General features: G+C 52.7%; 7 protein-coding genes and 1 long non-coding RNA gene across 20 annotated transcripts; 4 read left to right on the forward strand and 4 right to left on the reverse strand.

Moving 5' to 3' along the window:
• Nucleotides 1-14,662: 14,662 nt before the first annotated feature.
• On the reverse strand, nt 14,663-36,144 carry LOC123935854 (cytokine receptor-like factor 2). Its single transcript, XM_045996694.1, has 8 exons — nt 36,063-36,144; nt 26,836-26,938; nt 25,114-25,277; nt 23,546-23,679; nt 21,210-21,372; nt 20,143-20,248; nt 17,673-17,757; nt 14,663-15,546 (listed from the first exon to the last, which is right to left on the reverse strand). Exons 1-8 carry the CDS (start codon nt 36,142-36,144, stop codon nt 15,271-15,273), a joined length of 1,113 nt encoding a protein of 370 aa, XP_045852650.1. The 3' UTR covers nt 14,663-15,270.
• A 34,454-nt stretch (nt 36,145-70,598) lies between these two features.
• Nucleotides 70,599-91,986, forward strand: LOC123935849 (granulocyte-macrophage colony-stimulating factor receptor subunit alpha-like). Of its 7 annotated transcripts, none has more exons than XM_045996679.1 (14): nt 70,599-70,684; nt 75,445-75,546; nt 76,736-76,878; nt 78,108-78,231; nt 81,549-81,678; nt 81,764-81,936; nt 83,676-83,809; nt 84,699-84,728; nt 85,445-85,580; nt 85,916-86,089; nt 87,129-87,225; nt 88,907-88,988; nt 89,152-90,803; nt 91,321-91,986. In XM_045996679.1, exons 1-13 carry the CDS (start codon nt 70,621-70,623, stop codon nt 89,254-89,256), a joined length of 1,494 nt encoding a protein of 497 aa, XP_045852635.1. In that variant the 5' UTR covers nt 70,599-70,620; the 3' UTR covers nt 89,257-90,803; nt 91,321-91,986. The 7 variants fall into 7 exon arrangements, with proteins under 7 accessions (XP_045852635.1, XP_045852636.1, XP_045852638.1 ...); XM_045996680.1 differs by having other exon boundaries at nt 89,152-90,662; XM_045996682.1 differs by lacking the exon at nt 85,916-86,089.
• Nucleotides 91,987-94,051: 2,065 nt separating this feature from the next.
• Nucleotides 94,052-122,040, forward strand: LOC123935851 (granulocyte-macrophage colony-stimulating factor receptor subunit alpha-like). Of its 4 annotated transcripts, none has more exons than XM_045996689.1 (12): nt 94,052-94,102; nt 99,284-99,377; nt 102,833-102,993; nt 110,585-110,711; nt 110,837-110,966; nt 111,442-111,626; nt 113,900-114,033; nt 116,106-116,129; nt 118,178-118,313; nt 119,670-119,763; nt 120,125-120,191; nt 121,727-122,040. In XM_045996689.1, exons 2-12 carry the CDS (start codon nt 99,305-99,307, stop codon nt 121,802-121,804), a joined length of 1,209 nt encoding a protein of 402 aa, XP_045852645.1. In that variant the 5' UTR covers nt 94,052-94,102; nt 99,284-99,304; the 3' UTR covers nt 121,805-122,040. The 4 variants fall into 4 exon arrangements, with proteins under 4 accessions (XP_045852645.1, XP_045852643.1, XP_045852644.1 ...); XM_045996687.1 differs by lacking the exon at nt 94,052-94,102 and adding an exon at nt 94,235-94,516; XM_045996688.1 differs by lacking the exon at nt 94,052-94,102 and adding an exon at nt 94,235-94,516 and having other exon boundaries at nt 110,837-110,954.
• Nucleotides 122,041-128,978: 6,938 nt separating this feature from the next.
• Nucleotides 128,979-148,826, forward strand: LOC123935852 (interleukin-3 receptor subunit alpha-like). 3 transcript variants are annotated; one of them, XM_045996693.1, is made up of 12 exons: nt 128,979-129,198; nt 131,437-131,530; nt 135,587-135,705; nt 138,660-138,780; nt 139,171-139,303; nt 139,390-139,565; nt 142,906-143,021; nt 144,554-144,580; nt 145,606-145,717; nt 147,221-147,326; nt 148,218-148,291; nt 148,573-148,826. In XM_045996693.1, the coding sequence occupies exons 2-11, from the start codon at nt 131,467-131,469 to the stop codon at nt 148,267-148,269; spliced, it is 1,026 nt and encodes a 341-aa protein (XP_045852649.1). In that variant the 5' UTR covers nt 128,979-129,198; nt 131,437-131,466; the 3' UTR covers nt 148,270-148,291; nt 148,573-148,826. The 3 variants fall into 3 exon arrangements, with proteins under 3 accessions (XP_045852649.1, XP_045852648.1, XP_045852647.1); XM_045996692.1 differs by having other exon boundaries at nt 128,981-129,198; nt 139,474-139,565; nt 148,210-148,291; XM_045996691.1 differs by having other exon boundaries at nt 128,982-129,198; nt 148,210-148,291.
• Nucleotides 148,827-150,349: 1,523 nt separating this feature from the next.
• Nucleotides 150,350-153,723, reverse strand: LOC123935902 (ADP/ATP translocase 3). The gene is made up of 4 exons (XM_045996729.1): nt 153,511-153,723; nt 152,432-152,918; nt 151,465-151,605; nt 150,350-150,924 (listed from the first exon to the last, which is right to left on the reverse strand). Exons 1-4 carry the CDS (start codon nt 153,619-153,621, stop codon nt 150,767-150,769), a joined length of 897 nt encoding a protein of 298 aa, XP_045852685.1. The 5' UTR covers nt 153,622-153,723; the 3' UTR covers nt 150,350-150,766.
• Nucleotides 153,724-155,605: 1,882 nt separating this feature from the next.
• On the forward strand, nt 155,606-158,114 carry LOC123935810. Its single transcript, XR_006817020.1, has 3 exons — nt 155,606-156,115; nt 156,686-156,817; nt 158,028-158,114. It is a non-coding gene; the product is annotated as an uncharacterized LOC123935810 (long non-coding RNA).
• A 692-nt stretch (nt 158,115-158,806) lies between these two features.
• LOC123935808 (probable bifunctional dTTP/UTP pyrophosphatase/methyltransferase protein) lies at nt 158,807-180,471 on the reverse strand. The gene is made up of 13 exons (XM_045996603.1): nt 180,282-180,471; nt 177,966-178,097; nt 176,492-176,539; nt 176,290-176,354; nt 175,543-175,604; nt 174,478-174,586; nt 173,123-173,519; nt 170,666-170,828; nt 168,280-168,455; nt 166,168-166,285; nt 165,154-165,297; nt 164,171-164,293; nt 158,807-160,425 (listed from the first exon to the last, which is right to left on the reverse strand). Exons 1-13 carry the CDS (start codon nt 180,372-180,374, stop codon nt 160,205-160,207), a joined length of 1,851 nt encoding a protein of 616 aa, XP_045852559.1. The 5' UTR covers nt 180,375-180,471; the 3' UTR covers nt 158,807-160,204.
• A 2,579-nt stretch (nt 180,472-183,050) lies between these two features.
• Nucleotides 183,051-230,176, reverse strand: LOC123935809 (P2Y purinoceptor 8-like). 2 transcript variants are annotated; one of them, XM_045996604.1, is made up of 2 exons: nt 229,894-230,176; nt 183,051-189,297 (listed from the first exon to the last, which is right to left on the reverse strand). In XM_045996604.1, the coding sequence occupies exon 2, from the start codon at nt 189,263-189,265 to the stop codon at nt 188,189-188,191; it is 1,077 nt and encodes a 358-aa protein (XP_045852560.1). In that variant the 5' UTR covers nt 189,266-189,297; nt 229,894-230,176; the 3' UTR covers nt 183,051-188,188. The 2 variants fall into 2 exon arrangements, with proteins under 2 accessions (XP_045852560.1, XP_045852561.1); XM_045996605.1 differs by lacking the exon at nt 229,894-230,176 and adding an exon at nt 207,356-207,459.
• Nucleotides 230,177-249,119: the final 18,943 nt, after the last annotated feature.

Genomic DNA, 249,119 nt, shown 5'->3' on the forward strand with positions numbered 1-249,119 from the left:
AAACTCCAATTCCTGCAGGAATTTGCCCGAAACCACTCATGATGTTTCCATTGTCTTTCTAAAGTAGTTCTTGGTCTCACGGTGAGCAGCGGCACCAGAGAATCCCGCTGCTTTTATTTTAATAAAACAATTTTGTTTTACTTTTAATGTTACCCCATCATTTTGTCCCTGGCAGAAATATGTTTCCTTATGTGGGCGATGATCCCACATAGTTTTAACACATCGGTCATAAATAGATATATTTTTTAATGCTATGCGATCATTTCGTTACTGGTGGGACTATCTATTTATTTGGGGAATGATTTGCATTGTTTTAGCGCACCTGTCCCATATATATATATATATATATATATATATATATAATGCTATACGGTCCCATATATATTTCTAATGTGATGCAATCATTTTGTTATTGGCAGAATTATCTTTTTTTTTTAATTTGGAGGATAATAGTTTAGTCCAACTGTCCCATAATATATATGGGAGATATATTATATATATATAAATATATATATAATATATATATTTTTTAAATACTATCCGATTATTTTGTTACGGGGAGAACTATCTTTTTTTTTAATTTGGGGGGACAGTTTGGCATAATTTTAGAGCAACTGTCCCATATATCTTCTTTATGTTGTCTTTTGGTTATGGGCAGAATTATCTTTTTTGTGTTTGGGGACGATTTGGCCTAGTTTTAGCATAACCGTGCCATAGATATTTCTTAATGCTATGGGATCATTTTGTTGTGGGCAGACTCGTGTTTCTTTATTTGGGGGCGGTTTGGCATAGTTTTGGTACACCTGTCCCATGTGCCTTTGAGAGGAAGGAGCTTATGTAGTGTGGAATTCTGTGTCCCTCTGTCCCCTGCGGGCGGGAAGTCAGGCCGCCCCGCCCCCTCCTCAGGCACCAAGGGTCACGTGACCCCGCCTTCCTGCAGAGGAGCGAAAACAACACTCCACAGAGAGGTTTGTGTTTGTGGCTTTTCAAAGAAACCCCAAACACGTTTCCCCCAGAATTCATGGCTTCACTTTTGTCCCCCTCCCTCTGCCTTTTGTGCCCCAGAGCTGGTGTCAAGATTATTTTGAGCTGAAGGCCCAGACACAAAGAAAGAAGTCTTCTTCAGGGAGCTTCCCTCCCTCAGACACAAAGCCGCAGCCCCTGGGAAGCCGAATTCCATAAATTCCTCTTCCGTCTGGGTCTCCACCCAGGCCTGCAGAAATCAGTAAGACCCACCCAAACCCCTTGTCCAGGCCACTTTATGGCCCAGCAGGAGATGCAAAGACGACTCAGGTGTGTCTAGCCCAACATCATTGCAACGCCTCTTACCTGATCTTTAATCTCAGAAAACCCACTGACAGGTCCAAAAAGTCATTTGTGTTCCTGTAAGGGCTTTCTCTCCCCACTCCACTCTGCCACCTGTTAGGAGGGTATAGACACCCCCGATTCTAGCCATACAATCAGGCACCTGTGACAGGGACCCCAACATGCTGCCCCCAAAATGTGGATTATTTTGAGCTTAAAGGATGCTGAGAACCAGGAGAAGCAGGAGATGCTCTAGGAATGGGGCACCCTTTTCTATAAAGAAAATTCACATTTATAAACGAAATGTCCCCTTGTAGAGCTCTTCCTGCCCCCCACCTGGAAAATGACCCCCTCTTTACAACCCTTATCGATAGAGGAGGTAAAGATTTGAATCTGCATAACAAATACTACGAAACACCCTTGTTCACTGTCCTATCCTGGTCACTTTCCCATAACTTGCTTTCCTAGCATAGGAATCCAAAATCCCTCTGCCTTCGTTTACCCTGAAAAAGTATATAAGCCCGTTCTAACCTCCCCTTGGAGTTACTCATCCCTGGATACTCCCGTGTGCAAGTGTGATGTAACGTTAAAAACTTCTACTCGGGTTTCCTCTTATCGATACATCTGTAGCCAGCGTCATTGACAGGACCCCACCCAGAGAGGCCAAGGTGGGAAGAGAATGCTTTTGCCTTCTCTATACTCATCACTGAATTCTCCTCTGTACATGCACGCTAATGCCTCAATCAACTCTTTTTATCTTTCCTCTTAGAAATGTATCCTCTCGGTTTAATTGACAGCCCCCAAGGACAGAACCGAAAAGTGTGTGGGGCGTGTTTTTGCTCTGCTGCAATTCAAACCTCACTGTAGAGCTATCGTTGCATAGAGATTCCTCTTGAGAACCTCTTGAAACATGGGCTGCTCCTGGAGACTCGGTTTTGGAGCATTGTCCCAAACACTCCATCGGGTCCGTGAGCCCAACTGTCTTGAGGTGTGAAGAATGTTCCTGAGACAGAAGGATGCTCTGTGATGGGACTTCATGAAAACCAGAGCTGCTCGTGAGAGCATTACCAGTGGGGAGCCTGGATTCAGGGTGGGCGGCCGTGCGGCTAATGTAGCCCATCTTCCTCGCCACGATCCAGTGGCTATGAAGCCTGGGGACGGCTCTGCATGTGGACCTGAAAGCTTTCTCCATATGGCTTGGGTTGGTGCTGGCCTCTCACTGTCATTAGTTGCCAGGGCTCTTCTGTCTCCCTTTGAAAATAAGGGTCCCCACATCAAAGGGGCAGGCTGGGTCCAGGCTCAGACCAGGGCTCTTGTTTTCCTGCATCAGAGAGATAGGACGCAAGAGGGGATCTCAGGGACAACGTTGTCATTTAGAGCATTCTGCACAACTGCTGACTTGATTTCCTAGGGCAGTCATAGCAAAGGGCCCCAAACTGGGGGAGCTTATAACAACAGGATTTTATGCTCCCCCAGCTCTGGAGACCAGATGTCTGAGATCCAGGTGGGGCAGGACTACTCAGATCCAGGCAGGACAGACACACTCCTTTCAGAGGCTCCAAGGAGATCCTTCCTGCCTCTTCCAGCTTCTGGGGCTCCAGGTGTCCCTGGAATGGTGGCCGTGTCCCTCCCATGTCTGCCTCCATCTTCATGTGGCTTCTCCTCTGTGTCTGTGTCTCCTCTTCTGTCTCTTACAGGGACACCTGTCCTTGGATTGAGGACCACCCTGATCCAGGATGAGCTCATTTCACATCCCTCCCTTCATCTGCAAAGACCTTATTTGCAGATAATGTCCCATTCTGAGGTTCTGCATAGACATTAATTTGGGGGGACACCATGAACCCACCACCACCCCCAAATTACATACCATTCTCCTTGTCCTGAAGTAAAGCTAGGCTCAGGAGGCAACTTTGTCTAGTTGAAACCTCCAGCTCCGTGAGGCACGGGAGACTCGGTTCCAATCCCCAACTACAAGACCTAAAACCACTATTGGAGGTGCCGTCACAAGAACCACGCAGTACTTACCAAAGTGCCTGAGATACGACCAAAAAACCAAAAATGACAGTGCTTCAGAGTAGGTGGGAAATCCGGCCACATGCATGGTGGAGAGGAGAGATTTTTCCAACGCTCCTGTTTCTGTCTGTGGTTGTAGGGAGGACGGGTCCTTCTCAAAAAGGCATTCAAAGCAGGAATTTGGAAGAACGCAACCAACGTTCTGCAAACAAAGGGACCTATTAGCGGGTGAAATCGGGCATTTGAATCGGACATCTTGAACCAGAATAGGCAGCAGGTGGACGGATGTTGTATCAAAGCTGTAAGTTCCAATCTGGGGGGCAGGTACACGTGGGTCAGAACGGAAAGATCCGGAAGCACAAGGGAACACAAAATTGAGAAGAAGTCAGAAGTCTGCCGTGAAGGGGAAGCGATGTTGTCTGACAGCTCGTTTTGTCCAATGAATTAGGCATTTGGGAAAAATCCATTTGCACTCTCCCCGCCCAGGAAGGAAATCAGAGATACGCTGAAGACGTAAATGCCTGATGATCCCGTAGCTACGTACGTCACTGTGAGAAAGCACTGAACGTTCCAGAAAGCTCTAGGGAAGCTCATTCTTTCTAGATTTGCACCCCATGGAGGAGAAAGCCAAGGTGAGAAACTGAGCCCCTCGTATCCGCGCTGATAGGGACTATATCTCCAAGGCCAACGATCGGCGTAGATAATGATACATCGCCCAAATCAAATCATCGTATTCTATAAACGTCGTCATTTCAAACACCCGCAAAACCCATATAGTAAACAAATACATGTGGGTAGGTGTGTATGCATATCTATAAATGTGCAATAAATATTTGAAAAAATAAATATTTGGAAAAAATATGAAATGCCTCGCAAATGCAATATACCCTAAAGCCGGAAAGACACGACGTTTTCCATCTTTGGGGTCCCCCATTTTTTCACAGAGAGCCCACAGCCACAGTGAGGGGTTTCCATACAGAGCTGGGACATGAGAGCGTCAATCACACCCAAATTATGGGAAGCGATTTGGGTATAAAATCAGAGCGAGTTCAAAATTAAATAATAACAATAACAACAAGCATAGTTCTCGAGGCAACTGTTTCCATTGATTGATTGTTTGATGGATGATTGATTGATTGATTGATTGATGTAAGGTCTGCACCCAACAGGGTGCTCAAACTCACGACCCCAAGGTCAAGAATCCAGTGCTTCACCCACGTTGCTGGCCAGACACCCCTTGAACCAACATGTTTCAGAAGACACGTTGCAAAACATTTAGGGTCCAGCAATTAGAGGAGAGGGTGGTAAGAAATCCCAAGTTTGTCCCAAGGAAAGAGGATTTCCTTCATTTCAATACATGTCCCAGCAAGCAGATCTCATGGGTGAAACAAAGGTGAACTCGTTCTGAAACACAGACGTGTCTGAGGCTGATTTGCAGTCTGTGGAGAAGAGGAGTAAGGAGTGTGATGTCCGTAACCATTGGTCTGGCTCCCGGATGTGCCCGGCACCACCACCCGGGAAGCTGGGAGTCTACTCATAAACTCAGAGTGATCCATCCAGGGGACATCTGTAGGGTAGGCATAGTTCTCTTGTACCAGTCAGGGAATTCCTTGTACCGGTCAGGGAATTCCTGCATCCAGAGAGCATCGTCTGGGGCGCAGGGCTGGCCGGGTGACCCATGCCGGCCAATCACAGCAGCCCAGGCTTTGCAGTACAGCTGGGTCCTCAGGGCTGACCAGGAGCAAGGCTCCTCGGGGACAACTGGGAGCAACTTCTGCGTTGTGGTAACAGAGGCACCAGGAAGAAGGTTCACGAAGCGCGTGTCGATCCTATGCTGAGAAAATGCACATTTTTGCAAAAGGACAGAAAAGAGTACCTACGAGACACGGTCAGGTCAGCTGTGTGTACAATGGAGAGGCTGAGGAAGGCCCTGAGTGAACTTCCAGTCAAAGCCACACGGAGCCTCTCAGGGACACGAAGAGACAATGTCTGAAGATGAAGAAACGATGAAGAGATTTGCAACGCGGTTTCTGAACGCAGATGGAAGGGAAAAGGATGCAGAGATTTTTGAAGAAGAAAAAAGGAAAAATTGGGGAGGGGGTGATTTGCCCTGGGGAATATTAATAAATAAAGTTCAAGTGAGAGGTGCCGGGCAGGCTCGGTCTGAGAAGAGTGTGACTGTTGGTCTCAGGGTCGTGAGTTTGAGCCCTGTGTGGAACATGGAGATCAGAAAGAAAGAAAGAAAGAAAAGTAAATAGACTTTAAAAAAATAGTGATTTTAAGCATGAAGCACTGGGGACAAGAATCGAGCAAAGACACATATGTCCATGCATAAGCGGGGACGGGGGAAGGATGGATATTTTAGTGGATGGTGGACGAATGGCTGTTCCATCAAGAAGAAAACAAAGTCAGTCAAATCTTCACGATGAGCATGACTTTGGCCCCTAGGACCGTCTCCCCTTGGTGCCACCCCTCGTGTATGGGTTCTGATGCTCGTCAACCAGACTATGGATATAATTACCAAGAGATTAATTTAGGGGATGGGATCCATCACGTGAGCCCTTCCAAGGTGGGAAGAAGAAAAGGGAAAGGCAGTCACAGCGTGAGAAGCGGGTGAATTCCGCCAGGACCGGGAAGGAGCTGCGGCGTGGACTCTGGGCAGAAACGCAGCCCCGCAGACACCTCTGATGAAGATTTAGGATATGAGTGAGGTTCAGTGGGGTGGAGTCCAGAGCCGATGACCAAGGAAGAATTCTTGAAATGTCTTTGGTGGAACATGGTGGTTTATTGAAGCGAGGGGACAGACCCCGGGGTCAGAAGGGACTGCTGCCCCGGGGTCGTGAGGGGTGACTGATTATAGACTATGGGGTTGGGGGAGGTAAGGAAAAGGGACATTTCAAAAGAACTTTCCTATGCTAAAGAAGACCTACAAGATACCAGAGGACTTGCCATTGCCAGGTTAAGGTTGCTTTTCCTTTCAGTAAGGCATTAACAGTCAGGTAGTTGGTAGCTTCCTGGAGGAACGTCACATTCCTGCTGTCACCGTCCTTATCAATGAGCTTCAGGTTGAGAAGAAATTTAACTTGATTTACATTTCCCTCGGCTTCGGCCTCCCTCAATTTTGCGGAAGAGAAGAGGATGTTAGGGCTTCGGGAACCGAGTTACGGGTCTTTGGAAGTTGGACTATGGATAAGAAACCTTCTTCCTTATAGATCACTAGGACATTTGTAGACACTCAGGTCTTGTAGGATTGTGGTGTCTACAAGTTAACTATTGTTTTTCCTTTAGGACAGCCAGGAGCGCCTGAGGAATGTCCTAAAAATCCCATGGGGGCATGGTTGTAGGGTGCCGGCTTCTGGTGTGTCCTCAGCATGCCTTCCGCTCCCTCGTCACCGTCGTTCATGTGACTAGACCCCGAGCTGAAAACACAACGTTTGCTTCAACAAGACCCGAGAAGTGCATTGAGCAAAGGGAAGGAATCCAGGTTGGAACCATCGTCTCCCCAGATCTGGGGAACTGGGATCCTCAACAACCCTCTAGAGAAGGTGAGGGAGTTCATAAAAAATATTGTCTTCAACATGAACAATTGGAGGGAGGTCGGGGCTGGTCATCATGGGTCATTTTGTGTTTGTAGGAATCCAGAGAAACCTGGGAGCGGACAGAATTCCTCAGCCGCGGGACACCCCGTGCGAGACACGCAATCTCCAGACTCTGTGTCCACGACCCTCTCCCTGCAAACGGTTTCAGAGGCAAAGGCACGCTCGCCCATGATGCTGACCTTGAAAAGTCCTCCACGTTTGGTAAGGCGCATTTCCCAAATCCCCTATTTCCATCGTGACGGGCGGGACCACCCAGATGTGAAATCCAGGCGAGGAGCCAGAGGAAAATGGAAAATTCCCTCTTTACGGACTCCTTGATCTCACCTGCCACGCCAAACGCAGAGGGGAGAGAGACCAGGCTGCTCGGCAGATCAGAAAACGGGAACTCGCCGGCTCATTCGTTATTAAAATTGAACTGTTCGCAAGAGGACGCCCGCGACTGGGGTTTTTAGAACGGGTTGATCTGGATTTTGGTTCTAAGGACTTCGTAAAGGAGCGATTTTGAGTTAAGGCTTGGAGGGGCCCAGGCCATGGAGCTCAGCACCTCTTAAATTCGTGTTTTCTTGGCAGGCGTACAGGGAGGTACAATGAGTGGCCTTTAAATAGTCATCTGAGGGGATTTTTTTTTCATTGGAGACAACGTGAGAATGTAGAAAGCCGTGATGCGAACGAAACACAGGCATTTTTACGACGTATTTTTCCAACTGAACCGGAGGCCCCTCGGGATGCCTGGCAAACGTCCGAGCTTTCTTTTTATTTTTATTTCTTCCTATTAGAATCCTAATTGCTTCTCCCGTGTACCGTCGGCGTCCGTCGAAGGCATCTGCTAGTCCTGGTCTCCAGGGTGACAGGATTCACCGACCCTGGCCTCCCAGTATGGACTGAGACTTTGGTTAAAATGAGGGCTGGTGTGTCTGGAGGGATTTTTCTAAGCTTGTGCTTTTATGGCTGAATTCCGAATGCACGGAAATGCTGAACAAGCATCGTTCAAGCCAGCCGTGTGTATTCTGAACCTGCTTTCTGTGGATTCCGGGGCTTAAGCTAATGAACGGTTTTGACGGGGATAGCGGGAGTCATTATTTCTCACAGCAGGAGAAAGATTTGCGCCGATGGGAAGATGGAGAGAGGCACGTACTCGGAGGTGTTGCACGGGGCTTGGGGTATTGTCAGGATGTGAATCACGCCAAGGGCAACCGTAGCAAAGCAACATAAACCAGGTGGCCCAAAGCCACAGAAATGTATCCCCCCCCACACCCCAGCTCTGAAGACCAGACATCTGAGATCCAGGCGGGGCAGGACCTCTGAGGTCCAGGTGGGGCAGGGATGCTGAGATCCAGGCAGGACAGGGTCATGCTCCTTCCTGAAGTTGCAGGAGAGGGTCCTTCCTCCTCTTCCAGCTTCTGGGGTTCCAGGCATCCCTGGACTGGTGGCCACGTCCCTCCCATCTCTGCCTCTGACCTCATGTGGCTTCTCCTCTGCGTCTGTGTCTCCTCTTCTGTCTCTTACCAGGACACCCGTCATTGCATTCAGCACCATCCTGATCCAGGATGAGCTCCTCTCAGATCCTTCTCTTACATTTGCAAAGATCTTATTTCCAAACAAGGTCCCATTCTCAGGGATGAGTAGACGAGAGTTTGGGGGTGGGGGGACACCATTCAACCCAGGACATGCTCCCGTTGGGTAAGAACCTATAAATACACACTCAGCAGATAAGCGGTGAACGTCCTCCAAAATTCGATTACAAGAGTTAATTCATGAGACTTTCCGAAACTCTGAGGGGTGTGCCCCAAATCTCTCATCATGAGGGTTTTTAAGAAGTATTTTTGGGGTCAGTAACAGGTTTCCCGGCTGTGAGCTGGTGGGGCCCACAGTCCCACGTTTCCCCCATCTTTCCATGGGGTGCCGTGGACAGAAATGCGGGCAGAAGGGGCACCATGGAGAGGGGACAACGTTTCCTCATCCCTCAGGGGGGCGCAGAACCGAAATGAGGGACATGGCCAAGAGGTCACTGGTTCCCCGAGTGTGATGCAGGAATTCTGTATCAGCCGCAGGTGAGTCCTGTGCCGGCAAGCGGGACGGGAGGGTAGACACGGGGGCAGATGTCCCCACAGAACAGCGGCCACAGCAAGAACCTGATGCAACCACAGGCACGTCCGTGGAGACCAGGATGGGCAGATGCAGAACACCCAGGTCCCTGCCCATGGGTCCAGGATGCCCCCAACCCCAGCCAGCCATCGCTGCCACCTCCTCCAGGAAGACCCCCAGGATGAGCCCAAAGGTGCTCAAAAAACCCCACGGGAGATGATGATTCTGTCGTCTTGCATTTCTGTCCTCAGTGGAAGGAGCTGTCATCAAGGTACATCATGAGCAGGGGCCACTTTATCCATTCATGCGTCCGCGGGTACGTATGTGGCCACTGTGTCTTGGCCGCTGTGAACTGGGGGGTCATGAGCACAGGGCGGGGGGCAGGTGTCTTCTTGAATTAGGGATTTTGTGTCCTCCGGATAGACACCCGGCCCAGTCCTGTGTATCTTCTTACTATTTCACACGACAGCAACATCTTCCGCAGATTCTGTCCATTATGGTCACCGAAGGGCAGATAACGTGTCCCAGGGGTCCTGGAGCCCCATCGTCCAAACGGAACGGATGTTCCTCCATCTAAATCCAAAGCCGCTAACCGCGGGGACAGAAAATAACGGGGGTGGTGCTGGGCGTGGTCATTAAAACGAAGCAGACACCAGAAGCCAAACATTCGGGGGTCAAAACGAAACACTGAAAACCTGGCGCTCTGACCATACGTATCCCCGGGTCTCACTGCACGCCGTTTCCAAGCCCCCAGCTCGGGAGGCGGGATCCGCAGGACGATCCCGGAGCCAACGTGTGTCCTGGGTCGCCAGCTTCTCCTCCGATCAAACCCACGTGTGCGAAATTTTCCGGCAACTCCGGTGCTTCCCTGGGTGGCGGGACTAGTTTCCAGAGAACGTCGTCCAGCTCCCCAATTTAAAGCCTCCCCTGATGCAGAGAGACAGACAGACACAGCCCGGAGGCACCTGCAGAATGAAAACCGCAGGGGGGACACGCACAAGCCTTCCGGAGGCTTCCGTGCCGTCTGGAGCATGGCAGCCCTTCCTCTTGATGCCATCGTGCGTAAGGAGAAGAGAAAGACTGGCTTTTTGCAGGCTTCTGGAGGCTTTGCGATTCTACCTTCTGCCGGGAGGATCTGTGTCGGTAATTTTAAAGTCAGTAAGAAAACCCGGAGCTTTCCGTCTCGCAAAGTTTGGCAAACGAGCTAGGAGTCTGGATAATTTTGCTGCCATGCCGAGCTACAACAGAGACTGTGTTGCAGGAAAATGTTGCACATTGTCTATTCCCGTCTGCGTGTGATACATAGTAGCGTGCACGGGATACAAAACGCACAGTATGAACTCTGAGGCATCGCTGGGGCGTAGAGGAAATATTCTCCCTTCTAAGCCCGAATGCGTCGGTCTGAACATGGATTTTCTCTCGTAAACTCTACCAGGATCCCATGTGCACGCAGGCACGTCTTGCATTTCATCCCTATAGATGCTGCAGGAGAGGCGGTGTGGGTTCTCACGCCAGAGACGAAGGTCTCAGAGAGGTTCAGCACTGACTCCGGTCACACGGCACAGCCCGGAGGTCTGGGTAGGGAACCACAGGGCTGCTCACGTTCCTGCACAGTCTGGTCCTTCTCAAGGCGGATGGACAGAGGGGCAGCCATGTCTGGACAGCAGTCTCTCCTTCTGCCATCAACTTGGCCGTGGGAACGTCCCCTTTTCCTTTCCAAAGGGCCGGGGGGATGCAGGGTGCACGGGGTTGTCCCTGGGGTGGGAGGCCATTCTCAGCCTTCAGCCGTCCGTCGTCCGCGCCGTGGGTCAGGAGAACCCCCGTGTGGGGGTGGGGACGGCTCAGGGAGGGCGTGGGCCCCCAGACTTGGGAACAGGACGCAGACAAAGGGAACAGATAGCACCTGTGACTCATGACTTCTTGAGAACATCCGCCCGTTCGCGCTGCGGGTTCTCGGTTCGCAGGCGAGACCCAGGGTCAGGCCTGCACCGCACATCTCAAACGAGCTAGGGGTGCAGAGAGCCGCGGAGTGAGCAAGAATGCATGGTGTGTACAGACCTGAGGCCTTGGGGGGCAGGTGGGGGGGGTCCCTCTTCTGAATGCATGTCTTCCGGACCCAGTGATGGCTCATAAATTGTGGGTCTGGGGAGCCGTTCTACGGGGTGGGGTGGTCTGCACGGAAGGGAGGGGAGCCCGGGGTCTGTGCCCGGGACCCTCAGTGGCCAAGCTCACCTGGGCAGTTAGTACGGTGGCGTGTGCATGAAGCGGAAACACTCACAGTGAAGGTCTCAGTGCCCCAAGACCGGGTCTCTCCACGACGCCAGGCTCTGCACCCCCCGTGTACACCTTCTGGCGGAAAACATCCATTCCCTGAAACCCAAAAGGGCAGGACACGGGGTCCCCTGGGGTGCTGTGCCCATGCAGGGCGCACCTGGCACTGGACAGATGTCCCTGGAGAGCTCCAGGCCCCAGAAGGACATCAGAACTATGAGACTTACTATTCAGGGCTCAATGCCAGTCCTACATGGGGCTGGGGAGCGCCCCCCAAACACAGACCTACCTTTGTCCATTGCGCTGTGAGTAAGTGTGTTCAGGGCCACCATCTGAATGCCCATAAACCAGGGCTTGGACCATAGAAACTGATGCCTCACAGCTCTGGGCCTTCCCTAGAGGACCCTTCCTCAGCTCCCCAGGCCTCCTTTGCAGACAATGCCTGAGCCACCTGTTTGGGGTAACTTGTTACTGTGGCCACAGGGAACCCATGCAGGGCATTGACAGAGACGGGGCTCGCACTCTACAGGTTGTCTCCCCCACCAACTCCAGCAGCCTCCCCTGAGCTTGTGCTCAACGAGGCCAGATGTGTGGGCTTCTAGGTTCATCCCCGCATTTCCCACTTTTACCAAGAACCCCTCTCGGTCGATTTAAGGAGACCGCCTGACTCTCCATATCTGGCCACGTAGACACCTGGCCACCGGGATGGAGATCTGTTCACCCAGAGATCTGCTCACCTGGAGGTCTGCTCACCTGGAGATCTGCTCACTTGGAGGTCTGCTCACTTGGACATCTGCTCACCTGGAGATCTGCTCACCTGGAGGTCTGCTCACTTGGAGATCTTACTTGGACATCTGCTCACCTGGAGGTCTGCTCACCTGGAGATCTGCTCACTTGGAGGTCTGCTCACTTGGACATCTGCTCACCTGGAGGTCTGCTCACCTGGAGATCTGCTCACTTGGAGGTCTGCTCACTTGGACATCTACTCACTTGGACATCTGCTGAGTTGGTCATCTGATAGGTTTCATATCGTCTACCACCCTCTACATGTGGTCACCTTGAATACCTGCTCACCTGCATATCTGGTCACCTCCGTATCTGGGCAGCTGGGTGTCTGACTGGGTTCCTCATCTTCCACCACCCACAAAACCTGGTCGCCAGGACACCTGGCCACCTGCATACCTGGTCTGGATATCTGCTTTCCCGGATATTTGCCCACGTGCATATCTGGTCACGTCAACATCAGGTCAGCTGGACATCTGATGGGTCCCTCCCTGCCCACCATCTCCAGGTAACGCCTGACCACCTGGCTCTGCCTTCAGCGGGAGTCCTGAGAGATCCCTTCAGCCAGAATCCACCGCGATCCCTGATGCTCCTCCTTGTCATTATCCATCCACAAACCCGCCTGCTCCGGGGCTGTGACCCCATGTGCCCGCGTTGTATTCTGAGCCCAGCGGGTTCTCCACTAAGCTTTGCTCTCCTCTCTTGTCACATCCCTGGATGAAATCTGCTCTCACCACTAAAGTACAGTCAGTCCCTTTCTCTCTCCTTTATTTTTTTAAGAGATTTTTATGTATTTATTTGACAGAGAGAAGAAAAGTAGGCAGAGTGGCAGGTAGTGGGAGAGGGAGAAGCAGGCTTCCCGTCAGGCAGGGAACCCCATACGGGACTCGATCCCAGGACCCCGGCATCATGACCCGAGCCGAAGGCAGACGCTTCACTGACGGAGCCCCCCAGCTGCCTTCTTCTCCTTTTGCCGCATACGTCACTGAAACTACACAACCCATCGTATGGGGGCACCTAGCTCCACGCACACCTGCGAACGGGCAGATTTGGGTCCGGGAACTGGACCCGGGCTTTGCAGTAAGGCGGACAGTCTGGCGGGAAGCAGGACTGAGCTGGGGTCTTCCTCCAGCACCTGGAGGCTCTCAGCACCCACCCAGCCCCACGTGCTGGAGCAGGCGTCCTCGGAGGACGTCACCATGCACGTGGAGCCCCAGTGCTCACGTGCAGAAAGCCCAACTCTCTTCTTCTCCTCGGAAGGGGGCCCCTCCCAACCCAGAGCCAGGTGCGTCCTCCACGGCAGATCCCAGCACCTGCACCCCCCGCCCAGCATCCCATAGTTCATAATTCCTTGTTTAAGCTCATTTTCTCTCGTAGAACAAATGACATGACTAGCTGATTCACAATAGCTTGTAAGTGGCGTTTGCACCCATCTCGGGACCAGCCCTGAAACACGCGAGTCATGCTTGGAGGCTGGTGGCCGTGAGCCCCCGAAGGCTAGGTCAGCGTGGGCTGGAGCATCTCCAGTCCGTGGAACATGGGGCCTTTTCCAAGCCGGCATAAACCCCGCTTTCCGTGTGATGCAAACAGGCTGCTCAGCATCGCCAGAAAATGCACGGTCCCCCTGCTCTTGTCCGTGTTTCCGCGTTCCGCCCTCCCCATGGGAGCAGGTGCTGAATGTGGCGTCCCTGGTGAGGACGAGCCTAACGCTTTTAACGGAGAAGCAGGTGACGCACCTGCTTCTCCAAGGTATCCTGCCTGTGACCCACAGGCCTCCCTCGGGTTTCCTGCTTGTGCTGGGGCAGCTCGTGCGAGGGTCTCTCCGGTGCAAAATGGCGGTAATTACGGGAACAGAAAACAGAGGGTTCACCTGGGACCCTAGGCACAGACTCCCTGACCCCTCCACCGTGGGTCGCCCTTGTGGTGCATGGATCATGTTTCCGAACATCACCGCTTCTTGCGATTACATGGGAGCTGTTATGGGTTGACTGGCTTCCCCCCAAACTCCATATGTCAAGGCCCTCATCCAGGACCCCAAAATGCGGCTGTATTTGGAGACTGGGTCTTCAAACAGGTAATTAAGGCACAATGAGGTCACTAGGAGGGGCCCTGATCCCGTAGGACTGCGGTCCTGACAAGAAGAGGGGATAAGGACACAGACAGGCACAGGGACCACCACATGAGGACACGGGGAGAACATGGGGTCTACACCCAAGGAGAGAGGCCTCAGGAGGAACCTGCCTCAGCCCCGCCTGGATCTCAGCCTCCCAGCCTCCAGACTGAGAGATGAATTCCTATTGTTGAAGTCTCCCCCGTGTGGGGTGTTTCTCACAGTCGCCCTAATACAGGAGGGGAAATGCTGACGGGCCCCTGGCTCCAAACGGCAAACCCGCCTCCATCCTCTGCCAGTGGGAAGAACCACCATCTGGAAAACTGAGGAACATCCCGTACTTGAAGTCCAAGGGGATAACATTGGTAGTGTTCTCCACCGTCTCCACAAACACCCACAACCTACTGAAGTCAGTAAAACTCAAGCCAGTTTGTTCTTTGGTCTCTTTATTTCCACTCACAAAAGGAGATGGACACCCAAGGGCAAGATGCTTTTGGTGACCGCACACCGCATCGTAACGTTGGCTGTCTCTGGAGTAAAGGCCACGAGGGTGGACACCGAGAAACACAGAGTCTTGTGAAGCCAATGCCCCAGGGGTTGAAAAGCTCTCAGAGCGAGAGCTGGGTGGCTGGTTGGCATCAGCAAGGCAGGGCTCCTTTCTCACCCAGGAGCACGGAGATCTGCTTCTGGGTCCATGTGCTGCAGGACGGAAGAGCAGAGAAAACGCTCGGGAACGGAAACGTCAGGATAGGACGTGGGTGAGATGCACGGATGAAGATGGTTTCAGGGCACCTGATCATCTTTCCTTACGATTTGTGGGAAAACGTCAGTCACAAAGAGATGTGAGCTCAAAGCAGGAAACCTTCAATGCACGGGATTCCATCTACAGTGATTCTACCTTTGAGCCCTTGAGTAGCAACGTCTGTGCGATGAGAGATGACCCAGTGGGTGCAATGGGTTGGCATTAGGGGTCTTCAGTAATCCTCCCCCAGACACTGGCCATATTTGTGTTCTCTTTACCATGGTGTTGAGTCCCCTAGATGCTCCTCCTCGAGCCCGTAGCTCAACATAGATCCCAATGCTGGCTTTTGACTTTGCATGCCCTCATAACATCACATATGAGTTGTCACTCATCACAAATGTAAAGCCCCCAAGAGAAACCTCCTCTCCACCTTGCAGGGGCTGGCAAGGGAGCCGGCTGGGGTCCCTGGAGGCTTCTTCCTCCTCCGTCTGTGGGCACAATGGACTGGTCATCATGATGGGCATCTCAGCCTCATTCTTGACCACGTGGACAACTAGGGCCTCTTCTGGGGCACACTCTTGCTCCGCACCTTCCATTTTATTCAAGTGGGCCACGTTCTGGGTGTCCTTTATCCACTCCTGTGGGGATGAAACATGGCATCGTGAACCCAAGGAAATGCCTCTCCTCTCGTGGTCCCCTGGCTGTGCATCCCTGGGACCCAGGCAGCCTCCCTCTGACAGAAACGCCAATCCCAGGGAACAGAAAATGCTGGGGTTCATGTCTGCATCTCTGAGCTAAGCCCATGGTGCTTTTCAGACGTGCCTTTTATCATTGGCCTCAAAAGCTGTTTGCAGAACCTCCGTGACCTTCTAAACCTGTCAGGGCAAGGAACACGCCTTCTGGCATGGCTTTTCTCAAGCGTGATTGTGTTTGTAAGTCGCCTGGAATCTTGTGACTGAGGCTATCACTCAGCGGTGCTCTGGACACAGCAATTCTAAAAAGCCCCCCCAGGGATGTCCTCGATGCTGGTGGGGGCACACCTGGGTCTGGGGGCTCCATGAGACTGTGTGCCAACAGGGGGAATGTCCTTGCTCCTGTCTGGCATTGGGTCTCCCCCAGCCCAGCCTCCCCCATCTCACTCTTCATTTTTTCTGTCGTGAAAACTCTGTTCTAATTCTCTCCCCTCTCCTAGAAAAGGATTGGGACAACCCCACCTTCCCACCGTAAAGGACTTGGGGCCAAAGATTATTTTGAGCTGAAGGTGATTAAAAAAGAACAGCCGTGGGAGGAATTCTCTGCCTTCCCCCTTTCTGCACAAAAGTCTGGCCATAAGTTTTCCTTTTAAAGATTTGCATTTGCAAAGGTGTCTTTACAATGGCAGAGACAGCCCTGGCCACCCCAGAGGGCTTCTGTCTGCAAAATAAACCTCACTCAACCACCTTTACTATCAACCTAGTCACTTCCCACATCACACCTGCCAACCCTCCCTTTTCCTCTGCCCTGTTGCTTCTCCAGGCTTCATCACGCCTCATGAAAATGGCACAGGAGCCCCCAGGTCTAATCACCTCTTTGGGGTTTTCACTTCTTTTCCGTGAACCCTCCTCCACCCTCACGTGTATATGAAATAAACATTTTCTTCTGTTAATATGACTTTTTCATCTGGTTAATTTGCAGGCCCTGAACACAGAACATAAGAGGGTAGGGCGAAAAAAATTTTCCCCTGTTTTTTTAACTCCCCGACGTCTAAGTAGTTTCAAAATCCAACTTGCTCCTGGAGGAGGTAGGAGAGTACAGACCCCTCCCAAAATAAACATGTGCCCATCGTAACACCCAGAGCCTGTAAATGGATATTTATATGGAAATAGCAACTTTGCAGATGTGACTAATGAAGGATCAGAGATGAGACCATCCTGGATCAGGGTGGCCCTAAATCCAAGGATCATGTCCTCATAACAGACAGAAGAAGAGACACAGATGCAGAGGAGAAGTCACGAGAGGACGGAGGCAGAGATGGGAGGGATGTGGTCACCAGCCCAAGGATGCCTGGAGCCCCAGAAGCTGGAAGAGTCAGGAAGGACCCTCCCCTGGAACCTTAGGAGGGAACATGACCCGGCCCCACCTGGATCTCAGCTGCCCTGCCCCACCTGGATCTCAGTGGTCCTGCCCCGCCTGGATCTCACTGGTCCTGTCCCCCCCTGGATCTCAGACTCTGGTCTCCAGTACAGGGAGATGATTAACTGCTGCTGTTTCAAGCCTCTGGTTGGAGGCAGCACCAGGCAACATCCGGTGCACCGTCCCATAAAATCCACAGCACCATCTGGTGAGCTCCGGGGTTGGGGAGCTGGTCCCCTCTCCCTAATTCCCAGCAGCTCACAGGCCTCCACAAGCCTTTATCAAGGGAACGAAATAACGATTGTAAACCGTTGAAAAGCGGAAGTTTCTGGTCTGTTTTCGGCTGTGTGAGGGGGGGACAGATTAAGAACACAACTTCCTGGTGAGATGAAATGGCGATTGGGCTGGAAAATCCCGGGAGGGCACCGCTTTTGGGGGCTGACTGAAAGAGAAGCCGCCCTTTGAAACCCTCTCGGGACCTTATCTCTCTGCCCAAGAACAAACCAGGAAGAGATGGCCCTCGGTTCAAAAGAGGCTCATGGCCACCCAAGGAGGCAGCTGGAATACATGTAGGTTTTCAACAGGGTACAGGGGAGGTGTTAGAGCGTGACAAAGAAATCCCGTAGGACAAGCACGGGAGGATGGCAGTTACCTGGAAGTTACCCTGGTGGGATTCAAAGAGCCCGGGGAAGGTGAATTTGGGATCAGGCACCATGGGCATGAGGAGCTTCTGAACTCTGAAATGGACACGGAGAGCATGGTCAGGCAGGCTGGCATTGCGGAAAGGGGCTGTGGGCTTTCAAGGGGCCAGGGATGGGGACACAGTCCCCCCTCAGGGACATGGCTCCTAGATAGAACTATGTCTTCCTTGTCAAGACATACACTCCCCCTCAGCTCCCCTGACTCCCTTCTCCCACCACGGCCCTGACACCATCCACCAAGAAAGAGTGGGGTTACAGGGACGGACCCCCTTCCTGCACAATACCAATTCCCGTCACACAGGGACTGTTGCTTCTCTTTCCTTAAGGCAGTGGACTGAATGGTGTCCCCACAAAATTCATAGGCTGAAGCCCTAACCCTCCCTGTGACTTGTGTTTGGAGATCGGGCTTTTCAGGTGGTCATAATGAAGGTTCCCTGAGTCTTAAGGGAGGGGCCTGACGGTGATCAGGATAAGCCCCCTGGAGCATTGGTTATTTGGGGCTGATGGCTGTTAAGATATAAGACATATAGAAGGAGCTCTGTCTTCTTCCCCACCTGCTTAAAAACTAGGCATCCATTTCTCATTTTGCAATGGAAATTTGTTTTTGTAAAAGTTCCCCCCACCCATAACCAGGAAAAAGAAAAACAAATTTTACCACCGAAATATTTCCACATACACAACCTTTCTCTACCATTAGTTTTATCTAAACATTTCCTAGTCAGCTTCCCCGAATTTACCCGTAGAGCTTCAGATCCCCTTTTCCTCTGCCTAACGACTTCTCCACAATCTTTGCCCTTTGTTAAACCAACATATAAGCTTTCCGGACTAACTGCCACTTTGGGTTTTCACTTCTTGTCTGTGATTCCTCCCTGCACGTAAAATTATAACATCAATAAAGAAACATATGGCTTATTTAATTTATAAAAATGAAGCCAGATGTAAAAGTTACATGTAGATGAACGCTTTCTAAAAGAAACAAGCAATAAAATAAATTAAATTAAATATTAAAAAAAATTAAGAAAGAAGCATATGCCGTTTCCCCTGCTAATTTATCTTGGGTCACTTTAATTCACAGGCCCCCAGGGACAGAACTTAAGAGGTTCTAATCTACTATGCTCCAAATCCAATATGACTGGAGACTTTATAAAAAGAGAGAGCGATTACAGGGATGTGTGTACTCACAGGGAGAGGAGACAAAGGGAGAAGATGGTGTCTACACACCAAGGAAAGAGGCCTCAGGGAAAATCCACCCTGCCCACACCTGGATCTCATGTCCCAGCTTCCAGAACTGGGAGAGGATTAATGCCTGTGATTTGAGCCTCCCTGTCTTTAGTCCTTTGTTACGGCTGCCTTAGGACACTGATACCAATATAGTTGAATTTTCACCCCTCACTGTGAATACGAGCTTCCCTTGAAGACAGGGCACATGCTAGTATTTTCCAGGAATTGTGCCCCTTAGCTTCCCTTGGGGGTGATTTTCAGCTCTGTATTTAGAACACCAGCAGACACCCTGATCTGATTGTTTCATCTCCTCCACAGCAGAGCACTGTTTTGGTGGCATCTGTTGCAGCAGGTAAAAGGGAGGCGATGAAGCTGGAAAGGTCACGGACAATCTGCAAGAATTAGGAGACACACCCCCTTGCTGTATCAGGCTCCAAGGGGGCCCGTTGGAGTTGTCCCACTTCCCCAAGCACAGACCCAGCCTCATGGTCCAGGATGGTCCTTCGTCATTCTCTACACATGATCCCCTGTGTCGCTATGGTAACCTCATCCTAAGAAGTGAAGATGGTGCCCACTACCTTGGACATCGGTACCCTCACACATCAGGCAGACGCTTTGGTGCAACGCAACTCGGTTTACATACGGATGGAAATAGCGGTGGCTCAGTTGTGAAGGTTAGCAAAGAAAAGCTATTGAGTAATTTTTGAGATGCTGTCTGCAGGCTCAGAGAATACTGTGTGGGTGTATCTGTCACTGGGTTTGAGAAGCAGATGAGCGTCTATGTGCAATTCTCACTCATTCCATCCAACAAAAAAAGCTCGATAAGTCTCAATGACAATTGAAAACTGTTTTAAGCACCAGGCACTCTAACACGGTAGGTGGACACCGCTCAGCAGGGTCTGTATTGGGAACAAGCTAACCCTCTGGTAGGAGTTATTCTCCTATATTCTCTATATATTCTCCTGTCTCTATGACACTATTTCTCAATGAATACCCCAGGTATCCCTGCATTTTTGGCATTATTTCTGTCAATTTTCTTGTAAGACACTCTTGGCGAAATGTGATTGTAGGGGACATGATGGCCACCTCAACAACCCTATCAGATGACTCTCTTTCTCTTTTCTACTTCATGGGCATACAGCAACGAAAGCCCTCTCTCCCATGTGTATGACAAGACCAGCGAGAAGGCTCATCCCTTACCTCCATAGTTTCCATAAAGACAGAAGAAGAAGGAACACGGTCAGCAAAGCAACCATGCCAGAAATTAAAACAAATTTGGGGAAAACCTTTTTCTCCTGGCACGAATCTAAAGGAAAAAAGAATGAGTGTTGTCAGTTTTCAAGATGATAGTAAATTGGGCTCCGATGTCCCATTTTCCTTCCTTTATAAATGGCGATGTCCACAAATCTTGATCTCCATGGGAAGTATCTTGGAGAGAGAGATGGAATGTCTGGATAGGCACACCTCAGGCAGTCAGTGCAGGAGGCGGGTAGAGTCTACACATTGCTGTCAGGTAACTGCGTTACCAGGGGTGTTTGAGGATACTGAGGCTTGCTCTTGGCTATCCTTTGTCTTCTGTATCTATCGATGTATCAATCATCTATCCATCCATCCATCCATTTATCTGTCCATGCATATCCATTCAACCATGTCTAACCATTCGTCCATCCCTCCATTTATTCATCCTTCATTCTATCTATCCATCCATCATTCTATCATTGATCTATCCATACATCTATCTACCCATCTATCTCTCATATCCATCCAACCAACCATCCATCCAACCATCCATCCATCCATCCATCCATATCTAACTATTCTTCCATCCATCCATCATCTATCTATCTTTCCATCTATCACCTAGCCATCTATCCATTCATTCACCCATCCACCATATCGATTTATCTATCTATGTTTGTATCCATCTATCCATCCATCAACCCATTTATATTTATAGACTATCTACCAACTACCATTTATTTACCCATCTATCATTATCTATTCATCTATGTCATCGATCATCTGTTTGTATGTCTATAATCTAGGCCTACGTCACTCTAACAACACTCATAAACAGTACTTATTATTGCTGCTCTTAATAAAAATAAAAATGGAAATTGGCCCAGTAGGGTAGGCAGCCTGGAGAGAGAAACAATTGCTTTCAAATTGATCTCTGAAGTAGGAGGTGAGGGCATTCATTTTTAGATGCCCCTAAGCCTCTCTCCCCTAAAAGACAGGGTACAGCATTGCTGTGTGACAAGCCTTACCTCTCAGCTCCCCCCTCTGCTGGTGTGTAACCTCTGACCAGTCACTTGGGTATGCGTCAGGGCCATAGCTGGACTCCATCGTTTTCACTCTGGCCCGGAAGAAATAGCATTTCTCAGCATCCAAGCCATCAGTCGTAACATTGCAGGTTTCTCCCTCCTTGGACTGCAGAGAAAAAGCAAACATGGTGGTCGGTGACTTGACCTAAACCCTTTAACCTTGTACTAGAGAGTCCCATAAGATTCCTACTTTTCAGCGTTGCGACTCTTGTTGCACTTTCTGTATCGGCCTAGCAAAAACAAATGCAGTGACAATTTCTAGACGCCCCTCCAAGAAGAAACAATCCCTTGTAACAGACACGACTCTGTATGCTTTTAAGAATGACTTGGCGAAAACTTACTCCTTCCAAAAAAAGTAACTTTTTGGAAAGAATACAAAAGTTACTCATGTTTACTTTGGAAACTTTAGAAAACATACACACATACAAACATGCAACAAAAAAAAACATAAAACCTCCTTCATTCTAGGTCCATGATGTAACTGGTGGCTCTTACATATTTTGCCATATTGATGTACCATAATTCGACTCTCTTCCTAGTGTACGGCATAGAGGAGGTCTCCAATGCTTTGTCATTATTTTAGATAATGCTTCAGTAGATGTCTCTCTGTATAAAACCTCATGCACATTTTTAGTCCTTTCCCTAGGATTAATTTCTGAAAAGGGACTCAACAGATCAGAACCAGGGGAAGTTCTTAAAGTTTGTTAGTGCTCAACATTTGTCCACTATCACGTTCTATTATTAGCATAGTCTTTAGGTGAAACCCAGTACCCACCTATTGCTTTCATTTCCATTTCTTTGATGAGTTTCATCAAATCTCACCTCAGTGATTGCATTCTACTGGACCAGCAATAGGTCTGTTTTTTCTCTTTTCTGATAGGTCCCCTCCTGTTTTAACTGCCTTACAATGGTATTCTCATTTTTATCCTTGTCGCTGCATTTTATTGTACCGTTTCCAGATTTTGGCGTGTGTCGCATGGGCAATGCGTTCACTTAGGGTTTGCCTCCTCCTACAGGATGTACACTTTATGAGAGTAGAGATTCCCGTCTGTTGACAGATTCCCTTCTTGTCCTCACATATATGCCTGGTCCAGACACCAGTGAACATAAAAATAATGAGGAAGACTAGTGAGTGAGCAGTAAGTGTGTGCCTAGTGGTAAGAGTACCCACAGTAAGAGTGAATTTACTCAATTCTTTTCATGTGTTAGCACTTCCATCCCCAAGTTGCCCTCGCTAGGTGCTACTATTATGTCCTCAGTGCTTGGGGCATAGTAGATACTCGATAAGTATATCTTGAATGAATGTTGAAGAAAATCCCTCCCAACACCTGTAACCATGGCAGGTATCAACTGTCCTGGGCTGAGATGTTCAGTTACACTCACACTACCTTTTATTTCCTGGATGGTGCTATTATATAGGGTCCTTCGGGTTGACCTCATTATCCAAGTCTACAGAGCTCGATGGACACAAGTGTACTTGCAGAATTGTGGAGTCCCTGAATTCTGAGGTTGGCAGGGAGCTCATAGTCCTGGTAGCTTAACTACTCTTGTCATGTTAGGCTCTTATCTGTAGGAGACCCCCTTCAAGCCTACTTCAGACTTTGGGGACCTTCAGGAATGGACATCTCACTGTACATAATTTGGGTGATTCCATCTGCTCTCTGCAGAATTTGCCCATTAATTTCAGCTCTGCTATTGCAAGGAATTTAATCCCTTGTTTATACAGTGGTCATTTCATTATTGGAAGACAACTGTGAGCCCCTGGGTCATTGATCTTCACATAATTTTAAGGTATTCCATAGATTATGCCCATATACACAGAACCGGCAAGGGTTCTCATATGTTCAAAAAGCATACAAAGAGGGCTGGATGGTACAGTGTGTGATGATGGTGAATTTTATTTCTCACCTTGGCCAGGTTTGGTGCCCAGTTAATTAGGTGTCAGCCTACATATTCCTGTAGAGCTGTTTTCTAGAAATGATTAATGTTTTTAATCAGACAAATGTAGGTTACTCTATAATGTCAGTGAGCCTTACTCACCCTGGCGAAGGCCTTGAGAGGACAGACTGGAGTTTCCTAGAGACGTCTCAAGACCCTAATGGAAACCTGTCTGGGTTTCCAGCCTGCTGGCCTGAGACTTGCCTGTCCTTATAATCTCATAAGCAATTCCTTAAAATAAATGTCAACATCTGTCTCTGTGTCTCTTCATGTTTCTCTCGGTTACCACTTGGGGATTCTTACTCACACCTGCGCTGAGGAAAAGATGCCACCCCACTCACCTGCCACTCAGTGTCGAACGTACTCTTGTACTGGATTTCGTAGAGGAGACGCTTGTAGGGGAGATCAGAACAGGTCACTGTAATGGCTTCCTGATACCACTGGAAGTTCAAATCTTTTGGGGAGCTGGGTTTCACTAAGACATAGAGACAACAAAATGATCACCACCTCTACAGAGATCCCACGTCTCTAAAATTAGAGATGTTGTAAGTTTTCTTAGACTTGTGTCCTTCTGCCTACATGAATCCTCCCTTAATACTTTATAAGATTGGCATTGCGGGGTCATTTTTCCTTCTTATATCTATAACATGGGTTTGAACCAGAGCTCCAAGGACCTGTATATATGTTGTAAGAGGAACTCTTCGAGGTTGTGTGAAAAACTCCTACGTATCTTTTACGGGATGAATAGTGTCCCCCTAAAGAAAGACGTATGTTGAAGTCCTAGCCCTTATATCTCAGAATAGAACTGCATTTGGGATAAATTTAGGTATCATTTTTAATGAAAAGATGGGTTTTATTAGAGTAAGGTGTGTTCTGATCCTATTTAACTGGTGTCCTCATACGAGGAAACAGAGGCACACAGCGGGAAAAGGGTATATGAAGATAGAGGTATAAATGGGGCTAATGAGTCTACAAGCTAAGGAACACCAAGAGTTGCCAGTAGCCACAGAAACAAAGAGAGAAGCATGGACCGGATTATCTCCCAGAGCCTCCAGAAGGACCCAGCCCTGGCCACACCTTGATTTCAGATGTCTGGGGTCTTCTTAACTCTGGGAAGACAAATTTCTCTTGTCTTAAGCCGCCCATTTTGTAGTAATTCATTGCAGTAGCCCCAGCAAACTAAAATGAGGGCAGAACACAGACAGTGCCATATGGGACTCCTTTCTAGAAAGTGAATACTTTTGTGAGTTCAATGGTGTCCACCAACAACTAGGTTCAAGTCCTAACCTCGGTACTACGAAAGCAGTTTTATTAGGAAATAAGACCTGGGCAGATATCATGAAGATAGAATGAGGTCATCCTGGATTAGGGTTGCCCTAAATCCAAGAGCAAGTGTCCTTAGACAGAAGAGGAGAGACACAGACAGAGGAGAAGCCACATGAAGATGGAGGCAGAGATAGGAGGGACACGGCCACAAGCCCAGGGATGCCTGGAGCCCCAGAAGCTGAAAGAGGCAAAAAGGACCCTCCCCTAACCTCTGAAAGGAACATAGCCTTGCCCCACCTGGATCTCAGCAGCCCTGCCCTGCCTGGATCTCCGACTGTGGTCTCCAGAGCTGGGAGATGATTAATTTATGTTGTTTCAAACCATCTGGTTTGTACTCATTTCATTTGACAATGTTTTGTAACCCCAGACAGACAGCCAACCCTGAACACTCCTAACAAAAACCAGTGGGGTGGTATGGAGGGCATGGTGTCCTTCTCTCTCTCTCTCTCTCTGTTGGAGGGCAGAGTGGCATACCACATCTTTGCCCAATGTGTGTATCAAGATGGATTTTCTAGAAGGCCAGTCTCTTCTAAGTTGGAGTAGGAAAGGAGCACTGGGCAATGAGTTCGTTTTTGGTACTTACAATAAGCACTGATCCATTGGCACTTGGTGAGAAGGAGATGTGTTCCATTCCAGATGGAAAAGCACAGAATTTCATCTTTTTTGGCCTCCAGGATGCATCCGGCAGTGCGACTTTGTTGAAGAATATAGTTGGAGCATTGGCTACTGATCTCATCACTGCTTGACCTGTGGTTTAAAAAAGGGACCCATTCAGTCATAGAGAGTCTTTGAAATAATATCTTCACACATCTATGGGCCTCTCCTATGCTCCACATCTCTGCCACAGACTCAGATTGGGGACCCCCTTGAGTAGCTTCAAGGACCCTTTCTTACAAGGACAGCAAGAACTGTCCAAACAGAAATCATCCATTCTCTCAAAGGGTTAATCTTCTTGAATGTCCCCTTTAGTGGGTTGAATGGTGGCTTTCCAAAAAGCATGTTCATGTTTTAATCCCTGGATTCTGTGAATGGGAGCTTATCTGGAAATATAGTCTTCACAGATATGATTAAAAGGAAGATATCAAGATATGATCATCTTGCATTAAAGTGGGTCCTAAATCCAATGACACCATCCCTATAAGAGACACAAGATGAGACACAGACACAGAGAAGGCGCCACATGAAGTTACAGGCAGAGATGGGAGGGACATGGCCACAAGTCCAGGGATGCCTGGAGCCCAGAAGCTGGAGGAGGCAGGAAGGACCCTCCCGGGAGCCTCTGGAAGGAGCACAGCCCTGACCCGCTGGATCTCAGTGGCCCTGTCCCACCTGGATTGTAGACTTCTGGTGTCCAGAACTGGGAGAGGATGAATTTCTGTTGTTCTAACCTGCTCAGTTTGTGGTACTTTGTTACAGTCACCCCTGAAAACTAATCACAAATACGGCTTGACTTGCATAGTCACCATGCCCCTGATTTGAGCAGGTACTTTGATAAGAAGGTACCAAGATTAGAGATCTCTCTGGGGCTTCGTACAATATGAAGAAAAAAACACTGCTCCCACTTAAGACCAGTTAGGCTCTGACTTTAAGTCCTCGAATCCAAGCAATGACTCGATGAAGAATTATGTCCTCCATAACAAAGAAATTGATGATCAAGTGATTTACCTGTGTGATCACCTAGGAAATCTAGCACTTTTTTTAAAGCTTGTTTTCCCCATCAATTCATCTTAAACTGTCCCTCTTGTGTACAATTTCCCATTTGTCTCAGAAGCTATCAAACGGCAAAGAATCAATCACAAATCATACCTCTCGCATTCACAGAATAAGGACTAAAATAGAGAATCCTTTCCTCCCACACTTACACTCATGTCTTTGAGCATGTAAGACAAAACAACACCCATGACAGGGAGACATGTTTTCGGAAGGTGGTGGTTGTTGAGCTGGCGTGGAAGTATCAGAAGGTTAACTTTGCCATGGGTGCGTAGCATGTTTCAAGGGAACAGGGCTCCCGTTGAAGGTATCTGTTGAGACATTGCAAATGGTCCTGGATGAACAAACACCTTCTGGGTGTCCTGGTAAGAATCTAGGTAGTTTTGAGTGTGACTCGGTCATCACTTGGTTAGGAGGTTTGGGGCTCTGAGGTTGCAGTTGTGGTGAGGGCTCGAGCCTAAACAGAACAGACACATTCACACTTGAACACTCTGATTCCTCACACCTTCATGACCTGGTCCTCCCAACGGCTGGGGTCTCAGAGGAAGAAATATTTGCACACAGGGCAGGATGTTCCCTTCCTGAGGGTACTTACTTGTAGAGAAAAGTCAAATTTGTCCCAGAGTCCTTGCTGGTATTCCATGTGACCTGCACGGTTTCAAAATTAAAGTTGATAATCTGAAGCTCCAATGCTCCTTCTGGGTAAAAAGAGACCAACAGAGGATCTTTTGAGGCCATACTGAAAACACGGATTGAAAACAGTTGGAAATCTGTCAAAGGACATCAGCACTTCTGCCGTACAAATGAAAGAATGCTTTAAAGGGACAGAGAAAATCAAGATTTTCACAAAGAAGCCAGGCATTAATTATGTCACTGAGAGCCTCAAGATATATAAAGGTTGCTCAGGACAGAGGCATAAGCCAACGGCAAGATTACAGCCGCTTTTCTTCTTGTGTTTGCAAGAGATAATGACCATTAATTAGTATGATGGGCAGCTGTTGAGTACCGACTACGTGTCTGATGATATCATCTCTTGGGGGCACACAGGGGAGCATTAGACAGTGTCCCCCAGCCACCCAACTCGCTGTCTCACTGAGAATACCAAACATGACAACTTGAGAAAAAGCTCACAGACAAATGAGTCCTTTGGTCTTGGCTCTTCAAGTGAAAGTCTTGGGTACTTTTGATTTTCACGGATGTTAGTCATTGTGAAAGTGGTGAATGGGTGTATTCTAGGATTGAGCAAACATTCTGTGATACTGCGGGTACCAAGAGGCAAGTTTCCAACTGTCAGAGGAGGGAGTAACAATTTGGGGAATATGGAAGGCTAGAATGAACTCAGTCGTGTTGAGTTCCAAGTGGAAGTATCAGGACGGATAGATAGATGATAGGTAGATAGATAGATAAAAGATGAGGGATGGATAGGTAGGTAAGTAGATAGATAATGAAAGGGTGGATGGATGGATGGATGGATGGATGGATGGATGGATGGATAGATATGGATGGGTGGATGGATAGATAGACATGGATGGATGGATAGATAGATATGGATGGGTGGATGGATGGATGGATGGATGGATGGATGGGTGGATGGATGGATGGATGGATGGATGGATGGGTGGACGGATGGATGGATGGATGGATGGATAGATAGACGTGGATGGATGGATAGATAGATATGGATGGGTGGATGGATGGATGGATGGATGGATGGATGGATGGATGGGTGGATGGATGGATGGATGGATGGATGGATAGATAGACGTGGATGGATGGATCGATAGATATGATGGAGAGATACATGATAGATAGATAAGTGGGTAGGTAGGTAGGTAATGGATGGATGGATGAATGGATCAATAGACACCTTTCTAACACCCAGCAGGTTGTGGGTGAGAGGAAGGTGAAAAGATACATGTCCACAAATGCCAAGAAGGAGGGTCTGGAAGCCGCTAGATCAGGAACTCATACTCCACATTCAGTGCTGGGTTCAGCTCCCTGACCCATCAAGCGGGAGGCAAATACAGGTCCTTGCTCTAGCTCTGTTTGCTCAACCCCCCTGTGAGGTCTCTGGGCTGGGTGGTTTGGCCCGCTCAACATTCAGGGGGCCACATTCCACTTCGTGGGCTGGAGTTAACCGTGCTCTCTCATCATGGCCTCTCGGCAATCCAAATCCAATCTTGTATTTCCCTTACATGTTACTCAAGACCTCCAACCAATATTCTTATTCAATTGGCCAATGACTATCCACACTGTGGAAATGAACAAAGCCCACCCAAATGAAAACAAGCAGAAGACATTTTTTTTCGAAGCTTTCAGGACCAGAGAGTCGAACACCATCCCTTGCATTTGGCAGAGACTCAAAGGCACACAGAGGAATGGGAGAGCCTTATAGCCAGGCAGGGGTGGAGGTGGGGCACGGATGCTCGAGTCTGTCCTGATGGAGGCTGTTGGCATGGGGTGGGAGGCTGCAGATGGTTCACTAGAAGCAGAGAGTCTGGTGGGATTGGTTAGATAAGCATAATTGGGTTTTTTGTGCTTGGTTCAGAGTTGGAAGCTGGGATGAAAATTAGGGAAGTTGTCAGATATTAACTCGAGGGGCTGGTTTCCCGGGCAGGCTGCCACAGGTTGTGAATCAGAGCTCTGTTTTCCTAGACTGTTTGGCCATGGTCCATCTGCATATTTTGTCTCTCGGTTTCCTGCATTTTGGCAATCTGACTGCCATTCATTGCGACCCCAACGAGTCCTCTCTCTGCTGTTTTCAGCTACGTTATCCACACTCTTCTTTTTCCAACGTCGTTGATGCCCCCTAGGTCACCTACGGTGCCCAGCCCTGTGCTCAACACGTAGAAAAATGCTCAGGGAAGATGTGCAGAATTGGCAACAAATACAGCAGTTGAACTCTGTGAAAAAATCCCATCATGGGACTCTGGGATTTTTATCCCAGGGGATGGGATGCTTGGATGACTCAGTCGATTGACCATCCAGCTTTGGGTTGTGATCTTGGGGTCATGAGATTGAGCCCTCTATCAGGCTCCATACTCGGTGTGGAGCCTGCTTCTCCCTCTCCCTCTGCTCCTCTCCTCACTCTCTCTCTCCAATAAAAAAAATAAAATCTTAAAAAAAAAAAAAAACCACACACACAACATTATGGGCCTCTGGATCTACCCTGACTTCTGAAAGTCAAAGGTAGAAGGAAGGATGTAAATGTTCTTTGAGTTTTTAAGGAAGACTTTCTCATGCCGGAGGTGTACAGAATACTTCTGTTTTGTGCTGACCCTTGTTCCTGACGTAACTGATCACACAGTCGATGATCTCAAGCTTGATCCACTGGTTCCAGAAATAGAAGAGATGTTGGGAAGGACCTCCTAGCTTCTGGAAATCCCTGACCTGCAGAAGAGGAACCACTGCCCGTGTCTTATGATGAACACCTTTGAAGGCTCTGAAAGGGAGGGGGTGTACAGCTCGGTCCTCAGCAAACATTATGACAGATCTTTGGAGCTCTGTCTGTGGAAGATGTCTTATGGATAAACGAGACACCCCAGGGCATCAGCAGGAAAGGAGACATGTTCTTGTGGTTCATTACCTCCCCCATATGGTGAATCAGTTGCCGGGAGAGTTGGCAGCTTGGTCAGACTTGGAAAGGGGAAAGAAAAGGAAGTCATCGTGTATCTGTTGCTTCTTTGCTAACTGCCCAGAATCGACTCTGACATTCCCTTGGAGTCTAGGTGAGGGACGTGATGGGGTTTCTCGCCACCAGGGTGTGGGCAAGACTTCTCTGAGAAAGAGAAGGGAAGTGTGGAAGGCGTTCTGCTGATCCTACAAAATGCTTCCATCCTACAAAGTGGTGCTCTTGAAGCAAACTCTTCAGGCGGGCATGAAAGCAGGTCTGAGAATCGCAAGCCAACTCTAAGGGCTTGGGTGTGGTTTGCAAAACAGAAAGGGAACTTCTGCTTCCACATTGGGTCCTCACCCCTGCTCTGACCTGTACCCTGTAAGGGCAAATCGAGTTTAAAAATAAAACATGTGGGGCACCTGGGTGGCTCAATAGGGCAAGCATTTGCCTTTGGCTCAGGTTGTGATCTCGGAGTCCAGAGATGGAGCCCCAGGTCAAGGTCCACACTCAGAGCGGAGTCTGCTTGAGAGTCTCTCTCCCTCCCCCCTGCCCTTCCAGCTTGTGCTCTCTCGGTCTCTAAAATAAATTAATTAATCAGTTAATTAAACAAAAAGGAAGACATGCTTCCCTTCCCTTTCTTGGAGAACTTTAGGGAACTTGTGAGATCTTTCTCCGTCTTTTTGACATACATGCAAATCCTTTTACAAGTTCGTACGCTTTCCTCCAGATTTAGGGCCCAGGATTATCTTTCTCAGAGACCTGGAAAAGCAAATAACAAGGAATGTGATGTTCCGTTTCTGTGTGAGGGTTAAGTCTGGCTCCACGTTATCAAACAACATCTTGTTGTAGAGATAGGAGTTTACTTTTCCCTTGGATAAAACCAACTAGCTAACATGGATGGTCGCTCCAATTACCGGCTGAAATTAGGGAGAACTTTGTGGGACAAACGGTGCTGAGGGGTCTCCTGCTCAAGAACCAGCTATAGTATATTCCCAGAGTGTGTGTGTCATGCATGGTGCTCACCAGCTCTAAAACAAGGGTTTCTGTGTTTGCAGAACTCTTGTCTTTGTCGATCTTTTTAGTGCATTGTGTGTGGTGTGTACTGCCTTCTGGTTAAATGCTTCTTTAATAATAAAGTGGTTTTTCTCTCTCTTTCACCTTTGTGGATGAGGCTTCTAGGTTGGCAAGCAATTTTGCTTCTTGCTAAATTTCCCCAGCAGGGTCAGGAGCATCCTCCATGCTCCAGGAACTAGCCACGCTCCTAGGCCATGGGTCAATCCATTACTAGCAATCCTGGTGGCACCGTTTCTACTGAGCAATGCCATCTTACTCTGGTGATCCCAGGGTCTCCATCTTTGAATGTGAGCTCCTCAACAAAAAAGAACATGGAGACTCCAAAACTGTGCTTTTTCCCCTGTAATCGTTGCTCAGAAAGTACATGTTGATTTTACCAGATATGATGAATTGATTTGGACATGTCGAGAGACAAAGGCATGAAATTGCAAATTTACCTGAGGACCTATAATGCAGGCAGCCCCGGTGATAGAATCTGTCTGTACCGAGAGAGGAGGCAAAGAAAGATCCTTGGGACACTGATTGCCAGACTTCATCAATAGTTCACTTGTATAGAAAATCTACACTGTTGTGGAGAGCCCCACATGCACTAGATGATGGAGCCAGAGGATGAGAAGGTCTTGAGAATCAGTTTCATGGCAATAGAGTTTCAGTTTGGGAAGATGAGAAAGTTCTAGAAATGGGTGGTGGGCATGGTTGGACAACAAATGTACTTAATGTCACTGACCTGTATACTTAAGAAATTAATCTTTCTTAATTTCTTAAGAAGCAGAAGGAACATTCTATACATAGGTTACAGTGATTTTTTAAAAAGAACAAGCAACTTAATTTTGTAAAAAAAAAATTGTATCTATCACCATTTTTTGAAAAAGAATAAGCAACTCAATTTGTAAAAAATTGTATGTATCACCATTTTTTTAAAAAAAAGAATAAGCAACTTAATTTTATTTAAAAAATGTATCTACCGGGCGCCTGGGTGGCTCAGTGGTTTAAGCCTCTGCCTTCGGCTCAGGTCATGATCTCAGGGTCCTGGGATCGAGTCCCGCATCGGGCTCTCTGCTTGGCAGGGAGCCTGCTTCCTCCTCTCTCTTTCTCTGCCTGCCTCTCTGCCTACTTGTGATCTCTCTCTATCAAATAAATAAATAAAAAATCTTTAAAAAAAATGTATCTACCATCTTTTTTTAAAAAAGAATAAGCCACTTAACTTTGCAAAAAATTGTATCTGACCTCACAATTTCATATTTCCTAAGTCATTGCTCATGCTCCAGACTTGGGACTGTCTACCCCAACGAATGGCTGAAATGAGTTTCGCTGCCTTCTTTTGACGCCGATCGGGAAGATGCTCTGGTCTGGTGCTATCTGGGCAAAGTTCTTTCTTCTTCTTCTTTTTTAAGATTTGTTTATTTATTTTGAAGAGGGAAAATGTGAGCACGTGCAGAGGAGGAGGAGAGGGAGAGAGAATCTTGAAGAAGACTCAGAGCCCGACCCGGGACTGGATCTCAAGACCCTGAGATCATCATCTGAGCCATCACTGAAAGTGGGATGGTCAACGGGCTGAGCCACCCAGGCTCCCCTGGGCCAGATTCTCCAAGCCGTGTCTTCGGACAAAGTCGCTGTGGTCCATGGGTAGGACGGCGTATCATTCAGCCGTAAGAAGGAATAAAGGACCCACTTGTCCTACAACGTCGCTGAAGTATGAACCCACAAGGCTGACTGACAGATGCCACAGAAAAAAGTGGTCAGATACCGTGGGGACACCGTGAATATGGGATGTCCGGAAGAAGGAAATCCACGGACACAGAAAGCAGGTTAGCGGTTGTCAAGGGGCTGGGGACGGGATCGGGGAGGGGGAGGGATGGGTTCTTGGGTCGAGAGTTTCCATGTGGGATGATGGAAACGTTCTAAAACGCATCACATGTGTCTTTGATTCCATCACCCTCCCAGAGCTGTGGGGAAATCGGGAGCCCGACACCTTTGCAAACATTGGGACCACGTCCTGCAGGTCCATCATTGGAACGCCAACAATTTCCTTCCCGGGTCTCAGTTCACTGTACACAGAGACTTACAGAAAAAATGATTCATGAACCCCAGGAATTTGCTTCGAGGAGTTTGGCGGTTCCCAAGGGACTCCGCCCCCAAACAGGGTTGGGTAGTTCTGGGGTTACTATGTGAGGCTGGTCAAAGCCGTAGGTGGCGTGGGAGGGGCACAGCACAGAAGGCCTTTCCATCATGAGGATTTTCCTGGGCCTGCCTGCCTCAAGGTAGCAGACACAAAGACAAGCATGAAGACGACAGGGACCCAGGACATTAGTCAGGTGGGAAAGTCTGAAACATTCTTATCTGTCCTAACTGTGAGGATACAGGGCTCAAGAGATGGCAAAGTGTCATCCCCGTATACAGGCAGGTCCCTGATGCGATGGGAAGCCCCACATCTGCCCCTACCCGGGGCTTATCTGCAGGAAGGAGGTTGGCCAAAACCACACCATTGCTGAGCCCTGGCTGACACCGACCGGGTCCCCATGATTCCAGAGTGACATCCGGTTAAAGTGCAATCGTTCCGGTAAGGTGAGTGTTATTAATGCTACAGTTTGGACTCTCTTTGTCTCTCTTTCTCCCTCCTTCCTTCTTTATTTACTGGGCAGCTGACATGCAAATGCAAAGGCAGAGACACCGGGGCGTCCCCCTCCAGGCCCATCCCCACCTGGACACCCTCCAGAATCTATCTCATGGTGGTCGGACATGTCCTTGTGGTCCACCCGACCCTGCTGGGGCTCCCCTTGTTCCTCTGGTTGTCCACGCCGGCTGTGACCCGGGCACCCACGTCTCCATGATGCACACACAGAGCCCCGATTATAGATCTCTCCCACCAGGACGGGGGATACCGCTAATGGCTGCCTGCCCGTACATCGACCAAGACCCTATTTCCAAGTAAGGTTCCCAGGGAGGTTCCAAGGGTTCTGAATTGAACACTGGAGGGCAGTCCCAGCTGAAGCCACAACAGGAGGGCGTGTTACACACACAAGGGTATAGGGACAATAATCGTTAGCAGCTACGGTCCTAAGGTACACCAGGCATGGTGTGAAAAGGCAGGGAGAGGAGTGTTAATGGTGGTACCCGAAATGTCTCAGGCCGTTTGTGTGCACGGAAGCCTGGTCTTGGGACTCCCTGCAAGGCTCATGCAGCATCGGCAACATGGCAGGTGGGAATGAAAGCCAGGGTGCTCCCAGCTCCTGGGTGCAGAGGCAGCGGGATGCCCAGTCTGGGTCCATCCCATCTCCAGGGAGGCAGGTGCCCAGGGAGACTTTCTACAGAGCTGCCATCCCCGACATGTTGGCGGCCCACCATGGCTTCCCTCGTAGACGGTCACCTCGATGTCGCCCACCGGCAAGGTGGTTCCTTGTCTACTCACACAGCACCGTCCCGACAACCACAAGCCCAGACGTGTCCCACACGACCACCATCAGAACATCAGAAACCGGCAGATAAACATCACCTTCCACTCCCTGCCTCCCCTCCCGTCCTAACCCACACCTGAGTCTCTAGTCTCTGCGCGTGTGGGGGAGCGTTGGATCATAATTGGAGACCTCTCACCCTTCCTAAATCTGCATATGAGGTCTGTGAGCTCACGGGTTCCTTCTGGCGGAAGGTGCGGGATCCTGACTCCTGCCATTGGCCGCTGTGACCCGGGGGGACAGGGTGTCCCGGTGCATTCCTCAGTGGACTCTGGGTGTACAGGAGAAGTAGGAGGAGCTTTCCTAAGGCTGTGCCCCTGTGTGACCCCAGTTCCCACTACTTAGTTTTCAAGGTTTTTTATGCCTATAACGTCTCCTGGGCAAAAAGGCAACTCCATTGAAAGAAAAGGAAGCAAACCCCAAACCTCGTTCACAAAGTGTTTTCTAACAAGCTACTAGAAAGCTATACCCTGGCTAATTGAATTTAAATGAATAAAATACAAATAAAATAAAAGTTACAGAAAGGGTCTGAGTGTGTTGGGCACCTCTGGGTATGGACAGTCCCCACACGCACCTGCTCAGGATTCAGAACCCAGAACTGGTCTAAACCGTGGTTTTCTGCATGTAACTCCGAGACTAGGGTGTCAGTGAGGGAGACCGAGATGTCAGGAACCACTGTGAGCCATTTCGGGTTCACAGGTGGTAAAATGTGGGTGCAATGCATCATGGGTCTGCCTCGATGGGGGACAAGTGGCAGGTCTGATCTGAGAATGTGACAAGGGACCAATGGGTGCCACACAGTTCAGGAATTAGGTTAGACCCCGTACAGCCCCAGCCTTGGGAAACCCCCACACAGGCTCTTTGGGACTCCTTGCTGTGTCCGCTGGAACCCCGAGGCACCATTATGAGACTATAGCAAACGGGGCTCACGGGGACTTGTAAACTTCGATGAATTATTTGCAGGGTCCCCTGCAAGTGAAGGGGACACTTCACAGACTACAAGTCCCTAAACTGCCATCCCCGGATCCCATCTGAGCCACCCCCACGTTAGAAAATCCAATCAGACCTCCTCAGGCATGAGACCTGCCCCACTGTCCCCACCGTAGCTGAATCTCTCCCATCTGCCTTCTCTTGGGGGCCCATGTTAGCAAAGCATATCCCAGGATCACACAGCCTGGTGGTCATGTTCCAGAAAAAAGCCCAGGAACAGGCCCCGAGAACACACAGCAAGGTGAGAGCTGGGATCCCTTCAGGAGACATGGCCATGGGCTTCAAGGATGACACGAGTTCATCCCCGACAGGTCTATAGTCACTTAAACAAGATGCCTTTGAGCTCTTGGAAGAAACAACAGGGAAGCCACCCAGAACCTCAACGCAGTAGACGTCGGACTCTTTCATTTACTTATTTATTTATTTCGTGCATTCGAACCGAATGCATTCCAGCTCGGTCCGTCGCGAGCCCTCTGCAAACAGGTGAGCAGGTCTGTGGAGACTTGGGAATGTGCATGCTCCTTGTTACTGTTGCAAAAAAACAAGCAAAGGGAAACAAAAAATACAACAGTCGCAAAACAGAAACATTGAAAGCTGGGAGGGAAGGAAGGAAGGAAGGAAGGAAGGTTAAAATAAAGGACATTTTATTCACACAAGTGGCCTCATGGCCACAGAACAAGCATGGCTTACCCAGTGCTGAGGCTTCCGAAACTGTCATGTCGGCCAGGAGGAAGAGCGCTGCCGATGCCCAGGGCAGAAACACGGTCCTCATACTTGCAGAGAGACACGAAAGAGTGAGCAGAAGGTCTGTGCCTTCATGGTTAATGTAAAGAGGTTATCCTCTTCTTAAAGAGTGGAACAGAAACAAGGAAATGACAACGGGAAACAGAGTCAACCTTTACTTAAAATGATGACTCTTGTTGAAAAGAGAAAAAAAAAATAACCACAACAGAAACGCAAGATCACTCTCGCCTACGCGCCACCCATGAGGAGCTGGGCTGGGAAGCGTTGTGGCTGGTGGGGAGGCTTGTGGGGAGAGTGAGGTCCTGGAGGCACTCTGTGGATGGCAGGTGTGGTGGGTCACCTGGCGGTGAAGACATTGGGCACCCATCCCATCTTGGGTCCATCCAAGCTGGGGGCAAGGGGGTTGAGCCTGGTGTCCCTGAGTTCACATTGGGGGACTTGCAGAATTCAAACGAAGAATCATCGTTGGCTGGGCGTTAATGAGGACACCGGTTGGTGCGTGTTCCTCAAGAGCACAGAGCTAGGACTGACCATCTGTGTCCACCGCTTCTGTCTTCAAATACACTCCTGGGAGTGGGTGCCCAGGGCCATCAATGAAAAAAGAAAAAAAATCCGAATGCCTGGCTGGCTCAGTCCATGAAGCATGTGACTCTTGGTCTCGGGGGCATGAGTTCAAGCCCCACATGTCAGGGTAGAGATTACTTAGAAATTTTTTTTTCCTAATTCTTTTAATTTAAGTTTTAAATTTTTTAAATTCAAAAAAAATTTTAAGTAATACTAACAGCGATTATTGTTCTGGTAAAAACAGTCCATAGCTACAAAGCACTTTCACAGACACGGGATCTGTAAGCAAAAGGACATAAGGAAAAAAAAAAAAAAAACCAACAAACAACACCACCAAAAAAACAGGAATATCTTCATTTTAGAGTGAAAACTGTGTTTCTGGGAAGCTGAGCATGAACTGAGTGGCTTCCGATCACTTAAGTGCAGGCTGACTCAGGACTTCCTGGCCCTTGACCAGCAACCCTTCCACTCCAAGCAACCTGAAGACCAGAAGTCCAAATGGGTCTCACTGACCAGACATCATGTGGATGTCAGCCCGGACATTCCTGCTGGGATTTCTAGAGGAGAATCAGGCTTCCTGCCTTCCCAGCTGCGCAAAGCTGCCTGCATTCTTTGACTCCTAGACCTACATCCCTCCAACCTCTGCGTCAACGGCCACAGCTCCTTCTTTGACGCTGAACCTTCTGCCTCCCTCCTCTAAATGAGGGCCCTGTGCCCACCTAGGTAATCCACATGGGTCCTGGGCATCTCCAGATTCCTAATCACACCTGCAAAAGCACTTTCGACTTGTAAGGTAGCAGATGCTAAATTCCCAGGATTTGGATGTGGACAACTTTGGGGAATGTTGTTCCGTTTACCACACAGGGATTAGGATGTGGATACCCTAGTGTGAGAGCTGATAGGTGATAGTTAGATAGACAGATAGATACATAGTAGATGATTGATTGATAGGTAGGTAGGTAGGTAGGTAGGTAGATAAGATGAACAGATGGAATGATGGATGGATGGATGGATGGATGGATGGATGGATGGATGGATGGAGATGATGGATGATAGATCAATAGATACATACAAACATACATACATAGATAATGGATACATAGATGGTGATAGATGAATAGACGATAGATCGACCAATCAAAGGATGGATGGATGGATGGATGGATGGATGGATGGATAAAGATAATGGATGATAGATGGATAGATAGATGGTCTGCAATGTAAGGTGTTGAGTAGAATCCCTAGTCTCACCCACCTGATACTAATAGGATCCCCACCATATCATGACACCCAAATGTTCCCAGACATGTGCCCTCCTGGAGGGCAAGTATCATCTCTTAACTCCCCTCCATCACCCAACCTCCCTGCTGCCCTAGGGAAGTTGGACTTTCTAGCTCTTTTCCAAGGGGGTCTCACCCTCTGGAAACTTCATTTCAGGATGTTTACATACAAAAGGGAGAAATGCCAATGTACACCTCAAAAAGAAATGGCGGGGCAGGCCAATTTGAGAAGATGGCCAAGTGTGGCATTGGCTCTTCTGTGACTCGGTAAGGGTGATTTGGTGAGATTAGAGTTTTATGGAGGGGCACCTGTGTGGCTCAGTGAGTTAAGCCTCTGCCTTCGGCTCAGGTCATGATCTCAAGGTCCTGGGATCGAGCCCCGCATCAGGCTCCTTCCTCATTAGGGTGCCTGCTTCCCCATCTCTCTCTGCCTGCCTACTTGTGACCAATCTCTCCCTCTCTCTTTCTCTGTCAAATAAATAAATAAAATCTTTAAAAAAAAAAAAAGAACTTTATGGAAAGAGAAGCATGTGTCGTTCCCAAAAATGGATTATCACAGCTAATGGGGTCTGACATGAAAAACAGTGTTCGTCCTTTGGATGCATCAAAGAAGCATGAGTAGAAATGTGGAGTATATGATGGTCTCCCATACTTCCTCATAAACCATGAGATAGTCCCCGCCATATCTTACTGCTACACGCACTGAAAATCATGGTCCCGAGAAGGCTGACAGGTAGAAAAAGCGTTATTATTAGAGTTGGACAATCTTGATAAACTGCCATGGAACCTCTGACATTCACTGGTCCTGCCCTTTCCCTTAGGAAGAAAATAATTAGGGGAATTCAGGAGAAAATGGGCAACAAGCATTGTATTCTCTCTTGGATGTGGAAGCACATTTCGTGTGAGTTGTGAAGGCTATCGTTGTCTCTCATGGAGATGACACGTAACCATGCCGTCCACCACCCTTGTTCATCATCTCCACTCAAAACCGCAAACCGATATTGTGTTGTTCATATTTCACAATGCCAGACATGTGCGATGAGTCAGCAACCAAGGGGGGAAAAAAGACAAAACGGATGAGATTGTAAGCCACTGGTTTGAATATAGCTGAAAACATCACTGTTTCGCTATGAAGAAGGCTTCTCTTATTTCTTTCATGTATTTGTTTTTACACACCCTGCCTGTAGCTGTTATTTTGCTCATCTATTTTGGTTATCTATAGGGAATGAATCATGCGAAAATGTAATAGCCTAAATGAATACCGAGCTGTTGTTATGTGTTCTGATTCTGAGGGTTGACGAGACTCAACTGCTCAACCTGGTGTTGGCTGGAGCTCTAGGCAACTGCAAGACTTGATAGGACGGAATGTTCTAGATGGCCCAGTCATACCCCTGGCAGCTGAGCTATCAGCCAACAGCTTGAATGGGACCTCGACCAACTGGAAGACTTGATAGGATGGAATGTTCTGGATGGCCCATTCATACCACTGGCAGTTGAGCTATCAGCCAACAGCTTGAGTGGGACCTTGACCAACTGGAAGACGTGATAGGATGGAATGTTCTGGATGGCACACCTGTCATTTCCACCACCTTTTGGCCAAATCAAGTGAGGGGTAAGCCCAGACTCAAGAGGAGAGAAACAGGACTCCACCTCTCTTTGAGAATTGCTGTGAAGAATTCACACTCATTTCGATTGTTTTATGGTCATGATGTTTTTGAAAAGTTTTAGTGTTATTTCCAAAAGGGACACTTAATTCTTACATCAACTCAAGATAAGGAGTGTTCACGGCCATGACAATTTGCTCTAGAAATGGTTAAGCCCCCGCTAACTTTTCATGTTAAGCTCGTTCTGTACTTAACTGTGTCAGAACGTACGTGGCGAGATGATCTCTTATCTTAGCTCTGGTTGGCTTAATTTCTAAATCTGTCCAACATGCTAGATGTAATCATGAAAAGGCCTAGGTGCAGCTGAAATTCGTGAGCAACGCGGTTAAGCTATCAGATTCATCTCTGAGCAAAAACCTGCCCAAGTTTACTTAACATTACATAAGAGAAGCATTTCCCCACCCCAGCAGAGGGGACTGCACTAGGAGGGAGGCTTACGGGACAGCAGGAGTTTTATACTACAGGACCATGTGGAAATGTCCCTTCATTATTACATTTGTTTTGGTAGAGATTGGAAGATGAGCACGGGCACAAGGTCCATTACAGAACCTTCTAGAATGGAGGGGGAGTTGGCTTTGGAGGATGCATGTGTAGACGTGGAGATGCACATGTCCTGACCTGGGAGAAGGGAGCCTTGTCCATGTGTGTTTACGTTACACTTATGTCTGTTCCCTTCTCTTCTCCGAGGACTGGCCAGCACAGACCAGAGCATGGAGTATGGACCTGGGTATGAAGCTGACATCACAAGACAGAGAAATGAAACTCCTTAACTGCATGGTTTTTCTGGGCCACATAATTGCAATATTGTGCCTCTGCTGAATAACATTCTCTAAAAAACAACAGAGTCCTCAAAATAAAAGTTTAACAAGAGCTATTGCTCTTGCCCTCCATCCCAGTAACCGACCTTACCCTGCTCCAGCCACTCACCGCCAACCCAGCCCAGCCTTGCTTCTCACAGGAGTACCAGGATGGGGTCAAGTTGGGTGACCAACATCCTGGGCAATTGTGGGAGAACTGAACCAGTTCCTCAGACCTTTCCTGGGTGAAGGAAGTACAGTTGGACTAAGGAAAACTTTTTCATTTGTGAAGTGATAAAGTCTCATAAAGAAAATTACAAGTTGGACACTAGGTAAGTGGAGGCTTAAGTAAATAAAGGATGTGATGATGTTTAACATGGTAGGGCTCCATCAGTCTGGGCCTACTCCTCCCAGTAACATGGTGTCTACCCTGTGCCCAACACACAGAAAGAGTATGAACCTAAAATTGATAGAGGGGTAAATGGATGCATGAATGACTATATGGATGGATGGATGGATAGACAAGTAGACAGATGAATGGATGAATGAGTGGATGGATGGATGGATGGATGGATGGATGGATGGATGGATGAGTAGACAGATGAATGGATGATGAGGGGATGGATGGTTGGATGAATGGATGGATGATGGATAGAAGAGTAGACAGACGAATGGATGAATGGATGTTTCGATGGATGAAAGGAAGGAAGAAAGGATGAGTGAATGGATGGGTGGATGGACAACGGACACATAGATAATGGGTGGATAGATGAATGGATGGATAGACAGAAGAATGATGGATAAGTGAATGAGTAAATGAATTGATGGATCCATGGTTGGGTGGGTGGGTGAAATCATGAAAGAATCATCCACTCCTGGTTTTGGAAGATGCCTGAAAGATGTTGAAATGGGCTGACTTTCCCCCTCAAAAAAGATATTGAAGTCCTAACCCCAAGTACCTATGACTATGACTTTAATTGGAAGTAGGGTCTTTTTAGAAAATTGAGTTAGATGAGAGAATTTGAGTGGGCTCTAATCCAATATGACTTGTGTCCTCATAAAAAAGGGGAAATTGGAAATGCAGACAGACATGTACAGAAGGAAGACCAGGAAAAGACAGAGGGAGAAAAAGGCTGTCTGCAAGTGAAGGAACAACTGAGAATCCCAGCACTAGAAGGGAGCGCATGCAAGGGATTTGCCTTCACAGCCCTCAGAAAGAACCCACCCTGCCAACATTTTGATGTTGGATCTCTGGCCTCAAGAACTGTGATGCAGGGACACCTGGGTAGCTCAGTCGGTGAAACATCTGCCTTCGGCTCAGGTCATAATCCCAAGGTCCTGGGATTGAGCCTGATCCATCAGGCTCCCTGCTCAGCAGGAAGCCTGCTTCTCCCTCTCCCACTCCCTCTGCTTGTGTTCCCTCTCTTGCTGTGTCTCTCTCAGACAAATAAATGAATAAAATCTTAAAAAAAAAAAAAAAGAACTGGGATGCAGTAAATTTCTGTCCTTGTAAGCCACCCGTGTGCATACTTTGTTATGGCATTCCTGGAAAACTCACACAGGCATCATCCTAAGACTCCAACAGGCCAACAAATTTGTTATGGGCAAAACAGCTCATTCCATTTCTGAATGGCTGCAATGGACAGAAAATGCACCTGCCTCTCCCCATTCTCAGACAGCTGGGGATGGAGATACAATGCAGCTTTCCATGTTAAATAAGCCTCATTCTTTCATGAGCTCCCAGGTCGACCAGCAACCTGGTCTCCCTCTTGTCAGTGTGCCCTCAGATTCAAGATGGCGGCCAACCTTCTGTAGACTTCCTTCATACGGCTGAACAGTCATACAACAAAGGGGTCCTCAGGGCAAGGCCTGGTCTCAAGAGTCCTTGATGGTACTTCCTTTGTCCATGTTTTCCCAGGGCACCAAATACTCCTGGGCTGACAGAACCATGCCAAAGTTGGGGCAAGGCCAATGTCTAACATCCCCGGCATTGCTGGCCCCACACTCCCTCTTTGTAGGGCCTTTTGTGTATTCCCAAAGAAATGGGTTGTTTATGGTAAAACATAGGATGAATGAGACAGTCTGAGGGGACCTGGACCCAGTCTGGTTTCTTGGGAAGAGATTCCCCAATTTGTGAAGTAGGGAGTCTTCTACAAAATGATAACTTTGCCATGGAAAGGAACACCTGGAACCATGTGGATGAACCTTGAAAACATCCGCAGGGAGAGAAGGCACACTCAAAAACCCACATCATGTGTGATCCCCTTGATACGCACTGCCCAGAACAAACAAATCCACACAGACAGAAACTGGATGAATGGGGTGGAAGTTGGTAACCAGTGGGTGTACCAGTGGGGATGTGGGGGGGAAGCGACAGTTGATAAGGACAGTGTCCCCTCTTGGGAAGATGACACGTTTATGGACTGGTTGTGGCTGGACATCAGGAAATCACTAAAGACCACTGGATCACACAATATACCTTAAAATAGTGCATGTTGGGGGGTACCTACATGGCTTAGTCAGTAGAGCATGTGCACTTGATCTCAGGGTCATGAGCTTTTGTTTTTGTTTTTGTTTTCTTTTCAGCATAACAGTATTCATTGTTTTTGAACCACACCCAGGGCTCCATGCAATATGTGCCCTCCCTATTACCCACCACCTGGTTCCCCAACCTCCCACCCCCCGCCCCTTCAAAAACCTCAGTTTGTTTTTCAGAGTCCATAGTCTCTCATGGTTCATCTCCCCTTCCAATTTCCCTCAACTCCCTTCTCCTCTCCATCTCCCCATGTCCTCCGTGTTCTTTGTTATGCTCCACAAATAAGTGAGACCATATGATACTTGACTCTCTCTGCTTGACTTATTTCGCTCTGCATAATCTCTTCCAGTCCCGTCCATGTTGGTAGAAAAGTTGGGTATTCATCCTTTCTGATGGAGGCATAATACTCCATCGTGTATATGAACCACATCTTCCTTATCCATTCATCTGTTGAAGGGCATCTTGGTTCTTTCCACAGTTTGGCGACCGTGGCCATTGCTGCTATAAACATTGGGGTACAGATGGCCCTTCTTTTCACTACATCTGTCTCTTTGGGGGTAAATACCCAGTAGTGCAATTGCAGGGTCATAGAGAAGCTCTATTTTTAATTTCTTGAGGAATCTCCACACTGTTCTCCAAAGTGGCTGCATCAACTTGCATTCCCACCAACAGTGTAAGAGGGTTCCCTTTTCTCCACATCCTCTCCAATACACGTTGTTTCCTGTCTTGCTAATTTTGGCCATTCTAACTGGTGGAAGGTGGTATCTCAATGTGGTTTTAATTTGAATCTCCCTGATGGCTAGTGATGATGAACATTTTTTCATGTGTCTGATAGCCATTTGTATGTCTTCGTTGGAGAAGTGTCTGTTCATATCTTCTGCCCATTTTTTGATATGATTATCTGTTTTGTGTGTGTTGAGTTTGAGAAGTTCTTTATAGATCCTGGATATCAACCTTTTGTCTGTACTGTCATTTGCAAATATCTTCTCCCATTTCGTGGGTTGCTTCTTTGTTTTGTTGACTGTTTCCTTTGCTGTGCAGAAGCTTTTGATCTTGATGAAGTCCCAAAAGTTCATTTTTGCTTTTGTTTCCTTGGCCTTTGGAGACATATCTTGAAAGAAGTTGCTGTGGCTGATATCAAAGAGGTTACTGCCTATGTTCTGCTCTAGGATTCTGATGGATTCCTGTCTCACGTTGAGGTCTTTTATCCATTTCGAGTTTATCTTTGTGTACGGTGTAAGAGAATGGTCGAGTTTCATTCTTCTACATATCACTGTCCAGTTTTCCCAGCACCATTTATTGAAGAGACTGTCTCTTTTCCATTGTATATTTTTTCCTGTTTTGTCGAAGATTATTTCACCATAGAGTTGAGGGTCCATATCTGGGCTCTCCACTCTGTTCCACTGGTTAGTGTGTCTGTTTTTATGCCAGTACCACGCTGTCTTGGTGATCACAGCTTTGTAGTAAAGCCTGAAATCGGGTAACGTGATGCCGCCAGTTTTGTTTTTGTTTTTCAACATTTCCTTAGCAATTCGGGGTCTCTTCTGATTCCATACAAATTTTAGGATTATTTGCTCTAGCTCTTTGAAAAATACCAGTGGAATATTGATCAGAATGGCATTAAAAGTATAGATTGCTCTAGGCAGTGTACACATTTAACAATGCTTATTCTTCCGATCCAAGAGCATGGAACGGTCTTCCATCTTTTTGTGTCTTCTTCAATTTCTTTCATGAGTGTTCTGTAGTTCCTCGAGTACAGATCCTTTACCTCTTTGGTTAGGTTTATTTCCAGGTATCTTATGGTTCCTGGTGCTATAGTAAATGGAATCAATTCTCTAATTTCCCTTTCTGTATTTTCATTGTTAGTGTATAAGAAAGCCACTGATTTCTGTACGTTGACTTTGTATCCTGCCACGTTACTGAATTGCTGTATGACTTCTAGTAGTTTGGGGGTGGAGTCTCTTGGGTTTTCCATATAAAGAATCATGTCATCGGCAAAGAGATAAAGTTTGACTTCTTCCTTGCCAATTTGGATACCTTTTATTTCTCTTTGTTGTCTGATTGCCATTGCTAGGACTTCTAATACTGTGTTGAACAAGAGTGGTGAGAGTGGGCATCCTTGTCGTGTTCCTGATCTCAACGGGAAGGCTGCAAGCTTTTTCCCATTGAGGATGATATTTGCTGTGGGTCTTTCATAGATAGATTTTATGAAGTTCAGGAATGTTCCCTCTATCCCTATACTTTGAAGCGTTTTCATCAGGAACGGATGCTGGATTTTGTCAAATGCTTTTTCTGCATCAATTGAGAGGACCATGTGGTTCTTCTCTCTTCTCTTATTGATGTGTTCTATCACACTGATTGATTTGCGAATGTTGAACCAACCTTGCAACCCAGGGATGAATCCCACCTGGTCATGGTGGATAATCTTTTGAATGTGCTGCTGGATCCTGTTTGCTAGGATCTTGTTGAGAATCTTTGCATCCATATTCATCAGTGATATTGGTCTGAAATTCTCCTTTTTGGTAGGGTCTTTGCCTGGTTTGGGGATCAGGGTAATGCTGGCTTCATAAAAAGAGTCTGGAAGTTTTCCTTCTGCTTCAACTTTTTGAAACAGCTGCAGGAGAATTGGTGTTATTTCTTCTTTGAAAGTTTAGTAGAATTCCCCAGGGAATCTGTCAGGTCCTGGGCTCTTGTTTTTTGGGAGGTTTTTGATCACTGCTTCAATCTCATTACTAGATATCGGTCTATTCAGGTTGTCAATCTCTTCCTGGTTCAATTTTGGGAGTTTGTAGTTTTCCAGGAATGCATCCATTTCATCTAGGTTGCTTAGCTTATTGGCATATAACTGTTGGTAATAACTTCTGATGATTGTTTCTATTTCCTTGGTGTTAGTTGTGATCTCTCCCTTTTCATCCATAATTTTATTAATTTGGGCTTTCTCTCTTTTCTTTTGCATTAGTGTGGCCAATGGTTTATTGATCTTATTGACTTTTTCAAAAAACCAGCTTCTAGTTTCATTGATACGTTGTACTGTATCTCTGGTTTCTACCTCATTGATCTCTGCTCTAATCTTGATTATTTCTCAGGGTCATGAGTATAAGCCCCATGTTGGGAGTGGAGCCTATTTAAAATAAAAATTAAAAAATAAATTTTAAATAAATTAATAAATAAAGTAAAATGGCACCTTTTTTGTGATGAGAATTTCATGTCCATCATTTTTTTAAAAATGATGTTTTACTCAAGTATGCCTATAAAAACATGCCCACATCCTAAGGGAACAGCTTTATAGACCTTTGCAGATGAAGAATATGGCTGACAGAATCTAGGTCAAGTACCACAATCTGGCCAGCTCCCCAGTGCCCAGCTGCTTCCCCTATTTCATCCCAACACCCAATCGGCCGGGCACCAACCCCACGACCTTTTTCAAAAGGTCAAGTCCCAGACATAACCATGAAACCCCTCTACAGACATAGTTCAGAATCCTAATAAGGAAACACTTAGGTCGATATTGTTCCTTGTTCCTTGGTCACATGCTCTCCAGATAGAATCTGCTCCTGATGCTGTAAGTTCAGGAGAAACTCCTACGGATGATATGTAGACACTGTGGGCACAAGTCCAGAAGATTCATGAAGACAAGAGGAAGGCATGGGGAGGGACCCCACAGAAGCAGCTTTTCAGAAAAATTATTCTTAGAGTGGTTTTAGGTTTATGGAAAATTCAAATGGAAAGTACAGGGAGTTTCCATATACACTCACACACATGTTTCCCCCATTGTTAAGATGTTGCATTTGTGTGCTACATCTGTTACAGTGGATGAACCGGTAAGGGATACATTATCATTCAAACATTGACTTGTATCAGTGAACTTTTAATGTGATGTGATTAATACATTGACACCTTATTATTAACTAAACAGTTAATAGTAATATTAGGGTTCTCTCTGGCAGTGTCCATTCTATGCATTTCAACAAATATGCAATGTCATGGATCCATCATTATAGTATCATACTGGATGCCTTCACCACCCTAAAAATCCTCTGTGCTCCATTCCCTCATCTGTCCCCCCATCAAACCCCTGGTGACCGCTGGTCTTTTTACTGTCTCCATGGTTTTGTCCTTTTCAGAATGCCCTAGAGTTGGAGTTTTACAGGATGGACAGATTTGGCTTGGCTTCTTTCATTTAGTGATGTGTATTGAAGGTTCCTCTGTGTTTCTTCTTCACTTGAAAATTCATTTCTGTTTAGTGCAGAATAATATTCTATTGTCTGGATGGGCCATCTTTTGCTAATTCATCCACCTGCTCAAGGACAGTGTGGTTGCTTCCATGTTTTGGCAATCATAAACGAAGCTGTTATAAACAGCCGTAGATAGGAGATCGATAGATGGATAGATAGATACATAGATAGGATGGATAGATGATGGATAGTTAGTTAGATAGATAGATGATGGGTGGATACATAGATATATATGGATGGATGGATGGATGGATGTGTGGATGGATGGATGGATGGATGGATGGATGGATGGATGGATGGATGGATGTGTGGATGGATGGATGGATGTGTGGATGGATGGATGGATGGATGGATGGATGGATGGATGGATGGATAGATGGACGGATGGTTGAATGGATGGATGGATAGATGGATGGATGGGTGGAGGGATGGATAGATGATAAATGGGCATGCAGACGGGTAGATAGATAAATGCGTGGATGGATAGATGGATGGATGGATGGATGGATGGATGGGTAGACAGATGATAGATTAGATAGATAGATGATAGATTAGATAGATAGATGAAAGATAAATAGATAGATACAGTCTCTCATACTATGTTGAGACTTCTCAGTCTCAGCAGGGCCAACATATGGGCCCTGATGGGGGGCGTCCTGGGCACCGTAAGGTGCTGAGCAGCATCTCTTGTCTCCATCCACCACATGCCAATGGCGCCCCACAGTTGTGACAACCAAAAATGTCCCCAGACATTGCCAAGTGTCCCCTGATGTGAGGGGCAGATGCTGGCCTACCTGAGCACAGCACAGGACAGGACAGACAGCGGGGTCAGGGGTCAGTGGATGCTGGAGCATATTGATGATAGGTATGGTTGACATCTACTACTGGTAGAGTTGAGGTGGATCACTCTCCATATGGTGGGTGGGCCTCATCCAGTAAGATGAAGGTCTCAGTTGCAAAAATAGAGGTGTCTAGATACAGAAATTAATGTTTCTTCAAGGCTGCAAAACAGAAATCCTGCCCGAGTTTGCAGCCTGCCAGGTTACCCTAGAGATTTTAGACTTGCCAGACCCACAACTTTATGAACCAATTCCTTTAAACACACACACACACACACACACACACATCTATGTATTTATATACATATATATAAACATGTATATATATGTTTGTATATACACACAGTTGATTCTCTGAACTCTCGCTTTCCTCTTGGTGTCTGAGTGACACAGATCAAACCACTTGGTTTGTGTCTGCCTCAGTTTCCCCTCAAGTAACAGTGGAATTGACAGTCATGCCGACACCCCAGGAAGCTTAGGACTCAGCTTCAAGCGCATGGAGATGTCTCACTGAGTCCTAGCTGCTGTTTTCTTTGTCCCTCCTCCTTCTAGAGAACTTCAGAGGTTCTCTAGAAGTTCTATGAAGCCGTCTTCATAGATGACATGGTGAAGCCGTCTTGGGTAGAGCTTTCAGACAATAAATAAAATCCTCATCTCCTAGGATCAGAGACGCTCATTAGCAAATGAATTTTCAATTTGCTGGGATTTGGTGCAGAAACAGAAGAAGACAAGAGCAACCAATGGCCTCTTTTCTTGGGGGAGTTTTAGGTGTTTCATGTCTACTTGTTGGGGAACGAAACCATCCACCACACGGAAGAGATTGGTTCAAGAAGATTGGTTCCAGAGATGTCACAAAATTTAGGATGCTCGCCCACGCTGGGGGGACAGGCAGCTTAGGGAAAGCACCAGCTGACCGCCTAAGCGTGTCTTACCTGTGGACAGTGTGCCCTCATGGGACGGAGAGATCGACGCCCCAAAGTAGCCAACTGTAGGGGCTGGCCAACCTGATCCACTCATGCAGGAGAATCACGGGAGTGCCATCAGCAAAACACATGCAGGATCCCGTGGACGTGACCCATGCAGCACCACCTGGGTTGGGATCTGCACACCCCTCCTGGCATGTGGACAGGAGAGAGTTGACCTCTGATGAGGCTTAAAATAGCCCATTGAGTCAAAGACATGTTCTCTTTCAAGATCCAGCAACTGCACGTCTAGGTGTAGACCTCCCCAAAATTGAAACTGGAGAGTCCAAGAGATGTTTGAAGTCCATGTTCGCAGCAGCACTATCCACAGAACAACATAAATGTTCACCCACAAATTCATGGGTAAACAGAACAGGGTCCATACATGGAATGGAATATGACACAGCCTTGAAGAAGGTCATTCTGCACCTGCTATAATGTGGATTGACCCAAGGACATGGTGCTGAGTGACATGAGCCAAACACAGAAGGACAAATCCTATGTGATTCCACATATGGGGGGGGTCCCTAGAGGAATCACATCCACATAGACAGAGACAGAGAGTAGATCGTGGGGCCTGGGACTGGGGAGATAGCGTTTCATGGGGACAGAGCTTCAGTTTGGGAAGACAGAAGGTTCTGGAGATGATGGTGGAGACGGCCACACAACAGTGTCACTGAGCTGTGCGCTTAAAAATGGTGAACATGGTCAATTTTAGGCTTCGTATTTTATCACAACTGAAAACGAATGAATGTTTAGCATACATTTTCTTCCTCTGAAATGGGAAGAGGGTTTTCTTCTGGGCGGAGGATGAAACATTGGAAGGAAGGGACACGGGCAATGGGAAGACCCACTACACCTTCTCAAAGTCACGCCCAAGGAGACATGGGCATTCGCCAAAAAGGATACGCTTCATGGCCTCTAGGGACGGCCCTGGCAGTGACTTCCCTCTGTCCTCCTTTTAGTAAAATTGGCCAAAATAAGACATTCCACCCCGTTTTGCCATGATGTATTTTCATGGCCACGTGCCCTATGCCCAACTTCTTCTTGTGTTTGATGTGGCCATGGACCCTTTGGGATGGGCTTTGGGGGGAGACGGTCTAGGGATAGGCTTTCAGGGGAGCTGGACTGGGGACAGGTTGGGTGGGTTGTTTGTACCATGTGTTAAGCCCACGCGGAGCTCAGTGGTCACTGGTCATGCAGAGGGTGTGAGTGTCTCAGAGGGATGTCCCCACCAGTCATGGTCCCAAGTCTGGTGCACAATAGGAAGGCGGACGGGAGACTCTGGGTAAAATGTGGGTTCCAGGACATGGACCCTGCTGGGCTGTGCCTTTCACCTGCCCCCAGACGGTGCTGTTGCTGCTTCTCCAAGGACCCTCCCCACTTTGGAAAAGTGAGAGCTTGTAGGGCTCTGAGATAGACAGGGAAACCCGCCAAGCCTAAATTCCCTTCTTCCTGGATATTTGGGGTCCTCAGTGGTAATCTCTGATTTCCGTTTTGACAACAGCAGCTTGCAGGAAATATGGTTTTGTTTTCCACTGTTGGTTGTCCCCTGGAGCACCCCTAATTCTGTGTCCATGCCTTTATGAGAACTTTGCAATATAACGTGGAGTGTGCATGAAGGATGGAGATTTCAGGTGAGCCTAGGGGTCTCTGCGGGGAGTGATGGACATGCGGGGTGAGTTGTAGGTTTCTGGGCTCTGGGGGAAAGGAGATTTGGGATGAGTCTGGGGTCTCTGGGGTGAGTGGTGGAAATTTGGGATGAGTTAGAGCTGAGGTAAGATAGAGATTTGGGGACGAGCCTGGAGGTCTCGGGTGAGTGGCGGAATTCAGGGGGATTCTGGGGGTTTCTGAAGTGGGCGGGCGGTATGGAGTAGTGGAAATGCAGGGGAACCCGTCCTGCCTCCCCTCGGGGAAGATCAGAGTCGTGATTTGCAAGAAAGTGCAGAGGCAGCTTGCCGGAAGCAGGAAGCACGCCTGCTAGAGATCTGTGCCCTGATAAGGAAATCTGCATTGGTGAGGGGGTCTCCCCCATCTGCCCCGGGGAGCAGGAAGTGGGGGAGGGGTGTACAGCCCAGAACCTCTCCTCCTGGAGGGTGGCCCTAGTTATGGGAGGCTGGGGTGATTCCCGGTGAATGGTGCGAATTCGGGATGAGGAGGGGTTCTTGGGGGTAAGTGACGGACATCTGGGGTGAGGACGATGTCAGGGTGAATGATGGGGATTTTGGGGTGAGCCTGGGGCCTCTCGAGCAGCTCCGGGAGAGATCTCCAGGGTGTGGAGATGTGGGGTGCCTGAGAAGGACGGGGGTTTGCGGGGCAGAGAGACCTGCGCAGAGTCCCGGGAAACCACACATTCTCCGTACAGACGTTAACGTGACCAAAAGGGTAGTTTTCACGGCTCCTGCTGCGGCGAGTTTGAAAAACAGTAGGAAAGGGGGAGAACAGGTCACACCACAGGACAGGGGAGTGATCACCCCACGACGGTGCTCGAATGTGGCCTGAGGGCCCCCACTGTGAAACCTTAGCTGAGGAGACTCCCCCGGACACGGCTGGGGGACGGACGTGGACCTCAGCCCCGGAGGTCTTGCGGCGGCGGGAGCCGGGCGGGTTTTCTCAAACCCAGTGCCTGGTGCATCCCGCTCATCTCTCTACTCGAGAAGGTTTTTCTGGGAGCTGCATCTCCGCAAAGGCGTGGGGCTTGGGGGCGATTTCCACTGGGACATAAGCCCGGAGATAAGAATGCGAATCCCCGATGTTTCAAAAAAGAAAACTTGCGGAAGGTCTGCACGTTCTAGGGGAGAAGAAAAACGATTTTCTGTGCATTTCTGCCGCGGGGACCTGACCGGGAGCAGGTGCATGTCAGGAGGGACGGAGGTCCAGGTGGTGTGCTTGGGCTCCAAGTTTGCGTGGAATGTGTCCCCGTGTCTTGGGGGGGGCGGGTCGGGGGATAAACATACCAGCCTCTTCCAGGAGGGCTCGGGCTGAAGGTCAGACCCCAAGGACAGAAGGACCCCACCGTTTCTGGGCTCACATCACAGGACATACCCTGGGCATCGCGAGTGTCCTGAGAAACCTTCCCCATCCTGCGTGACCCCTGCTGTCCCCATGGTAGCTCGGGTTCAGTGAGCCGGACGCATCCCGGGTCTCCAAATCCCGGAAGGCTGGTTCCATTCCTGGCCTTCCTGGTGGGATACCTCTGCTGTCCTGCGTCACAGGACCTCACAGCTGCTGCCAGCAGAAAGCCCCTTCCCCTGGGACCACAGCCCTGTCTGGGGCTGGACTGATTGGAGGCGGAGAGAGCTACTGACCCCTAGTGACCGAAAGTTCCCAACAGAGGCAAGGCCCTGAAGACGAGGTGGTCGGCCCAGGTCGCTGCCCCCTGGTTGAGGAGCTCTGCACACGGACATGTCCTCCCGGCTCTTGCACACTACCTGACGGCAAAGGGTCTAGAACTCAGGACACGGCAAGACAGCAGGTGCAAAAAGCCCCAGGATGCTCTGGTGGCCGGGAGCCGGGCCAGAATGGCCCTCAACCATGTCACCCCGGGGGGTTGAATTCTGTCCCCCCAATGGTGCGTTGAAATTTGAACCTGTGATACCTGGGAATGCGCTTTTATTTGGCGGCGTGATCTAGTTAGGATGACGTCAGTGGAGTGGCCCTAAAGCCAAGGACAGGGGTCCTCGTAAGACACAGAAGAGGAGACACAGACACAGAGCAGAAGCCACGTGAGGACGGCGGCAGAGATGGGAGGGACGTGGTCACCAGCCTAGGGACACTTGGAGCCCCAGAAGCTGGAAGAGGCAGGAAGGACCCTCCCCTGGAGCCTTGGGAGGGAGCCCAGCCCAGCCCTGCCCCGCCTGGATCTCAGACTCAGGTCCCCAGAGCTGGGGGACGATGCATTCCTGCCAGTTTATTTGTCTGGGGTCATTGTCCTTACCTGAAAAGTTCCCCCCCGCCCCCGCCCTCCCCCAGAGAGGAGTCCACGTTGCAGCTTCTGGACACCTGTTGTCCGTGAGCACAAAGAATGGCCATCAGGTGGCAGCACAGTCCCCTGGAAAGAAGACAAGTTTGTCCCGGTGCCCTTTTTGGCCTTAAATGCAGCTGTTCAGGTAAAGGAAGAAACGGACCCGCGCCGGCCGCTGTTTGACCCACGGAGCATTTCAGAGTCTCTGACGGAGCAGGACGACTCCGGGGACGGTTCTCAGCTGCCAGAACCCGAACCCCAAAAGCTTTCCGGGGAAGGGATAGGGGTGTCCAATTTCTCCCCCACAAACGTAGGGATCTAGCATTCAGTCCTCTCAACCTTTCCAAATCGGTGTCTTTCCAGCGTTTACTGCCACTCGGGCAAAAAGCACAGGGAGTGTGGAAGGAGGCCCTCGGGGAGACAGAAACGTTCCCAGAGACCCAAAACTCTGCTCCCCCAAACGAGGGGAAACGTCCCAACGGTGGAGGCGGCAAAAAGAGAGTTTGGGGCGAAATAGTCAGAGCGGTCACCTGGGGTCTGAGCCACCCACCTCTGAGTTGATGGGTGCAGAGGGAACCTCGGGGAGGGGGGTTCGGGATTGGGGGTATTGGGGTTCTGTTCTGAAGACAGCTTGGCCTGAATCCCGGTCTTAGGAGCCCCGTGCCACCGGCTGGAGGGCCCCATGACGTCGTCTTCACTCATGACATCTGCAAAACCCTCTTTCTAAATAGGGTCACAGTCCCAGGAACCAGGGCATAGGATTCCAGCAGGAATTTTGGCGGGTTTATTACCAAACCCACATGGGGGAACGTTGGCCAGAGCATCTGTGAGGCCGTGTCCAGCCGCTGAAGGAGCCCAGAGCTTCTCCCCGCCCCCTCCCCACCAACCACTCACGGTCCTACCACCCAGCGGGACCTCCAGGCTGTCTTTGTCCTTGGTGGGAAGTTTTGGTCACTAGGGGTCAGTAGCTGCCTCTGAAAGTCTGGGGCAGGTCGGCTCTGTTCACCACGAAAATGAAAGCTTGAATCGAAGGGGTCCAGGGAAGAAGGATTGAGTGTGGCAGGCCTGTCCCTACAGCCGGGAGACCCCGCCGTGAGGAGGGGGCCCAGAAGCCTCCAGGTGAGCAGGGGCAGGAGGTGACTGGAAGCCAGGACAAGCCCAAGGAGCATATGGAAGAGCATACAATGACCACCCGCAGGTGGACGCAGGACACCTGGGCGCCATCCCAGCGGGGTCCCCAGGAGGGTCACGAGGAGACCTGGGGTCTAGTATGACAGGACAGGCTGAGCTGGGTCCCCGGGGCCGTCCCTCCTGCACAGTCACCCTTAGGGTCCACGGGATGACCTCGACAGGCTGCGATCTGCTTTCCCATCTTGTAGGATATGGACAGTTAGAATAAACCCTCAAAAAGGATCCTTGTTGCCGGGGGCAGGCATTAACCTCCAGCTGGAAGGAATGACGTCCCCTTCTCCGCTGGGTGTCACCGTGGACGGTGAGAGTGTTTGCCTCTACCTCCCGTCTTTCTCGGTTCCAAACTATGGTCGTCATCACTGGGACCCGATTTCCCCGTGTGTGTGGACTTATTTCCTCGCTCTTCGCACGGGTGGTGAGACGTCTCCGTTCCTTCTCTAAAATGGGACAGAAGAAGAGAAGGGAGGGTCTTGCTTTTTCCAGAACAGACCCTGCTTACACCCACCGACCTTCCCGGTTTTTCTAAATTTTTATTACTTACCGTTACTATGGGAGAACGGTAATGAATCCACTCGAGCCCCGAGAACGTGGAGAAGGAACGTGCCACCAAGATCCCTGCCGTCTCCCCGTCATGACCCTGGCTTTAGCGACGTGCCTGAGACATCACTGCTCTCCCTGAAGAGCCTCCATCCCCCCCGGAAGGTGAGACGCAGGAGAAGAAACTAAGGGACAGGATGTGTCCTCCAGCAGACGTGCACGTTCAGGAGACCAGCATGGTCTCCACAACTGACTTGGTTTTGAGGATGCCGGGTGCGTTGGTGACGATGACGAAGGTGATCCCGGTGCTTTGTACCGCCTAGATGGGCAGGGACAAAGGAGACCTTGCAGGAAGCCCTGGATCCTCAGACCCTCGGGACTCCGAGCGCTTCTCCTGCACCTGTTGGCCTCTTGTCCAGGATGCAGCTTCCTCTGTCTCCCCGGGCAGGCTGACGGAAGAGAGGGCTTCGTCCCCGGGCTGGGACATCTGCCCAAGCTGCGTAACATGCCAGATTCCATAAGCAGAGAGAAGCCAGTCTTTTCCCCTTACACCTGCTCCCGAGCCCTGCCTTCTAAATTCTCGCAGCCTCCATCCGACGTCCAGTGCCTGGAAAATCAGCATGTCCTGTGTCCTGGGGCAGCAATAATAAGTCACACAGGGGAAGGCGGAAGGCAAGGAGAACTCATCCTCTGCCAGCTCGGTAGACCAGCGGGCTGAGATCCAGGAGGGGCAGGGATACTGAGATCCAGGCGAGGCAGGGCTGTGCTCCCTCCAGAAGCTCCAAGGGAGGGTCCTTTCTGCCTCTTCCAGCTTCTGGAGCTCCAGGTGTCCTTGGGCTAATGACCACGTGGCTCCCATCTTTTCCTCCGTCCTCACGTGGCTTCTCCTCTGTGTCTGTGTCTCTTCTTCTGTGTCTTACAAGGACACCTGCCATTGGACTCAGGGCCACCCTGATCCAGGATGAGCTCATCTCAGATCCTTCCTTCATCACATCTGCAAAGACCTATCTCCAAAGAGGACCCCATTCTGAGGTTCGCAGGTGAACATGAATTTGGGGAGATGCTCTTCAACGCCCTGCAGAGACCCTGCTGTGTCTTCAACCAGGACACCCCAGCAACAGCCTTCCATTGGCTCGGGAGCTGAAGCTGAAACAGCCCATCCATGCCTGCATCACAGCTATGCAAAAAGTATGTGTAAGAGCCTCTTGACACAGATAATGTTCCAATCTGGTGGTTTTCGGTGGACAGACAGCGGGCGCTTCCCCAGATTCTCCGTCTCGTATGCTCCAAAGTAAATGTTCTTCCTTCTGCCTGCTGGTGCACTGTGGAGTCTGGGGGCTCTCCCAACCCACGGAAACCGGCCTGGGCTCACCTGCGTGTCACCGTGCCAAGTGGTTCGTTACTAAAGATTCACTGATGTGGGCTAAAGCCGTGGCCTGGAAGCAGATGCCAGGGACACCAAAGTCCCCCACTCTGCACCCTTTAGGGCTTTCTGTCTGCTCCCTCCATGCTGTCTCTCCAGAAGCAGGGACCGGGGCCATTTGCTGGGTTCTCCAGAAGCCCAGCCTCACCTCTGCCATTTGCGGGGCTCTGTGGATACAGAGGCGATGGGACTCAGGTTGGCAGGGTCCCTCAGGCTAGTGGGAAAAGGGATGGCTCAGGAAAGAATGGGGTTCTCTCGTGGTAAATGCATTTGGCAGGGGCCAAGTGTCCTTCCTCAGGCCTCGGAAGAGGGAAGGAGGACTAAGAGGGGAGACCCTCAGGGCAGAGGTGCAGGAGATGAAATGGTTGGAAGCATCGAAGTCAGCGCAGGAGCTCACGTGGTAACACTTCCCGCCTGGGAGGGCGGCATGCCCGGACGGGCAAGGGGCTTAGGGCAGCCGGAGAGTGCACCGCCCCCAGGGAGGATGAGGAGGATCTTGCAAACTCCGCAAGGCTGACCCTCTGGAAACCACAGAAGCAACGGAGGGTTTCAGAGGGTTCCTGGCAGCTGTGGGAGATTTCCTGTAAGACCCGTGGGCACCCAGAGCGTCTGAGACGCGGCTCGGCCAGAGGAGAGATGCACAGGGCAATCTGCCCGAGGATGTATCGTCCTCGTCCACCGCCGGGGACTTCAGGAGAAGCCTGTGAGCCATGGACCATGCCTGAGAAGCATGAGTGTCTTCTTCTGAGGAACAAGCATGTCAAAATCGCACCCAGGGCAGGAACTGAGGCGCGGCCGCCCCAGATAAAGTCTTGTGAAACCTTGGAGCCCTGCCCTCATCAGAGCTAACAAATTTCATGGCAGAAAACGTAAAAAAAAAAAAAAAAAAAAAAAAGCACGTGTGAAACCGATTTATCCAGGCGGATTCAACGGGCTCCATGGTTCACTAGTCCCTAACGCTGCCGTGTGTATACATGGGACGATCTGAAACGCAGACTTTATGGGCAGCGACTCCTTGGACGATTGAACTGACCAAAGTCGCAAAGATCTGAGCCTAATTATACTTAAGTTTGCGTTTTAAATGTAAAATACGATATAACATATATTACATAAAACATGTGCGTATATGTAATATTCAAAATATAGTATGTACAAGTATATATGATTGTTTAAATAATATATAAATACGTAATTGATTATATATTGCTTAAAAGCATATATTTGTATAATATACACATAATATATCATATATCATATATGTGATACATAAAATCTATGTTATATACAATGAATATTGAAGTGTATTTCCTGTGACATAAACATATATGAATATATATGTATCGAATATATAAAATGTAATATGTATTACATATATGATACAAATATATACATATGTGTAATATACGAAATATAATACCTAAACTGCATATGACATTTTAAATAAATATATCGCTATGTAATTCATCATATATTGCATACAAGCAAATTGTGCATAATATACATATGTAATACATATACACATATATTACATATATGTTATATATAAATATAATATATAAATATATAATTTATAAAATTATATATAAATGTAATGTATATTACATAAAAATATACTCTATATACAGTTTAAAAATTTATATATACTTTATATATATATATATCTTACATACCCTACATATTTTTGTATATAATAAAAATGTATGTAGCATATTAAACACAACTGTTACATAAAAGTGTGTATTTTATGTACATAAAAGTATGTAATACTTTTACATAAAAGTATTTTACTGTTACATAAAAGTATGTAATACAAATATATGTAATATACACAAAATATATGTTTTGCATTAAAGTATGTATTATACATAATATAAATATAAATACTTGTAGTATATAAAGTATAATATATGTTACATAAAAGTATACATTATGTAATATAAATATATACTATAATAAATATTAAAATAATATATTTAATAATATATGATGTAACATAAATCATATATAATGTTGTAATATAATAGTATAAATTATATAAATCATATATAATGTTATAATATATAATATATAATAACATAAATTATACAATCTAATATAAATTATATAATATAAGAAGAGCAATATATTATTGCATAAAAGTATACATTGTATAATATATATGAGCAATTGCATAAAATATACACATTATATAAAAGTATCTAGTATGTATAAGTACATAATATAATAGATAAAATAGACAGTACACCCTGTAATAATGTTATATATGTTGCATGAATACATCGGTGATAGTCATAACCCAAGATATAAATGTCATATCTATAAGACACAAAAGTGTGTATGGCAGCGTGGGTGTGTATTCATCAACTATCACGTGATAACTATGATATCTACTTGAAATAGCTTTACTTGGTAACTATGATATTTACTCGAAACCCATACTCAATGGGATGTGAATCCTATCATGGGGGCCCCCACCAACCTGATCTCATCCACACCTCATCTCCTCCCAAAGCCCCCTGTCTAGTGGCCCCCTTGGGGGTCAGGCTCATGGGGGACACATTCCTGTCCACCTTGGAAGTACTGAGCAAGGGGGCATATCTTCCTTTTTAAGAAAAGGGGCCAAGGAGGGGCAAGCTCTGCTCTGTACAATCTGAAGACAGAAACTGCCCTTGCGTTCAGCTTCGGGGGGTGGCAGGGGAGATCCTCAGCTTGAGATAGGAATGTGGATGAGGAACCCGTCCAGCACGGAGCAGCAGCGGGAAATCCAGCCTGGCACTCTTGCTCCCCTGAACATAACCCTGAACCTAGTGCTCTCTGACCCCGCAGACATGGGGCTGCTGCAGGCCTCTCCAGGAAGTGCGGAGGCCCACTTGCCGGCTCGTTAGCTGGCAGTAAGGAAGTTGAGAAATCCTGCCTGAGGCTATTTGGAAACATGTCTCTATCTGCTTCTATTTCTGGGAAAAGAGAGGTTACAAGTAGCCAGAACCTTTCACTCTGTAGAAACCTTGCTGAGGTCCTGCTTCTGAGCAGCCGTCCACCTCACCTTGGACGTGCTCTGAAAGAGTGACGAGGACTGCTCCTCCCTTCTTATCTGGAAGGACACATTGGGAGGGAGGGTCCAAGTGACCATGGGGGAGAGGAAGGAAGCCTGCAAGGACAGAAGGGGCAAAAGATTTCAACAAGCACCTAGAGCTGGTCTCAGCCTCAGCAGCATGGACATCTGGGGCTGGATGACTCTCTGAGGTGGGGTGTCCTGGGCACTGCAGGGTGTTGGGCAGTGTTCCTGGTCCCTGGTCTCCAACCCCAGTTATCAGTGGTACCCTGCTCCCAGTTCAGACAACCAAAAATGTCCCAGACGTTGTCCAATGTTCCCTAGGGGACAAAATCATCCCCAGTTTAGAAACAGTGCCATAGACAGACAAATAGATGATAGCTTATAGATGGATGGGTAGATAGATAGATAGAGTGATTAACTGATAGATTCGATGGATGGATGGATGGATATATACATACATACATACATACATACAATGGATGGATAAGTAGATATGATGGCTGGATGGCTAGGTGGATGGCTAGATGGATGGATAGACAGAAGGTAGATGGATAGCTAGAGTAGATAGATGATAGATATAGATAGAATGGATGGATGGATAGGTAGATATGTTGGATGCATGGCTAGATGAATGGATAGAAAAATAGATTTTAGATAGAATGGATGGGTAAGTAGATATGATGGGTGGATGGATAGATGAATGGATAGACAGAAGGTAGATGGATAGATAGGGTAGATAGGTAGATAGATAGATAGATAGATAGATAGATAGATAGATAGATAGATAGATATGGTGGATGGCTGGGTGGATGGATGGATAGATGGATGGCTGGATGGCTGGCTAGTTGGATGGTTGGCTGGCTGGTGGCTGGCTGGATGATGGATGGAGAGAAGGAAGGGGTGGACGGGCACATTTCCACAAGAAATACCCCGCAGCTGTGTCTGTTCAGGGGGAAAGCACAATGCGTCATTGTTCTGCAGAGACTTCCTGTGGAGTAACTGAGTGCCTCCCTCCACACTGTGCAGGGATGGAGACAGGGGATGAGACAGGATTTGCAGGCAGAGCCTGTCATGCGCCGGGTCAGCCTTTGCTGTGTTTTGTAGGCTGCACGCCCAGGGATGGGCCCCACTTCCCTATTTAGCAATTGATATCGGGAGCACTGCTCTTTCCACTTATTTCAGCCAAAACCATCACAATGTGAACACCTCACTTTTTAATATTTGCATGGATAAACCCACTTTCAGGGATGCTACACCAAATATGGGTAAGGACAGCTGCTCTTTCCAAAGAATTCAAGGTGCACTGAAACGTGTTTCTATTTGTCTTACCGGCATTTCCTAAATGCCCCTCCTGGCTTGCTTAAATGACCTTTTATTTGGCATATGTATGGAGGCCCTGCCCGCCCCCATCAGGACTTCCTTGAAAAGAAACGTGCATCCTGTTTTCCTTCCAATGGGACATGCACAAGGACGCATGCATTTTTTTCTCTTGAGGAAAAAAAGGAAAGTTAACGTTTCCTTCTTTTTAACTTACATGTAAGTTTTCCAGTACGCAAGTGATATGGAAAATAGTGCCAACATCATGCAAACACCCCTACTTCCCAATGGTCGGTAACGTGTCCTATTGCAACCATTACTTCACACATTCATTCATTCATTCCTCATGTCTGTTCACTCATTTGTCAAAGAGGTACTGGGTAACAGAAGGACGTAAAACTAAACATATTTGCAGATGACTTACACATGGAAAATTTCAGGAATGCACTAAGCGAATGATTAAAACTGATCATGGAGGGGTGCCTGAGTGGCTCAGTGGGTTAAAGCCTCTGCCTTCCGCTCAGGTCATGATCCCAGGGTCCTGGGATCGAGCCCCACATCGGGCTCTCTGCTCAGTGGGGAGCCTGCTTCCTCCTCTCTCTCTGCCTGCCTCTCTGCCTACTTGGGATCTTTGTCTGTCAAATAAATAAATAAATCTTTAAAAAAAAATGTTTAAAAAATAAATAAAACTGATCATGGATTCCATACACAAGCACATGCTTGCCATCTAAAAATGAAATTAATTTTTTAAAAGCTCATTTACAATAGCATCAAAAAGAACGCAAGATGCGGGGACAGTTCAATGAAGGGAGTGTGTGATGTGTATGCTGAAAAGTTCCAGATGTTGCCAGAGACTGAAGGAAATCAAATGACGTCCTCTGTTTGATTAGATGCCTTAACTTCGTTAACACGGCAGCCTTCCCAGCTGCCTTGGTTGTTTTTTTGTTTTGTTTTTGTTTTTTGGGGTTTTTTTTAAATTTTTTGCACAAATATTCGCAAGCTGACTCTAAACTTCATATGGAAATGCAAGGAATGAAAGGCAACCCACACAATCTTGAAAAAAGAAGAACAATGGTTTCAGGACTCACACTTCCCGATTTCAAAACTTGCCGCAACGCCTACAGTCGCCTACAGTCGCCTACAGTCACCGAGAGAATGTTGCCGTTGGATACGTCACGGGAGACGTAACAGTGGAATAGAATTGTGAGTCCAGAAATAGACCCAACCCTGGATGGCCAGTTGATTTTCTGTGAGGGTATCAAGGCCATTTACTGGGGAAAGAAAAGTCGTTTCTTCAAAACAAAGGAGCAAGAGAAAAAAAGAGCGAGAGTCAACCCAAGAAACAGAATCTTAAGGACAGAGAACAAACTGATAGTTATCAGAAGGGAGGTTGGGGGAGGGGGGTGTCCTTGAAACAGGCAATGGGGATTCAGGAGTACACCTGTCTTTAAGAGCACTGAGTAATGTGTAGAATTGCTGAATCACTAAATTGTACTCCAGAAACTGACATAGCATTGTATGTTGACTAACTGGAATTTAGAAACAAATTTAATTAAAAAAAAAAAAAAAAGACGGTCAACTTCATTAGTCTTTCGGAACACGTAAATTGAAACCACAATGAGATACCACTTCATGATGACAGCTATCGATTTCTTTTTTTAAAAAACAGGAAAAGAACAGGCATTGGCGAGAATGTGGACAAATTGGAACTTCCTACTGCAAAAATGGTCTGGTTTCTTTGGAAAATAGCCTGGCGATTTGCCAAAACATGACACATGGAGTCACCCCATGTCTTAGCAGCCCAACCGCTAGGTCTACGGCCCAGAGAAAGGAAAACAGAGGTCCTCACAAAAACCTGAACATGGGTGTTAGTAGCTGCACTATTCCTATAGCCAATGGGGAGAAACAAGCCAGTGGTCCATCAGCAGATGAATGGAAGGATAAAATGTGGTCCATGCACATGGGGGAATATTACTTAGCCATGAAAAAGGAGAAATGATCTGACACCTGCTACCCTGTGGGTGAGCCTTGATAACATCATGCTCAGTGAGAGTAGCTAGACAAAAAAATCCCATAGTGTGTGATCCCATGAGTATGAAACAGGCAGAACAGGTGTTCTGGAGAAGCCATGGAGACAGGACGTGGATTAGAGTTCGCTGGGGGCTGGGGCAGGGGGAGGCAGAGCACCTGCTGATGGTCTTTGTTTGGCAGGGGTGGGGGCAACGATAAAATATTCTAAAATTAAGGAATCGTGGAGCGCCTACATGGCTTACTCTGTGGAACCTGTGACTCTTGATGTGAAGGTCATGAGTTTGAGTCTGATGCTGAATGTAGAGATTATGTAAAAATTAGTAAAAATAAATAAAATCTAAAAAAAAAAGTAGTGATGGTTGCATGATTACACGAATAGACTAAAAACAAACCCTTAGTTTGTTTCCCTTAATAGGGTATTATTTAAAAACTAATTGGTGGGACAGTGACCAGAAGCTGGGGTGCTGTTGAGTAGAGCTATGCATCTCCTTCTTGATCTGGGCACTGACCACAAAAGTGTGGCTAAAAACTCCTGGAACTGGATACTTAGTATTTGTTCATTTTTCTGCATACGGGATTATACGTGAATAAAAAGTGGGTGGAAATGTTGGGAAAATGTTTTTATCCATAGTGACAATATAGTGTGCACATTTGGAAAAAGTTTTGCATATATTCCAGCAAACATATGCCCCCCTTTGCAATTTTTTTCACTAGAGATGTTATTTATAGAAAATGGTATGTGAAAAATAGTGTATTTTGTTTCTCATTGGCCAGGTGAGTGTAGCTCATTCATGTTAGCGGCCCTCTCGATGTGTCTAGACCACAGCATTCTAATTATTTCAAAATCGTTGGTATTAAGACTACTGTGAGCTCTTGGACACGTCTCCCCATGTTCAAAGCTACGTTTCCAGAATAAACGTGCAGAAGTGTGGGCTGAATTGAACAGGATGGGCATCATTTGGGCATCGCCAAATCCCTCTCCAAAGGGGGTATAACTGTCCTCGCTCTCAGCAGCAGGTATCTAACGCCCTCTCCACATCCCTGTTAATATGATCAGAATTCGAATTGTCATCCATCTGACCGATGGCTTAAGGCATCTCCTGCTTATTTAAATTTCTGTTTCTCCGCTGAGGGTCAGACCTTTTGTTTTTATTGCCCATTTGGGGGAGTCTTCTAAAATGTGCTTCCTTGGTTGAATTGCTAAATCCTACACAGGAAACTAACACAACACTGTATGTTAACTCTATGGGAATTTAAATTTTAAGAACATAATAAACAAACAGACAAACAAAAAATAAAATGTGCCTATTTGTAGTCGCATACGTTTTTCTTTTGTGGTGTTTATCTTCAAACCAATTTATATTATTCTTTTGTGGATGCCCATGTGGCTACCCTTCGTTGTATGCGAGGAGAGAACATTTTCCTGCTAATTGTCTCTTTCTTTTCAATGGTTGATAGTGTCTTTGCTGAAACGAGTATTTTATACTAAAGCGGAGTCAAATATATTCATCCTTACGTAGTGGCTTCTTTTTCTGCACGTTGATAAAGAAATAATTCTCTACAACCGTGAGACACGTCCCTGCATTTTTGTTCTCTTGACCCTATACTCTTCAATGAGAATTTTAGAATCAACTTGCCAAGATTGAAGAAAAACCCTGTTGGGATTTTGAGATTAAATTGAATGTGTGCATTTATCGGGAAGAAACCATCAGCTTCTCATACTACGGGTTCCTATCCAGTTCCACAGATCTGTGTCCTCATTCATGCTCATCAATACATTTTTATGATTTTCCATATGAAATCTATGCTTTTTTTTTCCTTCAGGGTTTTCCTAGATGATTGATAGCTTTTGGTGCACTCAGAAATAAATGGTTTTCTTTTTTAATTCCTTCCACTTTGTCAGGTTTTACCTGAGCCAGAGTCATTATTAATCCAGTAGCAGACAGGTTGGCCAATGTACCTTATACTTTGGGGTTTTTTTTAATTTTCTTTTTTTCTTTAGTATTTTAAATAGTTTCCATGCCCAGCATGGGGCTTGAACTCACAACCCACACATCAACAGTGGTGTGCTCTACTGACTGAGCCAACCAGGCAACCCTGTCTGTCTGGGATTTTTCTGCATAAACAATCAATCATACCACCTCTTGATCACAGGAGTTTTCTCCCTTGTCTTTGCTATTGGTGGGACAGCGATTTTTGCTATTTATCTTCTTTTGTGTGTGTGTGTGTGTGTGCTGACCAAGACCTCAGACACAATGCTGAATAGCTCTGATGAGAATAGACACCCTTGACGTGTTCCTGACCAATGTCTGAGTGTTCACCCACCAGCCTTCTCACGCATGTCATCACTTACATCACTACAGGTTTTCAAAAGATCTTTTAAAATGCTTCTTTCTCTGCAATCTCTCTGTTATTTATTTCCCCCTTTTTAATCTGTTGACTTTCTAAGGAAAATGAATGTGCTCCACCAAACTCTGAAAAAACCTCAAATATGAAACTATTTTCATAACGAAGCTGCCGTCCTCCTAAGGAATGAGAACTTCGTCATTATGCCGTCAAATGGTGGCTGGTTGGATCATCTCCAATATGTCGCCCTATAGTTGGCCGGTAAATTGGTTGTGGAAAAAGTCACGTTCCCAGCACCACGTTGCTTATTGCCTCTTGAAAATGAGAGAAAACAACACAAATCCTGAAGCCCAGACTCACCATGCATGACCGAGGCACAGCAGAGAACCCCTTGGATTCCCGTAGGGCAGTCTTGGTTCTACAAGATACTTGGTGGGTGCTTGGTGGGGTATGCTGGCTAGAAAACTAGAGCTGGTTTTCCATCTCTGGGTGGCTGGGCATGAGCTGTTGAAGCTGAGGACAAGGACAGGAGCTACTCACTCTGTAGGACTCCAAAGGAAAGAGGGTCAGCAGGCAAAGTCCTTAAGCCCCTGGCTTCAGGACACCCAGTATGCCAAAGACCCACCATGCTTCCTGTAGTCTTTGCGCATTGATCCTAGACCTTGTGGAACAAGAGCATTTAAACGTAATTTTGGGGACAACATTGATAAAACATGGTTCCCTTAGACCACCTGCAAGTTGTGGAAATAGCTTAGGGTGCAGAACCCTCTTGTATGGGCAAGACTAGGTCCAAGTTCCCCTCTGCTTTTCCACCTGGACGTTACCTCTTTGTGGTTGACCCAGAGTAACAACACAAGGTTCATCCATGTGCAGAAGAAGACCTTTTATTTTAAAAATTGTTCTCTCCATTTCATTCCTCACTCTATTTAAGCTGATGTTGACAATGCATCCATTTTTGTTATGAAACAGTGATAGAAGTCATTTCTAGACACCCGTCTTAAGTCAGTGCCTGCATTTATCATTGTGTCCCCTTGTTAAGTGGCCGAATGGCTCACTCTATGACCCTCTCTCTCTCTGGGGTCTTGTACATCCTGACGTCAGCTATGGCATCAAAAGGGCTTCTCCTCAACATGAGCTGTGGCTTTGAGGGTGTCTTTTTCACTTCCGTCACCGAGGTTCTGGCCCCTTCCCATCCGCCCTCTGATGCCTATTCCTACCTCTAAGAAAAGGAACAGAAGGAGACTCAGGAACCACAGCTGCCGTCAGCTCAGAGGAACTGTATTTCAGGAGAATGGAAAGCACCCTTCATGCTCATGTTCCACATTGTAAAGGAGGAAGCTGAACTTTCTGGCCTGGAAAGGGAGACAAAGGCAGGGAAGGCTCACACCACTCAGACCATTGCTCCTTCCCAACCACGTTTTAAGTCAAGAAAATATGTCACCCTTGCGACGTTCACAGGCCAGGGCAGATAGCTCTAGGATTGGGAAGCAGGCTTACAGATGCTGGGATTCTGGAGACCAGAGTCTAAGGTCCAGGTAAGGTTGCTGAGATCCAGGTGGGGCAGGGCAGCTGAGATCCAGGTGGGGCAGGGCTGTACTCCCTCCAGAGGCTCCAGGGTAGAGTCCTTCCCATCTCTTCCAGCTTCTGGGGTTCTAGGCATCCCTGGACCTGGGGCCACATCCCTCCCATCTCTGCCTTCATCATCAAATGGCTTCTCCTCTGTGTTGGTGTCTCTCCTCCTCTGTCCCTTATAAGGACACCTGTCATTGGATTTGGGGCCACTTAATCAAGAATGACATCATCTTTAACTAATTATAACTGCAAAGACCCCATTTCCAAAGAAGGTCCCACTGCAAGGTTCCCCTTGGTTACAAATTTGGGGGAGACACCATTCAACCCTATGCAACATGAAACAATGATTTTGAAGTCATTGGAGTTCATACAACATAGGACAGTGACCCCAAGAAATGGGAAGCAGGCAGGCGAGTGCTGTGGCTGCCCTAGCTGAAGACTTGAGAGAATTTTCAGGCATGATTTAGGGAAAGAGACCCAAGTGGGGACCCGGCAAAGCCCCTGATTTGAGACCATGGGAGAGAGAACTGATGGCCTATGAGTAGAAGAGGGTGAGAGACTGTGAGTCAAGGGAGTAGGGAGGGGAGAGATAAACAGGAAAGAGAACCCATAGATCCAAGGAGGGTCCCCTGCAGTTTTCAGCAGAAATGACATGGGGCCAGGAGCCCAGAGGGCCTGAGCATAAGAGGGGGAGGCAAGCGTCTGAGGGACAGGAGGGGAATGAGAAGCAAAATGTGTGGGTCTGCTGGAAATGCCCATCGTCTGGAAAATGGAGCTGCCTTTACAAGCAAACATACACAACACGATGTGTTCAAGTGTTTACTTTTAATGTTTGTGGTTTATGGGTGCCATCCCATGTCATAAAATTTGCCACACAGTGAAACAGAGTTTCACCATATGAATTGGCTGGACCCTCACCATGCATTGCAGAAAGGAAGAATATTCTCCCATTTACCAATGAAGAGACTAAGGGTCAGGGTGGGTTCCTCATTTGTGAAGGTCTTCACTGTGGGACTGAGGCTTAATTAACCAAGTGGCCAGAAGTCACATGTATAACCCCCTCCCACTGTCCTAATCTCTATTCCCTTCACCTTCCCTCCCAGCTGACTTCTCACCATCATCATCATCACCATCTTCAACATGACCGTCGTCACCATCATCATCATCACCATCTTCAACATGACCGTCACCATCATCATCATCATTACCATCTTCAACATGACCATCACCATCATCATCATTGTCACCATCTTCAACATGACCGTCACCATCATCATCATCACCATCTTCAACATGACCGTCATCATCATCGTCACCATCTTCAACATGATCGTCACCATCATCATCATCATTACCATCTTCAACATGACCATCACCACCACCATCATCGTTACCATCTTCAACATGACCATCACCGTCATCATCATCATTTTCACTATCACCATCACCACCGTCACCACCATCTCCATCCCCACTGCCATCATTATCATTGGTAGATGGATTCTTCAGCAAGTCTGCTTGATGCACTACCTTATTTTTCTTTTCAGAGAAAGGAGACCTGGGTCTTCCCCTTAATTTCTTGTCCCACATCCTTCATGCTACAGTTGGAAGAGGAGGCCATGAACAGCAGTAGAGAGTCCAGAAGTGAGTCATTGACTGGCAACTACCAGAGACAAAAACACCTGCCAAGTGTCCACCTGCATATCTAGGCACAAATGAGCTCTTCAGAGTGAATGACAGGTACTGACCTTCCAGCAATACCACCCTTGGTGACCTGCCACCAGGCCCTTGGGTACATCCCACCCAGGACAACCATCTGGCTGGAGTGACAATGTGGAGGAGGTTGCAGCTGTAGGGAACACTTTAACCTTTTCTTCTCTAGGAGTTCCTAGAAGACCATGGTGTGCAAATCTACTTCCACATTAAATTCTTAGAATGCGACCTACAGCAAAGGCTAAACTTAACCTTTAACAAAAGTTAAAACCTGTTGTGTCCGTTAAAAATCCAAGTCCCAAATCAAGAAAGAAGAAGAGAATAGTACATTTTGTTATACTTGCAGAGAGGTGAATTTCCAGCGGTCTAGTGGGTGTGTGGCCACTGCTGACCTTGGCCTCCAGTTCCCCTGTTTGGTCTCTGTGCTCTCCCCAGGCAGTCCTGCAGGACTTTTGTAAGCCACCTCAAGGCAGACACGGTCCCTTTACTCTTCTTCTCCTTCTCCACATCCTGGTGGGAGCTCCGAGCAGATCTAAAAAGGCCAAGGCAAAAGTCTTTGAAGCAAACATGGAACAAAGCGGTCCCAAGAAACATCAGGCTGTCATTCCTTCAGACCAGTCAGTACCTGTTAAGCTTTTTCTGTGTGTGTCATGCCCAGCCAGACATGGTGGCCTTCATGACAGTGAAGAGGTATCATGTCGGGGTCCTTGAGAATCTACTCACAGAATTCCATAAATCTCTTACTCCCATGGCTCTGGTTTAATACAAGAAGATACAGATGAAAATCGGGAAGACCTACAGGTGCGTGGGGCACAGTCCAAGAGAGATGAGGTCTGAGCTCTTCCAGGTGTCCTCTCCCCATGGACTTGTGGATGTTACTTATGTCTTCCAGTGACCATGTATGACCACATGCATGAGGTAGTACCAGCCAGGAAGGTTCACCAAGCCTTGATGTCCAGGCATTTGCTTAGGGTCAGTCACATAGCATGGAGTGTCCACATGGCTGAGCTGAGTCTTTCCATCACCAGCCCCTCCAAAGGGTTGGCTATGGCATGACCCCAAGCCCCATCCTAAATCACATCATAGCATAAACCACATGCCATGGCTCCAGGCAAATAAAGACACTCATCAGACAGGACATTTCATGGGTTCGTAGGTGAACTTCTAGGAGCTGATCAAGGGCTAGACCTTAACCTGGAAGGGGCGGGTGTAGACAATCCAGCCCTGCTGAGTTAAATCTCTACCATGGAGGTGTATTGTGAGATTTTTCAAGCTTCAGAGACTCAAATTGTGTCAGAGTCTGGAACATGGCATCTCTTCCCCTGGCTCCATGCCCTTTGCCAGCTTCTTCTATTTCTCCAACTAAGATGCAACACCACCATTCCTGCACCTTTTCAGTCCTCAAGCTGTGCTGAGTGTGGGTACCTGCAGTTCCTTCCTCCAGTTCTGTCCTGGCCATTGTGCGTTCATCATGCTGCTCACAGTGGTCTCCCACTTTGGTGCCTCTTCTGCTCCTCAGTTTCCAGGACCGCTAACGAGGGAGGGTTCTCTGGAGATCACATGAACGGTGTCATTGGGAAAGAGGCACCTGACCAGAGCTGGCCCATCTTGCTCCACGAGAGTGGACAAGTGACCTTCCCATCCAGCCCCCATCCATGCGTCTCTACCCAAGACATGATGTCCCCCACTCCCTGCGATGCTCTATTGACCATGAGTACCGTTATCCCAGTGGGCATTAGTGTGTCCACGGTTCAGATGAAACATTTCCCTCTCTCTAGCCCACTATTATTCATCTCCTCATCCAAATGCCCCACGCTGGGAAATCCAGCCCCCATGGCCCTTCTACTCAGCCTTGTCTTGCCATGAGCCGCAAACCTGCTCCCTACCCACTCCACTAGGTTCTAATCAATAACGGTGCCCAATAAAGCTCTGATGAATTCAATGGCACAGAAGTGGCCCCATGCCAAAAGCCAGCAAGCTCATAGCATCCTGGGCAGACTCAATGAGCCGTCTGGTTAAACCTTGAGAAGATGAGGTTCTCCACATCAATGCTGAAGGGGAGTGGTTCCGTCAGGAAAGGGGAGCTATGGACGCATCGCCTGCCTAGCTGCCTTTCATTGACTCACATTACGATTCCATTTCCTGGGCATCATGTCTGTGTTCTTCATAGACAGCGACAGCCCATATCCTCTTGCCCTTGGCTTTGCTCAGCTTATCCCAGCCAGCATGAGGGCTGTGTGTGGGGGTGTGCATGAGTGTGTGGGTGTCACCCCCCGGATCCATTCTTTTCTGGGAGCTGAGAAGCGGACCGGAGCACTCACCGTCCGCAGGTTTCTCAAGTGTGTGTAATGAGAAAACATCACAGGAAGGGGGAGGGCGCTAAGGAGAAAAGGGAAGTCTAGGGTTGAAATGTCTTGACAAGGCAATCACTGTGCTCACTTCGTGACCAGGCAGAGAGCTGTCCAAGACGACAGCCAGATGTCGGAGCGCCGGGAAACCGAGAAAGAAAACAGGTGGCCAGAGCAGAGCCCGGTGCGGTGGGGTAAGGCGGCTCCCTTCATTCTCTGACTCTCAAATGTGCCTTGTCACTCGGCTAGCTATTCCTGCTCCTGTTGCTTCTGCTGGAAGCTCATGCTGCAGATCAAGGAGCACCTGGGGGTGGGAAGTGGACATCTCTGAATGAAGGCACCCAACAGGGAGGCGGGCACTGAGCTCATGGGCAGTGCGTTGAAAGGTCTGAATTAGCCCCAGGGATTAGCCACCTTGCCCTGGGAGCAGGCTGAGCCCCTCTCGCAAGTCTGTGTATGTGAATATTAGAAGCCACTTTGGAATTACTACAGAGGCTTGGATGCATGCGGTCGTCCACACGGGGAACCAGGGGTCCCTGGATCCTAGGGAGACACTTTGCTGGCAGTCACTTATCTCAGATCCCTTGGCCACCAAGTGCAGAGCTGGTGGCCAACCTGGGGGACAGGTGTCTTTGGGGACCACAGCCTTCCCTTCCCTGTGTTGTCTGAGCACGATGACTGATTGCATTCCCCCCAAACGGCAGGGATCTCAACATCCAAGCTCATCCGAGGGACACCCATAGATCAGCAGCACCTGCATGGCCCTGGGTCTTTGATCTGACCTAGCCTGACAGATGGAACCGGCGTCTCTGTAGAACTTTGTGTTTATAGAAAGGGGAAGAAAGCCGGGTCTGGGGAAAACTGAAAGAAGAAGGGAAAGTGGGTAGTCTGTGGACAAAAAATAGCCAAGTGACATCTCAGTTTTCAGTCATATGAAACAAAACCCCAGGCAAATCCACAGAGCAGGACGGAAGAACGGGGAGTGTTGGCTTCATGGAGGTAGGGGTCCTCTTCTGGGGGGAATGAGAATGACCCAGTTCAGGAAAAGGTGAAGTTTGAGCATTCCGGATACGTTGCATTTTGAGTCGTACATTTTAAGGGGTGAGCTCTATACTGTGTGAATTTCACCTCCGTTCTAAAAAATCAAGGCAAAAATTAAGTAAACGGACCATGAGAGTTCCTGAACCTCAGTTTCTCACCCAGTTGCATGAGGATACTAGGAATGGCCTCCTAGGATGAGTGTGAGGGAGAAACTAGGAGCCAAGTGGAACGTGCCTACGCATGGTCAGCCCAGGCTGTGGAGAAATCACAGCACTGATTACTTCACGCTGCCGCCGAGTTATCCACTGTTGGCCAGGAGCCCCGCGTTGTGACTAACCAGCTAATTCAAACAGTAACCCTTCTGGATCATCTTGCACGCCGCTGTTGGGTATGATAATGTCACTATTTGGTGTATTTCGGTGGTGGTTTTTTTTTTTTTTTCCTAAGTCAAGTTTACAGAAGTTTATGCTTTTGCTCCATCATGATGAGAGGTGAGCAGAGTTCAGTTTAGAGGAAGCGGAATGGGGAACTGTCCAGCTAAGGGCGTATTTCCATGCAGATTCCTTCCGATGGGGGGATGGGTTGTGCATCTGCAGGCACCTGCTTTATGTACAGCCCCAAAGCTGATGCTGCAGGAGGCTTGAAAAAGGTGGAGGAAAGCAGATTCCAGAAGCTTACCAGGGATGAGTGGAATGGGGACCCTCCCTGCCTTGCTGTACTGTCCCACCCCCTCCTCATTAAGGGTGGCTCTGCTCAAAGATTGCAGGTGAGAAAAGCAGGGCAGAGACAAGACAGGAATAGCAAAGGGGAATGATAGAGTCAGCCCAGACGGAGGAAGGGTCCTTCCCAGGATCCTCTCAGGTGCATCATGGAGGCCCCCCACCCCATGCCAAGAACACCGGACAAGACCCAGAGAAGGGCTGGGTGGAGCAGGGTTTAGCTTGCAGATGCAGGAAGCTGGGAACTTCCCCCATAGCACTGGAGTATAAGGTGTGTGGGAGGCAGGGACATTGGGGGAAGGTCTGGTCCATGGTTTTCATTTCCTCTTTTAGAGCAAGGATGGTGCCGTAGGAGGGAGTGGGCTTGCAGAGGTTAGGAGGCAGGAACCCAAGGCTGGATGCCACTCCCCAGGGGCACTCTGGTACAGCTGTGCACACCTGGCTTGGGGAGCTGGCTGGACTCTGCATCATTGGGCTCCAGCCTAGGAAGCTGGTGCAGGGACAGGGGAGAAGAGGCTGTAGCTTCTGAACTAGCCAGCTGACCCTCAATAGACAGGGAACTCATCACTGCAGAGGGTGCGTGGGAAAGGAGGCAGGGGTGAGGAAATGGAGAGAATCAGCCTCACAGCTCTGAGGTCTGTAGGGCAGGGATCAGTAAGGTAAGGGATCTTATAGGTCTTACAGAGGGCAGACAAGGCCCTCGTCTGGGACGAGGCTGGACATCAAGGAAGGGAGGAGCTGAAATGTGCTGGACTGGCCATGTACAGGAGGGAGATGCTGGGTCCTGGTGGGAGCTGAGCTTCAGGGGAGTCTGGGGGAAGAAGAAGTGAGTCTGTGAAGACGGGCGCCAGCTTGGAGGTGAGGACATGCAAGTCCACAGGGTGAGTGTTGGGGGTGTGGTGGCTGGATCTCCAAAAAGGAGACACTGGAAAGAATGAAATAGGGAAGGAATTGGTGATGGAGATGGAGATGTCTACGAGGGAGGAGGAAGGGAGGAGAAGAGGAGAGAGAAGGAAGGAAGAAAGGAAGGAAGGGGAGAGGGAAGAAATTTGTGTCCGTTTGTTCGGTCGGCCCCCAGGAAGGTACCACACCAAGAACAAAGAGACAGTGTTGCGACCGATCGACTCCATAAACCCAAGGACACTGCAGAGAGCATGACTGTGCATGGTCAAAGGAGAGAGGAAGGAACCTCCAAGAGAAGGGAAGGCTTTGAAAGGGTGAAGTCATGGGGAACACAGAGAGATGAACAGCAGAGAGAGTCAGCGGCTGAGAGGAAGAGAAGCGTGTAGAGACGGAAGACCGCATTACAGATCACAACAACAACAACAACGGAAAAGCAAACACCAGCAAAAATCCCACCAGGGCGACGGTGGGCAGAGCCCAAGATGCCACCCCAAACCCACGCAGACCATCACATGTTCTTTGTCGAGGGCCGCTGGACGCGAACAGAGCCCTTTGCTTTTGTACTTCCGTGTTGAAAAAGTTTTTAATAGCCTTTTTTTTAAAGAGCAGTTTTAGATTTATAGAAAAATTTAAGAGGGAAGTACAGGGGATTCCTACATACGTGCTTCCCCGTTCACCCAGTCTCCACGCTTATTAATATTGGGCATTAGTGGGGCACATCCGCTATCACTAATGGGCCAATATTGATCCACTCTTATTGATTAAAGCCCACAGTTTACATTAGAGTCACTCTTGGTGAGGGACATTCTATGGGTTTGGACAGATAAACAGTGACGCATACTCACCATCATAGAAACATACAGAGTAGTTTCACTGCCCTAAAAAAATCCCCTGTGCCCTGCCTGCTCATCTGTCCCTCCCCCAAACCCTGGTAATGACTGATTTTTTTTTTTCTGTCTCCATATTTTTTCCTTTTCCAGAATGTGGTAGAATCTGAACCTTCCCAGACGTAGCATTTCAGACTGGCCTCTTTCACTTAGCAAATGTATTTTAACATCCCCTATGCCTCTCAGTGCACTTACCCCTTTTTATTTTCCTCTTTTTTTTTTAACATATCCTTTTTGATTGTTGTGAAATTCAAGTTTTTTTAAAAAAAGAGGAAAAAAATCTAAAAAAAAAAAAAAAAGCTGTTATTACCATCATGGAAACCTGAGCTATCATTCCTTTTTCTCCCCCCAAAAATCCATCCTAAAAACCTTCAGAGCATGTGTCAACCATATTCATATTAAAATTTCTTAAATAAAAATGTAAAATTTTTAATTATACGAACAAAATAAAAGAGAATCAAAACAATGAGAAAATAATCAAACTGGGTATACTATTCCCCCAAAAGCATCTTAAAGTCACTGTTATGTGTCCGCCATGACTTCAAGGCTCATCTGAACCATGAGCCAAGCTTGACAGAAGGCAGACGGGCCAATCTGAGGGGTAGATTTGCAGGGCAGCGGTAGTATAAATCCACGTTGTAGGATCTTCTTGCAAGCCATCCGTCTCAGGACGCTGATCCTGGAGAAAAGAGAAGTCAGCGGTGGCTTCCTGTTTTGGACCTCTTGTGGGCTCTGGTGTAGGTGGACTGGAATCTCAGTCTCTGACAAATGAAGGCTTAACCTGGGAAAGGGCTTGGTGAGCTTGTGCTCCACCCCTGACCCTGGCTAGAGAGGGAGGGTCATGTCCAGGAGGCCAGGTGTGTGGAGCCCGAGCCAGATTCACAGATCCAGCAGCCTGGGAGCAACCCTGCCTGACCGTGTCCACTGTTCTTTCATGGACAATTTGTTCATAAAGGGGCTGCCGATCCTAGACTTGGCCATACATCTTAGGAAGTGGATCTTGGTACCTGTGGTAGATGGGCTAATGTCCCCAGAGATGTCCATATCCTGATCCCCGTGTGGTGGACAGAATAGTGGCCCCAGAGACATCCTCCCCCAGGTTACAGACAGGAATGAAGCCACAGCTTGTGGGCAATTTTCCCCAGTGGCACAGAGTACAACAGTGAGGATTGGAGCCCCATGTCCACGCTAAAGGACAGGCCCTCGGTTCTGCTCCACCCTGAATCTGGTTGTAACCTACAGACCCTCTGCAGCCAGCAGTGACCCCCCAGCTGGCCAGGTCAGTAGGCTGACCATCAGGCTTTGGGTAGTCCTGCACTCCCCAAAGAAACCTTGCTGGGGCCCCCTTGCCAAGAATCCCCATGCGAGCCTATTTCCTCAAAGTGTGACTGTTTGTCCCTGCAGGTTTTCCTCACCCTTTGGGCAACCCCGTGCGACTCCTGGCCATAACCATCCTGTTCTTCATGCTGCTTGACCCAGTGTTCCTCCAGACTCTGGAGCAGCAGGGTAAGCGTGTGAACCTGTTTGACCCTTCTCAGCCTGTCTCATTCCTACGTCCTGTGCGTCTGGGGACACATCCTGATGCTTGAGTCCAATTGCATTTCATCTTCGTACTCATTGGTCAGCCAAGTGGCACAATCCAGGATCACCAGATACTAAAGTGTTTTCTTGCTCCTGCTCTGGAAGACCCTTCCTACTCCAGGCTTATGACGAGGTCATCGACCGTAGCTGCAAACTGTAGGTCATCAGCCCCAGGTCTGGGCAACGGGATGTGGAGGGTCTCGCCCTGGCAGGGACTAGTAAACATCTTGACTTAAACAGGTGGACAGAGGATACAAGGTGAGGCCACACACACTCAAGTCCCACCCCTTGGCAAAGGCAACGTCAACTGACCAGGAGCAGAGAGACCATGTGGCTGAGAGTTTCAGTAGACAAATGGACAATGGGCAGAGCATCCTTAAGAAAAGAACTCTGGCCCATGACCTGCAGCAACCCGCCCAAGGGACCAGCCCTCATCTATGGGGACCAGCCCTCAGAGCCAGCCTGCTGTCTGCACGTTAGATGTGGAAAAAGCCAGATATCCATCCCCATGACAACCCAAGGAGCTAAAGATTCCTTCTGGAACAACAGGCCCCCAGTGGCCAGCACTTGATCCATAACCAATGGCTTCCCTACGTTTTGACCCCAGTTCCTATATAGGACCAACTAGAGAAAGCCAGATATGGTCCCCTAACCAGTCCCATGGGATGCCCTACTTGTAGTGACCACCTGCATCCCCACACCCACAGCCTCTGCTCAGGACGCAGCTGAATGTTCCCTTTTGCCCACTGTGAAACTTGCCCACTCCCCTGTCTGCCCTTGGTCTCTGACAAATGCTAGTGGTGGTGGCCGCCTTCCTTACTGTGGCCAGCTCTGAGTAAACAGCCTCTGTTGCTCTCAGTTGGTAGGTCTTGGCTTACTGGCATGAAAAGCATCTTAACATGGAGAAAAGGCACGGAGGTCCAGGTAGGAAGAAGAGATCCATAAGGGGAAGTTTCCATGCATGTGTCAATGCCCTGGGGCCACCTGTGTGGATAGGGGAAGGGACACCATGTCCCAGTCTTGATCTTTGCTTGCAAGACATGGGATGGGTCAGCAGGCAGCGGGTAGAGGCAGGAAACATGTAATTTCTGAAACTGGTGGTCCTTTCTTTCAGATCTTCCAACTGCGGAAAGGGTCCCACGTCTAAATATGAGGTTTGATTCTTGGAGAATGAAACTGAGTTGGGACTGTGAAGAAAACACTACCTACCTCGAATGTGTGATGATTCACAAGGAGAATGGACCAATCAACATAATAGTAAGAAAGATTCATTATGGACAATTGCTGTCCTTTACAAACCTCTCGTCACCTTAGAAACAAGGCAGCAACTGGTGGAAACAGAGAGCATGTGTGTGACCGTGGGACACGTCTAGGAGACATGCTTCTGGGTGCACCAGGGAAGTTAAGTTCTGGCCTGTGTCCAAGAGGTACACCCTGATTCCCCGGGGAACCGGGGAACTCCTTGGAAAATGTCTTATCCCAAAAGGAAAGGGCATTCAGGCCTCCTGGGGGAGGAGCCCCAGCCCAAAACTCTTACGAGATTAGCCCTGGTACAGGCTGCAGGGCAGGACCCTCAGAGATGCTCAACCACCCAAGGAAGGTGAAATGAGGCTTGTGGAATGGGGCTCCACTGCATTACAGGTAGATTCCAATCGGGCACACAAATGCTCCAGAATTTCCAGCGGTCACTTTCAGGGAGATGAAATAGCCAACGACAGTAATCAGGGGAAAGACAAATGGCTTATTCTGTGACTTTCAGTCTTCTGTACCCCTTCAAGGGGTGTTGCTTAGGGGATCTGCCCTCCTACCAACAGAAACAGCAGTCTTTTGCTCAATTGGTCCACCGAAAGTCATCCATATGGCCGACTTAATCCTGAGAAAGAAAGAGTTGGTCACCCGTATTCCATGAAAACAAAGTTACTGAATAGATACAATGAAAACAAATAGATACATGAAATAGATGATACATGATACAATAGATGATACAAAGAGATACATGAAATGAAAACAAAGAGATACATGAAAACAAACTGAATAGATACAATGTAAACATGAAGGCTGTGGGAGAAAGGGGTATGAGATAAGACAAGAAAACGGAAAAACGTAAGCGTGTGCATTAAGCTCCACAATGCTTAAAGTGATGAGAGATCTCGATGCTCAGAGCAGTGGTCCTCGGGTTAGCCTCACCCGAGAGCTTTGTTACAAATGCAGAATCCCCCACCGACAAGGTGCTGAACCAGAATCATTTTGACAAGATCCCTGGGAACTGAGGGCACACTAAAAGGGGACCTCTATTCTGACCTCCCAAACACTGGAGACTAGACCACCAAGTCGAGGTGCTGCCTTCATGTGGGCAGGCTGACATCCACCCACCGAGAATGTCCATGGGTGGTGGTGCCATCTCGGGGTCAGTGGAAGAGCGAACAACACGGAGAGGAGAAGAAGAAAAGAGTTTCCTAATGTACTGGCTGGTTGCATCTTTTTAGCCCCGGGAGAAAGAATGTCACTGCGAGTTTTCGGATTATTCTCTCCATGATGGAGTCAAGCTTATGGTTAAAGTAAATAGCACCCAAAGACCGATTCCAGAAACACTGGTCTACGCTAACTCAGGTAGGGAAAACATCGCAGTGACCCTTTTGAACATCACTAGCTTCAAGGTAGAGACCTTCCCTTTATTTCTCTTCAGTATTATTGAGATACACTTGACGCATAGGTATTATATATATTTAAGGTATATAACTTAAAGCTTTGATAGATATACATGTTGAGAAATAATTACTGCAATTAAGCTATTATCCCTCCCTTCAGCCCTGGAAAACACCATTTCCTCTCTGTGTTGATGCATCTGCCATGTGCTGGCTATTGTGAATAATATTGTGATGAACATGAGGGTACATCTATCTTTTGGGGATCCAGATTTCATTTCCTTTGGAAATACACCCAGAAGTAGGATTGCTGGGTCATATAGGAGTTCTGTGGTCAGTATTTAAAGAAATGTCCGTATTTCCCACAGTGGCCACACCAACGTACAATCCCTACGACACTGCACAAGGGTTCTCTTCTATCCACATCCTCACGAGTATTCATCTTTTTTTTTTTTCTTTTTAATAGTCATTAAGTGACTATTAAAAGTGTGTGAGGTGATAGCTCAGTGTGGGTTTTATTTGCATTTCTTTGATGATGAGTGAAGTTGAGCATCTTTCTGGGTAGCTGTTGGCCATTTGTACATATCCTCCTGAAAAATGTCTATTCAGGTCCTCTGCTTGTTCAGTTTAAGTTTTGTTTTGTTTTCTGTTTTTTTTGTTTTTGGGAGGCTTTGGGCTTTTTTGCTTTTGAATTGTTTGAGGTCCTTATCTATTTTAGGTATTAACCTTTTATCAGATAGAGATTACAGATATTTTCTCCCACTCCATAGGTTACCTTGTCTCTCTGCTGATTGTTTCCTTCTCTGAGCTGAAGATTTACAGTTTGATGGAATCGCAGTTGTCAGTTTTTGGTTTTGATGCCTGCGCTCTTGGTGTCATATCCAAAAAATCTTTGCCCAGACCAATGGCAAGAATCTTTTTCCCTATGTTTTCTTCCAGATGTTTTATGGTTTCAGGTTCTGCGTTTAAGTCTTTAATTCATTTTGACTTGATTTCCATACACAGTGAGATAAGGATCCCTTTTCATTCTTCTGCTTGTGGATGTCCATTTTTCCCATCCCCATTTCGTGAAGAGAGAATCCTTCCTCCATTGTCTGATCTTGGGACTCTCGTTGACCATAGGTCTGTGGATTGACTTCTGGACTCTCTGAGGTCCCATTGATCTGTGTGTCTATCTTTAGGCCACTGCCATACTGTTTTGAGGACTATAGCTTTGCAATGCATTTTGAGATCAGGAAATGTGACGCTTCTAGCTTTGTCCTTCTTGTTCAAGAGTGCTTTGGATCTTTGAAGTCTGTGGTTGAATTTTAGGGTTCTCTTTCTATTTCTGTAAAGAACGCCATTGGATTTTTTTTTTAAATTTCCTTTCAGCATAACAGTGTTCATTGTTTTTGCACCACACCCAGTGCTCCATGCAACACGTGCCCTCACTAATATCCATCACCTTGTTCCCCCAACCTCCCACCCCCGCCCCTTCTAGATCCTCAGGTTCTTTTTCAGAGTCCATAGTCTCTCATGGTTCACCTCCCCTTCCAATTTCCCTCAACTCCCTTCTCCTCTCCATCTCCCCATGTCCTGCCATTGGGATTTTGATAGGGATTGAGTTGATCGACAGATCACTTTGGGTAGTATAGACCTCTTATCATCATTAGTTATTTCAATTCACAACCATGGGAGCTCTTTCCATTTATCTGTGTGTTCTTAAATCTCTTTCATCAATGTCTTATAATATTCATCAACATAACTTTATAATATTCAATTTACCTCCTTGGTTAAGTTTATTCCCAAGTATTTTATCCTTTTGGTTGCTATTATGAATGGGATTATTTCATTTTTTAAAATTTTATTTTTAAGTACTCTATACACTCATCGTAGGTCTTGAAGTCACAACCCCAGGATCAAGAGCTTCATGTTCTACTGACTGAGCCGGCCCGGTGGCCCCGGATTATTTTTTTAATTCCTTTCTTGAATAGGTCATTGTTAGTGTATACAAATGCCACTGATTTTTGCATGTTGATTTTATATCCTGCAACTTCATTACATTTATTTATTAGCTATAACAATGTCCTTTGTTTGGTCTTTAAGTTTTTCTACACATATGGTCCTGGTATCATCAAACGGAGATAAGCTTACTTTTTTTTTTTTAATTTGGATACTTTTATTTCTTTTTCTTGTCTAATTGTTCTGGCTAGGACTTCCCATACTATGCTAAATAGAAGTGGTGAGGGTGCCTACCTTGGCCTTGTTTCTTACCTTACAAGGTAAGCACTCAGTTGTGTTTTTTCCCCCTATTGAGTGCGGTTTTTAGCCATGGGCTGTCCATATTTGTCCTTTATGGGGTTGAGGTAACTCGCATGTATACCTATTTTATGGAGAGTTTTTATCATGAACGGACGCTGAATTTCATCAAAGACATTGTGTGTAGCTACTGAGATGGCTCTGTGATGTTTTCTTTCATTCTATTAAAATGGTGCCACACAGCGATTGATTTCCATATGTTGAAGCATCTTTGCATGTGGGGATGAATCTACTCGGTTACAACGTGCAATCCTTTTAACGTGCCATTGGATTTGCTTGTTAGTATTGTGTTAACGATTTTTTACATTTATGTTTATTAGGATATTGGGATGTGATTTTCTTTTCTCATCTCTTTGGGTTTTGGTATCATGGTGATCCTGCCCTCATAAAATGAATTTGGAAGTGCTGCGTCTTCTTCTATTTTTTGGAAGAGTTTAAGAAGGATTGAGGGGAGGCGGGTGCTTGGGTGGTACAGTCAGTTGAGCATCTGACTCTTGGTTTCTTTTTTTTTTTTTTTAATTTTTTAAAATATTTTATTTATTTGACAGAGAGATCACAAGTAGGCAGAGAGGCAGGCAGAGAGAGAGAGAGAAGCAGGCTCCCTGCTGAGCAGAGAGCCTGATGCAGGGCTCAATCTCAAGACCCTGAGATCATGACCTAGGCAGAAGGCAGAGGCTTAACCCACTGAGCCACCCAGGCGCCTCTGACTCTTTGTTTCTGCTCAGGTCCTGATCTCAGTTCATGTGATTGAACTCTGCATTGGCCTCTGTGCTCAGAGGGAAATCTGTTCGGGATTCTCTCTCCCTCTCCCTCTGCTCCTCCCACTCATGCTCTCTCTCTCTCTCTCAAATAAATCAATTGATCTTTTTTTAAAAAAAAAAGAAGGGTTGGAATTAATTATTCTTTGGATGTTTGGTAGACATTCCAACGATGAAACCATGTGGTCCATTTCCCACAAATCATTTTGTTTTTATGTCTTCTCAGGTGGGAATGGCACAGCTGCCCAGAATTTCTCCTGCTTTATCTACAATGCAAACTTCATGAACTGCAGTTGGACAAAGGGTCGAGCTGCCCCTGATGATGTCCAATATTTTTTGTATATAAGAGACTCAAAGTAAGTGTTGAGCTCAGGTAGACAATCCCGAGTACGGGCCGGGAGGAAGCCCAGAATGTTCTCTGAACTGTTTCGAATTTTATAGAAAAAGAAGGGAAATAGAGTGTCCTCATTACATAGAAGACTGGAGAACCCACGTGGGATGTCACCTGGAAGACCTCTCGGGATTAACTAGCTACAATTACTTCCTGGTGAATGGTACCAGCCAAAGGACGGGGATCCAGTTCTTTGATTCGGTTCTGTCCTGGAAGAAAATCGGTAAGAGCCACGTCCTGTGGTGTAAACAGATGCTTAACCAAAGAGAGTTGTGAACCAAAGAGAGTTTGTGGGGAAGTCTGGAAGAATGGAAATTTTTTCTTTCACGGTTCTGGAGGCTAGAGACCCAGAATCAAGGTGTTAGCATGGTTGCCTCCTTCTGCAAGGAGGCCAACCCATCCTTTTAGTCTGGATTAAACCGGGTGATAAGAAGTGGTTCCCCCCAGGAGAAGCAAGAGTCTTCCAATGCCCCCATAGCCTCCAAGTCCTGGCTCTGGTACCAGAACAGCCCAGACAGGAAGGTGTTTTGCCTGCAGTGAAGCCCCTTGAGGACCAAAGGGAGGGTGTTCAGACCAGGAGATGGAGGTTAACTCTGACCCTTTTGTGGATCTCCCCCATGGGTAGCACACACAGCCTTCTCTTGCTGTTCTGGGAGACACCATTGGCAAACGGATGCCAACTCTCCAGTAAATCTTCTTCACAGGCCACTGCCAACCCCCACTCTGCACCTCCAGGTCACCTGTTGATGGAGCTGCAGGTGTGTGTTCCCAGCCAGGTAGCAGCTGTGCCTCTCAGGGTCTGGATTTCCTGCTCCTTGCTGCAAGACAAATGTCCTGCATTTGGCCCTGACTCAGCCACCCTCGCCCTGAGGCAATCCCCATTTTGTCTTTTTCCCTCCCCATGCTTCTAACCTTTTTATTTAACTCAGGAAATCCCAATATTATTTCAAACTCAATCCTGTGCCATTGTGACTTGCAGTAAGAAACTGCATGTTTGGTCTCTGTCCTTTCAAGCACACAACGGCCACAACCCTAGGAATTTCCCCGGGAGGAGAGCAGTGGGTGTGCCTTTTGTTATGTTAAGGAGTTGACAGCTGAAAAGCCCCGGAAGGTGGGGGTTGGTTGCCAGGGGAACCAACTAGGTGATTAAAGGATTGGAATTTTCAGTCCCCTCCTTTGACCTCCTAGACCAGGACTGGAAAGGAGCTGGTGGCTGATTTCAGTCCCCAATGGGGAATGATTTAATCAATCGTGTTTACATAACGAAGCCTCCCTAAAATCCCAAAAGGATGGGGTTTGGACATGGGTTTGGTGGACGTGTGGAGGTTTGGGAAGAGAGGTACCCCTGACGAGGCCCTTCCCCACACCTGGCCCCACGCTTACTTTTTCTGGCTGTTCCTGAATTATTTCAGGATTTATAATAAACCCATGATCTAGTGAGTGACATGTTTCCTTGGGCTCTGTGAGTCGCTCTAGCAGATTAATAGAACCCGAGGAGGAGGTCCTGAGAACCTCCGATCTGCAGCTGGTGGGTCAGAACCATGGGTGACAACCTGGATTTGTGACTGGCATCTGACCTAGGGGGTGAAGGGCAATCTTGTAGGGCTGAGTCTTGGGAGATCTGACACCATGGCCAGGTAGATAGGTCAGAATTGAGTTGAATTGTAGGACACCCCACCAGTTGTCTGAGAATAGCTTGATGGTGGGAAGGGGGACCCCACGCATCAGAACTGGGTGCAGAGCCCTACATGCACATCACAAAATGAGCACACAACTGTCCTCTGTGCACCCGCTGAAACTGCACACATCCCAGTGGTCTTCTTCCCCAAGAGGTAACACTCAGACCCACACAGACTCTGGCCTCTGGGTGACACTTGGGAACTGCCTGCAGAACTGGGTCTGACCTCCGTGGCCCAGCAGATGCCCGCTGGTTCAGGGGAGTGTCCTGGGATCTCATTACAGAAATATATAGCCCACCCAACAATATCAGCGTGCTCTGCAATGAGTCCCACTGCCTGATCCATTGGGAAAAGCCCAAGACCCGATTCAAGCTGTCCAACATGGAGTTCAAATACCAGCTGGACATCCAGAGAAAGGTGAGTGGACTGTGCCCCAAGCAGGACCCTGTGCCTCAAGGAACAGAGGGCAGCAGCCCCTGTGACTCACGGTGAGGGCCCAGGTCATGGGAGATGGGCAGGGCTAGGTGATCCATGGGGAGGAGCACAGAGGTGGCTGTGTGGACAGGATGCCCTGGGCGTGAGGGTCACCACCACGGCCAATCCAAGAGGGGTGGCCTCACTCCCAGCTGGATTCTGCAAGCCTTCAGAGGGCGCTGGAGAAGGCAGATGCGGAACAGAGAGGATTTTCTGCTACTCGTCCGCTCAGACCCCACCTGGAGAAGGGGGTGTTCTCTACCACATCCACACGGACCCAGTGTAGACAAGGGGGGGCCTCACTCCACATCCATCTGGACCCAGTGTAGATAAGGGGGAGCCTCTGCTCCAAGTCCAACTGGACCCAGTGTAGACAAGGGGGACTTTCTGCTCCAAGTCCAACTGGACCCAGTGTAGACAGGGAGACTCTCTGCTCCACATCCACCTGGACCCAGTGTAGACAAGGGGAACCCTCTGCTCCACACGCACACGGACCCAGTGTAGACAAGACGGAGCCTGTGCTCCACACGCACATGGACCCAGTGTAGACAGGGGGACCCTGTGGTCCACGTCCACTTGGACCCTTAACTGGACCCATTAGTAGCTAGGGTTCAAGGACAAGGCATGATCAGGGCCATCCTCGGTGGCCAAGTCCATACCCCCATCTGCGTGACTTGAGGAGAAGAATGTACAGAGGGAGCTCAGCCCTTCCCCTGGCCCCAACTCTTGGGGTTACCCCGTGACTACACTCAAAGGGGACAATGAACGGATCCTGTAAAAATCTTCAAAATGGAGAAAAGTAAACCTAGGTCTATTTTTTTTTTTTTTCTAGAGCAATAAGGAAAACAGCGAGAATCAACCGGTGAGTTAAGACTCTGACCCAAAATACCATCCCGTCGTGTAACGGTCCAATGTTACTCAAGTGGACATGTGGGCAGGACGGGGTGGGCAATGAGTGAGAGGGTGGCCATTCCCCAGAGGGCAGTCCTTTCAGTGATGTAGGGACGCTCCCAATGGTCCCGCTCTGGGGGAAGGGCTCATCTGGGCACACCTGCCCTGTCCCATTAGTTGAAATTAGTGACCTCCCACCATGTGCATCTATGTTGGTCAAGAAAATACTCCTTTGAGTTTGAAGGAGATTGTTTCTTCCTTCAAAACGCCTCTAGCAGAAGATCATCCAAGCCCTTTATGGTGGCGTGTCCTAAGTCCCGGCACTACGGTGACCTCAGTGTCCTCCGCCATCCAGTTGGGGGCTTTTACTCAGTTAACGTCCTTCCTGGGATGTTACCCATCGGTAGCTCTGCTCCTGTCCCGTGGACCTCCTGAATGTTTTTTGCATCTGTGTTGATGAGCACCCCAGGAGGGATCCCGTGGTGAATGGGGGACTTGCCCATGATGCTGTTTCACACCGTGAGGACACGGTTCTTCTTGTCCTCTTTCCACGGTGCATGTTCCACACCTGGATCAGGAAAGCGTGCTTGAACACTGTCATCCACCCCGGTGGTGGGAACAGACATCCCAGCCCCTCTATTCAGAAGGCGGGACACCCCTCTCTCAAACTTTTTCTTTTGTCCAAAGATTGAGGTGCCTGGTAATTGGGAGAATAGCTACAACTTCCCAAGTCCGGAGCCCAGACCCAAGCATACTGTGAAAATAAGGACCTCGGACGCACGGATCCAGAAGTGGGGTGCCTGGAGCCAGCCCATTGAGTTTGGTATATGTCCTGGGTGCGCCCCTCCGTCCATCTCTGAGCCCTTCCCATTCTTGTCCCCATCCCAGTCCCTGTCACCGTACCCATCCCCAACTCAGTCCCCATCCCATCCTTGTCCCTGTCACCACCCCCAGAGACTCCCTGATGGAGGAATTCCCATCCACGGGTCTCCACGGGGCTCTGTTTCTTCAAAGAATGGACAACCCACCCAGCCTCCCGAAGGGGCTGCCTCAGCTAGTAAAGATGAATCACTCCTGGTCCCCATCAACCGTGTTCACGTCATGATCCCAGTCAGGGGAACACGGACATCCACGTTGGGCATGTTTTCTCCTCATCAGGAGGGAGCTATTCATTCCAGGGAACTCGATTACCAACGCCTTCCGCCATTTTCCTCCCTATAACCTTGAAGGGTTGGCAAGAATTTAATGGTTTGGACCCAAAGCCAATAGAGTCCTCAAGAAATCTGCATTTCCACACTACCTCTTCTTCCCGAATATTTTCAAAGTGTTTCAGTAAGCATTTGATGCATGCAATTTTGTGGGTTGTTTTTATTTTTTTTTTCCTGGTCCAAAAGCAAATGAAAAAAATAAATAAGGGCTGGTATAAAATGTATGTGAAATGGTCATCCAGAGGTAAAACATAAGTTCAAAAAGATGAGACAGTGGCTTCTTAACTATGACTCCAAAATGAGGAACAGCAAAATTAAAAAAAAAAAATTAGGTCAATGGGCATTCATCAAAACGAAAAACTTTTGTATTACCTGGAATGAGCACGTTTTAAGTGAAATTGTTATTATTATTATTATTATTTTGTAAGAGGGCACATTTCCTCTGTTAATATGGAAAAGTCTCAAGACGCCATTCAATTTGGTTATGGCCATCCTCATAGGACTGGGTTTATTTATTTTTTTTTTTTAAGATATCACTTATTTTTTTGAGAGAGAACCAGAAAGGGAACACAAGCGGGGGGAGTGGGAGGGGGAGAAGCAGGGAGCCCGATGTGGAGCTCGATCCCAGGACCCCGGGATCATGACCAGAGCCGAAGGCAGACGCTTAAGTGACTGAGCCCCCCAGGCACTCCCAAGGGAACGGGTTTTTCAATCTTTAAAAATCGTAACATAAGATGTGCCCTGTTACAAAAACAACCAGTTGTAAAAAGTGCCCATTCCAGATGGTAAGCAACCCAGAAGGTCTACTACTAATTGTGAGGCAATTTTGTTCAAACCCTATGCCTGGAAATGGGTGTTTTGGGGTGGGGTCCATTGTTAATTCATTTATTTATTTTTACTTTTTTTGTTTTTACTGATTTATGTTTGGGTCCATTTTTACATCGGGTCGTCGTGCCGCACGAGCACGTTACCGTTGGGAGGGTCGTGAGGCTGCTTTGCCTCGGGGAAGGCTCTGTGGGACGGGTTCCGGATGGGCACGTGGGGGTGGATTCCCCTTCTGCTCTGAGCCTTTCTGGGAAGCCACGAGCTGGCGAGGGAAGGAGCCCGCCGTGACCTGACCGTCCACCCAAAGGGGTACGTGGTGTGTCCCCCTCTGTCTGCAGGCTCCGAGGAAACCGCACCCAGCCTCGTGCCCATCTACGCGCTGGTGGTCCTGGGGACCCTCATCACGGTCCTGACCCTCGGCTGCCTTTTGAAAAGGTAAACCCCGCTGACGGGTTGGCGTCATCCTTGCACACAGGAGAGACGGACAAGGTGCTCGTTCGGAGGGAGCTCAGGGAACCCACTGTTGTGACGGCCCTCCGGGGAGGTGTAGCTGGCAGCCGACGGGGCCTTGCCCTGACCCTCGAGGGGCAGCCCCGGACGCACGTTCTCTGATGCTTCCAGGCCCCTGGGCCGTGCTGAGCCCACCCGTTTGGCCCTGTCCCTCCAGCTGGACGTGGACCCCCACTGAGCTCAGCTGTGCTCACGGACGGGTTGCATTCACCCTCATGGAAAGGACCTTCCTCTTTCTGGAACGTCTCCCCACAACCCCTCGTCCAGCCCCGCATGTCCCCCCATCAGACTTGCGGAGTCCTAGGGCCCCGCCTAAGCCTACTCCTCCTACACCCTGTCGGGACCCAGGAGGTGTCCTCCGGAGCCCACCCCTCGATGCCCCTGACCCGGCTCGAGCGTCCTGGGTGCATTTCCCTCAGCGCTGACACGTAAGCTAACAGCACAGGAATGTAGCCTGAGGACAAGGACAGGACTCTGCCCGGCCTGCTGGACAGGTGCTGACCCAGAGCCAACCTGTTCTCTAGGGAGCCTGGACCTAAGAGCAAAGGGGAACAGGGGCAGCCCCGCAACCCGCTGCCGGAACGGGGACGGGGCGCGTGCTTTACACGAGAACCGTTATCTTCATGAAAAGCTGTTTGAGTTTCCTGTGGCCACAGGGAAAAAAATGACCACAACCAGGAGGTTTGAAACAACAGAAATGAATCATCTCCCAGGTCTGGAGACCAGAAGTCTGAGATCCGGGTAGGGCAGGACTGTGTTCGGTCCTGAGGCTCCAGGGGAGGGTCCTTCCTCCTCTTCCAGCTTCTGGGGCTCCAGGCGTCCCTGGGCTGGTGGCCATGTCCTTCCCATCTCTGCCTCCGTCCTCATATGGCTTCTCCTCTGCGTCTCGGTCTCCCCTTCCATGTCTTGCAAGGACACCTGTCATTGGATTCAGGGCCACCCTGATCAGGATGAGCTTATGCTCCCTTGATTACAATGGCAAAGACCTCATCTCCCCACAGGGTCCCGTTTCCAGATTCTGGGGTTCAGGTCTTGAATATACATTTTGGGGGGACAGTACGGAGCTCAGGAGAAGCACCTTCAATGTCACGGAATCAGGGGTGCTGTCCCTTTGGTAAGAGAGAAAGCAAGTGCCCCTTTGAAAATGCTGCAAGACTCCAAAGTTTGGCAAAAACAAAGTCCGCTGTTTAAGTAAAAACACTAGGAATTGGGGCAAACCCTTAACCCAGCACATAGAAACCTGCCACACTGGAAACCGCTGTTCATGGTTGTGTGGATTTCGGAGGGACACGCGCCTTGTGATCCGTGGGGATCCAGGGCTCCGCAGGCTGCCTGTGAGTGACCACGTCCCCCACTCTTGTCCCTGTACCCAAGTGAGTCAGGGAAGGTTCTAGAAAGATCCTATCCCTGTGCGTTCCTATAGTGTCTCTTGTTGGCTCATGGATCTCAAATTTGGGTTGTCCTGCCGTGACTCTGCCATGGAATTGTTCTCCAGCTCGCGGCCCACAGGCTTCTCCCACCGCAGGCAGGAGGACGCGTCCCTCCTCGCAGCCAGAAGGACGTGTGTCCCCAGGCTCTTCCCCTCACATGCTTCCCGTCTCCCTAGGTTCCTCGCATCCCAGACTTTATTCCCACCGATTCCGCGCATCAAAGACAAGTGGACGGATAGCCATCGGCCCGACCACAAGGTGGGTGAGGCCGGGACAAAGCAGAGAACCAGGACGGGGAGGACACTCCAGCGCGTCTGCCCAAGGGGGACCACGGTGTCCTCACGGGGTGTCGCTGGGATCCCGGTCCTGTTCGCCGGCTGACCTGAAGCCCCAACTCCCCCATCCTCCCTCTCCTCCTCAGGTCATCTGGGAGAACTTCACCTTGGACACGGAAAAAGGTGACAACGAGGAGATCCTCACGGTGCAAGAAGTCACAGTGGCCCCAGCGAGCATGGGAACTGCATAGACGCTTCCGGCCCGGGAACATTCTGGAAGCTGCTTTTTTTTTTAATTATTATTATTGTTGTTTTGAGCAATTATTTATATAGCATTCTTTTTTTTTTTTACTTGAAAAAAATGTGATTTTTTGCAAAGATGCCTGTCGTCAGGACTCACTGAACGCGCTGGGAACCAGCACCGCGATGCACCTGCTTCTCTCCCGGGAAACAGGCAGCTCTTCCTTGCTTTACAGTGGCTCAGATACCCTCCTGGCAGCAGCCGGCAGGGCTGAGACATGGGTCTCCGGCATGTCTGTGGTCCCCATGGGAGCATTGTCCTCCCCTGTTTCTCCGCTAGCACTGAGGGGCCTGAATAGTTTTCTCCCCCGCAAAGTCCCATTTGTCACCTAACATGACACATTCTAAGACTCGAGGAATCAGGGTGTGGACGTCTTTGGGGACATTGTTCCATCCACCACGTGGGGATTGGGACATGGACATATTTGGGACCTGGTTCCGTCCACCACCTGGGAATTGGGATGTGGACATATTTGGGACATGGTTCAGTCCAGCGTATGGAGATCGGGACGTGGACGTCTTTGGGGACACGGTTCTGTCCACCACTTGAGCATTGGGATATGGACATCTTTGGGAACATTTTTCCTTCCACCATGTGGGAATTGGGACATGGACATCTTTGGGACATTTTTCCATCCACCACGTGGAGATTGGGATGTGGACATCTTTGGGGACATTGTTCTGGGGCTTGGGATATGGACGTCTTTGGGACATGGTTCCATCCACCATGTGGGGATCGGGATGTGGGGACACAGTTCCGTCCACCAGACATGGATCAGGACATGGACACCTTCATCAGCAGGCATGGGCAGGGATGGGAGGGGATTTCTCACGAGGATCCCGAGACCAACTCTGCACCTTGACTTTTGAGACACGTGAATATGAAGCCCCGCAGGCCCCCCGCCCCCCCCGCCCACATGAAGATAAGAAGCAGGGAAGGGTCTAATCCAGGTCTTGTTGAGATGAGAAGCAAGCCCACGCAGGGTGTGAACGTGGCCGTGAAGGGCCACAAGGACATATGCAGCGGGGACCTGTGGAAAGTCTTAGACGCCAACGAGAGCATCCGGCGAAAACCACAGCTCACGTGGTGTGGTGTTCATTGATGAGGACTAAGCTCACAGGGAGAGCAGATGTATCTGGAAATATAGATACATATAGATACAGAGACAGGTATATCCGTATAGAAAGATACATACAGAAGAGAGGAAACAATATATGTGGACGGATACACCGAGGGATACGTATTTGGAGAAAAAATGGATGGACATACATACAAAAAATACACGTGCATATGATAGATCGGAAGGAAGTGGCTCAGACGATGGTGGGACTGGTCCGTGTGACACCTGTCGGGCAGGTGGGTGACCTGGAGATGCAGGCGGCAGGTGATAGTCCACACCTGAAGCAGAATTACTTCTCTGAGAAACCGAGCTGTTTGCGTATAAAACCATCACCTGATTGCACGAGGCCCACCACCCTTGAAGTAGACTCTGTTCAAGTTAGTGGCTTGTGGATTTTTTTCTTTTTCTTTCTCTTTTCCTTTTTAATTTTTTCCTTTTTTCTTTTTTTGTCTGTGGATTTTTTTTTTTTTTTGGTCCCACCTGCAAAGCAGCGCTAGGCGAGTGTCTGATCGCATAACAGGGGGCTTGTCCAGGATGAATGGATCATCCTGGAACCCTTTAAAATGGGAGTGCATTGCAATGGGACTTGCAGTGGATGCCCTGGGCATGCCCCAGGTGACACCTGCCATGGCGATGGACCCCTGCTCCCAGTGACAGCTGTGCCTTCTCACGGGCTCCTGTGGGATCAGGCAGGTCTGCCCAGGGTGGGGAATCCTGGCAAAGTTTCAGGGAACAAAATCATATGCCCAGGGTTCTGACAGGATCCCCCCGCTGCTAAACCTGACTTCAGAGGTGTTGGGGCTCCTCTCAGTCTGCTCCACAGTAAATGAAAAGCAAAACAAAGCAAAACCAAAAAAAGGTTGATTTATAGCATTTGCTGTTTTTTTGCTGTAGATCATCTGGGCCAGCCTCCTTGGAGTTACCAGTGGCTTGACATCAGTGCTAAACACTCTCGGATATTCAACGTGGACCCCCCACGGTGTGTATGAGGTGGCCCCCGCTTGTTCCTGCCTCACGGATTCCAACAAGCACTTCCTGCGAGTCCTGTCCATCTGTCCTTCCGTAACATGACGTCCAGGATGCCGGAATCCCTCCTCCCTCCCTTCATCTCTGAGAAACACCATCACCCTCTGATGACGACTCCTGGCACCTGACGTCCTGCCATAGGTGGGGCGTCCCTTCAGACCAAGACTTGTCCTTGGAAAGTAACTGCTGCTCAGAGTCCCCAGGGACCCACCTGGCCTCCAGGATGACAGATGCTAGCCCAATGGAGGCCGTCAGCTGAGGACAGGACCTCTGTGTCCCGGGAGTGTGACTGGCTGCCCAAGAGGCCCACGCAGGAGTGTGAGGGATAAGAGCATGGACGGCCCCAAAGGCGTGCCCCTTACACGTTGAAATTTTGCCCTGGAATAGCCCAGATGGGACCAAAATAGTCTATGCACAGAAAACAACAACAACAAAAAGAGCAGATTTCTGTGAACAACTCTCCTTTGGCAAAATATGGATATAGTAGAATTTAAATCATGTTGTGAAAGAGATATTTTACATTTAGTCTTTCCATTTTCTGTTCCTGCTTTCCTTCTCCATTCTGCCTCCCGTGACGCCCTCCCCACTCACCCGTAACTTCTACAAAACACTGAGCTCCTGCACGAGTAAGCAGAGGTGATATCAGTCATTATCACTTTAGTATGAATTTGCAATCACCTTCCCGGGCTGGTTCTATTTCATTCTCAGGTGTAAAGGCTGATGGTTTTGTGAGGTTTAACGGAATTTAAAATCAGGGGGAAGGGTGCTGGAGAGACTTCTTTTGTTCAGTAGACATTTTCAGTGGCCTTGGAAGAACCCCGTAGGAAAGATGCCCTGGAGAAGTCCTCCACTACAAGACAAGGACAGTGTTGGGACAGCATGAAGCTCTAGGAGAAGCAGTTCCAGGTGCAGAGGGACCCCAGGACCCCACGCCACGCTGGGTCCTGGAAATGCCTCTCCATCTGGATGCTGAGGGAGTCTCATCCCAGCTCAGGAACTGACCCCAGAGGGCACCCAAGAGGACTGGGGTCAGAAGACCCCGTGGGTAGGAGTTCTGTCCCCAAGGTTAGGGTTAGGGTTAGGTCACGCCCCACACCTGGCAGGGGCAGCTGGTTGTGAGGACCAGTGGCAACCTGGGGATCCGATGGAATAGAATGGGGGCAGCGACCAGGACCCAGACATTGGGTTCATCCTTGGAGCCCTTTCTTCTTACAAGGAGGCTGGCTTCTGGGGAGAAAAGTCTCCCTGAAGCATGTGTTACCGAGATGAACAGTCTGGGGTCACACTTGGCTTCCCCGTACTCACACTGTCGAGAACATTAGGGGAAAGGACACACTGGGGTGAAGAACTCACAGTTAGGGGGAACGGAGTTGGGCTGGGCCCCATATTCTTGCAGACGTACGAGAAAATGCCCCGCGGTGGGAGGAGCTGTCCTCCGGGAAACCAGACAACCGGGCAGGCGCTGGGGTTCTCAGGAGCCGGGAGAGGCGAGTTGGGCGGCTTCCACTGCATGGGCATGGGGAGAGGGGCCAGGAGAGCTGGGGCAGTGCTGGCCATGTGTAGGGGACACGGGGACCCTGTGGAAGATCATCTCCGTCTAGACACGCAGGCAGGGCAGCCGGGGGTCGGGCAGGAGTGTTTGGACGGGTTTCCAGGGTGCTCACAGCAAAGCAACACCATCCAGGGGGTAGCAGGACTCAGCCCTTCCCACATAAACCCTCCCCAGCGCCGAGACCAGATCCGTGTGGATCCGCCATCCGTCTTTCTGGGATTTATAAGACAGCAGGTGTCCAGAACCCCATGCTTCCCTCCACACATTCCCGACCGCCCGTTCAGCTCTGCGGCCGCCGGCGTGGGGGTCTTGCTTCCCCACCGGCAGGAGTCGCGCCGAGGATGGCGCCATATTGAATCCAGCCCTGAGGTGCGTCCCCTTCCAAACCAAAGCAAAGAGACACCCTTCCCGCCAGCACTCCCGCGCTTCTAGAAACTTCCCCCTGGCTTCTGGGTTTGGGAGGGAGAGATTCACCGGCTCCTGAGGTACACAGCAGGAGTCTAACTACTGCCTCGTGCCTGGGAAACGTGTCCCCCATCAAAGGGTAACGCATTCTCTACCCAGGGCAGAGTTTGGAGTTTGGAGACCCAACCGGGGCATGGGGTTCTCCAAGAGGATACGCATCGCAAGAGCTGTATTTCCATCCTTGGACCCCCTTTATGGGGCGCCTAGGATCCGTCTTGTCTACACTGCAGGGGAAATAGTCTTTGAGAAGAGCAAACAAGGGGAGACGGTCCATCCCATGAGAAAAGCCTTCCAACGACACCATTTCTGTGGGAGGAGACAGGCAGGGAATGGTGGTCCCCACTCTGGAGAGTGCTGGGTGCGTGACTACCCTGCTGGGACGCGGAAGCGAGTCCTTTCTGAGCTCTCGCACCGAATCGGTCCATCCAGGCGTCATGGAGTAGGTTCGTCATGGAAAAGGGAAGACACAGGTTCCCACCACGATAAGGATCCGTCTCTTCAGAGGGGAAGCATTGGGGAGACAGAGAAGCCTCGGGGGCCTAAGCCAGGATGGGAATCCTACACATTTCGGAAAGCTGAGTTTGAGGGACCGTGACACAGAGCACCGAAACCCCAGCACCCCAGAGGAACCAGGTGGGTGACTGGCCAGAGGGATTCTGCTGCAGGAAAAAAAAATAATAATAAAGGGGAACTCGGAGATGCTGATAAAAGCAAGGGGCCGGCTTGGAGCTTGAGACAGACACTCGCTGGGCTGGAAGGTTTCCTGTCCGGCGGGGAGATGACGCAGAACCATCCGCCCACGGAGAAGGAGGACCCCGCGGAGGGCAGATAGGGCGTTTCTCCAGACGCTGACCTGAGCGTGAATCGCGGGCGGGTGTCTGCACAGAAGGCTGTTGACCCAGCTTTCTGCTCGTGCCCTCGGGCACCGCCGGTCTCCATCGCCCCGCGGACTACCACGGCCTCACGGGCAGCCCATCCGCCAGGCAGGACAGCGCTTTCCAAATGGGCTGGCACGGTCGGAGAACATTCCGGAAAGCTTGGGGACAAGTAAGTCTGAGGCTTCTTACATCTATAGGATGGTGGCTTTGGGGTGATGCTACGGCAGGGCAGGCTGGGAATGGGAGGGAAACGTGGTGCAAGCTCCGTGCGTCCCTCTCGGGAGGGCTGGAGGGTGGCCCGGTGAGCTGAGCAACCCCGCGGCACAGAGACCAGAACCAACGTCTCGGGGAAGCCGCCGTGGCACTGTGGCTTTCCCAGATGGGGTGCGTGAATGGTCGCGGCATCCGGCCAGTGCGCACGAGGCCTGGATGTCCTTCTTTGGGTTTTTTTTTTTTTAAGGATTGAAGTCACCGAGGGTCGTGCTTTGCACGTTGATAGCTCAGATCTTTCCACTTGGAAGCAGGAACCACTGAACCCAAGAGCAAAGTTGAGACTCAGGCAAAGTTTTGGGGTTGGGTGGGGGGGTTGTGCCGCATGAAAGCAGCGTCTCCTGGAAGAGGCTGGGTACCCTTGATAACCCCCGGCCGGCCAGAGGTCGGGCGATCTCGCCGGAATGCCAGAAAGAAAGCAGACCAATGCCCAATTCAGGACGAAACACCTCGAACCCCTTTGAATTACGTTTGCGTATTTTCAACCCCGGGGTTTAATTTTGGAAGTGCCCGGTGGTGGGAGCACATGGGGGGACATTTGTCATTGAGGTGGGAGCTGAGGTTTTGGCCTCAAGAATCCCGCGGGAGGGAGGAAAGCGGGCGGGAAGGCACAGGGGACAAGTGAGGGGCACGTTGATGACCGTCAGAGAGAACAGAGGGTCCTGCCTGCCCATGCACCCCCCATGAAAGGTCAGGAAAGCCAGCGCGGACACGTCTCCAAACTCCCACGGTTTGCACAAGGTTCAGGGAGAAGAGTTGTCTTATCAAGGACGGCCGTGGGCGTGCACACCCAAGGAAGAAGGAATCCTGTTCATTCATAAAAGCTGCGGAAGAAACGGGGCGTCCAGAAGGCTTAACGGGCTCATCGCAAGGTCGACGCCATGAGAAGGGCAAAGGGAGACTCTGTGAAAAATGTGGAAGTCCCAGGCCTGGCGCTCAGCGTGGGCGTCCTCGCATCCCCCTTCCTAGACACCGCCATGTCCCCCGCGGGATGCCGAGCCCCGTGCGAAATGCAAAAACACCCACGTTTTCTTTCCATGCCTCGGTGACACAGCCTGTACGTCGTGGCTCCTGTCGGTCTCTTGCGAGAAGAGGTTTGAAGACGATAAACGCAGCAGTTTCAGGACACATCGGGAGTTTGCGGAGGGGACAGCTCATTCCCAGGAGGAGCCTGGGGTCCTGGATTCTGATTCCGTCCACACTGCTGGATGCCCTGGGATGACAGGGCTGCACGTCCGCAGGCTGACCTGTTCTGAGGAGGGTTGGTATCTACAGAGACACACAGCTGCCCCCAGCTCCCACCTCCGGAGGCACCAGGAATCTGTGCCTGTCTGGACCCCACTCTTGGGCTCTGAACGCAACGCACACTGACCCCTATCCTCTGCCCCTAAGACTCACGATGCAGACACCGCGGATGGCGGGGACAGCCTTATACACTCAAGCATCGCCAGGCCTTGTTTTCCTGGTGACTCTGCTGTGGGATCTTTTCCCTCTAACCTCTTAGATTTTGTTCCCAACACCTGCAAATTAAGCGGATAAAGGATGAACAGGAAAACCTACCTTAACTACATATATAAGCTCTGGGGTTCACAGAGAAAAATGCAGCTCAGGGAGACCGCCAGATGACCGGGGTGGCTGTTACAAATAGCCCAGATATGCCGATTTCAACAACAGATATTTTTGATTCCAGACCTGGAGGCTGAGAGTCTGAGAACCAGGCAGGGCTGAGGCTGGTTCCTCCTAAGGCCTCTCTCTTCGGTGTGTTGACCCCGTGTTCTCCCTGTGTCCTCCCGTGGTCATCTCCGTGCGTGTCTGTGTCCTCATGCCCTCTTCCTATAAGGACCCCCGTCCTATGGGATCAGGGTCCATTCAGTGGCCTCATTTTACCTTAATCTCCTCCTTAAAGGCTCCATCTCCAAATACAGCCTCATCCTGAGGTCCTGGGAGCAAGGGCTTCTACATGTGAATTTTAGGGGGTCACAACTCAGCCCCCAGGGCTCCCCTTTCTTGGAGAAGGGACACGTCCACCTCACTGCTCACAAGCCCCCTTAGGCCAACACCACAGCTCCTGGTGCTGAAAATGACTCTTTTCCCTCGAAGCATTGTCTCCTCTATGAACTTCACACAACGCTCTGGAACTTTATCGCTGGGGTCTGGCTTTGTCCCCTCTGAGTTTCTCTGGCAGCCGACCCTGAGGTTCTGTGTGGCCCTTCTGTGGTCTGTGTTCACACGGTTCCTAACTCAGCACAGGCCCTTCCCCAAAGGGTTCACTTCCCCTGGCTTGGCCACATAGGTCCTTCCTGTCCTGAACGTGCACCTCCAAACAGACCTCGGACTTCCCTTTGTGACCCGCATATGTCGCTGGGTTTCCTTCCTTGTGGGGAACATTTCAGCAATGATCCCGGAGTGGCCGATGGACATTGGTGGCGTGGCCGGGCCACCCCACCCCCACCCCCCTGCCGCAGGGGAAGGTGGGAAGCTGTGAGCCCGGAGGAGCCTGAGACCTGCCACCAGCAGGCACAGGCAGGCCAGCCCCTGCCTCAGGGCTGACCCACAACAGGTGCACTGAGAACGCCTTCCAGGAGGGCTGGTCTTTGCTGGGCTGGTCCAGAGCACCTACCTCCCACACACTGCTCTGGTACAGTGAGCCCTGCACCCCACGCTGAGGGGCCAAGGTCAGTCTTGAAGGGCACCACGCCACACTGCCCTACAGTGTACCTCTTGGGCATATGGATGATTTTGTGCAACAGGCCATGGAGAACCAGCAGAAGCAGATAAAGCTCTACATGTCTCTCTAACTACCAGAAGACAGGGGACATAAAGTTCCCCTTCGTGAAGGAAAATTACATTTGTAAACAAAGTTTCTAATGGTATAAATGTTTCTATACCAGGAAGATGACTACACCCAGAGATTTCTTATCATCGGAGAGAGTCTGATGAACAAGAGCCTGTACTTACCACTCATTTCCTGCTTTCCCTTTCCCCATAATTGCCTTTCCCCATTTGAAACCCAGAAACCCCCTTTCCGACGTTGAATTGAAGATGATTTATAAACCCTGATCATCTGACTGTCTCCCTGAGCCACATTTTCCTTCGTGAACCCCCATGCATATATCTTGTAGTTAAGGCTGGTTTTCATGTTAGTCTTTTATCTGCTTAATTTGCGGGTGTTGGGAACAGAATCTAAGAGGTTAGAGGGAATCAATTTTTCCTCCCCTATAACCTCTACTCTCTGACTCTCTCATTTCCTCGCCTCCTTCCTAGGTCTGTCCTATGTAGGAAGATTTCTCACTCACTAATGAGACACTGAGCAGAGAGGAGTAGACCTGCTTCCCCCAGGTAGGGAGATAAATATCTCTCATCCCTGGAGGTTGGAAAGAGGCTAAAACACTGTGATGGCCTGAGGGGTTTGTGCACCTCGAGTCTCTGGTGGCCTCCAGGCTCATATTGGTTCTTTCTACAAAGGCATTTCATCCTCGGAGCACTTGGGCGGCTCAGTTGATGAAACGTCCTACTCCTGATTTCAGCTCAGGTCGTGATCTCAGGGTCATGAGATCGAGCCCTTCACTGGGCTCTGTGCTCAGCAGAGAGTCTGCTTGGAATTCTCTCTCTCTCTCTCTCTCTCTCTGCTTCTCCCCCACCTCTCTCTCTAATAATAATGATGATAATAATAATGATGATGATGATTTTTTTAAAAAAGGTTTTCCATCCCAGCCAGGTGACCTGTGGCCTCACTCCTGGTGGTGTCTATTCAGCCACTGAGCCAATCCCCTGTCTTTGTGTCTAGCCCTTGTTGATCTGCACTAATGCAGTTATTAGAAAAAAAACGCTCAAAGATACAAAACCCTGCCCCAGCAATCACCAGACACCGAAAGAGTTTCCATCAGAATATTCCATTGCTCTTTTTGGCTTCTGCAACACAACCAGCTCCCCAGCTCCCTGCCCACTTCCAAATGGCTTTTAAAGCCAGTACTCATCACATGGACACCAAGGCAGGTGAGCTCCCTGTGAACCATGGTCAGTCCCTAAGGATGATGCCAGGAGTGTTCCTGCCTGCTGGGACCTTTGTTGTATAGGAAAATGGTAGCCCCATGGGCTTGGCTCAGGACCAGACAGAGTTGCCTCATACCCCAAAGTGGCTGCTGGGCACCAGTATCCTCACCACACATTCCTTCTTTTTTACTCACCTCTCCTGCCCTCAGCCACCCCACACAAGAGAAGCAGCCTAAAATAATCCCGATAGTAGCTCTGGGGTTCGGAATGGTTCCCCACTCAAACATCTCAGCAGCAGAAATGTGGGCTGGACCAGCCATGGCCAGTGACGGTCGGGTGGGGAAAAGTCACTCCTGGTGGGGAAAGTCGGTTCAATACCAGCTTGCAGAAAGTGGTCGTCAAGGAAGCATGTTGAACGTACTGATGCTTTGGGGGGAGTTCCGGCAGAGTTTCAGAGGTACCGTGATCTTGCAGGGAACCAGGGGTATGGGAAGCGGATGGTGGTCCCACCCAGTACTGGGATGGGTACTGCTGGCCAAATAAGGCCACGGGATGCACCCCAAGAGCTCCTGCATATTCTGTAAAGGCTCATTACTGTTGACTCCCCTGAGGGCCATAAGGGAGGGTTCCAGCTTGGAATCTGACCTCTGACCTGGGTTCTTCTCCTGTGTAGGTACAGCGTTGGGGCTGGTGCATGGCGACCATGCTGGGTCTTGTGAGCTTTCTGGTGCTCCTGAACTCGGCGTGCTGCGGACAAGCACAGCTGGGTAGGTACAGGCAGGGGCTCCAACGCCAGGCTCTTGGTGGGGTGAAACTGCCATACCCCCATGCAGGAAGGAGACAGGCATCCCTCCCCTGACCCAAAGTATCTCCCCCCAACCCTCCACCCTGGTAGGGAAAGGGGTCCTTTTGCAAATCAACCTATAATTGGATATTTAACATCTGGCAGAATCAGGGACTGAAAAGTCAGTCAAACCCAGCTCAAGCGTCAGACCTTCTGCCTGTCCTGGGGAAAAAAAACTTATTAAAATGCAAACATTTCAGATGCCTGGGTGGCTCAGTCAGTGAAGCATCCAACTTTCGATTTGGGCTCAGGTCATGATCCCAGGGTCCTGGGATGGAGTCCCACATCAGGCTCCCGCTTGGCTCAGGTCATGATCCCAGGGTCCTGGGATGGAGTCCCACATCAGGCTCCTTGCTCAGCAGGGAGCCTGCTTCTCCCTCGGCCTCTGCCTCTGCTGGTCCCGTTGCTTGTGTGCTCTCCCTCTTTCTCTCTGACAAATAAATAAATAAAATATTAAAAAGAAAGAAAGAAAGAAAGAAAGAAAGAAAGAAAGAAAGAAAGAAAGAAAGAAAGAAAATCTTTAAAAGTATATGTTTTAAAAACAAAAAATCTACCCATCCGTAAAACCTCTCCAGAAAGGTGCAAGAAAATGTAGAAATCATACACGGATGGCCCAGTAAAGATGGTGCAGAGACAGGGAGAGAAATAGCCCCTGGTTTGGAGCTAGGGTCCTGGGGACGTGGGGCGTCTCTCGTCCCTGGAGGATGAGGACGGGTGTTCACCTCTCTGACGACCGCATTTCATAGATGCTCCAGATCCGGGCCCAGACATTCTGGAATTTTGATGCTCGCATCGGCCCTCTGGGAAGGGCCATGTTCTACTTTCTACTTTTGTTGCCTTTGCTTTTGGGGTCAAGTCAAAAAAAAAAAAAAAAATCATTGCTTGGACCAATGTCAAGGAAGTTACCAATGTGGCTTTATGTTTCTATTTTTTTCTTGCCTAGGAGTTTTGTGGTTTCAGGTTGCACGTTCAAGTCTTTAATGCACTGTGAGGTCATTTTTTGTGAATCTGGTTAGCGCTGTGGTTTCACTCTTTGGCAAGTGGCTGACTGCTTTTCCCAGCACCGTTTGTTGGAGAGACGACACATCTCCCCATCCTATAGTCTTGGCTCTGTTGTTGCAAATTAGTCCTTCCTGCTTTTTTTCCCCCCAACAGAGAGAATTAAAGTCCTCATGGTTAGTTTCTACTTGTCCTTCCCTGTGGCAGGTTCTTGCCTGGTCCAGGTGATGCACCGGGTCCCCACTCCCAGCCCCACACCAAGAGGCAAGGCCCATCCTGAAGGCATGGGACAGAAGCTCCTCAATTAGATGGACACAGGAAAGCCCACTTTGGTTCCCTCCCAGAAGGCTCCGAGGGTCCCAAAGTCTCCATAACCTGCCCTTTGACTTTAAATATCTTCTGTAATTTTTTTCTGTATTAAAAATTTTTTTCCACGGCACCTGGGTGGCTCAGTGGGTTAAAGCCTCTGCCTTTGGCTCAGGTCATGATCTCAGGGTCCTGGGATTGAGCCCCGCATCGGGCTCTCTGCTCAGCCAGGAGCCTGCTTCCTCCTCTCTCTCTCTGCCTGCCTCTCTGCCTTCTTGGGATCTCTGTCTGTCAAATAAATACATAAAATCTTTAAAAAAATTTTTTCCTGTATTTAAACTTGTTTCTGTATTTAAGATTTTTTATTTTTATTTCTCTATATTTTAAGAATCATTTTCTGTATTTTCAAATTATTATTACTATAGCTAACGTGTCTGTATCTTTCAAATTATTTTCTGTACTTTTCAAATTATTGCTACCGTAGCTAACTTGTCTGTATTTTTTCCAAATTATTATTGCTATGCCTAACTTGTCTGTATCGTTCAAGTTATATTCTGTATTTTTCAGATTTTACTACTATAGCTAAGTTCTCTGTATTTTTCAAATTATTTTTGCTATAGCTAACTTGTCCATATTTTTCAAATTATTTTCTGTATTATCTGTGTTTTTCAAAATATTATGACTATAGTTAACTTTTGTGTATTTTTCAAATTATTTTCTGTACTTTTCAAATTATTGCTACTGTAGCTAACTTGTCTGTATTTTTTCCAAATTATTATTGCTATGCCTAACTTGTCTGTATCGTTCAAGTTATATTCTGTATTTTTCAGATTTTACTACTATAGCTAAGTTCTCTGTATTTTTCAAATTATTATTGCTATAGCTAACTTGTCCATATTTTTCAAATTATTTTCTGTATTATCTGTGTTTTTCAAAATATTATGACTATAGTTAACTTTTGTGTATTTTTCAAATTATTTTCTGTACTTTTCAAATTATTGCCACTATAGCTAACTTGTCTGTATTTTTTCCAAATTATTATAGCAATACCTAACTTGTCTTTATCGTTCAAGTTATATTCTGTATTTTTCAGATTTTACTACTATAGCTAAGTTCTCTATATTTTTCAAATTATTTTCTATATTTTTCAAGCTATTTTTTTTATTTTTCACCTTGTCACTTAGCTAACTTGTACTTGTCAAATTAGTTTCTATATTTTTCAAATTACTGTTGCTATAGCTAACTTGTCCATATTTTTCAAATTATTTTCTGTATTACCTGTGTTTTTCAAAATATTATGACTATAGCTAACTTTTGTGTATTTTTCAAATTATTTTTGTGTTTTTCAAATTAGTGTTGCTGTAGCTAACTGTTCTGTACTTTTCAAATCATTTTATTTTTCACATTATTATTATAGTGAACTTGTACTTTTCAAATTATTTTGCATATTTTTCTAATCATTACTTGTGTATTTTTCAAATTATTTCCTTTGTTTTTCAAATTATGACAATAGCTGGCTTGTATTTTCCTTTATTTTTTAAAAATATTTCACTTATTTATTTTAGAGAGGTAGCGAGAGAGAGAGAGCGAGCGAGCACAGGCCACTGGGGAGAGGCAGAGGGAGAAGAAGATTGCCCGCTGAGCAGGGAGCCCAGTGTGGGACTCGATCCCTGGACCCTGGGATCATGACCTGAGCCGAAGGCAGACGCTTAACCCACTGAGCCACCCAGGCGAACTAACTCATATTTTTTGAATTATTTTCTGTGTTTTTCAAAATATTATTACCAAAGCTAAGTTTATGGCAATGAAGTGACTTCTCATTATGGTTTTGCTATGCATTCCCCTGATAACTAATGGTTCTGAGCATCTTTTCATGGGCTCATAAATGTCCCCAAATTGTTCACTTTGAAATGGTTTATTCTGTGTGTGAATTCGGCCTCAGTAAACAAACAAATGTAACAATCCATGCCTGATGTTTGCAGGTTATCTCCCTTCACCTGTAACTATGACATCACCTGGGGAGGGGGGGTCTAATTCCTGCTAAGTGGTTTGTTTGTTTGTTTCTAATTACAGCAGGAGAGATTAGATCTCCTATTAGAAACATGCAGCTAGATTCAAGGAAAAGAATGTTAACCTGGAATTACGTAAGAAATGTGAGTCAGCAGGAATGCATGATATCTACCACTCCCAACTCTCCCACCATGGCTAGCTTTTCCACCATACAAGCCCCAAAGGTGAGTGCTCATGGCTCACGCCTTATGGCTTTGCTCCTTGGAAATGTTGAATTTTCCTGTGAAATGACTCGTGAGTCCCCTGCCTTGATTTCCACTCCTACTGCTCTTGTCAGGGAAGAAAAACATTTCCTCTATCCTCTTAGATTCTGGGATAGGGACATGCAAATTAAAGTGACCAATGCCAGATTTTTCAGGGGAAAAGACAAAACAGATTTGTTCTTAGTTCAACTTTTTACATAAATGAAGAGTCAGAGAAGCAAAGTAAACACCCCAAGAAGGGGTCAGACTAGGAAGATTTCCTGCCATTTTTTATAAAGCAGTGAGAAATTGAGGAGATTCCATGATGCAGGAATGGGGATTTTGGCTTCTGGAGCCACTAAATTGTGGGGACATGACTAAGGAATCAGTAGGTGAACTAATGGCCAGTACGGGTTATTTTACTAAGGTCTCTCTGTGCAGTGTCTTCTCGGTGCTGGTGGTCCCTCTCCAGTAATAAGGGTCACTCTCATCTTCCTGGCACAGGAGAAGGTGCGAAAACCCTTTGTGAAAGGGTCTTTTTTGTCCTGCTTCTATGGAGATAAGGAGACAGAGAAGCCCTCTTGTATCTGTCCATTTGTCAGATGCCCCCCGGCTCAAAATGATTCATATGCCAAAGTGGTCTATTTGGGACTGGGGCAAATCCCATATACAGGATGGCCTCCTTCAGTCTGCTTCTATATGGTGGGAATAGAACTTACACACTACATCTCACATATGAGGGAGAATATAATAGCTGTCTTTTTTGCATATGCCTTCGTTTGATTTCTCTCCTTTGTGAGGGAGGAGGGGGAAAGATGTGGATTTTCCCATTAAATGGTCTCCGTCCCCTTCACATTAAAACAGCCCCCCTGGATTCAGTTTGTGTTTTGGGGCTATATTTATTCATTTATCACCTAGTCCACACAATCCCTTAGTTTCATTCTAAGGATGTTAGGGAGGAAAAACCTTGTCATCCACCCTCTTAGGTTCTGTCCCCAGAGGCCTGTGAATTAACATGTTGAAAGCTAGATAAAGAGGGAGAAAAATATATTCCCATGCATATGGAGCTTATAAAAAACAGAGCTCAATAAATAGCTAAAGTGAAGGATTTATGTACCTAACCAGTACGAAAAAAGAAGGAGACAATAAAGCTCTCTATGGTTAGAACAAGGAGTTTTCCAGAAAATAAACAGGAGATAAAGTTTGGAATCATGCTTGTTCATGTAAGTTTGAGAAGTTTTTCTGCCTTCTTAGTGACTCCAAAGCTTTGCCCAAAGAGGCCATTCATGGTAGGTTTAACCTTGATGTCCTTCCTGGAAGCAGAAGTCACTCCAGAGAGGGAATTTATGGTAGCCTCATTTTCCAGAACTTTCTGCTTTAAGTCAGATAAAAAAAATCTCTCCTCAAAAATGTTTCTTTCTGCATCTCTTGAATCCAAACTTCTTCAGCTTAAAATGATCTTCATAATAATTTGGGGATTCCTGGGGATGGAGTGAGGGTTCCCCACAACGAGTGGAGATGTACCCCAGACAGGAAGCTGCAAGGGATCCATGTCCTCTGCCCCGAACCCTGCCCCTGGGGTGCTTCCAGCCCCGACATTTCATCCCTCCATGGGACGACAGTACCTTGAGACACCCACTGGGATCACCCCATAAACCGATTCTAGAATGAAATGGGAATCCAGGCTGCCCGGGGAAAAGCCAAAACCCAGAATGAGCAGGTGGGCTGTGTTCCCGTACCCCTGCCCATGCAGACTGTGGGGAGGAGGACCCCTATATCGTTTCAGCTGTTTTTAGCAGGAACTTTTTAAAAAAGATTTATGTATTTATGGGAGGGGGGGGAGATGCAGAGAGAGAGAGGGAGAGAATCCCAGGCAGGTTCGGTGTGACTGTGGGGCCCAACGCAGGGCTGTATCTCCTGACCCTGAGATCAGAACCGGAACTGAGAGCAAAACCCAGGGTCAACCCACGGTCCACGGGGCTCCCCTTTAGGATTTTTTATATGGGTTCCTCTGGCGCCATCTGCAGGCTGAGGAGGGTCTTGCATTGTCTCCAGAGATTAAAGTCCAGGGAGCAAAGGGCACCTTCCCAGGTATGTCCTGCTTGTAGGCAAGTGACCTGCACCGGGGGTGTCTTCTATCTGGTCTTTGCAATTGCCTTCAGCTCAAAATAATCCTTGTGCCGAGGTGGCTTTTTGGGAAGTGATGTAGTCTTCTAAGGTCACCCCTTAGGAGCGGGGATTTATGGTGCCCAGGATGGGAGGAGGATGGAGGAAGAGGATTTCCCCGTAGGGGCTCACAGAGACCCAGCTGCGGGCATCATTATGTACCTGTGCTTATAAAAAGTAAGGAAATCAAATTTTAACATAATGCAACAGATGGAAATGGGTCGCTGACCTTCCTTCATGAGTGGGTCATTTCTAAGCATTGTATCGCTTTCTGTGGCTTGCCTGAATTTTTTTTTTTTTTTTTCGATTTTCAATGTTGGCTGTGGGTGCACGGAAGGCATTGATTTAATGGCTTTCCTGTCCAGGATTATTTGTTTTGTTTTATTATAATTATTATTTTCTTTTTTTTTTTTTACAAATTCAATATGTTTGGCAGAAGCATCTGGTTTTCTGAATGTCGTCCTGTAATTTAGGAACAAAGCCAGAGTGCCCCTCCCCTCTGTAATTGTTCTGGCTTTCTGGTTCATCTCATTTTCCCTTGCGAATTCAAGAAAACGTTCCTACATTTAGTGTTTCCGTATGAATTACAACACGGCCTGTTGCTGAAAAACAACGGACATCAACAACAACAAGAAAACCCAAAAGCAAAAACCATCTTTGTTCTCTCGAAGAGATTCATTTAAGTGCTCAGTCTTGTTTTTCTCTAGCACAAATCTGGCAGATTCTTGAAAATGTGTTTTGGGACCTCTGCGGAGATTATCACTTTGCTTCCTCCCTGTATGGACCTCATGAAAACAGACCGTGCACACAATCTTGATGGGATTTTTTTTTTAAATAATGCTGAATTTAGTGCATGAGCATGACATTTTGGGGTTTATATTTTTTTACAGCTTTACATTTCTTTTTTTAAAAAAAAAAGGATTTTATTTTTAAGTAAATCTGTACCCAGTTTGCAGCTCGAACTCACGACCCCGTGATCAAGAGTTGCACAGTTCACTGACTGAGCCAGCCTGCTGCCTCATTTTTTTTACATTTTAATTTTTAAATGAAGCTGGTTCTTTTTTCTTTCTTTCTTTCTTTTCTTTTCTTTTATTATTGTTATTATTATTATTATTATTATTTGGTATCCTGTGAGGGACACATGGCTCACTCAGTAAAGCAACTGCCTTCAGCTCAGGTCATGGTCTCAGGGTCCTGGGATCAAGTCCCACATTGGGCTCTCTGCTCAGTGAGGAGTCTGCCTCTCCCTCTGCCTCTCCCCCTGCTTGTGTTCATTCTCCCCCCCCCAATAAATAAATAAATAAAATCTTTTAAAAAATAAAATAAAATATCCTCCAGATGGCCTTAGATCCCAGCTGTGCCTGCAACATAAAACCGAGTCCCTCTACATGTTCTTCAAGGCCGTCCGTTTTCTGCCTATGTGTATTTTCCGCGTTACTAATCTCTGGTTCATTTCCTTCCGCCTGCTCTGAGCAGATTTGTTTTGAGGGTTTTCTGCAGGAAAGGGGAAAAAAAAACAACAACCGCTAGCTCTTTTGCAGAGAAGGGTTCTAATATCTTAGATTAACTGAGTGGCGGCCAACTCCTTCCTGCTGCTTGGAAAGTGAAGGTGCTGGAACCGGGGCCCCACGGCCCTGGCTGGGCTGCCGCCTGGGGTCACTTTGGTTTTAAACGGCCTGCGTGGTGCTTCTAACTCCCTGATGTCTCAAGACATGCTTTGGGAAAACATAATTCTGTTTTTTAAATAGTCAGAGTCCCCCTCCTCCTTCTCCTCCTCCTCCTCCTCCTCCTTCTTCTTCAGTTGGGAGTTGACTGGGTTTGGGGGTGGTTTTTTTTTTACAGACTCAGAAAACACAATTGCAGACTTGGTCACTGGGATTTGGGGTTTTCTGTGAGGCCGCACAAAGATGCTTGCGGGAAGACGGGATAGGTACAGGTTCAGTCAACCCTTGAAGGCATCTCTTGACTTTGGGTTTTATTCCCTCCTTATCAGTCCCCCCCCCCCCGATGGAGACCCAGCTCCGGGTCAGGATGGGGGTCTCTCTGCAGTGTGAGGACCTCCCAACAGCCCCCGGGGGTCTGCCGTTGGCTTTCAGCACGAGATCGGGCACAGACGAACAGACGTCACTGATGCTCTGAGTCTGTTTTCCTACGTTTTGAACTTGAGGAAATCGGAGTGTATGTAAGGACCCTTCTGGTCGGACCCCACCCGACTGGCTCCGTGGACAGTGAATGCCCACGATTCCTTGTTAGTCAGGCCACCCTGCACCCACGGAATCCGGGCTTTCACAAACAGGATGCTGCTGTACTGACTTTTTTTTTCCTTTTTTTCCACGTGCTCTGTTTTTCCTTTTGAGTTCTTTTTAAATCTCGTGACCTCATGGGTCACCATGCTTAGGCTCCGTATTTAGCATGAGACGCTGTGTTGGGCTGTTAGCCCCTGCGAACGCTGCTTTGCCCATTTTTTCCAGTTCCTCATTTTGCCCCCATAGGAGTGTTCAGGGGCGATGCCATGGTAAGGGGAAAAGGATTAAAAATACATACTCCCATGCAGCTGTGAAAGGGAACCAGCTTGAACCTTGCTACAATGTATACGAACCTTGCCACAACGTATACAAACCCTGCTACAATGTACACGACCCTTGCTACAATGTACACGAACCTAGCTACAATGTATACGACCCTTGCTACAATGTATATGAACCGTGCTACAATTTATACGAACCTTGCTACAATGTATACACACCTTGCAACTATGTCTGGGAATGCAGACCCAAAAGGCTCCCTCAGCCCAGCTCTATGAAGCTGCACAAATAGACAAATCCTGGTAAAAGAAAGTACCTGACAGACACCACTGGGACCCAGAACCCCAGAACCTGGCTGCATCCCCTTCAGCTGTAAGAGAGATTCACAAACGTGTCTGGGAGATCCCATGCTGTTACCCATTTTCTAATGGATGCTAATAAAGAGGCAGGAGGTGTATTTTATCCTTTTTGGAACTAGAAAAAGAAATATATATATATTAAAAAACATATAAACCCTAACCCTATGTAAATTATATATTATATAAATATAAATATATTCATATATATAGAATATATATTTTTAAATATATATAAATATATAGCATATAGTTATATAATATAATATAATATAATGTAATTTTATAACAATTATAATTATAAAGATTATAATTATTATAATCATTATAATATAATATTATTGTAATAATTATAATTTTATTATATATTATATATGTAATATATAGTATATATATTATAAATATATATATATTTTTTTAAGACTTGTATTCTGCCTCAGGATAGGGGATGACTGGGACACTTTTGTGAGCCCTTCATGATTGAAGAAGGTGCTTTTCTCCTCATCTCTCTCAAAAACAGGCCCAGATGTATTAAAACTTCTTTTCAAACATTTTTCCCCCCAAAAAACCTCTGAATGGGTCCCCCGCTGGTGGCCTCTTGGTTGGCGTTTTAAGGCTGTCAATCACCTGATTTTTATGTAAATCTGAGATTTTCCTGCCTGGATGTTTTAAAGGGGCTCTTTGTTCTTTGTATAGTTGCTCGGCTGTTCCCCTTCCAAGGAGCTTGGGGGAACCCTTCCCCCCTCCCCAGCCCCAGGTCGTCGCTGATCATCCTTTTTCAAAATACCTGGTTGTTTTCGGGTTCCCAAGCAACCGTTTCTGTTTGTTTGTTTGTTTTGTGCAGGAAAACCTTTTCGCGACAAAGGGTTTCAGTAGACTCAGAAATGACACGTGTTCTACCGTCATTTCGAGGAAAAAAAGTAAATCGTCCTCTATTTCCTATGGCAGAATCATTTCGCAACTTGGGTCCTCATTGATTTTCTTTACACAAGGGCAGCTCCCTCCCTGCCCTGGGCCTGGTGGGCCTGGTAAGTCCCAGGTCACCCAAGTGTCTCCAGAACCCCCTCCCCCATTATAACCTGGCCTTGCTTCCAGAATCCTGGATGCTTCAGGAATCCCCTCCCAGAAGCTGTGCTGGAGGGCAGGCCTGGCTGGATTCTCAGGAATATTCACGCATCTGATCTCCCCCCACCAAACCTCCCCGACCCCCAGGGCACTGTGGCCACTCACCACCCTGCATCCCTAGTAACACTTGTTGGGGGAACTGAATCAAACACAAAATCCAACCCCCAAACCCGGAAAGCCTCCCCCACAAAGACAAAACAGCTGTATTACTACAGGAGCATTAATAAAATACGCTCATGTGAACTGATCACATCAACCAAGACCCCCCCCCAAATGAGGACAAAGGGGGCTCCAGCCAGGGTGTCGGCCACCAACTCTGACCTTAGGCAGAGCCTCAGAGTCACGCAAAGGACTGGGAAAGCTCTATCGTGGTGCAGGCGCACAATACCACTTCTGTCCACCCTCTTAAGTTCTGTCCCCGAGGCTCCGCAAATTAGAATGACAGAAGACAGATGAACTGAGAAAAGGCACGCACGTTCTGTGTGCTGTTAAAAATTTTAGGTGGCACGACGTGGGTGTCTTGATAGAAGGAAGAAAATGCCCCCAAAGGAGTGGTTAGACCTGAGAGTTTGTATACCGTTTTTCACGTAGAGCAGATACATTAAAGCAGGAAAAGCGTTTGAGGCTGCTAAGGGCAGCAAATTGGCAGGGACAGGGGAGGGGAGATAGATATTTGAAGGACACTCTTGGAAGACAAGGTTTATGTTCGTAGGATGGTTTGTACCGGTCCGTCTCGGTGCTGAGTTTCTGCCTTCTTCATGGTCCTAAAACTTCCCCTAGAGAGAGCGGGGTTCCGTGTCATGTGTGTTTGTACAGGTTCCTGCAGTTAGTCCGATCAGGGAAGCTCCAGGAAGGTTTCTTTCTATATCTGCTGGTTCTCAGTTGCTTCTGGGTCAGAATAATCCTTACGCAACACTGGAAGGAAGGACAGAATCAGGGACAGCGTTGGTGTGACTCAGATCCTGGCCATTCTGGGCCAGGTGTGAGCTAGTTACATTACTGCAGGGTCAGCCGTCTCCCCCGCGTCTCACTCAGCAGGACCCGTGCGCTGGTTATTACAGGCAAGGGTAGGTTTCCTGCAGGTCTTGGGGCAGGTATCATTCGGGGGAACCAGGGGAAGGGTTCGGCGAAGTTTGTCCTGCCGATTGGGGTCTATCTCCGGGCTGCGGGGTGTCTGCAATTGTCTCTGCCAGTAGGATTCACTCTGCCCTTCAGGCTCAGACCCACCGGGTGGGGACTCCTTCCGAAAAGGAAACGCGCCACAGGCTTGGAAAGGGGTCTGAGTGGTACGCAATCCGGGACGGGGACGCCCAGCCGTGGACCTCTCCCGGGGCCGAGTAGGGTCCGAGGAAGCCCAGAGTGCGTGCGTGACGTGTGGGTTCTCCATGGTTCCCTCTCCAGGTCAGAGAGGACGGCACGTACTTCTGCATCTTCCCCAACCGCGTGCTGCACAGGGGAGCCAACCTGACCGTGAAGGTCACCTGTGATGGGGCCAAATTCCAGGAAGTCTTGCCTTTTGCGAACCCAGGTGAGGCCCCCTGAGTGGGTGGGCGTCCGGCTCCCGCCCAGTGTGATGGGCACGCACTCGGGTCACCCCTCGAGGGCTGCTGGTGACGATGCCACCTCTGAGAGCATCCGTGGGTGTCTTCCCAGGCAGGGAAGGTTCCGGCGCCGTGAACTTCTCCTGCTTCATCTACAACGTCCGTCTCATGAACTGCCGCTGGGCGCCCGGCCCCCGAGCCCCGGCCGACGTCCGCTACCGGCTCTTCTGGTGGGCCTCCCTGTAAGCCGGACACCGTCCCTGCACCACGGGGGATCTATGCGTGGATCATAACGGGAGGGGCCCAGCGAGCCGGGGGACCCCAGTGGGCTCCTCCCGGAAACGTCACAAAATCGCAGAACCCTGGTAGGGGAGACGCGGCGCCTTCGCGGCCGCCTCGCTCTGAGTTGCAAACCCTCCTTCCGTCCTAAATGGAGGACGAAAGCCACAATTTCGTGATGTTTATCATGCACGGAACGGTTGCGGAGGCTTCGCCCTGCCAAGGGCGGGATCCATCCCTGTCTGTGCCACGCCTTGGCTGATTCCCTAGGACGCATATCCCGTTCTGGTTTTGTGCTTTTTTGGGGACAGATTTGTGTCGGTTTTGGGGTTTTGTGGGGAGGCTTTTCTGGGTTGGGGAGGAGATCTCGTTGCTGCTAATGTCTGCCCAGAAGGATACACAGTCGGGCTTTTCCCAAGTCCCTTTTGCAAACGGCAGGCACGAGGACGAGGCGGAGTGCGTGCATTACATCACAGACCCCACGGGGACACGCGTGGGCTGCCATTTCGATGAACTCGGTGAACCGCAGGGTATGGATAATTACTTCTTCCTAGTGAATGGGACCAGCAATGAGACCACAATCCCGTTTCTGGACTTCGTTCCATTTGAAGCCCGTAAGATCGGTAAGATGCTCCCGTGACCTGTGTTCTCCCCCACACGCCCCCTACTCAGGAGAGCGGGCTTCACGCATCTGGACTCACACCCCCGCCGTGTGGGACGCGGCCCTGGGTTCAGGACCAGCCTGAGCAGGATCCAGGATCGGCACTCGAGGTCGGGGGAACAGGCAGAGACAGACGGGCACGGCGGTCCTGACTGTCCCCTTGGGGTGGGATGCAGGAAATCATGTGTTCATGTCACCTATCCATTTTTGCTAATTTCTGTAAATTCCCTGCAAATCCGGAATTTGCAAAATCCGACTCATCACAGCTGCTGGGGTGGAAAAACACGGTTCGTTGTGTTATAATTGTGTTTCTGTTTAAAGACATCTTACGTAATGCACATTGCTGATGAATTAATGGTGCACACAACGCCCACAGCCCTAGACCTCTAGACTGAACAATGCTTATCGCATGTGTGTATTTGCTCCAACAGTCGCATCATGACCTTCTGGTGTGTAGGGATGCAAAAGAAGAAAAACGTTTTCCGGGGGCACCTGGGTGGCTCAGTGGGTTAACCCTCTGCCTTCGGCTCAGGTCATGATCTCGGGGTCCTGGGATCGAGCCCCACATTGGGTTCTCTGCTCAGCAGGGAGCCTGTTTCCTCCCCTCTCTCTGCCTGCCTCTCTGCCTACTTGTGATCTCTGTCTGTCAAATAAATAAATAAAATCTTAAAAAAGAAAAGAAAAGAAAAGAAAAGAAAAAGGTTTTCCCCTACCCTCTTAGGTTCTGTAAGCAGGGCTTGCAAATTAAACTGACAGATGCTCTATTAATGGGAGAAAAGCACCCAAATGCAATTTTAATTTTTAAGTTTGATATGCATGGGGGAGGGCTTCACAGAAAATAAATGAAAACGTCCCAAGGAAGTGGTTAGATTCAGGGAGTTATAAATCATTTTTTAAATTTTTTTTTACTTTATACCATTTTAATAAAAATCAATTAATTGTGGAGTTAAATGAAAACGGATTTGTGCTTTTAGAAGTGGTCAATATATACGGAAAGTAATGGGAGAGAGGGTTGTATTAGTGAGGGGTTTTTTGTGCAGATACGATTTGGCACTGACTTTCACGGACAGAAAACGTCCCCAGGGACAGGATTTGTGGCAATCTTACTTTCTCAGAAGTTTCTGGTTTTAGTCCGATAAGGAAAGCTCCAGAAAGTCTTCTTTTTTTTTAAAGATTTTATTTATTTATTTGACACAGAGAGATCACAAGCAGGCAGAGAGGCAGGCAGAGAGAGAGGAGGAAACAGGCTCCCCGCGGAGCAGAGAGCCTGATGCGGGGCTCGATCCCAGGACCCTGAGATCATGACCTGAGCCGAAGGCAGCGGCTTAATCCACTGAGCCACCCAGGCGTCCCCAGAAAGTCTTCTCTCTGTATCTATGACTCTTGGTTGCCTGTGGTTCCAAATAACCCTTGTGCCAAAGTGTCCTGTTTTGGAGGTGACGTGCCAGTCCCCTTGGTACACATCAGACAACACCCAAGGGCACGCTTGGGGGCCGTTCCAAATGGCGAAATCGCCAACCCAAAGCACAAAAGCGGGAACGACACCGCACTCGACCGGCCACAAAACAGGCGCTGGTTTGCAATCTGAGAGCAGAAACCAGAACAGAAGGCTTTGCCGTGTTCAGCCTCATACGGGTGTATGCCCGTGGGGTGACCCCCATTTTTATTTTAATTTTCGCCCACTCTGTGGATTTCTGCCAATAATCTGGAGCATCATCTGTACCTTGCGTCGAAGGAAGGGGTCCTCAAGCCATGTCCTTACGCTGTCTGGTTCTACACAAACCGTCTGGTGCATTGGTTGGCATTTTTGACTCAGCCGAGCGCTTGGATGCTTTTAAGATGACAAATACTCAACCTGCTTTGGTAGGTGCACGTAGATCCTGGGTGACTTAGGTCCCCAGAGTTGGATGTCCCGAAGATGAGGCACTGAGAAGGACATGCTCGTCTACTGGTGTCCTTACCTGGGGTCCCGGCAATCTGCAGCAGGGTCACGGAGGGGGGTACTCAACCAGGAGGGGTGGCCGGCACCACGGAGGGGACAGTCCCTTCAGGTACCCTCAGCTGGCTTGAACCTTCCTTTTCCAAGCCCAGTGCACCTTCTCTTTTCTCCTGCAAAAAAAAGAAATATAGGACAATTTCCTACAGAGGTGCAATCCACCGGGACCCCCGTCCCCAAAACCGACCCCTGGGTGTTTGTGAGGATTTTTGTTGTTGTTTCTGTTTTATTTTCCATAGAAAAGTACGACCCCCCAACAAACATCACGATTGCCCACAACACATCGCATCACATTATCCGCTGGGAGAACCCCGAGATCCGATACGAGCTTTCGACTCAAGTCTTGTATTATGAGCTGGACATCCAAAGACCGGTAAGAGCCCCCGACCTCCGTGAAGGACCTGCAAACCGTGTCCGGTCCCGTCTTCTCCTGCAGAGCTCAACCCCGGCTCACAGACCAGAGACTCTGCTCCCGAAAGTTGTTGTCTGGGACCTCCTGTGCCCTGTACCCTACACGGGTGGTTCATTCCTTTTTTTCCCTCCATGAAATCCACTTCTTTATTTTTATTTTTTAAAAGTAATCTCTATGCAAAACGTGGGACTTGAGGTCGGGATCCTGAGACCAAGGGTTGCACGGTCCTCAGCCTGAGCCAGCCAGGGAGCCCTGAAATAGTTTATTTTTTTTGAGTCGCTTTCAGTTTGTAAGAGAACTGAGGGGAAGGCCAAGGGGTTTCCCCCACGCCTCTCGTGTGCACCCATGCACACTCTGCCCATCACCGTTCCCATCAGCTGCCTTTTCTAGAAGATCAGAGTAGACACCCTAATGGGACGCAGCCCCTTTCTCCACCTTCTGGGAAACAAAACATGAAATGAGCTGGGAATGGGTGGCTCACGACAGGTGCACTGGGAGCTCCCCTGAATCTTCAGCTCGCCACCTGCTCCCCGTCCCCTCAGCACACCTGTGCCAAGGGAGCTTCTGCAACCTGAGATCTGGACGCGTCCCCGAGTCCTGGAAATTGGGGACTTTCCCCCGGACACTCAGCATCTCTGTTTCCCCGTGGCCTGGGGCATCCACATGCACCCCAAGCCCAGAGGCAGGGGTGGAAGGCTACTCCAGGATTCAGTCCCGAGCACCCCAGACCTCAGGGCCTTTGCACATACCTCACAGAGGCAGGTTCCGTGAGCACAAGGATGCTGTGATTATGCATATGGCAACGGCAAAGTTGAGGGTTCTGGGCACACAGTTGGTGCTCAGTAAGTCTTGCTGGCCCCGTCCCATATCCGCATGGTCCTTGACATCACAGTTTCCGCATGCTTCAGGGCTCTGCAGGTGACCCCCAGGCCCCACCCAGATGTGAACCACTCAGCGGTGGGCATCTTTCAAACCAGAAATGAGGTCGCGTCCCTTCTGTCCTTAAAACCCTTGCGAGGTTGAGTGTGGGTCTTGGGTTAGAGTCGGAGTCCTGGAGGCACCCTGCCGGGAGTCTGTGGCTTCTGGCCCTGCCCACCCACATCCTCCTCCCCAGGGCTCCTGTGAGTGACGTCACAGAAGGGACCTCCCCTCAGTGACCTCTCACAGATGACCTTCCACGGGGAACTATGCCCAGCTGACCTCACACTGGTTCCAGGCAGGTGACCTCACACAGCTGTGCAGGCCTGAGCGTCCCGTGCACGGGAGGCCCCAGGTGGGCAGTGAGCTCCCCTCTGGCTTTCTGCCCAGAGCCTGGCAGCTGCCCTCAGTCAGTGCTGGACGAGGCAGAGGGTGTCTGAGACGGTCAGTCCTTACTAGACATTTGAACATCCAGTGATGCAGAAAAAAGCTACTGTAGCTGTTGCCTTCTTCTTCCTTATTAACATCCCGGGAGCAAACTCAGCAGCCAGAGACAAATTCACAACAAGGAAACTTTGTGTTGAGGAGGAAAAGCTGTTCCTATACCCTCTAAGGTCCTGAACCTGAGGGCAGTAAATTAAATAAATGGGGTGGGGGGGGGGGCAAAAGGCATTCATATGCATATAAAAGCTCACCAAAGGTGTGACTCTTGAATAACTCAACTAAGGATCTTACTACCTACCTAACCAGGGGACAGGGAGAGGGGAAAAAATGCTTCCAGAAGAGGGACAAATGGGTTTATAGAAGAAATCAGGGATAAGAACAATTGTGATGATGCTTGTTGAGGCAGGTACCCGTGGTCTTCTTTGTCTTCTTCACGGGCATCAAAGTCCCCTGGAGATGGAATTTATGATACATTCCCCGTCCATCCTGGAAGGGACGTCTCCCCAAAGGGGGAGCTGGTGGCATGCCTCATTGCCAGTCGTCTGCTCTTCGGCAGATAAGGGAAGCTCTGAGAAGGGTTCTTCATACCAGTTCTGGGGGTCCAGGTGGGTTCCCACATTTGCATATAACGCTGAAAACCCAGATGCTAACAACCCTCCCTTTTCTTACAGGGCAGCCCTTCCAAGACAAACCCCGTAAGTATCTCTTCTTTCTCTATGCCTCCTTTGCTTGGGCCCGAAGGCACAGCAAGCATCAGTGTTCACAGATCACCTCGGCGGTGGGGTCCCCATGAGCCCCTTCGTGTCCGTCAGGCTGTTAGTCTCAGATTGAGAAGCTGTGTTTTCGGGAAAGCCTCTGACTCAGCTCCAGTCACGGGTCATCACCTACCCCGCGGACAGAGCAATGGTCTTCTTCCAGACGCACCGCCTCGGACTTTTCCAGCTGAAAGTTTGTCGTGCGTTGAACACCGTCCTGCAAAAACTCATGTCTGCCCAGATGCCCAGAACAGGGTCTGGTTTAGAAACAGCATCTTTGCAAGTAAAAGGGAAGGATCTTAGATGAGGGTGGCCCTAAATCCAAGACAAGAGTCCTTGTAAGAGACAGAAGAGGAGACACAGACACAGAGGAGAAGCCACGGGAAGATGGAGACAGAGATGGGAGGGATGTGGCCACAAGTCCAGGGACGCCTGGAGCCCCAGAAGCTGGAAACGACAGGAAGGACCCTCCCCTGGAGCCTCAGGAGGGAGCACAGCCCTGTCCTGCCTGGATCTCAATGGCCCTGCCCCGCCTGGATCTCAGTGGTCCTGTCCTGCATGGATCTCAGTGGGGCTTCTGGACTCCAGAGCTGGGGGAGGATAGTTTTCTGTGGTTTTGAGCTGTGGCGTATGTGGCCTTTGGTCCCTGTTGCCCCATGGCACTCACACAGAGACAAGCATCCCCTTGTGCCCTCTCAAGGGCTGCAGGAACCCCCACCTCTCAGATCCTGTCTTATCCTTCCGCTGGGCTCCTGCAGGCATTACCTGCTCCCACGGGATGCCGGTGCTGCCCGTGGACCACACTTGCAGCGGCCAGCACACGTGCAACCAGGGCTGGGTGCAGTCTGAAGGTGTCCCCGGAGGCCGGCCTTGGGGAGACAGCTGTCCTGTCTGGGTCCCATCAGCGACTCGGATGACACATGAGACCTGGTGCACCACGGACATTGGACAAGCAACATGTACGGCTTCTCGCTGCCTCGGGGGCTCTCCTCGGGGACTGGGGGAGTCCCTGCTGTTGCCCTCCGCGTTTGTCTGCACGGGCTGGCCTGGAAGCTCCCTGAGTCCATGCTGGGGCCTGTCCAGGACCTGCCCCAGGGCTGTTGTGGCTGAGGGGGCGAGTGGCATGGGATCCTCCGGGTCCAAAAGGAGCCGCACAGCGGATAAAGGCAAAATATTTCATCACGGAGGCGTGAGAAGAAACTGGGTTCTTCCAGGCAACAGGAACAGTCAAGAGCATGTCCTGGGGCTTCCGGGTTGTGCAAACTTGCATCACTGTCCATCCTCCCATCTATGCTGCGAAGAGACACCACAACTCCTGGACCCAGCCGGCAAGCAGGGACTCTGTACGTCCCACTCTGCTCCTGCCCCAGGACGCGGTTGGAGAAGTCGGGGATTTGCAGGGGGTCATGGCGCGTGAGGAAATGCATCCCTGCTCGGGTGGACCTGCAGGCTGGGCCTGCTTCTCCTCGCTGACCGCCTAGTGTTCCAGCCATTCTTCCTCCGCGGGTCTCTCCAGACCCGCACGTGCTCTGTGACATGGACGGACAGGGGGTCGTCGTCCAGAGGGACACGTGAGGCCTGTCTCAGAACTGGCCTCGTTTTGGCCCCAGGAGGGGACGGCAGGCCCCTGGAGGCCGGCCAGCGCTGTGGCATTCAGAGGCCAGCTGTGCCCCCCAGAAATGGTGAGGCCAGGTGGGGCTCCTGTCCACGCACCCACTCGCGGCTGCCAGTGTGTAGATTTGGAGTAACGGCAGGTCAGGCCCCGAGGGCCTGGGGACTCTGCGCGAGCGGTGGGCGCAGCTTGGGGAGCCGTGCGCTGCAGGCGTGGAGTCCACCTCCCGACGGGAGAGCCCCTTAGGGTCCCTTCTTGGGGACAGAGAGATGCGCGGATGTCGTGGGCCTCAGGCGTAGGACCCCAGCGCTCAGACTCCAGGGGACCCTCCCGCGTCCCCAACGCCGGTCCCAGACGGTGCCCTCTTCTCTTCAAGGTTTTCCAGAGGGGACAAGACGCGAATGTGTACGTGGTGCCGCGTTCCGCCGTCAGGCCGGACACCACGCTTCGGGTGAGGGTGCGCTATCTGCACAACGAGCTCTGGAGCGAGTGGAGCCCGACGCTGCGTCTCGGTGAGCGCCTGACCCCGGTGCGCCGCGGAGGGATATCAGACAGGGTCCCCCAGCGCGGCTCCTCTGGGGTCTTACCTGGATGCCTGCTATTGCGTCCAGAGCGAGCTCCCGTGGGACCCCTCACTTCATCACACCGGAGATGGTCCTGTTCCCATAAGGTCCGGTTGCCAGGTTTTGGGGTTAGGGCGCCCGCATCTTTTCGGGGATCCGTTGAGCGCACAGGAGCCCCTCCCAGCGGAGGGGGCTCGGGGCAGTCCCTACTAGCTCTCCGCCCAAACACACCACCTTCAGTGTGTCCTGCTGCCGTGCGCTCCCTCCCGTGCTCCTGGGGTCACCCTAGGAGGACGCCCCCCAAGAATGAACCACAGGGCACCAGCCCCCATGGACTACTGTTCCCTTAGCTCCGCTCAGGTGTCTGGAAGGCGCCAGATGCTGGCCACGCCCCAACCCAGGGATGATCCCTTCCCCAGAAGGGTCAGCCAGAGCCCGGGGGAGGTCCACCCGTCCCCCTGGGTGCCCAACCAACACTCTCCTTTATGGGGTCAGTGAGGGGTATCCCAGAGCTCGTGGTTTACAATGTGACAGCTCCCAGCACGCGGTAGCGCTGGTGGCAGGAAACGGAAATGGAGGGTTTCATGGCGCTCTGGGGGTCTGGCCGGAGGTTGTCCCTCACCGGCCTCTCAGCGTACTTCCTTGCAGGGGTGGTGGAAATCCCACAAGACAGGAGTCCGTGGGGACATCCCTCTAGGAGTCCCACACATCCGTTCCGGGGAGTGACAGGGCAGGAGCTCAAAGTATGCCCCAGCTGGATGCCCTCTCCCAGAGGACCCCCCGAACGCAAGTGTGGGACTCCTTCTTTCCAAAGAAGAGGTTCACAGCTCCCAGAAGCTGCATAGACCGCCCAGGTCACATCAGGGTTCCCCAAGAAAAGCCTCCAGGGCAATAGACAACACACCCCTGTCCCACCCTGGAGTTTCACAGTTACGCATTCATTCCTTTGGCTACGTAGCACCGTGTTGAAAGTGAACGTCCATGAGAAGGAATGCGTTGCGCGGTACTAGTTGTGTCCTTGCGCAAATGTCTGTGGTGGATGGGCTCTCGGGAGTAGGGCGTGGAGATGGGTGGGGACCGCCAGGGGTGGGGGGGCGGCATGGGCACAGGACCCGAGGGAGGGTCCATATTCCCCCCACCGTCCTTCCCGTCTCCTCTGGAAGGCCTGTCGTCCTCCGCTGTAGCCCTGCTTCCGCCAGCAACCCCCATCCCTAATCCTCCGGTCATCCCGCAAAACCTGTGCGCAAAGCGGACCACCCACTCCCGCGCACGCGCTCCTGACCCTCTGCCTCTCGTCCCCACCAGGCCTCCCAGAGCAGGATTTCCGCGGCGCCCTGTTCGGAGTGCTGGTGGCGGCCACGGCGGTGCCCGCGCTGGTCCTCTTGTGCTTCTGCAAGTGGTGAGCGCCCAACCCTGGACCCAGGACCCTCGCCCCTGCCCTTCCCACCCTGGTGCAGGACCCCTGAGCGCGCGGGATGGCCAGGGGAGGGTGAATCCAGAGTCCAGGCTCGGATTGCAGGTTGCTGACGGCTGGCCAGGAAGGCGGAGTGACTGTCCATGGGGCGCCGATGGGAGGTCTCCCGCTGCGCCAGCCACGTCTGTCCTGGCCGCATGGCCACAGCGGTGAGGTCGGTCTGGACGGTGCAGACCCCGCCTGGCCACTGCAGTGCATGCGGGGTTTCTGTAGGAGGGGTGGGGGGCCGGGGCTCTAGGGCGCGCCCCCCTCGGTGTGCCCTTCACGGTATCCCCCTCCTCGGCAGGTACAGTCTGTTCCCCCGCATCCCGCAGGTGAAGAAGGAACTCACGAGGACCCTCTTCTCCCCGGAGGTGGGTGCGCCCGTTCCGGCTCCCAGTCCAGAGGCGGGGGCTGCTCCGAGGGGTGCAGCCTGGTTGGGCAGGGGTGTCCTGCGCTCCCCAACACTGGCGTGCAATTCCGAGGGAGAGGGGAGGCATGGGGGTCCATCTGCCTTCAGCACAAAACTCCATCCTCCAGGGAGGGGGACCTCACCACAAAGACCACAACTTGGGGCTCAAGACAGAAGCGGCCCCTGGAGCAGGGGACGTGGGGTGACCCCATTTCCCTGCCAGAAATGCCAGGCCGGCCCTCAGGCACCGGGAGCGTAGGTCTCCCTCTCCCCAGTCAGACACCCCTCATCCGGAGACCCCGAACCCATTACATGGGCACAGACCCTATTTCCACATAGAGCTATGTCTCACGGCTCTGAATGGACGCGGGCTCTCGGGGGCCACCACTCAACCCCTGACCGTGGTTCCCTGGGGCCGCCGCTGTCTCTCGGGTGAGGCACCCTCCCCAGGACGGCAGCGCTGCCCCTTCTGACCAACCTCGTGCATCAGCCCCACGTGCTGCCCAGTGAGGAGTGGAGGGACGCCCCCACCACGGGGGCTCTGGTTCGGGCTTGAGGCTGTTTCCTTGGGAAGCCCACCCCCTTGGGCTCCCCCTGGGGCTTCTGCAAGGCCTGGGTGCCCTCCCGATGAGGTTGAGGGTTCATGGAAAAAAACTGGGGTGAGGTTGTGGCTTTTGCAGGGGGCTTTGCCGTGGGTCTCACCGTTCCTCAACTTGGGAAGGCCTTGTTGAGTTAGGGGACCAACCCGACTTCTCAGGGTCCGTCCACAGCCCACACTCTGGCTGGCACAGGGGGTCCCCAGACCCCTTGCGGGACCCCGTCCTGTAACACGTGGTCCAGGAAACGCTGCTCGTCTGAGAGCCCAGAGCAGCCGGCAGGTGGCTCTCAGGATCCCTATTTCACATTCGACACGAAGGGATCTCCCCTATAAGGTCCGGGCTAGAAACAGGATTTTCAGGCTCAGGCTGGCCGAGGTCACTCCCTCTTATGCTGGGGGGGCCGCCCTGAGTCCTGAAGCCGTCATCCCCCAGGCCCCCACGGCCGCCACCGTCCAGGATGGAGGGAGCTGTGTCCTCCAAGGGGGACTCTGACACCCCCTTTGTTGGTGCCCTGAGCCTTTGCACCCCCCAAAGGAGACGCCGTCCCCGTGATGGTCCCCTCCATCCCCTCCCCAGCTCCCGGCGAGCACGCGTCCACGTTCTGTCTGTGGATTTGCCTGTCCTGGCCGTTTTGGATCTGGGGGTCCCATGCTACGGGGTCTGGCCTGTCTCTCCTCCCCCGGAGCATCGTGCTTCCAGGGTCGGTCCACGGGGCAGCAGGTGGCAGAGTTCTGCTCCCGTTCGTGGCAGAGCGACCTTCCCCAGCATGAACTGGAGGGGTGAGGGTCCACCCTTCGGCCGCGGCGAACTATGAAACTCGGCACGGGCACTTTCTCGGCGGCACAACGAGGGTCTCGCACGTGGGTGCCCTCAAGGCTGCCCGTCTTCTCTCTGCCAGGTCTCCTGGGAGGAGGGGCGCCCGCCGCCGGGCTCCCGGGACCCCGAGGACGTCCTCATCGTGGAGGACCTGTCCTGACTGGTGTGGCTTCGGCCTCTCCCCGCGCCACCTGCCTCCCCGGAAAATGTCGCCAAGGAGCATCGCACGCTCACATCTGGGGACCATGTCTCCCCCGGCCCCCAGCACCGCCGCCCAAAACCCAACAGCACGGCTTTCTGGCTTCATACTGGCGTCCAAGCCAGGGGCGCCGTATGCCTCTGACGGGCGTGTCCTTCCTGATTTCTGTATTTTTGACTCCGGGGGAAATAAAATGGTTCTACGGTGAGACACGGGTGGGCACATTTGGGGGGACAACGTCGCGTGTCCGGATCGGGTGTTAAGGGGAGAAGTGCGTGTCCTGGCTGGGCTGCTCGGATTTTGCAAACATCCGGGAAGGAGCCGGTGTTGCTCCCTACAGTGTGGGGTTTGGTATGAATCCCGTCGCTGGTGACTTAAAGTTCTTCCCAAGACTCCCCGTCCTTAAACAGACTCAGCACAGCCCAGCCGTCAGCACAGGACGCTGGGGTCGAGGGCACGAGGTCGTCTGGGGAAGCGGAAAGTGAAACCGAAAGTGGGCAGGTGGACGTCCTCGGAACATAGGAGTCCTGCCGGGCGGGCTCCAGGGCACGGATGGGCTGTGGTTCTCCGTGGGACAGACGCCCACGGCACCACATTGCATGTGGGGGGCAGGGTCCGTCTCCAGAGACGTGGGGAGACCCGACTCAGCCCCCCAGAGAAGCAGGTGTCTCTGTCCCCGGGTTATGGGCAGACGCCTGAGTTTCTGCCGTATCGAGGGCTTTGCTCAGGTCTTGCGAGGGGCACGTGGCCGGGCCAGGGAGGAGAGTGGCTTACGCCGGACATCCCCCTTGGGGCCGTCTCTGTTAGGGGTCGGGCTCAGGAGGAGCGGCACCCGCAGGGGAGGGTTCAGCGTCCCGTGGACACTCAGGTCTCCCAGCAGGTGCCTGGAAGCCTCCCATCGAGCTCCCCAAGCCATCCGCTCCTTCCTCGCATCCCTCTTGGTGTCTACACTGCACGGTCGAGCCCCAGCGGCCCCGAGAGATCCAGACTCTGACCCCCAGGCCGCCTCTGACGCAGGGGGGCACTTGGAGAGGACCTGACTCCCTGGACTGGGCCCTCTGGACCCCGACGACCACACAGCCTCTGAGCTGCACAGATGACGTGACATTTAGTGACAACCCCAGGAACACGGACTCGGCTGCTAAACAATTAAAATAAAATAAAAAGCCAAGCAGGCTGGGGAACAGTGGGCCGGTGACGGCGGCAGGACCAGGATTCCGGCGGTGGCCGCAGACAGACCCGGGAGCTCCCAGGACCCGTTTCTGGGGGCGGCATCTGCCTCGGGACGGCCCCGCAGCATCTCAGCCGTTAACAGAAATTCTCCAAGGATCCCGCCGGCGACGCCTTCCGGACGCTGGGCAGACGCGTTGCCCGTTTGGGTACTCTGCGGAGTGGGGACAGGGAAACGCGTGTCCACATGTGTGGGAACACAGTCGGGGGGGGAAAGGGATGGGGGAAGACGGCCACCGGATGCCCACCCCCCAGGGGCAGACGCCAGGCAGTGGGACTCGGGGGGTGGCGCTTCCCGTCACCTTTCAGCTCGGGGCTCACGGGCGCAGAGGAGGGGGAAGGCGCGCGGTGAACTTAGCCCAGCGCCCGTCTGTGGGGCGCTGCATGGCCATTTACCAAACATCGGGCTTCGGCTGTGACCACTTCAGGAGCAAAATGCTGTCCCGGGCCGCGTGCGCTCATTCGAGGACGAGAGGAAGCCCACGGACAACGCTCACGCACATCCGGGTGGGGAGATGCTCGCTGTGATTACACAGAACAGCCCGATCCACTCAGAGTCTATACTGTGGGGCGCCTGGGGGGCTCCATCGGGGAAGCGTCTTCCTTCGGCTCAGGTCGTGATCCCGGGGTCCTGGGATCGAGCCCCGCATCAGGCTCCCCCTCAGCCCGGAGCCTGCTGCCTCCCCTCTCTCTGCCTCTCCCCCTCCCCCTGCTCATGCTCTGTCTCTCTCTCCTGCAAATAAATAAATAAAAGCCTTTAGAAAAGGGGGGAAAAAGTCTGCACCATGAAGAAACATGTTTCACAAGAGGCAGTGATGGCTGATAACGAAGGTTTGGTTGAAAAACATCCATATGGCTTGTATCGGGGCTTAAGTACACGGAGGAGGAGTCGGCATCTTTCGAAACCCGTGCACGCAGCGAGAAACAAAACCGAGTCGTCCCGGCAGAGGAAGCGGCCGCTTGCTATCGGCTGTCACCGCGGTCCCCGCGGTCGGCTCTCACGGCGGCCGAGATACCCGAGGGGCCCCGTCAAGGAGCCGCTCCGTCAAGGTGTCGGGGGTGATAAGCAGACAGGGCCCGAGATGACAGGAAGGACTTTGCAACCAGGGGGGCGCGGGCGTGGGAAGCAGGGAGAGAAGTTTCCGTCGTAAACACCTGGTCTGCTTCCGCCGATGAGCGCCACCCGGGAGCCTCCAGTTTCGGGCACGGATTTGAGTTAAAAACTGGAACCGGGGAATCCAGCCCTCGCCGGGTCGGGCGCCTGCGGGTTCTGGAGTGGACGGGTCATTTGCGTGTGCCTCTGTAGGTTTGGGACCCCAGGCAAGGCTTCCTGGGACTCAGGGGCAGAGTGAGGAGCCAGGGCTCACTGTTTAGGGTCGAGAGAAGAATAAGGAAGAACGTTATTATGATACGAGCTTAAAGCCACGGGGTTCATCCTCCCCCGGCTCTGGACACCAGAGTCTGAGATCCAGGCGGGGCAGGGATGCTGAGATCCAGGTGGGGCAGGGCTGTGCTCCCTCCTGAGGCTCCAGGGGAAGGTCCTTCCTGCCCCTTCCAGCTTCTGGGGCTCCAGGTGTCCAGGTGCTCCACCCATCTGTGCCTCCGTCCTCACGTGGCTTCTCCTCTGTGTCCGTGTCTCCTCTTCTGTCTCTTACAAGGACACATGTCATTGGATTCAGGGCCACCCCGATCCAAGATGAGCTCACGTCGGGTCCTTTATCATATCCGCAAAGACCCTATTTCCAAATAAGACCTCCTTCGCAGCCTCCAACGGGTATACCTTTGGGGAGGCACCATTCGGCCCAGCACGGTGACCGAAACTGCTTATTTTTGGGGGCGCCTGGGTGGACAGTCACTGAAGCTTCTGCCTCTTGATTCTGGATCGGGTCATGATCTAAGGTTGTGAGATGGAGCCTCGTGTCTCACAGCGGGGGCCTGGAGCCTGCTTGAGATTCTCTCTCTCCCTCTCCTTCTTCCCCACAACATGTAAGACAAAAATGCAGGTAAATGAAAAGAAAATGGAAAGAGTTTCTTTTGCTTGGTGAGCCATTCGCGGAAGAAACTGCAGAAAATTGCGGAAGAGATTTGCATCTCCTCGGGACAGCGTGCTGGTGGAGGGCACGCCCACGGCCTCCGCAGGAGAACCAGCGTCTGCACGGAGCAGAGGGCGAGCCTCAGTGACGCGGGCACAGTTGTCCCAGAGCAGCTGCCTGCACATCTCAGAGCAAGAAGCACCTTCCCCTCCGAGGTGAGGGGCAGAGCGTCTGGGGGTTCTGTTTTCAGCCAGGAAAGTGGACCAGCGAAGCCTCTTATTTAGGGGAAACCCCCTCAATGAGGACTGGGATCCTGCAACCAGGCCCACCGGGTCCCAGGGCAAGGCCATCCTCAAAGCAGAAAGTGGCTCTGAACGTCCCCATGGACGCCCAGGGGTCCTCGCGGCTGGGCGTCTGCGTGACCTCAGAGCCGACCAGGTGTCTCGGGTGAACATTTCGCCTCTGCTTCCCCGCTGGACTCTTGGAGAAGCAGGACTGGGGGTCTTCCCCAGTCCCCAGCACCGGGAGCGGAAAGGATGCCTCCATGCTGGGTCCCGGGTCCTGCTGCAGCTCCGGGGCACCAGGACCACCTGCTTCTCTCTGAGCGGCAGACCGTGACCCACGTGCGCACATTGAAGGGTGCCTCGAGGGGGGGCAGCCAGGAGTCCGAGACCCCCCCCCCCCAGGCCGAGTCCTCCCTCCGTAAGAAGCCCTCACGGTGCCCCGTTACATCCTGAATCAGGCTTCACAATGGTCCTGCCCAGAACCGACAGCCGACCCCCCAAATAATGGGACTTCTTGGTTCGGAGGTAGATGGTGCGAAGGAGGCATTGTCCTTTGCTAATCTGCAGGGAAGACGGGGTAAAATTCTCCCGCTCCCTCCAAGAATGAGGCTCCGGAAACACTCCTGAACACCAGGGGCGGCTGCTGTTTCTGTAACAGAGTCCGTGGGAACAGGGTCTGGGGTTGCCTGAGAAGGACTCACCTCCCGCCCCCTGGACAGAGCAAGTGAACTCGGAATAGTCCACACAGCTGGGCTACGGGGACGCTCGGACTATCCTGCTCCTTCCGGCGCCCCCCGCCCCCCGCCCCACTGGGAGCACGTGCCTGGCCCCAGCACGGCCGGTCGGGAAGACAGAGCCTTTCCTCCTAAATAAGCACATCGGCCGTATTAATGTGCGTGAACACAGTGGTCCATGCGTGTGAATTAATAACATTATTAAGAAATTCAGTCAAATAAAATGCTCGTGTTTATAGGTTAATGAATAGACATTCATTAATCTCAACATGAGTGTACACATTAATGTGTACGTCATATTGTAATAATGTACTATAATATACGTGGTTGATGTTATCTAGGATACATTTCAACATAATGCAATCATAGATGACAACATAATATAATAATACACCATGTGATACAGTAACATGTAACATGATAATGTATCACAACATAATATAATAATACACCATGTGATACAGTAACATGTAACATGATAATGTATCACAACATAATATAATAATACACCATGTGATACAGTAACATGTAACATGATAATGTATCACAACATAATATAATAATACACCATGTGATACAGTAACATGTAACATGATAATGTATAATAATATAATTAATATAAAGTTGGCGCACCTGCCGCCTGCATGGGCCCCTCGGAGGCACCCATCTGCCCCTCGCTGAGCACCCACCTGCGCCCAACAGCCATTAGGCTAGAGCTTTCATGTGCCATCCCTGGGGCTAGTGAACCCAAAAGTTTCTCTTGTCCTCCTGTCCTCCTCCCTGAGCTGACCACACCCCTGAGCGAGCATGCTGTATCCAGGGGCTCCGTGCACAGGTGCATCGTGCCGGGTGGAGGGACTACTCTGGGCTCCCGTGTGCAGGGGCTCCGTGCACAGGTGCGTCGTGCTGGTTGAGAGGCTCTACCCTGGGCTCCCGTGTGCATCGCTGGGTGGAGAAGGTCTATTCTGGGTCTACCCAGCCGGCATCTGTACCTCCTGCCTCACCCACTTTCCCTTCCCGCTTCCCGTCTTCTGTTCCTCTCTTCTCCAGGTGCAGACCCTGCCCTTGGAGGGGTGCCGTCTGAGCTCACGATGGACGCTCTCCCCACCCACACCCCACACCCCCATGGCTTGCTTTTGTCCTGCTTCTCCACTTCCTGAAACCTGGAAGTCTTTTGTCCTCTGGCCATTCGCCTGCCTGGGGGACAGGCCAGGTGTTTGGGAAGCGCAGAGCAGGCAGGTGGTGTAGAAACGGGTTCCCGAGAGCCACGGTAAAGACGGTCTAGACTCCAGAGGTCTTGCATTCACATGGACAGATGCCTTCCCGGCTGGTTTCTGGAAGGGACCACCGTCCTCAGCCCTGCCAGGATCCCCGGTCCAGGGACCCTAAACGTGCAGTTTTGTTCCAGGTTAGGGCGGACACTAGCCTGGCCGCCGGCCATGGGGAGGGCAGGACGGAGGGAGACGCCAACAGAGAAACGGACCCAGAGCCCTGCTCCGACTGTGGGAGCCGACGTCTGGCCCCTGCGGAGGGATCCGAATCCGTCCCTGTCGTGGCCACAGCGTGCTGACCAGAGTCCTGACCTGCAAGGAGGTCAGTGCGCTGTGACCCAGGGAGCACACTCCCGGTATCAGCTTTGCCTTCTTAATAACCCTGGGCAGCCTGCAGTTCTGCCCTCGGAGAACGCTTCTTCCCACAACACTCTCCGGCCCCCACAGACGCGGACGTCCCCCACCCCAGCCCTGTCTTTCTCTGGCCGCTCTGCCGCCGGCTCTGGACCTCTCTGCGACTCCTCTCCATGCCCGGACACCTGCCCAGCACATGCCGTGTGGGGCATCCTTGGGAGCGGGCTTGAAATGCCCCCACCCTGACCTCTGCATCTTTTTCAATATATATATATATATAATTTTTTTATTTGACAGAGAGAGAGCACAAGCAGGGGGAGCAGCAGGCCGAGGGAGAAGCCGGCTCCTCATGGAGTAAGGAGTCTGATGGGGGACTCCATCCCAGGACCTTGGGATCATGACCTGAGCCGAAGGCAAGAGGCTTAGTGGACCGAGCCTCCCAGGTGCCCGTCCAGATCCGTGCATCTAAGCTCCGTGCCCAGGTCATCTGGGTGCACGCTGCCCTGGAAAGGGGTCCACCCCGGGGCTCAGCGAGGGGAAGGTGGCCGTCCTCTCCTCTGCGTCTGTGTGTCGTCTTCTGTCTCCTGGAAGCACACCGGTCATTGCATTTAGGTCCCCCCTGATCCAGGATGAGCTCAGAGACGTGTCAGGGATCAGAGTGGGGTCGCGCCAGCCACACAGCCCATATCGCGGAATCCTGCGCCGCGGTCGTCACACTGGTGGTCACAGGTAGGAGTGGGGTCAAGCCAAGGGGTCAGTCCCTGTCCCTGAGCGGGTTCCTTCCAGCAGGGGCTGAGCCCAGGTCCACTGCAGTGGGAAACAAAGCCGGAGGCCGCTCCCCCCTGGAGGACTGCGTTTGACCCTGGGTGGCGTCCTCCGTGGGGACCCAGGGTCCTCCCCAGGGTCTGTGTCCCGGGGGCACGGGGCAGAGCGTGTCCCCGGGGACCCAGCGGGAAGACGGCGGAGGCGCCGTCCACCCGGCCCATGGCGGAGCACGGCGTATCACCAACGATGCCAGGAAGTTGCCCAAGCCCGCCCGGGATGGCGCGCGCCGCAATCAGGGTTCTAACAAAGAGGAACACGCGAGCAGAAATGAGAACAGGAAAAGAGCAATTTTGAAAGAAAGGGGACTCATTCCAGGGAAAGTACAGGGCGGCTGACCCCGGCTTCGAGGGAAGACATGCAGAGAGACACGGGGACGGCGTGGTCGCCTGGGTCTCTGACCTCTCCCCTCCCTGGCCCACCCGAGCCTCATTGGGTCTGGGTTTTAGGGGCGGGGCCCCTGGCCGTGGCCATAAAGCTGCTAAGAAGGGAGAGGCACCTTTGGTTTCTCTTTGGGGACACTTCCTGGAGCACAGCTGGGAACAGGACTCGGAGAGAGGAGTCTGGGGTCTTGATTCCGCCCAGGGCCGGGTGCCTTTCCCACGTGGGACCTTCCTCAACACCCAGGTAAGACCTCCGACCCCGGGAGGGACGAGGGGTATCAGAGTGGGGCTCGTTCCAGCTGCGGTGCATCTGCCTTGGGCACCGCACGGGGATCCGGAGGGTTTAGGGCATGGAAGGATGCTGGGGACGGCACGGGGAGCCAGCGGGGACCGTGAGCCCAGGCTCTCACGCTGGCGGGCTGGAGGGGCTGAGCGGCCCAGGACAGAAGATGAGAATGGCCGTCGTCTACCTCACTGTCCCCGTGTTTTTTGGAAAAGCGTGAGCACACGCGTGAGGCTGCCATGCCGAGTCTTGCACAGAAGCTCGGGTCCGAGGTGGGCACGGCGGCTGGTTCCCGACGTCTGGCGCGGCCTGGCGGGGAGCTGCTGGGAGCTCGGATGGACCATGACGCACCGATCCCTTGCAGGTGCCTGACACACACGGGCCCAGATGTGCGCAAAACGTGGTCCATCCACGCAGGGGACTAGGACTCAGCTCCGGAAAGGAGCTTGAGAACACGATACACGGGGACACAAGCAGACACACGAGGGCTCCTCGTGCGTGATCCCGTTTCTGGAAAAATGGGCACGACGGGGAAATGCGTGGACGGCACGTGGCTTAGGGGCTGCCCGGTGCCGGGGAGGGGACGGAGAGTGAGCGCTCATGCTGATGGGGTTTCCTTTCTCTGGATGGAATGTTCTGGAGACAGAGAGGTACGGAGAATGCCCCAGATGGTCCCTGAGTTGCATTTTATTTCATTTTAAGATTTTATTACTTTATTTCTCAGAGAGAGACAGAGCACGAGGGGGGACCAGGGCAGCGGGGGAAGCCGGCTGAGCACGAGCAAAAAGCGTGACTTTGATGCAACGTGCGTTTCGTTTCCACGCAGAGTTAATGAACCGATACATTATATGTTTATAAAAAATAAAATAAAATAAATGCAGATGCCTGAGAGTCTCCCCAGGATCCCCTCTGGGCAGGTCCTGTCGGGATCAAGGTCTTATAGGGGATGACGCCAGGCAGGGCACACGCCTCGCTCCTCTCCTCTGGGCCAGCTGCGGGCTCCAGCCGAATGCGGGCTCCAGACCCCTGGACATTCGTGTCCACCGTGGCGCCCGCCGTGTCCGACCGCCTGCAGTCCCATACCGGCTGTAACTAGCGGCGAGTCCCAGTCCCCACCGTGGACTTCCCGCTCTGACCTCTGAGGCGCACGGTATGCGGTGAATACGGGTTGGGGACCCCCAGCAAAGTTTGAGCCTCCTGCCTCCCTGCCCTCACCGGCGTCCCTGCATTACGACGCCGAGACACCTGTCCCGGGTGCCTCCCACCCAAAGGCGATCCTGGATCTTTCCATCCCCCTGTCCCGGGGAAGGGGTCTCTCGGGCGTGTTCCCCGAGGTTGGCAAGAGCCACTTTCACTGTCCGATTGTACAAAAGTGCACATTTGCTGGAAATTGCCCCCAGTCCTGCTGTCGAGACGGGAAACCGGCTTGGAGCCCCACGGCTGGACCAGGGGAGCAGGTGAGACCCCCGCTGGGGTCCTCATTGGGTCCTGTGCTGGGGGCTGTGAATGCCCAGGACTGACGGGGAAATCTGAGGTCCCACTCCTCAATCCCGGCTGAGATTTTCCAGATGGGATAGTGCAAAGGGGGCACGTTTTGTGGACAGTTCTGAGGGGCACAGAGTGCTGGTCCCAGACCACGAATGCTGTTTGCCAACGGTGACACGGTGTGGAGGACGGGGGCCCGTCAGGAGACCGAGTTGCTGAGAGTCCGGGTGGGGGAAGGAGGCTGGCCACGCAGGCGAGGGTCCTGGAGAACCAGCCTGAAGCCGGGGCTTCCTGGAGACCCCGAGAAGGTCCTGGCTGGGGCGCTGGGACCGTGCAGGGTTTAGTTACCGTAACTCTGCCCGTTCAGGAAATTCGATGTGGGCCGGCTTCATAGTTTTAATGACACTTCCTTCCCACGCTTTGTCATGGCCGCGCTTCCCGGCACCGTGCGCGGCGTGTGCTTTCCCGACTTCTGCCTCAGGCTGGAGCCAAGAGCACGCTCCGACCTCAGGGTGCGAGTGTCTCCAGGCGACGGGCATGCACACGGGGACGCCCACACCAGCACACACACGCGGGACGTGAACGCACGCACTGGGCATAGGCAAATGCACATACCCAGAGCCTGTCCTCCTGCAAAGACCCCGTGCTCACCAGCAGGACCTCCCCGAAGTCACCCTCCTCCGTCCCACACGCTAAGCGTCCCTTCTTTTCCAGCGCGCGGCCTGACGTGGGAGCTGCCTCGCTATGGCCGTGCTGTGGCTCGCCGTGTTTCTGACGTCCGCGTCCGGTCTGTCGCCGTCAGAGGAAGGTAGGACCGAACCCCAGGTGCGGTCTCAGGGTGTGTCCGGTGTTCTGCTGTTCCGTTGAACTCGACGTCCCGTGCGTGACGGATGCGGTGGGAGCGGTGAGCGGGGATACAGAGAGTGCCCGTGTGCCCCCCACCCCGATGCTGCCAGCGGGATCGTCCGGCAGGCCTGTCTCGGCCCAACCTCACAGCCAGGACGCGGGGTGGCTGAGGGCCGACGTGCTGAGCATTTCGATGGCGCTTGAATGCAAGGACCCATCGCCTACTTGGGTTCTGAGTCATTTTTCCAGGGCGAAACCGCGTTGACCCGTATGTCCCTTTCCTGGATAGGGTCGTGGGCAAGGCCATGGTTAGGGGCTAACTTGTGTCCCCACTAAACTCCTCCCTAGAACCCCTCGCACCCAGACCCTATAAATGTGACTGTGTTTGGAGACGGAGTTTGCTGAGATGAGCCCGTCCAGGTTGGCTCGTAACGCAACAGGACTGGCGTCCTTATAGGGAGGGACCTGTGGCCACGGACGTGAGCCCGCGGGGAAGACCACGTGAGACGAGTATGGTCTCCTTGCCCTCCGTGTGGCTCGTATGCTGGGAATGAGATCCCAGAGGAACCAGAGTCGATGAGAGGAGAAGAGGCTGATGATGATCCCGAGCCTTCCGTGCCCACTTTTGTCACCGTCCGGTCAGCCTCAGGGGACGGGGGCGGCCAATGAGTGTGCCGCAGGGAACGTCCTGGGGAACCCGTCGGCTGCTGGAGAAGGCATGGCTACCAGAGATGCCCACGCCTCCGACTCTGGTCCGGGACACGGCGTGTTAACCGAGCCCGGGGGTGGCCCCGAATGCACCAAGGCCACGAGGAAGACGGGATTGGTAATGTCTCGCCGTCAAGAATTTTCTGAGTAATCAGCGGACCCCCGAGAGGGCCATCTGCGTGTTTTCCACATCGGGTTCCCGGGTTCACGGCACAGGGTTGTGGGGCGAAGGCCGGGCCGCAGGCATGACAGGTCCGGCAGGAGTGCCGGAGACTACCCACCTGGGGGTTGCATCCGTCCGCTGTCAGCTGCGGTGACACCCACAAGATTTCACAACCCGCTAGATGTTGATTCCTTCCTCAAATAGGGGCGGAATTCAGATGCTTTTGTCGGGGAGGGAGAAGGAGGTTTTGGTCTCCTGAAGGCTGCTGCTTGAGTCTGCGTGGGCGGACAGAACAAAGTACCGTCGCCTGGGGGGCGCAGTCTATGTCTCCCAGCTCTGGAGACCGGACCTCTGAGATCCAGGGGGCAGGGATGCTGAGATCCAGGGGGCAGGGATGCTGAGATCCAGGCGGGGCAGGGATGCTGAGATCCAGGCGGGGCAGGGATGCTGAGATCCAGGCGGGGCAGGGATGGGCTCCCTCCTGGGGCTCCAGGAGAGGGTCCCTCCTGCCTCTTCCAACTTCTGGGGCTCCAAGCGTCCCTGGGCTTATGGCTACGTCCCTCCCATCTCTGCGTCTGTCCTCACCTGTAGCCTTTTCTGTGTCTGTTCGTGTCCAAATGTCCTCCCCTATGTCTTTTCGTGTCCAAATGTCCTCTCCTAATAAGGACACCGGACACATCGTGTTAGAGAGGTCCACTCTATTCAAGGATGACCCCATCTCAATTAACATAATGGGACCCATTTCCAGGTCCCATTGTGAAGTCCTGGGAGTTGGGACTCCAGCATGAATTTTGAGGGGACAGAGGAGGGCTCACGACAGGTGGTTCTGCCCCAAATATTTATCCTGAGATCCAATGTCCTCCGGCTCCCCCAGGAGCATTTATGGGTGAGAACTGGAAATACCGCCATGTGTCGTGTTGAATTTCATGGACTAGAACCCAGTGATGTGGCCACACCTCCCCGTCCAGGGGGCCGGGAGATGGTGGGATGTCAGGAAAGGGAAGGTGCCTCGTCCACTTCAGCTGGCCACCCTCAGGTCTGAGCATGATCTGGTCTCGTCTCCCAGTTCCCACCTTGGTTTGCCCGTCTTGGCTGGGGACAAAGCCTGCCGCTGCCTTTGTGGTCACTTCAGGCCTGAGAGTGCTCTGGGATGCCTGACCACAGGTTGGAAGTGAGCTGCTTTCTAGGAACAGAAGGCTCCTAGAAGGAGGCAGCTGACGCAATCCGAAATTTTCTCATCTTCCCTCGTAAGCGGGACGCCCCCTAAGACTTCAGCGTTGGCCAGACTGCATTACGAGGGGCCATTGGTACACACGGTGGAACAGAAGCGTTGAAACCAGATGCCTTGCCTTGTTCTGGTCTTAAGGAGAAGTGGTTAGTCTTTCACCATTGAGTCTGAATTAGCTCAAAGATTTTCATAGATTTATCGGGGTAAGGACGATCTCTTCCTTTCCTAGTTTACTAAGATTTTTAAAATTCCAAATGGGTGTAAGTTGGTCAGTTTCTTTTTTCCTGCTTCTATGGAGATGATTAGTTTCTTGTTAATGGGGGTGAATTACATCCACGGTTAAAGAAAACTTGCATTCCCAGAATAAATCTCTTGGGTCATGAGATATTACCAGGTCTATGTGTATTCCTGGATTTTGTTGACTAATACTTTCTGAAGGGATTTTGCGTCTATGTTGATAAGGGGTGTTGGCCTCGAGTTTACTTTTAATATCTTTGATTTTTGATAATTGGGATAATGCTGGCCTCCTAAAGTGAATCAGGTAATATTTCCCATCGTCCCCCCCCCCTTTTTTTTGACTTTTGTGCCCATGATACTGTTTCTTCCTTAAATATCTGATAATTTATATATATTATTAGTTATAAAAATAAAATATGATAAAATATGTTAACATTAGTATTTCCTACTTTTTCTCTCATATCTGCTTTAACGATATTTAATGTTGTGTTGGCAGAACTGAGCGTAAATTTTGAGGCATAAGAATCTGTTAAGAGAGGGACGTCTGGATGGCTCAGTGGGTTAAGCCTTTGCCTTCAGCTCTGGTTATGATCCCGGGTGCTGGGATCAAGTCCCGCATCGGGCTCCCTGCTCAGCGTGGAGCCTGCTTCTCCCTCTCTCTCTCTGCTGCTCCCCCTGCTTGAGCTCTCGCTCTCTCTCAGGCAAATAAATGAATATAATCTTTAAAAAAAGAATTTATTAAGAGAATGTCCATAAATTATTGAACAGTACATCTGAAACTAATGATGTACGGCATGTTGGCTAATTGAATTTAAATTTTAAAAACTCTTAAGAAGTACATGTTCGATGTCTAAGAAATTTGCCTCAATGCCTTTTTTTTTTATTATTACCATGAAGGAATACATTGTCCTTATATGGTAGAAGAAAATAATGGCAGAAACCAAGGTGTTGATACGGTTTGGTCTTGCTTATGAAACTAAGGCTGTTGATCTTGATACGGAATCACGATACTGACAGCTTATCAACTCGGTGAACGTTTATTAAAGTCACACCCTGCAAGTCCTCGAAAGGGGTCACAGATGAAATCTCACCGAGTGTCCGTTGTAGCTTTACAGACGGACGGTATTGGAAAACATGACTCAGTAGCGCCTTGTACCTGGGCAAACAAGTCTTGGATGAGATATGCTGAGCCCTGTGGTCTACCGCTGGAGACCCCCTTTCCCAGCAACTTGTAACGGGAATGCGTGACCTTCGATTCTGTCTCAAAACAGAACCTGATGTGCTTGGGGAGCTTCTCCAGCAATGTAGAACTGCTCCAACCGCCCGTGAGCCGTGAAAGGCCATGCATATCAATCTAATGACCATGCCTTGTATTTTCAAAATAAAGCAAAAAAAAAAAAAAAAAAAGCAAGTTTGATGGCTATTGGCAACCAGTCCCAGAAACCCAGACCTTGAGAGACTTATGCAAGCCAGATCTGTTCCCGGTTTCTCCACAACGGGGATGGCAGGCTAAGGAGAGGAACAGGGCGCTGTTGATGGAAGGTTTCTTCCTGTGCTCAGCAATTCCTCGCCCGTGCTTCCCAAGGTCGTCGGTGAACTCGGAGGGAAGAGGAAGCTCCCACGGCAATAAGGGTTCAAGCTCCTGCAGTACTTCTCCTAACTCTGACCTCTACCCATTTCAGATCCTGACTCACTGATTAAGAACCTAAGGATAGAGCCGGTGGAAAGGAGACTGACCTGGGACCTCCATGGAAATGTTTCGGAAATTATGTGTTTCATAAATTCAAAATTTATCACTAAGGTAAACCATCTTCCCCGTACTTGGCATAGTTGAGGTTTCCATGACGTTTGGCGACTTAAGAGCCAGCAGAGCCCAAAGGCCAAGACAGGTTCTGGCATCACAGAAGCGGAAATTCTACTCTGGGGTTGGCTGTGGAAGGTGGGATGAAAGACTACTGCAGACACCACAGCTCAGGGTTCACCTTCTGTACGATGTCCAAGATGGTGTCCCTGGAGAACCTTGGTGAGAACATGTCCTCAGGGATCCGGGTGGAGAGCCAAGCCCAGAAGAAAGTGAGCTTGCTTTCCCACCATCACCCGCCCCTCACCCAAATCCTATACTGTGTCATCTTCTGAGCTTGAGAGGTCTTGAGAACTGTGACAGATCCCATGGGTGGGCCATAATGAGAATATAAGATGTTCACAGCTCATAGTGTCTCATGAGGAAGAGGCACCTGTCAACTTCCTTGACAATAAATTTGGTGTTTTAAGATTATTCTTGATTGAATACAGCACAGGTCACCACCTGGGCCCCCATTACAAATATTCCTCCCAGTCCTGGAGGCTGGGAGTCGGAGATCCAGGCGGGGCTGAGAGTGGGACTGTGAGATCCAGGCGGGGCTGTGGCTGGTTCTCCTGAGCCCTCTCTCTTGGGTGTGTAGACACTCTGTTCTTTCTCTGTCCTCATGTGGTCATCCCTTGATGTGTGTCTGTGTCCTGATGTCCTCTTCTTCTAAGGACTCCAGTCCTACGGGATCAGGGCCCACCTTACTGACCTCATTTTACCTTAATCCCCTCTTGAAAGACCCAATGTCCAAATACAACCACTTTCTGAGGTCCTGGGGATGAGGGTTTCACCATACGAATGTGGGGGGACACACCAGTTCATGATGAGCCTAGGTGGGATTTCACTGGGACGTGTCCAGATGACTCTAAACTCTATCTGGAACAATGCAGGCTACAAAAAGAACCAAGAAATGTTGATAGAGAACACTAGTGATCAGGAATTTGCCTTTCCATGACGTCTCCAAATGTACCAAGAAGCTATGATTATCCAGGGTTGGGTTGATGGAATGCGTGGATAGATAGATTAAAGAAATGGAACAATCCAGAAGCAGAAGCATGCATTGGTGGCGCGTTGGGTAAGGAGGGTTTTCTACACCACCAAGGTGCTATTTCAAATCGTTGAAGAAGACATGGATGGTTGTTCGCATGGAGCCAGCACAATTTCCAAAATGCACTAAAGTTAAGTTGGGTTCCTTCTTCCCAACGTCCATGCACATAAATCATATGTAGGAGAGATATAGAGATTTGTCTGGATCCTGAAGATGTAGAAGGAATTGCTAGAAGGTCTAGTTCAAGATACTGGACCCTGTTGTCATTCCCTCATCCACTGTTGGTTTTCCCTAAATTGAATTTATTTCCGTTTTGTTCATGGGTCTTTGTGTGTGTGTGTCCTGTTTTCCCCATGTATCTACGCTACTTCAACATTACACTCTTGGCCAAGTGGGTAAATATTGGGTTGAACCATCCGGTTGGTGTGTTTGTCCTCAGCGGAGACGGGTTCTCCTTCTCAGGGGGTGAGTCTCTTCCTTCCCTGTTTCCATGTCTGCCTACGTGAGGACCCCCAACCTTGGGCTGCGTGTGGTGTTCAGAGGCAGCACTCAGCACGGTGATGGCTGGTTTGGGAAAACACCCATCAACCCCGCATTCTGTTGTTCTTTTCGAACTTCCTTTGAGAGGCATTTATGGAACTCGTGTTCCTCGGACGAGAGACAGTGACCAAGTTTACGAGTCTCACCTGAATCACCCAAGGAAGCTTTAGATCAGTGCCCAGAAATGCCCAAAGATGCACATTTTCCCAGAGCCTCGAGATTTGTTGTGTTAACATGTATTTAGCAACTAGTCTGGTTGAATCTGTTATAGACATGATTAATTAGACAGACGTCTTCTTCCTTTACAATTACAATTTCCACCTGTTGGGGATGCTGGCTGGCTCAACTGGTTCAGAGCGTGAAACTCTTGACATCAGGGTGTCATGAGTTTGAGCTCCGTGTTGGGCATGGAGAGGACTTAAAACCTTAAAAAAACACAATCTTCTCCTTATTAAACCATTTGGGGCTCCACATCGTTAACTTATTATATAATGCAAGTAAAAAGTCAAAATTCATCATGAGCTTGATAAATATCTTCCTCTCGTTTTTGTTTCATGTGACAACTTTTATTTTATTTTTATGTGACATTTTATTTCCCCATTTTCCCAGCTTTTCTGTCCCAATTTCTCTTATCACTCGATCCTCAGAAAAGGATTGATTTATTCACCATGGAATTCATAAACGGAATATTTGTTTATAAGCTGATTATTTATTTATTCATACTTGGAATTATTTTATATAAATTTTTGTACAGTTTTTAGAAAATGAATAAATTTCCCTTTTTTCCCAGAGCAGTGTGGGGTTTATATACAGTAAAATTGAGAGGAAGGTATAGGGATTTCCTGTATGGCCCACAGTCCCCAGCCCCTGCACGCGCACGGCCTTCCCACTAGGAACCCTCCGACCAGACGGCACAGTCCATACCACGGATGAATGTGCTTGAACACGTCATCTCACCCAGAGCACACAGATGACCAGATGGGTCACTCTCGGAGTGTGTGTTTGGTGACTTTAGACAAATGGAGAATGGTAAATGTAGTACACAGGACAAAGTCACTGCCCTAAAAAAAAAAAAAAATGCTGTGTTTCATCTGTTCCCCTCTCCCTCCCTCTCCACCAACTAGTAATTTATACACCATCTCTGGTCTGTCGATTGCCACAAAATAAGTGGTTGGGGTTTTGATGAAGATTGCTCGGACTCTGTAGAGACTTACGGTTTTTTGCCGCTGTTATGGTTATCGTTGTTATTCAATCTGGATGTCATCACCAAGGCACCACGTGTGTTCTCTCAACAATGACTCCATGGTTCTTTCCCTCTCAGGCCGTCAACAACAACCGTTACTGCCAGTTCCACGTCCTTCCCTCGTGTGAAGTGAAATACTTCAGCATCTCCTTGACCAAAGGTCCGCCGTTCTTGATGGGGATTCAGTATCCTCTGCAAGGTGAGGGGAATGTGTTCCTTATTGGGTTTTGTTTGCTCTCAGTCGCGGGCTGGTCGTAGGGATACAAAAACCATGAGTTTTAGCTTGGGTGGACCTGCAGGGAGTAGGGGGAAAAAAGCATAGGACCCTAGGACATCACATATGCAGGAGGATGTCATTCATAAGACTTTCTTGAGTTGATGATATGTGCAAAGGCAGAACAGATCAGTGGTTGGCACGGGTGAGAAAAGAAAAGGAACATCTGGAGGGTTCTTGGGGGATGAGACCACACTGTATCCTGACATTATGGACGTTGACCTCTGCAACTGCGTGTGAACCCACAAGAACTGGAGATCCTCACGTCCCTCTTAAAGGTGACTTGCTTTTCTTCTCGTCTCCTTGGAAACGCAGAAGGAAACCCTGAGGCAGCCGCACGAGGTCTGGACTGCTGGGTGCACGACGTGGACTTCCTGACGTGCAGCTGGGAGGTGGGCAGGGAGGCCCCCCGCGACGTCCAGTACCACATGTACTGGCAGGAGCTGAGGTGGGTGTGGTCGCCGGCACATCCGGGCTCTCCCTGGGCACGTGGGGCCGTTGGGTCATTGCTGGGTGCCCCCCTCCTTGCCGCAGGACCCACAGGGAGTACGAGTGCCCGAATTACAAAATGGATAATCGGGGGAAACTTGTTCGGTGTCATTTCAATGATGTCTCCAGATTGCCGAAACACCTCCAGATCCTGGTGAGGGGCACAAGCCAAGGTGCCAGGATCCCCTGCTCCGACCGTACTGTCGAATTATCCGAAATTGGTGAGTACGGGTCGAGGACACGGCTCTCAGGCTGCACCCTGGGCTCTGGGATGCTGGTGTCTGAGCGCGGGGGACCGTAAGAAAATAACCCCAAGCGGTCGGCTGAAAGGACGCGCTGATTTCTCATGGCTCTGGAGGCTGGAAGCCCGACCTCAAGGGGCCGGCAGGTTGGGTTCCTGGTGAGGGTCCCTCTTCCCGGCTTGCACATGGCAGCCTTCTCACTGTGACCTCACCCAGGGGTCGAGGGAGAGAAAGAGCGCTCCCTTCTCTTCTTCTGGTGCCGTCCATATCCCCTCATGGGTTCCCACGTAATTACCTCGCTTCGAACGCCATCCCACTGAGAGTCAGGGTGTGTGCTTTGGGGAAGACACGCGTGCAGCTCCAAGCAGTGGCTGTGAGTTCACAGCAGCTCAGGAAGTAACCCGCTTGCTTCTGGAGCATTCCGGCAACACACGGGACACGTGGCTCCCTCACGAGTCTCGGGGAGGGGGTGAGAGTCGTGCTCGCACCCCCTGTCAAGGCCCTGTGTTCTTACCACTCATCGGCCGCCCCCGTCCCCTGAGGCTTAGGGTTAGGGTTAGGGTTAGGGCCTGCTTTGTCTGTGGCTTCCCCCTCCTGAGCTGACATGCTGTGTTTTATGGGCACGGGTTGGACGCTGCTCCCTGAGACAGGGGGCCCCCACCGGTACATCCAGACCGTGTGTAAGGCCGCCTGCAACTCCGTGCATGCTCCCCCCTGGACCCCTGTGTCCTCAGCCCCACTGCCAGCAGGGGTGGGAGGACACAGCGGTCAGGACAGTGGGGTGGTGGGTGTCGGAGAGCCCGGGGGGGACGCATGGAGGGGTCAAATGGGAACCGGGGGCTCTGTGCCCCCAATGCATGCTTCATTATCCCGTCGGGAACACAAATTCAAAAACGCCTGCTGTGCCCCAAAGATCTGTCCACGTCTTGCACCTGTGAAGGCCGCCTTGTGTGGAAGCAGGATCTTTGTACTCGTTGCAGGGAGGGTCTAATCCAATGTGGTGGTTCCCGTAGAAGAAACGGAGGAGACGCAGAGGCCAACCCAAAGACAGACGGGGAAGCCATGGGAGCCCATAGGGTGGTGTGTGTACAGCCCAGGAACGCCAGCGATGGCCGGCAGCCGCCCGGGGTGGGAAATGAATTCGATAGCATTAGTGGCATTTCGACATGTCGCCGGGAGTGCAGGGACCCAAGCCTGGGGCCATGTGCAAGGGCATCAGGCCCCCACGGCTCTGCGCTGGGACGGGCCAGGTTCAGGCGTGCAGGGGTGACTGCTGGAGAGTGTCACTGAGGGTGCTCCATGACACCAAGAGACTCGGGGAGCTTATTAGCTCCCAATTGCTGTCTTAATAAATGAGCCTAAACCGTGAGGCTTAAAGCACAGGAATTAATCGCCCAGCCCTGGAGAGCAGTCTGAGATCAGGACGGGGCAGGGATGCTGAGATCCAGGCGGGGCAGAGTCACGGTCATTCCCGAGCCTCCAGGGGAGGGTCCTTCCTGCCTCTTCCAGCTTCTGGGGCTCCAAACCTCCCCAGGCTTATGGCCGTGTCCCTCCCATCTCTGCCTGCATTTTCCCGTGGCTTGTCTTCTATCTCTTACAAGGACGCCTGTCATTGGATTTAGGGACCCCCTGAGGTAGGAGGATATCATCTCAGGATCCTTCACGTATTATACCTGCAAAAACCCTATTTTTAGAAAAGAGATTTTGTTGATTTATTTGACAGAGAGAGACACAGCCAGGAGAGGGAACACAAGCAGGGGGAGCGGGAGAGGGAGAAGCAGGCTTCCTGCAGATGTGGGGCTCGATCCCAGGACCCTGGGATCAGGACCTGAGCCAAAGGCAGACGCTTAAGGGCTGAGCCACCCAGGTGCCCCTAAAGACCCTATTTTTAAACGAGATTCCATTCCCATGTTTTAGAGATTTGACAGGGAGACGCCGTTTGGGGGTGACCATTCCCCTCACTGCAGCTCTTTAGAAAGTGCCTCACGTTTCGCGCTGGCCCGGCCCTTCCTCCCAGGAGGAGCGTCTCCAAGAGGAGGCTGCCTGTGGGTGTTACACTGTAACGGGGCCTTTCCGACAGGCAGGCGGGACATGGGCTCTGCCCCAAGCTGGAGGGGCTGGTGGTAACCCTCTGCCCTCACCTGGGCTGGGTGGCTCCTAGCAGGAGAGTTCTGGGCTGTCTCCAGGGCTGTTGCCCAGTAGGACTAACCCACTTGTCCCTTGGGGTGTCCCTACCTTCCTGGCCTCACTCTCCATCCCTGCCAATGGACACATCCTCCCAAGCAGGCTTCTTGGAGAGGCCATTTGTGGGGTGCAGGTCCCATGACAACCGATGGGCAGGGTCTGGGTGGCTACAGGGAGGAGGGCGCCAGGAGGGCTGGTTTTGAGGCTATTTCTCAGGACAGGATTGTCCTTGTAGGTAGAGTCGGGGACAGAGGGAGCCTGGGGGCAGGGTGACGTCATTGATAGGGGAGGGGGAGCAGGAGGGAGCAGGAGAAGAGGAGGGAGAGGACGGGAGGAGGAGGGGACCCAAACAGAGCTGGGGACCGCCACCCAGGGGCCCTGGAGGAACACAGGTGCAGGCAGGCAGGTGAGGACCCAGGGCTGGGCTCCCAGTGGAGGTCAGACCCGGGTGTCTCTATTCAGACGTGGTCACATGCGAAGCTGGAGAAGCCACGGAGTCAGGGGACGCTGAATGCCCGGAGCGAGGGCAGAGGGCCGAGCACAGCCCAGAGGGTCCCAGCACCCAGAAGGGAGGACAGGACGTCCGGGGAGGAGCTGGCTGCAGCAGGCAGGGTCTGGGGGAGGCGTGCAGGCAGGGGCAGATGTTTCCGGGAGCGCGGCTGGCCTGCCGAGAGCCCTGGCGTTGGGACTGACCCTGTGCAGGGCGGGGAGCGGGCCAGGCTGCCAGACGCCCAGACTGGCCGGTGGAAAGGAAGGACTCCATGGGCACAGGACGCCGTCCTCCCTCTGCTGGCGGACGGTGGAATTAGGGCCAAGGGAAAGCGTCGGTCTAGTCCTGGGGACGTCTGTGGCACAGACCTTGCTTTCCAGGAGGATCTCGGGGTGGGCGGGGGTCTCTCACCGTCCGGTGTCTGCGTAGCTAGACCTATGGCTGATCCAAACCGACAGACATCCTAACGTATCTTGTCATGCATCTGTATGGATGTTTCGCCCATTCTCTAACCTCGGAATGACATGTTCCTCGGCCTCTTGTCACCTTAAAGTTCCACGAAGCCTGTTTTGAAGTATATTCTGGGGGGCGGGGGTGTTGATTGGTTTTACTCATAAAAGTTGTTTTTTTTTTTTCCTGTCCTAGAGATATTAAATCCACCCAATATCACTGGGACGTGTAATACATCCCATTTGCTGATGGAGTGGGAAGCGTCCAGCCACTTTAATAACAGATTTGAGTATGAACTGCAACTACAAAAGGTAAATGCTTGTCCTTGCTGGCAGTTCCAAATTCTGTAGAATCTGGACCCCCAAGGCTTTGGAGGCGGATAAAACATACACACACACAAATATGAATAAAAAATTTTTTTTTTTACTTTTTTAAAAATGAACATCAATAAAGTAAAAAGAAAAAAAACTAAAGTCAAATTGAAAATAAATAAAAACATGAACTAAACTCTACATAAAAATGAAGAATGTTAACACACAAAAAACCTGAGAAAAATGCACGATCATTTAACCTTTCGTGTGTGAAAATTGTCCAGAGAAAATATACAAACCCTAAAAAAAAAAATTGAGCCTTAACCAAAGTAACAATGTTGGCTGTTCGAAAGAGAAGAGGTAAAATTGAAAAGCCAGGCCACCCACAGAAGAAACCAGGTGTCTATTTATCTGTCGAAGGACTGGTATTTGGGCTGGATAAGAAAGGTTTGCAAGTCGATAACAAGAAGACCAATAACTGTATGAAAAAAAACAAAAGGCACGAAGTGGAAACAGCCATTTCCCCAAGGAAGACATACTCGTGCCCCGTAAGCACATGGAAAGGTGCCACGGAAATGCAAACCACAGGGAGAGGCCCCTCGGCACCCCTGACATCGGCTAAGGGGACAGTCTGGCCAAAGCGAGGAGGGGAGGGGCGGCTGCCACGCCGCTGATTGCAACAGTTGCTTGCGACTCAACCGGTGGCCATTTAAAATGATACACGTGGCTCCTTCTTCTCTCCGATGTCCCTTGTGGACGAACCGTCTCCCGATTGTTAAGACCCAGGGTAAAATCATATTTTTTAAGGAAAAACATGATGCAGGCACTTTGGAACCAGCTTTGGTCGTATCTCGTGGAGGCAGCCATGCTCGTGCTGGTCTGGCTCCGAGAATCATGAACACCTAAGTCCCACCAACGTGGGGACCTGCGTGTTCATCGCAGCCGAGTTCATCCCCCCCCCCGGGAAGGTCCGCCCGACTCAACGTCTGGCTTCGACCCCACTGATGCACAGAAGCGTAGAACATGCAGAACGATCTCTAGTGGGTGTGTGCGGGGACCAAACCGTGGCGGAGGGGCACAAGGAGTGTGCTTTTGAGGTGTGGTTTGCTCAAGCAAATTACGCCGGGATCAAGTTTCCTTAAAAAATGATCAAGTGGGGGGTGCCCGGTGGGCTCGGTCAGAGCGCGCGAGTCTTAACCTCAGGGTTGTGAGTTCAAGCCCCACGCTGGGCATAGAGACTAAATAAATAGACTTAAAAAAAACAAAAAACTGTAAGTCTATAAATGAAAATGACCACATGTTTTGAGCTGAGATAAAGGTTATTAATTCTATCTCCCCCACCCCAAAAAGACCAGGTGTTTTTTAGTTAATGCCTCCTTCATACCCAGATTTATTTATATATGATATGGATCATTTAGGCTCAACCCGATTATTTTGTACTCAGTTTCCGCATAAACCTAAAAGGGCTCGAATAAGGGCGTCTGTCGGGGGACAGCACCAGATACCCACAGCTTTCCCCTCTTGTTTTGTAGGGCAGTGATCCCGCCTACACGGAGAAGGTGAGCGTCCCCCACCCTCCCTGAACTGGACATCACAAACCTGTTTCCTTACTGTCCAGACACTCTGCGGTGCCCGACTCTGCCCGCTCACCCATCCGGTGATCTCCAGGAGTTCGTGCTGAGGGGAAACAGCTCGGAGATGACGCTCTGCCCTGCTCTGGCTTCTCCTCTGTGTCTGTGTCTCCTTTCCTGTCCCTTGTTAGGCCCCTGTCATGGACGTAGGGCTACCCCGATCCAGGACGAATTCATCCTGAGATCCTCCAAGTAAGCACATCGGCAAAGACCCTACTTTCAAGGAAGGTCCGGACCACAGACCCCGGGGGTGACGGGGAATGACACATCTTTCTTGGGGAGCACAGGGACGTCATATTCAAGACTCTGTAGCGCCCCATGCCGTGTGCAACACCCACACACGGCACCATGGGCTTGGCCTCTTTGGGGGTGGCCATGGCTCCTTTTCCTCCCAGTGCTTGGTGTCTTGGACACCAAGAGCCTGGGCTGAGAAGGGTGGGGGGCTCCAGTATCCAGGCCCCTCTGAACAGCAGGCATCTTCCCTGATGGAGGCTGGTCGGGTTCGCGCTCTTGGGATGGGGGGGGGCTTGTATACAACGAGTGTCCCAGGTTGAGGCCTTTAAAACACAACTCTATGCTCTTGGGGTCCTGGAGACCCGATGTCCAAGATATAGATGGGGGAGGACCTCATTCTCCTCGGGGAGGCTCCAGGGAACGTCTGTTGCAGCTGCTGGGGCTCCTTGGCGTGTGGCTGTCTCCCTCTGTCATGCACATGGTCTTCCCCGTGTGTGTGTGTGTCCCCAAATTCCCCCTTTTTGTAAGCCCACCAGTGGTCATGGATCCCAGACCCCTAACCCAAGCTGCCCTCTTCTTCTCCGACTGCATCTGCTCCAACCCCGTTGCCAGAGGAGGTCCGCGTCCGAGGCACCGCGGGGCCAGAACGCTCACACCCGGGCCCCACTGTCTCCCCGCCAACTGGGAACAGCCTTTCCTTCTTCCCTTCTCAACCTCAGCTCCAGGAGAAGTTCTTTGAGCTTCACAATCCCAGAAACTATGCGGCGAGACTAAGGGCCAAAGGTTTCTACCGCAAAAGCTGGAGCGAGTGGAGCGCCCCCCAACGCTTCGGTGAGTGAGGCGCCCTTCCATCTGTCCCCTGTGCGCGCTGGACACTGCGGGCACCACCCCCGGTCAGCACGGACCCCTCACGCTCCACCCCTGCTCTTGGATGCTCTGCCACGGAAGGGGCAGGGATCCAGCCCTACTGGCTTCTGCGTCCTCAGAGAGGGCTCTGAAGACACCTGACCCTGTACCTTGTGCCCACCCCATGGGGGAGCAGAGAGGAACAGGAACAAGACCCCCAGTTAGAGCCCCCATGGCGTGTCAATAACAACGCTGTCTGCAGGCACACGGGTTCCTTTCATCCGACATGGACCCTGGCATGGCTCCTGGGCCTGATTAGAAGGATTTGCCCCAAACAAGAGCCGCGGTTTCTCCCTGACCTGTTCGGAAACCAGACCCTCCTCACAGGCTCTCCTAGAATGTCCCATTCCAGAGGTGTCGCGTAGGAAAGCTTGGTCACGAGGGTCCTGGGGCTGCTGCAATAAATGACCGCACGTGGTGGGGGACAGGCTTAAAACCACAGGAATCCATCCTCTCCCAGCTCTGGAGACCAGAGTCTGAGATCCAGGTGGGGCAGGACCACGGAGATCCAGGCGGGGCAGGGCTCCCTCCTGGGGCTGCAGGGGAGAGTCCTTCCTGCCTCTTCCAGCTTCTGGGGCTCTACGTGTCCCTGGGCTTGTGGCAGTGTCTCTCATCTCTGTCTCCATCTTCATGTGGCCTCTCTGTGTGTCTCTATGTCCAAATTTCTTCTTTGTATAAAGACACTAGTCATTGGGTTAGGGTCCATCCTGTTCCACTGGGACCTCACATTTACCTAATTAGTTCTGCAAAGACCCTCTGCTGTGGGCTCAAATGTGTCCCCCCAAATTCACATATTGAAGTCCTCACCCCCAGGACCTCTGAATGGGACTATATTTGGAGATGGGGTCGTTAAAAAGGGGATTAAGGTGAAATGAGGTCATTAAGGTGGTCTTGATCCCATGAGAGGAAGGGGTGCGGACACGGACAGGCACAGAAGGACGAACACGTGGGGACACGGGGAGAACACAGAGTCTGCCTGCCGAGGGGAGAGGCCTCAGGAGGAACCGGCCTCAGCCCCGTGTGGATCTCGGACTTCCAGCCTCTAGGACCGTGAAAGCAGAGTATCGGCCATCTCAGCCACCCAGTGTGTGGGACTTGGTTGCCGCAGCCCCGGCAAACTCACACCCTCCCCACGGGGCCCCGCAGTCCCGAGGGGAGATGGAGGTCTTTGCACAGCAGCGCGCCCGGTGCTCGCCCTACCGGCCAGCTGTAGGGAACCGCCCGCCGTCTAGGACGCCCCCACGGGCTCCAGGAGGTGCTGGGCATACAATGGGGGCCTCCGTCTTCTGGCCAGGGGCGGCCCCCCACTGTTCCCTTCGGGACACGCCCGAGTGCCCACTGCCTCTCCGGGGTCCCCGGAGGGAACACCGGGGGCTGGGTGCCAGCACCACCGGGGACCTGATGTGCCCTGTGCGCCCTCTTCCGCAGCGTGCGATGTCGGGGAGGACTCGCCGCGGCCCGACTGGCTGCTGTCCGCGCTGGTCCTGCTGGCCACCATGCTGGTCCTGGGGCTGGTGATCCTGCTGTGTGGAAGGTGAGTGCCACCTCCTGCCCCCGTTGGCCTCCGCCCTGCAGGGTGCTCCTCCCTGTCCCCACCCTCCCGCCACCGCACGCGGGACACCCCCAGGGATCGGGCGGCCGCCTCACGTGACCCCAGGGTCCTCCTGAGACTTGACCCTGCTCTGCTGCCTGCCGCCGTGAAAATCCAGAAGGTCCCTCCCTCTTAGCTTGAGCCCTGGGGTGCAGCCAGGCTCGCCTGCGTGTCCTCTTGTGTCCCCGCTGTTCAGCCACCGACCCCTCGTGCAGAGTCCCCATTTCCCGACATCCCTGGGGTGACTGGGAGCCGCCCTCCCCCTCCTCTTCCTCCTCTTTCCCCTCCCCCTTCCCCTTTCCGTCCTCTCCCCTCTCTCCAGCAGGCAACAGGCCGGCAACAGGCCAGCGACAGGGTCACGCTGACCTTGCCCATCTGATAGCAAGTCCTGCCCTTGGGGTGTCTCCCAAATGCCTCTGTGCAGAGCCCCGCCAGGCCTTGCCCTGCGGGCCTTGGGGTCTGTCCCTGGGGGCTCAGGCCTCTCTCTGGTTTCACCCACGCCCCTCCCAGACCTTCAGGCTGAGCCGCCCTGCCCAGGGGCTCGGCCTTGGGTATGGATGGGCCAGCGGCTCAGGTAGGGGACTCTGGTCTGTAAGCCGTGGGGAGCGGCGTGGCGGGGTCCGCGGGGGGTGCCAGGAGCTCGGGCCCCAGCAGCAGATGCCGGGCTCTGCCCCTGCCTGCCGGGATTGCTCGGGGCTGTCGGGCTGGGCGCAGGGGCCCGCCATGGAGACCAGCTCCCCACCCCCACCCGGGGACTGAGCTGGAGCTCTAACTCCATCCCGGTCCCCGAGTTCTGGACTCAGAGCCCGTGTCTCTGTCCTCCGAGGTACTCAGTGTTGCAGAAACTCTTCCCCCCCATCCCGCACATGAAAGACTCCATCACTGACAACCTGCAGAGCGGCAAGCTGGTACGTCCGGCCCTTGCTGGGGGTGACGCTGGGACGGGGCGGCCACAGCCCCGCCGGGGCAGCAGGATGCTTGCGTGTGGGTCCTGGCGGGAGGCAGGGGACGCTGCGGGGGTGACGGTCACGTCAGGAGCTGCAGGGTCACCCCCAAGCGCTCCTGCAGGCACACCAGGCCTGGAGCCCCAGTGATCCAGGCGCCCAAGACTAGCCACGCCCTTGCACATCCTTGCACTCTCCGGGAAATCTGCAGCTCTGCGGCTCAGCCTGACCCTTGTCGCCCGCAGGTGGCCTGGGAGGGCAGCAGAGCAAGCCGGGAGGACTGCCCGGTGGCGGAGGTGCAGGTTTTGGGGGAGACATGACGAGGGACCTGAGACCTTCTCGGCATGGCCAGACGCCCACACAGCCTGGCTGCGGTTGGACCGAGGGACGACTGTGTGGGGTGGGGGGCGGGGGCAGGCACTGCCTGGAGCGTGCTCCACGGGGCGGCCACCGGCAAGGAAGCACGGCTGTGTCGGGCTCATTTCGTAAATAAACGCTGTTTGCACTGAAGCACGGCTGTGTCGGGCTCATTTCGTAAATAAACGCTGTTTGCACCCAGTGCCTCTACGTGGGGGTGGGTACGGCCCATCACACTGGCCCCCGGGCCCCCGCTCTGGCCTCCCCAAACGGGCCCCACCCGGGATGCTGCTCACAAGTTGGCTGGACGGTTTGGTCCCTGCAACGGCCGCGCCGGGTTCTTGGAGCCCTCAATACGTTTACAGCCGGGCCGTCAGGCACCCCGCCATGGGGAGGCGGCATCTGGGAAACCCCAGGGGCCCCGCTGGTTCGTCGCCTCTGCCCCCAACAGCACAGCGTGTGTGCGGATGCTTAGGCGCGGACTTCCCCCACAGAGCCCCAGACAGGGACCTGCGTCCGGACACGGCCTGCCGCCAGGGGGCCAGGGCCCTTTGGAAACCCCGGGCTCGGCCTGCTCACTCACAAAGGGACCTCTAACCGTTTAGAACGTTCCATGCACGGTAGCCAGCCAGCACCCCACATCGCTGAAGGGGCCGTGCTGAAAACCACCCCAGCGTTACTGCGGAAACACTGTAGTCACAAACTATACTATGCCACCAGCAATGCCGCTATCTGGGGACCTGCCAGCTGACAGAACAGGGCATGGCTGCTGAGTGACCGGACTGTTCTGAACCAGCTGAAGGGGAACAGGGCGGGTGGAAGCAGGTCTCCAAACCCAGCCATCAACACGGTCATTCCACTCAGAACACCAGGGCTCCCGTGGGTCAGAAGCGGAGGTCCCCAGTCAGACTCCTCTGGAGTCGGGCAGGGTTAACACGGGTGCAAGGACGCATGCTTCTGTCCCCTCCCCTTTCAACCTGCCTGGGAACCCTAGGCAGAGCCCAGAGCTCTAAGGGGGACGCCACACAGGGGCAGAAATGTGCATTTACACCCGCCCAGTCTTGAAGAGGAAACCTGCCATCCACTGCAGGGTGTCCCAGCCCCAGAAGGTTCTAGAACCCCCCGGGGGCCTTCCTAGTCCAGGTCAATGCAGAGCCAGGACCCAACACTCAGGCCGGAGTCTCTCCTGCAGGGTGTTGTGGTTTGTACAGAGAAGGCTCCAGAGGACATGGACCTGTCCCGGGACCTGCTCCTGTGCATTCTTGCGTAAGAGACCAGGGCTGACGTTGGTCACAGGATGTGGCTGCTTGTGGTCTTTCTCCAGCAGGAAAACTAGCTACGCCGCATTGCTCAGGTGGGGGGATGAAGGGCCTCAAAAGCTCACAGCAGAAGGAAGTCTGTCTCCTCAAAGACCCCCTGGAGCAGGGGCGCTCAGACGCCGCGGGTCCCTCACACTGGGTTCTTTCCCGCCCAAGGCTGGTCTCTCCAAGCGGCAAACGAGCCACCAGTGGGCTGGTCTGAACTCCCCTACCCTGCAAGGCCTCTGCAGGACGTGCCCTGTAGCCTCCCTGACCCCCCGCATCTCCCACCCCACCCCGCTGCCCACCAGCCCCAAACCCAGGGCAGCCCCAAACCCACGCCGCTCAGCTGAAAACAAACACCAGCCTGTGTCCCGATTTTTTATGGTTTTGCAGCAGAATGCCCGACATGAAACATAATTGCAAATATTCGGCTGTGCAAAAGAGAATAGTGCTTAAGTACAAATGTAGACATGATTTTTTTTTAAATAAATACTTAAACACACCTCGGGTCCCACAAGCACCTGGGCTCTAAGGTCTGTGCCAGGGAGCTGCTGGCCTGTGGACCCACGAAGACCTCGTGATTCCCCTCCCCCCCATAATCAGTACATGGAATCTGGTGCCAATGGTAGATCACGGTGAGCCCCCTTTGGAACCTTCCCCAAGCCTCTGCGCGTGATCTGGCCGGGACAAGGACACTGGAATTTCTCGAAGATCAATGGTCCATAACGCTTACAAGTATTCTACAGGATTCCCTTGGTCCCCGCGTCTGCAGGAGGAATGTCTAGATGACTTTCTTCAGCTCGTCGTACAGGACCAGCACGAACGCGCCCCCCATGCCCCTCAGGACGTTGGACCATGCGCCCTTGAAGAAGGCCTTGCCTCCTTCGTCCTTGAAGATCTTCCGCCAACAATCGACGGTCCCCTTGTACATGATGTCCGCTGCAAGAGAAACAGGAGAGCTGACGGAGAGGCTTTTCTGGCACAGGGCACAAAGGGAACCACGAAAAACACAGCACACTGAAACTGGACGGTGCTCTGTGGGGGAGCTGTGCTTTTGACCACAGGCACACTGTGAGCCCTGGCTCATGGCCGTTCCCCAGCCCCCTGTAGTGGGTGGGGGTAGATAAGGACAATACATCCAGAAACTCACACCCCCCCGCCCCCCCAGTCACCAAGGAGCACCACCTCCAACCCTGGGATCAATGCAAGGCCCCTGGGCCATGCTGGAAAGACAAGTCAAGAAAGGGCAGGACCAAGAGCTTGGGCAGGCACCTGCCAAGCTGTGGGGGTCTAGAGCAGCGTGGAGACGTTGACCTGGGGGCCCCCTACCCTGTGAAGCCAGCCCACAAAGCTTTGCCCCCAAGCTTGCAGATAAGTGTGTCATCTGCTGGCTCAAAGCTCCCGAGGCTGAGGCCAGAGAACCACCCCACTCAGGGACATCTAGGAGGAGCCGCTGTCACCAGGACTGAGACACGATACCTCCTTTGCGGCCCGACTGCATCATCATCCGTCGCCGCACGGTGTCGAAGGGGTAGGAGACCACGCCCGCCACGGCCGTCACGGTCTGCGCGATCATCCAGCTCACCACGATATGGGTGTTCTTGGGGTCCGGGAGCATGCCTGCGGGGCCACCCGCCAGCGTTAGGCCCTAGCGCTGCACACTGGTACAGCAACAGTCCTGCCCACCCTGGCTCCACGTGGAGCTCCCCACGCCCAGTACCAACAGGGCGGCAGACAGACCACCTGCTGGCCAGAGGACCCGACTCAGTGCCCAGGAATGGCGGCTCCGTACAACAGGGGCCAGACCAGCGCCGGGAAGTGGGCACACCACACGCGAGCACGTTCTGTTGCAGACAACCCAGCCCCGACGCTAGCAGGCCCACGCTTGCTTCCAGAGTGTGAACGGTGCAACCTAAAATTCACTCGAGACCCCAACCTCCAGTATCTAATCGAAAGACTCTTTTAAAAGAGAACTCTTTTAAAAGGTTAAAAGGAGCTCATCAGGGTCCCACCTAAGCCGACCCCACCAATACCCTTTAAAAAATAAAGACCCAGGGCGCCTGGGTGGCTTAGGGGTTAAAGGCTCTGCCTTCGACAGGAGTCATGATCCCCGGGTCCTGGGATGCAGCCGCACACCGGGAATCTGTGATCAGCAGGGAGCCTGCTTCCGCCACCCCACCCCACCGCCTATTTGTGATCTCTGTCAAATGAATAAATAGAAAAAAACCTTGAGAAAAAGAAAAAAAAGAGACCCAGGGACACAAAAGAGAAGCACATGAGAACGCAGAGAAAAACGGTTGCCCGCCCTCCAAGGACAGCTCAGGAACGGCAGCAACCCTGGGCACAGCTGGACCTCTTTGCACTCCGGACCGCCAGAACCGCGAAACCCCGAGGTCCGTGACTGAACCCCCACCCGTGCGCAGCCCCAGCGCAAGGACCCACGCACCCTTGGCGGTGTCGTACACGCCGAAGTAGGCCGCCCGGTAGATGATGATGCCCTGCACGGAGACGTTGAAGCCCTGGTACAGGCCTCGGATGCCGTCGGACTTGGTGATCTTCACCAGACAGTCTCCCAGGCCCTTGAACTCCCGCTCGGTGCCGGACTTGCCCACATCGGCAGCCAGACGGGTTCTGGCGAAATCCAGGGGGTAGACGAAGCAGAGCGAGGTGGCTCCGGCGGCGCCACCCGAGGCCAGGTTCCCGGCGAAATACCTCCAGAACTGCGTGTGCTTGTCCACGCCGCCCAGGAAGATCTGCTTGTACTTATCCTTGAAGGCGAAGTTGAGGGCTTGCGTGGGGAAGTAGCGGATGACGTTGGCCAGGTTGCCCCTCCAGAAGGAGAGCACGCCCTGCTCCTTGGGGATCCGCACGATGCAGTCCACGATGCCCTTGTACTGCTTGTCCGCGGCGATCTGCTTGCTGGCGTGCTGCACCTGCAGGGCGGACGGACGCACGGACAGGCTCGGAAGACGGGCTCCCCCGCTCCCGCAGCCGCGCCGAGTCCAGGCGTGTCCCTAGGGAGGCCCCAGCGCCTCTGAACGCGCGGGCGCATCGCGAGAGCCGGGAGCGCGGTTTCGGGAGCTCGCGAACTGCAGCGCGGTTGCAACAATGTTGCTGCTGGACGTTGCAACAATGTTGCCGGCGCCGCGAGGGGCCCAAGCCCGTCCCGGCGGAGCGCGGCGCCGTCCGGTCTGCAGCCGCACGGAGCGGAGACAACACCGGCCGCGGCCAGCAGGAAACCCGCGGTCCGCTCGGGACGTCCTCCCCCCGCCCCGGGAGGGAGTTTGGGGGCTTCCGACCCGGCGCACGCGCCCAGGCTGCCTGCCAGCGCGGACGGCGCATGCGCGGCCGCGGCCCCACCCACGTGACGCGCGGCCGGCCCCGGATCCCGGCGGCGCGCGGACAAAGCGGCGCGGCCTCGCGCTTCCGGTGCACGCGGCCGGCGCGGCCCGCTCTGCCCCCGGCGCCCCTGCATGCCCCGCGCCGCGGCCCCGGCGCCCCCTCCCCGCGCCGCCCGCCCCGCACCTGCAGCAGCAGCTTGACGCGCTCGATCGGGGCCACGGCCGTCTTGGAGATGGCGGCGGCGATGCCCCCGGCCAGGAAGTCCTTGGCGAAGGAGATGGCCTGCTCCGTCATGGTGGCGGCGCGGCGGGCGGACGGCGCGGTGCGGGCGCGGGGAGCCGGAGGGTGGGCGCCGAGGGCTCAGCGCTGCCGCCGCCGGGACCGAAAGGACGGGGCGGCCAGCGCGCAGCCGCTAAGGGCCCCACGCCCCGCCCCGCGCCCCCGCCCGTCGCGCCCATTGGCTGCACCGCGCCCCCGCGGGCTGCCGGGAGCCGCGCCGCGCCCCGCCCCGCGCCCGCCAGCGCCGCGCCCATTGGCCGCGTCCCTGCCGCGGCCCCGCCCCTTCCCGCGCGCCGCGCCCCGGGGCACGGCGGGAGCGGGGCCCCGCCCCTGCGCCGTGCCGGCCGGGGGGGTGGGGGCGTCTCGGCCGCCGCCGTGACCTTGTCAAGGTCACCGTCTGGCCGGGGCGCTCGATGCGGACCGGCAAGGCCGCGCGTCCTCGGGTCCCTGCCCCCCGGCTCCGTCCAGACCGCGGAAGGGCTCGGCCGCTGCCTCCGAGGCCTGGCTGTCACGGCCGGGCCCACCCCGGAGACCCCTGACCCCGACCCCCGGCCCGTCTGGCTGACTGATGCCCGATCGCGACCCCCGGGCCCGCCCCGGAGACCCCCGACCCCCAGCCCCGGCCCGTCTGGCTGACCGACGCCCGATCGCGACCCCCGGCCCGCCCCGGAGACCCCCGACCCCCAGCCCCGGCCCGTCTGGCTGACCGATGCGCGATCGCGACCTCCGGGATCGACCCGGAGACCCCCGACCCCCAGCCCCGGCCCGTCTGCCTGACCGATGCGCGATCGCGACCTCCGGGATCGACCCGGAGACCCCCGACCCCCAGCCCCGGCCCGTCTGCCTGACCGACGCCCGATCGCGACCCCGGGCTCGCCCCGGAGACCCCCGACCCCCAGCCCCGGCCCGTCTGGCTGACCGATGCGCGATCGCGACCTCCGGGATCGACCCGGAGACCCCCGACCCCCAGCCCCGGCCCGTCTGCCTGACCGACGCCCGATCGCGACCCCGGGCTCGCCCCGGAGACCCCCGACCCCCAGCCCCGGCCCGTCTGGCTGACCGATGCGCGATCGCGACCTCCGGGATCGACCCGGAGACCCCCGACCCCCAGCCCCGGCCCGTCTGCCTGACCGATGCGCGATCGCGACCTCCGGGATCGACCCGGAGACCCCCGACCCCCAGCCCCGGCCCGTCTGGCTGACCGACGCCCGATCGCGACCCCGGGCTCGCCCCGGAGACCCCCGACCCCCAGCCCCGGCCCGTCTGGCTGACCGACGCGTGACCGCGACCCCTGAACTTGCCCCAAACACCACGCCCCACCTTCCCCCAGATTCTCAACCGCGACCACTTGACTCTTCCTGCTGACACCCCCACCCCCCGGGTCGCCCCGAAGGCCCCTCCCCTCGTCCCGTGACCCCTCGGCTGCCCCTGCTCTACCCTGAGTTCAAGTCGGCCCCGCCCCGAAGACCCCCCAAACCCCAGTCCCTGGCGCATCGCGGTGACCCGCGCCCGACCGCCACTCCCGAGCTCGCCCCGATCTCCCCCACCCCCTGCCGTCCCCAGCCGCGACCCTTTAGCTGTTCCTGCTGACCCTCGAGGTCAGGTCACAACCTTTGGGCTCGCCCTGAAGACGCCCGAGGTTAGGTCACCACCCACCCCCGCGCTCACCCAAAGACCCCCGGACCAGTCCTTCCCGTAGACCTCCAGAGCGATGGGAGCCTGACCCCGCTTCCCTCCAAATTGACACATCTCGAGACACGCCCCCTGCCCAGAGACTCAGATCATCCCAGGTCTGGTCGGCCCCGCTGGAGGACCCCACCCCGACATGGGGTCCCGCAACCCATTATGGGTTGGTGATCCATGGGGGCCCTCAGCGCACAGGGCCTGTGTTCACCCAGATGCTCACGTGTGCACATTTACACGCGTGCACTTGCACGCACAGGTGGAAACCCACTCCTTGCACGTGCGCACTTGCACACACGTGCACACCCAGTCCTTGCACGCGTGCACTCGCACACACGTGCACATCCACTCCTTGCACGCGTGCACTTACACACACGTGCACACCCACTCCTTGCACAAGCGCACTTGCACACACGTGCACACCCACTCCATGCCCCCCCGGAACTCATGAAACTCACCAAGCCTGGAGGTCTGCATCCTGAGTTGTAACCAAACTACAGGAGTCGCAAGTGTGTCATTAGCTGCATTTTGCAGCGGTGTGGACCCGGGGCTCAGAACACCATCTTCAAGTGCGGTCCCCAGCCAAGGCTTCTTGGTGTTTCTCCCTCCCTGTCTCTTCTCCTCTTCCTTCCTTTTTGCCTCTGCACCTGCCGCACTTCTGTGTGGTTTCCTGTGTCCATAGCAGTAGGTAGAAAACCCTTGTGCCGGATGGATGCCGGCAAAGCATCCAGGAGAGCCCCGGGCACCCCGAGTCTGTGATTTCGCCGGTCCCCGGTGTCCTTGCAAATGCCTGCCTCCATCCTGACCTGACCTCCAGGAGAGGCAGGTAAGGCTCCTGGCGCGTGAGGCCGGCAGGGCACAGAGGCCGATCCAGCTGTAGGGGGGAATGGGGGGGGGGGCACTGAAAAGTCACTTAAATGCTTAGAGAGTCTGGGCTTATGAGGAGGGTTGTGGGGAGGGCCTTGGAGGTTCTGGCACATTCCTGAGCTTCACTGGGACGGGAAGTGGAGAAGGTCCCTGGAGGGTCCGGTTCCACTCTGGCCGGAGCAGCCATGGACTTTGAGGGAGAGGAGAGGGGGCTGCTCTGGCTGTGGGGTGGGGATGACGAGCTCGTTCAGAGGCCCAGATCTGGGCACTCCCAGGTGAGAACTGGATCAGCCTGTCTGGGCTGGAAGGGGCCCTGGAAATGATGATCATCGCCCCGGGCCGGGTGTGGGGGGGAACCTCAGAGCCCAACCACCTCCTCATCCAGGATGAAGCTGGTTGGGGTCTGGTCAGACTGGGACTCCATGCCTGGGACTTGGAACGAGGGGCTTCCGCAGAGTGACCCCTTCTGTAGGTGGGGACGGTTAACCTGGGAGTGGTCTGCTCCCCTTCCTGTGCTCTCAATTCCCAGTGGCCACCCCAGCAGCGGTCAGCATGGCACCCCAGGGGCCCTGGAGAACGATTCTGAAAGGAAGGAAGAAAGGGAGGGAGGAAGGAAGTCACTTGTGTCAAGAACACGTTTTTCCTTGGAGGTTAGACTGAGGTACCCACCTGTTCATCCTTGGTGTGTGTGTGTGTTGAGGGGATGGGGGACATGGCCCCTGTGCTCCATAGGGGCTGACCAAGAGGGCAGCAGGCTCTCTCCAACCCAGACACCGAGAACCCCGTGTACCTAGGAAAGGATGGTCTAGACAGATGCCCCCCACCCCGAGGCAGGAAATGGGGAGAGGATGCTTGAGAGGGGATGGTGGGAGGGGGGGGTAGGAAAAAAGGTGGGTGGGATCCTCCAAAGGGTCAAGTTTCCAGTCCCCACGGGGACTATGAGAAGGATCCCACGTTCCTAAGACGAGACGGCGACTTGGGTGCCGCTGGAGGTCAGCTGCTACCTGGCCAGCAGGTGCTGAAATACGCATCCCCCCAGTTTCTGAGCAATGGGGGTGTGAACTGAAAAAGAGGTTGTAAGAATCCGTTTTGAAAGTTGTGCATTTTAGCTAATGGCCGAGCACAGGGCCGTGCAGTGAGGCAACTGGGCCACCGGGTGCGGTTGTGAGCCACTGGGTGGGTGAGTCCGTCCCCAGGCGGGGGTGGGGGCCTTCCCCGAGGCCCTGCCTTTGAGTCACCGGGTCTGGTGAGTGCTGGGGAGGCTGGCCAGGAATGGTTAGGATACTCCCACACGCGACCTTGGGAGGGAACCACGGGAGGGAGCCGGGGGATGTCTTGTAGGGTGTCCTCTTGACGGCTTCCTGTCCATCCCCACCCTCAAATGTCTGGAGGACAGATTTCATCTAGCGATGCGGTCAGACGGGGCAGACACCTGCTGGAGGAGAGCATGTGTGTGTCAGGGAACGACTATCCCCCGGAGCAGGGAGGGGGCTTTGGTCAGGGACGGAATCGCAACCGGGGAAGCCCTCTTGGTTCCTCAACAGTGAAGACCCTATATATATATTTTTAAAAATATTTTCCATACTTATTTGACAGAGAGCACAAGCAGGGGGAGGAGCAAAGGGAGAAGCAGGCTCCCCAGCGAGCAGGGAGCCCTATGTGGGGCTCGATCCCAATCGTGACCAGCAACACGTAACAACTGAGCCACCCAGGCGCCCCGAGTAAAAACCCTTTAAAGACATATACCCGCGTGTGCACGCATAGTCTACGTTCTTTCTCAGACTCCCCTAAAGACAGCTTGAACATGGTTCCTAATAAATGAGAAGGCAGATCTTAATAGTACAGAAATCCCGGTTTCTCATTTTTCTGAGGTTTGGCTACGAAAAGTTCCTGCGGACAGAAACGCGCCAGCGAGGGGAATAAGGAACCCACAGAACCTTTGTGGGATTCTCTAATGGTATCTGGCTGGTGCTCTCCACCCTGGGTCTCCCTCGGGCGGGTCCGGGGTTTCAGGGCACAGTTGTGGGTGTGCAAACTCAGGGTCAGCCCGTCCTGGGGTCCTGGGGCTGGGTCCCTGTGTGCAGCCGGTACAGGGCAGCTGGGATCCACGGGGGCTTGGGTGTTCCAAGTGACGCCGGCAGGCACCGGCCGTGGTGAGAGGCACAGTGGATTCTAACAAATCCCATGTCCTTGAGGCAGCTCACGGGCCAGCCCAGCCGGCCGGGGAACAGGTGTACGGGAACACCCACTGCAGAGGCCTCAGCTTTCCACCTAATACAAAAGGTCCTGCAGGAAACGCCCTGTTTTCCCAACTGGGGAAGGACGTGACCGGCGTGGACCAAGGTGACCATGTCAGTATCACCCGGCTCCCCCCTGCTGGGGCTAGTCCATGGCGGATGTGAGCACCGGCCAGTGGGTGTGGGGACTGTGTGGGGTGGAGGATGCGACCCAGGGGGAGGAGCACCTCTGCCCAGCACTAGCCCAGGGCCAGGGGACAGAGGAGCCTTGAGCCTTTAACCTTTGTTCTTTGCACAGGGCAGCCGCGGGCACCCCGGAGCACTGCACAGCCCCTTAGATCAGCGTCTCATTTCCTTCTCCCAGTCCGGCCTCCTACGGAGACACACACCGTGTGACTGAAAAAAAAAAAAAATTCAGACTTCAACCAGAAGTATGCATTTATGTCTGCGTGGAACGGATCCGTACACAGAAAATACACAATGTGTAGAATTTGCACTGTAAGTACAGCCTACAGAACTGCACAGAAAAGGCACACAACGCTCGGTTCTAGAAAACAGCTTCCTCTACAGGGAGCAGTGATCTGCATGGATTTTCTATGACGGCTGTACAGTGGTTTATTTCTTCTCTTCTTACGTTTCAATATTCATTTTTTTAAAAAAGACTTTATTCACTTATTTGACACAGAGAGAGGCGGACAGCGCCCGTACAGGACTGAGGGAGAAGCAGACGGTGTGTGGGGCAGGGAGCCCGACGCGGGACCCGATCCCAGGACCGCAGGATCATGACCGGAGCTGAAGGCAGATGCTTCACCGACGGGGCCCCCTGGGTGCCCCTGTTGTTAGCATTTCTTAAAAAGATTTATTTGGGAGCGACAGAGAGAGCGCCGGTGCATGGGGGGGACGGGAGGGACAGGATCCCAACAGACTCCCCGCTGAGCACAGAGCCAGACACCAGGCTCCATCCCACCACCCTGAGGTGGCGAGCTGAGTCCAAACCAAGAGCGGAGCGCTCGGCCGACTGAGCCCGCCAGGCGCCCCGGAAGGTGGCCGTTGGCCGGCAAGCACAGGCAGAGAACGCCGCCAAGCTGGCCTCGCCGAACACGGCCCCGTCTGACCGGCCGGGCCGTTTCTCGAATCATCCCGCGATGTCAACCGACAGACGGCTCGCGGGTCGTACGCGTTTGCTGGTGCCCCACGCGAGAGAACAGAGACGCACCTGCCCTCTTTCAGACAACGGCGTAACTCAGGGAACGTACACGAGAGACGTGCGCGAGAAATCGGTCGGCTGGGGATGCGGGATGGACGCCGTCCTCTTGCCCGGATCGACGGCGGCCCGCGGGGGTAACCAGCTTCTTAAAGACGTGAGCTGGGCAAGGCCATGGGGGGAGGACGCGGCCCTGCTCCCAGCATCCGGGGGGAGAGGGTAGGGGACGGGGCGCCCCAGGAACCCGGCACATGGCAGGCATCTCGCGGTGCCGAGCGGCCGGGAGTCACACGGACGAACATGTTTAGAACAGGCGTGAAGGACGCGGCAGCCCAAGGCTGACACCTGCTGCAGAGGCAGCCATGTGGGCAGGTCCTGGGGCGGACAGGGCCTCGGGCGAGCACCTGGCTGGTGCTGCCCACCTCCGGGCACGGCCTGCCCCATCTCGGGACCCACAGACGAGCTTGGAGCAGGTGCATTTTGCTGCCTTCATCGGTGCGGTTCACAGCTGGCGAGATGCTGTCGGTTCTGTGGTACCTGCCGGCCGACGCTGGGGACGGGGACGCCCGTCGGCCTCCTGGGAGAGCAGCGTCTCGTGCCGGGGGCCTCAGGGTGGCGAGGCTCTGGTGCCCAGCATCACGTCCAGCCTGTCCCCCGCGTGTGCGCGCCGCACGTCCCGGAAGCCGTGGCGCTCCAGCAGCCCCCGGTACTCAGGAAGGCCGCGCTCCGTCCCCTGGGTCCGCACCAGCAGGTTCAAGGACGCCGGCAGGCTGCCCCGCGCCGCTGGCTTGTCCCCCAGGACCTTCTCAGCCACCAAGATGCCACCGCCTGCAAAGGACACAGTCAACTAGAGTCACACGCAAGATTTCAGCGGGGAGCCCTGCGGGGGTGGCCAGTCTCGAGCGGGACGGGAGCTCGGGTTGACTTGCAGGGAGGCTGAGGACACTGCCCACCGGCCTGGGGAACCAGAACCGCAGGGGGACAGACATAGACAGAGAGACACGGAGGGGAGAACACACAGATAGGGAGGGGTCTCACGGGCCAGGCTGGACGGGGGCTCAGGGCACCCAGACGCAGCCCAGGGCTCCCCTGAGGGTTCACCGTGTGGGGACACAAGCCAGAAACACTGGGTGCAGGGTGCGGTGGTCCCAGCAGGGAGCACGCGTTCACCCTGGAAATCCCATGAGCAAGCGGGACGGGCACCTGCTTTGGGACACGGCTAGGACCAGCCCCGCCAGACCCAGGAACGATTGCATTATTGATGCACAAAGCATGAGAACTTCAAGAACAAAGTGTGTGTGTGTGTGTGTGTGTGTGTGTGCGCCCCATACACGTCTGTCCGCGTCTCTCCGTGCAACGGCGTTCATGAAGGACGGAGAAACCAAGCTGCCGGAACTCAGCTCCCTGGGGACGCACAGGAGCCCGGCAGGAAGTGGTTCCTGTTTGCCTTTTGTGGTCATTGTCCTTCCTGCTGAGATCCACAGGCCAGGGGCAGAGGGGAGAGGAAGGGCCCAGCGGTGGCCGCCGCCGGGACAATTCTGCGGCGTCTTCTCCTGCTGGCTCCAGGCATGCAAGCGAACGCAGGCTAACAGAACCGGGATCGGAACATTTCTCTAGCGTATGAATCTTGGTGTTTCTCAGAGAAACGCACACATGCGACTAATGCTAAAGGCTCCAGAAGACTCAGGTTAAACCGGGCACTTTCCGCTCAGTCCTGCGGCCCCCAGGACCCCCCACTCGGCCCCGGGTGCTGCGAACCACCAAACCCCCAGCTCTGGGGGTGGACGGGAACTCCCGGTTCCTAGCGGCTGCCAGGGCCTGTGTTGTAAGGTCGTCTCTCTCAAGGCCAAGTTCAAGCTAACAACCGGGCGGGATGGCGGCCTTCCAGGGGGTGGGGGAGAAGCCTCGGTGCACCCAGGCATGCCCCCCGCGCCCGCAGCCAACCCCGCACAGTGTAAGCTCTCCGTCTAGCCTGTCTCCCCGGGCAGGTGAAGATTCATTCGCCCAGCGGTCAGTCACCACACTTTTACGATTGTTTCGTTCGCAGCTTTGAGGACATCCGCTCTGGGCTGGGCTCCGTTCCAGGGCTTGGGAACGCTGCAGGGAAGAGACAGGTGGAAACCCGTCCTCCCAGGGCCACGCTCTCCACGCAGAGCAGCCCGACTGTCCATGTGACATGGGGATGGCCGCGGGAATGCCTGCCTCTCCCGGACAGCATGCGTGTCCTGTGGCTGCGGCAACAGATGACCACAGGCTGGTTATTTATTCTCTTCAAGCTCTGGAAGCCAGAGTCTCAGACCCAGGCGGGGCAGGGCTGCGGAGATCCAGGCGGGGCAGGGCCAAGCTCCCTCCCAAGGCTCCGGGGAAGGGTCCTTCCTGCCTCTTCCAGCTTCTGGAGCTCCAGGCATCCCAGGGGTGGTGGCCACGTCCTTCCCATCTCTGCCTCCATCTTCCCGTGTCTTCTCCCTGCATCTGTCTCTCCTCTTTTGTCTCTTACAAGGACCCCTGTCATTGCATTCAGGACCACCCTGACCCAGGATGAGCTCATCTCAGATCCTTCCTTTCGTTACTCTGCAAAGACCGTTTCCAAACAAGATCCGGTTCACATGTTCCAAGTGGACACGACCTCGGAGCGGGGCGAGGGCGGGCAGGTTGCACAAGTCATCCAGCTGCACGGTCCACCAAGGATGCCCAAATGACGCCGCCTTTCTGGGCACCGGACTTGGCTCATTTAAAAGCAGTTGCTTCGGGGCGTCTGGGTGGCTCAGTGGGTTAAAGCCTCTGCCTTCAGCTCAGGTCATGATCCCAGGGTCCCAGGGTCCTGGGATCGAGCCCCGCATCGGGCTCTCTGCTCGGCGGGGAGCCTGCTTCCCTTCCTCTCTCTGCCTGCCTCTCTGCCTACTTGTGATCTCTGTCTGTCAAATGAATAAATAAAAATCTTTAAAAAAATAAATAAATAAAAGCAGTTGCTTCATTTTCTCTGCGGCGCTTGTTGACATGTCCCCAAATGCTCCCGGGCCCAGATGTTCCGGGAGAGTGGTCAACACGTAGCAATACTGTTTCCAAACCCTCCGACGTGTGACGTCCCTCACCTGTGTCCGGGTCTCTGCGAGTCTGGCCCACGGGCCTCTCCCCACTCATCGTCCCCGCCTGGACCGTCACCTGGGGCCCCTCAGCGTTGTCCCGAGGTGGGAGCACCGTCGTGTCCCGCTCCTGGGCGTCTGTGTGTACTTCACTCCAGAACGTCTCCAGGAGCCTCCTCGGAACGGCAGGTAAGGGGGTGGGAGACTCAGCGTTTTGGGTCCACAAAGGCCGGTGGGACTTTCTGTCTATAGCTGTGAACTGGTAATTCACCGTCCCTACTGCTTTTTTTTTTCTTCTTTTTTATAAAGATTTTATTTATTTATTGGACACAGAGATCACAAGTAGGCAGAGAGGCAGGCAGAGAGAGAGGAGGAAGCAGACTCCCCGCTGAGCAGAGAGCCCGATGCGGGGCTCGATCCCAGGACCCTGAGATCAGGACCTGAGCCTGGATGCCTGCTCGCCTGTGCGGTGTGGGGGCACCGCGTGGACCTAGGAGACCCTCCATGCTTCACCGACTCTGCTCTGGAGGATGGGCGTGGGGGGTACCCAGAGCGGCCAGCACGTGGAGGGACGCCCTGGAGAAGGTGGACGGGAGACATCGAGAATGCTAGCTGAGCATCATTCCGGGGGTTTCTGTGAAGGTTCTTGGGGATGAGATTCACGGTTCGGTCCGCAGAAGCAGGGTGCTGCACCGTGTGGGTGGGCCTTGTCTAATCAGTTGACGGTCTCGAAAGAAAAGAGACTCTCCTCCTGCAGGAAGAGGGAATTCTGCCTCCCGACTGTGTGCAGACTTGAGCCTCAGCGTGAGCCTGTCCCCGGGTCTCCGGCGGCCTGGTCCACCGTGCAGGCGTTGGACGTCCCAGGCTACACGATCACATGAATTGATTCCTTGCAACAAAGCCGTCTCTCTCTCTATCTATCCACACATACCTTGTTGCACTTCACCTTTGCTTTCTTTGGGTGCGAAAGAGGAGCTCAAACACGTGGGGCGTTTCCCGGCCGCCGTGGAGCGGAAGGACCCGTGAGTTCCTATATTGTTTTTCTTCCCTAAGCGGATCAGGCACAGGACAAGGGAGGGAGGGCTGTGCTTTGAGGGACTGGGGACCTCGAGGGCCTGGGAAGGGGACCCGGGAGCTGGGCGTGGCCCCGTTTGTGGCCTGATGGGCCATGACGGCCCTGAGTGGTTGGACATGGTGAGGGGGACAAGGAGCGCCCAGGACAGCAATCAGAGAAGCCACGGCCTGCATCCACAGAGGGACACGGCCGGGGAGCATCCAGGAGACTCTGGGACCTCAGACCACAGATGCCGTCACTGGCTTTATGGGGCCCAGACGAGGGGATCCAGGGAGACGTCCCCAAACCTCCCTCCACCCCCTTGTGGATCAAGCACGGCGCCAGGGACATGGTTCTCTATCCACGTCTTTGTTTCTTTGTCAGTGGAAATGGTGTTTACGTTTGCAAGAAGGACCCGGTCGCGGCCCAGACTCACCCGGCTTACAGCGGCCCGAGACGCGGCTCAGCAACTCGCAGACTTTGTCGTCCGGCCACTCGTGCAGAATTCTGGAAAGGATGTACAGGTCTGCCTCCGGGAGGTCGTCCTTGAAGAAGTCACCTGGTGTGACAACAAGATGTCAGGAGCCCGTCAGGGATGGCAGACCGGGTCCTGCCCCTGATGGACACGGGGGTTGTGCCGCTCCCCAGAGCTGCTGGAGTAGAAAGGAGACTGCTTGTGGGGGGAGAACTGTGTCCCGAACCCCACAACCTACAGGGCCGGAGCCCTGGGCTCGTCTGTCCTGGATCTGGGTGTTCCCAAGATCCGCGGCGGGAACGGTTTCATTTCCAGCTGCCCCCACATCGATGGCTGCCCCTCCTGGGAGTTCTCCCTCACGTCGAACTCAAGGCCTTCCAGCTCCAGCTTTTGTGGAACTTGCTTTTGGGGTTTTGGTGGGTTGTAGACACCTGGACGTGCTCACGTCTGCCATTCCACATCCCACCTGCCCTCCCGCCGCGATGGCTTCCAATCCTACTGCCACTCACGCTCCCGTTTGCAGGATTTGGAGATGCACATGGGTGCGCACACACAGAGACCCATACGCACACACACACAGACAATACAGAGATCCGCGCAGAGACACATACACAACTGCACGGACACGCAGACAACACACGCATGGGTCTATGCACGCCCAGGCACACAAACAGAGACATATACACAGGCACACGTTTGCATCCAGACAGACAACAGGCTTGTATATGCAGACACACACAACAAACACGAGTGCACACACACGCAGACCACACACACATGCAGAGACAACACACGAATTTGCGTGCACACAGACACAGCACACACGCACACACACACACATGCACACCCAGACACGGTCACACACGCTGACACGCACCCGCCTCTGTACAAACAAATGAGACCTGCCGAACACTGGCTCACGGCAAAGACCCAGACGCATCTACCTGGCATGAAGCTGATCCGGTCCGACCGCCGTCCTTCGGGCTGAAAACACGGGATGTGCTCGATGACCTCCGGGAGGTCAAACACGGTCACCTTCAGACGCGGGTACTCCTGGGTGAGCGCTCGGGCCAGGGCACCTGTGCAGCCTGCGGGAATGCAAACACAGACTTTGTGACCCGACCCACCGGCGCTGATGAAACCCTCGCCCGTCTCCCAAATTCAACCTTGGTAAAACCAAAACGATGCCTGAGCACACAGACTGAGGTCAGCACCGGGAAAGCAAGCCAGCCCGTCGGCAGAGATCTGTGTGGTCTCACGTAAGCCTCGCACCCTCTCAAGGTCAGGACCTCACTTGCTGGTGCGAGAGCCGGTGCTGGTCCAGCACCAATGAGCAGGGGTGGGCACGGACTCATGGAGGGAGAGCAGAGCCCAGCTGTGCCAGGGTGGGGGGGCGGGAAGGGGCTGCACCTTATCTCCTTTTTGGTGCAAGACGGTAGATGTGATGGCTGGTGCCCCAGCAGACACTCTAGGCCAGCAGGAAGAAAGGTATGCAGCTGACAGGGAAATGAAAGCTGGTACCTCCGGGCTCCCCCTGGGACCCCAATCCCACTGGACCCCTTAGGCAGGCATCTGCTCGTCCCGGGTGCTGTCCCTGGGCTAGGGAGTGGGTTGGGATGGGGTGGAAAGTGTATGAGGCACAATTAGACCTGATGGGATGGGGGCAGATGGGGTCTGCGATCCTCTCCCCACCATTCAGCAGCCACCAGAAAGGGCCCTATAACTTCTGTGGGGGTCCTTGCCCATCGCTAGAGCCTCCTAGCACTTGGGAACTTCTGCCCCAGCCCCAGCCCCAGCTCCCGCCATAGCCGGATTCAGGCCTCAGATGCTTCCTCAAGAGGTAGATGCATCTTGGACATCTTAATAGCAAACGAGGTGGGCATGACTCCACACAAGAAATGCACAGAGTCCTCTGCCCCCGATTCCTGGTGGGGACAGGCAGGGGGTGCGCTACGCACCTCCCAGGTCACAGGCGGAGGCGAACCGGGACAGGTCGAAGGCGGTGGCAACCTGGCGTGCCGCCAGCATGGTGAGGCCGTGCATGGCCGTCATGAACTGCAGCTTCTTGCGCTTGCTCTGGAAGAGAACGGGGTTGAGGAGAGCCGCCATGGGGGCCCGGGGAGCTCCTGCACTCTGGCTGGGGGCTACCAGGCGTTTCTGCAGGTGGGAGCTCAGGCGGGGAGCATTCGGGCAGAGCTGCACCGGGGAAAGGGTCTGGTGGGGGAGCTGGGCCAGGAAGGGGGACCAGTGGGGCAGAGCTGGGTCGGGAGGGGGTTGGGGGGACACAGTGAGGCCTGGGTGGGGGGTTCCTTCAGGGCAGAGCTGGGCAGGGAGGGGGTTGGGTACAGCAGAGGGTGTTGGGAGGGGATGGGTGGTGCAGAGCCAGCAGGGGAGGGGCAGGAGGGTCCTGGGAGGCACAGCTGTGGGGGAGGGGCTGGTGGGGCAGGTGGGGCAGGTTGGGGTTAGGTGGGGCAGAAGCAGACTGAGGGGGGGTCTGGTGGGGGCAGGGCCTTGTCCAGCCAGTGCTGTGGCTGTGGGTTGGGGGTCCGGCAGTACTGGAATCCCCCTTTCCCATCCTAACAGATGCCCCCGTCTCAAAATCTGAAGTCAGTCATCGGGGACGGTCACCCTGGAGGCCCCAGACCCCCACAAAGGGTCTCCGTGGACAACAGCAGGAGGGGTACAGGGTGGGGTCCCCCAGTGGCCCTGCAGCCGGCCCCGTGCTGCTGACTGTCTGAGCACAAGTCAGACCACGGCCTCTCACCCAGCTCCCCTGTTGGGTCCCCGTGGGGTCGGGGCCTCGGCAGGGCGGGAGGCAGGATGGGGTCCCCCTGTTGGGGAAGGTGGCCTGTGGGGGGGCAGGGTGCCTCCTGGAGCCCCCAGCGCTGCCGGGTGGGCCACAGTGGGGAGGTGCAGGACGTGTCTCCGATCCCACAGGGACAGACGGGGCCACAGGGAGCCCACGCGAGCCAGCCCACCTCACAGGGGTCCCTCCCTTCCTCCCGACTTCACCCCTGCCCCACTCTGTTCCCAGGGAGCCCCGTCTGTGGCTTCTCCGTCTCCACCTGACTGTGGGTCTCTCTGCTAAGTCTGACTACCCCCCCCTTGCCATGTCAAAGCCTAACCCCCACGGGGATGGCGTTTGGAGGCGGGCATCTAGCAGGAGAGATGGGGTCATGAGGGTGCCAAGACCCCTGCCCCTGCCACCCCGTGAGGACCCAGAGAGAAGACAGTCAAGTATGAGCCAAGAGACCATGACTCCGCAGGCGCCTTGACCTTGGACGCTACCTCCCCGGTTCTTAGGTTCAACGCCAGGAGGGACGTTGCTGTGAAGTGTTTTGACATCTATAAGTACAGGCGACCATGGGCAACGTGGGTGGGTCGCATCTAATCAGTTGAAGGTGTCACCAGCAGGGATGATGTTTTGCTGAGCAAGAAGGAATTCTGCCTCAAGACTTCAGGGCCACTGTGTACTGTACCAGAAGGAAAGGTCTGTTGTCCGTAAGCCCCCGGTCTGCGCCCTCCCGAGACTGTCTGTCTCCGTCCCTGTCGCCCAGGCTGGGTACAGGTCCCGTGTTCTCACGGTCAGTTCTGCATCCCGCAGACAGCCCGGGTCAGTGCCACAGGTGTCTACCCTCAGCCAATGCTGCACCCCAAGCCCCCCAAAGCATTCTGGAAGGGGAGAGGGGAACAAGGGAGAGACACGGTAGAAGGCTCTGCAGACCATGAGCTCGAATGACAGGGTCCCTCCGATTTAACCACAAGAAGGAAACATGGTGTGTTAATTCCGTGCAGGCCCAAGTCCGGTCCTACAAGCATTGTCTCTTCTCAGGCACCGCCTGGCCCTGGTGGTCACGGGACCACCTGGCCCCCATCTCCCTGCCCGGCCCCCGCCCACCCCAGCCAGCCGCGGCCTCCCCGCACGGCTCCTGAGGTCCCGCAAGCCAACGTTTGTGGTTTTCTAACAGGTCCCTGTTAACCCACTGGCAGGACAAGGGTTCTGCACCCGTCGTCGGTCCTTTTGGAAGATACGCCCACGATATGACAACTAACGTTCCGAGTCACGGTACCTGAATGGGCTCTTCCGGCTTCCTCCCAAAAGCCGCGCTGGCTCCCTCCCGCACGGCGAGCTCCAGGTCCGTGAAGAGGTTCCAAAAGTGGTCGTTGTTGTGCATGACCAAGCCGTGCAGGGAATACTCGCTGTCCGACGCCAGGTGCACGTCCGCCAGCTCCGTGTTGCGGTAACCTGACGTGACAAGGCATTGTGGGGGCTCCTAGCGGGGACGCCGCAACGGACCCCACAGCGGGGGTCTTGACATGGGGGCACAAAGCTCACCTGCCTGACTGGGGCACAGGGCACCCGCTCAGGAGCGGCTCCATGGGGAAACAGCCCAGACCCAGCATGCAGGTGGACGCCTGTGTTAACCAAGCAGGTGGACATTCCCAGGGGTGATGTCCCCAAACCCTCTAGGATGGTCACTTGGCTGGGCCACGGTCCCCAGTTCTTAGGTGTGATGCCAGGAGGGACGCTGCTGTGGAGTGTTTTGACGTCTATAAGTACAGACGAACTTGGGCAACGCAGGTGGGCCGCATCTAATCAGTTGAAGGTGTCCAGGCCAGGGATGACGTTTTGCTGAGGAGGAAGGAATTCTGCCTCAAGACTTCAGGGCCACTGTGTACTGATTTTCAACCACCCCACTAGCACAGCTGGAGGAGCCATTTCCTTGCTATACATCTGCATATCTACAGACCACCGGTTCTGATTCTCTGGAGAGCCTGGACTGCTGGTGATGCTCTTCCTGTCTCCACCCTCTTCATGCCCAGCCGGGCTGTCTGTAAGACCTGGCCCGCAGGAGCCCGTTCGGGACACCTGAATCTGGAGAATGGGAGACGGGATACAGGTGTTGGTGGGGGAGACCCTATCTCTCCGTGGAAGGTCGCACTGGCCGAAATCATCAGAAATAAAGAACAGCACTGAATCGATTTTAACACCTCAGTGTTGTTCTTCTGAGGCCTTTGGAAGAGCAGCAGTGTCCCCTGTGTTCATGTGGGTTCACGGGGTTCACCTGCAGAACCCTGCAAGGCATCGGTGAAAACATGTGGGAAGAAGGTCCTGGTGATCAGAAGTTTGGACACCCAGAACTTTCTCAAAGTTCAATCGTTATTTTGGACAGAGGAGAAGATCATTCCAATGATCTGGGTGAGGAGAAAGTTCTGCTTTCAATGCTCCAAATCGTACTCACACATCTGTATGACTTTTGTACAAAGGGCAGGTTCTGGGGCCTTTGCCAGTACCCCGCTTTCCTCCTCATCACGGAAGGGAAGCTGCCTCTCCTGCCCGGGGCCCTCGACCCCGCCTCCCCCCACCATCACTCCCAAGGTTTCCACAGAGACCATCCGGAGGATCGTCTGCTCTGAGGCCATGCTCGACAGTCCGGTTCATTTCAGCAAACACTGTCACCCACATGTCCATCTGTCCACCCGTCCATCCTCCTACCTATCCATCTATCCATGCATCCATCCATCTTCTGACCTATCCATCTATCCCTCCTTCCACTCATCCATCTACCTACTTACCTACTGTCCATCCACCCAACCGCCCATCCATCTACCTACCTATCCATTCACACATCCATTCTCCTGTCCATCTACCCAACTGTCTATCCACCCATCCATCTACCTACCTATCCACCCATCCATCCACCTTCCTACCTATCCACCCATCCATCCATGCATCCATCCATCTTCTGACCTATCCATCCATTCCTCCTTCCATTCATCCATCTACCTACTTACCTACTATCCATTAACCCATCCATGCACCTGTCTACCTATCCATCTGCCCTTCCTTCCTTCCATGCATCCAGCCATTCATCTACCCACCCATGCATTCATCCATCTACTTCCCTACCTATCCATTTATCCACCCTTTCTTCCATGCCACCTTCCCTCCTTCTTTCCTGCCTTCTGTCCATCCATCCAACCATCCTTCCTTCTTGCCATCTGTCCTTCCATCCATCCATCCATCCATCAGTCTATCCATCAAAATCTCCTGTTATTTACCTAGATATGTTTTATCTCTATTATCAAGCTATTATCTGTCTAGGTGTACTCACCCATTCGTCTCATTTGTCTAGATAAGTAAAAACAAACACGTATCTATGTTTTGCACACACATATATATACCACTGGTTTTGTTTCTCTGGTGAACGCTTACTGATACAGGTCATTTGAGAGCAGAGCCCATAGAGAAGTCACTCTCCTAACACACACACGCACACACCCACGCACACTCATGTCTCCTTTCTTTCAACCTCTGCTTCTCACCCAGAATGTGGGGAAAAGCCATATTCTGATGGTCTCGTCCTCCCTGTCTTGACCTAGAAACCACCTTCACTCGGTGACTTACTTCCACCTGCAAAGATTCTCAGCAAGACACCTTGGATGTCCTCTTACCTCTGTCTGTCTTCTCCAGCAATCCCAGGGCCACACAGACATCCAGGAGCCGTTCAGTTCCACACACAGAGGCATCGATTTTGCCTGCAATATCCACGGCCTTCAGTGGGGCGTCATCTTTTAGCACATCAAACACATTCAGCTTGCAAGCCACGAACAGGGCCTATCCGTTAGAAACAACTACAGTTAGACTTACTCCGTGACTTGTCAAGGACTTTTGACTCCTGTAGACCCAAAACATGGAGGTCAAAGCTGTGAAATGTATTTAAATTGCCAACAGAAACTCCTCCTCCAGAGAACAGTGGATTTAGGCGCCAGCTGATGCCAGGTTTGCACAAGGCAAAAGCACATCAGTGAATACCAAGCAGAAAAACAGTGCCATGGGAGAAAAAGAACAGTGTGTTGTGGCTTCAGGCTGAATGGTGTTTCCCCCCACGATCTGTATGCTGAAGCCCTAACTCCCAGGACCTCAGGATGTGACCGTATTTGGAGGCAAAGGGCTGTCCTCAGGTGCAGAGTCTCTACAAAGCTCAGAACAGATGCCCTCCGGTGACAGCGATAACCTTCGCTCACACTGCCCTCACCTTGTGATGCCAAAACCATCAGTGACGACTGATGCACGTTCCCAAGGGCGCAACTCGGAGCTGCTTCTAGAACTAACTGTAATGGACCTGCCGAGGTGACGCGCTCCCAGGCTCCCTCCTGCCCCTCGGCTTGGTCGGCTCACCTGACCACTGGGAGATCTTTGTGAAAGACAGCGATGTAGTAAGCGGGCAGACAGATACAGAGGTGGCTAGGTGGACAGATACTAGATCGGCTAGATCGACGACAGACAGGCAGATAATTGATCTTTGATCACAGGTACATAGATACATAGATAACAGACGATAGTTTGATGAACGGTAGATAAGTAGGTAGACTGACAGGAAGAGGGAGATGCTGGGACCACGAATACGTCCATCAGGTGATGGTCCAGTGCACTATCACTTAACTATCATTTTGCAGAGAAACTTGACATTTTGATGTACAACACAGAACAACCACCTCTCCTAATCAGGAGAGCTTCTGCCCCGGACAAGGCCAGGGAAGTGGCCAGGGCCGGAGCGTGGGAAGGGGTGGTCTCCAGTCTCCCACCCAGCACCCCCAGAGCCACTGACGTGGTCCCTGCAGAGCCCAGGCACGGGGAGGGCCGCGTCCCAGCTCTTCTGAAGCCCAGAACTGCTCAGAGGGCTGGAAGGTCGGCCGAGTGGGACAGCAGAAGGCTGGAGAGATGTAACAGCCGCGTGGACATGGATGATGGAGGGCAGTGATGGCCAAGCCAGCCCTGTCCCTGACGGAGGTGGCGGGAGACTACCCGGTGGGCTTCTGCCTCAGATGCCGTCCAGTGTGGCGTGGGTACCCGGGTGTTTCTGGGAAGTGTCTATGACCTCGCAGGAAGGACTGGGGAGGCCACAGCCACAGGCACCAGCTGGCTCCAGCGAGCACCCAGTGGCCTGCAGGTTCTCTCACTGCCTGGGACACCCTCTGGCTGGGACAGCTGTCTGGGATCCCAAAGCCACAGTACAAAGACGTCACAGGTCCCTCTAGGCAGCTGGTGACCTGGTGCTAGAGTCCACCCGGCCAGGGGCATGCTGGCACCCCAAGGCTGCTGCACGGTCAGCATTCTGGCCTCGTCGTCCTGGGCTGGGGAGAGGCTGGTCAGCGATGCCCTGTGTGCCCTGTGCTGGGGTCATGAGACCGCTGCTCACCTTTAAATAGCCACACACACCTCGCCCAGCTGGGCACCGGACTCGGCCACCACAGCCCTGAGCACAAGTCTCACACATCAGGGTGTGAGCCCCAGCAAATCAGGTCACAGCCTCTGTGACCCCCAAAGTCACTCTCTGCCAAGCCATTTCAGGAAGGCAGGAAATCAGCTGGGGACACTTGACAAAAAGATATGCCAAAGTCCTGACCCCTGGAACCTGAAAAGGGAGATCTTATTTGGAAATAGGGTCTTCGTAGAGGTGATGAAAGGAAGGATCTGGGAGGAGCTCATTCTGGATCAGGGTGGCCCTGAATCCAATGACAGGTGTCCTTGTAAGAGACAGAAGATGAGACACAGATACAGAGGAGAAGCCACGTGAGGACAGAGGCACAGATGGGAGGGACACGGCCACCAGCCTGGGGATGCCTGGAGCCTCAGAAGCTGGAAGAGGCAGGAAGGACCCTCTCCAAGAGGTTCAGGAAGGAGTACAACCCTGCCCCGCCTGGATCTCCGCATCCCTGCCCCGCCTGAATCTCAGGATCCCTGCCCCGCCTGGATCTCCACATCCCTGCCCCATCTGGATCTTAGATCTGGTCTTCAGAGTTGAGACAGGATGAAACTCTGGGGTTTTAAACCCGCAGTCTGCAGTCATTTGTCATTTAAACCCGCAGTCATTTGTTACGGCTGCCGCAGGACACTCAGACAGGTACCTTTGATGCTTTAAAGCCGTCTATGAGTTCTAGAAGGCCCGCTGGGAACGGGGGCGGGCTCTCCCCTGCACCGTTAGAGTCTGTTCCCTGCGGGCCAGCCGGAGCCTGTCTCCTGTCACCGTCTGCCTCTGCCCGTCCGTGGCCTCCACCGTCACCGCCCTGAGCGGGGTCTGAGCTGCTCCCTTCCACGTCGCTCAGGTTCTCGAAGGTGTCGACGGGGGGGATGGAGTCGTGCTTGACGCGCTGCAGGTGCTCGCGGCGGGGTGGGTAGTACAGCTCCATCAGCTTCTTGCAGAAGCGGTTCAGGGGGAAGCCCACGACGTTGAGGAAGTCCCCGCGCACGTGCTCCACCAGCATGCCGCCCAGCGCCTGGATCCCGTAGCCGCCGGCCTTGTCCCTGAGCGGGGAGGAAGGAAGCAGGACGGGCGGCAGGGAGAGGAGGGGGCGGTTGTAGGAGAAATCAAAGTCTCAAGGGTCAAAAGTCGGGTGGCTGGGGGATGGCTTCACTCCACCTGATCAGATGGGATGGCGGGCAGGAGCCCAGCGACCACCCCGGGCTGCTTCAGGGACGAGTCTAGTCCCATCCTGGGCGATGACACAGTGTCCCAGATGGTCCCTTGGGGACACCGCCTCCCACACCAGGCCTGGGGCAGTAGTCTCAGGGGTAGTACAGTGAGGACGCCCGACCCAGGCCATGCTCTTGGGCATGTCTGCATGTCTGGTCCAGCAGCTTCTGCCGAGACCTCCATCGGGACAGAAGAGGGCACTTCAAAGGCCCTTTCCTGGACCCAGACTTTGGCATCTAGCACATTCTACCTCCATTGTCTGCTTCCCCTGAACCCGGTCCCTAAAATGGCAGGAGGAGTCGGTTCGGGGCGTCCTCAGCACTGGGACCGTCCCCTCTCATCTGTACTCATGCACCTGTCCCCCACCCGGCCCCGTTCCATGGGGGAATGGAACCGGGAGCAGGTGAGCTCGGCCGTGTACTCACCTGCTTGCCGGACCGCAGCCCAAGACTGCTTCTCACACTTGGGGTGATTCGCACTCACTGTCCCAGCCCAGGAGAGTTGAGATCCTGACACAGGCCCTGCCTACAGCCCCTGACCCCCGCTGTTCCTCCAGCAAGCGCATCACCCAGGTCCCTGCTGTGCCTGCCTGAGCCCAGCCCCCGTTATAACCGAGACAGTAACACGATGACCACGCACCAGACGTCTGTGTCCCCCGCACCCCAAATTCATATATTGAGACCCAGCCTCCAAGGTGACGGTGGCAGGAGGTGGGGCGTTTGGAGGGATCCTGTTATGAGGGTGGCCCGCCCACGCATGGGAATAAGTATCCTCGTCTGAGGGACTCACATGGGCTCCCCGCTGTTGATGTATTCCCACAGGAGCTCCTCCGACAGCTCGGAGAACTTCACCGTGGTCTCCTCGTGGAACTCGGACACCTCCATGTCCAGCCGGGTGTCTGCAACACAGGGCTGCCGGTCAGGGTGCGCAGCCTCAGGGCCCCACCGCTGGGCTCTGGGCACCTGGGGGACATCTGTCCCGGCTCTGAGTTCTTAATCAGGGGCGGGAGGAGGCTTCAGGCAGGAAAAAGGGAGTTGCAAACTCAAGCAAGCAAAACCAGACAGGAATAAAAAGTTGCAACCTGCAGGGGTGGGGTTTGGGGGATACAAAGTTGCAATCCAAGACCCGGAGCAGTGGGGGGGGGGGGGGGCGGACAAGGGAGTTTGGGGGATAAAAAGTTGCAACCTGCAGACCCAGACCTGGGTTTTGGGGAATGAACAACGTTGCAAGCTGAAGGGGGGGGGCTTGGGGGCTTGGGTTTTCCTGCAGAACTAGAACCTCCGGGTGGGAGTGGGGTGTCGCCTGGGAGCTCAGTCATTAAGCGTCAGCCTTCAGCTCAGCTGATCCCAGGGTCCTGGGATAGAGCCCTCCATCCGGCTCCCTGCTCAGAGGAAGCCTGCTTCTCCCTCTCCCACTCCCCCTGCTTGTGTTCCCTCCCTCAATGCATCTCTCTGTCAAATAAATACAATCTTTAAAAAAAAAAAAGAAATAGAACTTCGGGGCTGGCCCAGAGGTCTTGGCTGTGGGGCTGGAAAGCCCCCGTATGGCCCGCCGGGCACATTATGCAAAGCAGCTTTTGCAGACAATCCTTGGGGTTTCAGTCCTTTTTAAAAAAGAACTTCTTTGTCCAGCTGTGATTTCAGGGTGGCCAGCGTGAACCGGCCCCCTGCCTTCCGGAGTGGAGGGTCTGGAGGGAAGCACCTGCGTGGGTCACACCGGGCGGGCGAGCCCATCTCTGTCAGGTGCTCCGAGGCCTCTGTGCAGCCCCGACTTCCGCAGGCAGGAGGGAGGGCACGGGTCTGCAGGGACCCCCGCTCGGCCCGCAGTGGCGCAGGGCCTGGGGAGGTGCTGTACCTGTGGTGCAACATTGGACGATGGCGACGCCCGTGAACACGCTGTGCTCTTTCCCGTTCAACCTGCAAGACGCAATCGGCACGACCGTGTCCCCCTCGCCAGAGCCGTGCTCTGCGGCACATTTCTGCCACCCTGCTCTCAGCCCCCGTCCATCTGCTGTCCCGCAGCAAACTGAGACACCCGTGCACTGCGCACGGTACGGCCCCGGGGCTGAGACGCCCTGAGGTTGGGGCTGAGCATGCCCGGCCTGGAGGGAGACTGACCGCCCATCTGCCTGTTGCCTGAGCTCGTGTGAGAGCCGAGCACACGGAGGTGGCATGCGGAGACCACCACTCCGAAGTAGAGCAAGAGACCAGGACACACGGACAGCCAGGAGGGTGGCCAGGGACGCTGTGCAGAGACCCCTCCTCAGGCACGGACCCCACTGAACCTGAACTCTGCCCCAGGAGCAGACCCTGCCCAGGGCCCTAGACTGGGGACCTGACCCCACCCTGGACATTATCCCCACCCCAGGTGCAGACCCTGCCTGGGACCCTAACCTGGGGACCTGACCCCACTGTGGACATTATTCCCACCCCAGGCACAGAGCCTGCCCAGGACCCTAACCCAGGGACCTGACCCCACCCAGGCATTATCCTGTCCACCCTAAGCCCCAACCCCGTGCCAGGCCCTGACCTGCCCCACGTAGGGGCCCTGCCCCAGACCTGCCTCAGTGCTGTTCCCAGGGGGACGACCGTCTGCACCCACCTGGAAAGCATCCTATATGCGTCCTGCTTGTCCACCGGCTTCTCCAGAATCAGCCCCCCGATGGTCTGCAAGAGAACCAGGAAGGGATCCACTCTCATCCAGATCTCAGCTGGATCTCACTGTCCGCACCGCGACTTCGGTCACCAAGCACACACGAACCAAACTGGAGGCCAGAACGGGGAGCCCCGAGGGGGGGACTCACCACAATGGTATCCGCTCCGATGACGACGTCGGGGGCCCGAAGGTCCTTCTGCAAGAAATCCCAACCCAGCTTTAGAAACGGCGTCCCCGGCGTCTTCCACAAATACCCTAGTGCAGTGACGGGTGGGCACGAGGCCACTCTCACTTCAGAAACTGAGATGTGGGTGTCCTCAGTGTCCCCAGCAAGGACACGAGCGTGACCCCAAATCCTCCCCAAGCTATCCCGAATTAAGGACAAAGCCGGTGTTTTCTGGCCCGCTCAACGTTAAGTTGAAACTTGGACAATACACTGGACAATAAAACAAATCCCAGTAGAAAATTCAGGCTTGGGGCTGAACACGCTCATCGGGGACCTGTATGGAACCTTGAACTCAGCTTGTACGTAAATACTAACTTTTCCACTGTCGAAAATCGATTGATCAACACTTGCTTATTTATATCAATACTTCTTATAGCATTCAGTACCGTGTGTTTATGTGACGTTAATTGCAACAGGATATTATCATAACACTTAGCAATAACAATGTACATTAGTTCTGTATCCTAAATGATGCTGTTTTTGTCACGAACAGCGTATCATATAGTAACGTACAGTAATAGCTAAGGTACGTTCGTTCTTTGTCGTAAGTGATACTGTTGTTATCGTTGTAATAGCATATAGTAACAGCGATAGTTCAGGTCTGTTAATTTTGTATCCTAAATAATAACATCACAGTCACTGCAACAATGTATCATATAGTTTTGTATAATAACAGCTTAGGTCCGTTAATTCTGTACCGGGAGTGATGCTCTTACACTCATCGCAACAGTGTATTACATAGTAACACATAAGAATAGTTCAGGTCTGTTAATTTATTTTGAGGGATGCTGTTACGTTACCCACAAGATTCCTTATATAGTAATACAAAGTAGTAGGAAATCTATATTCATTCTTTATTATAAACGATATTATTATGTTAATTGTAATAGTATTTTACATAGTAGCCCATATAATAGATGAGCTACGTTATTTTTTTTTATAGATTTTATCTATTTATTTGACAAAGAGATCACAAGTAGACAGAGAGGCAGGCAGAGAGAGAGAGGGGGAAGCAGGCTCCCCGCTGAGCAGAGAGCCCGATGCGGGCCTCGATCCCAGGACCCTGGGATCATGACCTGAGCCGAAAGCAGAGGCTCAACCCACTGAGCCACCCAGGCGCCCCAAGCTATGTTAAATTTTTACGGTAAATGATACCACTCTGTTAATCCCAACAGCACGGTACAGAGTAACAGACGGATATGAACCTCGTTATATCAAAGATACTGTTACATTAATTGTAAGAGCACGTTACATTGGAATACTCATTGGTAGATGAGCTACCGTAACTGCATACGATCCAGTAAATGGCATTTATTGACGGCATGTCCACGGAGACCCCGAGACCGCCCTCCCAGCAAGAGAATTCTGTCAAGATGCAGGAGCAGGGGCCCCTTGCCTGGTGCATCCTTCTGGCCACCTCCAGGGCCTTCTGCTTGGCTGTTTCGGTGGCGTAGGCATAAGGCGTGGGGAAGGACGCTTTGTCAAGCTTCTCTTTGAACCTGGAAGGAACCACCTCGAACCGGAGACCCTGGAAAAGGGGAGATCGGAGTCTTGAGGGTTGGCAGGAAGAACCCAAGGACGCAGAGCAGCAGGGCGCCTGACTTACAGTAGAGGTGGCCTTTGCCACGTGCCGGGAAGATGCCAAATGCTGACTAGCACCAGCTCCCAGCTGGCTGGGGAGGCGCGGGGGCTGGCTGGGGCCCAGCGGACCTGCCGGGAAGACATCAGTACACAGAAGCCAGCAGGAAGGTTTGGTTCGGGCACTGGGTTGTGAGGTTCTGTGGGGTCAAAGGGCTCCCAGAGTGTCCGAGGCCGGTATTTCATCCCCACGGTGGACAAACAGCTGAAAACATCCACCTGCACAAAATGCCACAGAGGACTGACCGCAGTCCCCAAACACGTGCAGACAGACAAGGCCATCACCCGTGGGGAGCTGGTCCTGCAGTGACACCCGGAGTTTGTGGGGACAGGAACGTGGGCCTCGAACGCAGAGGGTCAAACTCCCCCGCCCCCTGGGCCGTGCCCTCCCGACAGAGCTCCCCTGAGTGAGGCTCCCGTCATCCCTCCCCGCACCTCTCTGAGGGCCCCCCCTTGGTCCTCGACTTCCTACTCCCTGTTTTCCCTGGATCGCCTTGTGAGCCGCCTTCTGTTCTGTACCTACTTCAACCGCTCCTCCTGTCTCCAGAACCCTTGCCCCCCAGACAGGGTGTCCCCATGGAGACCACGTCCCCTCCACTCGGGCTCTGTCCCTCCCCCACTACCAGCTCCAGGATGGACCCAGGTCAGGCACAGACATGGCCTTGGCCCGGCAGCCCCCACCCCCCTGGCCAATAGGTCCTTGGCCACTCAGGCTGGCAGGAAGACTCTGTTCCTAATAGGTCCTTGGCCGCTCAACCTGGCCTGAAGACTCTGTTCCCAGACTATGCAGACTGTCACTACCGTCAGTCCTGGGACCCACGATCAGTACTCCACAGCTCTGACAAAGACACCCGTCTGCGGGGCCCTGCTCCCCGTCACAGTCCCGCTCCCCGTCACACAGAGTCCCGCTTTCCCCAGGCTGCAGCCCCCAGCTCCTGGCCTGAGCCACAGGTCACTAGACCCCAGTCACTGGATCCCAGGGTCACCAGGGCCCCTGGCACTAGCCCAGCTGGTCTGGTCAGGAAGCCCCCAGCACCAGGCCCTCCTGGGTTACCAGGGCCCTTGGCCCCAGGGACCGGTGACCAGACCACCAGCCTGGGTCACCAGGTCCCTGGTCACCATGAGCCTGGACACCAGACCCCCTGGCACCAGTCCCTTCCTTTCACTAGGCTCCTGGTCCCCAAGCCCCTGGGAACAGGCCCCCAGGCACCAGGCTCCCAATCACTCGATCCCCCAGTTACCAAGACCTCCCCCCTTCCATCCCTCCCCCCACAGTTGCCCCCGACCTCCCCACCTCGCAGGTATCCAGACCCCTGCCCCAAGCCCCCGGTCCCCAGGTCAATAGGTCTCTGGCTTCCCAAACCCCCTCCCATGCCTCCAGAGCAGAACCAAAAGCCCCAGTCACCAGAGCTCCAATCACCAGGTGCCCCACTCCCCCAGATCACCAGAGTCCCGGGGCCCAGTTCCTCAGTGACTAGAGCCCCAGATCACCAGATCCCAGCTCCAGACCCCCGGATCCCCCAGTCCCCCGATCACCAGGTCCCCAGCTCCAGGCCCCCTGGATCACCAGGTCCCCATATCACCACCAGATCCCAGCTCCAGACGCGCCCCCCGGGGATCACCAGATCCCCAGCTCCAGACCCCCGAAACCCCAGGCCCCCGGATCGCCGGGTCCCTGGATCACCAGATCCCCAGCTCCAGACCCCCAGGTCCCCAGGTCCCAGGATCACCAGGTCCCCAGCTCCAGGCCCCCAGATCACTAGGTCCCCAGATCACCAGGTCCCGGGATCACTAGATCTCCAGCTACAGACCCCCTTGATCACCAGGTCCCCAGTGAGCAGAGCCCCAGGTCACCAGACCTCCCCGCCCAGGCCCCAGGTGTCCCAGATCGCCAGGCCCTCAGGCTCCAGGCCCCCCAGGTGCCCTGGTCAGTAGGCGCCTGGCCCCAGGCCCCCCACCCCCCTCCTCCGCACGGCTCCAGTCCCGCAGGTCCGCAGACCCGGAGGCAGCAGACTCCCGGCCCCCAGCCCCGCCGCACACCCAGCCCCAGGCCCGGCCCAGGCCGCTCGCTCACCGCGTGGCTGAGGATCTCCCGGCGGCGCGGGGAGGCGCTGGCCAGCACCACGCGCTTGTGCAGCAGCTTCCCGATGACCGGGCTCAGCACCATGGCGCCCCGACCCCGCCGCGCACCCGGCCCGCAGCCCGACCTGCAGCCCGACCCGCAGCCGGATCCCGCCGCCCGCGCAGCGCGCTCCCGACCCAGCGCGGCCCCGCCCCCGACCCAGCGCGGCCTCGCCCCGGACGCAGGGCGGCCCCGCCCCCAACGCGGCCCCGGCCCGCTCGACGCCCCGCCCATTCCCCGCCCCGCCCGCCGAAGCCCCGCCCCTGCCTTCCGGGTCCGGACCCCAGGCTGCGCGTCCCCTTGGCCCGCGCCCCACAACCAGCTGCGCCCGCCAAGGGGCTGGGGGGGAGGTCGTTGCGGACAATCTCCGGGAACCCGATGTCCCGGCACCCCTTGGGGGCAGTGGGGGGCGGGCGCAGAGATGGGGTGTCTCCGGGAGGCGGTGGAGGGTGCGGAGATGGGGGTCCCCCAGGGCACAGTGGGGCATGGAGGTGAGGGTCCCTGAGAGCGCGGCACGGGGTGCGGAGATGGGGGTGTCTCCGGGAGGCGGTGGAGCGGGTGCGGAGATGGGGGTCCCCAGGGCACCGCGGAGGGTGCGGAGATGGGGATCCCCGGGACAGGGCGGAGGGTGAGGACATGGGGTCCCCGAGAGCACAGTGGGGCATGGAGGTGAGGGTCCCTGAGAGCGCGGCACGGGGTGCGGAGATGGGGGTGACTCCGGGAGGCGGTGGAGGGGGTGCGGAGATGGGGGTCCCCAGGGCACCAAGGAGGGTGCGGAGATGGGGATCCCCGGGACAGGGCGGAGGGTGCGGACATGGGGTCCCCGAGAGCACAGTGGGGCGTGGAGGTGAGGGTCCCTGAGAGACAGCTGTTCCCCGAGAGGCGGTGGGCAGAGATGGGGGTCCCGGGGCGGGGAGCGTTGCAGAATGGCCCCTGGTCGACAGCCCTGCCGCGTACAGGTAAACAGGTAGTAGATAGGGAGAGAGACAGAGGGAGGCTCTGTCCTGCGAACTGTGGGGGGCTTCTCAGCCTCGGCACTACTGACATTTGGGGGGCGGGATGATTGGTTTCTGTCCCGGCGACCTGCGCGCTCCCGGGTGTCCAGCGGCATGCCCAGTTTCCGCCGCTAGATGGCAGTGGCTTGCCTTCGTGTCGTGAGCACCCCAGGTCTCTCCAGACGTTGCCGCGGGGTCCCCTGCGGACAGAATAGCCCTTACTTGACAACCCTGATCGTAGACTTGATAGGCAGGTAGGTAGGTAGATAGATAGATAGATGATAGATAGATAGATGATAGATAGATAGATAGATAGATGAATGATAGATTAGATAGATGATAGATAGATAGATAGATGGATGGATAGGATGGATAGATACGGATGGATGGATGGTCAGACGGACAGACAGGTAGATATGATAGGTGGGTATGGATAGATAAGATGGACCGATGGATTGATAGATGGTTGGATGGATGGATAGATGGGTGATGGGTAGATAGATACGATGAATGGATGGATGGATGGATGGATGGATAGATAAATGGATATAGATGGTTGGATGGATGGATGGATGGATGGATGCATAGATGACAGATGGATGATAGATGGTTGGATGGATAGATGGATGGATGGATAGTCTCTCTTGCCTGGTCCAGGCTTCTCAGCCTGGGCACTGTTGACATCTTGGGCTGGATGACTCTCTGACATGGGGCTTCCTGGGCAGTGCAGGTGCTACGCTGTAGGTGTCCCTATCTCTATCTCCCACATGCCAGTCGCGCCCACCCCCCCGTCGTGACCCCCATAAGTGTCCCGGAAGAGTGTGAAGACGTGCATATAAACCCATATTGCACACATATATGGCATGTATGTGCTGTGTCTGTATATATGTGGCACACACTTACTGCAACGTGACAGCCTGTGACATATTTTGATGGCATTGTTACTTCTCATTTTTCCCCCTTCATGTTCTGTGCTGGTTGATCTCCGGTGAGGCATGGGATCGGGGCTCAAAGGAGGTTTAGATGCCCATAGCCCGTGTCGTGATACAGACGCAAGGACCCAGAATCCTCAGTGCAGCTGGGGGCTGGGGTGCTGGGCACGGACCCAGACCCTTCTTTGTTGGGACAGCTGACGACGAGTAGGGGGAACAGGATGGTTGGTGTTTGATGGTTTTTCACTTGCACTGAGGGTGATCTTCCTGGCAGAAGCGTGGACACAAGGAAGAGCTGCTGGGTGGGCCAGACTATGCTTTGGGCTAGGGGATTTGCCATGGACTCTCGGTGGGAGTTACTAACCCAGCCTGGGCTCCCGCGGACGTGGGATGAGCCTCTGGCTTCAAACCCGGGGTGTCCCCCTTGCCAGCTCTGGGACCCCAGAAAAGTCCTTCTACCTCTCTTTGCCTCAGTTTGCTCCTCTGCAAAATGGACCCAACACCTACCCCATTGCAGTGCGATGAATGAAGGAGCTCAGCCGTGTGATAGACCAGGGGACGCCCTGGTGTGGGGTTTATCCTCTGATGGCTGTCCATTGTGTGGGGGGGTTTATCCATGAGTCCCGAAAACTAGCGTCCCCATTACACGGCTTATCCTCGTCTGGAGACCCTCTCCCTGGGCCCTCACTTGGATTGAATCCTACCCTAGAGGTATTTTCATGACAGTTAAAAAAAAAAACAAAAAACGAAAAACCCTTCACGGACACTTGCAGCATCGCACAGATTTCCAAAGATCAGATTTCAAAAAGGAAAGAGAGAGAGAGAGAGAGAGAGCGAGCGAGCCAAGGTCAAATACGGAAGTTTTTTTAACCAAGTCATTCTGAATCTGAATAATTTCTATGTTGACCAAATAACGATGATATTCTCAAGTCTTGGTTAACGGCGGGATGCGTTTTCCTGGCGGTCGTTTCCAGAAAGAGCAAAAAGGGCGGGGTAGAAGTAGGTTCCCAGCACCTCGTGACAGGGGCACAGTTCTCGATGTCCTGGCTACTCCAGCCCCATTGTTTCGGGTATTTCGATTGGACCCTTTGTTGGAGGTTGAGGTCAAAGTCTGCCTAAGGGGGGCTCTTTGGATTCTGTCTGGCATGATGGACACGAGGCGCTCCCCCAGCCCGGATCAAGGACAGAGGAATAGGGTAAGTGTTACCCCACGGAGGAACCCCGAAATGCCCTGTTGAGAAAGAGCCAGTATGGCAGCACCCCACGTGCCCTTTGATCCCACTGTTGTCACAGGGGCAGGAAGGACAAGTCCAGAGAAGCAGAAACAGTAGTGGGCACTGGTTTGGGGCTGGCCGTAGGGATGGAGAGAAAACGGGCATCGGGCATCTTTTGGGGGCGACGGAAATGTCCCATAGCTGCACTGCGGTGTCTCTGGGAGGCCTCTACAAACGTACTACCAACCGCTGAACCGTGCGGGGGTAAATGGTGCCTTGATTCGGCGGTGACGTGGGCGACGCTGGAGGACATGATGGTCAGTGACTTAAGTCAGACACAAACGGACAAATACTTTGTGATCCCACGCGTACAAGAGGCCCCTGGAGGCATCGCCTTTATAGGGACAGCCAGCAGATGGTGGGGGATGGGAAGGGGTTTCCTTGTTCAGTGGGGTCAGAGCTCCCGCTGTACTCGATGAGGGATTCTGGGCACGGACGTTGGGGACGGTGGCGAAGTTCCATGAATGTGTTTGATACGACTGACCTGCACACTTAAATGTGTATAAAATGGTGAGTTTTGTGTGTATCTGTTTTTCCACAATATAATTGGGAGAAAAAGAAAAAAAAAAACAAAACACAGAACAGCTGGGTTGGGAACGTTGGCTCCTTCCACGTTCAGCAGCTTGGAGACGTGACCCTGGGCAGAAGTCGATGTCTCTGTGTGGCATTTCCCGAGATACCTCGTGTTTCAAAGGACAGATATTGTCAAATGTGCTTAAAGGACCGAGCATTGTAGAATGGAAGCCCCAGGCCCTTCACCCAGCTTCGGGCATCACCAGGGATCAGCATTCTGCCATTTTCTCCCACATGTATGCACGCCCGTGGGCAGGCATGTGTATGTAGGCAAGTGTGTGCGTGCATGGATGCCTGCTTCTGCATGTGGGCCCTGTGTGTGCCCGCCAGCGTGTGTTTGCATCTTTTGTTCTCGTATTTCAAGCGAAGCATCAGACGCCACCATCCGACACGCGAGTCTTTACACACGTATGTCTTACCAAAAAGGATTTCTTTTCAAAGCACCGTCCTCCGAGGCAACAAATCCTCGATTCCATCCCACGTCCCGTCCGTGTTGTGCTGCCCCGATTCGTGCCGTGTGCTTCCACGTAACCCGAATCCACGCGCCGTGGAGAGTCTTCTCATTGCAGACCCCGGGGTCTGGCTGGAGGGCACGTGTCTCTGCAAAGCAGGGGGCTCAGAGGCCGGAATGAGACGTGCAGTCCCCTTCTGCGTGGGGAAACATCAGGGTTGGCATCCCGGGTCCCATGTGTCAGGGTGCCTCTGGCTCTCCACATGCAGCCAGCAGCCGAATCCCGGAACCACATCTTTCTAAAAAGTTCACAGCTGTATGTACCCACACACGCATCTACTTTTATTTGCTCCTTCACAGGTGAACAGGGCGGGTTTCTGGGGAACGCGCGCACACAGACGCACGCACGCACGCACACAGCACACAACATTATTTGCGTGTGGACCTAGAAGCAAGGCCAGCCCTGGGATTTCAGTCGATAGGACAGACACAGTAGCATAAGCGGGGACCTGGGCGCTGGGATTCCGGCAACGGGAAGGACCCGGGGAGATCGCACCCCCCATTGTCCCGCTAACACCGCACGCTGAGATCTGCCTGCTTGCTGGGCAGTGACCCCGGCGACGGTCCCCTCTGTCCCCCCGAGAGCCCAGGGGCCTGACATCCTGCGGGGGTGGTTATTATGTAGACAGGCTTCCTCCAGAATCGGGGTGTGCGGCTTCTCACGGGCCGCCGACGTGTTCTGTGCGGCTGGTTGGAGGTTTTCACAGCTTTTGTGCACCAGACGCACCGAGGCCCACGGCCCGAGTGCGGCTGGGGGCGTCTCGCTGGCTCAGGATTTCCAATTCTGGACGCTGCTGCGGCCTCGACGTTGCTTTCGAGGGTTTGGGTTTGGGAGCGTCGGAAAGAGCGTCGGGATGGGGCTCCTTCCCCGCAGAGTTCGGGTCCCTCGCGCCAGCCTTCTTGGAACCACCTGTGGCTCCCCCAGGCAAATCCTTCTCCAGGTGAGTCTCAAGGCGTCTCTCGGAAGGGTCCTATGGTGGCTTTGAGTTCCATGCACCCACCTGGGCATTCAGGACTCATGTGCTCAGGCGCTGTCCCCTGTGGGGACGTTCCAGCTGCAAGGCGGTGGCAATGACTATGTGTAACCCCGGCGTGGCGTGGAGGGTGTCGAGGGGACCCCGAAGGCTGACTCTCCGTTCCCAAGGGCGAGCACAGCACGCACTCACCCGCTTTCCCCCTGCACGTGCCTCCGCACGCCCCAGACAAGCACGGGCACGAGGCAAACCTAGGAACCTGGGATCGATTCTAAGACCACGCATGGGCGGGGGTGGGGGAGCTGGAGTCTCCAGAGGCTGGTGTTGGGGTCCCCAATTTATACACTGATCTCTGGAGTCCGCAGCACGTAATGGGCATCTGGAACCGGGGAGTTTCTCCCCAGAGCAGGCGTCTCTGTGAAGGGTGGCCTCCCGCGTCTTTTTCAGATTCCACGCGTGGACGTCACTCTGTACGTGGAAGAGGGGAGAAGTCACCACCCGGCCACGTGGTCTTGAGGACTGAGGAGCCTGTGGGTTTCTCTATGCAAGACGCCTTGGGGAGCCTTTGGATTTGGGGCCCCGGAGATGGCATCACCAGCCCCGAGGGCCTGGCAGGCCCGTTCCGGAACTAAAATCTGGAGACGCTGTGCGGAAAGGCGTTGGCGGCGTTGGAAATCTCTGACGCCGTGTGTTGGGGACTCTCGGGGCGGCTCCGTGGCATCACGAGGGCGGACCTGCAGGGGGTCCCGAGAGCCCTGCATGCCAGAGGATTGGGTCCCATGATCCAACTGGCAATTTCAGAGTGACCCAGATGGTGCGTCCTGGGGAGACCATCACAAACCGGAGACTTAAAACCACGGGGATTCATCCTCTCCCAGCTCTGGAGACCAGAGTCTGAGATCCAAGCGGGGCAGGGCTGGGCTCCCTCCTGAGGCTCCCGGGCAGGGTCCTTCTTGCTTCTTGCAGCTTCTGGGGCTCCAGGCGGGCGTCCCTGGGCTGGTGTCCGCGTCCCTCCCATCTCTGCCTCCGTCCTCACCTGCCTTCTCCTCTGCATGTCTCTCTTCTGTCTCTTACAAGGACAGCTGTCCTTGGATTTAGGGTCGCCCCCATCCAGCAGGTCACATTCTGAGGTCCTGGGTGGACACGGGCTTGGGGTCACTCTTTGCTCTGGGACAGCTGTGTCTGTTTTCCTTCCGAAGCAGTGACACCAGGAGCAGGTCCCCCCCCCCCCCCAGGGGCCCCCGGATGGCAGCTATCACTGTCCATCTGCACATCGAACCTGCCATGGGAGGCTGCCTGTCATGTAGCCGTTCCTCCCCGGAGGTCCCGGAGTCCGAGGCCGTGCATCCCCTTTGTGACGAATAAAGCATCAAACTTTGCTGTTTCCGGCAAATCCCGGGCTCCTGGAAACCCCCTGTTTTGGCACCCCAGACCCCCCCGGGGATGGGGTTCCTTGTCTTCCTGAAGCAGCACGCGTGTTGGGGCTGGTCCAGTTTTCCCTGGGGCTCAGGAAGAGAAAAGGATGCCCCCCGCCCATGTGCAGAGGCGGCCAGCAGGCACAAAGGGGCCTTGGGCGCTGATCCTTCCCCAGGCTTCTGTGCTCCATGGTCTTGCGGGGTGTCTGGGTCCCAGAGGGTGCCATGGGTCAGGATAGGTGGGCGAGGCCACCTCACACCCTGGGAGGCCTTGCTTGTGACTCAGGGGCTCTCAGCTGGGAGCAGGAGGCCGAGAACTAGCCAGAGGGCACCTCGGAGCCAGCTGGACCCGGAAGCATGTCCGGGAGCCCAGGGGAAGGTGCGGACGCCCATCGTCCATCACTGCTCAGCCTCAGCAGCATCTCATGGGTCTGGAGACCCTCCACCCGCGTGGGGGCCCTGACTTACACCTTCAGGTCAGATGTCCTTCCCGTGTGGACCTTATAAGTTGTGACATTTTTGTAGATTGTGCAGCTGGAACAACCAGAGTGACCAACCGCTTTGCAACCCTTGCAATGGTTGCTCCTGGGGGGCCTGGGTGACACGGGGTGGAGGGGAGCCTGTGAGCTCTGGGAGAACAGAAGCCAGAGGGGCCGTTGGCCCTCGTCGGGGTGCGTTCCAGCACGCACAGTGACCGAGGTTGGTCTGCCAGTCTGGGGAGCAGCAGGTGTCCTCGGCGTCCCCGAGCAGGAGGCACAGAGAACAAGGCAGACGGATGCTGGGGGTCGATGGGGTGTCAGCTGGGCTGGCTAGATGTTTGGTCAGCTTGGGTCGTCATCCTCAGGGAGCAGGGCCAGTCGGCCTGGCCCACTGTGCCCTGTCCCGTTAAACCACGGGGTGTTCTGTCTTGTTGCTCTGTGGCCGTGTTGGGACACTGGACTCGAGCCCACCTGGGGACCCTCTCCGTGCGCACCGGGCGGATGCGTCACCAGGAGCAGGCCCATCTGGGGACCCTCCCCGTGCGCACCGGGCGGATGCGTCATAGGAGCCGCAGGCCGATCTGGGGACCTCCTCCGCGTGCACCGTGGCGGATGCGTCATAGGAGCAGCACGCAAGCCGGCGAGGAAGGGTCGTCCCCTCCGTCCCCAGCCATCCCCCACTGCCCCCACTCGGGCGGTGCGGGGCTCAGAACACGCTCTCCTGCCTCTGGAGGCAGGGCCGGCTGGGGCCGTCGGGCCCCTCGCCGTGGCCGCTGGACACGGAGCGCGCCGACAGCGTCCGGGCGGAGAACAGGGTGTCCCTGCGCGCGTCCCGGCCGCAGGCCGGCAGCCGCCCGTAGCCCAGATAGCGCCGCAGCCGCAGCTGGAACTCGCGGGACGCGAAGTAGTACACGAAGGGGTCCAGGCAGTTGTTCACGCAGCTGAGGCAGAGCGTGAGCTTGTACACGTGGTAGTAGCTGCCGCCCAGGAAGAGGCGGCTCACCATGTGCACCAGCAGCACGAAGTTGTTGGGCGCGAAGCAGGTGACGAAGGCCAGCAGCACCACGACGGCCAGGCCGACGGCGCGGCGCCGCTGGCCGCGGCCGTGCGGGTCGGACGTGCGCAGCAGCGTCAGGATGGTGGCGGTGTAGCAGGCCACGGTGACCACGAAGGGGATGAAGAAGAGCACGATGAACAGCGTGAAGAGGAAGATGGCCCACATGGCCACGCTGGGCAGCATGGTGGACTTGAGCACGTCGAAGCACGTGACGATGCCCAGCGCCTCCACGGTGTAGGTGAGGTCGGTGCGCGCCAGCGGGGACAGCGCGCCCAGCAGCAGCAGCCAGACGCAGGCGCAGGCGGCCACGGCGTAGCGGCGCCGGCGCCAGCGCGCGGAGGCCAGCGGGTACACGACGCCCAGAAAGCGCTCCACGCTGATGCACGTCATGGTCAGGATGGACGAGTACATGTTGGCGTAGAAGGCCACGGTGACCACGTTGCACAGCACCTCCCCAAAGACCCAGTGGTTCCCGTTGCAGTGGTAGTAGATCTGGAACGGCAGCACGCTGGCCAGCATCAGGTCCGTGACGCTCAGGTTGATCATGAAGATGACCGACGGGGACTTGGGCCCGATGTGGCAGCACAGGACCCACAGGGAGAAGAGGTTGCCCGGGATGCTGACCAGCGCCACCAGCGAGTACACGACGGGCAGGACCACCGCGATGGTCGGGTCGCGCAGCATCACGATGGTGGCGTTGTCCGGACGCGTCATGTTCATATCCATCCTGGCGCTGCTGCTCCCGCGAGCGCGCGGCTCTGGAAGGCAAGGGGCGGTCGGGTGAAGAGGGGAGCAGGACGGGACTCCCTGGGGCCGCCCTCTCTGGCCTCCCCAGCAGCCCCGCACCCTTGTGCGCGCCGGCCGCGAGCCCCCTGGGTCACGGAACTGAGCTGATGCGCGCTACATCCTGCCAAGGCGCGTCCCACCCGGACGCCTCCCTTGTTTGGACAGTCCCTCTGGTCCTGCTACTGGGACGCACAGGGAGCGCGCTGCAAGCTGTGGCGCAGCGGCTTCATCGTTGGGGCCAGGAGGACGCGAGGGGAGGCGCGTCACGCAGTTGGGGGTTACAGACTTACGGAGACGCAAACCGGGCTTCCAGCTGCGGAAGTTTCTCTGGGACCCCTGGACGGTGGAGGAGGCGACCCCGGGCCCTCCTGACTCTCGCTGGTGCTCTACCTGGCCACACGAGGGCTCTGTGCCGTCACCACGGACGTCCCAGCATCTCCACCCAAGTCAGCTGTTCTGGCCTCCTGCTTTCTTCTGTTTTGTGCTTGGACACCCCGGGTCTGCTCACCTCCATCTGGGACCCTAATCTTGGGGTGTCCACTACGGGGGCGGACTTTGGAGGCTCTGATGAGGGCTCTGGGAGGGCTCCATGCAGACCAGGCAGGAAGTCCCCTGCTCCCTCACCAAAGGCCCCGCAGCCCCCGCTCCCCATCCATTTAAGGGCATGGCCACGGGTGGAGAGAAGAGTGTGCCCACTCGTCACACAGCTGTTTCACATCTCCGCCTCAAGGTAGCAACACCCACGCTCTTGTTTCGAGATACAGCGGGTCTGCCCTGTCCCCACGACCAGACACACGCGCCTCTGGTGTGGTTTCAAAACCCCAGCGCCCTCCCAGCCTCCGAAGTCCGGGAAGCCAGATGCCCAGGGGGGAAGCCTTGTCCGGCTGGGGCAGACGGAGTGCCTGACTGGTGCCACGTTACCTTCTGGGTCTTACCTCTGCTCTGGTCTCTTGATTTCTCGACTTAGGTCCTGTGCCTTTCCCCGGGCTATGGGCTGTGGGGTGGATAAGCATTTTGCTTATCCAAGTTTTCCAAAAACAGGGATTTGGTTTCTTTATTTTGGTCTGGGGCCAGGGGACCCCGGTCAGGTCCCGTCTGTGCCCTATCTGTGACCCGGGGCCGATCAGGCAAGGCTGAATGGGGTGGAGGTCTGGCTATGGGAAGTACAGGTTGTTTGTGCCATGGGTCCCCACTTATCCCGCTGGGCATGCATGCGAGGGTTTCTGCGAAGGGGTTTCCTAGGTGCGGCTCTGGAGCCAAGCAGCTGCCTTGAAGTAAAGACATGATGCTCTGTCCTGTGGTGGGCCTTGTCTAATCAGGGGAAGGCCTGGAAAAGGAAACACTGAGGTTTCTGCGGGGTCAGGTCTCTCCTGAGTCTCCTGCCTGCCCTCCTGCCTTGCAGATTCCAGGCTCACCAGCCCCGCTTTCCTGGGAGCCCAAGTCCTTGGTGTACATTTTTTGGTACCTCTATCCATACACGCATGTGTGTTTATACACATGTATACGTCCATGCTCTATTACACAGATTTATGCACGTGTGTGTGTGTTCAACCATGTCCAATCATGTATGCAATGCACTGCGTGTATGTGTTGTGTATGTCCCTATCTACGGGACCGTCCCGTTACATGTGTGTGCTGTTGTGTAAGTATATGGTCCTTCTGTAACACGTGAATCCTGCACCCTAAAAATACATGCCTGTATTCACACGTACACGCTGTCCTATGTGCGTCCTATTGCATGGCACACGCGTGTTTTCTACGACATATATGTGCACACACAGTATCCTGCTGGACGTGCGTGTTTGCGTGTAGACACACCCGCGCCATCGTGTGTGCTCTGTGCCATACACGTGTGTACATCCATGCACACACGCAGGGTGTCCCTTGTGCACAGGTCTCCCTGCGTGTGTACACATGCTCATACGGATTCACGCACACGTACCTGGTCATGTGTGTGTGCGTGCACACGCGTGTATATCCTGTGTCCACGCCCTGCACGTGGAGATGCTCACACCACGCACACGCGTGTTCTGTGACATGACGTCCCTTGTGCACGCCCACATGAATGAAGGTGCTAAGCGCAGATGTGTGCATGCGTGGTCATATCATGTGTGTATTGTTTGTACGTGCGCGTGCATGTTCTGTGGCGCACACCCTGCTGCGTTCATCCATGTGGAGTGCAGACCCTGCTGCGTTCATCCATGGACATCTAGATGATGTGCCTAGATGTGTCCACAGGTCAACGTAGGTCTCCATCCTTTTGTGCCCGATTCTCGGCAGAACGCTCGCTCATACAGGGATGATGGACGGACCACCGAGGGGCCTCATGGCAGCGGGGAGGTCACTATTAGCTGTTCCTTATGTTTGTGCCGATTCTTGTCTTAAGAGACTGGAGGCCCCTCACACGTGCGCCCACAGGCAGGGTCGTGGGTGGAGCACCAGCTCCCGCCTCTGACCTCCATCCCCAGGTGTGTGCAGAGGCCCAGCCCGTGGCCTGCTCCTTGTCAGGACACGGGTGCTGCTCCTGGGAGACGGGGTCTCCTCTGATGGTGCATTTGGCTCCAGGCGCCGCGCAGCCCCCAGGGACCTCTGCAATCGCGGTGCCTGCCCCACGCGGCCCGATCTCTGTCCCTCATTTGCATGAGGCTCAGACGTCTGCTGCCTTCCACGACGGCCTCCCTGTTTGTCCTCGTGCAGACATTTTCTCTGACGAAAACCCCTGCGTGCTTCACCCCGCTCGGCCCTGCCCCTTGGAGAGTCCGGAGAGACATAGGTGGAGACGGACCCGGGGGATTCTCTGCAGACGGCGCTCTCGGCCCTGCAGGAACATCATGATGCGTGAGCGGAATGTGGGAGCCCCTTCCCACGTCTTGGTTATCTGCGTCCATGTCTGCAAGCAGGGCCTGGCGCAGCGGGACCTGGTATAGAGAGACGTGGCTTGGCGTTGCATACACCCACAAACGGGGGCTGGAATCCCCGCGGGGGACCCTGGAAACCCGCTCCCCTGCCCCCTTTGCAGCTGGTTTGCCTTTTACGTTTCACAGCCTGATGAATATGGAAACCACCTTGGACGCAGCAGGTGAGAACCGGCTCCCGCTGCTGCTGGAACTGAACTCGCGTTTCTTCTGCGGACCTCCAAGCCCGGGCTCTTCCGCTCCCACGGAGAAGTGTGCAAAGCTGTACACCTCGCTGCTGGCCGCCCGTCCCTCGCACCCCTCGCCGAAAGTCGAGCTGTTTCCTTTGGTTTCAACAGTCTGGGGGGATTGCTTTCGCGGTTTCCTTCTCCCCTGCATCCGCCCGGACCGTATCTGGCTTCTCCACCTTCGAGTGCTGGAAAAAAGTCGTCAAACATTGAAAGTCGGGGGGAAAGAGAGAGCACCGTGTGTGCCTTTTCTGGGTTTCGGAGACCATGCCTGCATGGGGCAGCCCGGCGTGGCGTCCGCTGAGGACGTTTAGTGGGGGCTTGAGGACACATCTTTAGGGTGTCTTCCGAGAGGATGACAGGGGACGTTGGTTTGACGGTGCAGTCGGCACGCCATGACTCCTTGGGGACATGGGGCCGTCTGCAGGCCAAGAAGAGAGGGCCTCCCAGAACCTGTCCATCTACAAGAAATGAGCGTCAGGAAGCCGCCCTGTCCGTCAGTGCGGTTCTGTGATAGTGGCTTGAGCTGAGCCGTCCAGTATACTGATGGCCTCAGACCATAGCTGCTGGCCATGCCCCAGCTACCCTGATGGCCTTAGTCCATTGCGACTGGCCCCTCCAGTCATTATACTGATGGCCTCAGGCCATTGCTGCTGGTCCCACCACCCATTATACTGGTGACTTCAGGCCATTTCTGCCGGCCCCTCCAGTCATTATACTGATGGCCTCAGGCCATTGCTGCTGGCCCCACCACCTGTTATACTGATGGCCTCTGGCCATTGCTGCTGGCCCCACCACCTGTTATACTGATGGCCTCAGGCAGTTGCTGCTGGCCCCGCTCACACTGTGACCGCGCAGGAGCTCTTGTAATCCCATGGGTCATACCAGCTCCTCTACGGGGCCGGCACCCACGACACAGTGCCCCTCGCCCATTCCGTGGTCCTGCCACCATGCCCGGAGGTGGTGAGGTGGGCAACAGGGTCAAATCTTACAGACAGCGGCTCAGAGGTTGTGAGAGGGACTCGTTAGAGCAGGGGTTCGGATGGGCCCAGCACGTGAGCCTCTCCACCATGATACTGACTGATGGCCTCAGGCCTGCACGCCTAGCAAGCTGTTCCGGTTCTGACCGGTTCTATCCTCAGGAGCCCGGGCCTGCCGCTTCCGTGCAGAACGTCTCAAGTAAAAATCAGTGGGTCTTTTCCTGGAAGCTGGACAGTCTCTGCAGAAGGAGGGCCTGGGACTCGGGCTGCTGGGGCCGAGGTCAGTTTCCCTGACCTTGCAGGCTTGTGGTCTGGACGTGGATTCCTGTTTGCTGTTCTGCAGGACGCTGAGGCTGTGGGCTCCCCACTTGCAGGATGTGGGGGCTCCTGAGAGCAGGGTGTGGGGCTCAGGGTGGCCTCTCGGTAGCTCAGGCCTCCCTCCCGTGGACCGGAGCCCCGAAGATGCTCTTGGCTCCCCGAGTGGGCCCTGCAGCAAGGACACCAGCTAGCCTGGGTGTCAGCCATTTCGTCCTAGGGGATGCCGTTCTGGGGGTGTCCACCAGCAGGACACGCAGGGTCCTTGTTCCAGAGAGGCCGACAAGCCGCCTTCAAAGCCTTTGCAGATCTCAACCCGCTGGCCCGAGCGGGCGTTTCTTCCTGCCTCGGGGTCCTGCCATCTGCCACCGGCATCCGGGAGGTTCCTCAAGCCGGTTTATTCCACGTCGAGTGCGCTGCTTCTGGCTCTCCTCAGGTAGGCTCAGGTGAGCAATGCACAGTCACCCCGGGGCCGCCTGGGTCCACGCAGGACGTCAGGAGACAGAGGGACACGTGCTCCTTGGGGGATCTCCAGGGAGAGACACACGTGGGGGAGGGCAGACACCCAGAACATGCCGGGTGCAAAGCGTGAGTGAGGACGTTGCTGTGTACTCGGGGGACGTGTCCACGGAGCTGCACTGGGTGAAACTGTTTCCTGTTCCGCTTACAGACCAAGGGACGTGGGTGTCCATTGTCCCCCGTCCAGGTGGCTGCTTGTTACCGTGCGTATTTGCATGGTGTGCATCAGGGTGGAAAGCAGACAAGCGCGGCAGGGGATGGCAGGGGCAGACGCTCCACGGCGCAGCCCCCGGAGCCCGTCGGCCCCCGCGTCCCCGTGAGTCACCCCGGGAGGGCACTCAGCCCCCTCTGCGCTCCTCGAGCCCCGTGGCGGCCCCCCGGGGGCGTCTGGGCCGTGTGGCCGCCCGCTGAGCGCCACGGGTGATTAATAAAGAAATCAGGTCTGGTAGACCGGGCTGCTCTGAAACACGCGCTTGTGGTTTGAACGGAGGAGTCATGAGAGGGACGCGGCCGGGGCGGCCCGTCGCCCTCCGCCTCCTAGGAAGCGCGGGCTGGTCCAAGGGCACGGCGGGCCACTGCTCACCGCCCCGGGACGGCTCCTCACCGCTTTTCTGACACATGATTTACATATTGTCAAGTTCAGCCGTTTAAAGTGGACAGTTCTGTGGTTTCTGAAGACACTCAGAGATGTGCAAACGTCGGCGTAAAGCCGTCCCACGGCGTTCTGAGCAGCCTTAGGGGAAACCCTGCGTGCCGCAGGACCGTCGCCCCGTTCCCACAGGCCCCCGGCCCCACGCCTCCCCGATCTGAGACCCCGGGTGACCGTGGGACACCCGTGAGACACCCAGTTCCTCTCTCTGCGGACGAGCCTGTCGGGAACATTTCAGGGACCCGGGATCGCACCGTCTGTGGCCTTCGGCGCCTGCCTGGCCACCGTGACTTCAAGTTCCACTCACAGGTCTTAGGCCTTTGGTCCTTTTCATGGCTGAGTCCTATTCCCCCCTGGGATGGACCCCATGTGGTTCCTCCGTCCCTCCGTGGACGGACACTTGGGTTGTTTCTGCTTTTTCACGATTGGGAACAATGCTATATATTTTGCACCCAGCTTTGGACCCCCCACTTGAAGGCTGAGCACGGGGGTCCTTCTGGGTCCCTGGCATCTTCTCTCAGGGTCATGACTCCTGTTTCCTGCGTGCTGGGGGCTGTCCCAGGTGCTGAGGTCACTGTGGGGACAGGAGACCATGAGCCAGCCCCCGGCACTGTGGGCTGGTCTCCCTTCTGGGTGTCTTTCTTGGGCTTTCGTGGTGCTTTGTTATGGCGGCCCTGGGAGACTCCGGCAGCCCCCACAGAACGCCACGGCTTTGGAGACACGTGCTGTTGGACAATGCAGATAGAAAGTGCCTTTTGTCACGTAGGAGAACGTTTAGTCATCGGGCACACACGGGCTGAGCTCCCGGCAGCTCTGCCCAAATGAGCATGGCACGGGCGAGGCTCTGCGCCTCTTGGGGTCTTGGTCACCAGACTCCGATCCTGGGCCGAGCTGAGCTCGGTGCAGCTGCCACCAGACGTGGGAAGCACTGGTGCCTCGCAGCACGCAGAGGGCCCAGAGTGGTGTCCCCACCTGGGCCTCCAGTCTCCTCCTCGACTGTTCTCCTCAGAGGCTTGCCGTGATGTGGTGTGACCCAGGGAAGAGGAAACACGTTGTAAGCTGTGCTGTGCTCTGTCCAAGTTGTTAGCTGGGTCCGTAATGGCCCGCGTGGCCTGGAGCCGTCCTAATAAGTGACCACAGGCGGGGGAGGTAAAGTCACAAGGATGCATCCTTCCCCAGCTCTGCAGACCAGACGTCTGAGATCCAGGCGGGGCAGGACCACTGAGATCCAGGCGGGGCAGGACCACTGCAGGTGGGGCAGAGCCGTGCTCCCTCCAGAGGCGCCAGGAGAGGGTCCTTCCTACCTCTTCCAGCTTTGGGGGCTCCAGGCATCCCTGGGCTGGCGGCCGTGTCCCTCCCATCCCTGCCTCCATCCTCATATGGCTTCTCCGTTGTGTCTGTGTCTCCTCTTCTTCACCTTATAAGGACACCTGTCATTGGATTTAGGGCCACCCTGATCCAGGATGAATGCATCTCGGATCCTTCATGAATCCCATCTGCCAAGACCCTATTTCCAGGCAAATCAGTTCTGGGGGACATGTGTTTTGCGGACCCCCATTCAGCCCACTGCAGGAGGTGTCCAGGAGGAGAACATTCGTAAGAGCTGTTTGTAGCATTTTCTGGGCCCCCCATCTTCAGTGAACAAACAGGAGCCATTAAGCATCCACGAGGAGTGCCTTGTCTTGGGGTGTCATCAGCAAGAGCGCCACCCCCCCGAGGCCCTCCCTCTAGCCAGCTGCTGCCAACCCTCCGTGCATCCCAGGGCAATGCTCCCGAGTCCAGGGATATCCCCGCTAGTGCCGAGGGATCTTCTTGGAGAGAGGACTCCCCAGAATGCCCAGCCTGCCGACGTAGAGGAAGCAAGACTACGGTTTGACGTCTGACCATGACACCCAGAAGTTCTGGCCATTGACACATAAGCTCCAGGGAGCTGTGCAGCCCCATCGCCAGCCTGGTCTGAGAGACCGCCCTCTTGCCCACAGCCCCAGGACGTGAGCAGTGTTTGTGAGGCGACCCAGACAGGAAGCTGCATTGGGTTTTCTGGTCAACTGTGGGCAGCTCACCAAAGACACAAGAAAGTGTGTGGTTGCTACGGGCTGAGATGTGCCTCCCCCAAATTTGTATGTTGTTCCAAGTCCCCATACCTCAGAATGTGACCTCAGTTAGAAATAGAGACTGCGCAGGTTGTTAAATTAAGAAGCGGTTTCTGGAGCAGGACGGGACCTGACTCCAGTATGCCTGGCGTCCTTACAACAAGGAGACATTTGGATATAGCAAGGCACATGGGGAGGAGGCCACATGGAGATGGAGACAGAGACAGAGACAAAGGTGATGTTCCTACAAGTCAAGGAACACCCCGGATTGCCAGCAACCACCCGAAGACAGAAGAGGTATGGAACAGACTCTGCCCGAGATGCTCTGGAGGGAACCAGTCCTGCTGGCACCTTGGTCTCAGACTCTGGTCCCCAGAGATAAGAGAAAATACATTTATCCTGTCTCAGCCCCCAGTTTGGGTTAATTTGATACAGAAAATTTCTGGGACGCTAATATGCAAAAAAGGAGGGAAGGGGTTTCATTGACACACTCCATCAAGCTAAAGAAATGATAGGAACCATGGTCATTCTACATGAAAGAAAGGGAAGAGCCTCCCAGAAAAGATAAGGCATGGAAAGTGTAGGAGTCAAGGGAAACAGAGAGACGTGAGGAGCCACCAACAGGCTCAGGAACTGCATGGCACAAGACAGAAACATTTTGATTATTGATTCAGAAAAAGGACAGGTCATCTAGATGGTACTGGGGGGGGGTGACAATATACATAACCTGGGGGTAAGCGTTCTCACCTGGGATACTTCTCTAGACCCACCAGGAGACATTTGATGACATCTGGAGACAGTTTTGGTGGTCACCAGTGGGTGGGGATGGTAATGATACTGCTATCTGGTGTACGGAGACCAGGGGTGCTGCTCAACCTCCTGCGGGGCATAGGACGTCCCACCTCAAGGTCATCTATCTATCTATCATCCATCCATCCACCCGTCCATCCATTCATCCATCTGACAATCCCTGTCTCTCTTCTTCTCTCCATCCATCCATCCATCCATCCATCCATCCATCCATCCATCCTCCCATCTGTCCATCCATCCATCCATCCATCCATCCATCCATCCATCCATCCACTCATCCATCCATCCATCCATTCATCCATCCATTTATCCATCCATTCATCCCTCCATCGATCCTACTGTCCATCTATGTCTGTTGTGTATCTATCTATCTATCTATCCATCCATCCATCCATTCACCCATCCATTCATCCATCTGACAATCCCTGTCTTCCTTCTTCTCTCCATCCATCCATCCATCTGTCCATCCATCCATCCATCCATCTGTCCATCCATCCATCCATCCATCCATCCCTCCATCTGTCCTACTGTCCATCTATGTCTGTTGTCTGTCTGTCTATCTATCTATCTATCCATCCATCATCTCTCTATGTATCTATGTATGTATCTATCCATCCATTCACCCATTTATCTATGTCTTCCCATCTGTATCAGTTTATCTATGTGTTCATCCATTATCTATCATCTATCAATCATCCATCCATCCACCCATCCATCATATGTATCTATTTATCTATATCTATCTATCCATCCATGCATCTACTTATCCATCCATCTGTCTGTCTGTCCATCTGTCCATCCATGCATCCATCATATCTATCTATATCTACCCACCCATCCATCTACTTATACATCTGTCTGTCCATCCGTCCATCCATCCATCCATCCATCCATCCTTGCCTTCCTTCCTCTCTCCCTCCATCCCTCCATCTGTATCTTCCATATCTTCTATCTATCATTCATCTACCCATCCACCTACTCATCCATCCATCCACCCACCCAAGTTTTAATTTTGTTGGTGGTGTTCCATGTTGCATTAATATTTTGTGTCTTTATGCCACAAGGTCTTTCCCATGATGTGTTCTGTATTTTCACACCCCACTTAGGTATAAACAACCTTCTATCTTTTCCACGCTGTAACTATAACACATTCTCTCCCCTCTTTTTGGAGCGTTTTCACAGTTTTTTAGTTTCCAGTTGTCATCCTCAGGCTGTTGCCCAAGCCGTCCCATAATTATCATGACAATCATGTCATCATGCCTGCGCTTAACCCAAGCCTGCTGTCCGCTGAGTGAATGTATGAGCGATGGGATCTCAGAAAACACAACGTAAAATCGGAAAGTAATGGTAACCGAGAGATCCCCGACCTCACTCACCCATCAGAGCTTGACTGTTCCCCCAACAGGGGTTCCAAGCCATCGCCTTACTATGTCATGACATGTGTGGGTTAGGGGAGAGATATCTCCAATCCCAACACCTCCTGAGGAGATGTGGATGTTGACCAACTGCTCCGAGAGTTGATGTAGAGGGTCACAAGATGAGAATAATCAACACACTACTGAAGGAGAAGAACGAGGTTATAGGGTTGACTAACTCGAGTGGGATTCATGACTTTCTATAAAGTTACAGCAATGAAGACAGCACGGTATTAGTTGAACAGTGGAGAAATGGACCCATGGGATGGCATGAGAGCCCAGGAACAGCCCCGTAAGTGTAGTCAACTGAACTTTGACAAAAAAGGCAAGGTCAATAAACTGGACCAAAGATAATTTCCTCAACAGATGCTGCTAGAACAACTAGACATCCATATACAAAACCCCCCAAAACCAACCAACCAACAAAAAAAACCCCAGAACCCCAAATACCAAGAATCTAGACACAGACTCAAAAGAACTCCAAATGGGTCACAGACCTTAGTGTAAAACGTGAAACTATAAAACGTCTCCCAATTAACATAGAACAGCATCTAGATAACCTTGGGCACATGGAAAACTTCTTATATCACCAAAGGCACGATGCATGAAAAAATAATGGATACGTCGGAATTCATCAACCTTAAAAACTTCCGCTCTGGAAAAGACAATGTCGAGAGCACATGAGTACAAGCCACAGAGTGAGAGGAGGTATCTGCCGGAGACATAGCTAAAAAAATATGGATATTTGTATAAAGACACACACACACACACACACATATGCACACACATCTATATATCTGAAATTCACAAAGAATTGTTAAAACTCAACTATACGAGAACAACCAGCCCCATCTCAATCGTGGGCTAAAGATGGGAACCCGTAGCTCACCAAAGAAGACATATGGATGTCACGAAGCCTACTGAAAGGTCCCACCCGTGGCGTGTCATCAGGGAAATGCACGTTAGCCCCACAGTGAGATGCCACGAATCAGGTATCGAAATGACTGGGATCTAAAAACACCGCCAACAGCAAAGTCAGGAGAGGCTGGGGAAAGGTTCTCCATCCACGAGGGGCCTTCCTAAGTGGGCGTTTGCATGACCGGGGGCCTCCTGGACACTTTGCACCTGTCACTGCGTCTTCAAGGGTGACAGGGTACCGCCAATACCTCCACGCTTCAAGGTCCCTGATCTCTGCAGACCCGAGTCTCACGTCTCAGAGGCTGCATCGCCTCTGAGCGAACACTGTGTTCTCAGACTTCAGAGAGGGGGCTGAGCCGCAGTCATGGGGACAGCTGCTGGGCGAGGCTGGCGGTGGAAGACGGGGGGCCGTGGGTCTGCTCAGATCACAGTGCAAGAACCCTTCCCACTAAGCACACATGGGCACGTGACGGTCTTATCGCTCTCCGTGCTCTCCGTTCTGTTTCCCTCTGCATTGCACAACCCAGGTGCGCCTTAAATTATGGGTGATTTGCATGCCATTGTCTGTCTAAACGCCGGTGGGGTGTGGGCAGATTTTAATCTCCGCCTCCTGCCAGACGGCAGCTTTGTTCGTGGTTCCTTGCCTTGTCTGTCTTTTCCCAGAGCGGGGCACAAGCAAAGGGCTCCCTCCCCAACCAGAGACCAGAATCTCTGAAATGCAACAAGCCCCTTGCTTTCTGTTTGCATGACATTGTTGGTTGTTCTTGTTGTTGTTGTTGTTGTTGTGTTTTTTTCCATTATTCAAGCTGCACCCCACCCTACGCACATGTTCCTGAGCAGTTCTGTCTGAGGGGCGCCTGCCAAAGCAGGCTCCGTCTGTAAGGCAGGAAGTGACCACATGCATGCATTAATTAACGCGAACAGCCATTCTGTGAAAGAAAACCCAGCCGGCCTGGGGGTTGGGGACCTGCCGGGAAATAGCAGTTTGCAGGCGGCACATAACAGGAATTTCAGGCCCCTCCACCACGATGGAACCAGAACGGCAGCCGCATGAATACGTTGGAGAGATTTGCAGAAGGAGTGGAAGGAGGGAGGGGTGAGCGGGTCCACAGGCAACGGACTAAAGCTCTCCTCTATTCAAAGACTGTGATTCAGATCCCTTCTCTAGGTCAATAGACTGAGATGTCACGTAAGAGTTGAAGCACCACGGGGTTCGTGGTGCCCATCCCATTTCTACCAATGTGTCCTGCAAAGCTACCAAAGCAAAAATGGTTCAAGGAATGTCTGAGGAGAAGCCAAGGCATCGTGATGGTCTCACACCTGCTTGAACTTGATGAGCACTTTCCCTCGTCCTCTTGATTGAAACCCCCAGGGACGGGAGCCCTTCGGTGGGACATGCCCTGGGTATGCACATTTCCCCACTTTCCAGACGGTGTTTAAGCCTCTCTCTTGTGGATGGGAAGAACTCCCCTAACATGCTGATGAAGACAGACAGAGGAGCATCTCCAGGTCATGCTAGGAAGGGCCTGAGCTCCAGAGAAGGGTCTTTTAAAAAAGGAGCTGTGTATGTGTGCAGATAATAGAGACACGTAGATGGCTGATGGAGTATAGGGTTAGACAGATTGGTAAATGGATGATAGATACAGTTATATGGATGGATGCATAGACAGAAGATTGATGGGTGGTAGACAAATGGACAGATGGTAGATACATATATGGGTAGGTAGATGCATGATAGATGATAGATGATACATCATGGATACACAGATAAGTAGATACAGATGAGCAGATGGATATATAAATGGATGGATGGATAGACAGACTGATTGATGATAGATTGATAGATAGATAGAAAAGAGATGTAGATGGATGGATGGATGGATGGATGGATGATGGATGGATAGATAGATAACAGATACAAATATATGGACAGATGGATGGATGAATGGATGATGGATGGATAAATAAATAACAGATATATATGGACAGATGCAGAGATGAATGGATGGATGATGGACGGATGGATGATGGGTAGATGGATAGATGATGGATGGATGGATGATAGATGGATGGATAGATAACAGATATATATGGACAGATGGATGGATGGATGGATACATATGATAGATGGATAGATACATGATAGCTATGGATAAATAGATAAGAGATAGAGATGGGCAGAAGGATAGTTGAACGGATGGATGGATAGATCGGTAGATATACATAGACAGATGGACAGATGGATGGATGGACAGATGGATAGAAAGATGATGGATGGATGATGGGGATAGCTAGATATGTAGATGATAGATACAGATGGATAGGTGGATGGATGGTCTAGATACATGGATGAGAAGGGGAAGCACATTTGCCTCAAATATTTCCCTTTGTTTGCCTTGTTTCAATGCAAAATTCATGATCTTGCTCAAGAAAGACATTGCTTGTTAACTGAAATTCATCCTCCACGGTTAAAATTGATATGAAGTTAGATGTTTACTTTATTGTTTCATCAAAGAGGCAGTGTCTTGAAATGAATGAAGGGAAACTGGGGAGGGAGGAGGAAATCCCCTAAATGGACCCATTTACATTTTTTTTCCATGTGAAATTGATGGCCTGCCCTACAGTGTGTCCATGGAGGCGTGATGGCCTGGTGATGAGCAGCCTAGCCTTGGTGGTGGTGGTGGGGGGGTTGGTTAGCAAGATCTGAGTTCAAGTCCCAGCTCCTTTAGTGAGAGATGGATGGCCCGATCCAGGGACCTCCCTCTGTAAGCCCAGTTTCCACCATGAGAGATGGGACAGTATTGCTTTCCTATGGCTCCGACAACACGTGACCACAAACTGGGGACTTAAAACAATGGAAACTTTCTCTGTCCCAGCTCTGGAGGCCAATAGTCCCGTATGAAGGTGTCAGCGTGGCTGGTTCCTTCTGAAGGAGGCTACAATGAACAAGTGAGTTCTTCCTCAAGTAGGATGGTGAACCGTGCATTGAAATGAGGCAATAGAGGGGGAAATATACCATGTGATGTTCCCACCCACCTATTTAGACTGTCCATGCTCCTATCCATTTATATCTGTTATCTATCTATCTATCTATCATCTATCTATCTATCATCTATCTCTACCCACCCATCCATCACCCATCCATCCAACCACCCATCCATCCATCCATCCACCCATCTATGTGTCTGTGTGTCTACATATCTATCATCTCCATCCACCCATCATTCATCATCCTATCTATGTATCATCCATCTATCTATCTACCATCTATCTATCTCTATACCCATCCATCCATCATCCATCCATCCATTCAACCACCCAGCTATGTGTCTGTGTATCTATGTATCCATCTCCACCCACCCATCCATCGATCTATATATCTATCATCTATCATATCCATCCATCCATCCATCCATCCATCCATCCATCCATCCATCCATTATCTGTTCATCTATATGTATCCATTTACCTATCATCTATCTTATCTATCATCTATCTATCTCTGCCCATCCATCCATCATCCATCCATCCAACCACTCATCCATTCATCCATCCATCCACCCACCCAATCTATGTGTCTGTGTATCTATGTATCCATCTCCATCCACCCATCATTCATCATTCCATCTATCCATCCATCTATCTATCATCTTATTATCTATCATATCCATCCATCCATCCATCCATCCATCCATCCATCCATCCATTTATCTGTTCATCTATATGTATCTGTTCATCTCTCTGTCTCTCACTTAGCAGTTCTGTCCCGGGTAAATCCCAAGAGAAACGAAGATACATGTCCACACACAAGCATATACATGCATGTGCATAACAGAACTATTAAAAGCAGCCAAACGGTAGAGACAACCCAAATTTCTATCGACTGGTAGATGCAGAAGCAGAAGACGGTCCATGCATACGATGGAATATTACTCAACCATGAAAAAGGAGTGACGTTCCAACACCTGCCACCACGTAATCGGACCTTGAAACACGATGGTCACGGAGAGACGCAGACACCAAAGGCCACATTCTGTGTGACTCTATTTACATGAAACATCCAGAATGGGAAACCCACAGAGAGAAAGCCAATTGCTGGTCTCCTGGGGCTGCAGAGAAAGCACGGGAAGGGACTGCCTTGTGGGGTTGGGATCTCCTTGTGGGGCGACCAGAGTCTTCTGGAACCAGGTAGAGACAGTCGTCACATGAGATGGTGAATGGACCAAATACCCCCGAATTATTTACTTGCTTGTGTGCTATGTGAATTATATCTCCATAAAAACGAAGGCCTCAGGGACCCCGGCGGGAGAAAGCCTGAAGACGTTTCTGCTGAACTTCCCCATGTCCTACCGGGCTCTCACGCCCTCACGTCCTCCCAGCTGCCTGCTCACCCCACCTTCGGAGACTTCTCTCCTTTGTCTCCGGCGTCTCCGCCCTTCAGGTCACTGGTGGGGTGTCTGGAGCCGGCCAGCCACGTCTGCTGGCCTGTGGTTGCTGCGGCCATTTACGCCCGCAGCGCGACCTGAGTAAAGAGGAAGGGGTGATAGCTGCCGCCTTCACTCATGACATAACACTTTCCCCGGGAAGCCGGCGTTTGTGGGTTCAGGGTTCCCAGGGGGCTCTCTGTTTTCATTTCCTTCTGTCCCAAGGCCGCAGACAGTTTCTCCCTGGCTCGCATCCCCGGGGGGACGGGAAGGCTTGGGCCGAGCATCCCTGAGCCCTCAGACCGTGTCTGCGGTGTTCCTGGGTGAGCCTGGCTCCTGCCCTGGGTCTAGCTGTCCCATCTCAGCATCGGCTGTCCCCGTGTCTGGGGCCATGCTGTGTGCTGAGGAGCAGAGGGGGCTGCCCCAAGACCCTGGCCTGCACCACGTATGACCAGTCATGGTTTTCCCTCATGCAGGGAGCTGTCCTCACTGGAGACCGTCGGCCGTGACCCCGCAGGCGAGTTCACACCTGCTGTTTGGGGCTGTGAGTCTCGGGCGTGGGCACACGTCAGAACACAGGGACAGAAGAGAGAGAGGGTGTCGGCCACGTCCCCTGTCTGGGGAGCCCCCCAGGAGCCCCTCGGTTCATGCGGAAGCAGAATGGCTTGGCCGAGCCCGCCTGATCCCCGAGTGCCCTCGTGACCCGTCTGTGTCTGCCCACGCAGCCCCTGCCCCTCGGACTGGCGGGGGCCTGCGGGATCGCGCCCACGTTGCTGGTCTTTGCCCACTGACCAGCAAGCACCCAGGCCTCTCGGAGCGGCCGTGTGCATCACAGGGCAGGGCACCGTGACCGCTGGCTGGGGTCGGTGAGGGCCCCGGTCCTCCAGGCCAAGCTTGGGAGACGTGCAGCTCTGTCCTGCGCTCAGACCCAGACACGCGGGCGTCCTCCCGCAATGCACACGGAGGGAGTGAACGGCACACGGGTTCCCGTCCACGGACAGAGAGGGACGCGTGGGCCCATGGATGAGCGAGAGGATGGACGGAGGACGGAGGACGCGGTCCGTAAAGGCCATGTGGACGTGTGGACGTGTGAACGGGAGTAAGGAGGGGTCGGTATGCTTGTTCGCCCAGACCCCCTCCTGCCCCCTGGGGTTCCTGCCCAGCTCCTCTGACGTGGCCTGCCGTCCCCCTGGTGGAGAAGCCTGCAGTATCTGCTCCCCTGTGCTGTCCCCTGTATTGTCCAACCCCTTCCCTGCAGTGTCCAACCTGCCCTGCTGTCCCCTGCTGTCCCCTGCAGTGTCCAACCTGCCCTGCTGTCCCCTGCTGTCCCCTGCAGTGTCCAACCTGCCCTGCTGTCCCCTGCTGTCCCCTGCAGTGTCCAACCTGCCCTGCTGTCCCCTGCTGTCCCCTGCAGTGTCCAACCTGCCCTGCTGTCCCCTGCTGTCCCCTGCAGTGTCCAGCTCCCCCCGCCATCCCCCTGCTGCAGCAGAGCCTGGTGCCCAGCCCCCTTTCCTCCCCTGTGGTCAGTCCCACTCTGAGCTTCGTGGTCCACAAGACTGTCCGTCCCACATGAGTGAGATGCGGCCCAAGTGTGTCCCGTCCCAGAGTCCCAGCACTGCGCTCCTGGGGACTTCCCCAAGACTTAGCCTCATCTGACCCTAGAGTGAGCAACACAACCATCAAGACAGGCTGGTCCCTTTGAGTTTTGCTTTCCAAAGAGGGGGTTCAGCCTGCCAGGCAATCTCTTTCCTTGCACACAGGGCAAACAGAGTTCCTCAAGAGACCCTAAACCCTACAGCCGAGGGGTGGGGGGAGCCGAGGAAGGCAGAGCGGACTGGAGAGAGAGAGCGAGAGCGAGCAGGAGCAGACAACCTTTACGCGCCTGGATCCAGCTGTGCCTGAAGCTGTCATGAAATCCCTAGCTACCCAGTTAGACAATTTCCACCTTGAGTCAAGTGTCTATTGTTTGCCACCCCGAGAGGTGCTCCTCACCTGTTAGGAGCCAGCGTGCACCCTGTTGGGGGACAGAATGGAAGAGGAGGCAGATTCCACCCAGGGAGACCACGGCTCCTGCCTCGGCCGACACACAGTCATTCTACGGTAGCCCCACACAACAGCGCCTGCCTTGTTGGAGGTCACAGAGTCCCTGCACAGAACCGTGGTGACAGGGGCCCGCGTGGCCGTCAGGCCTCCGTCCGTGCCAACGACAACGCGTTCAAACCGAGAACAACAGGCCTCCACCCCCATGAAACCGTTACCGAAAAAAGAAAAGAAAAAGAAAGCACCGAAGGCAGGTGCGCAGCTCCAATGTCTCCAGGATGAGACGTTGAAGATGGCGAGCTCGCGGGTCCGGAGGGACGGAGCAGCCTCGGCGAGCGGGCTGGACCACAGCGGCCGGCGGAGGGCGTGGGGTGCCAGAACCCACGAGACACTGAGCCATTGCCTGGTTCGCGTGTCCCGAGATGTGCAAGGATGAGGGTGTCTGGGAGCCCTGACGCCCGCCGGCCCTCCACCCGAGGCCTGGGACACTGAGGCAGGCTCTGCTCTCCCCCCGTGCACCCCATGAACCATGCGGAGGACACTGGGACGGCCAAGTTCTCGCAGCACACGCCCCCAAGGGAGCTGACCACCAGCCCACCATGCAGCAGCATCTTCAGGAGGACGGCTGCATCCCCTCGCCCGCGGTCTGCCTGCCTCCCTGGGGGGCGGGGGCCCCTCAGCGCGACCCAGGCTTGCGTGCCCCCTCCTCGGGTCCCGTGACTTACGGCGACGGTCCTGGGCGAGCTGTCCCCGCGGAGCTGGTCTGACCGGCACGCGGCGGGGACGCTTACGCTGGTGCACGGGCGGCTGTCCCTTTAGAGAAAGGACCCCGTGGCGGTCCGTCCGCGCCACCCACCCCCCCCAGCAAAGTCGACGCGGTCCCCAGCCCCCAAGGGGACCCAGCCGCCTGCTCGTAACGGCAACCTGTCCTCTGCAGATTTAATTAAACACACAAAGGTTCTGCAAGGTTCCTCTTTTTCACAGCGGGCTCCCTGGCAGGGAGGGGGCAGGGCGCTGTCCCTCCGTGCTGGGGATTTCACAGATTTTTTTTAAAAGTTTACATTTTAAAAAATGGTATTGAAGAAACAACAACAAAAAAAAGCGTTGCCGGAATGTAGTCAGGGCCGGACTGGCGGAGGCTGAGTTGGTGGTGAGGACAGGGGACACGTTGCCGTGTGGTTTCCTCTGGATACATTGTATACGATTTTATTTTACTTTGTAAACAGCTGTTCCCGGTAACGATACAATCTGAACACATAGAAACGATCCCAACACTTACTCCGACGGCTCCTTAATGCCAAGGAAGCCGCTGGACTATGGTCCATTTTCAGAGTTTTTTTCTATTATGAGCTGAATTGTGTGCCCCCCTCCCCCAACTCACACGCTCGAACCCTTACCCCCAGGAACTCAGAATGTCACTGTATTTGCACGTGGGGTCGCTAAGGAGGTAAAGCCTGGATCTCAGCCTCCGAGCCTCTGCCCTGCCTGGATCTCAGCCTCCCAGCCTCTGCCCTGCCTAGATCTCAGCCTCCCAGCCTCAGCCCTGCCTGGATCTCAGCCTCCCAGCCTCAGCCCTGCCTGGATCTCAGCCTCCCAGCCTCAGCCCTGCCTGGATCTCAGCCTCCCAGCCTCAGCCCTGTCTGGATCTCAGCCTCCCAGCCTCAGCCCTGCCTGGATCTCAGCCCCCCAGCCTCAGCCCTGCCTGGATCTCACACTCTCTGCCTCAGCCCTGCCTAGATCTCAGACCCCCAGTCTCTGCCCTGCCTGGATCTCAGACTCCTGGCCTCTGCCCTGCCTGGATCTCAACCTCCCGGCCTCTGCCCTGCCTGGATCTCAGCCTCCCAGCCTCTGCCCTGCCTAGATCTCAGACCCCCAGTCTCTGCCCTGCCTGGATCTCAGACTCCCGGCCTCTGCCCTGCCTGGATCTCAACCTCCCAGCCTCAGTCCTGCCTGGATCTCAGCCTCCCAGCCTCAGTCCTGCCTGGATCTCAGCCTCCCGGCCTCAGCCCTGCCTGGATCTCAGCCTCCCAGCTTCAGCCCTGCCTGGATCTCAGCCTCCCAGCCTCAGCCCTGCCTGGATCTCACACTCTCTGCCTCAGCCCTGCCTAGATCTCAGACCCCCAGCCTCAGCCCAGCCTGGATCTCAGCCTCCCAGCCTTAGCCCTGCCTGGATCTCAGCCTCCCAGCCTCAGCCCTGCCTGGATCTCACACTCTCTGCCTCAGCCCTGCCTAGATCTCAGACCCCCAGTCTCTGCCCTGCCTGGATCTCAGACTCCTGGCCTCTGCCCCGCCTGGATCTCAGCCTCCCAGCCTCTGCCCTGCCTAGATCTCAGCCTCCCAGCCTCAGCCCTGCCTGGATCTCAGCCTCCCAGCTTCAGCCCTGCCTGGATCTCAGCCTCCCAGCCTCAGCCCTGTCTGGATCTCAGCCTCCCAGTCTCTGCCCTGTCTGGATCTCAGCCTCCCAGCCTCAGCCCTGCCTGGATCTCAGCCCCCCAGCCTCAGCCCTGCCTGGATCTCACACTCTCTGCCTCAGTCCTGCCTAGATCTCAGACCCCCAGTCTCTGCCCTGCCTGGATCTCAGACTCCCGGCCTCTGCCCTGCCTGGATCTCAACCTCCCAGCCTCAGTCCTGCCTGGATCTCAGCCTCCCAGCCTCAGTCCTGCCTGGATCTCAGCCTCCCGGCCTCAGCCCTGCCTGGATCTCAACCTCCCAGCTTCAGTCCTGCCTGGATCTCAGCCTCCCAGCCTCAGTCCTGCCTGGATCTCAGCCTCCCGGCCTCAGCCCTGCCTGGATCTCAACCTCCCAGCCTCAGTCCTGCCTGGATCTCAGCCTCCCAGCCTCAGCCCTGCCTGGATCTCACACTCTCTGCCTCAGCCCTGCGTAGATCTCAGACCCCAGCCTCTGCCCTGCCTGGATCTCAGACTCCTGGCCTCTGCCCTGCCTGGATCTCAACCTCCCAGCCTCTGCCCTGCCTGGATCTCAGCCTCCCAGCCTCAGCCCTGCCTGGATCTCAGCCTTCCAGCCTCAGCCCTACCTGGATCTCAGCCTCCCAGCCTCCAGGACCGGGATCGATAAATGTCTGTAGCTAACGTTGCCCCATGTGGGGTGTTCGCGACGCCATCCCTGAGCACACTGTTATGTTCCCTTCCCAGAAGGCAGGTTGGGGGCAGCAGGGGGACCGACTGGGGTTTTAAACAGAAACGCGCCAGGTGCAAGCCATTCCAGGTATCTCAGAAGCATGGGACGGATGCACGGATGGAAGGACACGTGCTTGCAATCTCACCGTCCACCCTCAAGCACCCTGGAAACCAATCCCGGGGCAGCGGGCCTTGCATTCTGGCTCGTGGTTTGGCTGGAAGTTGGCTTGTGATGCTGCAGGTGGGGGGAAGAGGAGCAGAGCCACGGGGAGGGATTCTGCAGCTGTGGTTCGGGGAGTCCCCCAAGAGGGCCTCGCACCTGGGCTGCAGCCCCCGAGACGGATACATCATGATGCTGGTGCTGCCCCATCCTGAGACTTGTTTCCTCCCTCTTCAAGCCCTTCCCATGGCCCCCAAACCCTCCTCCTGGGGCCTTTGCCCGCTGCCATTCTGCGGAGGAACAGGCTGGGAGGACGACCCTTCAACTCAGTGTGTCCTGCGAGCGGCGGCCCGAGGCCTCGTGCACGAAGCCAGAGCATGCATCTCATGCAACGCGGCGTGAACCCTTGATCGCGGCTTCCCCGCAAGCTTGGCCCTATCAGCGTTTTAGGAACAAAGACCCTGGAGACCCCGCCCCAGGGATGGATGGCAATTATTTGCCATTTCCTAGTTTCAGAGTCTGATGTTCCCGTCGCAAAATGCATGGGGGAATTCGGCTGGGAGAGAGGTTTGTGGGAGGCCAGTTCCCTGCGGGGACGCCGTGGCCGGACGCAGCTCCTGGAGGCCTGTGACCATAGGCTTGGGGTCTTTCCCCACATCTGCAAAGCCTGCTGTGCACCCTTGTGTCTCTTGCCCGACGTCCTCTATCTTGCTGCTGTCTTCTGCGTCGAAGGACCCATCCTGCATTGGATACACCCCCACGGGACAGCCCCGGGTCACCTGCCCACCTCCATCCCGCTCTGCCGATGACCAGCCTTCACGCCATTGACAAACTCCAACCTGCTGTTTGCAAAGCCAACAACAGGACATATGCCCAGGGTCTGAGGATTCGGACGTGGACCTGCTTGGGGGTGGGATCAGGGGTCTGCCTTCCTTGGGGCGGGGGGTTTGCAGAAATCGTTTCTGGATCCGCACCGCTGGGTCAGATACGCGTCCGTGATGGTTGGTGGTGAGTGTGCATGGGGGGGGAGTTGTGCGGCAGAGAGAGAGGGTGCGGGGCTGAGCTCAGGCATGTCTCCTAACGCTGGGCTCCTCCTGGGTCTGGTGAGGCTTTTGAGAGGCCACCGTGAGGACGATGAGGGGGAAATAGGCAGGTAGCATCCAGGGGAGCAGCAAGAACTAAGCAGAGCTGTGGTAGGGGCGAGTGTCTCGGGGTCATAGTGAGAAGGAAGGACACAGAGGTTAGGGGCGTTTGAGGCTAGCGTTGGAGAAACAGCCACCATTTCCTCACGGCCTGGGCTTGGGGTCCAGCCTGCCTACATTCCCGCAACTTTGTAGGACCAGAAATGGGGCTTATGGTCCTGTGCAAAGAGCCCAGGGATGGCCCAGCCCTGCATGGGCTCGTCCCCAGTCATCACTTGGCTTGTTCTCTCATCTCAGGGACGGGTCCTAACGCTGCTGTGGTGGTGTGGGCGCCGACATGCCTTCGAGGTCCTGCCCTCGCTCCTCCTGGGCACCGCCGCACCGTACGGCATCTCTGTGCAATCGCTTGGGCATGTGATGAGCAGAACGTGGTTCCCGCACACGCAGGCTTGTAGATGCAGGACGGCGGCAGCCGCGTGGACATGGACAGACCTTGAGGACACGGGGCTCGGCGACATCAGCGAGATACCGGCGGACAAATCCTATGTCACTTCCCATACACCGGGATCCCAGAGCCATCAGACGCAGAGGCAGTGGGTGTCGGGGCGCGGAGAGGAGGACCCGGCGTGAGCGTCTCCTGGGGACAGACGTCCAGCTTTGCAAGATGAAAACGTCCTTGAGGGACGCCCGGGTGGTTCCGTCGGTGAAACATCAGCTTTGGGATCAGGGTCCTGGGATCGAGCCCCGCGTCGGGCTCCCGGCTCAGCGGGGAGTCTGCTTCTCCCTCTCCAGCTCCCCCTGCTTGTGCTCTCTCTCTCTCTCTCCCCCAAACAAACAGATAATCTTTAAAAAATTTAAAAATAAGGATTTAGGGAGCAGCCGGACACCATGGTGCGTGCAGAGATGGGCTGAGAAGGCAGGTCTCCTACGAAGCCTTCTTACCACACACACAGAGATGAAACAAAAAAAGATAAAATACGTAAAGACAGAAGGACCATAAAATAGCAAAGTTATTTCCCCGCGGGTGCGGGCACCCGGGACATTGCTGAGTCATCTCGGGGCTGCCGTGGGCGAGGTCTGATCACGGGACTCTGCCGGTCGGGTGTGGGTCTTTGGCGCTCAGCGATGTCCTACGGGGGAAGGGGATCCTTGGTTCGCCAGGGGCCAGTCCTTGCACGCAGGACGGAAAAAAACCCTAAATGCTGTGGGTGCTGTTTTGGTTTTTGTTTTTTGGTTTTAGGGTTAGGAGCAGCTTGGAGTTCCCAGATCAAAGCAGGGTACCAGGGGGCAGCTGAGGCGACGGCGACGTCAGCAGGTGTCACCCAGCGCTGGCCTCCCAGACCAGCGTCACCACTGACCTCCACGCTCCGGAGTCTGGTCCTCCGAGGGGCCAGCCTGGGTTCCCGGCTGTGGCCACCAACTGGCCCAGTGAGTGGGGACCCCCGGGGCTTCCCGGGAAGAGGGGTTTTTGGGGCAAAGCCGGGAGAGTCCCCTGCAGCACGCCGAGCTGGACGCCCCCCTGAGGGGGATGGTGGAGACTCACACGCACACACACACACATGCACCAGGAGGGAAGTGATTCCTGTGCACAGCCTGGGCGCGGTTCCAGGCTTCCGTCCCTCGTCCCTCTCGGCCGCGGCGAGGCCGAAGTCTCGGTTCTGCCCTGCGGGAGGTGGGGATTTTCAACCCTGACCTTTTCACCGGCCCCGGGGGCTGGGCAGGGCCCCGGCGTGGCTGAGGGCGTGTGTGCTGGGGCTGGCTGAGCGCTGGGGGCCCCCTCCGCTCCCACGCCTTGTGGGGGGGTTGCACGGGGATTCCCGGGACGAGACAGCAGGAGGCGGAGATGTGGGAGCCCGGGGGACAGCGGCAGCGTCCCTGGAAGGGACGTTCAGGCATTTGTCCATGTTTCTGTTTGGCTTTCCTGTCCGTGTTTGGATGTCAAGCCCTGTCTAGGGTCGTGGTGGGTGGAAGGTGTCCCCAAGGCAGACTGAAAGCGAGTGGGTTTAAGCGTCCCTGTTCTCTCCTGCGACATGTCAGCTGGGCTGCCCTCCCTCCCCCATAGCGAACTCTGCGTTGGGGTTTCTGACAACTGGCCGGGGGCTGGCCCCACCTGGGGCTGCTTCCTCTTTGCGCTCACCTTCAGGGGCACAAGGTTTCCCCCCGACGTGCCCTGCTGAGGGCTCTGTGCCCGCTGCTCTGCCCACCTCTTGTCCCCAACCGGCCCTCTTCCCCTCCCCGCCCCTGGCCGTACAGGAACGAGACCACGCTGACCGCCTCCCCCGAGCCAGCAAACCCTGCTCCGTGGCCTGTCATGGTGTCGGGCGAGGGAGACAGGAAACGTGACCCCAAAAGGATATGTCCTCATCCTGACCCCCGGAGCCTGGAAATGGGGCTTTCGTGGGGGAAATTAGGTCTTTGCAGATGTGATTAAATGAAGGATCTGATGTGAGACCATCCTGGACCAGGTTGCCCTAAACCCAGGGACGGGGTCCTTGTAAGAGCCAGAGGACAAGAGACACAGACAGAGGAGAAGCCACATGAGGACGGAGGCCGAGATGGGAGGGCTGCGGCCACCAGCCCAGGGACACCTGGAGCTCCAGAAGCTGGAACAGGCAGGAAGGACCCTCCCCTGGAGCCTCAGGAGGGGTCACGGCCCTGTCCTGCGTGGATCTCCGGGTCCCTGCCCCGCCTGGATCTCCGCATCCCTGCCCCGCCTGGATCTCCGCATCCCTGCCCCGCCTGGATCTCAGACTTCTGGCCTAGACTTGGGAGGTTAAGAATTTCTGTTGTTTTCAGTCACCCGTGTGCAGTCCTCGGTGATGGCTGCCCCAGGAAATGACCACCACTGTCTTCCTCTGTGCAGCCTAAAACAAGGTGGACGTTAGCAGCCAACGCCGTCCGTTTTAACAGATGCAAACCATTCCGGACCCACCGCGAACGTGGCTGTTTAAGGACACAACGGGGAGGCAGCCGTTTTGAAGGCGTCTCTGACGGTATCAGCGTTATATACCGTATCATGCCTGTCACCGACCGAGGAAGGGACTCTTGGAAGATTGGGCAATGTCACACGATTTTTTTTCTCTCTCTTTCTCCTCAAACTGCCGTTTTGTTATCACCGTTCTTGCAGATTCTGAGTGTCTCAGCGACATGTTCGAAATTCTTTGGTCTGCGATCCCGTCCAAGTCACGACAACAAAAATAGGTGTGCGCGTCGTAACGCACACGTGGGTTTCACTTCCCCTCCGTCCGGCCTTCGGTGCTGAAAGGCTTGTTCGGAGTCATTGTGGTCAAATCGGTGCAAGAAACATGACTATATCACACGCCTTGATACACCTAACAGTGGGGAAAAAAATGTATGGGACACGGCTTCCCGAATGAGGTGGACTGTGGTCAAGATTTTCCCACACGTTGAAAAAAAACAGAACATTCATGCACCGAAAGAAACATGTATCCTCTCATTTTCACTTTCAACAGGCATTGAATTCACCACACCTCTTGCAAGGTCCCCCAGGAGGACGTCTCAGTGTCCCCCAAGCCGATAGGCTCTGATTCGGTTCCAGCGAGGGCTTGCTAACTCACAGAGTAGCAGATTCGGAGGAAATGGTGCAACGGTTTCATCCGTGGGATTCCCACCCATGAATCTTGAAACTAGTGGGAGGGGATCCCGCCGTGTTGAAAAGTCTCCATGAGTCTGACGGCCAACTCTGGCGTCCTTAGGGCGTGGAGGAAGGAAGGGGACAAACTTGACATGTGAGCATTGTCTCTGCTCCACGGAATTCAGACCGTCCCCTGCATGGGCCCCGTGCACCTGCTTTGTGAGTGAGTCACCTTCCCGGCCATCGACACAGGTGCGACCAGGTGGGGGACACGGGACCCTTCAGGACGGTGATATCTGGGTTGGAATATTAAGAAGGTGAGCATCTCCTTTGGGGCCACTGGGGACATGCATCATAGCAGGTTCTATCCTGGAGGAGGGCTTGCTTTCCCTTGTTCACCAAGGATTCTAGAACTTTCTTGAACTTGCATTTGAGTTGAACATTGACTGGAAAAGAAACAACCTTATTTCTGTGGTCATGCGTTGATTCTTTTAAAATTAAGTGCATTCAGGGACCCTCCTCTGCCCCTGAGCGGTCTCTGGTCCCTCAGGCATCTTAGTTTGAAGGACCCCATTGCTCTCAGTCTTCACGCATGGAGAGGGAGAGGTCACCTGGGACTTGGGGGGAGGGGGCAGTGTGCAAAATGAATTCTGAGTGAAACCACTTTTGATTCGGAGGTGATTGTATATGGGCGTCGAAACCTTCAACACCTTGGCATGGAGGAACGATCTCTCTGCTTTTCTGAGAAGGGGATCGGGGTCACAAGAGGTGACAAGGCTGTGCTCCCAGATTGACAGTCTCTGTGAGAACACAACACGCACACCCATCCCCGCAAGAAACGGTACCTTCCGGGAGAGGGGGAAGCATCTTACAGGGACTGAGCCCACCGCCAACCTCCCGACTCCAGTCCCCACAGACCGTGGGAGCCGTTCCACCAACAACGGTCCCAAACTGGCTTTCCTACGTACAACAAAGCTGGGTGCCTTGACGTCATGGTCGTACTAAGCACGGTGAAAACACAAATACATTAAGCAGTGAATGAATCAAGAAAATGAACCGTTGGGCTTGGATCTCGCCGATGTTTCGAGAGTTGTTTGTGTTTTTTCTCTTCCTGGTTGAGATGGATACAGTCAGGAGGCCCATATGTCACAGCCAAGCTGTTAGTGACAAATGTACGTTACTTTCCGAGGGTGTTTCTGCAAAGCAAGGTGTCACTTGCTTGGGAGTGTCTGGTTGTAAATTGTGGGGGGTTACCGGACATTTCCAGCCAGCCAGCCTTTGGCTGACGCGTCATATTCAACCCTAAGAGCAACCCTATTTTGGGACCTAAACTCTGGGTCCCACAGGCATAAGGATAAGCTCTGTACATTTTCCTCCTACACCCCACCCCTGTACATTGTCCCCTTCTGTTCTACTGATCTCTTCATTTCATCATTTCCCTTCCTTCTACCTTACTTTGGTTTCAGCTAGCTCTTTCTAGATACTTAAGATGGAATCTTGGGCCGTGGGCATGCAGTTTTTCTTCTCATCTCATCCACAGATTCAAGGCTATGAATTTGCCTGTTTTCACTACTTTGGTCCCATCTTATGTACTTTGAGGCGTTGTGTCCTAATCATCGTTTGCATGAGCGTCCTACTGTGACAAAGCACCACAAGCTTTAGACAACTGAGTTCTGCTTTCTTACTGCCCAGGTGGCCAGAGGCCCCAAATCTGTTTTCCCAGTTAAAAGTCAAAATAGTGGCAAAATTGGCTCCTTGTGGCGACCCTAGGGGAAAATCTTGTCTTTTCCGGATTCTGGAAGCAGCTGCATTATCCTGCTTAGCCCATGGGGATTAGGGTGTGGGCATTTGGGAGAGAGGACGTGGGCATCTCTGAGGCTGTGTCTACCAGCAACATCGTTCATTCAAAGTCTTTTCTGTTTTCATCGCCATCATCGTCCCATGGGTTATTTGGAAGGGTCCAACTGTGAATAAATCTCTGGTCAGCTGTTTGTTATTGTTTCCAGCTCAATTATTTTGAGTTCAGAGAGCAGCATCAGGAATGCACCCAATCCTCTGAAACACGTGAGGCTTGGTTCTGTTTGGTGACTCTGCAGAGATGATCCTTATGCCTGTGGGGTCCAGAGTTGAGACAGAGAAATCTGGAGTGGCCTGAAGTGAAGGCCTATCCATATATTCTCTCTCATGGCCTCTGACCCGCAGGGTACCTGCTTAGATAGCTGTGAGAGAGACCACCATGGGGCAGTGCATGTCCATCCATCTGTTCCAGACAAAGCTCCAGCTCGGGGTGGCCATGGATATAAAGAATCCCTCCTGAAAGCCATCCACAGACCACGCTCGGGTACATAGGCCAGCAAGGGTTGCAGTGCAGACAAGCCACCCTTGACCAGGCAATGGTGTTGTTCTCTCCTTTGTGGGATTGTTCTCCATTTCTGAGAAATAGCAGCTTAGGGCAGGAAGCAGAGAAGAAAACCACAATGGTTGGAGTCCTAATGCTGTGTAAGAAATTGTCCCAACTGTTGACGGTATGGGTTTCCTATGGTTGCTGTAACAGAGCACCAAGTCTGCAAATTTGTTTTCTCACAGAATAATAAATAGATATTTCTGTTTCCCAGTCCTGGAGGATGGGAGTCTGAGATCCAGGCGGGGCTGAGACTGTGGGTCTGAGATCCAGGTGGGGCTGAGGCTGTGCCCCTCCTTGGTGCAAAGACCCCATCTTCTTTCTGTTTCCTGACCTGGTTGTCCTTCTGCGAGTGTGTGTAGGACCCACCCTACTCCAGGGTGACTTCATTTTGCCTAACTACGTCTGCAAAAATCCTATTTCCAGTTCAAGTCGTATTCTGAGGTCTTGGGGTGAGGACTCCAACAGGTGAGTTTTGCGGGGAGGGAATTCAGCCCATCATAATGCAATCCTGTATCTACATGGGAAACCTTTTTGCATTCACACATAGCCCTGGGACCTCTCTAACAAGGTCCCTTGTTGTTCTGTGGGCTCTCAACTTTATGAATTACACACAACTTGCCCATGCGCACGCAACCTTTTGCTCTGCTGTTGGTTGTTAGCCAGGGAGGCATGTGGTCCTACAGATGCAGAACCCCATGCCCCACCTCCCACCATGAACTGCACGGGCTTCTGGAGGCAGGAGAAGGGCTGGGTTTCCTGGGTGGTGTAGAGGCCATTGGGCTGAGGGTTGTGAAACTTCGAAGATCATGAGAAGCAGATTTTTATCTTTGTGTGAAGATCGGGACAAGGATCCCACAGTGGGATCTCTTCATCTTTGGGGTCTTCATGACACGCATGCTACCCACTTGCTGGATTTCAGAACGTTCACCCCATGGAAGAGAATTGAAAGTTTGAGCTACCCTGTCCTGAGGCATCTGATAAGTCTTTGCAGACGTCATGAAGGATGTCACTTAGTTTCTAGTGACAAAGCTCTGAGGGTTATCAGATCAAGAAAACGCAAGAGGACAAGTTTGCCAGTGAAGTGGTTCTAACTCTTCTCTGTTTCACCATGTAAAGCGTCTGGGGTGTTCTTTCGTATCCCCTCCTAAAACTTCAAACAGAAAACTGTGTTTATGGATTCAAACAAAACTTCTTCATTTCCTTTTGAAACCATGCTCCTGTATACACGTATCCCATGCTGTATTATGATGCTGTGCCCCTGCAGCTCATGGAAAGCTCTATGTCAATTATATCTCAATAAAACTGGGGAACAAAGAAAGGAGAAGATACGTCCGCACAAACATTAACGCAAAAACCAAAACACAGCAAACTGCCCTCCCTTGTGCCCTTCTTTGCTGTAAGATGAGCCACAAGGTCTGTGGCACAAAGGGAGAAAGAAGCTCAACAACTCGATTGGGAGCTATGGGGATGCCTTGGAAGAGTCCCCTTTGCATTGCTGCCATGAGAGAGTAAGCATTATGTTGTCCACTTGGCGGTACCACAGTGTCCAGATCCGTGGTCACACATGAGTCAACATGCTGCCATGTGTATTTCTTTTGGATTAACATTTCAATCAGCGGACTTTAGGTGGGCCTCGTCTGATCAGTTGAAGGCTTTAAGAGGAAACAGACTGACCCCCTCTGAGGAAGCGGGAATTCTGTGTCTCCAGAGAGTGTTCACACTCAAAATGCAGCATCACCGCTTCCCTGGGCCTCAGCAGGCTAGTCAACCCTGCAGATTTCGGACTTGCTGGCCTCCAGTTATAAGACTCATTTCCTTAAAATAAATCTCTTTCTCACTTTCCCTGTCTCTGTCTCTCCTAGGTAGACATAGATCTTTCCATGTATCATCTATATATCTATGTATTAATGTATGTGTCCATCCATCCATCCATCCATCCATCCATCCATCCATCCATCCATTCATGCATCCATCCAATCATCTATCCACCCATACGTCCATCCATCCATCCATCCATCTATCCATGTATCCCTACATCCATCCATCCATCCACCCATCCATGCGTCCATCCATCCATCCTACCTATCTACCTACCCATTGAGTCTATCTATCTATCTATCTATCTATCTATCTATCTATCTTCCATCCATCCATCCATCCATCCATCCATCCGTCCATCCGTCCATCCATCCATCCATCCATGTATCCCTATGTCCATCCATCCTACCTACCTACCCACTAATACTATCTATCTATCATCATCTAGCTATCATCTACCTATCATCTTTCCATCTTTCTGGTTCTTGCATGAGTCAGCATTGTGCAGAGAAACAAAAGCAGTAACATATATACACATACACATACATATAAAGAGAATTATTAAAGGAATTGGCTCACATGGTTATGGAGGGTGAAACATCCCACGGTCTCCTGTCTGCAGGTTGGAGGCCCAGGGAAGCTGTCTGTGATACATCCCCGTCAGAAGGCAGGAGAAGACATATATCCTGGCTCAGAGACAGTGAGGCAGAGGGAGCTGATTCTTCTTTACCCACTGTCTGTTCTCCTTAGGCCAGGAAAGGATTGCCGGCTTGCCTGAGGACCACCCGCACTGGGAGGGCATCTGCTTTACTGGGTCCACTGACGCAATGCTCATCTCACACAGACACACCCAGAGGCCTATTGGCTGAAATATATGGGCGCCCCGAGGTCCAGCCACATTCACACATAAAACTAACCACCACAGTCTGCTTCTGTTGAGAACCTTGATCAATACAGAAACCCTCAGAGAAGCAAGACCCTATGTGATGATCCTAATTTTTCCCTGTGCAGAAGAAGGTGAATGCATTTTTCTCTCTGAACTGTGAGACCCCTGCTTTCCAAAAACAGGACCTATTTTGCATTTGAACTGGCATGTTCCCCTCCAACCAGACCCTAGGATTTTCGATGACAAGACTCTCCATGGATGGCAGAATCAGGTAACTTGGAAACACCCACGATGAACCAGGACAGCTCAACACGGATGCGGCATGGGGAGAACGTGAGAGGCAATTTGGCCAGAAGCATCAGAGACTTGGGTCCCAAGGCGGGTGGGCAAGGCTAAGGAGGTAGACAGCTTAGTTTTGGGGAAAGTTCAAGGAAGCGGGTCCATCAGTGTGCTTATCAGAAGCCAAGTGGGTCCCGCAACTCTGTCCCACGACCAAGAATGTCTGTGAGTCCTCTTTCCAGGTACACCTGCCACTGACCGGAGCCAGGAGGGTCCAGAAGGTGGGAAGATGGAGGGAGCCCTTGGCATGTCCTGGAGGCCATGACGGATTTACCTTGACTCAGTTCCTGAGTCCCGCAGAGCGTCAACCCCCATTGCTCTTGGATTGGGTGGTCATGTGAAAACACTGGGCCCCCACCCAGCTTTGACGAGGGAACACCACCATGGACCTCATAATGCATGCTTTCTAACCGTGTTTTCCCGTGACACAGGCGTGCAGCTGAGTGAACTCACAAAACCCCACGGAGTGATAGACCGTCATACAGATCACTAAGCTGAGGCTGAGTAAGCCCGAAACCGCCGAGCCGAATCCCTTCTTGTTGACATTCCTACTGCTCAAGGGCTTCTCATTTCTGGGGTCAGCTCCTTGTACCCAAGCAGGCTTATATCCCCTCCAGCCTGAGTGTTAGCCCAGCATCCTCAAGAGGACGGAAGAGAAAATAGTGTTTTTGTCACGTCGCAGAAGAGGAAATAGAGGTTAAGCGTTAGGTCAGAGTGTGGCCGCGGTCAGACTCATAGCCCGTGGCTTCGGAAGAAGTGCACGGAAGACACAAATGCACATCAGGCCCCATCTTACATGCTCACGGTGAGACCACACAGTGTTTGGTGCATGTTGGGACCCTCCAGGACCTGCCACATCCTGGTCTTCACATGGAATCAGAGACTGGGCCTGATGGGGCCCCAGGCAGGCACCCTGTGCTTTGGGGGAGGAAACCCCCGGGGCTGGCCTTGGTACTAATACACTGCGTTCCATACAATGTATGTGGATTTTCTGGTCAATATAATTGGGTACTCCTTGAGACCCCAAGGAGAGCCTAGTGTCCCTCAACCCCGTAGGTGTTTGGCCCATGAGACGTAGGGAATGTTCCTGCCCAACAGGCTCAGTGTTGGTGAAGGAATTTCTACCTGGGGGTGACTGGGCCCCCAGGGGATGCCCCACAATGCCCAGGGCTGTTTCTGTTGGTCACACTAGAGTAGGGGGTCGTTCCTTGCATGTGGTGGGTGGAGACCAGAGATGATGCTCAGCACCCTACAGGGCCCAGGACGCCCTGCCTCAGAGCCATCCAGCACCAGATGTCAGTAGTGCTGAGGCTGAGAAGTCCTGGTCTAACATGAGAGACTCTCTCTGTCTGTCTGTCTGTCTGTCTATCTATCCATCTATCTATCTATCATCATCTGCTTACCTACCTACCTATCCATCCATCTCTACATCTATCTACCTACCATCTGCATGATCGTCCATCCATCTATCCATCCACCCATTCATCCATCCCTATATCTATGTGTCTATGTATCTATGTATCTATCTATCCACAAGACCATCCATCCATTCATGCATCCCTATATCTATCTATCTACCTACCTATCTATCTACCTATCTATTATCTACCTATCTCTATCATCTCTCTACTTATCTATCCATCCATCCATCCATCCATCCATCCATCCATCCATCCATCCCTATATCTATGTGTCTGTCTGTCTATCTATCTATCTACAAGACCATCCATCCATCCATCCATCCATCCATCCATCCAAGCATCTATCTACCTATCATCTGCACAACCATCCATCTCTCCATCCATCCATCCATCCCTATTTATTTCTATCATCTATCATCTATCCATCTATCATCATCTGCTTACCTACCTACCTATCCATTCATCTCTATATCTATCAACCTACCATCTGCATGACCATCCAACCATGCATGCATCCATCAATTCATCTATCCCTATATCTATCTATCATCAACTGCTTACCTACTTACCTATCCATCCATCCCTATATCTATCATCTATCCATCATCTATCTATCTCTATCATCTCCCTCCCTACCTACCTATCCATCCATCCATCCATGCATCTATCTACCTATCATCTGGACAACCATCCATCTCTCTATCCATCCATCCCTCCATCCCTCCATCCCCATTTCTTTCTATCTATCAATCTAATCTATCTATCCATCCATTCATCTGTCTATATCTAGCTATTATCTCAGTATCTATCCAATCTTATCCTGTATCTACACTTCCTACCTCTGGCTCCATCATCATGTGGCTTCTCCCATGTGTCTGTGTTTCCTCTTCTGCATCTTACAAGGACACCTGTCATTGGACTTAGGGCCACACTGATCCAGGATGAGCTCATCTCTGATCTACATCATCACATCTACAAAGACCCTATGTCCACATAAGCTCCACAGGCGGGCTGATTAAGACATGGGCATATATTTTAGGGGTCCACCATTCAACACACTATACCTGTTTTGCCTGGACTACCGCCATTTTGGTTCCTGAAGTCCTGCTTCTCAGGACACCTGGCTTCCCAGGCAAATCTACATGGCAAATCACCCTACCCGTAATATTTGTACCATTCTTTTAATCCCCAAGCCAAGTCAGGCCACCAAATGGTGCTTTCTGTGGATACCCGAGGTCTCCACTCCTTCCCTCTGCAGGGACCATGGAAGTCTCTGCTGACCAGGAGGTGAGCTCCCCCCAGACACAGAGTCGCCACCTCAATGGACTAAGACATTCCTGTCCTCATTACTGGCACCTCCCACTGGCACCAATAATCTGGTTTTCGTCACTGGATTTTCCAGGTTTGCTGTACACAGAAATGTTCTGCATATTTCCTGTAAAGAGAATCGCATACCGTGTGACCGTGTGTGTCCACACATGTGTACCATGTGTGGCATGTGTGTCCCGGAGCATCACGTCCTCAAGGTGCATGTGTCATGTGGCCACTGCGTTTGAGCAGGGACCTGTTGTGGAGTGTGCCATCCAGGTGCAGGAAGCGTTACCCGGTGGGTTGTACCCCAGCGTGTTACTACTGCACACTCTCATTTTCAGAAGTGGTCATGGAGCCAGAGGATGGCGTGGAGATCCTGCTGGGCTGCTAGGGGAGTGCAGAGAAGGTGGGATGGGGTGTTCGGTCCACACCTGGTGGACAGGTAGGCATGGCAATGTGAAGCCAGGACTGGGTCGTGCTTGGAGGGTGTGAAGCTGAACATTCAGGGCAGTGGGGAGCATCCAAGGAGAAGCTCTGAGCATGACACGCAGATGTCACCCAACACGTGGAGGGCAGCACTGGGCGGGGGCGCAGGAGCCACCCAGCCTGTGCCCCCCCAAGCGCCCTATGGGAAGTCCCAGGCGCCTGACCTGGGGTTGATGTTCTGCCTCTCAGTGTCCGAGGACAAGTATAAGGCACTACGGAAGTTGTCTGATGTGCTGAGCAAGATGGAAACTACTTTTAGTGGGAAAGAGGATCTAGGGGTAATTCTTGTGTTGGGCTGGGGTACAGGTCAAGTGCTCTGAGTGGGGTCACTGTGCCTGAGCCCACGTGGCCTGTTAACATGTTAGGGCAAAGTGGGCTCAGCTGGTCCCTGTGACCTCAGTGGGTTTCACAGTGTGGATCACAGGGCCACGATCTTTGGCATGCACATCCAATAAGCTCTGTTCCCCCAAAGTTTGTGTCCCTAAAATTTTCTCTGATACCTCAATGATCTCTCTGCTCTCCCATTGTTTCTCCCCTACAATCTGTTTTCACCACTGACAGTATGCACGGGGCCTGGCATCCATACGCAGGTACCAGCATGGAACCCAGCGGTGAGGAAGGTCACTGTGGTGCTGGTGTGAGCTGGAAATCAAAGCCACGGCTGGGAGGATGCTCTGCACACAGGGGGCTGCCCACACCGGGCTATGCATGGCTCTGCAGGCGACGGTTCAGCTTGTCTGCTGCTTGCATGCCTGTTTACAAGTGGGGACGGCCGTGTTTCCTTAGGAGGGAGTCTTGGTCAGGGAAGGAAACCGACCAGCCCTTGCTCGGGACAGGCATCTTGTGGCGGGGTTTCAGGAACGCCCTTCAGCGGCTTCCTGTGAGTGTGACTCAGAATCTGTGGCACCCGGCTCACGGGCAACGTGTCCTGCAGACAGTGTTTATAGCCCGGGGTGAGGAAGTAAGAGCACGGGCATCGGACGGCCGTTTGTTTCCGCTCTCTCTGCTTTACACTAACATACAATTCACCATTTTAAGGTGAACGCTGCAGTGGCCTTGGGCTCATTCACCATGGTGTGTGACCACCGCCTCTGTGTAGCTCCAGAGCCTCTCCAACATCCTTGCCACCAGTTGTGGCCACTGCTTACAATCTGTTAAGGAACAGATCTGGAGGGAAGGATGGGCAACCTGCCTCTTTTCTTGTTTTATTGGTCCATATGTACAGCACCTTCCATTTCTTCCTTGCATCCATGCATCCATGCATCCATGAATCTATGCGTCCATCCATCCATCCATCCATCCATCCACTAACCTCTCCACCCATCCATCCATCCATCCATCCATCCATCCATCCATCCATCCATCCATGCATCCATTGACTAACCTCTCCATCCATCCATCCATCCATCCATCCATCCATCCATCCATCCATCCATGCATCCATTGACTAACCTCTCCATCCATCCATCCATCCATCCATCCATCCATCCATCCATCTACCCACTAACCTTTCCATCCATCCATTCATGCATCCATCCATCCATCCATCCATCCATCCATCCATCCATCCACTAACCTTTCCATCCATCCATCCATCCATCCACTAACCTCTCCATCCATCCATCCATCTTTCCATCCATCCATCCACCCACCATGCATCCATCCACCTGCTCACCCACCGTGCAACCATGCATCCATCCCTCCATCCATTCACCCACCCATTCATTCATCCATCAATCATCCATCCTCCTACCCATGTACCCATGCCTTTCTCCATCTATCCATCCATCTGTCACTAACCCATCCATCAATTACTAAACTCTTGGTGATTTTTTCTGGGGTTGTCTACAAAGCCGCAGCTTATGCACTCACCCTATGCATTGATTGCCTATGGCCATGACTACTGGGCTCTCTCCCATCCCATCCCACATGTGTGCCTGCTGGTCTGTCCCTGTCCTGAGTGCAGGGGGGGCCTTGCTCCATTCCCTTCTCCCACCAGCACATACATGGAGACTCCATGCCTCCAACTGCAGAGTATTTGGAGGAGACAGCATCTCCTGGTGGATGGGACACATCCAAGACAGTGAGTGACCAGGCTGGCCAGAAGCCAGGCTCCCTAATCCACATATTTCCCCCTGTTCTCTTTGTGGTGCAGAATATTACAAAAGTTTTCCTATTGTTCCTGCTTTATTCGTAAAAATGCCACTTGTTCAAGCCAAGGTCTTGTTCTTGGTCAGATCATCTTGTGCTATAGGATAGCACAGACACGCCACAGGGACCTTCCTGGGGAACAGAGCAGAGTAAACCTTGGCTCATTTCTTCCTGGGTGTGGCCTGCGTCTGCTTATTCTGTAATGATCTCTGTGCTCTATCACCCCTATAATTTCATCACAGAAACAAAAACATGTGGCAGATTATTAAGAAATGGGAGAAAGTGTCCCCCAGCACCCTGGGCCCAGCCAGTCCTTTCCCTGAGACGCAGAGAATGTGACATGGTCTTGCTGTTCCTCCCAGGCCTCTGGCTGTGTTATCTCTTGTTCCTTCTCTTCCTCTCCCTTGCCAGTTCTGAATCAGGGGTGATTCTGCCCCATAGAAGACACTTGGTGATGTCTGGGGACAGTTCAGGGTGTCATAGCTTGTGGGGATGCTGCTGATATCGGGTGGGTGAAGACCAGAGACACTGAGCACTCTGCAGTTTCTGGGATATCCCATATCAGAGGAGGGATCCAGCCACAGATGTCAGCAGTGCAGAGGCAGAGACACCTTGGTCTACATGAGAGACTCTGTTTCTCCATCTATGTAACTATGTATCTATCTATATCTATCATCTATCTATCTATCTATCATCTATCCATTCTTCCATCCATCCATCCATCCATATCTATCATCTATCAATCAATCAATCTATCTATCATCTCCCTATCATCTATCTATATCTATCATCTATCATCCATCCATTCTTCCTTCCGTCTATCCATCCATCCATAGGTATCTATCTATCTCTACCATCTATCTGTCTATATCTACCATCTATCATCTATCTATCTATCTATCTATCTATCTATCTATCATTTATCCATTCTTCCTTCCATCTATCCATCCATCCACCTATCCATCCATCTATCCATCCATATCTCTATCTATATCATCTATCTATATCTATCATCTATCTATCATCTATCCATTCTTCCATCCATCCATCCATATCTATCATCTATCAATCAATCAATCTATCTATCTATCATCTCCCTATCATCTATCTATATCTATCATCTATCTATCATCCATCCATTCTTCCTTCCATCTATCCATCCATCCATATCTATCTATCTCTACCATCTATCTGTCTATATCTACCATCTATCATCTATCTATCTATCTATCTATCTATCTATCTATCATTTATCCATTCTTCCTTCCATCTATCCATCCATCCACCTATCCAACCATCTATCCATCCATATCTATCTATCATCTATCTATATCTATCATCTATCTATCGTCTATCTATCATCTATCCATTCTTCCTTCCATCCATCCACCCATCCATCCATCTATCCATCCATATCTATTATCTATGTATCTATCATTCGTCTATTTATTATCTCTCCATTCATCTATCCATCCATCTCTATATCCATCTGTCTATCCATATCTACCTGTTGTCTGTCTGTCTGTCTGTCTGTCTATCTATCTATCTATCGTCTCTCTTTCTATCTTTCTACCTATTCATCCATCCATCCAACTATCATCTGTACATCCCTATCTATCTGTTGTCTGTCTGTCTGTCTATCTATCCATCCATCCATCTATCCATCCATATCTATGTATCTATCATTCATCTATTTATTACCTCTCCATTCATCTATCCATCCATATCTACCTGTTATCTATCATCTATCTATCTATCTATCTATCTATCATCTATCATCTATCTTTCTACCTATTCATCATCCATCCAATCTATCATCTGTCCATCCCTATCTATCTGTTGTCTGTCTGTCTGTCTATCTATCCATCCATCCACCCATCATCTATCTATCTCACTGCTTCACAACCAGCCTTGACTTTGCCCCTCCCCCCAGGGAACATTTCTGGACATTCCAGTTTTGGGGGGAGGAAATGGGACTGGCATCTGGTGGGAACAGACTGCAGGTTGCACCCAATGCCTGTGCCATAGCGGAGAGATCGTGGCCTCGCCCTGCACACCTGACACTTGATTCTGTCCCAAGACACCCTCCCTTTGCCCTTGTCTTCCTACAGCCCGTCTCTCTGTCAGGGGTCCCCCCATAAACATCATTGAGGTCACCCAGGGTCCCTGCCATCAGGCCCGCACTCATTCGTGAGGCTCTCTGGGGGTCCAGTCAGCACCAGCGTCTGCACAAAGGCACCATCTTCAACAGACACCATGGTCCTACGTCGGTCCATGCCTCATTGCCTGCCAGCCATAGGGCGTCACAGGGGACAGCCCATCCTCTGGTCCAGCCGCCCTCTGCCCCAGCTAATAAACCACACATTCCCTCTGCGTGGGCACCGCCCTCCCGTCTCTCATCCCCATGCTCAGACCAGGGCCCCAACCCAATCTCCTTGCAAAGCTCAGCTCCGCAATGTCCAGCAGGGCCGGAAGCATCCTTGGCTTTTCTGGGCTGGGTGCTAACATGTCACCTGCCTCCTGGGGTCGTCCCCAGCCCTCACCCAGAACACATCCAGCCCAGACACAACACCCTTGGTGCTACACTGACCCGGTGATCACCGCCTCTGCCAGGAAGCCCTCCTAGATTTCTTCTCACCCCCAAATGCTTGCAACCTGCAGCCCAGGTCAACATCTCAATATTTTGAGTTCTCTCCCCTGCCCCTACCGAGAAGCACAGCCCTGAGCCCGGAATGTGACGACTTCGTCAGCGTCTGGATCGATGGGATGGGAGGCTAGTGGACGGGCAGCAGGTTAAGGAGAGGACCCTGGAGGCAGAAAGTCTGGGTCTGGTGTGCTTGGGCGACCTCCTTTGCCTCTTCTGGCCTCAGTTTCCCCATGTGGAGTAGGGGGATGTTGGGGACACAGCCGCCCCCCACCCCCGAAATCCCTGCTTGGCTCTGAGGCGTCCACACGGTTGCGAGATCTGTTCGTTGGTCCGGAGAGATGGTGCGCCCCGTGTCCGTCCGTGTGGCCAACGAGGGTATGGACACACACGGCTGGGGGAGCCCAGTGCTGCCCCTGGGGACGTCCCCGCAGCTGCTCTCTGAGCTTGGTCACGGGCTCACGATTCCCTATGATGTTGCTGGCCCCGGGGAGAAGAGAGAGGGGCCCTGACTGGTGTGGGTCCCCTCCCGGAGGCCCTGTCCTCAGTAGGGGTGGCAGAGTGAGCGGGCAGGTGCATGTCCGGCTCCCCATATCCTGCCCGCCCACCTCGCTGCCTCCAGGGACCTGAAGGGGATGTGAAAGGGAGGGCCCAGCTGCGATGGCTTGCCGGCCGGTGGTGACAGCAAGGAGGAGGTACGGACGGAGGGGCTGGACGGGAGAGCAGCACCCCAGTTGGGGGTCCACGGCAGGGCTCCTCTGCCCTAACCCTAACCCTTTCTCCATGTCCCCTTGTCCTGAACATGACCACCCAGGGTGTGGTTAGGTCTGGGGTCCCGGGTGAGCCTTACATACTGTCTGGCTGCGGCACGCACGACCCTGGGCTGCGGCTAAGCAGTGGTATTTCTGACGGCCAGCAGACCCTCACATGCTTCCCCAAGCACCATGCGGAGATCACATCCATCCTCCGGATTCCTCCCGAGACCTGGGTCCCATCGGCCTCCCCAGACACAATCAGCAGGATTTGGGGGCCACCGTCCTGGAGACATACCCGCCCTTCCCTGCACCAGGGCTGGCAATGGCCATGCCCCGATGACCCGCCGTTCCTCCAGCGGGCAAACGTCCAAGGACAAAACAACAAACGCTCGTGTCTGGTGTCGTGGGGACAGTCCCCAGCACGGCCACCGGCTTCTTCCTGGGCCAATGCCGTTTCTTAGCACCCGGTGCCGGGGCCCTGCTTCTGACCATCCCCGCTGCACAGACACGACGGGGACGCAGAGAAACTGTGTTTGCTTTGCACGCAGAAGCACGTGGCCCAGGGTTCCGCCTCCTTACTACCAGCGAGGCTGACCGCCCGCCGTGCCGACAACCGTGTCCAGACGGGTGCTCCAGCCGGGGTCACACACTCCCTTCCGCCCAGACGCAGCTTGGCACATGCTCCAAGGCCCCGTGTTCTCACATGATCTGGCACCCGTGAGCTCGTCTCTGGGGGTTCACGGCCCCCGTCCTCTCCCCGTGGCCATCAGGGTGTTGGTCCCATACGCCCGCCCAGTGCGGGGCTCGGCTCCGCCGGCATGGGTGCCTTTTACCGGATGAACGTTTGCAGGCGAGTTTCCCTGCTGGGCATCTCTGCAAGGTCTCTCTGGGGGTTTGCCCGGCTGTGTGGGCAGCCCTCCTTTTTGCCCACATCTGCACCCCTGCAGCCCTGTCCCCGTTGGACCTCCCTGATTCCCGACAATGCACGGACGCAGCACCGGGCAGAGGGCTCACCTGGAGTCTCAGAGGGCTGCCTGCAGCTCTGTCTCAGAGCCTGGTGTCCGGAGGGTGGCGGTCCTCATTCTAGAAGCTGGCGGCCATCAGACGTGCCTCGGAACGGTCCGTGTGCACAGAGGGCCTGCCCGAGTCCCGGCGGCTGTCCTGTGGCTGCTCCAGCAGGTCTCACGGGGGCATGGCCCGGCCGTTGCGAAATGCAAATTTGCCAGGGTCCACCTCCGAGCCTGGCAGCCACGGTTGGGTGGCAGGGTGGGGAGAGAGGAAACCCGTGTTGAAATTTCCTGTGTAGCTAACTGTCTGCTCCCTCGCTCTCTCGCTCCGGCGCCGGCGAAGCCTGTGGGGCCGCCTGCCTCCTGTGAGGCTTGCTGCAGCCCTGCATGGGGTGGGGTGCCTGCGTCACAGCCTCCCACCTCAGGGCTGCTTTCAAGAGGCCGCAGGGAGACCCTGCCCGCCTGGCCAGGGTCGCCTGCAGGATGCAATCCCGTGCTCACGGGCGGGGAGCTAGGACCATCCTCCTAACTTAAGAGGCAGAGAAACAAGCGCCCCCTCCCAGCCAGACAGAGCTAATTCCTGTTTTGTTTTGTTTTTTAATTAAAAATTGCCGGCAGAACGTATTTCCTTTTGCATCCTAAAGCTGTGTGCATTGCGACATCTTTCGTCCTGTGGCCAGAACGGCCAGGCCACCGGGCAGGGACGGCCCACGCCTGCCCTCGGTGGGGAGTGGGGGCCCCTGGCTCACTCCCTCTACATCCCGTGGCGGCGGGGGTGGGAGCCGTTGGCATCCACAGCGGCGTTGGGCTGGAGGGCAGAGGCAGACATTTCCACGAGGCAACGGGGTCAAAGAGACAGGCAGGAGAGATGCGGAAGCTGCTAGAGAGCCAAGCTCCGCAAGCTCCCGCACCCATGTCCTGTGGATGGTGAGTCACTTCTGGGGACCTGGGGATGATGTCACCGGGCCATCCTTCCACAGGGAAATGCAGGGTTAGCCATCTATCTGCGTTGTATAGACGTTCCACTTATCTGTATTGATCTGCTATCGATAGATGATCTGTAGACTGTCTCTATCTGTCATCTTCTGTGTTTTCCACCATCCCACGTATTTCTACGCATCCTTCATCTAAGTACCCTCCAACTATTTTCTGTCAACTACTTATCGATGCGTACCTGTCATCTTAATCGACATATGAATTCTATCATCTGTGTATCCATACGCATTGATAACGTGTAACCATTGATATCTACCAATATCTAGCTATACCAATTAATATCTACCTGTACATCTATCGAGATCTGTCAATATTTATCCAACCATCATCTGTGTATCTATGTATTATGAACTTATCAATCATCTATTACCCATTATGTTTATCTATATTTATCTTTTCTATCATCTATCTATCTATGCATCTACCTGTCTTTCCATCCATCCATCCATCCATCCATCCATCCATCCATCCATCATATCTGTTTATGTACCATCTATCTATCTATTCATCCTGTCTATCTATCCATCCATCCACTTCTCCATCCATCCATCCATCCATCCATCCATCCATCATATCTGTTTATCTATCATCTATCATCTACCATCTATCCAACCATCCATCCATCCAGCCAACCATCCAGCCATCCAGCCATCCAACCATCCATCCATCCATCCAATCCATCCATCCATCCATCCATCCATCCATCCATCCATCCATCCATCCATCATATCTGTTTATCTATCATCTATCCAACCATCCATCCATTCATCCAATCATCCAGCCAACCATCCATCCATCCATCCATCCATCCATCCATCCATCCCTCCATCCATCCCTCCATCCATCCACCATATCTATCTATGTATCTATGTATCTATCTCTCTATCCACCCATCATATCTATCCATCCATCTATCTATCTATCTATCATGTTTCTATTAACAACATCCACCCACTTCTCCATCCATCCACCCTCCCATCCACCCTTCTATCTACTTACACATGTCATGCTTCTGTAGACTGTGGTGCTCCTATGCTGGACGTTCACACTCATGGTGGAGGGGTTGGCCCACACAGAGGATGTGGTTCTGAGATGCTGCAGAAAGTGTGGGCACATGTATCCCACAACACCGTTGACGGTTGCCCGTTGACAGTCCAGGCTGCCGGGCCCCTGGGGGATGGTCATATTTATCAATAGGATCTTTATCAGAGGATCTATTAAATCCTGGCTCTGTAGGGACTATGGGTCTTACCCAAGACCCCTGAGCCCCAGCTGGGCATCTGCACCTGCTAAAGGGGCCGTCACATCAGTCATATGGCTCCACTGACCGATGGACAGCAGAGTCATCCTCTTACACACATCCCCCTGTCCCCAGTATGTACCCAGTATGCAAGCCCCCAGAAGCAGCCCCTTCCAGCCCCTAGAAGGTGCCATGGACAAGGATGTGGAGGAGGGAAGTGTGGCTGAGGAGGGGTCAGAGAGAACCTGCCCTTGGAGGGGGACACGTTTACCTGTTCTTGTGCCTGGGATGGAGTCTCCAGAAGCACCTGGTTCTTCTGGGTGACAGTTTCTCTCAGGGGGAAACAAAGTGGGGGGTGACAAAGATCCTTCCACATCTTGTAGGGCACTCAAGTGTCTTGTACGGGACTGATGTTTCAATGCCTGGGACCTGCCGACAAAAGGGCAGGGACCTGGTGTCCTCATGCATCTCCAGAACAATCACACACCCTACAGTGCCTTCTGAAAGCTGAGAGTGTCTCTAGACAGGTACTGTTTCTCAGATCCTAAGTGGTACCAGCGGACCCCATGTCCTCGGGCATTGGGAGGGGTCTTTGCACCTACGTGCGACACTCAGTGAGAGCTGGAGGAGCATGTCCCTCCTCTCTGCACAAAGAATGACTCGTTAAAACGCTTCCAGCAGCAAGTCCTGGAAGCTGGTGGCCAAAAGCATGAGATTAGTCGTATTTTTTTCTTTACTTAATAAGAAATCTAGAGAAGAGCCCTCCAGGGTGTGTTTGACAGTTTCATGATGTCATCAAGAGCCCCTCTCTTTTTATCCTTCTCCACCACCCTTCTTAGCAAGCTGGCAGCCTTGCCTCGTGGCTCAAAGTGGCTGCCACGGCACCGGGCATCCCATCTGCATCCAGGGCAGGAGAAAGGAAAAGCGCTGTGCCAGCTCTCTCTCCTCTGAGTCCAGCCGCGTGGTAGGAAAGCGGCATCTTGGTCAGAATCTCCGTGGCCGACTTCGTCTTCCATCACCGCGGTCAGAAGTGGGTTTTGTGGCAATGTCCAGTTGCCAGGGACAAAAGCCAGGAGTGACGTGAGGGCAGACTGGGGCTGCGTGCAGGAAGCCATGATCAGGCCTGGCTTCTGTCGGAGCCCGGGGCCATCGCTGAGGTCACGGGGCCCCAGACGGTCTGCAGAAGGATGGACATCAGGCAGAAGGACCGTCTGTCCGGCCAGAACTACTTCCTGTCCAGGATGCACTGCCTTCCTGCCTGCATTGGCTTCAGCACGAAGCCTGCTTGTCCCCGGTCACCACAGGTGACGAGCCCAGGGATGTCTGGAGCCCTAGAAGCTGGAAGACAGAGGAAGGATCCTCTCCTGGACCCTCTGGGTGAGAAGCAGTCACTGCCCCACCTGGATCTCAGACTTCTGGTCTCCAGAGGTGGGACAGGATGGATCCCTTGGGAGGGGGCATGGCAGGGAGCAGGTGGACAGACGTACAAGGTGGCTCGGAGTGCAGTCCAGGGAACCCAGAGCTGAGCCGTGTCGTGCAACCTTCATCTCTGTCTGCTTCGGGAACATGTACATCCCCATGAAGGAGACCCCATCCCCGTGAGCGGTGACTCCCCATCCCCCCTGCAGCCGCCGGCCACCAGGCCTCTGCTCTCTGTCTCTGCATTTGCTGATTCCACACGTTTTCTGTAAATGGCATCGGGCAGGGTTTGTCCTGTACGTCCGGGTCTCACAGGAGACATGGGATTTTTAGATCTGTCCACGGGGCAGCGGGCATCAGAATTGCCTTCCTTTTCGTGGCCGAATCCTAATTCCCTGTGTGGATGGACCCGGTTCTGTTGGTCCCTTCCCCGTGCTGGGGACGAGGCCCTCGGGCAGGAATGGTCTGATATCACCTCAGGCTCAAAGAGCCTGGGGACACCAGTTTCCACCAAGAGATCAGGAACCCTCTGTTCAGATGCCGCTGTGCACCTGTCATGAGTCTGCCAAGACCCCCTCTGACCCCCAGCCCCCCCTGCAGACTCGGTTCCAGGCTCGGGGTGGCTAAAAGCCATCCTCACTGCTGGCGAATCCCACATTTGCAAATCCGTGCCCTCGTGACCCTATATTTGTAGCCGCACCCCCTCAAATCAACACTCGGGGTGATATTTGGTCTTTTGCCAACATGCACAAGGCATCCAATCATGGGAGTCCCCGCAGGGCACGTCCCCAGGTGGGCCTGACCGAGGGGATGCCCTGTCTTCTCTTTCCGGCTCACGCTGCCGAAAAGTGTCCTTTCTGCCGTTGACTTAGGACGATGTTCTTGGGTTTTTTTATTCAGTAAGTGTTTACACAGAAGCAGCATAAAAGGGGTTACGTACGGACGGGTGGAGGGGAACGTGGTGACCACAGGCTCCCAGGAGCGTGAGGTCCTCTCTGGAGATGCTGCTCCCGTATGTGCTGATTTAGGGTTCCCGAGGACTCTGCGGGACATCACTACCGTGAATCCCGACGCCCGGCCGTGCGCGGGGTCCGTTCAGACCCAGGGTGAGCACTGAAGCGTCCTGAGGTGGTGCCCCTGGATCCGTCCTCCAGGCGGCAGACCACAGGGACGGGACACGGGGGAGTGTGCGTGCACCCTGCCTCCTCTTAGCCACTAGCCCTTGCTCCCCAGCAGGGTCGCCAAAGGCAGGTGCTGTGCACAGGTGTCTGTCTACGGGCGACGGGGACCCCAAGAACCCTCTGCGTGCACGGGTCCTTCTGCTGCAAGGTGTGCGTGAAACGGAGAAGTGTGCATTGGGTGAGCCCCTGCAGGGACCAGCCTGGGGGGGCCCTGACCAGCTCGTTTTCTGCCCAGTTCCCACGATGCGTGCACGCCCGGCGGTTGGAGGGGAGAAGTCAGGGCTCCGTGCCGTTCTGACGGTCCCGGGGTTGCAGGCATCCTTTTGGGATGTCCGGGAGCGAGTGTGCCCGCAGCCCTGCCCTGTCGGTCCCCAGACCCCAAGTCCTGTGCATGTGGGCTTTGCTGCAGGAGCACGGTCTGCTCATTACTTCAGGCAGATGGCATCGTCCGGCACCGAGGAGGGGGGCGCGTGTGCGGGAATCAAGATGCCCACTCTCCCAGACCAGAGCCACGGGCCCGCCCAGGACCCCGTGCCCTGCACACCGGGCGAGAGGCGGCCGCCATGCCGAGCCCCCCGTGTGGGTTTTCAGGAGCCGCACGTGGTGCTGTCCTGCCATCCTGTCCGGCCACCTCCCTCCAGGTCTGCAGCTCTGGGGGGATCCCGTCCTCATTGAAAGCTGGGCGAGGACACGGCAGGGAAGCCACCCAGACCCTCCCCTCGCCCTGCGGCTCGCTATCTGGCCGCCCCATCTGGTCGTGGCCGTTTGTCTCCAGGGCTGGCATCGGAGAGACGGTGCAACGAAACGAGCTCGCGGGCGCAGGAGGCCCAGCACTCGGGGCCCCTTCCCCGAAGACCTGGAGCAGGGCCAGCCCGCAGGGTGTGGCCATGTCAGCCACCCCCAGGCTCTTAGGAGCAGGCGACGAAGAAAAGCCAGCGTCCCCGTGTCCCGCAGCCCAGGGGGTGTGTTGCGCTCTCTGCTTTGTGGGTCAACGCGGGGCATGTCCAGCAGCCCGGCAGCGGCGTCCACAGATGGACGGAGAACGGCCCCGGGTCCCTGCGTGGATGGGAGAGGACTGACCACGAACCGGACCGGAGCTCTGACACCTGCTGCCCCGGGGAGGGACTGTGAGGAATCGATGGTCACGAGGGAAGCCAGACGCACGGGACACGTCGCGCACGGTCGTGCGGAAAAGGCAAATCCACGGAGACGGGAAAGCAAACGGGCCGTTCTCACCGGCGGCGGACGGGGCTGGCGTGTGGCCGCGCAGGGGGACGGGGTCCGCTCTGGGGATGGAAGATTCTGGAAGTGGAGGTGGTCATTGTACAATGTTGTGAATGTGCTCTCGGCCCCGAGCTTCTATGTGTTAAATGGGTGAATTGGGGGCACGTGGGGGGCTCAGTGGGTTAAAGCCTCTGCCTTCGGCTCAGGTCATGATCCCAGGGTCCTGGGATCGAGCCCCGTGTCAGGCTCTCTGCTCAGCGGGGAGCCTGCTTCTCCCTCTCCTGCTCCCCCTGCTTGAGCTCTCTCTCTGTCAAATAAATAAATTAAAATCTCTAAAAAATAATAAATCAACACGTGAATAATATGTCAATGAAAATCCCTCTGTGCCTCTCAGCCTAGCACGCAGCCCCGCACCAGACCAGCCCCGGGGTGGCCACACCTGTCCGTTCCCGCCAGGTGTCCAGGGCCCTCCCACTTCTCCCCACGCACAAAGGACTCAAAACCTCCCCCATGTTACTGTTCGCTTTTATTTATGAATCCGTTAATTTAGATAGATGTTTATAAACGCGTTAATTTACATTTTTAAACATATAATATACAATTTATGTAAAAATATAATATATATATAAAATTTAAATATACAAAATTATGTATAATATACACTATATATTATATGTAGTATTATACTATATTATATATAATAATTGCATAATATAATTTATAATGTATGAATTATATTTATATGTCAAAATTATATTTATGATTTATAATAATACAAAATATTATATGATATATAACATGTAATCATAATACATCATATATAATATAATAGATTTTTGTAATTTTATAGTGTATATTGTATATAGTAGAATCCAGATTATAATTATTACATATAATTATTACATATAATTATATGTATATGTATATGTATATATGTATATATATGTATATATGTATATGTATACATATATACATATGTATATACTATACATAGTATATAATTATATATAATCAAATATGATCTATATATAATAATCGATATAGAATAATAGTGCATACAATGATATATAATCGAATATAATCTACTTATAATATATGATGTATATGATTTAATCTATATATAATAACCTATATGTAACATAAAATATGTTACACATATAATCAAGGATGATCTATGTATACTATATGATATAATGTACACATAATGTAATTATGTTATACATAATTATGTTATATATAATCAAGGATGATCTATGTATACTATATGATATAATGTACACATAATGTAATTATGTTATATATAATTATGTTATATATAATCAAGGATGATCTATGTATACTATATGACATAATGTATATACAATGTAACATAGCATAATATACAATATAATATAATACAATATACTATAATATATAACATGACACAATATATATTGACCACATTTCCGTCATCCTCTCGTCTGCCGATACTTACAGAATAGCCCTGTGTGTGCCCGCATTCCTGGGGCTGTGATGGCCGCCATGCACAGAACACAGACTCGGGACATAGTCACAGTGTCGGGCCGACAGAGACACAGCCCGCACAGAGCCTGGACGCCATTGGTGACTGTGGAGGTCGACCCTTGGAACATCCTTTACATATGGGATTTCTACGTGCTCGCCCCCGGCATCCACTGTGGGGCCCACCTGGGCCAGCAAGAGGGAGCAGACAGGGCAGGGCGTGTCTGGGCCAGAAACGTCAGGAGGGTTCAGCAAGCAGATGGGACCCAATGAGTCAGGTCACTCTTCTATCTTTGATTTGGGGATTCTTTACCTCGGGTCTCTTCTTGTCTTGCTTGGACATGGGGTTCATTAAACTGTCTCTTGTTCATAGGCCAGTTCGTTAAGGCTTTAAGAACTACCTCATCGACACCAAAGGAATGAATCTCTAATGTGGAATTCCAGGTGGTATGGGAAATGGGAGGACTCGGCTGGGTATGTGGGCTGTTCCCTCCCACTGCAGGTGTCCCAAGCTAGCCCTTGTGCTTGGACTACTCATGTGGCCTCTAAGCAAACTTTCAGCAGACCATGCGGAAGGTGGAATGGAGACAGAACTCGGAGCAGAGGGCCCAGGTGGCGTGACGATGTGTGGTAAGGTTATGACTTCTACTCACCTCAATCCCCACCCCTGAGTGTGGGCTGCTTCCAAAGAGCAGAGAACCCAAGGAAAGGAAGTCGTGACCTCACAGTGGAGACGCCTGTCAGACACACCGTGGGGAGGTGCTTGAGGTCGACGTCCACAGGGATGAGCAGGCTGAGAGCAGGTGCCCTTGACGTGATGTGACCACAAGCCATATCACCTCTGGCGCTTGCTCCCCAAAACCCAAAACCGCAGTCTAAACCCCAGAATAGACCCCAACAGAGGCACATCCTACAAAGTCCCCCACCAGCATGCCTCATAACTGCCAAAAAGTCACCGGGAACGACGTGAGTCTGAGAAAACGTCACAGCCCAAAGGAGCCCCTTGAGGTCATACGGTGTCCTGGATGGCGTCCTGGGGCACAAGGGGGACTTATGGGAAATGGACTCTCCTCTGTGCTCACCCCTGCATCAGCCAGACTTCTCAGCATAAGTCTCCAGGATAGAATGTGGGATCTTCCCTGGGCCCCCGATGCAGCCCCCGGAACTGTGGGATGGCCCAGCTGTGAGCTGGCCTTCTGAGGGGCTGTCCCCCCAGCCCTGCACCTTCCCTGAGAGGCTTCCGGAAACTCTCAGCTCCCCCAGGGGGCTCGCCTGCAGGGCAGGGGGCGTGGTGACTTTCACTCACTTTTGCAACAATGAAGGGCTTGATCCTGTGGCACCTGGTGGTTGTGGGTCTGCCCACAGAGAGCACCCACCTCCATGTGGCTTGGGGTTTTCCTCTGGGGTCTGCGTGAGGCCGCCCCTCGTCTGATGTCCCGTCATCACAGTGAAGATAGACCTCCTCAGGGTGAGGGACCCTTCTTCCCTGCTTCTCAGACTTTCGAATTTTCCAGAGCTCAGAAACCGGGCAAAGAGCCTCATCTGACTCTCCATGTTTGTATGTGTGTGTGCGTCACCTGTACTCATCCATCATCTATACCTGCCAATCATTTCTATGTGTCCATCCATCCATCCACCCCCATCATCTGTCTATCCATCTATCCATCCATCCATCCATCTATCCATAATGTACCTATATATGATTGATCTATCACTTACCATTCATCATCTATGTATCTACATACATAGGCCTCTGTCTATCCATCCAACCATTCATCACTTATCTCTCATCCATGTCCATCATATCTATCCTTCCATCCATCCATCCATCCACCTATCATCTATCCATCTACCTGCCCATCTATCCATTATCTATCCATCCATCCATCTATCATCTATCCATCTACCTATCTATCCATTATTTACCTATCCACCCATCCATCTATATATCTAACCATCCAATCTATCCATCATCTATGTGTTCATCCATCCATCCATCCATCCATCCATCCATCCATCCATCCATCCACCTATCATCTATCCATCTACCTGTTCATCTATCCATTATCTATCCATCCATCCATCTATCATCTATCCATCTACCTATCCATTATTTACCTATCCACCCATCCATCTATATATCTAACCATCCAATCTATCCATCATCTATGTGTTCATCCATCCATCTATCCACCCATCCATCCATCCACCTATCATCTATCCATCTACCTGTCCATCTATCCATTATCCATCCATCCACCTATCATGTACCTATCTATCCATCTATCCATTATCTACCTATCCATCCATCCATCTATATATCTAACCCACCAATCTATCCATCATCTATGTGTTCTCCAACATCTATCTATCCACCCATACATCCATCCATCCACCTACCCACCCATCTATCCATCATCTTTCTAGGCATCCATCCATCTAACTACATATCCATCCATCCATCTATCCATCATCTATGTATCTATGTGTTTGTCATTTATATATTGGTCATCTTATGTATCTACATATGTAGGAATCTATCCATCCATCCATCCATCCATCCATCCATCCATCCATCCATCCATTTATCTGTCCATTCATCCATCCACTCATCTATCTATGCATCTATTATCTACCTATCTATGAACGATCCATCCATGTATCCATAATCTATCTATCCATCTATTATTGATCTACCTATTTATCCATCTATCAATTGTCTGTCTGTCTATCTATCATCTATCTATCTATCTATCTATCTATCTATCTATCTATCTATCTATGGCAGTGGTTTATAGCCAAGGATAATTCTGCCCCCAGGGGACATTTCTGGCAGTCACACTGAGGAGGACATCCTACTGGCAAGCAGTGGGTGGAGACCAGGGACACTGCTCCACACCCTACAGGTGCCAGGATGCCCTACACCAGAAAATGACCCATCCCACATGTCACTAGTGCCAAGGCTGAGAAACTGTGTCCTAAAAGGAGTCCATCCACGCTGTCCCTCCTGGGTCCATGTCCAGCTAACCTTCCTGACAACAGACTTTTGGGGATGCTCAGCTGTTGTGTGACACTCATGCATATATGATAACATCTGTGTACATTATATGTTCACCCGATTTTCCACATTATTTTTCTCTCTTTATCCTTTTACCCCTATATTCTCCCAGTGTTTGCCTTTTCCTGGTGGCTTCGATATTGGATGACACTCCATTTTTTCCTCGCCACCTTCACCATTGCTTAGTAAGTCAGTCAGAGGAAGTTAAATACCATGCAATCTTGCTTTAAATTTTTCTCGAAGAATTCCTTGTGCCATCCTTCCTACTCCCGAATTTTACCTGTTAAAAGGTAATTCTCCACTCCAGTCCCCATCTGGAGTTTGAGCTCTGGCGAGCTGGTGAAGGCACCAGGGTGGATACTGGATTCAGACACCTGATTCGAGCTTTGCCCATCAGACGATAGATATATAGACATTTGTTTTAAGGGACTGGCTCATACGCTTGTGCAGGTCCAAGTCTAAAATCTGCCAGTTGGACCTGCAGCCTAGGGACCTGGTGAAGGCTTAGACTTTGAGTCTGAATACTTCTGCAGGCTGAATTCCTTCTTGCTTCCGGGGGGTGGGGGGAAGCGGGGAGGAGCTTAGTATCTTTTTGTGTAGATCCTTCAACTGATTGGACGTGGCCCACCAATGTCAAGGAAGGCAATGTCCTCTACTCAAAACCCTGATTTCAGCGTGCATCTCACTCACAAATTAACATCACAGAAATACCCGGAAGAGTATTTGGCCACATATCTGAGCACCGTGGCCCAGCCAAGCTGACACATAAAATTACCCGTCACAGATGGATGGCCTCATGAGCCATGAAGAGGAGGACTCCCCTCTTTGCTTGTATGATTCATGGAGACCAGAGAAAATCTATCTGCAGGGAGCTGACCACCAGAGGACCCAAGAGAGGCAACAGGCATGCAAGGCAAGAACAAACACTGGGTGCTCCCCTAACACCTTCCAATGTCTATGCCTAAACCATTGGACCATAAAACCAATGGTTTATGCCTAAACCATTTCTTTTCTTGCAGGCAGTGGAACGTTCGTGGATTCTAAGGATGGTAGCATAACCCAAGCTCGGTCCTATCACTTATTCACCGACATCATTAATACAACACGCCGGTTTCTATGTCTTGAGAGATTGAACAGGTATTTGGGTACATGCTAGCTGGCCGTCGGCAGGCGGATGCCGTTGGCTTCACACCTGCTCCCAGCACGTGTGCTGAGGACACACCCAGTTTACAAGGTCAGCAGAATGCCCTGTTGCTTCCTTTCAAAGCTAAAATAACAGGGTTTCTCTCCTTGTGGGGCAGGAGGGTGGGACTTACAAGGGAATATGACTCAGCCATGAACAAGGACCAAAGGTCTGACACCTGCTACCACATGGATGGACCTTGAGCAGATGATGCTTGTGGGAGAAGGAGACGTGTGAAGGGCTGCACACTGGGCGATTCTATCTATATAAAGTCCAGATTTGGGCAAATTCTATTTGATTCTATTTATGTGAAATGTCCAGAATGGTCAAATCCACTGACAGTGAGTTAGTGACTGCCACGTGCTGGGGAGGAGAACAGGGAGGGACTGCTTTATGGGGATGGGGTCTCCTTTGGGGAAATGAGAACGTTCTAGAATTATATAGAGCTGGTATTTGCACAACCCAGCGGGCGTACTAAATGTCACCGAACCGTTCATTTTTAAATGGTGAATTTTATGGGATGTGAGCTTCACCTCAATGAAGAAAAATACCCGTTTTTCTTCCACTGAGCTTGGGACCAGAGTCCGGGGAGGAGGGCTCCTGTTTGCACTGCTCATATATCTTTTGAATGTTCCCCAATACGCAAAAGTGTTCCCCAAAATGGTGAACGGGCCAAGTGTTCCTGCAAAGCCACAGAGGTGGCACATGTTTGATAAAACGCACCGTGACAATGGGACAGGTGGTTGAGTTATTTCTGCTGCCTTCATGAGAAGACCTGTGGTTGTCTGTTTGGCACTGAGCGACCTTCAGAGCCTTCACAGAGGGCCCCACACTTCTGTGGACCAGTGTTCCAGGGGAAAGATCGTGCTCATGCCTGGTTTTGCTGACCAGATGATCCGCCATCATCCCTTTGTGCAAGCCAGCCTTACCCTCACAGGGCAAGTCTCCACTGGTCTTCCATGCACAAGGGAAAAGCAACAAGGTTAGCTTCTGTTTCTCTAGCTGCCCAGGACAGGAGAGTCTTGCACTGAGGACTAGGAGACTCGCCATGATATGGAGGGACCTGGGAAATGAGTCTTGGCCATGGTGGCTTGCTGAGCCCCTCCGGATAGAAGGGCAGAGGGGGAAACATGGTGGCTAATCCCCCCTCCACCGCCAGCTCCCCAGAGTTCTGCACGGGAGTCTTCTCATGGTGGCCACACAATGCCTGGTGAGTGATAAGGTGAAATGCAACCGGAAGAAGGCAGGAAATGAACCAGCCCCGCCTTCCCTCCTCACGCTAGGGAGCGGAAGTCCCACGGAAGCCCCACCTTGAATGTTGGGGCACCTGGGGTCCTGCAAGCCTCAGTGACGAGCATGGGATAGCAACCTGGCTGCTGTGGAAAACAAATAAACACCAGAGGCTTTCTCTGGGTGTGCTGATTGCCTCTCAGCGATGTAAACATGTGCCCCAAACATAGTGACCAACGTGATGATAATTCTGTCAGGCACCACGTAAGAACAAGAAACACAGATGTGAACATCCACCATGAGCTAAACGTTACTGTTTGAGATAAGGACGGGACCAGTGAGGTGAACTAATTAAACATCACGAGAGGTTGAGGGGTCATCTGGTCAAGAGGAATTGTCCAATGCGGCAACACTTTCAGTTGAAAAATGAAATAAGCGACGAAGGAGGATTTGAGAATATTTGTGATGAGCATGCTTCCGTTAAAGCCAAGAGGGTAGAAATATGAAAAGAATAGGTAGGTGGCTGGAAGGACGGAAGGACGGACAGACGGACGGATGGATGGATGGAAAGATGGATGTATTTATGCATGGATGATGGATGGATAGGTGGATGGATGGATGGATGGTTGGGTGGATGGATAGGTAGATGGATGGATGGATGGATGGATGGACAGACGGACGAGTGGACAGAGAAGACAGAGGATGGATGGTTGGGGGGATGGATAGGTAGATGGATGGATGGATAGATGGACAGACGGACGAGTGGATAGAGAAGACAGAGGATGGATGGTTGGGTGGATGGATAGGTAGATGGATGAATGGACGGATGGACAGACGGACGAGTGGATGGAGAAGACAGAGGATGGATGGTTGGGGGGATGGATAGGTAGATGGATGGATGGATGGATGGACAGACAGATGAGTGGATAGAGAAGACAGAGGATGGATGGTTGGGTGGATGGATAGGTAGATGGATGGATGGATGGATGGACAGATGGACGAGTGGATAGAGAAGACAGAGGTTGCCGATGCCTTGACATTAGATCCTAGTTCAGTGAACTGGTCACGGGAATTCTCAGTGATGTCTCAGGACTGGACACTGCCCGTGGGTCTCTCTGGCAGGCCTTACTTGTTGGAGGCCCCATAATGGGGCAACTACCCTGGGCCTCCCCCAACTGTCATTTGTCATTTCCATCCAGGTGGCCTATCCCTGCACAGTTTTGTGCTCCTTCCTGGTTCAGTTCTTCGTGGCCAGGCATCTTTTTTTTTTCCCCCTATGGCCAGACATATTACAGACTATTCTGAACCATACCCCAATTACCCTACAAAGAAAAGGGAAGCCCAGCATTTTGGTAAAAAAGTACAAGGATGTCATTTCCCTCAAAGAATGGGACAATTCTGTATCTTGGTTTTGCATCTTTATTTCCTGTTCTGAAGCTGCTCTTTGATCTGATATCTACAACATCCGATTTTCTGCTCTTCTTGTTGAGAAATCCCAGAGAGGGCACTAAACCCATGTTTGAACCCATGTTTATAAACCCAAGGTGGTAAGATACTAAACCCATATCTCTAAAGGAGGAACAAGCCATGCAGAAAATATAGTCAGTCTGAGAATGAACAGAAGAGGATACTCTACAAACCAACAATACAGCTCCTGGAAATGCCACGTTTCTCTGTACGATCTGGACAGGCCATGAAGGAGAGGGGATGTAGAGGATAAAATTGATCTTATCCCAGCAAGACAACTACAGGCACCACCTGGATGATGACAGCTGCTTGTGGGGTTCAGCTTTGTCCCTACACCCACAAGAGTTCCATTCTGCTTGGGAGCCCACAGGACGTTGGTATGATCTCTCTCATGGAAAGTCCCACAAGCACATTCTACCTCTTTCCACTCCCAGGACCTGGCTAGATGTAGGGGAGATCACTCTGCACTGAGAGACCAGGATCCCCTCAACTTCCTTCAACAAGCCCTGCACATCTGCCCTTAGGGCTTCCACCATGATCTCCTGAGGAGACCCCGCCCTTGACCTGACCATGCTTTATATCACCAGTTCACGTCTGCCTTCAAACCGCCTACCAGAAATTGTAGCACTTTTGCGCTTTGTTTTCCTGTGGTGAAGACTCAACCTGACATAAAAAGAGGTCTGGCCTCTGCTCCTGGCTCCTAGGAGGTGACATCCAGACCATGACATGACCTGTCCTGTCTTTGTTTGCCTGGAGGCTGTGGTCACTTGACCATTTAGTGGTTTATGAGGAAGCTTTTGGGACATGCTTTATTAGTTGCAACCTCTGAGAGGGGATGAAGACTAAAGGTATTATTCGGAGCCTCCAGAAGGAGGTGGAGACTAAAGTTAGCCACAAGGAAATTATGTCATCAAGTATCAGTAAAAACTGGATGGCAAGGCTCAGTGAGCTCCTTGGTTTGCAATATTCCATGCATCTTGTCACACATGGACACTGGCATAGGTGGATGGATGGGTGGATGGATGGACGGACAGATGGATGGACAGATGGATGGATGAGTTGATGGATGGATGAGTGGTGGATGGATGGGTGGATGTAAGGATGGATTGGTGGATGGATGGATGGACGGACGAGTTGGTGGGTGGATGGATGGATGGATGGATGGATGGATGGATGGATGAGTTGGTGGATGGATGGGTAGATGGAAGGATGGATTGGTGGATGGATGGATGGACGGACAAGTTGGTGGGTGGATGGATGGATGGATGGATGGATGAACTGGTAGATGGAAGGTTGGAGGGATAGAGGGAGGGAGGAGTTGGTAGATGGATGGGTGGATGGATGGATGGATGGATGGATGGATGGACTGGTAGATGGAAGGTTGGATGGATAGAGGGAGGGAGGAGTTGGTAGATGGATGGATGGATGGATGGATGGATGGATGGATGGATGGATTGTTTACAGATTCTTCTCCTTGTGTCCCATGGTTGCAGCTCTGATGTCATGGTTCTTCCTCCTCCTGGACTCACTCAGAGCTCTGGATCTTACTGGGCAGCTCCATCAGGGCTGCAGGCATCCCCAAACCAGCATCCTCCAAACCAGGACCCACCTGCCTCCTTCCTGCCCCAAACTGAGCCTCCTCCTAATTGATTTTCCCATGGAGTTTAAGTCATCAACCTCACCCAGTGGCCAGAACTGGGGACCTCCGGGTCATTCTTGTCCCTCTTACTCCTGATCCCTGCAATTTAGCTGGACACACTTGATTTGGTTGTGAATGGTGTGGTCTGGCCTGAAGCCAAGGACTAAAAAGACAAAACTCCCGCCAGCGTTCATGAGGGTGGTGGGCGCGCCACCTGCTGGAAAGGAGTTGTCTTGAGTAAAGGCTTCCAAGGCACAAATTGATGAGGTGGAGGGATGGGGAGAGGGATGGCTGGATGTCTAGTTTGTTCGATGGGGGGATGGAGAAGTGGGTGAGGAAGTGGATGGTGGAGAAGTGGGTAGATGAGCTGATGGATGGATAGATGCGTAGATGGGTGGTGGGTGGAGGGATTGAGTGGGTAGGTGGACGGACGGATGCATACACACAAGGATGGATGGACGGTGGATGAGTGGATGGATGGGTAACAGAATGGATAAGTGGATAAATTGATGAGTACATAGGTGGTTGGATAGATGGATAGAGGGATGGAGAGAGATGAGAGAGAGAGAGATAGATAGATGATGGATAGATAGATATTAGATAGATTCATAGGTATTCATATATGCACCCATTTACAGATCTACACATTTACATCCTCAAGCACTTTTCTTGTAGGAACAGATTAATGGAATCTCTGAATCTGGGTCAAAGGGAAAGATATCAATATAGAGGAGGAGGTGTGTAGCTTGGAGGGAAGTGTGCAATCTCGAGGGAAGCCAGAATTGGATTGGTTCCGCATTTAGACCGGTTGGCTGGCCCCCGTTCTTGTGGTGCCTCCTCGAATACCAGCATCTAGCAAGGGGCTGGGTACCGCTGTGTGTCGGCCCTCGTCAGTTAAATGAGGTCATGGCGGACTATGGTGAGCTTTTAACCCAACGTGACTGGTGTCCTAACGAGAAGGGGAGACATGAGACAGACACACACACGGGGGGAAGGTGTTTGTGTGATGGCGGGCATTGGGGTCATGGGGCCACAAGCAAGGAACAGCAAGGATTTCGGGCCACCACCAGGAGCTGGGAGACAGGCTTGGAACAGAGAGTGGAGTTTTGCAAGCAACCAATCCTGCTGACATCTTGATTTCAGACCTTCTCCAGCACTAGAAAGGATACATTTTTGTTATTCCCGTCCTCCCCCTTACATACACCATATGTGATAGAAACGCGATAGACACATTTTAAAACATCCCACAGTTTCTGTTAAGTCTGGAGTCCAGGCATGAGTTAACTGCATCTCTACTCAGGGACTCACTAGGCTGAAAGCAGGTGTCGGCCACCAGTAAGGGGGAGGTGGGTCTCCTCTGAGACTTGGGGTGTCTTAGAAGGTAACTGGTTATTTGCAGAATTTAATTCTCTGAGGTTGAAGCAGTAAAAACCACTAATTCCTGCCAAGGGATCTTCTCCGAAAGGCAGTTTGCTTCTTTTTGCGGGCCACCAGGCTGTGTCTCTGCTGCCTCAAGTCTCATGCCCTTCTTAATGCTGATGTCCACGCCTGATTAGGCCAGGCCCACCCACGGTTCATTTTTCCTTTTGATTCGCTTAAATGAACAGATTAGGTACTTTGATTACAACTGCAGAATTCCTTCCCCTTTGCCACAGAATCCTGGGAGCAAATCCCATCATCCCCTCCCCCAGACTTCATTCACAGTCAATAAGAGTGATTTATACAGCCATGCCCAGGCCATACAAGGGCATAAGATTCGGGCTCTAGATATACCGGAGTTTGTTGTTTTTCTATTTCTGAGATGTATCCAGAAGAGGAATATCTTGCTCAAACACGTAAAAGGATTTTCCTTGAACGTTTTTCAAGTTGTTATGACTGCCTCTCAGAGGTGTGCAGATTCCGAAAGAGTATCTCATCCCTTAATTTGTGCTGCAAAATGCTTCAGAGAGCAGAGTGGAAAAACAGCTTCCAAATTTAACAGTTCCCCAGGGAAACGGCGCCATCGCCTTGCAAGCAGCCCTGGGGACAAGGTTTAACGAGAACCCCAAACAAGTCTCTGTTTCACAAAGCCGAAGTTAAATAAAGACGGCAGAGACGCCGGCCCAGGTTCAAAGAGTGGTCCCGTTCGTGGGGGACCCCAGACCCTCTGTTGCCTCCTTGTCAGGAGATCATGATCATATTTGCTTTCATGGGCGGTTTATTAACAGGACACCATGACTCACACACAACAGACCCCCAGATGCTCAGGAGCCCCACATGACACCTGGGTCCCATCACCCACTCCTGTCCCCTCTGAAGGTAACGTTTTGGCACCTTGTGTTGAACAACACAGATCTGTGTTCTCCTACCCTGGATTTTCACTTTGCAGACATGTGACATACTTTCGTTTCTTTTCTTTCTTTCTTTCGTTTTTTAAGGATTTTAACTCTTAAAAAAAAAAGATTTTAAATCTTTAATAAACGGAGCCTGACGGGGGCTGTGGGAGGGGAAACCCTCCATCCTATGACCCCTGAGATCGTGACACCAGCAGAAATCCACAGTCTGAGGCTTGACTAACGGAGCCACCCAGGCGCCCCCAGAATTATGACCTATTTGGGGCATGAGAAACACATGCCTTACGCAGCGTCTGCCATAACTTGGGGTTTAATAAATGGTGTTGCTGGCGTGTAATTAATGTCGTTATGGGATTATACGCAGGCACCGTAGTAGGCAAGAGCTATTGTTACATATTCACGTACAATGTATCTCCTGGGGCTCCTTAAATGTTACGTAATTTGAGATTAACGACCTGAAAAGAGGAGAGGCGGAATGGGCAAAGATTCTACGTATTTTGAGATTAATGGATACAGATGAAGATTAGAAGACAATGGTAAAGACGGAGACTGCCCCCCACTTTGCGTGTTGAGTAACCGTCCCCAGGCACGTGCGTCGTAAGTACAAGTGACCCGTGGTAACTGAGTGACTTACAGACCAGCGCTATGGTCGTGCTGTGTGCGCTGCGCGGTCCCGACAGCGATGCGACGTACGCGCAGGCTCCGCACCTGCCGGGCTTCCGGCCGGTGAGCGCATGCGCGCGCCCGCAGGTGAGGCCCGCGG

This window comes from Meles meles, chromosome Y (genome assembly GCF_922984935.1).
Source record: "Meles meles chromosome Y, mMelMel3.1 paternal haplotype, whole genome shotgun sequence".
NCBI lineage: Eukaryota > Metazoa > Chordata > Mammalia > Carnivora > Mustelidae > Meles > Meles meles.

What these genes read in the sequence shown, in the direction of transcription:
- LOC123935854 (XM_045996694.1), bottom strand. Translation starts at nt 36,144, where the DNA reads ATGAGGACCGTGTTTCTGCCCTGGGCATCGGCAGCGCTCTTCCTCCTG. An exon ending in CCAATGGATCAGTGCTTATT is followed by an intron (nt 23,680 to 25,113) that starts GTAAGTACCAAA and finishes TCTATGTCTTAG; the next exon opens with TGAAACCCAGCTCCCCAAAA. An exon ending in CGTTCGACACTGAGTGGCAG is followed by an intron (nt 21,373 to 23,545) that starts GTGAGTGGGGTG and finishes TTTTCTCTGCAG; the next exon opens with TCCAAGGAGGGAGAAACCTG.
- LOC123935849 (XM_045996679.1), top strand. Translation starts at nt 70,621, where the DNA reads ATGTCGGAGCGCCGGGAAACCGAGAAAGAAAACAGGTGGCCAGAGCAG. An exon ending in TTGTATATAAGAGACTCAAA is followed by an intron (nt 81,679 to 81,763) that starts GTAAGTGTTGAG and finishes CGAATTTTATAG; the next exon opens with AAAAAGAAGGGAAATAGAGT. An exon ending in GCCATCGGCCCGACCACAAG is followed by an intron (nt 88,989 to 89,151) that starts GTGGGTGAGGCC and finishes TCTCCTCCTCAG; the next exon opens with GTCATCTGGGAGAACTTCAC.
- LOC123935851 (XM_045996687.1), top strand. Translation starts at nt 94,472, where the DNA reads ATGGGCTGGCACGGTCGGAGAACATTCCGGAAAGCTTGGGGACAA. An exon ending in CTGCGGACAAGCACAGCTGG is followed by an intron (nt 99,378 to 102,832) that starts GTAGGTACAGGC and finishes TTCTAATTACAG; the next exon opens with CAGGAGAGATTAGATCTCCT. An exon ending in ATTTGAAGCCCGTAAGATCG is followed by an intron (nt 111,627 to 113,899) that starts GTAAGATGCTCC and finishes TATTTTCCATAG; the next exon opens with AAAAGTACGACCCCCCAACA.
- LOC123935852 (XM_045996691.1), top strand. Translation starts at nt 131,467, where the DNA reads ATGGCCGTGCTGTGGCTCGCCGTGTTTCTGACGTCCGCGTCCGGTCTG. An exon ending in ATTCAAAATTTATCACTAAG is followed by an intron (nt 135,706 to 138,659) that starts GTAAACCATCTT and finishes TTTCCCTCTCAG; the next exon opens with GCCGTCAACAACAACCGTTA. An exon ending in GTGATCCTGCTGTGTGGAAG is followed by an intron (nt 147,327 to 148,209) that starts GTGAGTGCCACC and finishes CTGTCCTCCGAG; the next exon opens with GTACTCAGTGTTGCAGAAAC.
- LOC123935902 (XM_045996729.1), bottom strand. Translation starts at nt 153,621, where the DNA reads ATGACGGAGCAGGCCATCTCCTTCGCCAAGGACTTCCTGGCCGGGGGC. An exon ending in CGTGTACGACACCGCCAAGG is followed by an intron (nt 151,606 to 152,431) that starts GTGCGTGGGTCC and finishes GTGGCCCCGCAG; the next exon opens with GCATGCTCCCGGACCCCAAG. An exon ending in GCAGTCGGGCCGCAAAGGAG is followed by an intron (nt 150,925 to 151,464) that starts GTATCGTGTCTC and finishes TTTCTCTTGCAG; the next exon opens with CGGACATCATGTACAAGGGG.
- LOC123935808 (XM_045996603.1), bottom strand. Translation starts at nt 180,374, where the DNA reads ATGGTGCTGAGCCCGGTCATCGGGAAGCTGCTGCACAAGCGCGTGGTG. An exon ending in ACGGCTTTAAAGCATCAAAG is followed by an intron (nt 170,829 to 173,122) that starts GTACCTGTCTGA and finishes TCTAACGGATAG; the next exon opens with GCCCTGTTCGTGGCTTGCAA. An exon ending in CCGGATCAGCTTCATGCCAG is followed by an intron (nt 164,294 to 165,153) that starts GTAGATGCGTCT and finishes TTGTCACACCAG; the next exon opens with GTGACTTCTTCAAGGACGAC.
- LOC123935809 (XM_045996604.1), bottom strand. Translation starts at nt 189,265, where the DNA reads ATGGATATGAACATGACGCGTCCGGACAACGCCACCATCGTGATGCTG.